General features: G+C 37.2%; 2 protein-coding genes across 3 annotated transcripts; both read right to left on the bottom strand.

Annotated features, from left to right (window-relative positions):
* Window positions 1-22,807: 22,807 nt before the first annotated feature.
* Window positions 22,808-62,883, bottom strand: SCFD1 (sec1 family domain containing 1). Of its 2 annotated transcripts, XM_087951779.1 has the most exons (26): window positions 62,827-62,883; window positions 60,453-60,674; window positions 58,319-58,389; window positions 57,752-57,840; window positions 56,894-56,984; window positions 54,836-54,958; window positions 52,052-52,139; window positions 51,166-51,255; window positions 50,096-50,151; window positions 47,869-47,954; window positions 47,425-47,524; window positions 45,014-45,153; window positions 44,744-44,834; window positions 42,551-42,624; window positions 41,784-41,865; window positions 36,562-36,658; window positions 35,457-35,527; window positions 33,743-33,822; window positions 32,079-32,141; window positions 31,164-31,239; window positions 29,722-29,775; window positions 28,662-28,714; window positions 27,423-27,456; window positions 26,240-26,305; window positions 24,710-24,778; window positions 22,808-23,016 (listed from the first exon to the last, which is right to left on the bottom strand). In XM_087951779.1, the coding sequence occupies exons 2-26, from the start codon at window positions 60,478-60,480 to the stop codon at window positions 22,993-22,995; spliced, it is 1,896 nt and encodes a 631-aa protein (XP_087807905.1). In that variant the 5' UTR covers window positions 60,481-60,674; window positions 62,827-62,883; the 3' UTR covers window positions 22,808-22,992. The 2 variants fall into 2 exon arrangements, with proteins under 2 accessions (XP_087807905.1, XP_026520314.1); XM_026664529.2 differs by lacking the exon at window positions 60,453-60,674.
* A 6,252-nt stretch (window positions 62,884-69,135) lies between these two features.
* G2E3 (G2/M-phase specific E3 ubiquitin protein ligase) lies at window positions 69,136-109,384 on the bottom strand. The gene is made up of 16 exons (XM_087951780.1): window positions 109,280-109,384; window positions 97,178-97,233; window positions 89,379-89,476; window positions 88,114-88,215; window positions 87,307-87,431; window positions 86,913-87,075; window positions 79,097-79,203; window positions 78,831-78,947; window positions 77,782-77,909; window positions 77,562-77,691; window positions 76,293-76,424; window positions 75,084-75,394; window positions 72,207-72,388; window positions 70,986-71,158; window positions 70,214-70,413; window positions 69,136-69,944 (listed from the first exon to the last, which is right to left on the bottom strand). Exons 2-16 carry the CDS (start codon window positions 97,227-97,229, stop codon window positions 69,709-69,711), a joined length of 2,256 nt encoding a protein of 751 aa, XP_087807906.1. The 5' UTR covers window positions 97,230-97,233; window positions 109,280-109,384; the 3' UTR covers window positions 69,136-69,708.
* Window positions 109,385-215,413: the final 106,029 nt, after the last annotated feature.

The raw sequence follows: 215,413 nt of genomic DNA, 5'->3' as shown, positions 1-215,413 counted from the left end.
TCATCTTAACTGTAGGCTTGCAGTCCCTCTAACACAATGTTTTTTTAACCACAGAAAGGGTGATTCGGGGAAAAAAAAACACCACCCTGCAAGACATATATACACTGCTCAAAAAACTAAAGGGAACACTTAAACAACACAATGTAACTCCAAGTCAATCACACTTCTATGAAATCAAACTGTTCACTTAGGTAGCAACACAGATTGACAATCAATTTCATATGCTGTTGTGCAAATGGAATAGACAACAGGTGGAAAGCATAGGCAGTTAGCAAGACATCCCCAATAAAGGAGTGGTTCTGCAGGTGGTGACCACAGACCACATCTCAGTTCCTATGCTTTCTGGCTAATAGTTTGGTCACTTTTGAATTCTGGCAGTGCTTTCACTCTAGTGGTAGCATGAGACGGAGTCTACAACCCACACAAGTGGCTCAGGTAATGCAGCTCATCCAGGATGGCACATCAATGCGAGCTGTGGCAAGAAGGTTTGCTGTGTATGTCAGCATAGTGTCCAGAGCATGGAGGCACTACCAGGAGACAGGCCAGTACATCAGGAGATGTGGAGGAGGTCATAAGAGGGCAACAGCCCAGCATCAGGACCGCTACCTCCGCCTTTGTGCAAGGAGGGACAGGAGGAGCACTGCCAGAGCCTTGCAAAATGACCTCAAGCGGGCCACAAATGTGCATGTGGCTGCTCAAACGGTCAGAAACAGACTCCATGAGGGTGGTATGAGGGCCTGATGTCCACAGGTGGGGGTTGTGCTTACAGCCCAACACCGTGCAGGACATTTGGAATTTGCCAGAGAACACCAAGATTGGCAAATTCGCCACTGACGCCCTGTGCTCTTCACAGATGAAAGCAGGTTCACACTGAGCACATGTGACAGACTTGATAGGGTCTGGAGACACCATGGAGAACGTTCTGCTGCCTGCAACATCCTCCAGCATGGCAGTGGGTCAGTAATGGTGTGGGGTGGCATTTCTTTAGGGGGCCGCACAGCCCTCTCACCAGAGGTAGCCTGACTGCCATTAGGTACCAAGATGAGATCCTCAGGCCCCTTGTGAGACCATATGCTGGTGCGGTTGGCCCTGGGTTCCTCCTAATGCACAACAATGCTAGACCTCATGTGGCTGGAGTATGTCAGCAGTTCCTGCAAGACAAAGGCATTGATGCTATGGACTGGCCCGCCTGTTCCCCAGACCTGAATCCAATTGAGCACATCTAGGACATCATGTCTTGCTCCATCCACCAACATCACGTTGCACCACAGACTGTCCAGGAGTTGGGGGATGCTTTAGTCCAGGTGTGGGAGGAGATCCCTCAGGAGACCATCCACCACCTCATCAGGAGCATGCCCAGGCATTGTAGGGAGGTCATATAGGCACATGGAGGCCACACACACTACTGAGCCTCATTTTGACTTGTTTTAAGGACATTACATCAAAGTTGGATCAGCCTGTAGTGTTTTTTTCCACTTTAATTTTGAATGTAACTCCAAATCCAGACCTCCATGGGTTGCTAAATTTGATTTCCATTGATAATTTTTGTGTGATTTTGTTGTCAGCACATTCAACTATGTAATGAACAAAGTATTTAATGAGAATATTTCATTCATTCAGATCTAGGATGTCTTATTTTTGTGTTCCCTTTATTTTTTTGAGCAGTGTATTTGCATTAGCATGATTAATATGCTACATTGTAACACAGACAAACCTTTCCTGGTTCATTTTCCAGCAGCTGAAACCTTCATACTAAATCTATAGTGAGCACCAGTTTGATTTTTCCATTATGTATTTTTGATTAGGCACCGGCTGAATTGTTGGTTTGCATCACAACCATCTACTCTAAATCATCAGATATTTAAGTGGCAATTATAAATATTTTACATTACATTGAGAATTACTAATTAGATTAAATCCTTATGTAGATAAATTCTGGCATAGATTTGTTTTAGGAAATAGTACATCTGGACTTATACTTGCAATTGCATGGATGATGTATTTTGCAGCTATAATTTCAACAAGCATATTGGAAACACTTATTTTACTGAATTGACAAAGCAACTATAACGTTGGGAAAATGGTCTGTAGTTTGTACAACTTTGCAAATACTTCCTTGTTAGAAAATGATTAAATTCAATGCATTTACACTATTCTCACAATTATTCATTAATTAATCTTTATGTTTAAGTATTTATGGGCAACTTTTTAAGAGCTAATTGTTTCTCTAACTTTGACTTCAGTGAACATTCGGATGCAGTGTTGTCTTTTATATTTTTAGAATTTATTTAATCTGGACATTTTTAATAGTGAGCAGAGTTATGTTTTAAGGTGATAATTTAGATGTAAAAAGCATTAGTGTATGTATTAGTTTGAAGGATATAATCTACATAATATGTGTGTGTGTGTGCATAATGATTAAAAACCATTCATTAAAACATTGGAACATTCTACACAACAAAAGAGAATGTCTTCCAATCAGGCATGAAAAGTTGTCTAGAACAGATCTGATTTTATAATATTAACTTGTAAATAATTTAGCAACTGAGGCAAGAGACTTTGCTCATTCCTGAATGAGCTGTAAATCAAATCAAATTTGCTAATAATTCCTTTTTTACATTTTTTTTCTTTTTTGTAACTGTGTTAAATGAAGATAACACATTAGGCTAGTTACATTTTTGTGGAAAAAATTATTTCACAATAAATCTATTAATCTTTAAAATGCCATACAAGTCTCTGAATTTCAATTGACTGAATTTTAAAAAAAACTTTTATCATTATATGTTCAAGCAAGATACTTTTTTTGGCTTTTTCAAAGCAGCACAAAATCTATCTCAATTTTGGTTTGAATATCTTTCTTAGTAGATTGTCAGAATGCTATGGATATAGTACACCTTGATTTCAGGAAAGCACATCACTATTTTGTTTAGTCACCTGTTTAAGTTTGGGCTGACAGCTAAAGTAGCATGACAAATTAGAAATGTAATAATAATGTGGATATGTAGCTGGTTTGGGCATTGTAAACTTCAACATCAGTTCTGCATGAACCCACAATAGGATATAGAGTACAGTCCTATAAGATTCATTCCTGGCTTCTATTGTTTATGTTTGGTGGTTGATTTAGATGAAGAAGCAGAAAGAGTATAAAATTATAGTTGATGCAAAATCTGGCTGGATAGCTAATATCTTTGAAGACAGAATTAACCTCAAAAACAATGTTGATAGCTTAGAGCAGGGGTCACCAACCTTTTGGACCTCAGGGACCACCAAACTGATAATTTTAAATCCCAGGGACCTCTAACCAGTTCTCTGGGCGTGGCCTAATTTGTGCGTGTGGCTTGGTGGTCATGTGACTGGCTGGGTATGGCTTATATGTAAATATTATAAATATTTATATAAATATTGAATTTTTTATAAAAAAGAACAACTTTTACCCAAAATCAGACAAAGCAGGCAGGAAGATTGAATTGCTCACAGAATCACAGATTTATTCAGTGATCTATCTATCTGCCATTGGCTAGCTCAGTCTGTCACATAAACTTTGCTTGTCGTGAGTCTTCACTGAATAATAGAACCTTCAGTTCTAAGGGAAGCTCGGCTGTGCATAAAAGCAGAGCTGAAGATCTAAAGACTAGCTAGAAAGCAAGAAATCCAACCATTTCCTGCTTCCTAGCTAATCTAAATCTCATAGCTGATGGTCGGAAACATAGCAATATAGCAGGCAAGTTTGCCGGGTAGGGAGTGAATGGGTGGGAGGGTTCCCGTGGGCCATGTGGGCAGCGCAGCCTTGTGTTTCTGTACAGCCTGGATTAATTACTTTGGAGGGTGCTCTGGGCGTGAGATTTCTCTATGGCCCACCAAAATTTTCTCACGGCCCACTGGTTGGCGACCACTGGCTTAGAGGAATGAACTCAAAAATAACAAATGTAAAAGAACATTTCTCTGCAGTCAGGATGCAAATGACAGTGCACTACTCACTCCCACCAGTAGGTGAAGTATGTTCTTGCTTTAATTTAACTATTACATTCAATTAATAGTTCTTGTTTATTCCAGCTAATGAAAAAAGAGGAAAGGTTAAGGTGAAAGTATGAATGGAAAAAGTTGTTACCCCAATACACAGATTTTATTTAAAATCAAAAGATCAGTTTTTGACTTGGCAGAAGAAAGAAGAGCGATATTATGGTTGAAATATGAAGGGTAAAAAACTGCCAAACTAAGAGATATTTTAAAACTTTGCATTTTTCTGTATTTTAAAATATTCTAAGGCTTTGCTGCAAGATAAATCTGCATGGAAATAAATGTAATCCTGGAGTGGCTCTTTATTTGGCATAAGTAATTCAATCATCACAGCCTCCACTCCTGAATAAATAAATGGATTAAGATGAAGTTTTCTTTTAAAATATTTTCTTTTTAAAAGAAACAGATTTCTGAATGTAAATATAGTATTGAAAAAGTCTAAGAGAAACTTCTCTTTGTCTTCCTGGAATGGCAGGAAGACAATAATTAGGTACGATTATGGGTGTTCCTGTTAGATTTAGAAGATGAACCATTACCTGCTTGAAGAAAGTCAACTTTCTCTCAATGCTTATTTCAGGATGTGCCAGGAAGTCTTTTCTCTGGAGTGACATGAAGAGAAGATGCAATATATTTTAATTTATGGGGAAATGTTTCATGTTTACAAGTTAATTAATCTTGTACATCTCACTCAATGCTAACACCTGTTTTGTCTTTACAAAATACCTTATAAATAATTGGGTTTTTAAATTTATGTTTTATTTTTAATTTGTTAGATTTAGGCATTGATTTTTGGATAAAGTAAAGTAGTGCTTAAGGCTACTACAACAATAATACTTTTAAAATGCAGAGTCACTTTATAAAATGCAAATCAAAAATCTGCAACAGTATATTTATCAAATGCATTATATTCAGAGCTGGAATGCATGCCTTTAAAAATGTTTAGCCCTGTAATGCAGGATGGGATCATGTCCACTGACTTCATCTTCACATATAATCAATATAATTATAAATTATATTATAAAATGAATATAAATTATAAAAGAGAGATCGTTGATGTAATCAAAGATCTCTCTTCCCTTGATTGGCAATTTCTAATCAATGGATGCAATACTGTTGAAGACCATTACAACATATTCTTACTAGAAATCAAAAGAGCCATCAAACTATATGTACCAATAACAACTCCCAAAACCAGGAAAAACAGATTACCCATAACAATAAGGAAGCTTTAATCCAAAAAGAGATCACTTCGGTGAAAAAACAAATCTGGTCAGTACAAGCTAAATAGTCAAGACCTTGTTGAGGATCCAAACTTTGTCAAGGACCTTGGAGTACTCATCTTAAATGATCTAAGTGCTTGAGCCCACTGTAACTACATAGCCAAAAAGGCATTAAGAGTTGTTAATCTAATCCTACGTAGCTTCTTCTCTGGTAATATAACATTACTAACTAGAGCATACAAAACATTTGCTAGACCTATATTTGAATACAGCTCATCAGTCTGGAACCCATATCATGTATCTGATATTAACACAATTGAAAAAGTCCAGAAATATTTCACAAGAAGAGTTCTCCGCTCTTCTACTCATTGCAGAATACCTTGTACCACCAGACTTGAAACTCTAGACCTAGAAAACCTAAAACTACGTCGCCTCCGGTCTGATCTAAATATAGTATACAAAATCATACATTGCAATGTCCTACCTGCAAATGAATACTTCAGCTTCAATCATAACAATACAAGAGCACACAATAGATACAAACTCAAGGTTAACAGCACCAAACTTGACTGCAGAAAATACAGCTTCAGCAACAGAGTGATCAATGTCTGGAATACTCTACCTGACTCTGGTTTCTTCCCCAAATCCCAAAAACTTTAACCTTAGACTGTCTACTATTGACCTCACCCCCTTCCTAAGAGGCCTGTAGGGGGCGTGCATAAGCGCACCAATCGTGCCTACCGTCCCTGTCCTATTATTTTTTATTTTTCTTACAAGTATCTATCTCATGTATTCAAAACTATATTTATTCTTATACTGTATCTTGTAAGCGATTGACAAATCAAGTAAATACTAAATATAAAAATAGCATTTAAAACTTCATATGAGGATGGGGAATCAGGTTTAAAGTAAAAGGATTAGTCTTCAAAGTTATAAAAAAATATACCCCAAAGTAACACAAAAGTATAACTGCAATCACACTTTTGGCTACTTCCTCACAGTTTTACTTAACAATGCCAGTTCATTCCTACAAAAATAAATAATTGATACATTTAAAATTCCAGAGAGATTATGTTATGGATGTGTTAGAGCTATAGCCTGTTAGCATTTTTAAAGGCTGAAGAAATTCTTGTGTCAAACTTATTTTAAGTCAAGGCTCACTTGTCAGATACACAAAATTTTATCCTTATTTGGCATCTCTGTTAGAAATGGCAATGCTATTACAAATTAAATCATAAAAATTTGCAGCACAAGGGAAATCCATTATTTTACTGTGTAGATCCCTAAAGGAAACAAAATTGAAATGTGGTGGTGATGAGTTAGTCCCAACTGATGATGAATTGTCAGAACAAAATGACTAATTAAAAAGGGACTTTCTGTGTGAGCCAGAAAAAGTATTTTTGGTGATCTGACAGTGCTAAAACTACATTTGAATTAAGTTCAGCACCATTGCCTTCTAATGACATAACATAATCTGAATATTATTAGACTGAAGTATTTTGCAGCTTGTTGGACATCACGCTGGATTTTGAACAACATTTAAAATAGCTTGAATAGCAAAAATGTATTTTAAAACAACACAGTTTAGACAAGAGGAAAAAACCACTACTGGGCTGATTTCCTGAATAATGAGAAGTAGTCAAACACTAGAGACAAACTTTATGGCTATATGACTTTTTGTGGGAAGCCCTGCAAATATTGGTCTTTGATCAAGCTAGCAAGACCATAAAAGAGAGAAATCTTGACACAGACAATATCAGTTTTGGTCCAGAATGGTTTATAAAGGGTTTCCTATAGCTTCACTCAATTATTGCCAATTTCTGATGAGTTCTAAACCTCACAGCATCTGTGTGGCTTGTTCTTCTTTCCTCAGTTGTGACTGAAGTTGTCACTGAAGATCCTGAAATTGGGATATTTTTCCCCTGTGGTTCTCAGGAAATTGAGGATGTAGACTGTGTTGGCCCATTTTGCTCTCCTAATAACAATGAAAGTTTACTCATTTTAAAACCACATATGTATCCCTACATATACTGCATTATATTGCATTAAATTGATCTTCATTTGCATACTTGGACTAGATGCAGGTTTTAAAGATATTTCATATTTTACATGGTTTTACAACAACTGATAACAATTTGATTTGATTGATTTGATTTAATTTAGTCAAGTGATAACTTTTAAAGAAGTCTATATATCTTCACAGTTCTAATTCAATTATATCTTGTGTGTTTTATTTGGTGTTTTTGTTTGTCTCATGTCTTTACATTCCTATTTCTGCCACTGGTTCATCATTGGTTGTAATAAAAAATGAACCCAAACAATAAAAATGTTTTATTTAGGAATATCATTCATTTAAAAAAATAAAACCTTTCTGAACAGTTCCTCCTATAAACAAGTTCAGTGCCACTGAATTATCCAAGATTTGTTTTCTTGTATTTCTTGGGTCACAGCAAGTAGACTTATATTTATAAAATTTTAGGGAGCCCACCAGAAGCAGTGGAGGAGATGCCACAGCAGGTTGCAAAGTGTGGGATAACAATAAAGCTTCTCTTCTCCTTTCTCAACCCAGGATGTTCTGATCAAACTGCAAAGATAATGTCACGGGTAGAAAAGAAGCTGGACCCAACCCAATGAATTTTTCCCCCAGGAATGTAATCAGAGCCTCTCAACAATTTACATACATTATTCATAGCCAATTGAATCTGTTTTAAATAATTCTTTTGAGGATTTAAAAAAAAATTCTTTGAAACAAGACATAATATTTTTATAGCATTAGAATTGGAAATTTTGCAATGTTTTTCTTTCATATCATAGAAGGCACTCATTTTGGCTGGGAATATGTAGCATTGAAAGGAACATAAATGGCATTGGATGCCATGATAGTGAAAGAAATGTGAAAAGAGGATAATAGTAATCTCATCTGAAATAGAAAGGTAGAAAAAATGCAAAAAGTGCACTTAATAATGATTGAATTATTCTCCTTAGTCTTCTTGAAAATCAAGATAATAAATGATAAGTTGAGAAGGGAAGAAATTTTATGTATTTATAAAAAATAAAAAAATATTTACATTTTATATAGTTCATATATATTAATTTTTATAATTGGAATTACCATTTCAAAAGGACAGTTGTAATCTGGTTGTAGAACAGAGAAATGGAGAATAAAATGCTTACCCATGTAAGATTGCCATTACTGTCCAAGAAGAAATAAAATAAAATTATAGATAATGGTTGAGTCATGCTCATTTTCTCCTATGAAATTGTATAGAATGAATGAATGAAATAGTTTTAGTAGAAGATGCAATATTCTAAACAATTAGCTGCTGACCTATGCTCTTTACTCAGATAGAAAATATGTACGTATTTTTACTATGTAAATCAGGTTAGACATTAGATGTCGGAGAAATTTGTGCTTCCCTAGGAATCTCAAATGGCAAACCATTTTTTTTTACATTTAATAAAACCATAGATATGGAAAGGCTTATTTAGGCTACTAACTGCAGCTCCATGTTCATTACAAGAATTCAAATTAAATCACCCCAAAAGATAGTTGTCTAGCTGTCACATGGATATAACCAGTGAAGGAGAATATACTTCAAATTATGACTATTCTGGGATTTCTTCACGGAAGGGCAGAAGATGAGAATGAACAAGGTATCTTATTCTGGCTCAAGTTTGGACCAAGGAATGGAAGTTAAACCTATCTCTGTAGCCTTTTCAGATTCTGCAGTTCTTGTCACTAACCTACAACCTGTAAGACTGTGTTGAATGGTGAGAGATAAAATGTAGAGGAACACCAGGTTGTAGGTGTGAGTTTGGAAGAGATGGTGTGAGAGGGGAACTAATGTTGGTCATGGTTCCTGATGTAGTTTTGGAGAAGCAGTGGATGCTGAAGGCCTCTTGGAGTGAGAAGGGTTGTAGGTTTTTGTTAGGTATAACATTGATACCAAATATGGTTTGGGTGAATAAATATATAAAACTTAGATATCATGGTTTAAGTGCTTATCACTTTAAGCACAATGCAGCAGGCAATTAGCCGATTAAGGGTGCGGTTAGAAGTTACAATATAAGGAAGCATTAGAAGCTGGAAAGCTTACTGACTGTAACTGTGTGTTACTACTGTCTGTCTGTAACTGTCTGTTACTGTAACTGTGTGCTGCTGCGAGTAACTGTGTCTTACTGTGACTAACTGTGATTACTGATTGTGAGTGCCTGTGACTGAACTGTTATTGTTTGCTACTGTTTACTGAATATCCAGCGTTTGTTTCTCTGGAGAGTGAAACCGGAGGAGGAGAAGATATCTTTATCGGCTGATAAAGATATTGCAAGGACTCTTAACTTGAACTATACTAGTGAGTCTTACTGGATGGAAATACTGTGAATGAATTAATGGACTGAATGACAATGCTTAAACTCTAACTGGATTAAAAACTATTTAAACTACAAACAGTGTTTGTGTTCAGTGTGTGTATACTCTGGGGCCCTTCCGCTCTCCTTTGGCTGCCTGGCTTGACTACTGCTGCAATACTCTTCTAGGGGTTAATCCTCAAACCCTAACATTGGTTATGGGCCCAGCAGCATAGTCTAACTAACCAGGATATAGCAGAGAGAGTTGGTGTGAGTTGCACATTACTGTAAAAACAAACTGTTTTAATTAGTTTAAAATAGTCAAAATATCTGAAGAGTAATGGCACAAGTAAATTTGTCACAACTGTCCATGATATCCAGGCTGGATGGAACAAACTATGTTTCATGGTCAATGAAATGTAGTTTACTTCTACGCAGAGAAGGTTTGTGGGACATTATAGCAAACCCACCAGATGTGAGTAGCTGGGATCCTGCTGATGATGATGATAACGAAAAGTTACAAGACTTTAAACTGAAGAATGAGCAGGCTTTATGCATCATAGGACTGACTCTCTGATCAGCAGCTTGTCCATATTCGTGGAGAAGAAAATGCTGCAAACTGCTGGGAGAACCTCAGGAAGATTTATGTTCGGGACAGTGTAGGAGCACATATAAATCTTACACGGAAGCTTTTTCAACGCATCTTCAGAGGAATGGAGATATGTTAGTTCATTTAAACTGTATGAAGAGCATTTTTCAAGATTTGCAAGAAAAAGAGCTTATATTTAATGAACTGCAACAAGTCTACATAATATTATCTTCATTAGATCAAAGCTATGATGACTATGTAACTTCGTTGGAGGTATTGCCAAAGGAAAGCCTCTCATTAACCGAGATTACAGGCAGGCTACTAGAAGAAGCCAGAAGAAGGCGTGAGCGTGACGAGCTGAGAGAGATAAGAAAGAAGAGAAATTATCTTCAAAGCTTGAAAGAAACCAGCAAAGCAAATTACAGCACCTGGAAGAAGAGAATTTATCTTCGACGGCATACACAATTAAAAATGTTTTAATTGTGGAGGCAGAGGACATTTGGCAAGATTCTGCAAAAAGAGAAAAAGCCAGAATGTAAAAAAGCCAAAGAAAGCATTTGAACTAGCCATGTTTAGCAACTCTGATGTGAAGAATAATCTATGGGTGGTTGACAGTGGCGCATCCCACTGCATCACAAGAGATAAGACAAAATTTATAAAAATGTCTACAAGCTCTCAACATATATCTCTTGCCAATGGCTGGAACCTGAAAGCGAAAGGTCAAGGTTTTGCACGTTGTCCGTACATAAACCAGGATATAAAAATGTTGTATGTACCGCAACTAAAGTTTAATTTGCTTTCAGTAAGGGTATTAGATAAATTAGGTTATGTAATTACTTTTTAAAGATAATAATTGCATAATTGAAAAAGATAACAAAAGGGTAACTGCAGCTTTAAATGGAACATTATATGTCTTAGATAATAGTAAGAAAGGAGAGGCTCAAACTGTATTTAATAATATAAAGCCTCATGAAGAATGTATCCATTTATTGCATAGGCGTTTGGGGCATGTAAATTTTAAAATGCTAAAACGTACAGTTGAGTTATCTGAAGGAATAAGGTTAAAACCTTGTGATAAATATTTGCGTTGTAATGTTTGCTGTGAAGATAAGAGCAAAGTATTGCCTGCAAATAGGCTAAATGGTTTCAAAACAAAAGAACCTTTAGAAGTAGTATTTGCAGACATAATAGGTCCAAAGAAACCCAGTATGGGGGTGCTAGATATATACTGAGCATTATGGATCATTATTCTAGATATGGGTTTTGCTATTTAATGAAAAGCAAAACTGAAACATATCAACATTTTTTCAATTGGCTTAGGTTTGCTGAAAGAAAGTCTAAACGACAACTGATAACCCTGGTGACAGATAATGGTACGGAATTTATTAATAACAAATTCCAGAACAGACTTAAGATATCTGGAATAGAGCATAAGAAGTCTGCTCCATACAGGCCAGAACATAACGCTTTTATTGAAAGAAGAGGCCAAACACTACAGGCAATGGTTAGAACAATGTTAAATGATTCTGGGTTACCTGATTCTTTGTGGGGGAGGCTACAATGTGTGCTAATAACATATTGAACAACGTTGTTAATACAACAACAGGTGAAATACCATTCACCAGGTGGCATGGCAGGAAACCTGATCTAAGTTACCTGCACACATTTGGTGCACCAGCATGGGTGCATATTCCTGCACAACTCAGAAAAAAAGGGCAACATAGAGCTAAAAGATTTTTCTTCGTTGGTTATCAGGCAAACCATAGGGCATATAGATTTTGGGAGAAAGGCACATCTAAAGTGTTATGTAGTGCTAGTGCCCAATTTCTAGAACATGAAGGATGGGAGAAATTAGAAAAGGATGCCAATAAAGATGTAATTATTGAATCCTATAGAAATCCCATTAGTTATCCCTGTAACTTTAAAAATAAAGTAAAGAGACAAATACAGGATGAAATAGTGCCCATAAAGGAAGAAACAGATTCAATAGCTGAACAGGATGAGGAAGATGAACAGGTAGTAGTTCAACAAAGTCCTCCTGTAAGCCCTGTAATTCCCAGAAGAACTACACGTATATCTAGACCGCCTGATAGGTACCAGGCTAACACAGTGTGCCAGATAAATCAAGTTCCAAATTCTGTAGAAGAAATTAAAAAGTATCCTACTAAGGAAAAAGAAAGATGGTATGCAGCAATGAATAAGGAACTGAATTCATTAAATGATATGAAGGTGTATGAGAATGCCAAATTACCTGTAGGAAAGAAATCCATTGGCTGCAAATGGATATTTAAGGTAAAAATAGATAAAGATGGTAATTTAATCCATAAGGCAAGGTTAGTAGCCCAAGGTTTTAGGCAGAATGCTAATGACTATGATGAGGTGTTTGCACCTAGTCTTAAGGCAGCAACCTTGAGGGCAGCTTTAGTGTGGGCAGCTAGTAAAAACTATATAGTTAACCATTTAGATGTGGAAACTGCTTACTTGCACGCCCCATTAAAACATATTATTTATATGAAAAACCTGTTGGTATTAAAAGTGAAAATAAGGATAATAATGATTGTTGGTTGTTAAAGAAAAGCCTCTATGGTCTTAAACAATCAGGCTATGAATGGAACCAGTATATTGTAAAGGAACTAGACAATATAGGATTTAAAGCTGGTTTAGCCGATCCATGTCTGTTTAAGAGGGAGAAAAATGGGAAAGTATCATTATTATTACTATTCACAGATGACATTGCATTGATAACTGAAACTAATGATGAAGCAAATAAAATAATAGCATCATTAGGAAAGAGAATAAAGATCAAGCAATTAGGGGAGATAAAGAAGTATCTCGGTTTGAATATAAAGAAAACACGGAAAGGTTTTAAGATATCTCAGGAAGATAAGATAAGCAAATTGCTAAAAGATTACAAGATGGAGCTTTGTAAGCCAGCTAAGACTCCAATGAGTCAGGAGTTTAGCAACACTGATGAACAAAGCCCTGAGTTTGATAAGGTGATTTATCAATCTTTAATTGGTAGTTTGAGTTATATTAGTAATTGGTCTAGACCAGATATATCGTACTGCGTGAATCAGTTGGCTAGATTCAATTCTGCACCATGTGAAAGACACTGGAAAGCAGCTAAGAGAATATTAAGATATCTTAAAAAGACAATGAATTATTCATTGTATTTAGAACCAAAGGGTGATTTAATTTTGAGTGCTTATGCAGATGCTAGCTTTGCATCAGAAAGAGACACTAGAAAGTCGACTTCAGGAACAGCCATAATGCTGGGTAATACATTAATAGGCTGGAAGTCAATAAGACAACAGCATATAAGTTTGTCTACTATGGAGGCAGAATTCTCCTGTTTATCATTGTTATGTACAGAATTAATAATGTATAAACAAATGTTAATTGATATAGGTATAACTGTAGATTATCCTATAATTATACATGAAGATAATCAGGCAGAAATTCAAATGGCCACAAATATTGGAGTAAAAACAAGGAGCAAGCATACAGATCTAAGATACCTAAACGTGAGACAATCTGTAAGAAGTAAGATGATTCAGCTAGAGTACTGTATGTCGGAGGACAATTTAGCTGATAATTTTACTAAAGCCCAAGGTGCCATTAAGCACCAGGAGTGTTGTGAAAAATATGGGATTAGATTGTAAAGGTATTATATATTTATTTCACCCAAAAGGGGAGTATGTTAGGTATAACATTGATACCAAATATGGTTTGGGTGAATAAATATATAAAACTTAGATATCATGGTTTAAGTGCTTATCACTTTAAGCACAATGCAGCAGGCAATTAGCCGATTAAGGGTGCGGTTAGAAGTTACAATATAAGGAAGCATTAGAAGCTGGAAAGCTTACTGACTGTAACTGTGTGTTACTACTGTCTGTCTGTAACTGTCTGTTACTGTAACTGTGTGCTGCTGCGAGTAACTGTGTCTTACTGTGACTAACTGTGATTACTGATTGTGAGTGCCTGTGACTGAACTGTTATTGTTTGCTACTGTTTACTGAATATCCAGCGTTTGTTTCTCTGGAGAGTGAAACCGGAGGAGGAGAAGATATCTTTATCGGCTGATAAAGATATTGCAAGGACTCTTAACTTGAACTATACTAGTGAGTCTTACTGGATGGAAATACTGTGAATGAATTAATGGACTGAATGACAATGCTTAAACTCTAACTGGATTAAAAACTATTTAAACTACAAACAGTGTTTGTGTTCAGTGTGTGTATACTCTGGGGCCCTTCCGCTCTCCTTTGGCTGCCTGGCTTGACTACTGCTGCAATACTCTTCTAGGGGTTAATCCTCAAACCCTAACAGTTTTCTAATCTAAATAGGAAACTGGAAGCAACATAAGTGAAGAGAATTGGAGAATCTCACTCCTGATAGTAAAACAGACCAGCAATAGACATAGGAAGAGTGCGGAATCAAAACTAGGACTACTACCCAAGGGTCTGCTGCTATCTGGGTAAACTGGGTAAACAAGACCAATGGGCTGGAGTGGGCCCTCTGGAGTTTGGGGAGCCCACTGAGTTGAGTATTTAAAAAAGAACCCTGTGACAGATAGCATCATAATGAATATGGCCTGAGTTGGGAGAGGTAGCTGCTGGGAACTTTACGAAGCAGTATCGACAACCATAATGGTTGCTGGACACCATGTCATTATCTAAGAACTGTTTCATTCAATATATTGACCTTAGGTGTTTCATTAACCTTATTAATCACCACAGCTTTTCTTTCTCAATATTTTATTTGTAGAGTATTTTTTTTTTAAGTTTTAGACTCATAGGCTTCAATAACAATTGATCTTGTCTATTTGACAATTTTCTTTCTGCTTTTCCTGCTGTTGAAATGTGGGAAGAACACAACTTTCTAGCTAATTAGTTCCATTGTTGAAATATTCTTATAAGAAAGATTTTTCTAGCATTTTAAAAAAATGTAATGTACTGAAATGTAAATTTATTATTCTGTGCTTTGCTATTTGAAATTATAGAGAACAGGTTTTGATGCTAACTTCTTTTAAGCTGTTTGAACACTGTTGCCATTTTCTGCCTTTTTCTTGTCATTTCAAACTCAACACACTCAATTCCTCCAATTTCTCTAAGATTTCGTTTCTAGTTCTCTAATCATTCCTCTTTTCTTTTTCCAGATTGTTTGAATATTTTTAAACTGTACTAAAGCCTTCAAAACATTCTAAGTAAACCAAAAGTCCCAGCATCCACTGAAGAAAAGTAGTGTAAGCACTAACAGCACTAACTGGGGCAAGCAGGCAGAAGACTAGCAGAGCGCATCCATGAACACCAACCAGAGTTAGAAAACATAATGGAAACGCCTTAATTTCACAAAACACACTATCAGCATCCTAGACCAAGCCAAGTCCAAATATGTTAAAGAATTCCTGGAAGACTGGCATGTAGATAAATTAGTCATCAACAGGCACATAGAAATAAACGAAACCTACATATCATTCAAAATAAAAAAGCCAAAGAGGAAACAAATGCACTAAAACAAGCCACAGTTCCCCAAGTACAGAGTTCCCCAAGCTTTCTGGCTTTGCGGACTGGCGGGGGGGAAGCAAGGGGATAGTTTTGCATGAGCGGTGGGCAAGCACGTACATACAGCTCCATTTGTGCAAGCGGTGGGCATGTAAGCCTGCCACCTGTGCAAAACATGCACATGCACTTGCTTGCTCCTCGCATGAGTGGGGAGGATGTGCACACACGAGTGCCACTCCCGCTTCCTGGTTCCAAAAGACTCAAGACCCAGTAGTGGGCTGCAGCCTGGGGATTGGAGACCCCTGTACTATTATATAAAATGAGAACAAACCTCATTCCCTACTAACAATGATTGTTACCTAGTTTGGTAATGAAATGTCTCCAAGAAAACAACCAAGTTCAAAGAGCACCATAGATGCTCTCCCTCAACCCCGAACTACAAATATTCTCTTCTATCGGGTAGATACTTCTAAGCAAGCTCCTTTATTGCTTCTCACCTATAGACAGAAATCTGAAGCAACTACTTGCATCATTAAAGACATATTCTTGGAATTTCAAGAGAGGCACTGTCTTGACCCTCTTTCTTCCAACCAAACTATCAAAATTTTGCTATTTAAAGTAACATATAAGAACAAAGTGTCCAGATAGCAAAATAGTGCTAAATGAAACATCCATTAAAATAAATTAAAAATAAGAAAGGAAAAAAAGAGTCGAATTCAATAAAATAACCGAAGTTAATAAATTACAAATGTTACAGTACAGTATACAAATTTCAATTAAATGCACAAGTCATGAAGATTAGAGACTGAGTTATGTAAAATCCTGCCTTTTCTGAACGTGACACTATGGAAATGTTAATGCTTTTAAACTAAGCAACCTGAACTAAAAACGCTCTTTTGTTAGCATTTTATTTTTGACCAGACACTTCATGAAATATAACGGACCATTGCAAATGGTTCCTTTTAAACTGCTGCATAAGATATGTTGTTTTGTAAAATGCACAGGGTTTCAGGCTCCAGAAAAAGAATAAGAAGTCTGTTCTGACTGAATACAGGAATGGCAGACTGGGGTGTAGAATTTCTGTTTGTACTACACAAACTATTTGGAATTTGATTTATGTTTTAGAACATTAGCGGCTTGCTTTAAATATTAATATGGGGGTTTGAAAAGAGTTTCAGTGTTTGCTCAGGCATCCATTAAAGAGTCAAAATAACTGGCAATTGTGATTTTTCTTTAAACTGTTGAGAAACGTCAGGAAGAGTAGAGTATCTGTTTTTGTTTATTTAGGCATCTCTTCCTTTCCTGTTGTTTATAGTGGATAATAAAATATCTGTTTCACTGCTAGCAAATCTGCTTCACACAAATATCACTGGATTTTGAAAAAATGTATTGAAAGGTATAGGGTAAATTCAGATGCTTTTTATGAGCACATTTGCCAGTAAATAATATGAGGTACTGGCATTTTTATTGTGATCTGAAACTAAAATGATAAATTCTTCTCTTTGTTACTTTTAAGCCATTAATCAAAACAATAAACAACTTACAGTATTTAGTTGTTTCCTTTTGGAAATTGGTAGACAATTGTGTTGTCATTAACTTTTGGCAGTGTGATTTCTGGAGACCATAAACATCTTGAAGATATTAAACACAATTTTGGAACTGATTCTTTTTTTTAATATCCCATTTTTTTAATCTTTAAAATTAGTTATTTTCTCTATAAAACAAAATGGTTTGCTGCACAGTTAGATTTTATCACTGGCTACTGTCTCTTTTTATAGTTTCCCAAGAAAATATTACTACTCATCAAAATGTTAAGTCAGCATAAAATCAATTCAGCTGGCTTGACACACTTATATTTCTAATATAATATTCCTTTCTTTTTAAATTAAAAAAAAAATCATCTTTCTTCAACAGATTTTCTCTCTCTCTCTCTCTCTCTCTCTCCCACCCCCACCCACACATAGACATGTACAAACAAATGTATTGATCAGGAGACCACAAGTGATCATTTCTGAAGTATTTTCAGAGCAAAGATAAACCTGCAGGTATGCTCTCTTCTTCTTCCGGGACCATTATTGAAGTAGGTGGTCTGGAATGAACAGAGAAAGTGAGAGACTGCTTCATTTTTAAAGGCATGGCAGTAGTATATAATAGGCTTTGTTGAGATGAATGCTAGAAATGTGTTCTTTAAGTTAACTACATATATTTGTTTAGATTGGATTCAAATATTTTTGTTTAACTGTTGGGCATATTTGAAATTATGAGGACATGCTTATTTATGTATTAGTTTTTTAAAATCCCACTGTAATATTTTAAAAGTATCTCAAGGCAGCAATATACCTAATACCTCTTCCTCATCCTAATTTTCTCCACAACAACAATCCTGTGATTGGGTTTTGCTGAGAGAGAGAGCGCAAAAATTAGGATGACCCAAAGTCACTCAGCTGGCCTATATGTGTGGTCACAAAAATCACTGATGTGAAGACTTGTCTGTTTGCCAAAAGGCTGCCAAATTGGACAGAGCTAATGATAAAACAGCAGTTTTTCAAAAGGGAGATGCATGTAGGTACATATTCATTGAAAACTCATATTCAACTGGACCATAATTTTCTAGAAATTGGAACAGTATTCCAATCATTTTTGGTTTTGGAAAGATATTATTAATCTCTGTATGCTCTGTATTTGTCTTGGAAATCATTATAGTATGGAAACATTGTAATATACTGTATAACATAATTTTTTGGCAAAGTTGGGAAAATAATAAGAAATATAAGCTGGATATGAGACTTTATGATGCTTGGTGGACATGTAAAAGAGCTAAAAAATGGATTCAAATATATACATTGATAAAGAGAATTTTAAAGATTAATATTCAATTGAAGCCAGAACTTTTCTTTTTGATATTGATATTTATTTCAATATAAGATTATTGCTATAGGTACAAAGAGGGAAAGATTTGGCATCACCCACCATAGTGGAATGGTTGATGAAATTGACTAGACATGCTGAGATAGACAAACTTAGATAATTATTTAATTAGAGGAAGGAAAATATCCTACATTTATGAGTGATTGGAAACCCATTATAGACCTGTTGAATAAAAATGAAAAAAATAAACTTGTGATTTATGGTTTTGATTAGACAGGATAGATTCATTTTAAATGACAAACTCTGCTATTGTTTCAGTTTTGGCCTTATTCAATTGGTCTCAGAATGCTGGAGGTCAGAGATAGTTCAGAGCATCCTAAGTGTTGAGTGCCAGGGCTATGGCAAGTCCATCCAGGCATCTGATCATTACAAAAACATTTCTGGAAATCAAAGAGATCTATTCTGTATCTTGTTGTTTTGGAGTTCAAAAGAACTAGATCAGATCTCAAAGCTGCAAAGTTGGAACTGTATAAGACATAATAATAATATAATATAATATAATATAATATAATATAATATAATATAATATAATATAATATAATATAATATAATATAATATAATATAATATAATATAATATAATATAATATAATAATATAATATAATATATAATATAATATAATATAATAAATATAATATAATATAATATAATATAATATAATATAATATAATATAATATAATATAATATAATATAATATAATATAATATAATATAATATAATAATATAATATAATAATATAATATAATATAATATAATATAAAGTGTTTTGTTTTTTTTTTGTATGAAGGATATTTTCCTTAATTAAAAACTGAATACGTGAAATGCATAAATTAAGTGCATAGGAAAGGGGTTTGCATGTGTATGCCTCTTTTAAACCACGTACAGGGAGTCGTTGAGTTACAACAACAATGGAATCTGAAAGTGAAAGATTAAGTGAGTTTGCCCCATTTTATGACTTTTCTTGCCACAGTTGTTAAGTGAATCATTACATTTATTAAATCAGTAACATGGTTGTTAAGTGAATCTGGATTCCCCATTGACTTCGCTTGTCCGAAAGTCACAAAAGCTGATCACGTGATCCCTGGGACACTGCAACCGTCATGAATATGAACCACTTGCCAAGCATCAGAATTTTGATCATGTGACCATAGGGATGCTGCAATGGTTGTGTGAAAAACTCATAAATTACTTTTTTCAGTGCTGTTGTAACTTTGAACGGTCACTAAATGAACTGTTGTAAGTTGAGGATTATCTGTATTCAACATCCAAAGCTAAAATGGCTCTTAGCAGGACTTAGAATATGGAACCCATTGCTGTTCAGAAGCTGTCACCTCAAAGCATCTGCTAAAAATAAAACTGTAATGTTTGTTTTATTCTTGGATTCTTAAATAGCTTATTATTTCATTACTGACCAATAGGTCTCTTCTTGCCGTTCTCTCCAGCTTCTCCCTCTTTCTTTCTCCAAAAACGATGTTTTAATTTAGAGCTAAATTATGCAATATTCACTGTGCAATTCAACTTCTAGGTTTTTATCTGAATCCAATGTAAATAATCTGATTGAGTAGGACTGCAGCACAGAGAGGGAGGGAAAATTCATTTAAACACTTGGTGACAATGTTTTTTTTTTAAAAAAAAGCCTTTCCACGGCACCTAAGTATGCAATTTTCTAAACTAGGAGAGGTCAGCAAGACTGGGCTATTCTCTTTATCCCCTACATGCTGCTGTCTTGCGGCACTCTGCACTTATTCCAAAGTAAATAAAGATGGAAGTGGAATGATACAAAATCCATAAAATCCAAGATCCGTTCAGGTATCGGATTTAGATGAAGAATATCTTGCACTTAGAGGGAAGATATCTGAATTAATGAGATTCACCTATTTGTTATTAGTGACAAATGTTACATTGAAAAATTAACATGAATTTAATATTCAATATGAAAAAACCCGCCTCCCAGCCTTAGAGATGCGGCTTCTACCAATTCTTTTGAGTGTAGATAAGGTTTAAGGTTCCAGTTAGAATGAGAACCTGCAACTATAATTGAGAAACTTATTTGTTTTCTATTGAGATTTAATTGAATAAAAAGCATTTCTATCTCCTCTAGTTAATCAGACTGTCACACTTTGGAACTGTTCTAACCATCAAGGCAATAAGGTTATTAGAAACAGAAGAACAGAATGTAGTTCCTGCTACAACTAAAGAATAGTCTCCAGTTACTAGAATAATTTTGACATCTGGCGTTTCTCAGAAACCTAGGACACAGAGTATTTTTGTCACTGGCTGCTGACTTACTTGTTTTGTGTAGCACCAGTGTTGGTATTTGTATGGATGAAATGCTTGTTTTTCCGCAAGGACAAAATGTATAATATTGTAATCGGATTTAAAACTCATGCCAGTAAGGATGAGTGGATTATAAAATCTGGCAATTTGGTGAAAAGAATGATATTATGGGGAGTGCAGCACCTAAAATTCACATGATCAACGCAGACATATGGAGGAACAGAAAATAATTTGATGGCACCAAATCTGTAAATAACATCCTTCATTTAAAATAATGTGGCCGTTATAGAATTAATACAACTTTTACAAGAAAATTTTAGTTTCATAATTATGGAAATATTTTCTTTTTTAGAAAACTGCTTTTCTAAAGTCTGTGTGCGTTAATTATCAAATGAAAGGGAGATTTGTACTCCCTTTCTCAGTTTAGCAACGTTACATAAAAATATGAAGCAAAGCACTTTTTCTTTGGTTCATTTATATACCCTACTGATTGTAACCTAACAATGTCAAGTATCCATGATGCGTATCTTATTTTTCCCCTCATAAAAAAAGCATTCCCATTTGCTGCATGTTTTAGCCATTTATAGATTATTAGGCTTTTTTTCAATGTTTCTATTCCACCACAGACTTTAGAATGGCATGTCTGAGGATAATTAGGAAGAATCCCCTCCAATATTTGCCAGACCTGTCAAATTTAATGTCATAAATAGAAGCAGTTCAAGAATTCTCATCTGTTCAAGACTCTGATGGGGAGAATCCGTTGTCTCTCTTTGCAACAGCATTCTGTAGTTGTTTCCTGTTTGCATCTTTCAAAGTGATTTTTGGAAATAGAACTTTTAATTTAATTTAATAATTCCATAAATTTCAAATACATAGCACATTGTTCCATCAAAGTGTTTGCTAAAATACAATACTTTTTCTGAGTTCCAAAGAATTAGAGTTATATAACCAAAGTGGTTTTATCTACTCTCCCACCTTCCTTCTCTTGCCCTCTTAGCCTGGAGACAAAGTTGGATGAAATGATCATGTAGTAAAGGATTTATTTTCCCATACAGCATAACTTTGCCATATTCCTATTTTACATACTGGAAGAAGGGCAACCTAATTCTGCTATATGGACAGCACAATCCTAACCATCATCTTGTAATTCAAGGAGAAACAATCAAGTCTATGACTAGATGAGAGAAATGGCTGTAAAGACTGGTAGATGGGAACTAACCACTTAGGCATGAGTTCATTACTTCAAGATTAATAGAATTAAAAGAATTAACAAAGAATTAATATATTATGTTACTATGGACAATTACTACTTGGAGACAGTTTTTGAGCCATATATAAAACACACCACAACATGATTAGTTATGCTGCTAATCATTAGGCACACAATTTATGCTTTGTAACATCAGAAAAAAGATAACATAAATCTGAACTACATAATAGTGGTAGCTAGTTAGATCAGTCACAATCTCATTCAGTTATGAAATCTATATGCCTGTTCTACAACCGTGAAATAAAATGACCTGCCAATATCAAAAGCTTGGGAGAATGCGGGTAGAATCTGAACCAAAATATGTAGAAATATGTTGAATATGTAGAAAGTAAATAAAGTTGTGTGGCCTCTAAATTGCATAAACAAACCAACCAACAAACAAACAAACCTTTGCCCAAATTACTTTAGCTAGAAAACCTTTAGCTAGTGGAAATTTGGCTAAAGTATAATAATTTTAGGTGTATAGGCTTTCTATTAATGTAAATAAGCTAAATTAAAAATGTATTTGAAATATATTTAGTGCATTTATGCCCAAGTCTAAAGTGGGGAAAGTTTCTATTAATAGTTCAGAATTTTTTTTTTCCAAAAAGAGTTACATTCCAAATATAACTGCCTACAAATGAACACAAGAAACAGGCATAAACAGATAAGCATAATTCAAGTTTGGTAATTTATTTGAAGTAAATGTTTTGCATGTGGAATGCATTATATATAAGTACAGAGTATTATTTCATAAAAATTACAAATAAATGAAATGTAAATATATGCACAGGTAAAGATGTTATCAGCTACCATGATCTCTTTTTCACATGTCGTCAAAATGTTCCTTTTCTGTCCTATTTCTGTCCAAGTTGGGAAAGCTAAATATAAAAAAAAAAGAATAAAATGAGTTTGCGGATTACTTCCCAATACAAAAAGGACATTTGACAAAACCCCAGTGCTTGATTAGGAACGAACAGAAATGATTAAAATTCAAGACAACTGATTTTTCTCATGGGTAAACATCCTTCCCCACGGGAGGAAAAAGCATGAGAAAAGTACTTACACAAAATGTAAGAGTTTCCTTTTTCATTACTTTACTCAATGGTGCATCCAGGCAGCAAAATCTGTTCTACATTTTCCTGCTCTAGTCCTTTATCCCAATCTAACACTGTCTATTTTTTCCATCCGGTCAAACTCCCTGGGACAAACCTTTATTTCCAGAACTTATCAGTTATATACTGCATCAATGCATGCATCCATGGCATGCACTCTATGATAAATAGGATTCTGTCAAATCCTATGGGATGCCTCTTGAATATAGGTTAAAAAACTACACAAGAAAGGGCTGCTCCACCAAACAATTAAATAGTATATGGAAAAATTATACCACATTTTATGTGTTCGCAAATGAATTCTGAATCTCCATATAAATGAATCACTGCACTATCATACTAGTCTATCTATAGTATACCTAAAAAATAACAGGTTCAGCAATATTAAGCAAATTGAACAGTTAAACATTTTCGGCATCAGAAGAAAAAATTATTGTACTCCTATTTACTGATTTATATGTACTACATGTGATGGTAAGGTCACTTTGAAAAATTCATCAGAATTAAGATTTAGATATACTAAGGTGCTTCACTTTGGCAAGGACTTTCCCTATTGCACTGAACGCACAGACTGCTGTACTGAAAGCAGATAGAAGCAGTATGAGACTTTTGTGCTGCACGTCTGGTTTCCTGAATAGGTATTATCACTATAATTATTATTATAGACTTTTATTCATTAAACATGAAACTCAGTCAACTGAACATTTAAAAACATATCACAAATATTATTGATTGGCACTAATGGTGTTGTTGTTGTTGTTGTGTAGCACTGTCACATTAACCAGGAGATCACAATACTGTTGCAGAGTAGTAGTTTGGCTGACAAGGCACCAGCTCTGCTGTAGAAAATGCTCGTGCACTTCTCATGATGTACCACAAAAGGACGAGCTGGCTTCGTACCAGATAGAAAAACAAGTGGTTCTTCCTGCAGCATCATCCAAGGCTCCCTCCCTCCCTGGACCCACCTCACCAACAAGTGCCGCGACTGGGAAGGTTCAGAGGACAGGTATCTGACTGCTTGCACAGAGCACCAGCTCGTCCCCCCCCCCCGAAGTTGTACCTATTTTATCTACTCACAATAGAACACGCTTTTGAACTGTTAGATGGAGAGAAGCTGAGGCGAGTGCCAGGAGCTCACCTTGACGCACAATGCTAAGACTTGAACCACTGGAGCAGAGACAATCTCTAGCACCATTAAGCCACTGAGCCTCTTCCTGAACAGATTCTCATAAGAGACTAATGACTGATTTGAATACAATGACACATGGGCCTATAATAAAATAGGAATATGCCTCTTGCTTCCTTTATATCAGTGCTGAGCACCTTGTTAAGTCAATCTGGAATCTTCTAGGAATGAGTCTAAGATAAAACTTACTAACTGGTAGAATACATTCACTAACATATTTTATATGACTGCATATTAATGTATTTTAAAATTCTGTTTTAATTTAAATCTTACCTGTTTTAAAAACTCTGCAGCATTGAAGAGTTCACTGCAGCCATATAAGACATGTTTACCTTGTTTGCCCTATGAAAAACAATTTCATTAAGATATTGTTAATTACTTGAAACTAAAAGAAAATGAGATACAGTATCAATTCAGCAACTTCAGCAAACAGGCTATTGAAAAACCACAGTGCAGATATAATCTGTAATTTCATTTGTTTTAGTCACAATAAGCAATAAGGCATTATTTATGGGGGAGGGAGGGTTAAGTTAATTTATCCATGTGAAAGAAATACGTCTACTTGTTATACAGCATATAGCTCATCACATCATCCACAGTACTATCACACAACACATGGATAACATAAAATGTAAAGCAGAAATAATTGAGATGTCCAGAAACTTATAATTCATTAAACACTTGGGTAAATGAAGAGGTAAGTTTTTGCAGAGAGTAATAGGTTTTCAGAGCGGAATGAATAGTGGAATGCTTTGGGGGAATTTTCGGAGCCTATTGCATTTAATTTTAATTACAATTCAGTTAAATGCAAAAAAATTTAAAGCAATTAAAGAGTGGCTGAATTTGAACTCTATGCTATGAGTTGGAATTTAAAAATGAACACTAATATAACAAAGTCTTTGGCATCTTTGAAAATACCTCCCTCTGAGAGCCTGTAGTTTACTATATTGGTTTATATTATCAAAACAATCATTACATTGCATTAATACAATACTTATTACATATATTATGAAAATATAACATGGTTGTTATCAAAGGTGCAATCATAAAAATTATCATGAACATTACATTATCTTTATAACAATAATGATGAAATCAAACTTGGAGATTAATGAAATACAGAAATTGGACAGAAAAACTAATTTGCTTAATATTTTAGCCTTGATAAACAATAAGAGTGGATAAAGCAAGAAATGATAATTATACGGGCAGTTTTGTCTATTTTAAGATTACTACTTAATAATAGGAACATATATTACTTATATTCCAGACCACAGTAAAACCACAATGGAATGTTTTGCTGGAAAGGGATGATATTAGAAATCTGTAACTCAAAGTTGCTTTTTCAAGAGATAACTGGACTTTCTGGTTTTTCTTTGAAGATGTTTCGCTTCTCATCCAAGAAGCTTCTTCTCTCGGAGAGCTGAAGAAAAGCTCCTTGGATGAGAAGCAAAACGTTTTCAAACAAAAATCAGAATATCCAGTTGCCCCTTGAAAAAGCACCTTTGGGACAACTTGGGCCTGGATGACTGAGAATCTCCATAGACATAGATGATATTTTAAAAAGTCTGTAAACTCTATAATTAGCCACCCCATTATTTTTATTTGTACATATTAATATGGACATTTTAAATTTTTGTTCAGTTCAATAAAGGGAAAAGCTCTGTGCATATTTTTCCCATCTTCTGTTGAAAAGAACAGGGCTTCAAACAACTCACCTATTATTGGAGATAATATGCCAAGGAAAAGAAAAAACAGAAATGTAGCCCTAAGCAACCATCTGAAGAAAAGGCATGTATGTACCTTTATGTAATCAGCAAGGTTTTGGTATTCGATATAATTGCCACCTCCAACTACAAATACAATTGCCTAAGATTCAAGTGAAAAAACAACAACATTTATCACAGGTATTAGTACACCCTAGAGTTTAGAATATATGCAAGATGCAAAATAGTTCATTCTAGCCTAACGGAAGAAAGGATTTTGATATCTGGATATAAAATTCAGGCAAGCAGAGAAGAGATGATTATTTATTTGGTAGCAACACTAAGGTAGTTTTTCATAATGGTAAGTGTGAATGACCTTGGGAGATAGTAGAAAAAGGCCAGAGGGGACAATTGGCATATAAAAGATGTCTCAGCCCAGAGAAAGCGGGTGGCATCTCAGAAAGGGACTCTCTCTAATTTTCTGAAGACAAAAAGGAAAGGAGGGGAGAAATACTTTTAGTTTTGCAAGATTTTGTTAATGTAACCTTACAATAAAGATAGAACTAGCACACCCTTGGATGTGCTTCTTCTCTGGATCACCCTGCAGGGCTAACACTTTTGTGAGACAACTTTCAACTATATTTCAAATTAGAAGTCTTATACTTCATTAAGATATAAAACCACTCGATGAGCAGCAGGCAATGAAAAAATGTTATTTTTAGCTTCTATCTTCAGCTTTTGGTAATATTTCTATTACTTTATTACTTTTGGTAATATTATTATATTATAGTAGAACTTGGTTGAAGTGAAGAGAAATGCATAAAGCTACAGTTCGAATGTTTTAAGAGGGGTCATCAACTTCTTTGGAAAGTAATGGTGTTATTTTTGGTAATTATTATTTGTACTACTCATTAGATATACCTGTTCATAACCACATTGCTGATGGTAAGTTAGTCTTAAGAAAATAAATTGAAGAACAGGGTATTATTGTTAAGATTTTGTCATGAAATCCTTACAAGTTAAGGAAAGAAAAAAGATTACTCAACTTTTTGAAGTTAGAAGGATTATACATTTTTAGGTAACTAATAAAACTGTAATCAAACTAATAATTTCAAAAAATGGGATTTGATTTTTCTCTTAAAAATAACTAACAGTTATTACATTTTATCCCTGTAAGCCACCTAGAGAGTAGTTGGGAGCGCCATATAAATTTTCTTAAATAAATACTTAAAGCCAATTTTTGTCACCAATTGTGTGAAAAAAACATGAAGAAATCTTACCTCCTGAAATGGATTTTTGTTTCGTGGAACTGAGCTGCGATTTAAACCAAACCAAACAAGGCATTTATAAACAAAAACGAAAAATAACCAAATGAGCACAAAATGTTCAGTTCCCCTAAGATTCCTTAGTAGGCCCAACTTTTTTAAAAATCACTAATAATAATTAATAGGAAGCTGAAATTCTTCAAAGGAAACTGCTAGAATTCAGCATTATGTAGACCTCACACTGGAAGGTCAGAGAACATCCTAGGGACTTTTTTTGGTTGATAAATGTGATTTTTTTTGACTGCGCATGTTTTAGCATGATACCACATTCCAAATGTGCTACCCTCTCCCCAGTAGATTATTTACCCCAGTTTTACCAGACAATTTTTTTATCTATCTGTACACATTCTTCTTCTGTTTCTTCCTTTATGCCACTTTCTAAATATATACTAAGTTTAAATTAACTGCTCTTGGTCAAGTTCTCTCACATTAAAAATGGGTAATTTCTTAGATTATTTTCTTAGAAGGTGCCTTTGAATCAAGTCTATTCCTAGTCATTGCCTGAACAAGTTTGTGCAGTTTTCTTGGTAGCATTTTTGGATGTGGTTTGCCATTGCTTGCTTCAGGCTGAGAGAGAATGACTGGCCCAGGTCACACAGCTGGCTTTCTGCCTATACAGGTAGTCCTCAATTTATAATCACATTTGAGCTCAACATTTCTGTTGCAAAGTGAGACATTTGTTAAATGAATTTTGCCCCTTTTACGACCTTTCTTACAGTTGTTAAGTGAATCACTGCAGTTGTTAACATGACTGTTAAGTGAATCTGACCTCCCCATTGATTGAATAAAAAGTGATTACACTACCCAATTGTCATAAATATGAGTTGCCAAGCGTCTGAATTTTGATCATGTGATCTTGGGGATGCTGTGTGAAAAATGGTCCCAAGTCACTTTTTTCAGTGCCGCTGTTAACTTCAAATGGTCACGAAGTGAACTGTTGTAAATTGAGGACTACCTGTATAGTATATATTTCATAGTCATTTTTTGGATATTTAGCAAACTGTTCAACAAGAGCAGTAACTAAAAGAACAAGTAAGTAAACCATGTAAAACATGCCCAAATAATAGATATTCAAATATTTAATATAAACTGTGAAATGGAATATCACATTTTATGTTATTGCATATTTTTACACTAATTACTGTCTGCATATTGCCATTTTTCAAACCTTAAGTAACTTAGTATCAAACTCACCTGTCACTTCCTCGCAACATTTTAGGATCGAAATATCTAAAGTCATCTGTCTCCTATTAAAAGAGAAAATTGGTTGGAACGCATTTTCATTATCTTATTTTTTGTTTCCAAATATTGGATTTATTTCCCAATATTCATTGAAATATTTTGAAAATATTATGCAGTCAAAGGACTAAAATATCTATTGTAGCTGCCACTCAAGGTGAGACATGACATTCATAGTTGCTAAATCTTTCAAAACATAGTATTCATATATTTATTTGAAGCCATATAAAATGATACATAGACCTAGTTTTCAAGCTTCATGTTACTGCACTTCCCCAAAGTACATTTTGTACTCATAATCTATTCTATTTTGAAATTATATTTCTAACTAATGCTCAAATAATACAGCAATCAAAATCTTCCTTCTTTCATTCTATATTTAAAACAAAACGAAGTTTGTTTATAAGGTGTGAGATATTAGGACACTTTTGGATTTGACATTGTTATATAAAAATATTTCCCTTTTTTTAAAAAAAATCATTGATGACTGCAATGCGTTTTTCTGCTTCTATGCTCAGTATTTTGCAAAGCAAGAAAAAAAGAAATAGATAATTTTGTTTATGGCCTTTTAAGAAGAAAATATTTATTCTACCACATTCTATATTTAAAAAAAAAAGTAAGGTGCCTAACAAGCCAAATGATCTTTGGGGGATTCACCTTTGATTTCAAAACTTTTATCTATAGCGCACTCCAATGCCTGTAGGCATTACTGAACATTACAAAATTCTATCTGATATCTAAATAATTCAACCACCTTGGATAGATTTTGGTATCTTTAAAGTCTGAACAAAACAACCAAGACGAGAATTGAAATTACTGTGGAAAACAATGGATTGCTGAAGATTACCTTTTCTTTAGCATTTTGCATCTGTTAACTCTGTGACAGTCTGAAGTGATTCATATAGGAACTTCCATGATTTTTTTTCCTTTTGTATTACATGGTTAGTATTTGAAAGGGCACCACAATTTTTGGGAATATATTAATTCAATCTAATTTTTCATTATCTATACTTACAGGATTTGACTTCATCTCCATAAGGTTATCTAAAATACGGGTCGCTGGAAGATTCTATAAAAAAAGTTGCAAGTAGTTCAAAACAGTAATACATACTCAGATCATTATTCAGTTCTATATTCATTAGATAATTCTTTTTGAATCATCATGCAGTTTGAATACAATTCCTTCATACTTGCTCCCCTAAAAAAAGCATTTGACCACTTCAGACTTTATGACAGAACAAATGTAGCAGATAATGGAGATGTCCTCTTATGTATTTTTTAAAAAGGGCATTGCTTTTTAAAATTAAGGTTGGTGGGTAATACTGATATAAATAAATGTATACAATTTTGCAATATCCTGCATTATTAATGAAGCAGAAATATAACGTTGGACAAATTAAAAAAATACTTTTTAAAATGAAATACATAATTCAAGTTTGCTATTTACCACTAAATACATGTAACAATAGCCACATATTTCTAATCTTTCTTTATGGATGCAGCCGGCTATGCTTCAACAAATGCAACTTCAGATAGTCTAAATTTTATGATTATTGATTTAGCCTTTTGTGCAGTCCCAGGTACTTATAAAACCAAAGCACATCTTGTAATCTGTAGGAAGTATTTGTTATTGCATAGATAAAATACGTATAATCACTAAGTGATATGCTGCTTCTAATTTAAAGATAGGATAATACTACTTTGCTTCTCTTCCCCCAATCTTTTTAAAATATGAAGTTGCATTAGCTTTAATGAAGACAATTTCTGGAATACTGAGAAATCTGCTGTTACTCTGCTTTGATATTCTGCATGCTGTCAAAGTAGCAGCAAAATGAAAAAGTAGACATCTTGAGTTACATAATTTGGATAACATTTCCTGATGGAAAAAATATTCCCTTTTTAATTTTCTTTATAAAGATTTTTTTAAAAAATTTCTAATAATTCTAATAATTACAACCTGGTTATTTTAATCAAATCTCCTAGGCATTTTGTGATAACATTAAAACATTATTTCAAGAAATTCTTTGTACGTGTTAGTAGCAATATAAACTAGAGAAGCAGAATTATGTAACAAGAAAAAATCAGGACAATCCAAAAGCTGAGCTGGATGAAATAATAGTGAATGAAACGTCTCTAGAATTTTTTTTGGGAGTTTATGAAAATGCAATTAAATTACCATACATTAATATCCATATTATTTCAGAGAGCCAGAGAATGTCACACAAAGCACAGAACTAAAATGGAACCTTTCCATACAGGGGTGATTCAATTCAGTTCTGATCAAGTCAGTTTAACTCTATTCACTTTTTTAAGCGTGCTAGATATTGCAGCCGAACTGGGACACATGCAATTTATGAAACGCTGATGTTTATCCCTGTTCATCCCAGTCTGAAAAGTCGGTAGTCTTGGGTATATGTTTATTCAAAAATAATGAATATACTTAATGTAAAAACATACCTGCTGCTTCAGTACTAAATTTTTGACTCCTTCCATCACAAACTGGGATCCAGTATTCATAACGCGTGAGAAAAGACTGAAACAAAATGCAGATAATAAAGATTTGGTTTGTGTCCACATACTTAAGTAGCAAACCTTTAGTACTGAGTCTGCATGTCAAAATGTATTGCTGTTATTATTTTTTGATTGATTTTGCAATATTTGTAAATTGCCCAAATCAACAAAACTTTGAGCAGTTAACAGATAAAAATAAAACAGCATGCCAGTAACAAAACAATGAAAAACAGTAGCATCAATGCATATCCAAGATGAACATCCACCATCAACTTGGGTCAAAGACTAATTGAAAAACCCTGTTTTCACCAACTTACAAAAGTCTAATAGGGAATTTGAGAATTTCCCTGTTTGACCGTTTCAAAATAGGGACTTGCTACAGAGAAGGCCTGCTACACAGCTCATTCCCAAGTGCCTACCATATGGGATTCTCAGCAGACCTTAAGAAATTTAGACTGGATGGGCTAATTTATCTAATGTATCCCAGTGCTCTACCAACTAGGATTTTATAGATGGCAACCAACTCTTTGAAATGGGCCTGGAAGCCTGCTGGCAGGCAGTGTGGTGACTTTAGATTTATTTTGCAGTGGAAGGACTGTCTTGCTGGGAGCTTGGCTGTACATTCTAGAAATTTGCTGCACCCAACTTGTTTCCAAATGTATGTAGAATGTCTTGATATAGTCCAGTTGTGTGGCAATCATATTAATATTTTCTATTACCCAAGCATGGATATAAGAATATCAGTCAGCTTCTTTCCATTGTTTTGTTACATTTTTTTCTTATTTAACCTGTGTGAGGAATGTTTTAGACTGAAACTACAACATAGGATGCTAAAAGCAACAAAACACATTTGGAACTCACCCCAATGACTTTGCTGCACTATTTCCATACATAGCTGGACCACAAGCCATCTTGGCAAAAGCTCTGCAAAATGTAAAAAAATAATAATTTATATATCTGATTGGTTTTCAACAAATGATTATGAATAAATTGTTTATTAACAAAGCACTTCCTAGTCATTTTGAGGATAAATTTGCTCCTTTAACATAAATAACAATACTATCATAACTAACCACACAAACACGTTATAAAACTGTAATACATATTATTGAAATAATAAAGGGAGAGTTCCTGTAATAATACACTTGGTAGATGAATTTATTTACATGGAACAGAGTTTCTCTATTTCAGATAAAGAAAACAGCAATCAAATCATTTTTGTTCACATATGACTCCACATTCTATCTGGAAATCATTTGTTAGATCACAGATATATTGTTACATATACGGCTGGGAAGATTTGAAAAAGCTTATTACTACAGTTGAGTAAAAATATGCTGTAATAATAATGCAACTCATCTATTCCATACATGCCCCAATAAATGAAGTAGACAATGAAGTCAAATTTTATTGATATACTATTGGATATGAAGACTAGCAAGACTCCTGAATCTTTAGCAAATACAATGGTAGACAAGAAATGCAAACTCTGTGAGAATATAGGTAGCTGTGGATGAGAACTTATGTTTGTGCAAGGAACAGTATTATTATTGATTATATCTTTTTCTATGTATATGTTGCTCCACAGAATTAGGGGACACTTTAGGCAAACATGCACCATGATATGGGGAGAAAAGGAAGCGTTCTAGCAAGGATAAGAAACAATATTTCCAAAGTGTTGCATATATGAACATCATTTTATAAATTTTATAAACAATGTGAATGAAGAATTAAAACCGTTCATTCATTACACTCTGTTAAGTCTTTTCCTAATAGCTAAAAGCAGTCACTGCCCTTATTTTGAGTACTATGAACATATGGCAATGAAACCATAGGTGGTTATTCTAACAACGATGCCTGAATTAAATGTATGTTGTGACTTCATGGTACAAGCTCTGTTCTCATACTTGTCCTGTGAAGTTCTGTGAAAGTACAACAGAGGCAGAGTTTGCATCTGAATATTGCAACCCATGTTTCATCACCTATCCTCCTTCCTCTCCTATTATTGGTAGTCCTCATACAAACGAACGGTCATTTGTTTAGTGGCCATTCAACATTACAATGACACTGAGAAAAGTGACATGACCATTTTTCAAACTTACAAGCATTGTATCCTCTCTATGGTCAAGTGATTAAAATCTGAATGCTTGGCAACTGGCAGGTACTTATGATAGTTACACTGTCCTGGGGTCATGTGATATCTTTTGTCACCTGACAAAATGGGTCAATGTTAAGATTCACTTAACCATGTTACTAACTTAACAATTGCAGTGATTTACTTAACAGGTGTGGCAAGAAAGTTAGTCAATGAGACAAAACTCACTTAGCAACTGTTTCACTTAGCAACAGAAATTTTCGGCTCAATTGCAGTTTTAAGTTGAGAACTATCTGTATACCCACCTTTGGGGTCAAAATACCTCTCCTTACAGTCCTGGATGAATTCTAGGTTCAATCTGAAGCAAAATTCTGATCTAAATTTTAACAGCGTACTTCTTTCTAATATTATGAAAGCAAAAGTTACTTACTTCCATTGTTTAATGTAGTTTAAAGGATTAAGGTTACATCCAGCATCAGTTAGTGCTTTTTTGTACTGTTCCAAATCTGCCTGGAATGAAATGGACATTTGAAATTTGTGACATTTTAAAACTTATTAATAATAAATACATTAATATGACAGGGAATAAGCTAATATTCATCTTCCAAACATATATAAATATAAAATGAATGAGCATTACACATAAAGGCAAACCTATCAGCCCTCTCCACCCAACCACTGCTGTGAAATTGCTAATCAAGAAAACAAGACTACTGCAACAAATGATTGAAAGCAGTTACTTTTGGTTTTTTTTGAAGAGTCTATTTGAAAAAATGAAAGGAAGCACTACTATAAAATGAAAATATTTTACTAAGCATTTTAGTATGTGTGATGGTCCATGATAATCTTATCATATCAGGCTAGTTGCCATATTGGCTGGATGTGAAGAAAGTTACAGTCCAAAATATTTGGAGAACATCAGATTGAATATAATATAGATCAACTTTCCCAAATTCAAATTTTGAGGATTAAGATATATTTACATTGCAGGTGCTCCAAAGGCAAGAGTTGAAATCATGTAAATACAACTTGATTTGTACAGTATAGAAGTTCAATAACAAAGATATACAAAGGATAGTATTTACAGACCTCAAAGTCAGAAAATATTATAGATGGCACTGATTTAACAATATAGATAACTGTAATAGATAATTATAACATATTATCTGCATACTTTTCCTTAAATAGTATATCTGCATAAATAGTATAAACAGTATACCCTTAGTCTATCTGTTTATAAAACTCCTATGTTTGTTTTATTTATTTAGTACAGAAAAGGGTGAAAAAGCTTTCCGCAAGGAAAAACTAGAGTATTTTATGACATCACTTAGTGATAGAAATTCCAGCCCTATTTACTATTCTTAAATGTGGTATCTGTAATATTTTATGAGTTTGAGGTATGTAAATACTATCCTTTGTATTTCTTTCTTTTTTTTTAACTGAAGTTCTAGGTGTACCAATCAAATTGTATTTATAGTGATTGAACCTCTTGCCTTTGGAGAGCCTGAAAAACCAGGTTAGATTGGGATAGATTGTCATGGAGAAAATTGATCTGTGTACCTTGATTGCCTATAATCAAACAATTAATCACTTGAGATTTTTATTAGTATTAATATTTCAAATGTGATTATAATGTAAATTATAAACTACAGTTAGACAACTCTAAGCTATATTAAGCTCAATGGGATTTTTGTTCTTTAAAGATGCTCAGAAAAGCTAGCTTTTGTAGCTAACCTCTACAGTTTTTTTGGTTGACATAAAAACCTTCAATCCACAGAATATTTTGATCTTTTAAACATGTTCACATAATAAATACTAAAATAGTTTACATGTTGTTAAATCACTGTGTGACCTATTTGGCTATGACATAGCGTATTATGTGAATTCTATCATAATGGATATATAAGCCTAAACCTGAATACATATTTTTATTCAACAAATTATTATTTTTCAATGAAACACATAATCCCTTATGTCTGCTTGGATCTATGTACTTTTCCATTGTTAATAGGTTTGAAACAAAGTAATTAGAGTGCAACAGGAAATGACTTGGCCAAAAAACTAAACTATAAATTCACCTATGTTACTGACAAAAATAACATTAGGATTATCTATATGTATGTAGATGTTTGCTTCAAACATACCTCAGAAGGTAACTGGACAGAACTTAGGAAATAGATAAGAAAGAGTCGCATTTTGTCTTCTGCAGTCCCAGCTGTTCAGAAAAAATGTTTGCTTTAAAAACTCTTCTTTAAATTATCATAAAATACATTTCACTAAAAATCATCATAATAAAAAGTTTACCAATTCACTCTTGGCATTTACACCTGTAGGAAAAGTACTGACAAATTAGCAGTCATGACATAGAACAGGGGTTTTCAAACTTGGCAACTTTAAGACTTGTAGACTCCCAGAATTCCTCCTACAGTCATGTTACCTCAGGAATTCTGGGAGTTGAAGTCCACAAGTCTTAAACTTGCTAAGTTTGAAGACCTTTGACATAGAACAAGAATCAATTTGGTAACTACTTATTCAGCATTTGCTCAGCGTGAATCTGATTCTCCTGAGATACTTGCTTCAGAGTGGAGATAATACTATCCCTCAATTTGCATAATGGATGGAGCAATTTTGTGTGTGTGTGTGTGTAAAACACTAACTGAAAAAAGCCTATTCATATAGCAAAATGGATAACAGGAAAAACAATAGGAAACAGGATCACCAGGAATAGGGGATATGCAGTGGCATGGCTATTAGGTATCACTTATTTCTACTAAAAATATAACTAGTTCTACTTTTGATCAATACGCAAACCTGGTTTGCTAGAAACAATAGACCACTACCCCCAAAAGTATTACATCTCTTAAAATAAACAATTTGCACAAGTTTATAGGTGCTGACTTTTAGCACTAAACTGAGTCCTGTAATGTCTTAAACAAAATTAATGAGATTCCTGTTCAGAGGGACAGCTAAAAGAACCAATTTTTTTTAAATGTAATAGTCAAGATTGGAAATACAGTAGGTTACAAACAACAGTCTAACGTTTACACTCTACAAGCTTTCAAACTGAATTTTGTCTCTATATAGTACAAGACCTTTGGTTCTTCTAGCTCTGCTATTTCACCAGTGACAGTAGTTTTTCAAGTTTTTAGGTAGAAGTTCTTGTTGCTATACAAGCAAGTTAATTAACTCATCTTCAGAACATTAATTAACAGAAAGGAACTTTGCAATAAATCCAAATTATACACTTACCATCAGGATCAGAAATCATATCCAAAAGTGATTTATCCAATGTGGACTTGCTCATAATTTTTTCTTCATATTCAAAATACACGTCTAGTTTCCGAGTCTGAATGAAAAGAAGTTGCCATTGGAAAGTGTTTTTGTATATGCACATAGCCACACACCCATTTCTATTAGAAAGTAAGAAATGTTTTCATATTTTTAATACATTTTCCCATAGTAAAAAACTAAAAACAATCACATAGTTTCTTTGAATAAGTAGTAAGGTTTATAGAATATATACAATATATGTATCTAATAATATATATAACATGTATTATTATACATATGAATATATATGTACAGTAAATACATACAATATACATATATGCATATTCATAGAATACTGAAAACATAGAATACATAAACTATTATATTTTTCTTCTATGATACCTCAAACTCAAAGGATCTACAGATCATTCATCTAGGGGTTAATCAGATTCAGTTGCTATATCCTTTGCTTCAAAACAACTGCAGCATAAAGTCTTTCCTTACTATTTTATTATATATGTTTAAAGTATTTAATAATATTGTTTACTAATTAAATTATTAGGTAAAAAAACCCCAAGATTTTAAGCAGAGGATAACTCTTTGCCTTTCCAGAAATGATCTACATCAAACAGGTTAGAGTCAAATCATCTGAAAATAAACTTAAAACTACTTCCAATAAGGTGTAGTGCAAGAGTATCAAACTGGATTTCTTCGAGGGCCGAATCAGCATTGTTCTCCTCTGTGGGCCAGCGGCAGGGTGGTGGTGGCTGGAGTGGCAAGACAGACGCCTCCTGCAGCACTCTGCCAGCTGAAAACGGGTGGCCTGTTTTTGGGTCCATTTTTGGCCTGTTTTCAGCCTGTTTTGGGCCTATTTTTTTGGCATGTTTTCAGCCTATTTTGGGCCCGTTTTTTGCTCTGATTTCGGCCAGTAGAGTGCTGCAGGAGGCCATGGAGGGTGAAACGAGGTGTGTGGGGCACGCACACGGACCATTTTAGCCACCAGGCATATTTCCAGGCTGGCCCCGCATGCTGGATTTAAGCACCCCTGGCCTTGAGCTTGACACCCCTGGTTTAGTGGTTAAGGCACCAGGGTTGTAGAAAGCCAGAGACTCTGAGTTCTAATCCCATCTTACCTATGAAAGACAGCTGGGTGACCTTGGGCCAAACATTTTCTCTCAGCTCAACACGGCTCACAAGCTTGTCATTGTGGGAAAAATAGCAGGAAGAAGAAGGCATTTTGATATATTTGCCATGTTAAGTTATTTGTAAAAATAATAAAGATGGGATACAAATAAACAAGTAGTGAGTAAGTAGAAGCTCAGTTTAGCTACCCAAAACAAAACAAAGTTAATGGGCAGAACATATGGTAAAGTACTAATTGTTTGCCACCATTTCAGACTAATTGCAAACAAACCTGTTCAATGGGTCTGGTAAAACTATATTACACATCTCAGAGCAATGGTTTAGTAAGAAGGGGAGGTTCATACTTAAGGCATTTTTAATTTTCTAATGCAATAAAGATTAGAGCTTTCTATAAAATAGTCTATAATAATTTAGTATCCTTTACATGATATTGGTAAATGCAGAAGTCTTAACAATATTTTCTATTTCTCAAATTTAACTTCATAAAATGTAACTCAAAAAACAAAAGCAATACTTTGCATTATATTTACTGGAAATTACTATTAAACCATGAAAATATTCAACAAAAACCAGAGACCCACGGAGGAAAAAAAAGAAGAAACTCTCTGAAACTACAACTGCTCTTTTTCTGATATTTAAGTCACACTAATGAAAAGAAAAATGAATATAAAGATGTCCAAAATAGCAGTACAAAAATGCTTCCAGTAAAAGCAGATATTTTCCTTGCATCTATTAAATTCTGATTATATTTCTGAGTTGCCAAAATATCACTATGTTAAATAATAACTTAAAACAAGGTTTCTCTTCTTCTAAGGTTTTCTGATAAATATTTGGTAATCCATCATAGGAAATACTGAAGTTCCTTTCCAGCTTCTTGCTTAATACTGAAATATGCCAAAAAACTGCCAGAATTTCTGAAAGGTGATTAATCTCAGAGTTCCTTTTGCTATGCCTTCAAAAATAATCTAAGGCAATTTGAAAATAAGCCGCAAAGTGAACATCTGCAAAAGTATAATTTAAGATTCATTCTAGAAAATATAAATTAGCATATCAACTATTTTGGTCTTGATAAATTACACTGTAATTACACTTTTATAAAGCTTTATTAAATTACTCTGAAGCCAAAGAAATACGATATGGATAGTACTCAATTCTTACCTCCATAAATGGCAAAGTCTAGATTCTATGATGTGAGGCTTCTATGGATGGAAATGGGAGAAGGGCAATGTTCACTTATTTCACATTTTCTGAATTGTGTTTCTCTTTTCCATTCATAGAAGACTTCACTGGATCAAGCAGTTTTCCAACAAGTCATAAAGGGGGACAGCACATCTATGTCCATATGCAGATGTGTATATATTCAATGACACATCGTTCCATATATATGTGCATATCTGTATATATGTGCAGGTACAAGAAATTTTTAAAATACAGATTTAGGGACAGACAATGTACTCCAAAATAAAAGATTTTTACAAAAATTAATGATAAAAATTAAAAATAAATTACTACCTCTTACTGTAGTGCAAATAATGGAGACACGAGATAATAATTAAAGATCCTAGAAAATAATATTTCTCCTCCATTTTGGCTTCAACTGATAAAAACTTACAGGAAAGTTAGCTAGCTTTTCTCTCTTCTTATTTTTCTCTAAGAAACTTCCTGAAGCAGAAAGGAAGCATGCTAATAATTTATTCCACCTCTGCAGTGTCAAAAGCATCTAATTCAGTAAGGCCATCTGATTTCTATGCCTTGGGAGGAAAAGACAGTCAACTATGGAAGTATTTCCAAACCACATCCTGCCTTGGATTTTGACAGAGGTCCAATGTAAAACACTGAAGAAAAAATAAACTAACTTTATTTTCAACATTACTTTCTATGGAAACAGATTGTCAGTGAATTAAGCTTCAGTTATCGAAGACAATTGTGAAAAACATTTTATGCAAAAAAGTAGAAAAAATGATTATACTTATTCAATACAAGAGGGGGGAATATTCTCAATAATCGGCAAATCTAAAATTCAATATCATCACAATAAACTAATTAAAATTTTAGTTATACCTTTTATCTCTGGTCTATGGCTTTAATAACGTTTCAAACTCATTAAAAAACAATCTTTAGTACTATTTTTTAAAATTATAATAATTGAATTGTTGGTTTGATTATCAATTTCCAAAATTCAATTCTTATTCAATAAGTTGTATTCTCAAAAGATTGTATCCAGAAAAGTCATGAAAGAAAAAAAGACTGGATTGTTTAGTTTTCTTTTATGGACTGCTTTTTTTTGCAGCAGTGTAAGATAGTAGTCTGTAATTCTACCTAAGTTTACTTAAAAAAAAAACCCAGACAAAAATGAGAATTCAGTCTGGCAGAACAGCTTGAGTATAAAGCCTCTGGAATAGATGAAAGTTTTCATACATTTTAAACAATGATAAAAATATAGGACTACTAAAAAAGAAATTTGCTTTTCTGAGTATGAAATGAAAAATCCAGGCCAGCTAAACTGTTATGAAGGGACTGAATTATGCCAAGTCATTTTTTACATAATAAGGAATCTGCACTATGCTTGTTTAAAACCAGCTATTTTGTTTGGCTTAATAACAAATACAATTATAAAACACTGCCACCCAATCTCACATGACAAGGATACTTTGATTGAAAAGAACACTTTGTTTTGAAACTGTATTTGCACAAAATCTAAAATGCTACTCATCTAACCCATTGTGGCATTCTTGTGAATGAGAAAGGGAATTTATTTCTTCTTGGCATGGATGACACAAGACATATTTTGTAATTTATTGGAGCTCTGAAGAAAGAGGTCAAAATCAGAATTTTCAAAGCATAGAGGCTAGAAATTCATATATATATTAGCTGTACTTTAAACCAGTGGCCCCCAACTTTTTGGGTGCCAGGGAATGGATGGTGGTTTTTCCATGGACTGAGGCATGTGGTTTCACACACTAAACAGTTCGATCCCGTGGATGTGTGGATGGGATCTCACTCACTTGCATGGATTATTCCTGGTGGGCCGTGGACCAGTGCCAATCTGTGACCTGGGGTTTGGAAAGCCCCGCTTTAAACCATGTCAACATGATACTATTGTATTCATCCCAGACTCTTTCCTTTTTAAATGATTACTTTATCCAGAGAAGGGAAAAAGTGTCCCACAGAAACTCTTGGGGCTCAAATAATTGTTAAAAATTCATAAACCACAATGAGCAGATTAAAGTTGGAATAACTAGGAACTGGGGCTATATTACTAAGCACATAACAGAACGTAATTTTATTTCTATTGAAGTTTTTTTTTCAATTTTCCTTTTCTGCTCTACAAATGCCCCAAAATGATAATAAAGTATAAATCAATACTGATCTAAATGGTAGCCTAATTTTATAAAATAGGTCTGGGAGAGAAGACTCAAGAAAACTAAACAGTGAAAATTAGTGATGGCTGAAAATCAAAGCCTTTTATTATCTGATGAATGTAAGCTATCTTGCAGAGTGCCAATTATGTTCAAACCATTACATATAAGAGAAACATAATGCAACCAATTGTTCATTATAACTACTGCTGCATACTCTGTCCTCACCATTTCCTCTGTGTTGATTCAGTCACACTTAAAACTTGGAATCAAATTTCAGTATCTGTGTTTTTTCTTACATATTATTTTTGAAAGGAAAAAACATATGGCTGAATCAAATTTCAGTATCTCTGTGTTTTTTCTTGCATATTATTTTTGAAAGGAAAAAAACATATGGCTGAATCAAATTTCAGTATCTCTGTGTTTTTTCTTGCATATTATTTTTGAAAGGAAAAAAACATGTGGCTTTCTGGATGGTGGTTGTCCTTTGTTTATAGGATGGGCTTGGGCCTGGGTCTGATGAGGGGGATTGCCGGTGGTGTCCCACGTTGTTTTGGGTCTGGTGTTGGTTTTTGTGGCTGGGATTCATCTGTTGGTGAGGGCTAGCTTCCAGATGTCTGGTAGATGTCTTTCATATACTCAATTAAAAGACTGATTAATTATAAATTGATAGAAGTTTAAAATGGCAATATTTTATACCTTTATATGTTCCAGAACAGCTGTTGCTACATTTGTATGAAGATCTATGAGTCTTTTCTTTTCTAGAAGCTCTGGAAGAGAACTGAAAAAGATTCCATTCAATTTAACTTGTCTGTTTATTCTATTTTAATAACAGAAGTAGTGATATATATACAAACATGCAATTTGGGAATCAATCTCAAATAGTACAAACATACAAATAAAAGAAGGGAAAGGGAGAATCCATGAAGGAGTACTTCAGAACTGGGCCTCAGGAAAATATTAAAACTATTTTGAACTATTTAGATCCTGTTTTGTCCTTTGCCACCCATGGAATGTACTGCACAAGAAGAAAATATGAACTTGGATAATGTACTGTCCAAATCTTTCTCTATATGCTCTGAAATCGTATGACGTTGATATCCTCTTTTTTACTAACATGAGTTTGAAGATAACACTTGTAAACTAGTTGTTCTACCTCATCATGTTTCTGATTAGTGGCCATAAAACAGTTCATGAGTCAAATCCTTCCTAATAACTTAGTATATCCATTAAATCAAATGAGGTTACAGTAGAGGAACTAGAATTAATTTTGCAACACATAATAATCCATAAAATGGTTTTCAATACTTTTCCCAAAATGTAGATTTGAAACATATGGTTTTACATCATTATACTACTTTAAAATTTCATGAGATATTGCACTTAGATATAGTCTAATATCAGAATAAGGAAGGAAACTGATTAAATGGTGAACTTCTTGCCCATTAAAAGTGTTTCATACTTACCTAACAGCTGAAGTTAGTTTAGCTGTATTATCAGACAGCATACTGATTGCTCCTTCATCTTCACCTTCCAGCCCCTTAGAAGAAAAGCTATTTTTATTTATTGTTTATTTATATGTGCATGCTTAAAAAGTAAATGGGGCATTTAATTTACACAGAATGGAATTCTTGTTTTAACATAACTTTGAAGAAGAGGCAGTTAAAGCAATTCAGAAAGATCACAATGAAGTCTTATTGATTATATGCACACAAGTTATTGTAGACCTGACTAGCTGCTTATCAGAAAAATGATTCTCTGAATAAACATTTTGGACATACAATAAGAAATCCATGTTGCATGACATTAGCATATTATGAGAGGGAGGGCAATGATGGGTTAGATACAGATGAAAAATCCTATTTCCACTTAAAGTTATCTGGAAGCAAAAAGAATAGCTATCATGACACACTGACACCCTAACTGTTGGTTATGTTTTCTGCCCTGAATTGGTTATATTCACTTCCTTGAGTTATTTGTAGACTAATAAAGGCAGGATACAAATGAAACAACAATAAAACGAACTGTTCACAACACAACAGATAATGAACTTTGTGGAACAAGGAAGGAAACTGGAGGTAAGGCAGAGGGGAAACCATGTATAGGGTAGACTGGTCCCAACCCTGCTGGCCTTCAGGAAAGGCCTCAAAACCTGGATGTGCCATTGGGCTTGGGGATCCCATGGAAGTGTGGAGCCTATTAAATGGCTGCAATGTGTGTAAGTTTAGACAGCATCCCCCCAATCTTTTTTGTCACTGTAACGTTTGTTTTTAATGGTTGAATTTTTCGGTTGTTAATCTGTCTTTTAATTGCGTACACTGCCCAGGGTCATATGTAAGTGAGTTTGGGTGGTCACATTAATTCAATAAGTAAATAAATAGTTGCAACATTAAACTGAAATTAAACTGGAACTAAAATTAGCAAAAAGCTAACTTTATTTAATGTAAATAGATTTAATTTGCCGAGCACAAGGATACTATTCAACAGTTTGGTAAAATGAGGACCCAGATTGTTGGAGTCAATATGCCGACATTTTAAACTGCCCGGAGAGTGATGTAAAGCACTATGGGGTGACACATACACACACACGTCTAAGTGCTATAGCTACTGCTATAAAGAGGGTACAGCATAATTATGCTCCATGCAGCAGTGGAGTAATTAAATATTTTGTCTGCCTTCCTGGATATAAAATTAATGAAAACTAAGAAAATAACAAGGAATTTAACCTTTAATGAAGAGGGTTTTGTTAGAAACAGATATAGCAAGAAATTCAGTGAAATACATGACGTAATAAAAATATATTTCAAAAATATATGGAAATAAAGAAACAAGATATTAAAAGCTAGAAAATTTTCCTAGTTAGGACTTAGGATATATTACCCAAGATCAATTTTTTATTTCAAATGACATTGATTCCAATTTCAAATAAAAACCTGCAGGTTTAGCAAAGAACAATCAACATATTTATATGGAATGGGGAAAAAAACCCAAAAGTTATTATTCAAAATTTGCCAAGATTCCAAAGAAAGAAGCAAATAAGCATTTTTCAGTCTTAGACTCTATTATCTTAAATTCTGAAATCAGGTTTTTCTTTTCATTTATGTGGAAGACTGCCTTCAAAAAGGCTTTAGGTGTAAAATGTGATTGTTTATTTTAGCAGACAGTGTAGCTGAAATCTTCATGTTACCTATTTTAAATTACTATAGATGTAAATAAACTTGGTCATAATATAGAATAATATTCTATATTATTTTATATATACAGAAGTAGGCAAAGCTGGTGGATTGAGGAATAAATAAATATAAATTTATACATTTATTCATCTATTTTTCTGCAGTATTTTATCATCTCTAGTTTTATCTCTTAGAAGATGCAAAAATTCAATTTTGCTCCCTTAGAAGAGTAAAGAAAATTCCTAGCTCTTATATATACTTGTAATCCATTTGTAATCAGTTACAACAGTTGTTTGACTTCAATGTATGCAATATAGATTATGAAACTGTTTACAAGGCTGTGGAATTTATTTAAAATCTTGTTTTTAGTTTTAGAATTCTAAATTAACCAGCATTGCATTTCCAGCGTATTTTGAAAATGCCAATATATTTAAAGAACCCTATTAAGTCCCAAAAGAGTATTTTTATTATATCAATAAATCTTACCATTATACTTTTAAGCCGCTTCACTTCATCCTCTTGAGTTCTGTATGATTCTAACTCTTGCTGGACAGACTCTGCTACCTCTGGAAAAGGACTAATAAATATTGTGTAAACTATTTTTAATTCATAATCTGTATTTTAAACATACATTTTTAAAATGTTACTTGTAGCTTTCTTCATACTAGATTTTAAACTTTGTTTAAGGTACTGAGAAAACAGTAGTATAAATTGAAGCATAAATGGTGAACTGGTGATATAAAATACTCCACTTACCTTCCTTTATGTTTCTGCCAAAATTTATCAGCTGCAGTTAAATCATATGTTTTTTTATTTTTTTTCTTTGGTCTAGCACCTGCTACAGAATTTTCCATTCCTGAAGATTCTTCCAAAACAACTCTGTTCAAATGAAAATCCTAGAAAAGATTACTTTAATTAGAGATTATTGCCTATTACCTAGTATTTCAATACACCATTTTAAATTCAAAACAAGTTAATAAAAACACTAAACTGGTATTTGATGTTTTGCTCTTGTAAATAAAGAGTTTTTCAATTAAAAGTAACATTTGAATTTTTCTTTTAAATTTCTCTGTATATATTATATACAAATAAGAACATGTATTTTTTCTGATTAATATATGCTACAACACATGGTCTCAAAATCGGTAGTTTTGAGTTATTAATTATTTAGTATTTCTGAGTAAATTTTGAACTACTGAGCTATTTTGAAAGTTACTCAATATTTCTGTTAGTCTATTTTATAGCCTGGAACAAAGATCCCCCCCCCCCCCCAAACTGGTATAGCATTACACCAATGTTGATTACTAAAACTGGTAATTCATATCATATAAGTGCTCTAAATGACAATTAGTTTGATCATTTTTTTCATACTTAGTAGCCATGTCATAAGGCTCAATCACCCTGGAAGATGATTCACCACAGAATGATACAAATTTAAAATATTAATTCTAATTCTTACCAGTTGTTTTTCCATTAAGCATTACTCAATTATATATGAATGCTGCAAAGTATATGGAATTGGCTTGTAAATGATAACAGCTGGTAGAATACCATATAGTTCTTCATGAAAATTGCACATAATCCCTTCTTTAGATATCTGTGGACTACGCCATGGGAATATGGGTCAATGTCAAAAATAACTTTGTATTTAGAATACAAACCTTATACTGAATTAATTTAACTTAAAGTTTATGCATCACCATGAAGCCAATTATATAGACTACAAAATCTGTATTTATTGTGACAAATCAAGTAATTAATACAATGAAATACTTTGTAATCTTTCTTAATTATAAATTTAATTTAGTTGCTTGAAACAATTATTTTTATAAAATTGCACATTTTAGATTTTTTTTATTGGATCACATTCATAACTACTAAAAACTACTTTTCCATTGAAATTATTAATATGTAACATCTCCACCACCTTGTGGTGATTAATGATATTTTAATATGTGTAGCTTTGAAAAATAAATACTGAAGAGATCAAAACATATTTTATGAACAGACTTCAGAAAAATTTAAATAGCAGACAAAATACATATTTTACCAAGTAAAACATGTTTTACATTTTGATAGGACACAATCAATCTATGAGGTAGGATTTTAGTCAGAACAGCATCATTTTAAAGAAATTTTCATTGACATTATTTGGAACTTAAAATTTATTTTATTTAAAGTAATTAAACCAATTTTAAGCAATGAAAGGCAAGTACCTTGCAGTTAGTTCACCTTTTCTTTAGACCTATACAATCCATCTTCTAAACTTCTATTTTCTTTTATTAATCGAAGATACAACCATTTTTTCAATCCTTTCCAACTGTTTTAACATATGAATCCTTTATATCTGGCACCAGGCCATAGCATACCAGAAACCAGACTGCGCAAACAAGTGAAGCCCCATCTGAGTGATGCAGGCAGCACATGAACCCCCCCCCGGTCTATGGAAAAACGTATCTCCATGGAACCGGTCCCCGATGCCCCAAAGGTTGAGGGCCACTGCTTTATAAGCTTGCCCTATTTTCAGTACATTTTCTACAATCCTTTCCAAGTTCAGAAAATAAACTTTTACTGTACTAACAATATATATGAAACAGTGTGATTCTCCTTACGTAATACCATTATTCTACCATATTCTGATGATTAGTATAGTAAACCTCTATCATAGGCCACTGGAAGAATAAAATTTAAAGAGGTTTTGAAAGCAAATTAGGGAAACAAAGATTATTCCCCTCTGTATGTTCCTCCATAGGACAGTTTTTCTTATATAAAATCCTCTTGCCAGGCAATTGATATAGACACTTCATCACTGTGCAGGAACAAATAAGAAAAATGGAATTCCACTAACTAAAAATAATGGCTGGTGACCAAGCTCAGCCAAAATCTGGGCAATCCATTATGTCAAAATAAATCATACCATTGTAGCAAAACTATACCACAAACCTTGGATTACTTACATTCCTAAGTCTATATAGCAAAAGTAAAGCTGGTATCAACTGATAGATTTGCATATCTCTTGGGATATCAGCTATTTGGAAAAAAACTGATTTTTAAGTTATTGGTGTCAAGCAAGAGTAGTGAGTGAGGTGCATGCATTGCATTATACTTTTGTATTATGGAGGTGGGAGTAAAAAGCAGAAAAAAAAGTTAATACACATAGAACTTACCAGTACATCATGTACTAAGGCTTGGTAGGTCCATGTATGATGTAGAGGAGTTGCCAAATCTATATTTCTGTCAACAAGCACTAAAAGAGGTCTCTGAAAACTATGAAAAAATAACTGATTAGAATCTCTATTGCTATCTGTATACTTAGAAAATTCTAATAATTACAACTGTATTGGAATACTGTAGGAGTTATAATGAATATGAAGCACTGTTCCATTGAATATAAAGGTTTGTAATAAAATGAAATGTTTGTGTATAAAATTACATTAAAAGCTGCCTAAAACAATCTTCTTAAACCATCTATTTTCTTCAAGAAACATTTTTACATACTGCTTTTATTTACTACCACTATAAGTAAGCTATGGAGAAGCAGTGACATACTTTAATTCTACAAAGCACTAATACAATAATTAAAAAATATTGCCAAAAAGTGAAAATGCTACCTAAATTGCCCAGTCCCAAGTGTGTCGCCGGTGAAAAGGCTATTTCTGGCATCTCTAAGGTTCTCTCGGAGTTTTTTATCCAATTTCTGTGGAAACAAAGTACAATTTTCAAAAACCTATAAAGTCGGTGCTATATGGGAGGAGAGAGAAGAGGAATGCACCTATAGATTTCTTGCAAAAAGACAGAAAATAATTAGGAAGATGGGTCATGAATTTCTCAGTAATTAATAAGATATATCCAAACTATTCACATCATTTCTATTTTTCTAGATATCATTAACAACAGATCTCTCTACTGAAAATATTGTTTTCTCAGAGCAATCCTGTATCATTTCAGAATTTTTTCTTTGTGATTGAGTTGTGGTGAAAAAATGATGAACAGAAGACAGCTCTGCAAAAAGTGGAGCCGACAACTGTGGTGGAATGAAGAGCTGGCAAGTAGGCCGACTCATCATAATTCTTCTCTGGATAAGAAAATGGCTCACAAGTGCTTCAGACAGCAATCCTCAGTGGGAGATGAGCAAACCACGGTCTGTGTCTTTGAGTTTGCAGACTTCCTTTTCTAACAACTTTTGGAAACTGCTTGTTAACTGCTTTTCAGCTATTAGGAACCTTTGGATAGACTAGTTTGACAGCACTGGGTGAGTTTCCTTCAATCCTTAACAAAATTAATTTTAAATACAAGTTTACAGACTGTTTTTTGAATAAACAACAAAAGAGTGATTAAAACTTTGATTTACAATGGAGTAAGAATCCAGATAAATTTGAAGTAAGATTATTAAGAATCCTTCCCATGGAAAAATGCTGTTTTGAATTCTTAAAAAACACGAGAACTTTAGATTTTGGGCAGTAGAGAGAATCAGAAAGAACTAAGATTACAGTTAAAGGAGACATGCACTTAAATTTGATTTATTAATATAGAACGGCACAAAATACTTCAATATTGGATATACTAAAGGATATTTGTGAGCAATCAACCAAGAAGTTAATTCCAAGAAGTTAATTCCAAGAAGTTAATTCCCTGTCTTTATACTTAGACTATATTTAAAAGTTGTTTGTAATGAGAGGAACCAATTTTACTGACATGATTGAAATTGATTTGAAAGTGGATTTCAAAATGAAAGGCTACCAGAATAACATGTAAAAAGAAGTTACGCTTGACAAACAAAAATTAATGTCTTAATAATTAAAAGGTATATACAAATAAGAAATCAAGAGAGTGACCTGGATAATTTCCCTATAATGGATTTACAAAAGAGGCTTTGAAAAATTCTGTGAGAAGGAACAAAATAAAAATGAAAAGAAATCAAGTTCTAGGACATTAACTAAAGGGACTAAAGATTAAGTAATTAGAAGTAAAAGGAAGGAATATAAAGTTGGTTTGTTTGATGAAAGTTAAAACAGATATTAGAGTCGGTTTGGCATAGTGGTTAAAGCATTAGGTTAGAAACTGGGAGACCTTGAGATCTAGTCCCACTTTAGGCACAAAGCCAGCAAGGTGACTTTTTCTTAGTTGTTCTCTTACAGCCCAAGAAAGGAGGCAATAGCAAACACTTTTGAAAAACCTTGCCAAGAAAACTGTAGAGATTTGTCCAGGTCAGTCTCCAAGAATCAGAAGGAAATAAAATAGATATCCTGTTATCTCTAGTATTTGAAGAAGCCAGAATTTTAAATTATGTCTAAGTTTGATAGATTGCAATAGTACCAGATGAAATTGGAGAGAAAAGTATAAATCTAAAACTTATTTATTTTGCATCAAAGCATTAGAAAGTTTAAGATTTGATCGAGTAAGATGAATTGGGAAATTCTTCAAATGTGCTTGAGTTGATACATCCATCCTTGTGAATTTACCATCAAGCAAATGCCAAATCTCTTCTGCAATTCAAGTCAAATATACAAATAAAAATGCCATTGACCTACTATAAGGTAGGTGAAAAAGTATAAAATGAATAGTCTGTTAATACTTATGTGTTGTTAGCATTTGTCCACACTGTAATAGAATAATATGTGCAGTCAGTAAATAAGACCTAGTAATGTTAGTCCAAAAGTTGGTACAAGCAAAACCAAAAAGTTTGATTGGGCATTTGAAAGAGGATAAAATTTGTTTTTGCAAGCTACAGAAACTACACTAATTACTGTATAAAATCCATTCTACATTGTATATTAAAGTACCTACAATGTTTATTTTAATTTTATTTTTTTGAAGTTGTGATATTTTATAACTTACCACAGCCACCATTTCTGCTGCTGTTCCTCTTGAGCATCTAATTATTGGAATTGCTCCTGTAAAAATAATGTTCAATAAATATCCTTTGATCCAGTCTAGCATATATTTAAGGTAGATTACATTTTGTTTGCAATGCTGCACAGTGCATTTTTTATTTAAGAAATAGATGGTTCACAACACACATACATACAGTTCACACATACATACATATTAAAAAAGCAGACAAAGTTTATAGCACTTTTCAGAAAATAAAACAGATTGATAAATCAACAAGATTATATATTGGATGCTCTGCTAAAAAGAAGGCCCTTACTAACTTCCAGAATGACATTAGTATTCTCCTGGAATAGACTTTCCAAGCACTGGCCAAAGCCACCAAAACCTGTCTTTCTAGTTCCAATAAGATAGTCCCCAAAATTTATTAGAATGCAAAACAGGGTTTCAAAAGTTAATTTTAATCAGTGGTCCAGTATATACTGAAAAAGTTCTTCAAATATTCTGTTTTCAATCATTCTGGCATTTAACATTAGTAATTGCCGTAATTAATAAATTAACATTAGTATAGAGTCCAAAAATAAACTGGAGACTAGTGCAAATTTTTTAATGCCTGATCATAAACTTACTATATATAGTCCCTTCTTAACATGAATTCAGGACTTCTGATGCAATATGTATTTTAAAAATCCTGATATGATCTAAAACTTTATATTAATTGTAAAAAACCATTAAAAAGAAATACTTTTGAATTTCATACAAATGAACAATATCAATTCTGCCTAATTCAAGCTTACAATGTCATTTCTCCCTCCATGAAATTAGAAAACATGATGAACCTTAAAAAAGAGTTTAAATCCAAGGTTCAAACTGATGAGAAATCTTTGAGAAAATGTTACTTTGGATAGGAAAATGTTATAACACAACTAATGGAAAAATGAGAAAAGAATATAGAAATGCACATAATAGATGACAAATCCTGTTTTTTTATTATTAACTCCAGATAGTATATTGAAGTAGAAATAATCATCTTTACTAATAACCATACAACAATGAAAAAAGAAGTTTACACTTACCCAGTGTAACAAAGAAACAGAAAAGGCTGTCAACAATTGTATCCATAATGGTCTCCATTTCTGTATCTGTTATGTCTGGTTTGTTAATGGCTATGTTATCAAGAAGGAAGAAAAATCATCACAGAGTGACTTTATTTCTAGCAAAGAATTCGACATAACAACTCCTAGAAGATAAAACACATATATACACGCAACACATATAACTTGAAAAACACTACTTACTCTTTCCATAATGAAAAAGATATATTTAGGATCTTGACGCTATTAATGTAGAGAGCATCAGATCAGTGAAGGCTGGATAAACCAGTCTACTGATAGGCAGATACAGGGAAGGAGGAAGATTTAATAAACATGACATTTTTCTTTCTCATTTTCTTGATTTGGATCAGGCAACCCATCCCCTCTTGCCCTAAACCAGGTTTTACTATCATTATTTTTCTTCCATCTATCCCACTGGAAGGAAAGTATATAAGCCATCTGAAGGGATTATTTTCCCCCAAATTCTGAGGATGATCCCACCAACAAATGCTAGCATCCTTCTTTTGCTCTTTGTAAGAAAGACTCAAAACTTCTAAGATCCTGGAACATTCTTTCAGGAGCTAAAAGACTGCAGGTTTTTTTTAAAAATAATAATTTGTCTTCATTAAAATCCATTTTTATCTTAATAACAAATGCATGTTTAATGATGTGGTCTTAAGTGCTTAATAGCAAAACTCTGTATCAGTGGTAGAAAACTTGTATGCATGCAAGAATTACAGCATTAAGTTCTTATATGGTTTAATTGTACTACACCCTCAATAACATGGTTTAACGGGTAGGCTAAAAAAAGGCTAACAAATATTGATTTAAAATGCCGCACATTACATTAAATAAAAGAATCACCTACCATGATATGAAACAAGCTCCTTATTTTGATTGCATAACACAAACATGTCATCTTCCAAGGTAATGAAATTGAGGTATTGGTCAAAAACCTATACATCAAGATAAAATTATCATCCCTACAGAAACATCTTTGTAGCTATTATACATTTAATTAACATATTTGAGAAATATCATAGTGATAAGAATAAGAATAGTGAAGTAATACATTCAGTAGCGAGGCAGTCTCAGGAAAAGTATTTGTGTGGATTAAAGAGGTACTGAAGATGATACAATCACAGGGCAGTAAGATGGTACAAGCACAGTATCTTTAAGGAGCCACTGACAGACAGTATGAGTGCTGGATTCATTTTCTACTTTAACATTATTTTATTATCTCATTTTTACTGTTCTTTAGCAATCCTACAAAAAGATATGATGCAGAGGATTACAGTAGTTAAGGATTCATAAAAATATAGATGTTCCCACTTGTGCAAATAACTTCCAATAAAACAAAACCATCACAGGATACAATGAATGCCTACATGCATTATGCGCCTCTCTCCCAAGAAGGTGACTCTCTCCCAATGGAATATCATCTCCCCAGAATTATGATTAGTCCCCAAACTGATACTTTTCCAAAAGACCCGGAAAAGTGTTTCTGTTAAGAGAGCCTGGGAATCCCATGTTGATATGAAACTGATCAAGCATTGGTCTGATTCGGTTTCTTGGCACTGCAGGGGTGTGTGTATTGTATGGGTTTCTGTACTGTGATTTTTAATTTTGTAAGCTGTCCAGTCACCATGTGTGAGTTGGTCAGCCATATAAATTTGTTTAATAAATAAATGAGAAAATGATAAAATGTGAGAGTTATCTCAACTAAGTTTGAACTGGCTATATATCTTTATGAATAACCCATTCTCCTCCTTTTCTTCTTCTTTTAAAGACCCCATCATCCCTTGTGGGGTGGAGTCTGGGCAACGGAATGGAGCCAGCAGAATGTTTACTGGCCAGATACCCTACCTGTCACCAATGCAGAGTTTTGTTCAGCAGATATGTTCTCAGAGAGAGCAGATATGTGCCCAGAGAGAGAAATATCTGCCTCTACCTAGGATCAAACTCACAGCCTCCTGATTGTGAGGTGAGAGCTCCACCTCTAGGCTACCACCCCACCCCATGCATAACTCATTCTCTCTGAAAAAATCCCCTTCTTACTCTATGGACAGGACGAGTCTCAATCTCGGGTCCTCTATCAGAGGCCTAGGAGTTTGAGAGTTCTGTGCTGCATCTTAGCTGTTCCTAGCACCATCTTCTTCTGGACTCTGATATTATTCCTGGGATGACATTGGAGCCACACTCCAAACTTAGAAGTCACAGCCCGTAGTGCTTCTACCATGACTGGAACAATTTTGGCCTCTATTTTCCACATTCTCTCCAGTTATTCCTTCAGGCCCTGGTACTTTCTCCAGCTTCTCACACTCCTTCCTGATGTTGTTAGTATTTGGCACTGCTACATCTAACACCACTGCCGTTTTCTGGTCTTTATTTACACCATGATGTCTGGTTGATTGGCCAGTACTTGCCTATCTGTATCTGGAAGTCCCACAGGATTTTAGTCCCATTATTCTCTATGACCTTCTGTTGAGCCCATACCCTGTGCACATTCTGGTACACAATGCCAGCTACCTAGTTGTGCCGTTTAATATATGCTGTTCCTGCCTGCTTCTTACATCCTGTCACTATGTGTGTTAAACTGTCTCAGGGGCTTCTCTGAATAGTATGCACCTCAGCTCCTATCTAGTATGACAGATGCCTGCTTCTATGAACTGGTGCTTAGTGCCTCTTGTGCTAATACGATCAATGCCTTAGTGCTGATTCTTAATCCAGCCCTTTCCAGTCAATGGTAAGATTCTCCAATGTTTGCCACATCAGCTATCTTTTTGCTAGTATATCCCATGCAGGGTTTGTCTTGCCATGGCACTTTCTCTGCTTGTTCTTCCTCTCATGTCTGCTGCTGCTTCAGCAACGTATCTTAGGGTGCCATCTTCTGATATATTCCTGGATGTTCCGGGTTTTGTCCAGGACAGTGGGGTTAACATGCACCAGATCCTGCCTGCCTGTTTCCAGCTGGTGTACAGTTCCTGGGTTTCTGATTTGGCAGGGAAATCTTTGTACATTGTGAAGAGCTTCTGAGTCTTCACATCAACAGTTTGCATACCCATATTATGGTGGCCAGCTGACTATACTGGCAGGGTATGATGACTAGCAGGCGATATGTAGTAATGGTTATCTTATACTTCCCATTGAGCTGGCTCTTCAGGACCTCTTTATCGTTTGGTGATACTTGGACATCGCTGTCTTTCTTGCCTCATCATGGTGCTGATGTAACTGTGAGATATCAAGGTATTTGTAACTGGTCTCTATGTCTGCATATCCATATAAGTGATTATCTGGCCTATGCAGAACAGCAATGTGTACATGCATCAGTTGGTGTGTGCCATACTTGATGGCCACTTGTGTGAGAGAGTTGACTTCCAGTGTTGTCTTCCACAGTCCCATTGAGTTCTTGAGGAAGTCTTGAGTGTCTTGTTGCCTTATACCGCATCAGGCAATCACAAATCCATGTATGTGTTAGAGATTCCAATACTGAAACTACCTTTTGGAATTAAAGATATACAGTACCAGTCACTCTACAAGCAAATATGTATTTTTAAATTAATTATAGATTTGTGCCAAATAAATGCTTTGGAAATACGTAAGCATGTGTGTTATGTTCACCTGTATCAATATAACAAATTACACTTTGTACCTTAGCAACTTGTGTAACTGCATTGGCACCAAGAGCAGCATTTGCTATATCTTCCAGTTTACTTCTTGAAATGGCAGAAATAAAATTTAAATAATATGATTCATAAAGTTGATTTCTAAGATCCTGAAAGAAAAAAAAGACCAAACCAAATAATGTTAAATAAGTGGGCTTTTAGTGAACAAGAATGCTTTAGGATTAAAATATTTAGCCAACCTGACAGTAAATATGTAATTATTTTATGCAATTCTCCATTGGACAAATTAACTGTCAAAACTTGCCTTATTTAGGAATACAATTTTAATTTCTTATTAATTTAAACATATAGAAATTACTTTTAACGTATGCCATGAGAAGTTGAAAGTGGATGCATAAAACTGAACAGCTGAGCAGATGCAGTTATATGAAATGTTGTAAAACAAACCAAGGAGGTATTGTTTAATTAAATTTGGGGAATCCTGAATCATGATTAAATGCATTTTTCTAGTCCCTTGCTGAATCATCTATTACTATTGAAATTTCAATTGAAATGCAATATTCTTAGTTCCTTATTGGTAAGATTGGCCTTTGTTAATATAAGTTTAAAAAATGCTTCTAAGTGAAAAAGTGCTTATCATATTTTTCACACTGTAAGATGCACCTGACCATAAGACACACCTAGGTTTAGAGGAGGAAAACAAGGAAAAAAACAAACAAACAGGCAGAGTCTGAGGGCCACAGATAGGTGTCCTCTCATGAGCCAGCTCTGCCTATTGACTCCTGCACTGTGGAAGAGACAGAAGAGGCAGGGTTCAGCACTGTAAAAGGACCATGCTGCCGCAGCCCAACTACTATTCACCAAAGAACCAGCACCAACACACAGACATTTCCACCCACTTTTTTGGGGAAAAGTGTGTCTTATGGAGTGAAGAATACAGTATGTATTTTAAAATGAATGTCATCTGAGTTACAGAAAATATGGGAAAGTCTATCTGTGATGTGGATAGGTCTTAAAATATGGATATACTAGGTCATCTCATCTGCTGATTAAATAATTTGTATCATGGCCAGGAAGCATTTTCTATTGAAGAGACATTATACAGTGGCTATTTCCCTCTCATTTGTTACAAAGACGGATATAAGATTCAGTCAGTACTTCAATTCTATGTACAACTCCGTCCGCAGTTTCTGAATAAAAAGCTATTTGGAGAGTTCAAAGAAGCATATTTGAGAAATAGGTATATTAAATACAACTGATTGCTGAAACTGAGGGTTTGAATGCCTTTTGTCTGCTATAGAAAATATACTCGCAAAAGAAGTCTCAAGTACCATTTTCCTAAATAAGAGTAATGACATTCTACAATGAAATAAGATGTGGCTGTTTGAGGGATACAAGACAACATTCAAGGTTCTGAATCCTCTTTGCTAATAAATCTTGATGCTCTCCTGACATTCAATATATGTCAATTTCTTTCTTTCTTTCTTTCTTTCTTTCTTTCTTTTTTTCTTTCTTTCTTTCTTTCTTTCTTTCTTTCTTTCTTTCTTTCTTTCTTTCTTTCTTTCTTTCTTTCTTTCTTTCTTTCTTTCTTTCTTTCTTTCTTTCTTTCTTTCTTTCTTTCTTTCTTTCTTAACAGTATTAAAACTCTACCATTAGTTTTTCAAAGCATTTTTAAATCACATTCCTCCTAGTTCTTATGGGTCCATCTCTTGCAAGGAGTCCATCATACTTGGAAACGTGTCCATTATCAAAGAATCCAAACTGTTTTTATTAGTAACATACTGTAGCCAGCTATTTAGTTCAGCTTTTATCTCTCCATCTGAAGAAGATAACTCATCATCCAAAAATTCAAGCCATGTTTGATTACACTCAAGTTTATCTCATTTGAAAACCATGAAATCCGGCATTGGATGATCACTTTCTCAGAATGTATCCCTGACATGTAATACTGAGATTAAATGTCTACCTCTTAACAAGTCCTCAGAACACACAGCTGTCACTCTCTCATCTTATTTGTATCCCCTTGAATTCTATATTACAATTTTGTTACTATTTATAGAAAACATTAAATAGGCTAAATCTACCTGGCACAGTCTATCAATATTTTCTTCTGTTGGCATTACAAAATATATTGCTGGAACATCAGGAATAGGATCTCGATCAGAATGAAGAAGACTGAAAAGAAAAGAAACTTAAGTTATTTAATAGCAAATAAACAAACTAAAAAGCCATTTAAAGAACAAAGACATCACTTTAATCCTATGAATTATTACTTGGGATTAAGCATCACAAAAAGCTGAGTACTATTCATTATTTTTATCATCTTTCCATAAATGTTGGTCTATAATTAATTATACAAATAATGCAAACAGAACAATCTATTCTATAACAAAACTTTTTTAAAGTAAACCAATGTTGAATGTATAAAATCAAACTGACATTTTTAAGTTTTAAGTTCTACTCAAAAACTCAAGAGTAGGGACTAATTAATAAGAAAGCATTTTATTTATTCCATGACAATCTCTGTAAGTGACTGTATCATGGCCAGGAAGGAAATAAGATTTACTATTTAATGAAATATATTTTCTCTATCAGCAACCTTCGTGAACATTTTTGAACTCCACTAAAAGACTGTTTTGAAACATGATTAAAACATATATTTTTAGATTTTTCTCTTGGTGTGTTTCAGTATTTTCCAAACTAATAATCAATCTCATCAAACTTGTTTAACTTTATACTGACTGGCATGCTAGTGCTTCAAGTCTGCTTTTGACAAGACAGGCAATGGCCCTGACTAGTATTGGGCCCTTATAACTTTCTTGTCTACTGCCTCATTGGCAGGATATCCAATCTGCAACTTAATCTGATAGACTTTCAATCATGTAAAATCTTTCAAATACTATTACAATATATGCACAGACACAAACATACACAATACATACAGATGCAAAGTAATGCCCATATCTCTTAATTCTTTCACAGAGAGTAATGGAGATATTATGTCCTGGCCAAATCTGTCATAAATAAGAACCTAAAATGGAAACACAAATAATATTAAGACATACATTATGTATATAATCATAATACATTCTGTGTTATGTTCTTTTCCCACTAACACTTATTATATAGTTAATTTTGTAGGTAGTCCTCAAGTATCTCAAAATATAGTATTATAAAGCTCTCTCAATCAAAAAGGAGTCCTTTTATTTAAATAAAGGGGGATAAAATTACAGAAAGGATAAAACAGTAAGTTAAACAGTTTTAGTTGCAATATTAAGAATACTTTTGAAAATAAATGTTCTTTGATGTTTACAATTCTTTTTTATACAGCCTTGAAATTTTCAGGCCAGTCATTTTCAATTGTCATTTTTTACTTCTTTGTTACTTCACAAATATTTCATTGCTCCACCATGTCACCTTATTGGCTAGAATTATAAAATATATCTTTCAAAAATATGACAAGGTGACAATATAAATTATATTGGATAAAAGATCAATTTATGACTTACTTTCCATACTGGTTCGCCTGTAGTGTTTTTAACAGGTGGCACATTAAAATTCAACATGCGCTTCAAAGCCCCTGAAAAAAGAAAGAGTTTCATTTTATTTATAATGATCACAATCTTAAAATATTTATATTTGGGAGTGGGCACTACAGAGAACAGGCCTGTAGTCTTTTGAATATGCTATTACCAAAATGCTTCTTTTAAACTAAAGGACTAGAGGAATTCTTGTTTATGGACATTAACATCTAAAATAGAGAACTATAAAGGAAATGAAAACATATGCAAATCTCTAGGTACCCAATACATTTGTACAAATGTCTTGGTAAGCCCTTGACACGATCTTTATCAGATGCAGAAGGCAGAATAAATTGCAATTAGAAGAAGATCTATTCTATGCACAAATAGACCTTGCTTAGGTTAGTCACAAGTTGTGACTGGGAACTCTAGTCTCTTGTTAACCATTGCAATTGCTAAGCAAAACATCATGTGGCTGCAACAGGTTTACAACCTCACTTCCATCAGTTGTTAAACAAATCCCAGTGGATTGTTAAGTGAGACATCATATGACTGTGATTTTACAGCCAACTTCTAATGCGTGTTGGAAGTGGGTTGGGAAGCATGCAAATATAGATCATTTGACTGCAGGGCACTTTAACAGTCATAAATACTCACAAAATGCCTGAATGTCGATTGCAGGACTACAAGGATGCTGTGATAATTAAAAAATGTGAGGACTAGTTGTAGTTAATTTTACAGCATTGTTGTAACTTTGACTGGACACTTAAATAGGCCCATCATTAAATGAGTTCTAACTGTACAAACCTTGACTGTGATACTGTTAAATTCCAGAAAAAGATTCTCTACTATATTCTATAGTATTCATAATTATTTGATAAATATAAGACAATTATTCAACCAGACATTACATTTATCAAGTCCTTTAGACATTTCAGTTGAGAAAAAGGCAAAAAACAACTATTCAAAAGATTATCAACAAGAAGGGAAAAAGGGTTCACATTTAATTTATATTCACGGTTCTTTATACTGGTAGCAATGTAAAGAGCTAAAGTAAAAGGGGGATTTGTTTACAAGCCAGGGTTTTTTATTATAATTATATGGAAAGAAATTGTTGTCTTCTTCTGTTGCTCTCCTCATATTGGAGGAGACATTTATAAAAACCATGTTTATCTGTAGACCTTCCCTTTCATGGTAAGCACTAATCATGCAGAAAGTGCCATTGGTATCTTTTTTCAATCAACAATTAAGGGAGAGCAATAAAAAGTATGCCTCATTCACATTATTACGTAATAATTCGGATAGAATATACCAAAAGTCAAACTAGTCAGGATAAATTTTTAACAGGCCTGTCTTGGATTCTTCCATTAAAGTCCACTCAGGCTCCTCAGGAAACAAATTGACAATATACAGTAGACCTGCCATATTTTATCAGGCTTTTGAGGGTCCTAGGAAGATGGTTCACTGAGTACTTCTAGGATAGGAAAATGGTTTATTCAACAAGTTATAAATCTTGGAAGAGTGATCCCACTACATCTAACCATATGGTTAGGTGCTCAACCTCAATTCTTGGCAGTGAGTTTTCAATAGACAGGAAGGCAAACTCATCTGGCACTTTTACAGAGAAAGGTGTGAGTAACTGAGGTCTACTCTTTCATGCCATCAGAGCAAGTTGGTATTATATCTTCTACCTTCTTCCCTATATTGACACCTCCATTTTTTATGTTTGTTTAGTTATGATATCTATCTTTATGGTGTTTCTCTCTTCCATCTACCCAATTACTAAGTCAAAAGGACTGCCCAAATTTTTCTGTTTGTCTTCAGCAAAATCCCTATTTCTGGCAGACTGTGGCGCTCATGCTTTCCAAAGTTTAAGCGTTCTTTCAACCTGTCACCTATGACATTTCTACTATAGCTAATTGCCATGATCTTTGGATGCAGTGGCAAGGAGTAATGGGGTCTGTGATCAGGCACAACTATAAGGCATCAGATTAGACAAAGCATTGTTAGCTGTGGTGCATAAAAGGAGGACCCTGACTTCATTTCTAATATATATGAATATGAATCAAGAAGTCTATGCCTATTATTTCTTGGAATAATCTAGCCTGTTTTGGGATATTACCTCTTTTTTGATGTAAGAAGCTCAGCATTCTTATTTTCTTTATTATAAAATAAAGCTTATTTACTAGTCTTGTATTCCTCCAAAATTTCTTGGCATGTATAAATCCACATAAGTTTAATATTTCTAGTTATGCTTGCATTTTAGAGCAACTTCTGGAATGAAGGTTTCTAACCAAAATGGATCTGTGGGAATACTGATGAATATTCACAGAAATGACCAGTCCTACAAGGAATAAACACACAGATTGCCAGTTTGTTTCTAGGCATGATTCAAGATTTAGGTTACATTTTTAAAGCTTAATTTCTTGATACCTTAGGATTTGTCTCCTTCTATACTGTCATCTTACTAAGACATGACAAAAAGCCCTTGTCTATGTCCCAGTTGAGGCAAGAAAATTAATCTTTTCTGGTCACATCTAAACACTGAAATATTGTATCTGGGAAGGCTAGGTTAGCACCTTCTCTGGAATTTTGCCAATTGGTCAACATCTTACCTTTTAGCAATATATGATCTCTTCATTTTCTTCGAATGTTTGAAAATACATTTTTTGTATCTACTTTGTAAATTTATTTAATAACTATTAGTCTTTTTTGTCCCAAACAGTTAAATATTTCAATTTTGTAAATGTCTTTGAAAAGTCCCAATACAAAGATATAGCAATTATGGATTCTCCTATAGGTTACTAAATTGATGAGAGCAAGAAATGTGTATCCTAAAAATCAAAATACACCTTGGAAACCTAGCAAAGGATCCCTCCAAATAAAGCATATTGAAACATATTGACAAAATGAATTTGATATGGATTGGTGCAAAATGAGATTAGTTTAAAGTTATACGTTAACTCCACATATAATTTAATTGTTCTGAACTGGACAGATTCTGTCTTATTCTGTAGCATAATAGCAAGTAACGTTTACTTCTAAGCTCAACCTCTGAGAGCATATCTGACATGGAGTTTATCTGAAAAAAAATATTTTACCTACCATGTTGGGCTATAAACCAAGCTATAAAATCAAAGTCTCCTGATTTAACAGTAGAAGTAGAGATGGCATTGTCTATCTTGAAGAAAAAAACTGACTCTAATGCAACTTTCCTCGACCAAATGATTTCCAGATGGCTTAGTTGACAAACTCCATAATCCCCATGAACATAACCACTGTCAGATGGGAATGATAGATGCAGCCATCCATCAAATCTGGGGACACCTGGTTGGGGAGTGCCCCTTAAAGGACATTCTGTTTTAAAAACTCCAAGTACATGTTTCTTATAAACGATTCACTCTTATAGTTTCAAATTGTCTTGTTGATTTTAAACACCATCCTAAAAACTAATTCAGGTATTCCTTTCTCTCTGAAACAATTTTTTTTGCAGGGCATTTTAGATAGTCCTCGAGTTACAATCACAATTGTGCCATAGCGCAGTGGTTAGAATGCAGTACTGCAGGCTACTTCTGCTGATTGCTGGGTGCCTGCAATTTGGCAGTTCGAAGCTCACCAGGCTCAAGGTTGACTCAGCCTTCCATCCTTCTGAGGTCGGTAAAATGAGGACCCAGATTGGTGTGGGTAAGAGGTTGACTGTAAACCGCTTAGAGAGGGCTGTAAAGCACTGTAAAGTGTTATGTAAGTCTAAGTGCTATTGCTATTGCACCCAAAATTTATGTTGCTAAGTGAAACATTTGTTAAGTGAGTCTGTCCCATTTTATGACTTTTCTTACCGCATCTGTTAAATGAATCACTGCAGTTGTTAAATTAGTAACACTGTTAAATGAATCGTAACAATCTTCCCCCTTGAATATGAACCAGTTGTCAAAACATCCGAATACAAATCACGTGACCATGGTGTTTTGTTTTTTTGCTGCAATGGTCATAAGTGTGAAAAATGGTCATAAGTCACTTTTTTAAGTGCTGTTGTAACTTTGAACAGCCACTATGTGAACTGTCATAAATCGAGGACAACCTGTTCTGATGGAAGGCCGGCTTCCCGTTTTACACCATGCCCTTAAACTTTTCCCCATGAAGTCCTCCCTAGCCGATGAACCTCCAAGGCTAAGGGAAAACGAAAATAAAGGAAGGCCTCCAGAAGCATCCTAAGCAGGAGACACAAGGGTCACCCCAATAGTAGGAGCTCCATCAGCCCAGCCGAGGCTGGGCATGCCCGCCCGTTCGCTCTGACGACGGGCAGAAAACAGTTCCCTCACATAAAAAGCACCGAATCAAGCTACAGCTACGAAAGGAGGGCCGCAATTCCACACCGGACGGACACCGAACGGACACGTAGCCTTCTCCTTGGAGCCAATCCCTGCTTCAGGAGTGCCGAAGTAAGTAAGACGATCAGAACACACAATCCTCCGGGCGATTTAACGCCGGTCACTCACCGGTCTGCTTCTCCCGGATGCTGGCCGCCATCTTCCCCTGGTGTTCGGGCCGGCTCCGCCCCCCTCACCGCCGCGCCATCACCAGCCCAGCAGACGTGGCGCGCCAGAGGACTACGCGGGTTCTTGCGGGAGCGCGGCGGGCGGAGTCTGCCCAGCTCTAGCTCGACCTGTCGGCGCTGATGCTCTTTGCCCTGGGAGTTGCTTCCTTTGAGAAAGGGAGAGACTTAGTAGACCGGCGTCCCCGTTCTGCTTCTTGGGGAACGGGGGTTGGGATTTAGCATTTTCCTGTCGTGTTCTGCGGCTCGTTCCGGACCTTCACCTTGTTGGCCACAGTTGGTCGGATGGTTGGTGCCGGACGGCTGGATTGATATGTTTTATGGGACTTTCCAGTATGAAAGCGGGTTGGCGCACTTCTGCTTTCATTTCTGGCCAAACCTATCGCTTCGATGCTTTTAGGGAGCTGTTGTCGTTTGTTCTTCTCCAATACATTTACAGCTAACGGACCTTGCGCCCGCAGGAAAAAAACGCTAGGATGACAACATTCTTACAACTGAAAAGTACGCGTAGGATCTTGTTCTTTAAACTTTAGCGTCACTTATTATTGCACCTTAAAACAGAAGCAAACCTGCAACTTTTCCGAATGCTAACTAAATCCCCATACCTCTTGATTTTTCAGGGTGTCTGTGGGCTGACTGGAACTGGATTTAAAATCTGAAGAGCTAGTTTAGCATACCTATCTCGAGGCAGGCATTGAACGGAATTACTTCAGGAATAAAAAAAAAAGACTGTACAAGATTGTATTTGCCTCCCCAAAATATCAAGAATGATATAAGTTCCACTCTTATTTCTAGCAGTGGTTAATTATCCCTGCATTTCACAGGCAGTTTCTACCACAAGCCTAATTTCTGGGCATTAAATTTACGAAGATAGGTAGATTAAGTATTTTTGTAACAAACCTCATTTCTATATCAGAATAGTTGGGATCCAGAAGGTTTTGTCATCTGTAGCAAAAATTGAACACCCAAGAGCTGATTTCCTTCAAAGCAATTTACTTTTTAAATACATGTCTGACATTGATAATAAATCAAAGGAAATTGAAATTGAAGAAAAATGAAAAAAGCAAAAGAGGAATAGAAGTTCCACCTGTGTTAGATGAGATTTGGATTTAGTTTTGATATAGTGTCAGATCCAATCTTGAATCTAAGCAGCATTTTGGAATGAATCTTTTGGCAAAATGACTTTTGTCATATTCCACTTTGATAAAAACATATATAGTGATGACACAGAAGCTGTGTTCAGACAATTGCAATAAAAAAGCTTTTATTGATAACTCCCTTGTTAGAAAACGCTTCCTTAGCTTCCATTCCAGGCAAAATCCAAAACATTGGTTACGATTTTTCTAAAGCCCTATTAACTCCTAAAATTTTAGATTATAGTTTTTCTACATAGGAACTATAAAATTTTCAGTAAAAGGTCTTTGTTAGAATTAAAGAGCTTTTGGTAAAAATTTGAGGGTCTTCTCTTTATCCGTTCCCATTCTTGGAATTGTTTCTGTAATTATTTTTTGTCTAATTACTGTCTGGTCATAGCTGTTCTAAAAGCTTAGATTTCTGAGCAAATTACTGAATGTGGAAACAAGTAACTTTTACATACATTTTAATAGAATTCCAGTTTGAAAAATGAACCAGGAAGTTTATTTTTTCTTGCTGTGGCTTCACACCTTCACTAAAAGGCAGAAACAGGCCAATTTCTTATAAATTGATTTATACAACATTGGCTGCACATATGCCTTCCTTTCACTTTTAAAAGGGCTAAAAACTTAAATCTTAAATAAACTTAAAGGTCAGTTTGTCACATTTATGGAATGCTGGAACAGACCTTTGATCACTCAAAAGGAATTGGATTGGCACACTATTCTAATCAACTATTCATTTTCTTGTAGCATATGATTCTTTAGAAATCAATCATTTATAAACTTTGCTATTTTTAAAAACAATTTTAAGTGAAACACCCCCCTCCCCCGAATTGGATCTTGACTGACTTTAAGGTATCTGAAATTAGGACATAGGTTTCATCTAAACTTTTCAGAATATGCTTGCATCTGGATGTAACTTATTGTAATACTGGTAGTACAATTCACTTTGAAAGTGTTAGGTATGGTTAAGTTTTCACTTTCAGATTAAATTCTTTTTGGTGAGACAGTGGCAACTTTAAACAACCTTTGAACAATCCTTGGAACAATTATATATTATTTTCATGCATTCAAGAGAAACTATAAATTCTGAAGTTTTTATTTGGACATGGAAAGTACATCAGTAACATTTGATCAAATTGTGATATATGTTTACCCATCCACCCATCTATTCATCCTTTATAGGTTTTATCCCACATTTAATTTTGTCATCAGATTCACAATGTTTAATTTTTCTCTAAAGAATTTGGATCAACAGTATATAAGGAATAAACATGTAACACTTTTAACTAAGAAATCCTTGATTTATTGCACTTTACATGGATATATAGATATATGTATATATACATACAAAAGACAGTTCTTCCATGTTGCTACAAGTAACTTAAAATCAAAATATGACACATTGGAAGTTACAAAAGGCTTCTTGAAATAATAGTTTTACACAAACCAAAATTTACAAATTTGTAACTACACACAAGTTTTTTATTCCACTTTGTTTTCTTAATGCTAAGTTTCATCTTTTAATAGTACGCATTTCCTTTTTCACATGTATTTTTTTCAATAGATACTTGTGTTAGAAGGAATAATAGTAAATTCATGAATCTTATTTCAAGTACCTGAGCTCAAAAGGAATACTGCTGCCCTGGATTAACACACATTTATAAACCCTATTAATTTACAGTGTTTCTTACTTCTTTGTTGTAATCAGTAGATACAGTATTATACAGTCTAGCAAAGTTCAAATTCAAATACTATCATAATTGGAAAAATGTGATCCTCTGTGCAGATAAATTGAGAGATGATTAAGGCATATCTTATTTCCTTACAATCCATCCTCATAAACTGCTATAAAATTTGGCTAGATGATAGAATCACATGTTAAGAGCAAATAATGGATTATAAGAAAAACATCCAATATCAACCATAACACGTAAGCACCATTGACTCTGGGCAACAAAGGGAATCTCAATATTTATAAAGTATGACACAAAGAAATGGGATGATATTGTACCAATTTCACTGTAAAATAATTTGTGACTGGAGCAATAATAAACTTTGATGAGATGGAACATCCAGTAGCTAATTCTAGTTGTCATTACCCAATATGAAATTTTGGAAGAAAAATGGCTTTTTCATCATCATACCCATCCATATTTTAACATTGTTGATAGTACTGATTTATATTACTACCTGGTTTCCACTAGAACCAATCAGACATTAGGCAAAAAAATATGGTCCTTATGTAGAAAAAACATGACCAGGAGCAAAGCTACCAATTCTGTACATTTGTAAAATATTTCTCAAATATATCTTCTTTAAAAGCAAATGAATACTGAAAAACACATTAAAAACATTCTAGTAAAGGCATGGTGATGTTACTTAAAAAGCTATAATTTCTCATTAGATACATTGAAAGGTCTTTAAAAAACTACAGATATAACCATGTTATTCACTCACCAAAAGGCTATTTGTATGTGACAAAACAATGAAAGTATAAAGTTCACTAAAAAAAAATTGTCTATATCCTGTAAAACTTCTATAAAGATATGAAATGTGAGAATTACTAACATTTAATTCTGAAAATGTTTTTGAATTGTTGATAAGCAATTTTTCTAAGCAACATACAGAAATATTTAGTCACCCTCCAGAAAGTTTCCCTTGTTCAATTGTCACACATACTCCTTAAATATCAAATGGAATTTTTAACTTACATTAATTCCACTGGAAAATTAAATTAAAATATTCTAATTAATTCCAACATACAATCAAAGTCTCAGTGGAAATCAATAAACCTCAAAGTAGTTTTTAAACTAAATCTGTCAATTTCTCAAAAATGCCAAGATAAAAACCTCACTTTTCAAATGAAAATGTAAAATAACCATGTTTACATGAAACACCTTCTAGACAACGTCATATATATGACTAGGAGTTCTAGTCCTGCCTTGGGCTGAGTAACCATAGGTCAGTCACTTTTTCTCAGTCCTAGGAACTAGGCGATGGGGGAAACCTGCAAGGATTTGTCCAGATAGCCTCTGAGAATCAAACATGATTGAATGGAAGGGAAAAAAAGTATATTAATAAAATTACCTCCAAGGTACAAGCATAGTACTTGTGGAGTATTCAAAAGTGTGCATAATAACCCATTTTTAAAAAATAAATAAATTACAAAATACCACATACAGGCAATCTTCAACTAGCAGACATTTGTTCAGCAACTCTTCAAAGTTACATTGGTCTTGCACAAATTATGACTGGCCCTTGGAGCTTTGGCCCTCCCAACAATCCTGCACTAACATCATTGCAATCTGAGCACTTGGCAACCTGGTTTACACTTAGTGGGTTGCCAAGCATCCTGCAATCATGTGATCAAAAGTCAACGGGGAAGCTGCAGGGAGGGTTGCAAGTTATTGGAGTGTCATTGCATCACCCCACACCCCTCCCAGACCCCGCGCAACACCTCATGGACCCTTTCCCATTGGACAGCAGCTACTTACTTTCCTGCCACCTTGGGACTTACACTTTCCCTTTGGCTGTGAGAAGCTGCCAGGGAGTTATCTAACAATTGTGGGATTAATTTAATAACCACCAGGACTTCAGGGATTGCCTTTGCTAAGCAATGCAATTGTGCTTTACAGCCACATTGCTTAGCAATGGAAATTCCAGCCCCAATTATTGTCATAAGCTGAGGACTACTTGTAAATCAGTAATATAGTTTCTGTCATTGATCCACAAGCTTTATCTGGTTGGGTAGCCAGAATTTAATTAATTCACACTGAGGAAAGAATCTGAATCAAATGTTATCTCAATCACGCTGAAAAACAAGGCCCACCAAACTGCTTGTTTACAGAGGGGACTGAATTTGTGTAATACTGAAATAGAATCTTCAGAACTAAGTAGATTTCTGAAAGCCAGGAAATAAACGTTCCCTTTCAAACACATTTTTTATTCTTTTAATATAAGAAATTGAAATTTGTGGTTAGAAGCTGTGGGAGTAGAAATATTCCATCCATTCTACTGAAATATTAACTCCATCATGCCTTGAGCGCTTCTTCTACAGATGAATTCAAGTAGTTGTAGTATTCTGTACCTACTGTAAGCTTTATTTCAAATCACTAATATACATGCTTGCCAAGGATGAAACTCTACTAATAAAGTAGTTATCACTATATTCTGATATTTTGCTGAACATTTCAGAATAATGTACACTGTATACTTTTCACCCACACAATTAATTTTCAATAATTGAAATTCAAACAATTTAGAATAGCATGGATAAGCTCTGGAAGTTACTATTGTGCAATTTAATAAGTGATGACAGAAATTACTTTTAAATAATAAACTACTGTGATTAATCTTTCAGCTCAGCACAATCCAACAAAACCAACAGGAAATGTGGCCCAGAAGAAAACAGAAATTTGCTTTTTTCTCCCCCTAGTAAAAGCTCATATCAATTTGAATTAAAACCATTTAAAGGAGTTGGCGTATCCATACATGTGTGTGAAAATGTTATGTGTGTGCATAAATTATTCCATCACCTATTTCATAAGATTTAATACTCTACAACATGGTGTATCTATAATGCATCCAACATAATAGATTTTAGAAAAATGAAATCAAACGCATAATCTTTCTAGTTAAGCACTGAGTAGAGAATGGCAATTCTAACTTTGGTATTTATGAGACATATATAAGGCTAACTCATCTCAGCCATCTTCTAAAGATCTCATTTAAATCAAAGGATATTTGCTTCAATTTGCATAAATGTGAGGATAATTCTTAATAACATCTACATACATTTTCTATAATATGCATAACATGTAGAAGGTAATTTCAGAATGAAACATCCTATTCCAGGTTTGAAATAGCTGCTTTAGTCTAAAACAGATTGAAATTTAGACTTCTCCCAATATAGTCAAGAATGGCAAGGGTAGAACTGTTGTTTCAGGGAAAAAGCACTTCCATGTCCAAACATCTCTAACTGAAATAATGAAACTGAGTTAACAAACACATCTGATGCCAATTATAGCTTTTCTGAATATAGAATTTCTATAATGCAGTTTTTAAAAATCCTTTTATATTCAAAACTATGTATTTTTAAAAAAATTAGAATGATGACAGAACAGAAACAGAGTTATTTGGGCATAATCCCACAAATGTTCAAAGCATTACAAATATTTAAGAGAAGATAACATGAGGTAATATTTAGTTTTCCCCCCATGTTTATAATTAATAGCTAGAATACTTTAAAGGGGTTTGTGTGTGAAATTAACATCTCCTGAATCAGAAATCCACATAAATAAAAATAAATCCACACCTCAAATCTTTACACAAATTCACAATATATAAAAGCTGATATATTAAAATTTGGAAAGGGTTCCTGAATGCATTTGCAGAAGTTTTGATGTGCAACATTTATGTAAAATGGAAAGTATACTACACTATCAAACAACCAAGTTACTTGCTGGTTTGGCCAAAAAACAAAACCCAGAACAAATATAATGTAAAATTGTTTTAAAAGCTTTGTTTGCTCATCACTTTGAAACACTGTTCAAAGCGTAAAGACTGAAACTATGCATTTCCATGATCAAGTTTTAAACCTGCGAGGATGAATATGTCTGTTTTCCAGTAGGCAAGTAGCAACCTTCTTGTGTGCTTCATCATTCAATTTTCAGTATCCACTGTAGTGACTAACATACTCTTGTCTGTAATAGGGCACGTCGGATGGCAATATCCAGAACTTTTTTAAAATTCTCATAAGATTTTGTTATTGGAAGCTGTAAACAGTTAAGGTCTCTTTTTCCAATTGGATATTTTATATGCTGAAACATAACTGAAGGGTCAGGATCAAAGCCAATGGGTGGAATACTGCGGATGCCAGTTGCAAATACTAAGATATCCTCTAGAGTTACAGATGACTCACCACCTACATCAAGAAATATGAAGATTGTTTTGAAAAGGCCATTGTAGTTAATCAAAATATAACATTAGTTAAGAAGTTACAGATGAACTGGAATAACAACATTTTAGGAAATAACAACATTCAGGAAATTGTAACTGCAATATAATGTAAAATAAAAGTGCAAAACCATCCTTTCTCCACCAATAGTGCAATCTGATGTTTCTTATTTTACAGGTACAAATATATTTCAAAAGTTCAAACTTCTAGAAGTAGGCAATATCCCATTTTCTTACCTTCTGTCTCCTGTAAGTAACCCATCCAGAAATCAAGGCATCTGGCCTTATCTGTTCCTGATAAATAGTGAATTGTAAAGAGATCACCAAGAAGTTTTGCTGAAAGTTTCTCAGGTTTGTGACATAATATGCTACAGAATGCATCGGGATTCATTTGTATTTTTTCCAAAACACCAAGTGTTTTCAAACCTTGTCTAAAACTTTTGGGGAAATAGAGGGAGAGATACAAAGAAAAAAACCTCTATGAGTCTTTTGTGCTGTTTCTTAAATAAAAAGAACCTTGTGGACATTCCTCTTAAAGCAAAAACTTACTGGCTGATCTCTATTAGCAACAGGATTTAAAATTATGCTTACAAAAATGATTCCTGTGATTGCTTCAGCTAGAAAGGCAAGCTCGCATATTCTTACTCATAGCTTGTATTTATTCATATTCCAAATCTACTAAAATCTCCTGAAATATATTAGAAAGCTTCATAACCTTTTGCTTGAATAACTTATGATTGTTGAAACAATCTGCAAAGGATTTCCAAGTGTTAAGTTATATCTTTTTTTTAACCTACTCCACATTTTACCAAAACTATTAGTTTTTTTAATACTACTTGATTAAAGAGGAAAAAAAACAATTTGGTGAAAATAACTAAGACATAATGAGCAAACATTTTAATGTACACCCACAGGACATCACATAATATTTTCTTGCAAAACAGTTGAAATGATTCTTAATTAGTTAAAAATTTAAAAATGATAGGAATGATTTCCACAGCAAGCAAACCTTTCAAGTGGTAAAAGAGTTCTTCTGATGACATGGTGATTCAGAATCTCATTCACCAATATATTCTTATCATGTAGTGCTGTTACAGGTTTCAAACATCCAATAGAAGCAAGATAGTCAGAGCAATCACTTATTGCTGATTCTAAGCTGCTCAGTGTTGTGGCAGATTTTATCTATAGAAGAAAACCAAGCGTATTTGCTCCATTAATAAACCATTCAAGCTAATACATCCCCTGGGAACAACTTGTTCCCTTCCTCCCGCCATACCTCCCCAGGTCTGTCACCACCATTATACTCTACTCCATCCCATCTCCCCAGTGGCAATCCCATCCCCAAATGTAGGTCCCCAAATTCTCAAGGCCAAAGATCTCCTCCCACTGTCTTCTACAACCATCCCTTGGAGGGGAAGCAAGGTACCCTGAGGCACTTTAACTTCACTAGTTCTGTGACACAATGATACCCACTAACCATCTCCCACTAGCACTCACAGGGGATCCTGGTCCTGTTGCTCTCACCAATTGGTAGAGAGCTTCATTCATCCCTCAAGTCCTCTTGGTTCTCACCCAGAGAGAAAATAAGTCCTCAGTCTACAGTGGAAAACCAATATGCCAGCAGTCAAGGCACTTAGGCATCAGATGGAAGCGACAATGACATGATCTACAGTTGCTTTCTTCCTACTTGGGGCTACCAGGAGAATAAGCAAAATGATCTCCATAGTACTGTAACATCTCTCTGCCACCCTTATACCTCCAAAGCCTCAGTATCCATCAGTGATAAACAGTGGTACAGGAAGGAGCCATGCCCACAACCACTGTTCACAAGCACAGTTGGTATAACAAGTATGACCAGCAGAACAGAACAAATACAAACCATCCTCCAGTGTGACCTGAATAGGTCCCTGACAAGCAGACTGAGCTGGTGTGAAAAAAAACAAACCCACTGTCATGTTGAAAAAACTGCTGCCAAATTCACAGATGCATCTTGGTAGGCAAGACTAGTACTGCAGAGTGGTTCATCCTGCAATCTGCTCCTTCAGCCTGAACAAGTCCAAAAATAGCCCAAGCAGGTCTATAAGTCTAACTTCCACCTAGGGTAAGTGCCACCTCACTCAAAAACATCCTTCAATACACCACAACACACAATCATGAGGACAGCCCATCTGTGACTCTCTTTCCTCCTTCTTACTGGAAGTTCCTACTGTCTTACAGAGCAATTGCTTACCTTCTTTATTGCCTGCAAAACGTCTTTATCAGCAACATCTTCTACTGTTGGCTTCACATTTTCCGTGCCATAGACAAGGCAGTGAAACAAGGTTTTAGAAAAGAAGCTAGGAGAGGAGCCTCCATGAACCAGAGAAACTGCAATCATTTTTCCTGCTTCATAGTATAAATTATCTTTAAGAGCTGCAAGTACAAATGGTACACTTACTGACTACAACTGATAGAAACTTGTTTTAATATGAGAAAAAAGTTAGACCAAAATCCATTCCATTCCCCATGATTCAGTCAGAACTGAAATTTCTTGGATGAGAATCAAAATGTTTTTAAAGAAAAACCAAAAAAGCCTGGTTGCCTTTTGAAACGCACGTTTGGGACAACCTGGTCCTGGATGATTGAGAATCTACATGGACATTTAGACCAAAAACTAGTATTATTTTTTCTACATCATTAGTTACAATTAGAGTCCTGTAAGGCCAAAAAAAAAAAAAAGGCTCTTTCATTTCTTCTGAGAATTAGATACAAAATACGATTTGTTTTTGAACTTGGACATTCAAGTTTAGAATATGAGAATAGAATCAGCAAGAACAGTATCATTTCTGAAATTTCATTTGTTATATTTATGATTCCTTTTAATGTGTGCCCTTTGCTTATTATATTACACAGTTGACTACTATTCCCTGTTGAGTTAGAAATTCTGTTCTGAATCCTTAAATACCCCATCATTATATTTCATTGAATAAAACCTATATTAGTATTTAGGCATATAGGGCCTAAATTGTAAATGCCGTGTTTCCCTGAAAATAAGACCTAACTTGATTTTTAGACTTGCACCCAATATAAGCCCTACCCCCAAAATAACCCCTAGCCCTAGTTAAGACTCCCACCCACTCCATTGCACCTGGTTGCACGAGGTGGGCTACGGTGCACAGGTAAAAATCAAGCTAGAGCGGGGATGGGGGGGTGGAGCTGCCCCATGGGCCCCATACCCGCTTACCTTAGGACAGTTGCAGCCAGGCCTCCCACACCCTGACACCTGCCTCGCCTTACCGGCCCACTACTTCTGCATCCGCTTGCCATTACTTGCATGCATCACCCCCACTCTCTGTTTTGCGGTCAGAGGCCTTCAGAAAAGGACTTTGCAGCTGAGAAACAAGTTCTGGATTGACCTGTGCTGCACCCCCCACCAGTCTCTGTTTTGCCATCAGAGGCTTTCAGGAATGGCCTCTGCAGCTGAGAAATGAGCTCCGGATTGATGGTGAAAGGACTCTGACAGTGAAATGGAGCCCAGGGGGGCACCACACGTGTCAATCTGCAGCTCGTTTCTCGGCTCAAAGGCCTTTCCTGAAGGCCTCTGACGGTGAAATGAAGGCTGGGGGGGTTGTCATGTGCAAGTGGGACAGCAGCAGCCACACCAGCTCCTGATGGGTGGGGCTCTTGGTGCTATCACCGCGAGGTGAGACAGTGGAAAAGACATCCCCTGAAAATAAGGTCTAATGCTTCTTTCAGAGGCAAAAAATAAAATAAAAATAAGACTGGGTCTTATTTGGGGGGAAACATAATTATTTATAATAGTTATAGTTATTATAAATAATAATGGCAAAACAAGTTCTGTTTGAGCTCTAACTTCTAATTTAATTCCTTCTATTATTGCATACCACCAAATCATTATAAGAAATGTATTTTTAAAGCCTGGAAACTACCCAGGGAAAAATGCTGACTTAGCATGAGCTGAGCTGAGGTCAATAGAGGAAATTGAACTATAAATAAGTAGGCTTGGTTGCTTAATGACTGTTTGAAGTTACAAGACACTCAGAAAAAGATATTTACAACCTCTCCTTGAAGTTATAACTGCCACCCCCCTCCCCATTGATGTAGTAGCTTTTTTGGTGCTTGGCAACCTATTTGCAATTCTGACTGGTTGTTAAGCATCCTGTGTTCATGCACAATTTATTACTATTTGCAATTTTCTCTGTTGGCTTCCCCAGAAAGTCAATAGGGAAGCCAGCAGGGAAGATTACAAGCTGCTGCCACCAGTAGAAGGATTTCCCCTCCCCTCCATGAAGAAGGGAAACTCCTGTCGAGGCTGGGTAAACAATGTTCTTCGGGATGCAAAATTTCCTCCAGCCCAGCACTGGATCTCTCCACTCTTCCCACTTTCCAGAGAAGATCTGAGCTTCTTTCCAATCTTCCTACTATTCAGAAATATTGTGTCCACTGGCTTTCTAGACAGAAATCTAGCAAGCATTACATTTTTGAACAATAAAAAGGCTCAATCCAGCCTTTTTTGCCTTCAAAAACATCCTGAATGCTGGTGCTTTTCTTGCAATTGTTCTGAATGGTATGAAAAGCCTCTTTCTATCATTCAGAAATATCATGTTTGCTAACTTTCTGGGTAGAAAACTAATGAATGCAATGTTTCTGAGGGGTAGAAAGGCCGGAAAAAGCCTTTTTGTTTGATTACTATATTATCTCACAATGTACCAGTAAGCCTCATTTTTGTTTTTATTTGCTGGAATAATTCTTCACCATTCATTAGGTCAGCTTATTCCAGCTAATGAAAAGAAGAAGTGATGCATCGTGAGATAATATTCTAATCAAATCTTCAGAGTTTGAAATAATTTTTAATATGAGCCACACCAATTTCAGAGTATTGGGAATAATTAAAACAATGTGAAACAAGACAGTATTTACCCTGAACTTGACACAAAATAAATTCTACTTGTTTTGTACTTAGCCCAAACTTCTGAAGTAGCCATTTTAAGATATTCTAACGATATTAGAATAAAGGCCTCTACCTCTGCCACCATTATTTATGTCTAAATATAGGTAGCAATCAAAGCTGCGTCCCCTCCTGGTGTAAATTACATGTCAAGCTTACCTTGAGAATCAAAGGACAAATTCTTTGAGTGCTCCCCTTCAAACAATGATGAATTCTGAAGATGAAGCATCAGCAATTGAAAAAAATCTTCCTTTGATGAGCAACAGAGATCCACCTCTATTTTATTCCTGACGTTTATATAGTTTACTTCAATAGCATTAGCAGGATTGAAGTTCCGCTTCTGAAATCCTTTTAGAGCACTACCCCAGATATTTTGTCTGATGATATTCAATCTTGTTGGTTTGGTATTAATCTGTAATCTTAATTCCTTGAGAATTTTGGAGACTTCTCTTTTCTGCATCCCAAGTTGCCTATTTGAATAGCAAAGCATCTATTTAGTACTTCAGCAATAATTCTGATAGTAAGCAAGTATCAGGAGTATTTTGTATAAAATTTATATATGAAATTATTTAATAGCTATAGTAATGGGCTAATTTTAGATAGGGAAACAAAAGGATTATTCTGCACCCCAATCTGAGAGCAGTTTAGACTCATTAAAGAAGCATCTAAAATCACATTTCTATTGAGATAGCAAATGTGGGTTGTGGTATTGGTTGTAACAGAAAGTCTTGAATGGAATTCTGATTAATACTTCTATCAATAGAAGTATAGATCTTTATACCTCTTGAAAATGTGAACTGGAGAGTAATCTTCTTGGAAGAGTATAATCACTTCCAAATATTTGTGGGAGTGAAGTACTTCACTTCTACAACTGAGATCATTGGATTGTAATCCTATCTCGTAATGGAAAATCCTGTCTATCTGCATGCCCATTTAGATTCAAAGCCTATATTACTAATTTTGAAACAGCGTTGCAAAAGCTAAAATTGTATTTATTATTATTTTACAGTACTCAGTATTAGAAGGCAAACTATTTTTTAAAAACCAAACTAGTAGAGCCAGATGAGTCCAACCAAAAGTATTGGGAAAGTGTTGCAAGAGAGAGTGGCATTCAACGAGTGCTTCCATATACCCACTCAGTTTTCCTGGGCCCAATTCTGAGGTATGGTTGGTGGATGCTCTCTCTTAAAATATTGAATAAATTTTTATTTGTCAACTTGGTTGATCTCTCTATGAATGGAAGTAATCTTGGGGGATAAAAAAATTCAACAGCTATTTGAAATATGATCTAAAGAAAAGTTACGCAAAGTACCCAATTACCTATGTTTTTAAAACTCAGTCATTAAATGCAACTCTTTGTTAACTTACATTTTTTTAGAAGACAAATTCCTTACTGAAGGACTGATGAAGGGAGATGGGGATAAAAATCTGTTATTAGAAGAGGGAAGATCTAGTTGTGAACATGGAGTAAAACCATTGGAGCACACCATCTTTGGGGACCTGAAGGGAAAAAGAGCATCCCCAAGAATAATTTAATTTTTACCAAAGTTAGAGATTTGTTTTCACAAATCAAAAGCTGAAAACACACAAGTCCAAGCATATATATATATCATCCCAAACCTACTTTGAAGGCAGTTCTTCATAATCCAAATAGTTCTATTTACAATATATAATGCATCAAAAGCTAGATTGTTTTTTTTAAAGTTAAATGAATTATGCTGGTTTCATAGAAAAGTTTGTTAATATTGCATAAATGTTTACAGATTTTTTTATGCACAAGAGCACATCAGTTGCCAAGAGAGCAGCTTTTCTGATGGTTAAAAAAATCTGCTTTAAAGAATTTCTAAGAGATACATGGAATTCACCATAAAATGCTTGTTTTAACATACATTCTGGTTAGTTATAATTTAGCAAAATACAGATATGCAAGAAAGTAGCTTGAGCACAAATATTTGGAAGCTTTTGATGCAGTACAACTCAAACTGCAGCTGATCTTCTATTATGCTCGACAATTTCCTGAGATACGGTTTTTAGCATTAGTTTCAAATATTTACTATAGATTGTCAGTATGAGTGACATAACAGTATAAAGTAAGAAAATAAAGCATCAATTTGTTATGATTATGTAGGAAATTGAAAAGAAATGAGTATATGAGCCTGAACTCACTGTAGCACATTTCAGCTTATTTATATCATATTCAACTTTGATTAGCATAAGTGCAACCTATGGGCAATATTATTGTTGTTCTTATATTCTTACTTTTATTTTATAGACTTTAAGGCAGGGGTGTCAAACTGGTGGCCCATGGGCCGAATGCGTCATTGCATAGGCCACACCCACCCCAACTCTGTGAATGGGAAAAATGTTGCAAAAGTCACGTGACGGCAACATGACATGGCAAGTTTGACACCCATGCTTTAAGATGACGCATGTTTCTATCTATTTTATTCACAACCACCAACTTGTGAAACACAATTGTTGGGCTGACAGCCAGTCATACAGCTGGTTGCTATAACTAGGACAGGACTAGAGAACCTCATGATCTCCTAGTTTTTAGTCCAGCACCTTAACTACTATACCAAACTGGCTCTCTATAAAACTTTTTCACATGCTTGTGAGAAGACTGAAATCACATGCCTGATATGGATGCCAAGGTGGGATCCTGGAGACTGTCTAGGGCATTTGGGTGATGGATCTTCCATCAAATTGTCTCCGTCTGCTTTTTCTGGCAAACTCAAAGAACGCTTTCGCCATTTCTGAGCACTTCCTATATAACAAAGTAATCAAATGTGATTTTTTTTTCATAAGTATTAAAAGCTTTCAGTTAATTCAAGCTTTATGAGCAGTGGGTTCTTACCATTTGATTTGGCAAGGATGGTCCTACATTCAATGCATTCCCAGTTTAGCTCCAAGCTTGTTAGTGAGGAACATGCCAAATGAGTTCCACTAGAACCACAATATTGACAGCGTTTTATTTCCCATTTGCTAAAAGGAAGGGAAAATGTATTATTAATTATAACAATAACTTTAATTCAGCAAAGCTACATAGACAGTATCATTCTTTCTGAAAAGGAATTAATTTCACATTTATTGGGATGTAACAAAATACAAGAGTGAAAGACTAATAGCACTTTAAATTATTCTATAGGTTGCCTTTCTATCAGGAAATGAATTTATTGATACTTAATGCAACGGTTCGACTACATTTTGTTCTACAATGCACTATTATTGAATAACTGCTAATAAATAGGCTGACATACATTACAAATAAGAATTGTCACAGAAAAAGCTACCGCAACAAACAATCACAAACCATTTAGAGTCTAATCTATGGGCAACTCAGTCCTACAGATAATCTATGCTGTCATTCTTAAAAGCTTTCTGAGAAAACCAAATTTTCACCATTTGACAGAAAGCTATTAACAATACAGCTTCAGTGGGAAGTGACAGGAAAGCCTTACACAAACTTCCCATTAACTTCAAAGGGTAGATATAGATGAGGATCCTTAATCTTTATCTGATTGCAAATAAGCATATACTTATACTTTTTAAAAAAGATACCTATTTCATAACTATTGTTTATTATAATAAAAGGAATTATTCAATATTTCAAAGAAACAATGAGTTTGCCAAATACAATAAATTTGGTGCAGTGATTAAGCAGCTAGTCTAGAAAACAGGAAACTGTGAATTCTAGACCCATTTTTAGGAATGAAAGCCAGCTGGATGATCTTTTTCTCAGTCCAACTCATTTAACACCAGGTTGTTATTATGGAGAAAATAGGAGGAATAAGCATTGTATAGGTTCCCTGCCTTGATTTTTTTAATTCTAATTTTGTTTGCTACATTTCAAAAACTATTACGAAATTAGATATGCAGAATGACAAAGACAGCATATATTACTACCTATCAGGCTCATTGTAGTCTCTTCCATTTTTGCAAAGGCATCTTTTAATATCACAATGTTGGTAACGTTGAAGTAGTTCTTGATAGGCATTCTGTTCTAATTCCCAGGAGGCATCTCTGGAATCATTTAAACATTTATTAGAATACTTTAATTCTGCAGTTTAGCTTTTCTTGTTAATTAAGAAATAACAGCAAAATACAGCATAAAAATGCACTCACACAATATAATAAGATAATACACATTAAATGTAATTTAAATCACTTACTTTTCTGGAATATGGATGCCCATTCTTAACATTTCGTTCTGAAATTTTTCTTTATTATTACATACAGGACATCTAAAGAAATATACCCCTGCACTGAGAGCTTGATGCTAAATCCAAGAGAAAAATAAAGAATGATCAATAAAACTTATTTACTTCACACAGAAACAAGTAAATTGAAAATTAAGGTGTATCTGTAAGAAGAAATAAATGATGCAGGTATAAACATTTTTTATTTACTAACTACAAGGAATGAATGAAAAGTAATGCCTTCAATGTCACTAACAGATTGTAATACTAGTGCACTAAAACCTCTAAGATGCTCTTTAACATATGTCCTTTCACTTCAGCTGGTAGAAGATTGCTGTGATAAAAGGTTGCCTTGATGTTGTTCATTCTTTGAAAATGGAAGCCTGTGACTACTCATCAGTGAGTAGCAACAACCATGTTTAATTTTTGACTTTCATTGTAGAAGGGGCGTTGGCCCTACCTGAATGCTTCTTCTCAGGGAGCCAAAGGTAGACTCCAGGATGGGTAGTCTCTAGCTCTGCAGACCGAGTTGAAAAACTGAGGACACACCCCCTAGTAATGGTCCCCAGTTCTGAACGACGTTGAAGCGAATTCAGCTGCTCCTCGTCCTCAAACAGATAGCTCAGTTGATACTGCGAAACAAAGGGACATTTCCTCCCTATTCCGACCTGACAGAATACAGGGTGGGACTGGATTCTCCTTTCGGCTCCCCGAGAAGCATTCAGGTAGGACCAATGCCCCTTCTCCACTGAGCTGAAGGGGAAATCCAGGATGGGACATACCAAAGCTGGCTGATGGCTGTCCTACAGGTGGGATCTGGATTGGTCGGAGGTCCCCACCTCTACATGCACACCCTGCAGGACTCGTCTTCCAAAGGACGCCTCCACTGAGGCAAAGGAGTCAATGGTGTAATGTTTTATGAATGGGGTCACCGATGACCAGGTCACAGCTCTACAAATGTCCAGAATCGATGCCTGCATTGCCCAGGCTGCGGTGATCAATGCACTTCTGGTTGAGTGTTCTGTGATTCTCCTGGGTACAGGAAGGCTCTGTAACTCATAGGCCTTTGCAATGCAGGCTCTGAGCCAGCGACCTACTGTGGAAGGTGTCACCCTGCAACCCAAAGTTGATGGCTGAAAGGAAACAAACAGGGCTTCCGTCCTCCTAAGAGAAGAAGTTCTTTTAATGTAAATATGGAGGGGCATTCCTAATCTCCAAGGTGTGCCATTTTCTCTCCAGTGCATGGGTAGGCTCAGAACAGAAGTTTGGCAAAATCAACTCCTGTGAATGATGGAATAAGGAGTTCACCTTGGGCAGAAAGGTAGGGTCCAACCGCAGAACCACCCTGTCTGCATGGAATACGCACAGATTCTTCCTGATGGATAAGGCCAACTCCGAAATATGCCTGGCCGAGGTAATGGCCACCAAGAACGACATCTTGCAAGTGAGAAGGCAGAGACAGACTTTACGCAAGGGTTCAAATGGGGGAGAAGTCAGTGCCTGCAGGACCTTAGGCAAATCCCAAGTGGGGTAGTGGTGGACCACCGGTGGCCTCAAATTCGTGGCTCCCCTAAGGAAGGCTTTCACCCTAGGGTGTTGGGCCAGAGTAGTAGAGCCCTTGACTGAAATCACCGAGGCCAAGGCAGCCACCTGTCTCTTCAAGGTATTGGGGGCACAGACCTCTATCTAACCCGTCCTGCAGGAACTCTAATACCTTTGCAACAGAAACAACAGTGGGTTCCAATTGGTGACTAGCGCACCAATTGCAGAAAATCTTCCACGTTGCATTATATATCCTGGTCGTGGAAGGTCTTCTGGCCGCCTGGATGGTCTGAATGACCTTTGTGGAAAATTTCTCCCGTTTCAGGATCCCCCGCTCAAGCGCCAGACGGTCAACCAAAACCAGTCTGGATCTGGGTGCTCTATCAGGCCCTGGCTGTGGGAGATCTTGTGCAGGGGAATTCTCCAGGGTCTGACGATTGACAGGCCCAACAGGTCGGCGAACCAAGGACGCCTAGGCCAGTAAGGGGCTACCAACAGAACTTCCGCCCTTTCTATCAGTACTTTCCTGATTGCCCCTGGAATCAGGGGAAGGGGGGGGAAAGGCATACAATAGTCCCTGGGACCACCTGCACCGGAGAGTGTTGACCCTTTCTGCTCCCCAGGCAGGGAATCGAGCAAAGAACCTTGGGACCTGCATGTTCTCTGGCGATGCAAAGAGATCCAGAATCGAGCAGCCGAAGCGTTCTGTCGTCTCCTGGAACAGACTGGGATGCAGTCGCCATTCTGACTGCTTGACTGTGGCCCTGCTCAACCAGTCTGCCTACACGTTGGGACACTCTCGAGATATGTTCTGCTCATAGGGACATGTTTCTCTCTGCCCACCTGCACAAATGAGTTCCTCCTGCATTAGAAATCTGGAGCCTGTGCCCCCCTGCTGGTTTATGTGGGCCTTGGTAGCTACATTGTCCGTGAGGAGAAGAACATGTCTCCCCACCACCTCCTGCCTTAGATCCTTGAGCGCTAAGCGGGCAGCCCTGAGCTCTAGCCAATTTATGTTGTGGGCGAGCTCCTCTCGTGACCACCTCCCATGGGTGACCTGGACTCCCAAGTGGGCCCCCCAACCATAGAGATTGGCGTCGGTGGTGATGGTAATCCTCTGGGGTTCCCTGTACAAGCATCCCTGATCCATGGCTCGGGACTGCCACCAATGGAGAGAACGAAGAACTGGCAAGGGGACGCGAACCCTCCTTGGAGAGTTGCCCCTGCTCGCCCTCTGGTAAGGGAGCAGGAACCACTGAAGGGTTCAGGCGTGGAAGCGGGCCCAAGGGACAATTCCGATGCACGATATAATTTTGCCAAGAAGTTGAGACAGCAAGATGATAGACAGGATCAGTGACGTGACTTCCCTGATACTGTCTCGACGCTACTGTGAGAGAAAAACCTGTCCAGCCAAGGTGTCTATGATCGCCCCAAATGCAAGAGCAGAGTCGATGGGACTAGGTGGTATTTGTCCAGGTTTATCGAGAACCCATGCAGTCAAAGAATCCTGATTGTCGACATCAGATCCTCCTCCACCTGGGGTCTGGAAGAGGATGCTATCAGGATGTCATCCAAAAAGCATTGGATCGTTATGGATAAGGCTCTGAGGTGTGCCACTACCGCTGCCAAGAGCTTGGTAAAAGTCAAAGGGGCTGATGACAGGCTGAACGGGAGAGCCCTGTATTGAAAATGGTGGCTGCCATAGCAAAACCTCAGGAACTGACGGTGGTTGGGGTGTATGGTCACATGGAGGTAGGCTTCCATCAAGTCTACCAAGGCCAAAAAATCTCCCTCCCACAGTCCCCCTAGAATGGAGTGGAGGGAGTACATCTTGAACCTTAGGTAGATTAGATGTCTGTTGAGCCCTTTCAGGTTGAGGATTGCTCCCCCCCGAGGCCTTTGGAATCACAAACATTGAATAGAAACCCTGTCTCTCTTGGTCTACCAGAACCGGCTGGATGGCCTGAATGTCCAGCAGATGGTGGATCGCCGATTTCATGAGAAGGCTCGGGGGAACTCTAGAGAGAAACCCAACCGTAAGGTTGACAGGATCAAGCGTCCATTGTGGTCTGTTCCCACCTCTGCCAGAACAGTCCCAGACGGCCCCCTATGGGGGATGAGGCTCAGGCGTCACTTGTTACACCTGAAGGGTCTGTTGGAACCCCTAAAGGACCTTCTGCCCTCTTGCCTCTGATGGCAAAGGCCTGTCTATTGGCCCGAGACGAGGACCTTTGGAAGAAGGGCCTACTTTGACGGGGAAAGCCTGCCCCAGCTTTCCCGTTTAAAGGAGGGCTTCCTGTAGTAGGGATGAGACCAGTAATCAAAGCGCCTCCGCTGGGATGGCAGGATCTTTTGCTTGTCCCTGGTTTCCGTCAGAAAAGGATCCAGGACCTCCCAAAAAAGCCTTTCTCCCTTAAAGGGAGCCGACGCCAGCTTCCATTTGGTTCTGACGTCCATCTGCCAATTTCTTAGCCAGAGAAACCTGCATGCTGTTATGGAAGAGGCCATGGCTCTGGAAGAAAATTTGGCTGACGTGAGGTTGGCATCAACAGTCAATTGAGCCTCAGCTATAATCTTATTCAGGTCCTGATGCACCCTGAGATCCTCAGGTGGGATTCTGCCCTGTAGCTGCCTCAGCCACCGCAAAGAGGCCTGAGTAAAAAAAGATGCAGTCGTCGGTGCTCTGATGGCCCAGGAGTCGGCTTGATGAGCTCTCCGGAGCGCCATCTCCTCCTTCCGATCCTCTTTCTTTAAAACGTCCTCCGCATCAGGTGGGATGACAGATGAGGAAGCTAGGGCTACCACTGGGCCATCTACCTTTGGCACTTCCATAATGTCCAAAAGATCCTTGTCCACATTAAATAAGGTAGACTCAGACCCACTGGGGCGAGTGTACATCCCAGGGGACTCCCACTGCTTTTTGATCAGGTTCAGAAACATCTGGGGCACAGGTACAGCGTCCACCACAGATGCTTTCTCAGTGAACAGGAAATCCTCCTGATCCTCTCCCTCTGTGGGAAGGTCCTGAGTGACCGTGTCCTTTTTGAGATGAGCCGTGCTCTTGGCCTTAACCAGCAGAGTCTTGAAAAGAGCCGGCTGGAAAAGGCCCTTAAAGGAGGGAGGACTTGCTACCTCCAACTCCTCATCCGAAAAATCCTTTCTGAAAGGAGGTCCCTCTCGGAGCCATAAAATTGGCTGCTTTCTGAAGGGGAGGCCGAGCGCTCTCTGAAATGGATCAGCTGTTCTACAGAAGCCTGCCCCTGCAGGACTCATCTGCTAGTGTCCAAATAAGACAGCTGGCGCAGCTGGTTGACCTCTGCCTGCAATTCCTGTCTTATTGTTTGGGAGATCCAGGCTCTCATGAAGAATGGCATTTCTTGCATCTGGGTCTCCTTAGGCCGTAAGCCAGCTGCTGTAGGTGTAAAGGTGGCTGCAGGCACAGGTCTGGCTCCTCTGGAGACTTGGTCTGCAGGTGCCGCCATCAAGATCCCCCGAGGCAGCTCAGAAAAATTGTGAGAGGTCTCAGCCCTGATTTGGAGGTTTCCCTGCAAATCCTGAGTACTTGCGCCCCCAGGAGACCAGGCAGTCATATACTGCCTATCTGCCAGTTGGTCTGGCTGCCTGTCATCTTGAGGAGGCAAAGTTTGAGAGGTGGCTGTTTTCTGCCATCCCGGAATCTCTCACTGCCCTGTCAAACTGTTTGTCTATGGCTTTTTGTCGACGCCTGGCCTGTCTATCCTCAGCCCTAGAGGGTCTCTTTGGGGCTAAAGCCCTGGCTCTAATCCTAGCTGCTGCCTCCAGACCAGCAGACCTGGGCTTAGAAGATCCCTTTACAGCCTTCTCTCTACCCTGCTGAGGAACTGACAATTCTTGATCAGCTCCCTTGGTGGCCATCTTCGAGCCCGCCAAAAATAACTGTCACTTGACAGGAGTAGAGAAAGGGGGGAAAAAGTAAAAAAACCAAAAAACAAAAAATATTCAGCTTAAGCTGTCAGCTACAGCCACAGTAGCTATCCACCACTTCAGGAGGCTAGTGCGACCCAAAGTGGTGAGCTCAGCACAGCTCCGCAATTCAAAAGCCAAGTCAGGGAAAAAATGTTGAAAAACGGCTGACTCTTTGAATTGCAGCAAGCCCTGACAGGTCAGAGGCTTGCAAGCCTGGCCCTGGCTGCACCGCAATTATCAGGCAGACTCAAGCGTCTCGCAGCTGCCACGGTGCTCTGAGGACTGGATGGGGGGGGGCAGGATTTAATCCCAATGGCCAGAACCACCCCAAGGTACAATCCTGGAGACAAACTACAAGATTGCCCCCAAACAAAATAAATGGCCGCTGCCGCCAAAAAGGGACAGAAGCGCTTAGTGGCAGCTGTGGCTCGTCCCAGGCAAGGGAAAGTGGATCAGGAGAAGGCGAGTTGAATAAGACGCTGACTCCCACCCCAGCCCAGGCCACACAGGCTCTCAGGGTCACCTCCACCCAAGTTTTGGCACAAAACAGAAAAAAACCAGTCCACCAACAAGGAAAGTCAAAAAATTAAAATAACAAGCAAAAAAACGCGAACCGGAAAAAAGGCGCAAAAAAATTGAAAGTGCTAAACTGGCAAGCTGGCTAGCTGTCAAACCTGATCTAAGCCTCTCTGTGGAAAAAAAAGCTTAACCCAGGGGGTGAATATTCTTCTACAATCCTAACTATTCAGAGCCCTTAAAGCAGGGATCCCCAACCACCGGTCCGCGGACCGGTACCTGTCCGTGGAACAAGTCCTACCGGGCCGCTGGTTTGCTGGCGCGCGCCATCTTTTTGATGAAAAAGTGCTTCCGGTGAGCTTTTCTGGGTGAAAGCTCACGGAAGCACTTTTTCATCAAAAAAGATGGTGGCGCCCAGCTGATGCTGGTACCGGGCCGCGGCGCCCAGCTGATGCCGGTACCGGGCCGCGGCATAAAAAAGGTTGGGGATCACTGCCTTAAAGGGTGGTCTGAACATGCTGACACCGAGTGAAGAACTGGGGACCGTTACCAGGGGGTGTGTCCTCAGTTTTTCAACTCGGTCTGCAGAGCTAGGAGACTAGAGACTACCCATCCTGGATTCTCCCTTTGGCTCAGTGGAGAATATAGTTGTTTTTTTAATGGTGATGACTGCATTGACATTACTGTTTACTGCTGGATCAAAAAAATGGTGAACAAGAAAGATCTGTCTGTGATCGGAATGAAGTAGACAATTAAGACAACACATGAAAAATGCTACTGAATTGGCTAAAGACAACTGACAGATTATTCAAAGGGACACTGCTGTTAAGCTTATTATTTAGCTTAGCAGGAACATGTGGGCCATATTACCAATATATTTCAATATAGTATCAGAAGGTTGGGCAAGATGAGTTGCAGATTATGGGCAGCTTTGAAATTTGCCAGCAATTGTTGTCATGCTAAGAGAATGAAGGTGATGACTTTTTTTCGTAACATTATGACAGTCAATGAAACATTGACTTATCCTAATAATCCAGAAATGAAGTATAGTCCATGACAAAGCTGCACCTGTAGAAAAAAAATGTTAAAATCCCACTTTGGCGGGAAAACATATGGCTGGGACACAGATTACTTTTAATTTGGCACCACTATGAACTCAAAGTACTTCACTGCAATACATGAAATTCTGAATTAATGTTTTAACACAATTAAAGCACAAGAAAATTTTGCTGCATTATGTCAACGGTAGGCTTCATAGCTCATGAGCCACCCAAGAGGCTGGATGTTACCACCTTACCCCATTTGCCATACAGTCCAGACTTGGCATCATGCACCTTCAATTTTTCCCCAAATTGAAGGAATACCTTTATGGGTATCTGTTTAAGTCAAATGCAGAAATGGAAAGGACTGTCAGGACGTGGTTGAAGAGACAAAGTATGGAGTTCTTTTGTGACAGCTTTCAGAAGCTTGTCCATCGTTGGCATAAGGATATAAAGAATAGTGGTGATTACGTGCATAAGTAAACATAGGTAACAAAAGAGTTCATTTCAAAGATTATTTTCCTATATCATTTATTAAAATGGACTAAAGTTATGGAGGTGGAGGCATTATTTTTCATTGCAACCTTGTAGATCACTTTATTAAGAGTTCCCTTGATCAAGTCATACACTGATTTCTGTCTCACTTCCAACCTACTCTGAATACAGAGGTATTTTTTAACAATAACGATTTCAGATTTTATTTTTAGCAATAAAAAGGAACTTCTGCTATGTCAATCCAGACATACCTGCAAGCATTCCCTATGAAACCAAGCATTTTTACAGCATGGGCTTGTCAAAATGTTGTATGTAGGTGCTTGTTCAACCAACTCCAAACATATTGTACATTGTGTTGATCCTTTACAATTAGAAAGACGTTTTTGAGTGGGTCGGTGTTTCCAACAATATGACCTTAGAGAGGTAGAATTACATAGAATCATATCACTTAAAAAATGAGAATTGTTACTCAGATAAATCATGTACTTTAGAAAAAGATATTCTCAGATAAAGCTGTAAGGACCAATTTGCTTTCATATTAACTGAAGTTAATCTATTATTAAGTGGAACTTTGCAATTTTAGGGAAAAAATAGTTTCAGTACTTTTGAAACAGTTTTTGACATAATGAAACAAAATAAACTTACGGAAAAGTTTCTCTGAATTGGAAAAGGCATCCTTTCTCTATTCCACAAGGAAAGTGGTAGCTTCGTTTGCATCTGGATGTTATACAACCAATTGAAGCACCTTTTTTCTTACAGACAGCACATTTCTAAAAAAACACCATTTTAAATAATTGTAACTAAGGAGACTTTACCATAATACTTATGGATCTAATCCGTAATGAATTGAAATATTTTAAGCATTATATTTTTGAACGTTTTTATTACCATTTATAGAAAAGTAATTTTGTATCGAAGCTTATAAAGGAAAAACACTGGTATGGTGAAAATAATTCATCACTGATAAGTCAAATTTCAACCAGATTTTTAAATTATTTGCCGAAAACAATTTTTAATAAATTATTAAATGCATAAATGTAATATCTGCATACATTCTAGTCTTAATATTAATTGTTTAATACATTATTATCAACTCCTATAACTTGCAAACATTCACTTTTTCAAATAAACCATACATTATCACTCTCTCTCATGAAATCCCCTGGGTTTCATGGAAACCCAGTTAAGAAAGGCTGTTCTAAACCTTTGTATGAAAATTATAAACCTGCTTTGGACATACTGTATCTAAGGCAAAGACCTGATTAATTCAGCTGGTTCAAAAATAATACAGTTCCAGTTGTATAGTTGAGAACAAAATTTTATGGAACTTTTTTCTTTTTCAACCAAAATAGCTTAATTACATCTGTTACTGCTAATGTGAGTTTAGGATATATTTAAATTTATGAATATTTATAACTCATTGGAACAGATTCATTATTCAAAATCTCTTACCAGTTTTGCAGCTCGATTAATTTCTTTTTGGATATCTTCAGGTAAAAAACCATAAAAGCCTTCTTCATCTTCACCTCTCTGCCAAATCCCACTTGACATTAGCTATAATAAATTTAATGAAGAATTAAATCAAGTGACATTCCAGACATATCTGCATTAACTTTTCACCATAAGAAAGCATGTAATTTAATCATTACTGAGGTTTACCTGCAGTATAATTATATGTGATTTTCAGCAAATTATTGAATCATGTTTGCAATATATTTGTCTTTGCAAATATGGCAATAAAAGTTGCCAATTATTCAGCACAGGTAAGTCTCCACTTAGTAACTGCAATTGGGAGCCTCAACGATGCATCAGTTGTAAACTGAAAAGTCATGTGACTTAATATAGCAGTTTTCACTGTGGTTGTTAACAAATCACAAGTAGCTAAGTGCAATGTCACATGATTGCAAACTCCTGCTTGGCTTCCCCATTTACTTTACTTGTCAGAAATCAAATGTGAAGGTCATAAATAGCAATTATGTGACCATGGGATGCTGTGACTGTTACATATGCTTGAATCATGATCATGTGACCATCGGTTCATGTGAAAGCTGTAGCTCTGAGGATTGTTTGTATGCAAATCTTCTTGTCCAGTACCATTGTAGGTTTGAATGGTCACTGAATGAATGGCGAGTAAGCGAGGACTACCAGTACACCTTTTTGTATTTGGTCCACATTTCCCAGCCAACCAAAAAACTATAAAGGATTAATACAAGTTCAGATAGTTATGGTAACACTCGCTTCCAAAGAAATACAGACATGATATGATAACAATTCGTATTGTTTTCAAAGAGGTTCACTATCAATTGTAAAACTAGCATTGCAACTTTATTGTATAAAATGATATTCAGATCTTTTGCCACTTTCTAGTGGCATAGTTTTGAATTTTTAATGTGCATAGCTTTAATTTTGTAATTGCTTTCTATTTATCTTTTTTATGTTCTGTAAGCTACCCACTCACTCCATCGGGAAGATGGCCTGCATATAAATAAACAAATAAAAGATCTTTGGCAATTGTTCATCCTAAAAATAAGTTTAAGTTTTCTCTGCTTCAGCACAGTATTTGTTGCCAAGAATCTTTGCATGGTTCTGTTCTCTCTCTTATTTGATTTTGTTAAAAAGGCATATATTATAACACAGATACCAAAAAAGCAGCCTGTAAATTATTTAACTTTCCAATAGACTCCCAAACTTCTTTAGGGGCAGCAAGAAGTACTTACCACACAGTAATAATGAACAGTGAGATTACAGTCCTCATAAGTCCTTTTTTCCCCATATTTTTCAGGACAGTCATCAGCCCGTTGACAGAATTCACAGGCTAAAAGACAAAAATATTATGTGGACACTATGAAAACCTATTGGTTATTGGTCATATAACAAGGTAACCAGAACATCATACAATAGCTTAGTATATTTTACAGATTTCTCTGAACTATTAAGACAAGTAAATTGTAATAATCACAACCCCGGAAATTACTTCTGACTGCATTCATAAATTAACAAGAAATTTATTTTTTTTTAGAAAATTTATCAGGCATGATATTCCCCTCTGAAAAAAAAATCAGGGCTGGCCAAGAGACCCCCCACCGCTCGCCAAGAAATCGCCCACCCGCCCGCCCGCCTGCCGCTCGCCAAAAAATCACCCGCCCGCCCAAGAAATCGCCCGCCCACCCCGCCCGCCCGGGCGATTCCCCAAAAAATCGGAATTCCGATTTTAATCGGAAAAATATCATGTCTGATTTATATGGTTGCATATCTTAATCAATTAACACTAGGCAACCAACAAAACATAATGAAATAAAAAATTAAAAATAAGCATCAATCTATTTAAAATAGTTGAGACTCCTCACAGATTCTCTGTAAAGAATCTCAAGTATTTTCTGACAGTAAAACAATATGTTAGGTATAACATTGATACCAAATATGGTTTGGGTGAATAAATATATAAAACTTAGATATCATGGTTTAAGTGCTTATCACTTTAAGCACAATGCAGCAGGCAATTAGACGATTAAGGGTGCGGTTAGAAGTTACAATATAAGGAAGCATTAGAAGCTGGAAAGTTTACTGACTGTTACTGTGTGTTACTGCGACTGTAACTGTGTGCTGCTGCGACTAACTGTGTCTTGCTGCGACTAACTGTGATTACTGACTGTGAGTGCCTGTGACTGAACTGTTTTTGTTTGCTACTGTTTGCTGAATATCCAGCGTTTGTTTCTCTGGAGAGTGAAACCGGAGGAGGAGAAGATATCTTTATCGGCTGATAAAGATATTGCAGAGACTCTTAACTTGGACTATACTAGTGAGTCTTACTGGATGGAAATACTGTGAATGACTTAATGGACTGAATGACAATGCTTAAACTCTAACTGGATTAAAAACTATTTAAACTACAAACAGTGTTTGTGTTCAGTGTGTGTATACTCTGGGGCCCTTCCTGGTTTGACTACTGCTGCAATACTCTTCTAGGGGTTAATCGCCAAACCCTAACATTGGTTATGGGCCCAGCAGCATAGTCTAACTAACCAGGATATAGCAGAGAGAGTTGGTGTGAGTTGCACATTACTGTAAAAACAAACTGTTTTAATTAGTTTAAAATAGTCAAAATATCTGAAGAGTAATGGCACAAGTAAATTTGTCACAACTGTCCATGATATCCAGGCTGGATGGAACAAACTATGTTTCATGGTCAATGAAATGTAGTTTACTTCTACGCAGAGAAGGTTTGTGGGACATTATAGCAAACCCACCAGATGTGAGTAGCTGGGATCCTGCTAATGATGATGATAAAGAAAAGTTACAAGACTTTAAACTGAAGAATGAGCAGGCTTTATGCATCATAGGACTGACTCTCTGTGATCAGCAGCTTGTCCATATTCGTGGAGAAGAAAATGCTGCAAACTGCTGGGAGAACCTCAGGAAGATTTATGTTCGGGACAGTGTAGGAGCACATATAAATCTTACACGGAAGCTTTTCGAACGCATCTTCAGAGGAATGGAGATATGTTAGTTCATTTAAACTGTATGAAGAGCATTTTTCAAGAATTGCAAGAAAAAGAGCTTATATTTAATGAACTGCAACAAGTCTACATAATATTATCTTCATTAGATCAAAGCTATGATGACTATGTGACTTCGTTGGAAGTATTGCCAAAAGAAAGCCTCTCATTAACCGAGATTACAGGCAGGCTATTAGAAGAAGCCAGAAGAAGGCGTGGCGTGACGAGCTGAGAGAAGATAAGAAAGAAGAGAAATTATCTTCAAAGTTTGAAAGAAACCAGCAAAGCAAAGTAAAGCACCTGGAAGAAGAGAATTTATCTTCAACAGCATACACAATTAAAAAGTGTTTTAATTGTGGAGGCAGAGGACATTTGGCAAGATTCTGCAAAAAGAGAAAAAGCCAGAATGTAAAAAAGCCAAAGAAAGCATTTGAACTAGCCACGTTTAGCAACTCTGATGTGAAGAATAATCTATGGGTGGTTGACAGTGGCGCATCCCACTGCATCACAAGAGATAAGACAAAATTTATAAAATGTCTACAAGTTCTCAACATATATCTCTTGCTAATGGCTGGAACCTGAAAGCGAAAGGTCAAGGTTTTGCACGTTGTCCGTACATAAACCAGGATATAAAAATGTTGTATGTACCGCAACTAAAGTTTAATTTGCTTTCAGTAAGGGTATTAGATAAATTAGGTTATGTAATTACTTTTAAAGATAATAATTGCATAATTGAAAAAGATAACAAAAGGGTAACTGCAGCTTTAAATGGAACATTATATGTATTAGATAATAGTAAGAAAGGGGAGGCTCAAACTGTATTTAATAATATAAAGCCTCATGAAGAATGCATCCATTTATTGCATAGGCGTTTGGGGCATGTAAATTTTAAAATGCTAAAACGTACAGTTGAGTTATCTGAAGGAATAAGGTTAAAATCTTGTGATAAATATTTGCGTTGTAATGTTTGCTGTGAAGATAAGAGCAAAGTATTGCCTGCAAATAGGCTAAATGGTTTCAAAACAAAAGAACCTTTAGAAGTAGTATTTGCAGACATAATAGGTCCAAAGAAACCCAGTATGGGGGTGCTAGATATATACTGAGCATTATGGACCATTATTCTAGATATGGGTTTTGCTATTTAATGAAAAGCAAAACTGAAACATATCAACATTTTTCAATTGGCTTAGGTTTGCTGAAAGAAAGTCTAAACGTCAACTGATAACCCTGGTGACAGATAATGGTACGGAATTTATTAATAACAAATTCCAGAACAGACTTAAGATAGCTGGAATAGAGCATAAGAAGTCTGCTCCATACAGGCCAGAACATAACGCTTTTATTGAAAGAAGAGGCCAAACACTACAGGCAATGGTTAGAACAATGTTAAATGATTCTGGGTTACCTGATTCTTTGTGGGGGGAGGCTACAATGTGTGCTAATAACATATTGAACAACGTTGTTAATACAACAACAGGTGAAATTCCATTCACCAGATGGCATGGCAGGAAACCTGATCTAAGTTACCTGCACACATTTGGTGCACCAGCATGGGTGCATATTCCTGCACAACTCAGAAAAAAAGGGCAACATAGAGCTAAAGATTTTTCTTCGTTGGTTATCAGGCAAACCATAGGGCATATAGATTTTGGGAGAAAGGCACATCTAAAGTGTTATGTAGTGCTAGTGCCCAATTTCTAGAACATGAAGGATGGGAGAAATTAGAACAGGATACCAATAAAGATGTAATTATTGAATCCTATAGAAATCCCATTAGTTATCCCTGTAACTTTAAAAATAAGGTAAAGAGACAAATACAGGATGAAATAGTGCCCATAAAGGAAGAAACAGATTCAATAGCTGAACAGGATGAGGAAGATGAACAGGTAGTAGTTCAACAAAGTCCTCCTGTAAGCCCTGTAATTCCCAGAAGAACTACAGTATCTAGACCGCCTGATAGGTACCAGGCTAACACAGTGTGCCAGATTAATCAAGTTCCTAATTCTGTAGAAGAAATTAAAAAGTATCCTAATAAGGAAAAAGAAAGATGGTATGCAGCAATGAATAAGGAACTGAATTCATTAAGAGATATGAAGGTGTATGAAAATGCCAAATTACCTGTAGGAAAGAAATCCATTGGCTGTAAATGGATATTTAAGGTAAAAACAGATAAGGATGGTAATTTAATCCATAAGGCAAGGTTAGTAGCCCAAGGTTTTAGGCAGAATGCTAATGACTACGATGAGGTGTTTGCACCTAGTCTTAAGGCAGCAACCTTGAGGGCAGCTTTAGTGTGGGCAGCTAGTAAAAACTATATAGTTAACCATCTAGATGTGGAAACTGCTTACTTGCACGCCCCATTAAAACATATTATTTATATGAAAAAACCTGTTGGTATTAAAAGTGAAAATAAGAATAATAATGATTGTTGGTTGTTAAAGAAAAGCCTCTATGGTTTAAAACAATCAGGCTATGAATGGAACCAGTATATTGTAAAGGAACTAGACAATATAGGATTTAAAGCTGGTTTAGCCGATCCATGTCTGTTTAAGAGGGAGACAAATGGGAAAGTATCATTATTATTACTATTCACAGATGACATTGCATTGATAACTGAAACTAATGATGAAGCAAATAAAATAATAGCGTCATTAGGAAAGAGAGTAAAGATCAAGCAATTAGGGGAGATAAAGAAGTATCTCGGTTTGAATATAAAGAAAACACGAAAAGGTTTTAAGATATCTCAGGAAGATAAGATAAGCAAATTGCTAAAAGATTACAAGATGGAGCTTTGTAAGCCAGCTAAGACTCCAATGAGTCAGGAGTTTAGCAACACTGATGAACAAAGCCCTGAGTTTGATAAGGTGATTTATCAATCTTTAATTGGTAGTTTGAGTTATATTAGTAATTGGTCTAGACCAGATATATCGTACTGCGTGAATCAGTTGGCTAGATTCAATTCTGCACCATGTGAAAGACACTGGAATGCAGCTAAGAGGATATTAAGATATCTTAAAAAGACAATGAATTATTCATTGTATTTAGAACCAAAGGGTGATTTAATTTTGAGTGCTTATGCAGATGCTAGCTTTGCATCAGAAAGAGACACTAGAAAGTCGACTTCAGGAACAGCCATAATGCTAGGTAAGACATTAATAGGCTGGAGTCAATTAGACAACAGCATATAAGTTTGTCTACTATGGAGGCAGAATTCTCCTGTTTATCATTGTTATGTACAGAATTAATAATGTATAAACAAATGTTAATTGATATAGGTATAACAGTAGATTATCCTATAATTATACATGAAGATAATCAGGCAGCAATTCAAATGGCCACAAATATTGGAGTAAAAACAAGGAGCAAGCATACAGATCTAAGATACCTAAGCGTGAGACAATCTGTAAGAAGTAAGATGATTCAGCTAGAGTACTGTATGTGGAGGACAATTTAGCTGATAATTTTACTAAAGCCCAAGGTGCCAGTAAGCACCAGGAGAGTTGTGAAAATATGGGATTAGATTGTAAGGTATTATATATTTATTTCACCCAAAGGGGAGTATGTTAGGTATAACATTGATACCAAATATGGTTTGGGTGAATAAATATATAAAACTTAGATATCATGGTTTAAGTGCTTATCACTTTAAGCACAATGCAGCAGGCAATTAGACGATTAAGGGTGCGGTTAGAAGTTACAATATAAGGAAGCATTAGAAGCTGGAAAGTTTACTGACTGTTACTGTGTGTTACTGCGACTGTAACTGTGTGCTGCTGCGACTAACTGTGTCTTGCTGCGACTAACTGTGATTACTGACTGTGAGTGCCTGTGACTGAACTGTTTTTGTTTGCTACTGTTTGCTGAATATCCAGCGTTTGTTTCTCTGGAGAGTGAAACCGGAGGAGGAGAAGATATCTTTATCGGCTGATAAAGATATTGCAAGGACTCTTAACTTGGACTATACTAGTGAGTCTTACTGGATGGAAATACTGTGAATGACTTAATGGACTGAATGACAATGCTTAAACTCTAACTGGATTAAAAACTATTTAAACTACAAACAGTGTTTGTGTTCAGTGTGTGTATACTCTGGGGCCCTTCCTGGTTTGACTACTGCTGCAATACTCTTCTAGGGGTTAATCGCCAAACCCTAACACAAAATACACATATTAGGCTCTAGAAGCAGCTTTATTCATTGGATGATGGAAAAGCCTTCTGGAAGGCATGTTTCCCATGACACTGTTTCACAGAAGGTAAGTAGAATGTGCCCACCATATAGATCTGCTATGATGGGCTGAAACCAGTGGAGATAGGCAGGCCCTCAAGCACTTGGTTTTATAACCTGTATGGCTTTGAAGGTGACAACCAGGATCTTGACTTACACTTTGAAACTTACCAAAAGGCAGTGCGGCTCATGTACCAGTGGGGTCATGTGGATGTTCTCCACTGCTAACAAATGAATTCAAAGATCAGCCCTATACAGAGTGGATTGCAATAATCCATCAGGAAATGGCTAAGGCATCAATGGCTGTGAACAGTGCCTCCAGATCTAGAAATGGAGATAGCTAATGTACAAAATGGTTTTATGCAAGAGGTCTCCTGGGCACAGCTGCTATCTGCTCCAGAGATCTGTGGCTCCAGCAGGACTCTTAGGCCGCACATCTACTCTTCTGTCTGTGGGCATGCTATTTCATACAAACAATAGAAGATGCCCAGCTAAAGGGAGTTCTTGAACCCCCTGCCATTTAGTCTTACTAGAATTGTGAAAAAAAAAAACCTTCTTTCCCATTCAGATCTTTCAAACATCACTTGGGCAAGAATCCATAACTGAGTATCATCAGCATTCTAATACTTTATCCTAGGCCAATGGCTTCATGTAGATCAGTGGTTCCCAACGTGGGTGGTACCGCCCCCTGGGGGACTGTGGGATGCCTTAGGGAGACACTAAGAGGCAAGGGGGCTGGCAGGGGGGCGCTAAGAGGCGGCAGGGGGGCATTCGAGGCGCCGTCCCTACAGGTTCACTCATTGACTGTAGCACCACGCTAGAGCCAGCGCCTCCAATGCAAAAGCGGTGGCACGTTACGTGGCCACACCCACCCAGTCACATGACCAGGAAGCCATACCCACCCAGTCATGTGACCAGCAAACCACACCCTCAAATTAGGCCACACCCACAGAAATTTGAATCCCACCCCTGGGTGGGGGGCACCGAGGATGAGTTTGTAGCACCAAGGGGGCAGTGGACCGAAAAAGTTTGGGAACCATTGATGTAGATGTAAATAGGAGTAGGTAGAGGGCTTAGGGTAGTTGTCAATCTGCCCCCACCTCCAGAACACAGACTGAAAGGAAAGCCACCACAAAAACTGTATCTGCCTATCGCCTCTCAATTCTCCTAGCTGATTCACAAGAATGTCATATCTACAGTAGTGAAAGCCACTAAAGGAACCAGGGAGGGCTAGGACAGATAAAACACACTGTCATGACTTTGCCATAAAAATGTTATTCTACTACTGTAACCTAACCTGAAGTCGAACTGAAACAGATCTAAATAATTTATTTCCTCCAGAAACCTTGGGAGCCCCAAGTCTACAACTGTCTTAACAGCCTTCTCAAGAAAGAGCATCTTGGATAACTACCATGATTGTATTTTTGATCAAGAACAAGACATAGTTACTGATCTGGAGAGCTTAGCATTAAACTTTATTAATCCAATTAGAATTCAAAACATTAACATTGTAGTGTTTATATAATCATTAAAAATGCAATGATGAATAGTAATAATTGCTACTGTGCTTGATTGTAAAAACACCCCAAAGCACATGTTTAAATTAGTATCAGTTCTTTTGTCACCAAGGTTACTAAGTACAGGAAAGGACAGAAAGAGTTGAGTGTTCTCCAATCTGGGAACCATATAATTTCCATAAATCCAACCAGCATGGCTATTGCAGAGCCACTAATTGAAGGCACCAGGCTAGAAGCTACATTAATTAAATCAAACATAAATAGTTAGAAACACTTACATAGATTCTGGAAGCATCCAATAATGTTCTTATTCATTCTTGTGTTCTCCATTCAACTAAGTCATATGAGAGAGAAAAAAGATCAGTTGCTATGTGATAAATTTTTAATCTGTGAATTATCTAATCCTCTACAGTTTGTTTAAAACAAAACTATATGGTAAGAAAAATAAAGAAGGAGTGTTGGTCTTACCCGATACGCTGCTTCTCAGGGTGTGACAAGAAAATCTGGAGTCAGGGGAAGAGGAGGAAAGGCATATAGAAGGCCTTGAGGCCACAGACAGTAGAGGAGGTCCTCTCTGCCCAGGGCACAGCTGTTCTGCCTCTTGCATAAGGGGCCTGCAGTGATTGGCCGCTTGCTGATTGATGTGGCCACCTTGTCTGTTAGAGGAGAATATGCTGCCCCGAGATCTCGTTCTGGAGCCTTTTGAGGGCCAAGCGAGCTGCCCTGAGTTCCAATCAGTTTATGTTCTGTATTAAGTCCTCTTGCATACACTGTTGCTGGGCAACCTGGGACTGAAGGTGGGGCCCCCAGCCAAACAGACTGGGATCTGCAGTGATGCTCAGGCAGTTGTTTCTGCCAGACCCCTGGTAGGGAAGTAGAAATCACCGTAAAGCCCTGGCATGGAGACGTGCCTGGGGACGAGCAAGACACAAGAGATCATCTTGCCCAGGAGATGTGACAGCAAGGCGAGGGGAATGATTCTGTCCGACCAGATTTGGACTGTCAAGGTCTTGATGCTGATCTGGGGTTCCTGGGATAGGAAGACCTGGCCCACTACTGTGTCTATGATCACCCCCAAGTGTAACAGTCATGTAGTAAGAGTCAGATGACACCTGTTCAGATTGACGGAAAAACCATGCTCTCGAAGTATCCGGATTGTTGTGTGCAAATCCTCCTCCGTCCAAAGGCAGGAAGAGGACTAGATCAAAATATCATCCAGGTAACACTGGATCCAAATAGTCAGTACTCTGAGGTGTGCTGCCAGAAGCTTGTTGAATGTTCTGGGCACACATGATAGACCAAATGGAAGGGCCCTGTACTGGAAGTGGTGCCCGGCATAACAGAACCTCAGGAAGCATTGGTAGGTTGGACAGATGGGCACGTGGAGACCGTCAGGTCTACAGAAATTAATAAGTTGCCCCCTCTGATACCCTCCAGAATGGACTGGAGGGAGTGCATCTTGAATCCTCTGTAGATCAGATGCTTGTTTAGGCCTTTCAGGTCCAGAATTGCTCTCCACCCCTCACCCCCTCAAGGTCTTTGAGATCACAAACAAGGTTGAGTAGAAACCATGCCCCTTTTGGTTCTCTGCAACCGACTGGATGATTTGAATGTTCAACAAATGTTGGATTGTGGATTCCATGAGGTCTCTCTTTGCAGAGACTCTGGAGATGGGGCAATGGATGAAAAACCTCAGGGATGTGGGAAGGAACTTGAGGGAAAGCCCTGACCTTACTGTCTCCCAGACCCAGGCATCCATTGTTGTCTCCTTCCACTGATCTGCAAAGGAGCCGAGACAACCCAATATTTGAGACCTGAAGTCACTTGGGTTGTCAAAAGGCCCTATTTCCAATGCCCCGAGAGTGCTGCCTGAGTTGCAATTGCTGCCTGCCCATTTCCCTATCCAGATCTATCTGACTGGTAATTTGGCCCTGGAAAAAGGACCTCTGAGGCTGTGGATAGCTAGACCCCACTTCACCCTGTTGAAGCGAGAGCCTCCGAAAATAAGGCAAGGGGCGGTAGTTAGCCCACCTGCCTTGGGACAGAAGTACCTTCCTTTTGTCCTTTGTCTCCACTAGGATGGGTTCCAGGGACTCCTGAAACAGCTTTTCCCCCTTAAGGGGGGCAGAGGCTAGTTTCCACTTATTCTTTGTATCCATCTGCCAATGTCGAAGCCACAACATATGATGGCCCATGACACAAACTTTGGTGTGATCAGCATGGCATCTGCAGAGAATTCTGCTACCGTAATAAGCTTGTTAATGTCTTGGTGGGTGCAGAAGTCACCCATCGGGATTCTTTCCTGCAGCTGCTGGAGCCAGCGTAATGAGGCCCAACTGAAAAGGGAAGCTGTGGTGGTCGCTCAAACCACCCAGGCAGCTGCCTGAGGGGCCTTTCGGAAAGACATCTCCGCTCTTCTATCCTCCGCTTCCCAAACATCCTCTGCACCAGTTGGTTAGACAGAGGAAGATGCCAAGGTTGACACTGGAACATCCAGTCGGAACTTAAAAGTGCCTCTGAGAGATCAGGGGCTACATTATAAAAGGTCTGCTCAGTGCCACTGGGTAGGAGATATATCATGGTGAGACCCATTGTCTCTTTACCATATCAAAAAAATCTGAGGCACTTGGATCACCTCAGCCTCCATGGTTTGCTCTTCAAACAGGAAGTTGCTTGGACCAGTCAATCCCAGGTCTGAATCCTGGGTAGCTGATTCCCCTCCCAAGTGAGCATTACTTTTGGCCTTGAAAAAGAGTGATCAAAATAAATTGGGGCGAAATAGTCCTGTGAAGGCCAGGATGCTGGGTGACATGCCTTTGTCTTCTGAAAGTTCCAGATTCCTCTGATCATTCCCCTCAGAGAAGGACGACTGGGTCGGAATGGAGGGCTCAAGGGATTAAGGCTTCTGTAAGGGCACCCCATCACCTGGAGCTTGCAGCTGCCCTGGATACAAGGAACGCTCAGCCACTGTGATGGTTGATTGCTGGCGCTGATGCAGGTCCTCAGCAATCCCTGGCCTCTGAGATACAAAATCTCATATTGGAGGGAATATCCTGATTCTGAGTCTCCCCTGGGCGGAGTCCCGCTACTGTTGGAGTAAACGTGGCCTCTGGGGCGGCTCTCACCCCTGAGAGTCTGTTCCCACTGCCTTGCTGTTGACAGGCTTGCCAGGGAATTTGCAGAAACTTCAGTGTTTACAGGCAATGAAAAGCCTTGCTATCTATTTGCTCGCCAGAGTCATCTGGTGACAAGTCTTGTAACTGCAGTCTATTTAGCCCTCTAGGCTCCTCTAGTGGCTGTAACGGCTCGTTAGAAAAAGCACTTGAAAAAGCGCTGTAATCTGTTGGGGAATCTCTCTGCCCTGCCGTTCTGCATCTCTGAAGGCCTTCACTATCTTCTTATCTAAGGTCCTTTGTCTTCTTCCTGGCCTCCTTCTCCTCAGTCTCTATGGGCATCTTAGGTGCTAAGGCTCTGGGCCCTAATTTTGGCTGTGGCTTCCATCCCAGCTTATTTGGGCTTTATGGAGCCCTTGGGAGGTCTGGCTTGAGGCTGAGGTGACAGGCCGCCCTCCTGCTGAGATCGTCACCTCATGATTCCCCTCGCAGCCTCCATTTTGTGCACGTGAATTCAAAGAGGCAGGGGCGCTCGGAAGCCCTGCTGCCTATATAACTGTATAACAAACAGAATTGTCAAGGGCTAAGCTGGTCAGACTGGGGAACCACTAAGCAGGATGCTTGTCTCAAATATAGGAAAGGCAGCTGTGTCCGGAGATTCTGCTACGATTCCCAAGCTGCCATAAGTATGACCAGATGAATCGGGCAGACTCCAGCCCCCCCCCCCTGGGATGACTCGGGGCCTCGGTCACTATCCTGGGCTGGATGAGTAAGGCTAAGCTGTTCTGGGCCAGCAAGCCTATCTGACAGCTCTCAGTTGTCTGGGCAAAGAAAAACGACAACTGGTCAGAATCGGGAAGCTTGCCTGTCAGACTCTTTCTCTAGCCGATTCCTTGAGAAGAATCCAGTGATGAGAAGAGTAAAAGATGTCCAAATGAGCTCAAGACTGAGTTAAAATTGAGTACTGTGAACTATCTAATCCTCTATAGCACAGGTGTCAAATGTGGCCTGCCACATCATTTTATGTGGCCCGTGAGAGCTACAAAGTTCCGATTGTGTTTAAATAAATAAAGCAAAAGAGAGCATTGACCACAAACTACATTTCCCAGAATGCATACCAATTATGTTACCAGCGAATTGTCGACATCCCGCCACTAGGTTGCAGTGTATCCGCATCAATGTTATTTTCTGCAAGCTGAATTATGTGGAATTACAAATGATCCCAAAATGTCCAGGAAGAGGAAAGCTGATGCAGATGGAAGGATGTTTCAAAAAAGATGGGAAGGTGAATACATATTTGTGCTTCAAGGAGAGAAACCGGTATGTCTTTTATGTTACGAAGCATTATTGGTTGGTCAAAGAATACAATCTACGTCGGTATTTTGACACCAAACACGGAGCTAAGTATGCCAAAGTTAGCCTTTCAGGAAAACAACAGATTGTCATAGAATTAACAAGCAAACTACAATTGCAGCAGAATGTGTTCACGAAAGCCACAACCAAAAACACTGCGGCAGTGAAAGCTAGCTTCATTGTTGCAGAAGAAATCGCCCGAACTTCAAAGTGTTTTTCAGAGGGCGTGTTTTTGAAGCAGTGCATGCTGAAGGTCTGTGAGCAGGTATGCCCCGACCAGATACAGACTTTTAAAAATGTCAGTTATTGTGGACCTAGTTACAGAACTAGCAGGAAACCTGTCGACGCAGCTGGCCCAAGAGACACGTAGCTACATAGCTTTTTCATTAGCTCTTGATGAAAGCACAGACAACACGGATACAGCGCATCTATCCATTTTTATTTGAGGCGTGAAGTTGGACCTCTCTGTCACTGAGGAGCTGTTGGATGTAGCTGCCATGCATGGGACCACAACGGGACAGGACATTTTTGATATGGTGGAGAAGTCCATGAGTAAAAATGCATTGCCTTGCGAAAAGTTGGTGGGATTAACTACAAATGGTGCACCCGCAATGTGTGGAGGAAAAGCAGGCTTGGTTGGACTAATAAAAGACAAAATGCTGAAAAGTAACTGTCAGACGCCTCTGGTAATGTATCACTGCATCATTCATCAAGAAACGTTGTGTGGGAAGGTGCTGGGGATGGATCATGTTGTGACCACGGTCATGAAAACTATGAACTTCATTCGAGCGCGTGGCTTGAATCACCGTCAGTTCCAGCTGTTCTTGCAGGAGATCGGCTCAGAGCATGGAGACGTGCCGTACCATACAGAAGTACGGTGGCTGAGTAGGAGTAAAGTCCTCAAACGATTTTTTGAACTTAGGGAAGATATTGCTCTTTTCATGCTAAGTAAAGGAAAATTCGTGTCTGAACTGTCAGATCCCAACTGGCTGTGTGACTTTGCTATGTTATGTGACATAACCGAGCATCTCGCCCAACTGAATCAGAAGCTGCAGGGACATAGACAAGTCATTATGCAGATGTCCGACATGATCATGGCTTTCCAGCGTAAACATAATCTGTGGATGTGCCAAGTCAAACAGGACAATCTTGCTCACGTTCCTGTTTGTCAAAGCATTTCAGCCTCATTTCCCAGTGTTTTTTCATGTGCTCAGTTGGCTACCAAAGTGAGCCGATTAATAAATGAGTTTGATCGGCGCTTCTCTGACTTTTAAGCGCAGCACTCAGACTTTGCCATCTTTGCCGATCCTTTCACCACTGACATCTGCACTGCACCCCAGCACCTTCAGATGGAGTTAATCGGGCTTCAAAGCAATCGTAGCCTGAAAGCAAAGTTCAAGGATGTTGCGATCCAGGACTTTTACCGTAAAATACCCCCTGGTTCAATGCCACAGCTTTGACGTCATGCAGCCCGTGTTCTATCTATGTTTGGGAGCACCTATCTGTGCGAACAGATGTTTTCAATAATGAATCTAAACAAAAACAAGCATAGATCACGTATCACTGATGAGAACCTCCATGCTGTTCTATGGATTGCTTCAGCACAAGACCTAAAACCAGACATTGACACACTGGCTACGGAAAAACGGTGTCAAAGATCCAGCCAGAAAATGCATAAGTAAGCATTTTTAAAAACCTAATATATAATAAAATGTATTTCAACCAAAAAGAAGAATAGTTAAACTGTGCAATTTAATGATTGTGCTGACATTTTGTTATTTTTAGAACATGATCAATGGATTATGATGGAGGAGAGGGGATCCACTCTGTGTGTTCCAGGACAGTCAGCATCTTCTCATGAACTTCACCTAAAAACTTGAGACAATATAGTTGTGAATTGAGACAACCCTGATTTTGTTATTTTGAGTTATTTACAAATATAACTTTATATGTGTAGTAATGCATTTAGTGTTTATAGGTTTATATGTTTATGCAGACAAATCTGCAAGGCTATATGCAGCCATTTGTTTTTGTGAAATGCTACATCTGTCACATATGTTCTTAACAGCTCACAATTGTTGGTTGTACTTATTCTGTTATTTTGCCCCTCCTAGCTCTGACAAAAAGGATTTGAACAAAGTTATTATCATAACTGATGTTAGATGTTGTTTTTCTATTATTATTCACTTGGATAGATTGATCATTGATTGATGGAGTAATGTGGGTTTCTTAACTTGACAAAGTAAATTTTTTATGTTATATTAACAGAGCCACTAGCAACTTTTTTTTTACATTTATGCAAATGCATATGTAATATTTGTGATTTGAATAAATAATAAATTCAGAGTTAATTAACATTTAGGAGTAGTTACATTTGATTACATTTATACTGTCATACAGTTACATGTGGCCCTTTGAGGGCAACCATTACGCTGACGTGGCCCTCGGTGAAAATGAGTTTGACACCCCTGCTCTATAGTTTCAATTAAAAACAAACTATATGGTAAGAAAAATAAAGGACTTTGTTTTTGACCAGTCACTTAACTTTTTCATTACAACTAATGATTTATAGCAACAGTAAAATTTAGCATAAACCTGAAAGTTTGAAATGCAAATAGTCTCTTTTTGACTACACAAAATTACCTGGAAAAAAAAAAAGGTATTCTTCGGTGTTCTTTTGTCTCTGCAAATTTGTGGACAGTCCTGCATTCAGTCTTCATCCAGATAAGAAAGATGATGAGGAGCAAAAGAAGAAAAAGACAAAGCAAACAAGAAAGGGAAGGAGGGGTAGGGGAGGGGAGTAGAGGGGAGTAAAATGTTTTATATCAAATGAACAAGCAAGGAGGCAGATGAGACAATAGATCATAAAGGCTACTGCTCTGGCACAATTAGGTCACAAAGGTGCTTCTCTGAGGCATTACAGTTGTCATCCAACAACTCAAGTCAGGGATCTCATAAGTCAATATGTTTATATAAAGCAGAGTAGCAAGCCTTATTGGAATATAATGCTAAGTGTCAAATCCAAATTAGAGCTTTAAAAGGACCCAAAGAACTGGAAAATAAGTGAACAAAGGAAAATTTACAAAATTATAAAGTTAAATCATATTATTCTGCTTAGTATTTTTCTCCTAGGGATGTTCACTTGTGCTACATTTATGCTATGTGTTTGAAGATAGAGTTTTAAAGGCAAATCTAACAACTGGAGACAAAACAATTTATTCTTATCAACTGAAAATGAAATAAATTAATTTGGACTAATATCTTTTACCACCTCAAATACTTTAACATGAGAAAATAAGACAACTTCTATTGGTTGAGGAATATATTATACATACAAAAACTTCAATATTTGTACTTGGAACACATGTAAGGTTCTTATCTTGATTAAAACTGTAAATCAGATGGAATCTGTATTCTTCCTGAAAACAGAGGTGCCTACACAAGCAGGCAAAAGCCCCACCTCAGCATTTCAAATCATTTCTGGTCCCACATTTGAGGTATATCCCCCAATTCCCAGAGCACCTTTTCTAGAAATACAAAGACCAAATAAGAAAAAAAATTACACCCCCCCCCATACTTTCAAAATAAATGTCCTGTTACCAGTCAATATTCATACTGTGAGAGAAGGCAATGGCAAACTATTCTTATATTTTTTACTAAATATCACATGGATAAAAATTATTGACAATTCACAGAGAAAATCTATATGGTTGCTAACAGTCAACAACTTGATGGAATATATTCAATCAATTATCCAGAGTCGCATATTTGAGATGGGCAGTCACATAAGTTGAAATATAAACAAATAAATTTGATGGGTTCATTTCATAAAACCGCAGCTGCTCTTATATGTATAAGACCAAATTGACATATTTATTAATATTTCATTATTTCATTGTTGAGAAAAGGGTTTAGCTAACTCTTTCTGAAGAACTAAGGAATTCTCCAGTGAAATATGCTTGGCCACATACTATACCAGCTTCAGATTAGAATTCCAATAGCATATAAACAGAATATTAAATAATACATGTCTGGGCAATTCAGGTATTTATTTCTTCTTTGCTGGATGATTTCAAATTAGAAAGTTAAGTAACCTTACTTCTCCTGGCGCCTCTCTTTTCCCAGTAAGGTTCTCTGGTATTCAGGGTTGAAAAGTTCCAAGTATTTGAACAGTGATATCATATGTACAGATAGAATTCCCTGGACAGATAATGAAGGAATTTTAACTCATTTGGGAATATCATGGGAGTGTAGAAAATACACTCTTAATTATCTTTAATCACCACTCTCAAAGAAGAAATTTGTAGGATACTGTTACACTATGGTCTTCCACATTTCTATGCACAGAGATATGGAAAACTGAACTACCCACTGGTAAATGTGATTTCTGTATTAGGGCTGTAATGATAGAGACAGGCACAAAAGTGCTTTAACACAGGGGTCCCCAACCACCAGTCCGTGGACCGGTACCGGTCCGTGGAACAAGTCCTACCGGGCCGCTGGTTTGCTGGGCGCCGCCATAGCTTTTTGATGAAAAAAGTGCTTCCGGTGAGCTTTTCCAGGTAGAAAGCTTACTATAATTGCTTCCAGTGCAGTACACACAGACCACCAGACAGATTAACCAGGAAGCCTTACAAAGCAAGTTCATGCCAATGTGTTTTACAGAGCATCTCTCTGGGACCTTTTGCACATATAATGCAAGTTCAATTTACCTGATCTCAATAAATGGATTTTACATCTGAAGAAATGCTCCACAAAGATTAACTACATTTGTGTTCACAATGTGACTAAACAAATATTATTTACAAAACAAAAATCTAAAATTTTGGAAATGAAACAAACCATTGCAGCTAACATACTTTTCAATTAAATAATCATCTGGAAAGAATGGCATCAAATTAATTTGCTAAAATGAAGTTAAGATAGTATATTATTTCCACTAAATTCCTGGAATCCAGGTGAATGGCAGCTTGAATTTGACTAAGAAAAATGAATATTTCCAGATTTGATAAAGACAGCAATTTTTGAAAGGTGAATTTCCTTTTTTAATTTTGTATATTAAATAGCGTTTAATATTTGACACCTATCTTCTTAATTAATGCTTTAATTGCAACATTCTAAATGAAATATTGTTATTGCATCAAATTAAGCAATTCAGCACCTGTTCATTGCAGCTGTATCAGTATTAAGAAAGCTGTACAATACATTACAATCATAAAAATAAAAAAGACAATCTAAGGTAGTGAACATAAATGGCGTTAAAAATCAAGTTTACATTGCTGCAAACAAAACATTTCCAAGTTAGTCAATTTTAAATAAACTATTTGTAACATACAAAACAAGAGGTAGCAGAATTTTAGATGCATGTTTTTAATTTATTTTAATTTTAGATGCATGTTTTTAATTTAGATGCATGTTTTTAAAAGGAGCAACAAAGACCGCGTGTGTTTCAGCAGCTTTCACAAATGCCATCTCAGTTCACAGTATGTATTTTGCATTTAAATAAGAAAGGATCTCAAGTTCACATTGTAGCTTCTGATAGGCTAATGTTACCTTTTTATCTTTCAGCAAAAAGCTTTGGGGAGATGAACAGCAGCGTCCAAGAAAAATTATCTTGAGTATACAGTATTATGTTCTGCAAATTGGAAAATATCTAATTTTTGAACTTAGAAAGTATCAAAATATTTCATCCTAATGCTCAATCAACTTCATTCAGAATTAAATCCTACTTACATTGATATTTCCTAACAATTAGTAATTTGGATTCAGAGTTCTAGCTTCCAGGCAGTGTTTTTCTGTTCAATTGTGTCCAATTCTTAAGGACTGCCTGAGCAAGTTCCTGATGTTTTCTTGGCAAGGTTTTTTAGAAGTGGCTTGCCATTGTCATTTCCTACAGCTGACAGAAAGTGACTGGCCCAAGGTCACACTTCATGCCTAAAGCAGAATTAGAACACACAGTTCTCCTGTTTTCTAACCTAGCTAGTGTTTTAGCTGTGACAAAAAGACAGTAACAGAACTTCTGCTATCATGAAAAATGGATGTTACCTAGTCAGATAATAAAATGTTGGCAAGCAAATAACCAAGCTCAGAGAGTACCAAAGACTGCACAGTTCAATCCTGAGCTCCGTATACTGTATATTCTCTTCTATTCATAAAATTGTTTAGGTTTTGGTGAATAAACTGGAAGGATAAACCACAAACCATGATTTACAGGCCACAATAGTTATGTTCAAATAAAATATTGACTTAAAACCAAAGTTCAGTCTTGATTATCACATGTAAATATAGTCACAGGCTCATGGGAGTCTGCAGTGTCAAGCACATGGTTTTGATGGTATAACATATTATACACCATATTTTCAAAACCCCTGTATGATTGGCATAAAAATACACAAACTCCATCCTAAAGATTTTTAGGAAAAGTAAAAACTAGTTTAATATTCTATGTAGTTTTACGGGGCAAAACCTATACCTGGTAAATTATGCAGATAACTGCATATCTAAAAGGGCTGTTGTAGAGTTTTTTTAAAAAGCTGTTGCCCTTTTTTCTGACAAAAGCAATCAAAATGAAAGAACCTGGAGCAATTTTCAGAGAATAGTTATAATTTTAATTGACCAAAAAGAATAATTACAATCTTAGTATAGTGCAGAAAAGAGAAAGGATTAGGGGAAAGAAAAGACCCTGGTTGCTATAGGGAAAGGACACCACTGCTATTGGGAGATAGAGAAAGTCATGGGAAGATTTTGGGGGAGGTGGATAAGATATGCTTCATTTGAGTATTAGCAAAAGCTGTCTGGAGAGAAGAAAGATACTGGGAAAATAATGAGCAGGTGAATAGGATATGCAGTGCGGGGAGTAAGTGAACCTCCGCCCTCCCTAAAGATACCAGAGTATCAATTTTCCTGAGACTACATGGCTACTATAGGAGTCCACGATTTGCTTAAGGAGCAGCCAACAGATACAAAGGTGTTCATGATGGATGCCAGCCTCTTTGCTTTGTTCAGATCCCAATACTGTGCATCATTACTTCCAGTCCAGCTTTTGTATTGACCAAAAGCACTGCTACCTGGCTTTAATTTCAGCTTCTTCATTCTCATGTTTTATTTAACATATAATTTATTTATTTAATTTATATTGCCGCCTATTCACCCATGGCGACTTGAGGCACTTACACAATATAAAATCATATTTGAAACAAATAAAAATAAAAAACAAAAAGAATCAAATACGTTAGTAAAGTACAATAGAACAAAAAAAATTTGGGTGGGGTGGGGGAAATCACTCCCCAACACCCACCCCATAACAGCAGATCACACTAGCCATCTGATGGGCTCCATCCCTCTCCGGGATAATATTCAAATCTGTCAATTGTTTTGGGATTTTAGTGACTTAAGATATTTGCATAGCTGTCCACCTCACTTGCATGTGAATGTGGCCCAATAAACAATTTAAATACAAGCTAAATAATCATATAATCCAACCACTGAATTTAAAAACTAAATACCTCACTCCAAAGTTGGAACAATACCTAACCCTAAAAGATATCCTAGAACCTAGATCATTATGGCAGATTGTAACAAAATTTCCCAGTAGTGCAGATAATCTATTAACAGAGTTTTAAATAGGTAAAGCAGGGACAGACTGTCACAAATGAGAAATTAAGTGGAAATTAGGAACAATGACCTGCAAAATTATTACCCTGGATATTACTTTGAAAAGCCTTGCCCCGTGCACCTCTTTTCGCAACGAAATCCAATTTATCTCATCCTTGCAAGCAAGAATGGAAAGAAATACACCCTATTTCTGCAATTGTCACTCAATTTACTTGGGAAGCAGGACCGATTTGAACACACCAAAACGAACTCGCGAGTAAACAACTGTCCAAAGATGGTGGGACGGGGAATTTCGCTTACCATCAAAATTCTGTCTTTGGTTTCGCTGCAACAAAACAAATCCGGGATTTCTTTTAAGCCGATCGAGCCTCAACAAACCGCAGCCCTTTTTTTCTCCATTTCTCCTTTTGTACTGCTGTTTTAATCCTAGTATTCACCTTTTGGGGAGTATATTCCGCCGAGTTTGACGGGCTTACACCACAGAGAGCAGCTCCCTAATTTTGCATAACCAGGGAAAGTAGCCAAGGAGTCGCGCACAGCAGCTCCACCGAAGCCACGACGGATAATTCGGAGTGCAAAGAAGCGCCGTACAATAATATATACTATATATATATATTCCTACGCAGAAAAACCTTTCACCCTCTCTGTGCCCTACTAGTCCTTTTGCCCGAGCCGCCACCTCCCAGCTCCTTCTCACAGCCCGACCAAGACTCGTAACACGCCCACGTCCGCTCGAAAATAACCGCCGCTCTATTCAAACTCCGACATCCGCTTACGTCACAAATCGAGGCATGAATGGAAGAAAAGAGCCCCGCCCCCTTTCTCCGTTGTAAGCTACATCCATTGAGCCGATTTTCTACTGCGCTGGTCTGAATAGATTTCTTGGAGCGGAGGGAGGGGCTGGGGGTGGCGAGGAATTATTTGATTGGATGATTGGCTGCTATTGTCGGGAGGGGGAAAGAGGCTAGGCTAATTTTCCGTCTCTCTCCGTTAAGCTTTTCGGGAAGGGGTGGAATTTTTCAGCCATGTGAATTTGTCAGCCGGGAAAACCGTGGGTCTTTGCCGGAGTTTGAGCCTTGCCTCCACAAAGGAACGGTATTCAGTATGTGAAGTTGGCAGAATCGTCCATGATTCAAATCCTCATCGCTCCGGGATCTTTAAATAAGCAACCTTCAACACAATAGAATGATCTGGAAGGGACCTTGGAGGTATTCTACTCCAGCCCCTTGCTCAAGCAGGAGAACCTATATACCGTATAGAACACGTTTATTTGGGAGTAGCCTCCTTGTGTGAACTCAGCCCATGTTTGTTGGAAGAGGTAGATACAGTGTAAGGGCTTATTCAGCGAGATCCTGTCTCCCCAGCCACTCGTAAAAACCCATTGATTATAGTGAGGCTTATTTTAAATAGCAAAGAATTGCAGCCTTCCATTATAATCCTGAATCTTTATGCCAGTTTTGCTAAAATTAATTTGTGTCCTGCCTTTTACTGGGTATTATTTTTTTACAAATAAAGTGGCAAACATATCCAACACAGCTTTGTCCTATTCCCCCCACATCAACGACTCAGGTGGTCTGACAAAGTCAAGTTAATTAAATTTAATGGATATTATTGTAATAAACCATTGCGGTAATGAGTTCTCAATGTAACTGTAGTATATACTAACATACTCCACTTGAAAGATAGTGAGGAGGCAGTTATCAGAGAAACTAGGCTTAAGTCCATTCCAAGAAACTAATTTGAGAAAAGATTCAAAGGGAGGGAGGAGAGAAACACATTCAGACTTGCAAGCATCTGTAACTATAGATAATGTAATACAAGTGGTTTTAAACCTATGTGATAGTGTTTCTTAAGTCTGATTTACCCTATAGAGCTGACACCAATAGAAGACATTGTTTTATGGAAGCATGCCCAGTCTGTTGGCTCTCATGAGATGGGTACTTTCAATTGGAATTGGGTGGTTATGCAAGTAAACTCACTATGCCAAGAAGATATTTAATGGTGATAATATAGTGATGCTCAGCACATTGAATTATACCTGGTAGTCAGTGCAGGTTGACTGATTAACAGGTTATGCACAACTGAGATGGTGGAAAATGGCAGTATGTCTGCTCCCATTACTTTTTTTTAAGCATAGTGTCTCAGGCAAACTTAATTGTAGTAACAAATTATAATATAAATTGAGCAGCACAAAATATAGGCATAGAAAGTGCTGGTCCACCTGAAAACATAATGGATCTGGTGCTAGACCTCTTGCAATTTGCCTACTGTGCAAATAGATGAGCCGATGATGCTGTCAATATGGCACTGAATTACATCTTCAATCCCCAAAGACTTATGCAAGGGTCCTTTTTGTAGACTTCAGCTCAGTATTCAACACCATCATTCCAGAAATCCTTATCTATAAACTGACTCAGCTAGCTGTGCCTGACCACACTTACAGATGGATTATAAGCTTTCTAACAGATAGGAAGCAGCAGGTGAATCTTGGTAAGATCTTATGATTAATGATTGTAACTATGATTTATGTTCTATGACCTATCACTTTGTTGCACTGGAGACAAATTGTGTTTCCAATCACACTTAGCCAATAAAGAATTCTATCCTATCAAGAAAAAAAACAACTATAATGATATTTGAAGAATGAAAAGAAATATACAGCTGAAGGAAATGTCTCTTTTCTCTTAGGTAGACAATTTCCACATAAAAGGATATTTGGTAGGAAAAAAAACAAATATTTTTCTGCCTAGACATTTGGATAAGGATTCTGTCACAATACAATATTTATGTTCTCTTGGGCCTTCTAATTCGTTTAAAAAAGAGCCAACTGCAAGAAATATTTCAGTTAATATTTCTGCTAAGGTGTTTTTCGGAGCTAAAGGTTATTTGTTGGCTCTGCATCAGGGGTGAGGTTTCGGTGACCATTTTGCCCCACCCACTCACCCCTGCTCTTTCCTGTGCTTTATTTCGTTTGTTCAGAGCACAGCTGATTCGCATGGCAGAGCAGTTTGCCATGCCTCACCTGTTTTATTCACAGGGGCTGCAGTAGAAGGTAAGTATTAGAGCTGAAAATGGGCTTTTTTTTTAATGCTGTGTGCGCACGCAAAGCGCATGCTCCCCGAACCGGTAGTTACATTGGTTGAATCGCAGCACTTCTCTCATTACTCAGTGATTTTCACCTTAGACTCATACATTGTGCTAAAAAATGATTTGTTTCATTTTGGTTTACTCAATAGGAAATCCTTTCATATTCCTGAACCATCTGAAGGATGTTCATCCCAAAACACATAGCTAAATGTGTAACCAGGACCTCAGTGATTGAGAATCTCCATAGATATTTGCTTGAATGAATGAAGTCTTTAGAAATATAATGTCTTGTTGGAAGAAATATCCTTCTGGGTTCAGTTCCAAGTGGGGAAGAAAGACACTGGAAACATGGTGAAGGCTTGGAAAGATGGTTTAATGGTGGACAAGACCACATGGCCTGGAGATCCTGGGTGAAAAGGGAAAGGATGCTGAGAGTGCCTGGGTTTGATGCCCTCTGTTGGGCTTTGAATTTGAGCTTGTGTTCTGATTGGTTGTCAGACTCCCATGGGGCCACGCAGGGGTAACTCTATAGGTTATCTTTTGAGTCCCAAGCTTGACTGACTCTTGCTGGGTGATGATGTAATAAAAGGGCTTTTAGTAATTCCTATTATGGCTCTCACTGAAGGAGGTAGATCTTTCTTATGTAGAATAGACTGCCCCAGGCCGTAATGGCCCATTAACAAAGGTGGGAGGGCTGAGTTTCTGCCTCTCTGAGTTTCTACTTCTCTTTTAGGGGAAATATTCTGCCTTTTTTGTATATCCTAAAATATTTCATTTTCCTAGGAGAGGGGTGGGTTTTAATTTCCAACATACTATATATTAAGATAGTGCCACATTTATTGGACTTCCGGTTTGTCGGCTTCGGCGAGCGGCAGGGATTTGCGAAGCTGCGCGATCCCTGCCGCGCTAGCCGTTTTGGGGCTCCGACCCAGCGGTACGGGCTAGGCTGCCTGCAGGGGCAGCTGAAGGTAGGGGATCCGGAGAAGGGTTTGGGGTGCTGCAGACTCCCTCCTGGCCGGCAGAACTCCCTTTTCCCAGGACGTGCAGCGGCGGTCTGTAATGGCCGCCACAAAGAAGCTGGCAGCCGGGTAAGAATGCGCAGGAGGAAGTGGAGAAAGTGATTGAGAGGAGAAAGTTTTTCTTGGCTCCTAGGACTCTAAGACATATCTAATAAAATTCCTGAAAAGTATGACTTTCTGAATAATACCTGCCAGAAGAGGAAAAAAGCGGCTGTGAAGGTGCTGAAAGGATAGCTTTCCCTCTTTCCTACGGAATAAATAACTGGATATTAAGAAACCTATTTCTTTTAGGTGAAAATTGGTTTTAAGCGATGAGTGGGAAGAGAGAGGATTAAAAGAAAACATTTGTATGCTAAGATTTGTTGGAGCAGATGCCTTAAGGATTTGAAGACTAGAATATATTGCAATAAGATTTTAAACAGATTTGGACTTTCTTTCTCTTGGATTGATATTGCCCCAGAAGGAGAAAGTGAGAATTCTGCCTTGGTTTGGACTGACTGATAACTTTGGGACTGTTTTTTTTTTTTTTCTTTTGAATATTCTGGTTGTTGTAAGAAGAAAGAAGGGGAAAAGAAAAGAAAAGATTTATAATGGCTCTTTCTGTTGAGGAACTAAGAAAAGAATATGAACAAGCAAAAAAAAATGGTAAAGATGGTGTGGAAGAAGCTTTCCTTTTCTTAGAAATGGCGCTTATTAATTATCAACAAACATTACAACAGATGAAGACAGCAGAGGAACAAGAAAGAAAGAAAGGAGCCATCTTTAATGAATCTCAGAACTTGATCCAGAAAGAAAGAAGAGAGAAAGAAAAGAAAAGAAGAGAAAAGAAGAAAATTAAAGGACTTAAGGACTTAAGATCTAAAAAAACATTTAAGAAAGGGAAAAATAAGGTGCAAAACCAATATGATGATAGTAAACAAAAGGGAAAAGGAATACGACAGAGAAGGGAAGCTGGCAAGGCAGAGGCTAGAAGAAGGGGGTAGAAAGGTTTGTTGGGAGAAGAAAGAAAGGGAAAAGGTGGAGAAAAGCTACAATGTCTTGAAATTAAATGAAAAAAAGAAACTTTTTTTGGATAATGGATAAAGTATAATTTAAAAAAAAAAAGATTTTGCAAGGTACATAAGATGAGATGGTAGTATTGTAATGATTTAAGAGTTGATAAGAGATTAAAATGTTAAAATGTTTAAAAATGATTGGCTTTAAAACTTAATAATAGGGGAGGTTTAGAATATTGTTTTAATTAAAGAGTTTAATAAGACTATGGTATTGATGTTATTATAAAATTTTTATTATAGTATCTTTTTTTAATATTTGGATTTATTGTCTAATTATGTACTTAATTATGTTGGATGTATTAGTTAGACAGAATGTACCAAGCAAAATCGGATTGGGTATTAGATATTATTTTAAAGATTAATTTGATTAACTTAGGGGAGATAGAAAGGCATCATACTCTGATTAATGATTTCAGGAGAAACTTATTTTCTTTTTTTTTTATAAGGAATGAGACAAAGGGATGATAAAAATGGACAAAAGATATAAATATAATGATTCAAATTAAGATGATTAATTAAGATAGAAGTAAGAAGTGTGAAACATGTGGGGAAGTTAATATAGAAGGCTTAGAATGGTAAATAAAATAAGTAATGATATGTAAGATGAGCATGAATATAATTGAAGTCCATGAAGAGAGAGACACCTGGGTCCAAGTTACTTTCCAAAAAGATTTTTTTTATGTTTTGTGTGTTGTGTGTATATGTCTTTTTGGGGGGAGAATTAGTTAAAAATTGTAGAAATATAGATTGAGAATAATGGTAACTAAGTCAGAAAGAAACAGATGAAATAATAATAATGATATTGAATAAGAGTAAAGAGAAGTAAAGAGAAATTGAATAAGAGGTTTTGGTATGTTGTATGGAAATGGTTTAAAACAGAATTATAATTTATCTGACTTGTTAAATTGACAATGAAAAAAGGTTTAAACATGTAATGAACAATGACAATTTGTGTGTTTTAAAAATTAATAAAACTTGTTTTAAATAAGATAGTGCCACATTTACTAGAGCCTCTTGACTGTTTTGCCTAATTTAAAGCGTGTTGGAAACAATCTTTAAGTTGAAAACTGTCTAAAATAATTTGTTTTCCTATACTTAAACTTGTACTACTAGACTTATTCCCAAGTGTGTCTAGGACACAACCTAGATGTTTATTTAATCTGTTCACTACATTTCTTACTGCCACACCTGACTATAAATACACGATCTATTTATGGTGCAAGAATGGATAAGCTACTTAGTGATTTTACCTCTTGAGGGTGAACTTGCAAAGGAAATTGATTGGGGATTATTTTGCAGTGAAAACGATTATTTTGCCAGGAAAAATAAAGCTTTAGAGTAAATGGGTCTATTTATAAAATGCTGGCTGATGAACTATTTTTTAAAAATAAACACATAAAAATATTTACAAGATAATGGGTTTATTAGGACTAAGTAGAAAGTTAATCAGTCCTCAGTTCTTTTGGAATGGATATATTAGTAAACAAAAAATCACAAATGGGCCATGATGTAATTTCAAAAAATGTAAATTAAAATAGATCCATTATTTCATGGACCATCGAATGACTACGGGGTGTTTAACATCAGAGTTGGAAGGGACCTTGGAGGTCTTCTAGTCTAACCCCTTGCTCAAGCAGGAGACCCTCTACTGTTTCAGGCTCATGGCTGTCCAGTCTCTTCTTAAAAGCCTCCAGTGATGGTGCACCCATAATTTTTGAATGTAAGCCGTTCCATTAGTTTATTGTTCCCATGTCAGGAAGTTTCTCCTGAGCTCTGAGATACTTCCCTTCTTGGTTAGTTTCCATCTATTGCTTCTTGTCTTGCCTTCTGGTGCTTTGGAAAATAGGTTGACCCATTCTTCTTTGTGGCAGCTCCTTAGATATTGGAACACTGCTATTATGTCATCCCTAGTCTTTTTTATTAGATATACTCAATTCCTGCAACTGTTCTTCATATGCTAAAGCCTCCAGCCCTCTAATCATCTTTGCTACTCTTTTCTGCACTCTTTCCAGAGTTCTGTTTCTCTCCCAGCTAGTGATTGTTCAGCACATTAGAAAGAAAATCAGTAAAAACAAACTAGTGAGCTAGTAATTTGTATATGTTTATTTCAAAGAACAGTAGAGGATGCCTCCATGAATAATATGATATGAAGATCTCTTTTAAAGTATTATGTTCACAAGTTTACTTTCAGAGAGCGATGTGCTTGCCGTGGTTTATTTTATCCATTCATTTCCATAATGGTGTCATATGGCAATGACATGTTCGCCTTTATGTAATGGCTCCCCTTTTGTGAAGCCCAAAGTATGTGGGGAGTTCTCATGTCAGCCTAGATGATTCATAAGGCAGAGTAGGCTGTGTGCCCTATATCAATGCAAGTATATAATCAGTACCTGTAACTTAAATCATTCTTGACTCCCACTGGTGAAAAAATATGACAATAAATCTATTCTTACTATGATTTTGCTCCATTGAAAATAATTACATATGGCTAAAAAGCCCCATAGCTTAAAGTATTACCTTCACCCCATATCAAAAACTTTTTGTTCTCCTTAGGCAGTTTGCTAGAAAAAGAATAAGCCCATTTCTGAATAGCAAAGTATGTAATTTTTTTCACAGCAATATAATATGGCCAAAAAAGGAGGCAAGACTTGATTTGATTAGTTAATTGAAGGTCCTATAAATGTCAGCAGTGAATTTCTGCAAACCTGCTCTTTGATTCAGAGACCATTTTCATAATGAAGTATAGTTAAGTAATATATTACATGAACACGTATGCACACACACTCAATTTTCAAACAAAAGTTCGTATTCTACTAAAGACACTCCACAGAAATATATTTATTTCTAGATTCAGTCTATGCTATAGGTAATTACAGGATTAGGAGGTCACAGGCATAATGACATCATCATGCAAATAACAAATATGTAATCTATACAAGCCCATGGTCTAGACCAGGGTTGTCAAATTCACATCGTCATAGCGTTGTCACATCATGTATCACAACTTTTCCCCCCTTCGCTAAACCGTACGTGGGCATGGCCAGCACATGATGCATCTGGCCTGCGGGCTAAGAGTTTGACAGCCCTGATCTAGACCTTACACTTAATTGTGTTGTTCTTTTGGAATGGAATGATTAGCCTGACTGTTTGGTAATTAGATGGGACTAGTTACACAGATTTGTATTTTCTCCTTAGGAATATTTTTCTGTCATTATGAATTTGATGATTTGCTAAAACTGACCTTAAAGTTTATGTCTTTAAACAGTTCTATTATTGATTCCAACCACTCTTTAGCATTAGTCAGTAAGAAAAGGATAATAAGAGTTTTAATTCAAAAACAAGGGGAAAAACACGGTTTCCCCTCTTCTGTTCTACTGAAAAAAGTGAAATGTTCACATCCTAAAATTGTTCATTAGAATTAGAATTAGAATTCTTTTATTGGCCAAGTGTGATTGGACACACAAGGAATTTGTCTTGGTGCAAATGCTCTCTGTATACATAAAATAAAAGATACATTTATCTAAAATTGTTCATTTATTTTAAAATGATTTTTCGTGTCATTTTAAAAAAATGATGCAGGGCTTATCTTTAAGCTTTTGTTTAGCTGCAGAGCCAGGTAGATGGCAGCATTTAGCTAACCGTGGCTGATTTTAAAAAGCTGACTAGTATGTGAATGGGAAACCACTGAGAAATCCTCAAACTATAGGGTAGATTGGAAAACAGAACAAAACAAAGCAAAACAAAATCAGTGGCAAACAAATTTCATGGAAACTCAATGCATGTGTCTGTACTGTCACTGAAAGTCAGGCTCAGCTTGAGACTATGAGGTTTGGTTGCAGTGGAGAGTAGTTAAAACGTTGTGCTGAAAATTCCGTGCAGTATGTTAAAGTATTTTGATATCCATGCACAAATGCCTTTTCATGCTTAAGAACCAAGAAAGATATGCTCTGATCAAGAGAGGGAGATTTCATATGAAGCAGGCTTTATTACTCCCCAGATTATGAATGAAGGCCATTAATGGAATATATTTTGCCTGCATTTGGATGGGTAATCTCTGTGTTTTCAAGTTGTTTTCCCACAAATCACAGCATTCCCCCAGCTGTTGTCTTCTGACTGCATATGATGAGTCTACTCCTCAATCTTATTCAGCTTTCCTAAGACACTCAGTCCATCATCTATCTACTCCAAGGTTGTCAAACTCAATCGCGTCACGTGATGTAATGCGATATTTTTTGCCTTTGCGGAGATGGGGGTGGGCGTAGCCTGTGTGTGACACATCCGGCCCACAGGCTGCCAGTTTGACAGGCCTGAGTTTCTACTCCATCATCTCTGCTGAGAAGAAAAGGCCTTCTTCCTGATTCCCACCAGACAGAATTCTTTAACTGGCCAGGCCAGCAACATACCCCTCCCTACATGCCTAAGTAGGATGGGCTGATGTAATGAGCACAGACGGTTCCAACAGGTAACCTGTCCCCATGCTATTAGATGGCAAAAATGAAAATGTTTTGCAATTCTTTGCTACCATCCAAAAGTCAACCCAGTCAACACACACGAGGCTTGTGGTCATATGTGCCTGCCACTACTTTTGCCTGCCCCTCTGCTGCCCAGTATATGGGCAGGTGCTGCTTTGTGACAGACCATGACAAGCTTTGGTTTTTGAAAGACTGAAGCCCTGTCTGAGCCACACTATGCTATTGCACCCCTGCCTTGATTATATTTACACTACTGACAAGTAATATTTATGAATAGATGGTAAGTATGCATAAAGAATATGTTTATGTACAGTGGCATTTATTGAAGAATGGGATGTAGGTTGTCATGGAGATTAAAAGCTTTGAAGTGCTTTTCTTTGGTGCTGGTTCTAGCTGCTGGGCATGAGGATATTAGTTCTGGCACCCTGAATCTTGCATTGTAAAAATAATTGCACTTTTATCTGCACTACAAGAGTTATTGAAGTAGGATAAATACATGTCGACACATGTACACATCTAAGTTTAAAGATAAACATGCTGGCTTTTTGACACATCTCTGGTCAAAATGAGGTGTCTGCAGTTTTCAGAAACCTCTAAAATGCTTGTTTTCTGTTGAATGGTCATTCAAGCTGTTTACAAGATGTCATTACAGGCTATACAGAATCTGTGCTTGCTTCAGAAAGGAAAAAAAAAATCATTGAGGAATATCGATAGCCTGTGAGTCGCCGGTAAATAGATGGGATTTCTTTAGAAAAAAGGTCTTGTGTTTTGTAAGTAGAGCCCAGTGTACAGGGTTTGTGTAACAACTCTGAACTCATTTATAGTTTGATATGAAAAGCAGGACAACTTCTTGAACAATTAGGGGAAAGTGGTTATTGACAAGTTTACTTCTGTGAGAGGCTCAGCCTCTTCTCTATCAGAACCCTGTTGTGTGCCAGACCTGCTTTGGGTAACATCTTAACCAATAAATCAATGTCAAATGCTGCAGTCTAAACAGCATGTGGCCACAAGCACAAAACAGACATCAAGTGAGTTTTCAAAACTGACTAAAAGTGATGGCGATTAACTAGAATTATAGATATTTATATTTAAACTGACACCACAGAATACTTTTGAATCTTGACAGATACGTGGAATATTTAAATGTGGTAATTGCAGTTACAGGACCTCCTGGGATCAACCTGCTAGAAAGGAAGTGACACATTACAGGTTGTGGAAGAAAAGATTTTTTTAAAAAAAAATGGAACGGAATAAACATATTAGTTCATGCATGTACAAGTATTTCGTGTTATTAATATTTTTACTATGTTTCATTTAAAATGACATAATGGTTTAGAAGAAGTTTCATTCTGTTATACTATAGTTCTATGTTGATTTAATCAGAATAGAGCAGGAAGGGACCTTCAAGGTCTTCTTGTCCAATCTCTTGTTCAAGCAAGAGACCCTATACCATTTCAGGTTGCTTCTCTCCTTGATTAGTTTCCATCCATTGTTTCTTGTCCTGCTCTCTGGTGCATTGAAAAATAAGTTGACCTCCTCTTCTTTGTGTCTACCTCTCAAACACTGGAATTCTGCTATCATGTCCTCCCTAATTATTCTTTTCTCTTCCAGACTAGCAAAACCCAAATACTGCTAATTTTCTTGTCTCCAGGCCTTTAATTGTCTTTTGCACTTGGCACTTTTTCCCAGTCTCAACTTCTTTTTCATAATGTGGTGACCAAAACTAGATGAAGTATTCCAGGTAGGGCCGTACTAAGACTTGATAAAGCGGTGGTAATACTTCACATGATTTTGATTCTATGCCTCTGTTTATACAACCAAGGATTATATTAGCTTTTTTGGCTGCTGCCTCATACTGCTGGCTCATATTTAAGTGATCGTCCACTAGACTAAAAAAATAATAATACTCAGATATAAGCACACTGAATATATACAATGAAACTTATGCCTAAATAAGTATGTATAGAGTAAAGTATTCTGATTATAAATTCTAATGCTTTGATAGTAAGACAAAAAAAAACCCACTTCATTTATAAAAGTTGTATTTTTATTCTTTCATTCATGTAACTACACAGCATATAATAAATAACACTGTTTATATCAGAGAACAATATTTATTCTTTCAATATTTTTGATGCAGACTGTGTGATATACACTATGTGATATCCAGAAGTGGAAATTGGGAGCAGGAATGCTATTTGCAGATTCTGTGCTTTCAATAATTGTGTGAATGAGGTTAGTGGTCCTCTTCATAATTTGATGAGAACTACTCCTGGTATGAATAAATTAAGTTAAGGATAACATCTTCTTTGAGTCAGGTTTGATTTCTGGTGACTTTGTGTCAAATTCAGAATTTAATTATATGAGATTGAGAAGCATAGAAAAATAATGTGGATATCAACTTAGACTGGCTGTAACTACTTCTCAATATTTTAAGTAAAATGCTATGCAGAAAATATTTCAAGGAGAGGTCAACAATGAAATATCTTGCAAATGATGCAATCCAAGTACTTGCACCAGATATCATAATTTTGTCAATTGTGTGATGATCTTATAACTTTTGGCATTGGATGTTACTATGGTTTATAATGAATGCCTATCTCTATAACGTAACAATATGTGTCCTGTTTTGTTATACAGAGGCTCAGCACTTAAAGTTGAAAGAAATGAAGTGAAAAATATGCAGATCAATATTCAACTATAGATAGCCAAAAAAGTAATCACAGCATTGGCAAGGACCATATATGTCACTGAGTCCAAATATTAACTCAGTGTAGGAATCTGAACTAAAGAAGTCCAGCTACTTAGTCTCTCATTGAACACAACCACAACCTCTATCATTTCTGGGTAATTGGTTGTGCACTTGGGAGCTTTTTAAAAACATCAATCAGAATCTGTCTTCTGGTAGCTTAAATCCACTATTACCACACCTTATTTTGGAACTAGTGGGAACATGTCTTTTATTTCTTCTATGTGATATCCTTTCAGATATTTGAATAAGTCTCTCCTGGTCCCCCAGCCATCTTTTGTAAAAGCTCAGCATAACCAAATATTTCAAACTTTCTTTTTAGGTTACAGTTTCTAATCCCGATCATCTTCATCGTCCTTATTTATCTTTGTTCTAATATCTTTGTTCTAATTTCAGTGCCTAGAACTGAACATAATATGCAAATAGAGTCTGACCAAAGCAAAACAGGATGCAACAGTTATTTCCCATGATCTGGAAACTCTTAAAAGAGAATACCATTGGCAGTTCTCAGTTAAAACTATTCAATCATATTTGTCAACAATCAACAGTCCTCTCTAGATAATAAGACCTCCCTTTTACAGGCTTTGATGATAGACAGTGTACCTTATTTATTTGTTGAATAATGAATTTATACACTGCCAAACCTTCAGTACTAATGGTACCTTACAGTAACATGTTAAATACAATAGTAATTTAAGCTCCACAGAAAGCAAAAAGCAGTTCAGAAGCTCTTTGCCATTAAAACCCTGCTTAAATATTAGCTTAATACTTCCATTCTGTCCACTATAGTAATGAACTGTATATTCAGCTTCAACATAAATGTGTCATGAATAATTCTATGACACAAAGGTATTATCATTTGTTGGTTTCTCTTCATTTTCATTGTCTTGTGCACAAATCTCTTTGAGCACCCATCTATCTATCCCTTATTATAACAGCCTCCATGGTAAAATGGCTCAATTATTTATACTTCAGAATACTCAGCTAATTTACTGCAAATCACTGGTGATCTAGGGGTATAATTCAACCTTCCTGGCACTGAATAAGAAAGATAAGGCTGAAAATATTCCATTGTAACAGAGGGAATAAACTATTTTGTTTGGATCTTTAAAAAGGGCCAAGGAAAAAACTACAAAGGGGAATTACACGTATTGGCTAGTCGAGACTCCACCACATGGACTGGGATTTAAACAGGGGTCTGTAAACCTGAAGGTTTGTGCCTTCCATAAAGCCAAAGTTCCTACTTATGGTAACTATTAAGATGACATGAATGATACAACATTATAAAAGGGCAGAAGTTATTTTCAAGCAGTAAATCCAAACTTTTTTTAAAATAAGAACAATAATTTTCTCCCCTATCATCTCTCTGGGTAAAGAAGATATGGGAGGAAAGGAAACAACAGGAAACCGAGAAGGGATGATAGGGGAAAAAATAATGCCCTCACTTTTGGTTGAAGCCTTTTCCCTCTGGCTTTAATCCTATCTACTAATAGCCTATAGTCTTTACAAATTATTTTTGGTGGACTGATATCATTAAAAGTTGAACATTCTCTCCTTTCTATTCTAAAAGCACCAGTGAATTGAAAAAGTGGTGATTGTGTGGGACATATTGAAAAGAAAGGCAGTAAAATGGAGTTTTAATGCCTCACAAAAGATGGTACCCTAATATCTTTAAATCAAATAACTAACTTACAAGGCAATATGGCTCCGCATCTCCTCCATTTATACATATACTTAAATACATAAATCTTGTCCAAAAGCAGATTTATATATACTGTATTTCAATGAAGCAGAGCTATAAGCACTTTAAACTGCAGGAAATGATTTTAAAAGACATTCATCTCATAGAATGTTTTAGAATCCTAACTTAGAGTAAAAGGAATGGAAACAATAGAGTTGAAGAATTTATAATTACAATCTTTCTGCATTTATAATGCAAAAAACTTTCATTTCATGATGGATCATAGACATATAGGAAAGCATTCAACAAAATGTTGGTCTTTGAAGCGTATGTAACAAAGAATCATATAGCACCTTAATGTCTAACCTATTTATTGTCACATAAACTTTCATACAGCTTATAGCCTAATTGATTTATATTCGCATATATGGAATGTAACCTGAATATTGTATGTGCAATTTTTAGGATAACAGCAGTTAGGAAGAACAACACACCTGTAGTTTAATGCCTTCTGTCTTTAATAAAATTAGTATTTCCTCTTGAAGTTAAAAATGAAGGCGGAATTTATGGAAAGTTTTTCTTCTTTGAATTTCTGTGGGGATGGGGGTTGGGGGGAGGAGGTGGAAGGACAAAAATAAATCTAAGCCCACTACACTCTGTGGGCTAAAATCTTTCAGAAACATTTCAATACAGTATGGTGGAGCAGAGGACAGGCTGCTAAATGGTACCCAGAACCAATTGCTTCAGGTTTTATCTCCATCTTCCTCTCTTGCAAAGCATCATGAGTACTTAAATTATATAGTATAGTCACTTAATGTCTTATAAAGGTAATTCAGAAGTTTGCTTTGGTGGGAGAAAGGACTATAGCCTCCACTACTTCTTAAAGCCACTTCAATTATCCAGTTTCCTCCCACTTTTATTTTTTGTATAGGAGGTTGGCCAAAAGTTCTTTCTGTCTGGCAAACAGTGCCAAGATTTTGTGATTTAGTAAATAACATTGCCAAGACATTGAATTTGTCTTCTGTACTTTTTAGAACTGAGAATGTTTGCTGGGCTTTCACTGTTGACATAGGAAGGGTATAATGTCTATTAGCAAACTCATTATTTGCTCCTAAGTGGCCTAATGGAGAACTTCTGTCTGCTATATTGTAAAAGCTAGAAAGCTTTGTTCTTAATCTAGCCTTCTGCTGAAATGAGTAGACTTCTACTGCTTAAGTACTGCAGGGAGCCACAGAGATAATCTTGTGGCAAACATTCAGAAGTACTGTTTGATCAGGGCAAAGCAATAGACGCAATCTACATAGACTTCTGTAAAACCTTTGATTCAGTGGTACACGACAAACTACTCCTAAAACTAAAATCTTACGGTATCTCTGGACACCTGCATAACTGGATAGAAGCATTCCTGTCAAAGAGACAACAAATGGTCAAAATTGGGAGCGTCCTGTGAAATTCTGTACCTGTCAACAGTGGTGTCCCCCAAGGCAGTGTTCTAGGACCAACTCTTTTCATACTCTACATAAATGACCTCTGTGATCATATGAAGAGCAACTGCGTTCTCTTCGCTGATGATGTAAAGCTATTCAACACCACAGACAATACTGCTACCCTTCCAAAAGACCTCGGCTATGTATCAGAATGGTCAAACAAATGGCAACTTCAAATCTCAACAAATAAATGCTCTGTCCTACATATTGGCAAAAATAAATAAATCAGGAAATAAAATACAGGCTGAATAGTCAAGACCTTGTTGATGATCAAAACTCTGTCAAGGATCTTGGAGTACTCATCTCAAATGACCTAAGTGCTAGAGCCCACTGTAACTACATAGCCAAAAAGGCGTTAAGAGTTGTTAACCTAATCTCAACATAGTTTTTCTCTGGTAATATTACACTACTAACTAGAGCATACAAAACATTTGCTAGACCAATACTCAAATACAGCTCATCAGTCTGGAACCCACATGACGTATCTGATATTAACACAGTTGGGAAAGTCCAGAAATATTTCACAAGAAGAGTTCTCCACTCCTCTACTCATTGCAGAATACCTTATGCCACTCGAGTTGAAATTCTAGACCTAGAAAACCTAGAACTACGCTGCCTTCGGTCTGATCTAAGTATAGTGTATAAAATCATACATTGCAATGTCCTACCTGTCAATGAATACTTCAGTTACAACCATAACAACACAAGAGCAAACAATAGATACAAACTCAACGTTAATTGCACCAAACTTGATTGCAGGAAATACGACTTCAGCAACAGAGTGGTCAATGTCTGGAATACTCTACCTGACTCTGTGGTTTCTTCCCCAAACCCCAAAAACTTTAACCTTAGACTGTCTACTATTGACCTCACCCCTTTCCTAAGAGATCTGTAGGGGCGTGCATAAGCGCACCAACGTGCCTACCGTCCTATCTTATTGTTTCTTTTATATATTTTTTATTTTTCTTATATGTATCCATGTATTCATAACTATGTTTTTACTTATACCTATTATCTTGTAAGCAATTGACAAATAAATAAAACATAAAACTTCTACGAAAGCTCTGGGAAAGGAAAAAAGTATTAAAAGAGAATTAGACTTGCTCTTTGACTTTCTGAGGTGTAAGAATGAGAAAGAGAAAAACACATCAAATTTGCAAGATTTTGTTAATGTAGCCTATCTCAATAAAGCATAGTTCTAACCTTGTGTAATTAGTTTTTGATCTGGAAAAGCTCAAAGGGCTGATAAGCACATATTGTGGGAATTTCTGATTTCATAAGTACACAAATTCCCCAGAAGAAAGTTGCATTTGCTAAATAACTAAATGGAAAATCTTCTGTTGCACAATCAGTAATGATGTCTTGAATTTTTATTGCAATATAATGAAACTTTCTCTGGATATGCTGTTCATATATGTGTGTGTGTGTGTGTGTGTGTGTGTGTGTGTGTTATTGTATGTGTGTGTGTGTGTGTATTCAGCTTTGTTCGGGTATTTTCCCACGTCATTATAGTTGTGCTTTAAAGTTGTAGAACGTTGCGCAGAATCTCATCTGCCATCATCAGGCTTCTATAGAGTTCGTTTGGAGTCAGACTTTCACAGCCATTTCTATTTTAAATTTGGTGCTAGCCTACGCTGTGGCAGAATGGTTTTTTTCTTCATCCTGATTGGTTGGGAGTCTTGGTCTGTGTTTATTGGTGAGAAATGTGGGAAAATACCCGAGCAAAGCTGAATACCATACATATAAATACCTGCGAAAACTTAAGAAAACACCTATATATAAATTTAAAACAGAAAAGGCTGTGAAAGTCTGACTCACAGACTAACACTATACAGAAGCCTGATGATGGCAGATGAGATTCTGCCGAAACATTGCTACAACTTTAAAAGCACAACTATAATGACGTGGGAAAATACCCGAACAAAAATTCTATAGCAATCACTTGCTCTGAAATTTCTTAATGGGCAGGTTTATACCTTATTTCTGGTCTGGAACTGATTGGATTGAAGGACTTCTAAATCACCCTTCTTTTAATCCATGCTTTGGGTTCATTCAGATATCTGTTTTCTTCCCATCCTTGAGACTTGTTCCATATTTCAGACTAGTTTAGGTAAGGGCTATTTCAGATTAAGGAGCAGTTAAAACATTACAATGAATTGAGGTTTCTCTTTGTCTAAACCAGGGGTGTCCAACCTTGGCAACTTTAAGACTTGTGGACTTCAACTCCCAGAATTCCTCAGCCAGCTTTGCTGGCTGAGGAATTCTGGGAGTTGAAGTCCACAAGTCTTAAAGTTGTCAAGGTTGGACACCCTGGTCTAAACAGATGAATCCTTCACTGTATGCTTACCAGCTTTATGTTGTGACCTGTTTTTACCGAAGGTTTTTTTGCTTTTCCTCTGGAAGAATGGTTATTGTAGTTAAGCCTCTCTCCCGTGATACCATTTAGGTGAATGTTTTTATCGATCCAGCTGATAATGTGTAATTGGAACAGAGAAAACAGGGTATAGTGATGAAAAAGCATGTAATAATTCGTAATATACATTATGAATCTGACAGGAGAAATCATGTTATTTTGGGCATCTGCTCTGTGACTTTTAGAATATGTAACATCAGATCACATTTAAGCCTAATTGGATAGTTGAGAAACAGTCTGGAAGAATGCAGTGCAAGAAAAAAAAAACCTTTCTCTTACCTTGCAGAATAATTCTCCTCCCACCTGCCCACTAGCATTTGAGGCCAACTCGTTAAAAGGTTAAGAATCTCAAAAAAAAAAAAAAAAGAGAGATGGGTTGAGGATTTGCTGGAACTAAACCTCCATCTCCCAATCTCCCTTCTTTATTCCCAGAGAAAATGTAACAGTTTGAGAGCTGTTCCAAATTTATTATGTCCCGTTACGTTTAATATAAAAGGATATTTTTTAAACAAAAAGTCTAGAAAACTCTGTTCCTTCTTACTTCTGATGATGCTGTCCTGCCCTACCTCTCTACCTCCATAGGAATTTCTGTAGGATTTTTTTTTCTGAACTGAAACACTTTATTTCTAAGTTTTTATATGTAAGATTAGGAAAGACCAAAAAAAAAAAAAAAAAAGGGAAAATGTTTATTTAACATAAAACAAATCAAAAGAAAAAAAGAGCATTCAACATGAAAAGTATATCAGGGAACAAAAGTACCTTACATAACACCGTGAAAAATTGGTAAAAAGTACAAGTGTTCACACCATATTGTAAAGTAAATTCTTTAGAAATTGTTATGTTATTTCAGAGGTAGCAGACATACCATATGCTGCATCTTGCAGTTGCCATAGTAACAGCTCTTAAAATTTAAACATAGGAAAAACTGTTGCCTAAAGTCTCAAATGACTTTCATCATATTCTGTATGTTTGGTTAATATCTCGAGTTTCGTTAATACCTTTAAGGCAGATTGCACGCTTTGTTTAAAATATTTGTATTTTAAACTAAAGCATCTTAATGGGAAACAGCAGTGTTATATTGCCCTGTTTTTCTCTGACCAGGTTAGTTTATACATTACAACTGCCACCCTGAAACTGTCTGAAACATTTGAATTCTGACCATGCTGAACAATTCTTACTATGTTAGTATTGTGTATATTGCCTTTGTGTAGGTCAGGGGTCCCCAAACTTGGCAACTTTAAGACTTGTGGACTTCAACTCCCAGAATTCTCCAGCCAGCATAGCATAGCTGGCTAGAGAATTCTGAGAGTTGAAGTCTACAAGTCGTAAAGTTGCCAAGTTTGGAGACCTCTGGTGTAGGTTATCCTACTACCTTCCAGCATTTCTAACCATGGCATATAATGGAAATGTTTGTGTCAGTGTTCCAAGTAATGTACCCATAGAAAACAGAACCCTGAGGCAGGTGGATTCCCTCAAGGAACAATTTATTGGATACATCATATTGGCACAACTGGTGAAAATCAACTCTGAAAGTTCCCATGGTTTTCACCAGATTAAAAAGTGAAAGTTTCCCCTTTCCTCCAGGTTATCAGTCACATTGTCCAACAGAGATACTGATTGCTTAGTTACTCCACTCCTCCTCTCTCCAGCCACCTGTTGGAATGTCCTTGGTTCCCATGGGAAGGTGTTTTATTTTGACTACAAACCCCCAGCTATCTATTTCCCCACTTCCTGTCCCTTCTTCTCCCTTGTGGCAACCCTAAAGCCTCCAAGATGGTCTCAGCCAGGTTCGCTTCAGGGTTGATAGTTTGCGCACAACACTGATGCTGTGTTTTTACATTCATCTGAATCAGGCAGAAAAAGATCTAATGGTATCATGTGCAGAAGATGCTTAGCCTGGTTAGTTTTAAATCCTTGTTACATATTTGGTTTGGGGCATCTACATAGATTAATGTATTTTCTTTCTCTCTTCCTCTCTCCCTCCCTCCTCCCCCCCTCCCCCTCTGTATGAAAGCAAAATACTGGTGTAGGAATAGCGCTGCTTTGTGACTGCTCTTAACACTTGGTTCTATGGTCCTGCCCCTACTTGCATTTCAATATGACATAGTTCTCTGGCAACACCAATCTTTTCTCTAAACCACATAATTTTAGCTTGGGCTCATCCCTAAGCTTTGACTGAAAAATTCTTAAATTGTCTTTAAGCGTAGTGTTTTATGTAGTCTTCTTTTGAAGCTAATACCAGGCCACCTCAGTGTAAAATCCGTAATTTATTTTCTTGGTGATGCCAGCTGAACAGGGGTAGATATGTTCAGAGGTATGTTTTGAAGGGTTGGATAGCACAGAGAGCTTCCCCTCTATGATTGATTGATTTCACTGGTTTGCTGCCCAGCTTTCTTAGAGGTGATTCTAAGTGGCTTACAAACTTTTCAGCCATTTCTCTCCCAGCATTTTCACTTTTCAACTTTCTCCTCCCTAAATTTGACACCAACTCCTCTTTGGACTTCCAATAAGGGAGAAGAGAACTCTGCTGTTGTATTAGGAAAAGAAGAAGTGTTCCATTAGTGCTGTTCTGTTTGGCCAAAATCACAGATGACTGGACTATCACAATTCCAACTGGTAAAAAGAGGAGGGTATTTTATTATAATTGCATTCTGAACTGTATTAGCATTGTTTTAAAAAGCACTTTTACACATAGCAGTGCCATTCTCCTCACTATAGTGACTAGGAAACTACGTTGAGCTAGGCTTTGGCTGCTTACTTATCAGATTCTCTTCCCTTTTTTTTAGTCAGCTTCAATCATATCCCCTTTTCTTAAATAAGAGCTAAGCTTTCTAGCAGCTAATCCCTTTCAATTCTATAGGACTTAGCTAGTTGTACAATCATCACAGCCTCTCTTTTTTTCTATTCTGAGGTGATTTCTACTTTGAGGTTATTTCTGCGCTTGTCTCTTTCCATATGGTTCTTTAGTTTTCATCATTTTAACTTGGGAGACACCCATGTGGGATGTGGGGAAAGGGCAGACAACCTACCAGCTTAGAGGAGCCCAGGCAGAGTTCCAAAGTCAGATTCTCCTCATTCTCTTTGTAGTGCCTTTTTGATGGATTTCCTTATTGGCTGGTGATGTGTGGAAAGGAAATGCCAGCAGAGAAGACCAATCACCTTGCTTATTATAGGGACATTTACAAAAAAAATGTTCATGCAGATACAGAATAGGAAGAAAGGCAAATATATCTTTTCTTCAGATTATTGCCTAGAAATGTCATTAAAGTTGTATCCTCTTGTGTAGACATGAGATATTGCTATATAGCTGGGATCTACGCTCCAGGTAGTATGTTAATAGTACAATAACATATTTAATGATGTAACAAGATCACAGCTTCCTGCTTCCTCAAAGTCTGCATATTTTACCCAAGAAAGGAGGTTCAGCTTTCTATGAGGCAAAGAGAAGAGCAGAACAGTCCAAAATTTGCAAATTGTACCATTTATGATATTGAGGATGGAAAGAAATACTCTTTGCTTCTAATGAATATCAATGTTATATGTCTGAAGAAGCCTATTCAGAAAACTATTGGGTTTTGCAAAGAAGCAGTCAGATAGAGGCCCAAAACTTGTTTGTGTTAATTTATTATTGTTTGCAGAGGGTCATATGTTGCAGGATGTTACCTGATTGGAAGGGCCTGCAATCAATCATCTCACTTTCATATGCTTTTCCAGTTGGCAATATATGAGCAAGCCAAATTATTTCACAATAGCTTCATCAATGAAATTAGCAGTTGCCACCAAGTTCAAAAGACTCCCATAGAGCTGAGTGTTTATTTCTTAGCCTGTGGGGGTTACAAAGACTTGCAGGAATAACAAAATACAACTACATACTATCAGATGTTAGATCTCTCCTTAATCATCTGAGGGGCTCTTTGCAAAGTTTTTGAGAGGAAGCCTGAAAGTTTCCTGGAGTAAAAGTTTTGGGGCAATTCTAGGACATACTTGCAAAATTTCCATAGATATGACATTTTGAGCTACCTTTGAGCAAATTAGATGCTGGAAAACACAACAATAAAATATGTCTTCAATGTTTCTCCAATACAGACAACTATTTTGTCATTGCTTCTGTTTGCAAAGGCAGCTGGGTTTGTGTATATATACAGGTGAAACTCGAAAAATTAGAATATCATGCAAAAGTTCATTTATTTCAGTAATGCAACTTAAAAGGTGAACCTAATATATGAGATAGACTCATTACATGCAAAGCAAGATAGTTGAAGCCGTGATTTGTCATAATTGTGATGATTATGGCTTATAGCTCATGAAAACTCCAAATCCACCATCTCAGAAAATTAGAATATTACATGCAATCAATAAAACAAGGATTGTACATAGAACAGTAATCATATCATGTATATGTACTCAATACTTGGTTTGGGCCCCTTTTGCAGCAATTACTGCCTGAATGCGGTGTGGAAGCTATCAGTCTGTGGCACTGCTGAGGTGTTATGGGAGACCAGGATGCTTTGTCTCTCATCTTTCTCTTACAATGGCCCATAGATTCTCTATGGGGTTCAGGTCAGGTGAGTTTGCTGGCCAATTAAGCATAGTGATCCCATGGTCATTGAACCAGGTTTTGGTGCTTTTGGCAATGTGGGCAAATAAGCATCCCCATAAAGCTTGTCTGCAGAAGCTGAAGTGCTCCAAAATCTCCTGGTAGATGGCTGCGTTGACCCTGGACTAAGCACAATGCCATTAATCCCTTTCAATTCTACAGGACTTAGCTAGTTGTACAATCATCACAGCCTCTCTTTTTTTCTATTCTGAGGTGATTTCTACTTTGAGGTTATTTCTGCGCTTGTCTCTTTCCATATGGTTCTTTAGTTTTCATCATTTTAACTTGGGAGACACCCATGTGGGATGTGGGGAAAGGGCAGACAACCTACCAGCTTAGAGGAGCCCAGGCAGAGTTCCAAAGTCAGATTCTCCTCATTCTCTTTGTAGTGCCTTTTTGATGGATTTCCTTATTGGCTGGTGATGTGTGGAAAGGAAATGCCAGCAGAGAAGACCAATCACCTTGCTTATAGGGACATTTACAAAAAAAATGTTCATGCAGATACAGAATAGGAAGAAAGGCAAATATATCTTTTCTTCAGATTATTGCCTAGAAATGTCATTAAAGTTGTATCCTCTTGTGTAGACATGAGATATTGCTATATAGCTGGGATCTACGCTCCAGGTAGTATGTTAATAGTACAATAACATATTTAATGATGTAACAAGATCACAGCTTCCTGCTTCCTCAAAGTCTGCATATTTTACCCAAGAAAGGAGGTTCAGCTTTCTATGAGGCAAAGAGAAGAGCGGAACAGTCCAAAATTTGCAAATTGTACCATTTATGATATTGAGGATGGAAAGAAATACTCTTTGCTTCTAATGAATATCAATGTTATATGTCTGAAGAAGCCTATTCAGAAAACTATTGGGTTTTGCAAAGAAGCAGTCAGATAGAGGCCCAAAACTTGTTTGTGTTAATTTATTATTGTTTGCAGAGGGTCATATGTTGCAGGATGTTACCTGATTGGAAGGGCCTGCAATCAATCATCTCACTTTCATATGCTTTTCCAGTTGGCAATATATGAGCAAGCCAAATTATTTCACAATAGCTTCATCAATGAAATTAGCAGTTGCCACCAAGTTCAAAAGACTCCCATAGAGCTGAGTGTTTATTTCTTAGCCTGTGGGGGTTACAAAGACTTGCAGGAATAACAAAATACAACTACATACTATCAGATGTTAGATCTCTCCTTAATCATCTGAGGGGCTCTTTGCAAAGTTTTTGAGAGGAAGCCTGAAAGTTTCCTGGAGTAAAAGTTTTGGGGCAATTCTAGGACATACTTGCAAAATTTCCATAGATATGACATTTTGAGCTACCTTTGAGCAAATTAGATGCTGGAAAACACAACAATAAAATATGTCTTCAATGTTTCTCCAATACAGACAACTATTTTGTCATTGCTTCTGTTTGCAAAGGCAGCTGGGTTTGTGTATATATACAGGTGAAACTCGAAAAATTAGAATATCATGCAAAAGTTCATTTATTTCAGTAATGCAACTTAAAAGGTGAACCTAATATATGAGATAGACTCATTACATGCAAAGCAAGATAGTTGAAGCCGTGATTTGTCATAATTGTGATGATTATGGCTTATAGCTCATGAAAACTCCAAATCCACCATCTCAGAAAATTAGAATATTACATGCAATCAATAAAACAAGGATTGTACATAGAACAGTATCGGATCTCTGAAAAGTATAAGCATGTATATGTACTCAATACTTGGTTTGGGCCCCTTTTGCAGCAATTACTGCCTGAATGCGGTGTGGAAGCTATCAGTCTGTGGCACTGCTGAGGTGTTATGGGAGACCAGGATGCTTCAATAGCGGCCTTCAGCTCTTCTGCATTGTTCGGTCTCATGTCTCTCATCTTTCTCTTGGCAATGGCCCATAGATTCTCTATGGGGTTCAGGTCAGGTGAGTTTGCTGGCCAATTAAGCATAGTGATCCCATGGTCATTGAACCAGGTTTTGGTGCTTTTGGCAATGTGGGCAGGTGCCAAGTCCTGCTGGAAAATGAAGTCAGCATCCCCATAAAGCTTGTCTGCAGAAGGAAGCATGAAGTGCTCCAAAATCTCCTGGTAGATGGCTGCGTTGACCCTGGACTTAAAATGAAGCACAATGGACCAACACCAGCAGATGACATGGCTCCCCAAATCAACACAAGACTGTGGAAACTTCATACTGGACTTCAAGCATCTTGCAGTGTGTGCCTCTCCATTCTTCCTCCAGACTCTGGGTCCTTGGTTTCCAAATGAGATGCAAAAGTTGCTCTTATCAGAAAAGAGGGCTTTGGACCACTGAGCAACAGGCCAGTTCTGGTTTTCTTTCGCCCAGGTTAGATGCTTCTGACGTTTGTTGTTCAGGAGCGGCTTGACAAGAAGAATATGACATTTGAAGCCAATGTCCAGGATCTGTCTGTGTGTGGTGGCTCTTGATGCACTGACTCCAGCCTCAGTCTACTCCTTGTGTAAGTCCCCAACACTTTTGAATGGCCTTTTCCTGACAATCCTCTCCAGGCTGTGGTCATCCCTGCTGCTTGTGCACCTTTTTCTTCCACACTTTTCCCTTCCACATAACTTTCTATTTATGCGTTCTGATGCAGCACTTTGGGAACATCCAACTTCTTTTGCAATGACCTTTTGAGGCTTTCCCTCCTTATGGAGGATGTAATGATGGTTTTCTGCACAGCTGTCAGGTCAGCGGTCTTTCCCATGATTGTGATTCCTACTGAACCAGACTGAAAGACCATTTAAAGGCTCAGGAACCCTTTGCAGGTGTTATGGCTTCATTAGCTGATTAGAGTGGGACACTTTGAGCCTAGAATATTGAACCTGTTCACAATATTCTAATTTTGTGAGATTGTGGATTTGGGGTTTTCATGAACTGTGAGCCATAATCATTTCAATTATGACACATCACGGCTTGAACTATCTTGCTTTGCATACAATGAGTCTATCTCATATATTAGTTTCACCTTTCAAGTTACATTACCGAAATACATGAACTTTTGCACGATATTCTAATTTTTCGAGTTTCACCTGTATGTGTGTGTGAAATGGTTGAAGAAATGCTATGAAACTGTTTTGCTTGATTATTTATTCCTTGCCTCAACTTTTCTGATTTATCACTGATCACCATATGGTATTGAAACAGCACTTCCAAGGACTATGGTTTGTCCTCTCTAATTCATATTTTGCTTCATTGAAAAGGTCTTCCTGAAGCTGATTGATTAGGGCAGAATCCTTTCAGCCTCTTCCCTGGTATATAACTTAAAATCTGCTGTATATTGATGTCTTCCTTACTGCAATTTACAAATCTCCCAATAAGCAATAACAGATTCATCAAAAGAAGCTCTGCATAAAGTATCAATAGCTGTCCAGGATAGCGTTGCTACTTTGAATGAATGGAACTGTCCATCAGGCCATACCTTCTTTCAAAAAGCTAAGAATGAATGTTATCTTTGTCCAATTTGCAAGGAATTTTGGTTTTTTGGTGCTGAGCCCTCCTAAACTCTAGAAGAATGGAGTACAGGTAGTCTTCATTAGCAACTGCCTTGCTTAATGACTATTAAAAGTTTGTGTAGTGCTAAAAAGACAATTTAGCAACCGTCCTCATACTTAAGATTTTTGTGGTATCTCCCTGCTCTTATTTTCACTTGCTTATTTATCCCATACCAAGTTATCCATAAAGAGAAAGAGAGAGGGGAAAAACAGTTCAGCTGAAATAAATAGCAAAAAGCAAAGGAAAACCAAGGTAAAATTATAAGCACAGTGGTGGTCATGTGATTTTTCACTTAGTAACCATTTTGCTTAACAACCAAGTTGCTGGTTCCAATTGCAATTGTTAAATGAGAACTCCCTTGATCACTGGCAGTGGAGTAGCCTGTGGGCCAGTTGTGATTGAAGTAAATCCTGGCCCAACTATTTGTGTATCTATTTGATGACTGTACCCCAATAAAGTCTTTGCGAGTTGCAGTGGCTCAGTGGTTTAATAATGCTGGAGTTGGTCTCTCTCGGGTTGTTTGAGTGCTAGCACTTTGTGTAAGGGTGAGCTCCATCACTCAGCTTCTGCCCACTTAGTGGTTCAAAAGCATGTTCTATGTGAGTAGACATATAGATAGCTCTTTGATGGGGAGACAAGCTGGCACTTTGTGCAGTTAGACTCATACCAGCACCAAACTTTTCTGGTTGTGATGCCCATTTGTGATGTAGCTTTGATAGAGGGAGGGGGCCTTGAATGATGCTGCAGGAACAAATCACCATTCTTTCAGTATGAAGCTAGCTCACCCTCCTGGGGCACACCTTGGGAAGCATGTACCTAACAGAACTATTAAACATCCCAACTACTACTTTGCATTAGCATTGTAGTCTCCTGGCTAATGTAACAATGGCATATGATAAATAAAGTATTTCTCATTTATTTTGCTGACAACAAGGTAGCACAAGGATCAGCACAAGTGACATAGCAGTCGGGGCGGTGTTACTACAAGCAAATGAGACGGGGACTCTGCAACCGTGTGCATATACTTCCCGTAAATTAACTGAAACCGAAAGAAGATGGGCCATATGGGAAAAAGAAGCTTTTGCAGTTCGCTGGGCTCTGTTAACCTGGAGGCATTTCCTAGAAGGGGCAAAACACCTATTTGAGGTGTGGACGGATCATAAAAATTTGGAGGCTTTGAAAATTCCTCGGAAGCTGTCTCCCAAGCAAGTTCGCTGGGCACAGTACTTTAAATGCTTTAATTTTTCATTGAAGTACATTCCGGGGGAGAACTTCATGGCCGATGCTTTATCTAGATTACCTCACTATAATAATGCTTGCCAAAAAGTGGTATGGTCTATTGTCCCAACCAAACAGTTGGCGGCTCCAGTGGTTACCAGAGCCCAGAAAAAGAAGGAAGTTGATTTATCAAATGATTTAACTGCACAATTAAAAGAAGCTCTAAAACTTGATGATTGGTTCCTTGCTCACTCAAATAACTGTACGGTTAGAGATGGATTGGCATGGGTGGAGGCCAAATTATATGTGCCAGCAAAGCTGAGAAACCAAATATTACAGCAAGCTCATGACTCTTAAGCTGTTGGACATTTTGGATTCGTGAAGACCTTACACTTGATTAAAAGGCAATTTTGGTGGCCTACTTTGAAAAAGGACATTGAGATCTATGTGGCTTGCTGTCCTATCTGTGCCTCAGCCAAACGGCCTCCTGGTAAACCAGCAGGCTTACTACAAAATGTGGCTAGACCAACTGCTCCATGGAAGGAAATCTCTATGGATTTTATAGTGGAATTACCTGAAAGTGGGGGAAATACAGTTATTTGGGTAGTAACAGATTTGTTTTCCAAACAGATACATTTCATACCTTGTGCGAAAATCCCATCTGCAAAAACGTTGGCTAAACTGTTTATTTTACATATGTACAGGTTACATGGGGTTCCTGAATGCATAATCTCAGACAGGAGTGTCCAGTTTACCTCAAACTTTTGGAAGGAGTTCCTGGGGTTATTGGGCTCCACCCAAGGCTTAAGCTCCGCCCACCACCCACCAACCAATGGGGCTTGTGAGAGGACTAACTCGATATCGGAACAGTATCTTAGATGTTATATAAATTATCAGCAAGATGATTAGGCTGACCTATTGCCATTCGCTGAGGTGGCATATAACAATTCGGTACATAGTAGTACTGGGTTTACTCCATTTAAAGTGGCTTTGGGACAAGACTTTGTACCCATACCTGAGCTTCCACAGGAGAAACCTAACATTCAGTCATTAGATGAATGGATAACACAGCTCCAGTTTACCTGGCTGGTTACCCGTAAAGCATTAGAAGATGCTCATCAAGCCCATAAAAAATTGGCAGATAAAAAGAGAACTCCACAAAAACCATATCAAGTTGGTGACAAGGTCTTTTTATCCATCAGATATATTTGCGGACCACACAAAAGTAAAAAAAGCTTGGACCTAAGTATGTTGGACCTTTCCCAATTAAACGAATTGTGAACCCTGTGGCAGTCCAACTGAAATTACCTAAAACCCTCCGACGGATCCATCCTGTCTTCCATGTTAGTTTATTAAAACCTGAACATACCTCCGACTTGAAGCCAACTCAGGTTGATCCCCCTGTGCCATTGCTAATTGAAGGTGAACAACATTTTGAAGTTAAAGAAATTTTGGATTCTCGAAAACAAAGGGGTCGACTCCAATATTTGGTTATTTGGAAACATTTTCCTCCTTCCCAGTCTGAATGGGTGAATGAGAAGGATGTTAGAGCTCCTAAGCTTGTCAAGGCATTTCGTACTAAATATCCTGATAAACCCTAAAATATAGTATTATGGTGTTACATGTATATTTTCTGTTATGTTCTATTTTTATCTTTTATAGGACTAACGCCTCTTTTGCGGGGCGAATGTCAGACTTCAAGATTTTCTTCCTTTGCTTTGCATCTTTTGGCTGTCATAAGTAACGGGGGAGGAGGGGGACATGGTTATGGGAAGCGAGCTGGAGGTGTTATAAAACAAAACTGTATAAGTTGGGGGGGAAGGTTCTTGCTTAGGCTTCTATCCTATGCTATGCGCAGCTGTAATTCTTTATCCAAATATGTCAAGGTCAATGGACAGAGGCCTCATCACTACCTGGAGTTGCCCACATGATGCTATACACAACTTTTAATTGGATGAGACAATTGAAATATTGGGGGTGGAACGTTGCCATCACTTCGTATATGTGATTTACACGCTCATTTTCTCAGGTTCAGAATTCTTTTGTTGTTACCACTTGATTTCCAGTAAAATATACCTTTCTCTAATTAATGGAGTCTAAGTATTTCTTTCTTGGATTTTGAATGGAGCACCATCTGACAGGGAGCTACGAAAACTGAAGAGTTACTCAAGATCTTACTCTAGAGCAGACTTATTCTCTAAAAATCCAAGGAACAAGAAAGCATTTCTACACTCACTCTCTGTCATTACACCTTCGTTCATTGTTATTTCCAGGTCTCAGTAGTGATTAAATTTATTAGTTGGAGTAAGTTGCCAACTCTTCTCACTTGTCAATGGTGTTTTGATCAGACTGTAGAGATATTTTGATCTCTTGCTCATTCTTCAAAGAGGAAGGAAGATCAGAACACTACTTGGAACCAGCAATTGTTTCAGGAATGCAGAATATATATATTTTTATTTTACCTCGATCTCAGCAGTTCTGCCTGACACATGTTGAATATTTGCTTGCAGGAGGTAACTTGCGATTGTATAGATACATCAAGACACTGATATTCACAGTATAGCTGGTGGCTGGTGGAAACGAAATAATCTGTATTGACACATTTGGAAGTTTCACATCTTTTTCTACTTAACATGCTAACGTGATAATTGCCAGACTGATGATTTTTCCAGTGACACCTCTCCCTTTGTCAATATTTAGACCTGTGTATAGAAAGCTTAGCTAGCACACCTGGCTAATTTTCATTTCATTTAAAAATAAATGGAACATGTTTTGCTTGCAGGGGTAGTAAAACCAAAAAAGAAGGTTTACAACTTTTTCCCTCGAAACCTCTTTACTTTGTATAATTATTACTTCATAGAAATAAAATTAGCAGCAATGTTTGGTTCAATTCTATTTTTTTTATATCTTACTTTTTTTTACCAAGTGTTATAGTGGTTTAAATATGTTGACAAATCTAGCCTGGGTTTTAATAACTATTGTGGTTAAGTATATGAACTAATTTATTCATCTGTACAGTCCAGTTCATTGGTGGCCATTTCTTAATGACATTTTTTTTAAAAAAATGATTTTTTTTAAACTTACTTTCAATATTTCCAAGCAGCAGGGAGAAATATCTGGAACATAAAATATCCTGGCTTTGGGTTTCTTTGGGAGAAACATTGTATGTATTTGCAATACAGTATTTAATTAATTTATAAATCTACAGGTAGAATGTGCTAGAGAAAATCATTTCAGTTCCATTGCCCTTCTATCAGCTCATATTTCATTGTTCTTTGAAACTAGGATATTGTCCTACTGACTCTGAAAGGAGATGATGTCTATAATTACATAACATTTTTATCTATGTGGTGTTTGAATCTTCTCCAAATAGGATTCTAAAATTTTTCTTTTTATTGAAATTGTGGTTCTTCCGTGGCTCTAGGTTTTATGGCTTCTTTTTTATGTTGTTTTATTTTGACACATTTCTTTCATTTTTAATTATGTTATTCTAATCTGAATGCATTTGTTAGAGATTTTGATTGTCTCTGGGGAAGAAAGCTAATAATTTGAATAGAATTCTATAGAAACTGACCTCGGATATACTTCTGTTTCCCCTTACTTTTCAGAAACTCTAGATTTTTGCCTTTTGTTTTGAAGAGATTTCCATTCAGAATATTAAAAGAAAGCTCTGAAAATGAGCAATTTTATTTTATAGTATTAGCTGTCTCAATTTTGGCCAAAGATTAGTCACAACAGTGATTATGTTCATGGTTTCAAGCTATTTTTTTTTTTTAAAAAAAAAAAAAGAAATGAGAAAGGCAAGAAAGAGAGAGAAATAATTGATATACATAATATTACAAATGAGTCTCAAGCTTTGTAGTCAATTTTAGTATTAAAAGGCTAAAACCTTGTGTCTTATAATACACCTTATTAGTTTGCAAACTCGCCGGTTAATTCATATGCTATAATATCTCATTCTTTCATGGTATGATCAACCTCCAAAAGGGAATTTAAGGTTCCTGCTGTTTGAGTTTTTCATCATTGGTAAATGCTTTGCATATGTTGATTGCAATCAAAATACAAACATACATTAAACATAGCATTTGCATTTTTTGAATTAATGGTGAAATATTTTTTACAACTCTGAGAAAGATACAAAATTAACTTCAAGGAACCCAAAATTAATTTTACCAATTATATTCTTGTAATTTCTCCCGACGGGGACTGCATTCGCAAATGCTTTTGGTGGAGCCTATTGGTAACAGCAGGAGCATAATGCCATAAATGGCAAGATTCACTGACATTGCACAGAATGTACAAGATCATGAAACAGATTTTCTAAGAATGGGAAGAATGAATATGTATGGAACGGTGTCCCTTCTGCTTGTATTGCCAGACAAGTTATAAACCCATTGGGTTACCTGTGTTTGCTAACTTCTATTTAACCTAAACATGCATGAAATTTCTTTTTTGCTGAATTGCATAAGCAGCTTCCTTATGCAGTCATACCAGCATAGCTTTGTAACATGGGCTTATTTTGTGAAAGAAGTCTAATTTGCAGTACTAACAGCAGGCAATCACTAATCTCTTTGTCTCTGCCACTGCTGTGATTATGTTGTATTCAGCCCTGGGATCTGTTTTGAAATTCAATTTTTGCTCGTTTGGTTCCATGTCACAAAGCAGTCTGTTGTAAAATCCTGCTTTGTACATTTGTGGGAAGACTCAGGCAAGACGTTTGCTTCTGTCTCTTCGCCATTACTAGGCCTTTATCTTACAGCTGCATGTTCATTAGTATATTTTGCCTTTGTCTCCTTGCTCAATTTGTGCTGAGGAAAACACATTTCTCTCAAATCGTTTGTTTTATTGCATGTCTGATACTTTGGCCCTTGTAGGGGAAGTCTTTGCATTGTGTTGTGATTGCCTCTACATTTATTAGAAACAAATCTGGTCTCTGCCATTTGTTTACCCTCATTGTGTCTTTATGTATGGGTATCTGTTTTTAATTAGGCACACTCTAAATCATTCACTGCTTGCTAACACTTTCATTTGAGAAACACAGTTTTCAGTAACCTCGCAAATATCCATTTTTTTTCAAAATCGAATCCACACCCTAAAATAACTTTGTCATAGTCTCTTGTTAGCAGTGATATACACATACACACATATATACTGATATACAATCAGTCTGTAATTAATCCATCTGTTAGCTGTTCAGATTTAAACTGTATTAATTATTGCTTATTATCTACAATGGGAATGGTCAATGGCTTATCTAATCAGTTTGGTAAGAAAAAACATTTTTTTCATGGTGCACATTCATTCATTTGGTTCCCAATTTTGATTGGCTTATTGCTTCTGACACATTTATTCTGCCAAGTTTAACATCTCCATACATAAGATGGGTAAATTCTGCAGGGAAGAGTCTGAGATTGAGTCAAATATTTTTATAATTCTCAGCCCTTAGTTCAGGGCAAGGAGAACCACAGCCTCAGTTATCTAATAATATTTTTGATATCATGAGATTTTGATAGTCACACCTGAAATTTAATAAGCTTTGACAATCTTCCAACATATTGGATGTTTGAAAAATGTTTTAAGTCTTATCTATCTCTCTATCATCTGATTTGGGAGTCCTATGAATGTTATTAGAACGGAAATACACATATGTGTTGACACTTACAACACCCAATTTGATAACCCATGGCTTCTGTAGTATTCCCTAACAGCTTTTGGTGGTGATGCTGTGGTCCAGATATAGAAGATTTTTAAAAAAGTGATTTGGCCATTTTGAACAAAACGAATACCGAAAACAATATTGAGACCTCCTTGATCATGTATGCAGGGGAGTCAAACTGGAGGCCTACAGGCCGGATGCATCATGCGCAGGCCCCGCTCACCCCAGCTCCACGAATGGGAAAAACGTTGAGAAAGATGTGAGGGAAATGTGACGTCACGAGTTTGACATCCGTGATGAATAGTCATAACAAATGCTTAGTGATGTATGATTGAAGCCACAGAGTAGGGACACCTTATTGCTTTTCTGCTAATCTGAAGCTCAGAACAGAAGTTATCTATTAATATTCTGCAGGCAATTGTTTCAAGATTCCCAGTAATGAATAAAATATAGTTACAGGCTTGCTGCCATATTACCCTATTTTTATTTCCAAATTGATTAAAACTATATGCTCTTGATTGCCACATTATTAGCCAGATATTTAGAGTGGATTTATTAGGATTATGTTGTCTAATAATTAATTTTCTTTACTTTATTGTGAGTGATTTATTTCTGCATATAAAATGAATGAACAATAAACAAATAAATGCAAAGGTTTTGAGTCTCTCTCTCTCTCTCTCTCTCTCTCTCTCTCTGTGTGTGTGTGTGTGTAAAGAAAACCATCTGCTTTTATAATCTTGCTTCCCTCACTTCATTTCACATGTTAAGTGTAATCTGTTGGCTTTAAATCTGAAACAAGAAATATATTCTGGCATAATAAACAATCCTTCTGTATAAAGGCAAGCGGTTTCTGCTTGTTGCGTATATTTTCATCTCCCGCTCTCTTTTTCGTTTGCAGTTCTCTTGTGCTGGTATTAATTAATTTTGGGTTACAGTTTAGACATTTTCTCTCTCCACAAGGACATACTGGGAAAATTTTTACTGCAACTCAGCAGCCACTAGTATGCAGAAATAAAGTAAAAATAAAAAAGCATCATGGGAATTCAGTGCTGTATAAGGATTTAATATGAAAATATGCAAAGAGAAATATACTCCAAATACTATTTGAAGGGGTGCTGTCTGTAGTATTTCCTGTCTACATCTGAATATTGTTCTGCTTCCTATGAAATGATAAACAAGAAAGAGCAGAAAGCTTTTTGTTTTGTTTTGTTTTTACTGTTTGGATTACAGCATCATTTCATACAGAAATGTGTCAAGACAGATAAATATGATTAGAGTGGGGAGAGGGGCATTTCTCCCTGCATAATGTACCCTTTTCTTATCAATGCCCACTTTCTTACCTCAAAAAGTATAATTGAGACTGTCCATTTAGTGAAAGGGTCTATTGTGACTAAATATAAAAAGATGGATGCAGTTTTGAAGAGCATTACACAAACCAGATGCTGCATTCGAAAGAATGAAATGTGCTGGATTAGATCAAAGGCCTTGGCTGCAAGGCAGGCTGTTAAATTGATGATCAAAAGCAGCTTCCTATTTGTTTTCCAGAGCAATTGATATACGATGAAAATGGTATACTGTACATGCAAATAGAAGTACAGTAAGTGCTGAAAATATCATAACAACAATTTACGACACACAGCAGGCTAATATCTTAATAAATGGGGAACACACAGGTCCAATAAAAATAGAAAAAGGTGTTAGACAGGGCTGCCCTCTCTCACCTCTGCTCTTTATATTCGCTCTAGAAACACTCTTAACATGTATCAGGCAAAATCCCGAAATTAAAGGATTGAAGATTAAAACAGAAGAATACAAATTGCAAGCGTTTGCCGATGATATGGTTTTCTTTTTGGAGGAACCAATAGAAAAAGGATACAAATTGATAAAAGAACAATTCGGCGCAGTAGCAGGACTTAAAATCAATAGAAAAAAAAAAATTAATGACCAAAAACTTAACAGAAGACCAGAAAAAAGAATTAGAGGTAAGTATGGGAATACAGGTAACAAAGAAAGTCAAATATTTAGGAATATGGCTAACAGCACAATGTAAGACACTCAAAGAGAATAACTATGACAAATTGTTGCAACAAGTAAAGAAAGATTTAGAATCTTGGAGCAGGTTGCAACTTTCACTATTGGGCAGGATTGCTTCTATCAAAATGAATATTTTACCAAAATTCTTATACCTATTTCAGACGATTCCAATTAAATTGCATAATTTTTTTTTTGAAGAACTAAATGAGATAACACTCAAATTCATCTGGCAAGGAAAGAAAGCTAGAATTAACGTAAAGGCATTACAGGATCTGAAGAGTAGAGGGGGATTAGCACTTCCAAACGGAACTATATTATACGGCAGCTACTTTATTATGGCTAAAAGATTGGGTGAACTTACTTAACAAAAGAACACTATTATTAGAAGGCCATGATTTGCAGAGAGGTTGGCACACCTTCTTATGGGAAGTGGGGAAACCCAATCAGTCATATTTTCATAGATACCTAATTAGAGATTCACTATTAACCAATTGGAAAAAAGTACGGAAAAAACACTATTTAAAAGTACCGATTTGGCTATTGACAATGGAGGCAATGGTTCATCCCAACAATTTGGACATCACAAAAATGATCAAATACAAAGACTTATTAGATTCACAAGGAAAACTGAAAACACGACAAGAATTATAAGAGCGAGGATTTAAAATTGATCAGTGGGTATATCTCCAAATCCATAGTAGATATAAACAAGATAATAAAGATTTTGGAATTTATAACAAACTCCAGCACTTAGATAAAATTTTATTAGGATCAAACAAAAAAAATATAACTAAATTTTACAAATACTTACTGGAAGTAGAACTAGAACAAGAGATAGTCAAAGGAAATATGATAGATTGGAGCAAGAATGTCGGACGGAGTATTACATTAACAGAATGGGAAAGGACTTGGAACAGAAACAACAAGATCACAAAATCGGCAGCTTATAAAGAAAACGCATACAAAATGTTTTACAGATGGCACCTTCCCCCTTCGAGGTTGGCGAAGATGCACCCCAACACGAGTCCAAAATGTTGGAAATGTAAAAGTATAGACGGAACCTTTTTCCACATGTGGTGGTCATGTAAGGAAACCCAGAAATACTGGCAAAGAGTTAGAAAATGGCTAGAGGAGATAACCAAAGAACAAACTGAATATAAACCAGAGTCCTTCCTATTAGGGATTTTTGACAAACAATTACCAAAAAAGATGAAGTATATAATAATACATATCTTAACAGCGGCCAGGCTAGTGTTTGCTCAGTGCTGGAAACTACCTCACATACCTACAGATCAGATGATCATCCAGAAAATTTCAGATTGTTCAGAAATGGACAAACTAACCCTAGCCCTAAAGAACAAAGAGTCTTCAATATATTACAACAACTGGAATTCCTGGTGCAAATGGTTAGACCAAAGATAGATCGTGTATTATAAGGTATATAAAAAAAAGAATGGGATAAACTTATTTGAATGTAATCCAAATATAGATACGGATAAGATGTGCGTATATGATACAATTTAAGAAGAAAAGATCTTACAAACTGTCGAAAAGGAAAATGTTTTTAAATGTTCACCCTCCCTTTCTTTTTCTTCCCTTTTCCTTTCTTTTCGCGTTTCTCTCTCTCTTTCTTGCTTTTTTCTGGTTTTGTTATTTGTGTATATGTTGTAGATTTGTTTTTTTTTAATTGTAAAATTAATAAAATTTGTTTAAAAAAAGAAGTACAGTAAGTGGCATTCTGTCATTTCCTCTTCTGATCCTGTCTTAAAATAGATTACTCCTGAATCTCTGATAGGGAAGCAGTTCTTTGGAATATGATGTCAATTAACCAGCTAGCAGGTAGAATAATTCCCCTGTCCCACAAGTGTCAAGGAAACTGGGAGTGCATTGCAGGAGGTATACATTTGTAGTGTTGGGTACGAGCTGGTCTGAGTTTAAGAGAGGAATGCAAGGGCCAATGCAATTGGATCTGATTTCATTTGCAGTGAATTAAAACAAATATAGTTAATAGAATTATTCTGCTATCATGGATTTTGGCTTGTGCCAAATTTGAAATTGGAATTTGGAGATATCTGGTGGGATTTATCCTGACTTTTTGGAAGCCTGGAAAAGGCGGCATTCAGATGTTAGGCTGACTCTGGCTGATTGCCTAGCATTTGATTATCCACATGCTCATGAGTGAAGGGTTTTATTATATTTGAATAAACCCAAGTAGATGGGGGTTTCCTTCAGGATTTTGAAAACTAACAGATTGGTGATGGAAAGCCAGACACAAGATTTCCCCCCCTCACTGTCATGCATTTTATTTCTTCAGAATTACAGTGATAGATTTTTCAAATCTATTGCCTTTTAAGCTTATCAAGGTCATCAAAATGTAAGCAATTTGCTCGCACTTTGCTCTATGGAGCCCAACTTAAAGTATCCCAAGATGGCTGTGTAACCTCTGCTTGAACACACCCAGTTGAGAAAAGCCTATCATCTCTCTAAGAAATTGGTTCCACGGGTGTGCATAATCCAAACAGTAAGGATGTCAACTGAAAAAGTTCTTCCAACAAAGCAGTGCCCCTAAATTATTCTAATTATTCCATGTTTCTATAACTTTTCCTGCTCTGATTTATGTTATTTCAGAAATCCACTGATCCCCAGGAATAGTTCTTGAATGGGTGTTGACTGTTCTGCTATATATTAGGAGGAAGAAAAGGGAGTATGTGAAGTGGGTGTTGATCTTCACTTCATTTTTATTTATCCATTTATCTACATTTTGCCTTTAACAGTTGACCTGCAACCAGCCTATAAATCCCTCAGAATCCAAGTCAACTGCAAAGACAGCCAGAAGCACCAACCTCAACCAACCCATGCAATACCCCTCTCAGTTCACCTCCCAATGATCTGACCTGATGTAATCTCCTTATCATAAGACACATCATAAGACTCACTGATGACTCACACCTGACCCATCACAAGACCCTCACTTAACACACCTATACCTGAAGCCCTAATAAACAGAAAAACACGGACATGACTCTGCTGAAGATGTTACCTAGCCTGGTAATGAGACATTCAGAAACCAACAAGCTCAGAGAATGAACCTTTACCCACATCTTTATAATTTATCTTCATTTTATCTTCATTATCTTTATTTTATTATTTTATTTTATTTTATTTTATTTTATTTTATTATTTATTTTATTTTATTTTATTTTATTTTATTTTATTTTATTTTATATTTTATTTTATATTTTATTTTATTTTATATTTTATTTTATATTTTATTTTATTATTTTATTTTATTTTATTTTATTTTATTTTATTTTATTTTATTTTATTTTATTATTTTATTTTATTTTATTTTATTTTATTTTATTTTATTTTATTTTATTTTATTTTATTTTATTTTATTTTATTTTTTTTTTTTTTATTTTATTTTATTTTATTTTATTTTATTTTATTTTATTTTATTTTATTTTTTTTATTTTATTTTATTTTATTTTTTATTTTATTTTATGTATCTTCATTCTGATTATGCCCTCATTCTCCATTCTACAATTCTTGGCATTTAACAACATATTGATTGCTTTGATTAAGTCCCATATTTTGTCCAATCAGTCATACTCTTTATCATATTGTTTTGCATTTAGAAACTGCTTCAGCTATGAGATTAATTGTCTCACTTTGTTTTAGTCAACATGCCTAACTCTTGTGAAGGTAAAATGATAGCTCAGCTTCTAGCTGTTTTCATTGCAATTTTCAGCTCATTGTCTCAGTTATTTTTCAGGCATTGCTGCCAAACCGTGTGTTCTCACCAACAGCAGAGAAACATTTTTAATGTTATCATGCTGCTGTTATTCTGAATTACCGTAAATCATGGGAGCTGTTGACATCACAAGGCATATTGCAAGGGAGAAGGATTTGTTTCCATAGCTGTATACAGTTCATTTATATAGCATCTTAAAATGTTTGGCTAATGGATGTTTTGATGAGCACTGGAGTTGTTATGTGAACTTCCTTCTACAAATATAGGAAACCATCTATCACTTGTGTTGCCATAATGAAAATGAGGCAACAGCTTCTGCAACACTGATCTTTTCCCCTTTTAATTACATTTTTATGTAATCTGTTGATCATTGTTTGAAACAAAAGTGAATCTATATAATTTAAAAATAATTTTGCAGAAGCCCAGACGAAATTCCAACTGTTGTATGGTTTGATTCTCCAGCTTCAGTTTTTAGTTGAAAATAGTTATTTTGGTAATGTAAACATTTTTTTTTTGCAATAATGCAAATGTTCAGTTCATTGATTCTATTTATTACTCTGTTTTTATTGCTTTTCTTCTACCTGGACATATCAGCGACTACATAGCAAACAGAATGTGATAAGGCTGCTTAGGAGAAAATATTTATTTAGGCTTTTGAAAGCCAACATTTTTACAGTTAGTACAAGTTCACTTAACAGGATGCAAAGTGGAGGATTAATAGAGAGAAATTAATTTTTAAAGGGTTGATAATAGGGACAATGCTTTTTAAATTGCTCATAAATGCTCTACACTCACAGGTAAGCAGCATGGGGCCTATGTTGATGACATCAAACTATTTAATTATATTATTAATAAAAATAGCAGGCAAAGAATTTTAAAGGGATCTGTGTAAAATTTCAAGAAGAGTCATTTATTGATGTTAAAAAAGACAAATGTGGTAATCAAGAGCAAAAACATGCTGCCTATTTCAGAAGTACACATATACAATAACACATACACATTCTAAGTTTATGTAGTATATATGGATATATTTAACCATCAAACTGAAAGTAGACAGAGGGATGCTGAAGTCCATGATTCTGGGTACTTTGATCTTGGTGAATTTGGTGGTACTGGCGTGTTGTGCAGTATTGGTGCCATGGATTTTTTTTTTTTGCTAGTTCTGGATTTATGGACATAAAGTGCTGTAACATTGAATGAAATCATAATTTCATCATCTTTTGTTTTTAGGTCTTTGATTTTCTGGAGGTACTGCAGTGTGGAGTTAATAGAATATTCATTCCTCTCATGAGATATCCAAGATATCCAAGGAGCCACAGTGGTGCAGTGGTTAGAATGCTGTACTGCAGGCTACTTCTGCTGTCTGCCTGCAATTTGGCAGTTCTAGTCTCACCAGCTCAAGGTTGTCTCAGCCTTCCATCTTTCTGAGGTCAGTAAAATGAGGACCCAGATTGTTGGGGGCAATCTGCTGATTCTGTAAACCACGTAGAGAGGGCTGTAAAGCACTGTGAAACAGTATATAAGTCGAAATGCTATTGCTATTTTTTGTCAGTTCTTTAACATGCGGTATGTTGGGGTCCCTGATAAGGATATAACGGAATGAAAATATATGTTGGTTATGTGTATTTTGTGGCATCCATAGAAGCCTAAGAGTCCATTGCTCTTCATCCACCACCGTTTTTCTTATGTGATTTGACCTTTTTTATTTGGGTCATTGAGGATTCTCTATCAATTGGGGGCCCACTGTCCACTGCAGAACACAATATCTTCCTGAAAGGCCTCATGCATTGTCTCCTATTGGAAGCTGTAATGTATATGAGAAAGATCTTGGGAAATTGGGCATAGAGGCAGGCTGCCAAGAGAACAGGCAGATAAGAAACAGCATAACCTATAACTAAGGTGGTGCCTGAAACTGACAAGTTAAACTTTTGCCTCTTAACCTGCAAGCTAGGCAAACAACTGGCTTTAGCACATTCCTCTCAACTTGTATTCCCTACTGTGTGCTCATTTATTCATTTGTAATGCTTTGTTAGATTATGGGGTTCAACCTGCTGCCCAGCGCTAAAAAGTACACCTAGAACAACTCCCCGGGATTATTTTCCAGATTTGGCTAAAGAACGTCTGGTAGCCAAATGGAGCAAACGGGCCAATTTAGCACCCACATTTAAGGGTGTAATAATAACTCACTTTCAGTAACTCACTTATATTATTTTACCATTTTTCCTTGATACTTCTTACTGTTACGCCATGCCTTATTTTAGCTTTTCACATTATCTTCTACATTGAATAAACAAATGCATTTCTCTGTCTCATTGTACACAGTTTTGAGTTTTGAATTTATTTAGCAAGTGGTAACTTACAAATGACCTCATCTGGGTTTAGAAGCTAAACAGGATTATACCTGTTCAGTTTTTGAATAGGATATCACAAAGGCACTCTGGGCTACAAGGTAGTCTGAGAAGATGAATAAAACATTCCAGAGGAAAGCAGTAGAAAACCACTTCTGTACGATCCCTGGAAACATTACACAGATGCATCCATGAAACCACCAAGAGTCAAGCTTGAAGGACCCTTCATATTAATGATTCATGGCACACTTACCACTAAAGACTAAAAAAGACTTTACTTCTCCTCCTCTGGATTTGCTTGAGAATAAGTCTCTGTTTCAAATGTTACAACTCAGGGTAATCCTAAATACAGATAAATTTGGGACCATCACCTGTCACTTTCAGGGTGATTATTGGAACATCCCAGGGCTGTGCAGTTCTGGACATTGGCTCTGAGGTTCAAATCTACTCCTTTCCTGCACTGACAGTTTGGGCTAAATGGTCATGGAACATGTGCTGGATATTCCCCAATCTTGCTGTACCCTAAGGAAGTAAATAACTTGGAATAAAGTATGTACAGTAAGACTCATTGCCTTGAAATAAGAAAGCAAGCAATTAAATCCTCCACAGGTGTTGCACATAATTGTTCTGGGCAAATCAGAAGATTAAGCATTGCTGCAACACAGAGCACAAGATGGCCTAAACTCTGTTTTTCCTGCAGAACTGCAAATTGTAGCAAATCAAAAGGCTGTTCTCCTTAATTACCACTGTATGAGGCATCAGGCTAAAAGCAGGTTCATTCTGCAATGTTTTCTATATAGCTACAGTATGAACAATCAATGCAGGCCTTTATGTGCCATGTAATAGACAATATTACACACCAAATTATTGCCTGCTTTCATTTTACAGGGAGAAATCACTGGTGAGTCTGGGCCATTGGCTTCTCAGTTTCCCCAGCAAGCAATGTGTTGACTGAACTAAGAGAACAGTTTTACTTCGTCAAACCAGTGGTGACTATTTATACTTAAACACGTTGTTTCACAATTTCCAGCATCTCCTATTATGTGACAGCCTGGGAACAGGATGGTTGTTTATGGGTTTTGCAAGCTGGTGTTTGTGGCATATTTTGCAAAGTTTGCACATTTCTTTTTGTTCCTTGCCCTACCATTTTTTATTCTGCTGCCAAAGTATCCTTGTGAGACCTAGATTCAAAGTTCTAAGGGCCAGGGTTTTAGATGTAACTCCCACTGTTCTCCGAGGAATATAAGAGGCACAAGTAGTGCAAAAGTTTTGCGCATAAGAGTTGGTATCGCCCACACTTATGAATATCTCACTTGATGCATAAACAAGACAAGCAAAAATAATCCTGTGAACCTACCTGATTCATTCAAAGAGTCAATTATTCATGTTATATAGCACAATAGCTGTATTTTTAAAGTCCTATGAAAGTGAAGAAATGGAGACAACTCTGCTCTGAAACTATTCTCAAGAAATTTGAAAGGGAAAGCTTGTTTCAGTTTGGCACTGAGGAATCTCTTCCATTACAGAATCCAGGCAAAATCATATCAAATAAGAATATGTATGTGAAGTTTTGCAAACACATTTAGTACATTTTACTGCACAGACATCTCTGTGAAGTCACCAGAAACGGTGCATGATTTGAAGAAGGCTTTATGATTTTTGTTATTATCTTCCTCTTCTTCCATCCTTCTCTATTAAACTTATAAAATTGTAACTCTTCCAAAAGATACAGAAGTATTGTAACTACTATACCAGTGGTGGCTAATCTTTTTGGGCTCCTGTGCCAAAAATTGTGTGCGTGCTTGCATGCTCACGCTTGTGTGCCAGCACCCAGAAGGCAATGCCCCCTATGCATGTGCGCGCAATCCCCACCCACCCACTCCCGCCGCCCCCTTACCTGCACTGTGCCTCACAGCTGATTTTTGGCTGATTTGAGGCTTTTTTTTGGCCTCCCTGAGGCTTGAGGAAGGCTTCTGCAGACTTAGCAGGCCGAAAACTAGCCCTGTTTCGTCACTTCCAATATTTTCAGAAAAACAGGAAGTGATGAAACGGGGCTAGTTTTCGGCCTGCATAGCCTGCAGAAAGCCTGAAGAAGCCTTCCTCAAGCCTTTGGGAGGCTGAAAAGGCCTCAAACCCACCGAAAATCAGCTGTGAGTTGCATGCATGTGCAGTGAGGTAAGTTTGCCTGCAGCATGCTTGCTGGCACAAATGGCTCTGCGTGCCACCTGTGGCACGCGTGCCATAGGTTCGCCATCACGGTACTATACTAAGTAATATCCTATACTGATTTTAATCTTCCTGTTTAAAAACAGAAAGGAAAGATATCTTAAGAAGGCAATTATATTCTCTCTCATATTTCCTCTATCCTACACCAAAATATGCCCTTCATGTTGCATCAACTATTTTTTTGGTCATATTGGCCTTTGCACAATTCTCTTGGGAATTTATTCCCAAAATAAATTACCCTCATTGCTTCTTTTAGGCCAGGAGTATCAAACTGGTGGCCCGTAGGCTGGATGTGTCATGTGCAGGCCATGCCCACCCCAGCTCCGCAAATGGGGAACATGTTGCAAAAAGTCACGTAATGGCAACATGATGCCGTGAGTTTGACACCCGTGCTATATTTAGTCTTTTGTATAATCTTCTCTTTCCAAATTCTCTCAAGGGCAATTGGCTTTGGTATTCCCCTCATTCTTTTCCAGTAATCATATCATGTTGGTCTCTGGGTGGGGGAGATAGGGAAGTAAGAGAGGACAAAAAAACTATGACATTTGCAACATCATCACAATGATGTCACTTATATACTTGAGGCAGGCATCATGATGCAAGGAAGTGTGTATAATTATTAGGACTTCCTTTGGATACCAAAGACACTTCTTTTAGAAAAACTATTCTGTTTTCCCCACTTCAACTGCCTCTTTGCAATCCAGATCAAGGATAACTGTTTATGTATCTAGCCCCTATAAATGTCATATCCTCAGGTCTTGCTCTTCAAATTGAATAACTTGTTTTTTGCACCAAGGGTTCTTGTTAACTTTGACCAATCTGTTTTTATAGCTTTCCCCATCTTCTGTTTTGCTTAACAACAGAGTCTGCGGTCTCTGTGTGTGTGTGTGTGTGTGTGTGAGAGAGAGAGAGAGAGATGACTTACACTGTCTAAGCATTCTGACACAACCCCTCCTCTTTTTTTACTTGTATGATGACTCAATACAGCACAGAGTTTGTGCTGTAGTGCTGCAGCACTGCTCAAATAATATAATTTATATAATCTTATCTACTTGCCCACTTATGTTTTAAGAAAAATGACAATCAAGCAACAAGCATGAGCAAATCCCAGCAAAATATACTTCTCCCTGTCCCTCCAGGCCTTATTTGTTGCTCTTGACTTTTGCCTGATAGTTCCCTCATTACTGCTTGGATCCCAATTTTTGCAGATTTGCCAAGATGTCCTGCTTCTGGATAGGATCTTCTAGCCCCATTTGGAACTCATTGGATCTGCCCTGGTTTGGCTACATTTTGCAGAGAGCTCAGCTTACCTGAGTAATTATTATTTACTAGTTTTTTTTCTTTAAAAAATATAATAAGTTCAAATAATGTTTCTAAATATGTAGCAAAGTAAAAAGGAGCCAAATCTGTTAAACTTAAGACATGAACAGCAGAGAGAAGTCAAAGTTGTGTGCTGAATAGCTATGTGGGACTCTACTGCAGTAATTACTCTCCTATCATTAGTGACAAGTAATTGCCATAGCAACCTCATTGCCACCTCTCTTTCTCTCTCGCACACTCTCTCTGTTCTTTTTCTCTCATTCTCTCTCACACATTATACATTCTGAATGAAAAGTATGCAGACTTAATTTTACTGAATTGCACATTTTTTTTAAACAAACCAGATATTATCTCTATTGCCCAACAAATATCCATGTTCATTCTTTGTTTAAGAATAAACATATTCGGGGAGATTAAGGTTGCTGGAGCAAAAGACTTGTTTTCAGTTATACAAGGAGCGCACAAGCAGTCTCTGAATTTAGGGGGGAAAAAACCCCAAACGCCTGAAAACCATATTGAGAAATTGAAAACAGTCACCCGACGGGAATTGGAAGAAAAGTCATTTAACTTGCTGTTTACCTCAATATGGGTATACTGAATTAAAAGTAAATGAGGAAACCAAATATTTTACAACAGACCTGTATTTATAGTGTTTGATCCTTCTAAATGATTTGATGGGGAAAAAAATATTTCCACAGGAAATCAAGAGTACTGTCTAGCATTAATTGTGTGAAATGTGCTTCATAGAATGTCAGTCTCTTTGGTGAATCACATGCTTACTATATTAAATCTATGACAGTAAAAATTATGGATATGTCTACTTTGTCAGAGGTGACTAATGTGCAGACTTATTTAACTTGCTAGAAAAGTTGGCTAATTAAAGCTGAATATATAGCAAAAATGTGGTACAATAATTTCTGAAGAACAATTTCATCCTCTATTTCATGCTGTTCTATATATTACTTAAGGTGCTCTGTTTATACAATGCCAATTGGTGCCAATAATGCTGTATTTTATGAACAGACATGATTTTTAGAGATTCATAATTTGCAGTCTATGCCAACTAGTATAATAAATTAAATCAATTTGCTGCTGCCACCTTTTTTTACATAAGGATAGGGCTTATTGGAGTTGCTAACTGCCCTGTGAGAAAATATAATAATAATTGTATATGTTGCTAATAAGTCAAACTTGAGAAATACTTTAAATAGTAAAACCACATTTGGGGGAGGCGAGGAAGAATGTAAATTTCTTTTGGATCATGTTCTAATGCATACTGTTCCCATATTCTATGCTACTCATAAGCATTTGTAATTGAGACATCATAGATCCTGTCTAATTTGGACCCAATATTTTTATCTTCTGGTACTTGTTTTTGGAAAATTATATTCTCTGGGTTTCTGCTCTATGGGAGATAATTTTTAACTGATTTGTATTGTTAGCTCAGTGTTTAGTTTTTAACTGTCATTAAAATGGACAGAAGTAGTCAAAATGAATAATCCATTAAATGACCAGCATTAAAAAAAGAATAATCCACAGAATTAACACCATAAAATGCATAATACTACAGTAATTATAAACAGCGTTAGAATAAAGAAGAAACTAAAAAAGCAGGTTGAAACAGTGATAGAGTTACATTTTCCTGAAAGAGAATAAATTTTGATGAACATAATTTTATCAGATTTCTTAAATTTAGTGTCATCTAGATACTTGGATGACCAATTCTTAACACCTTTAGCCAGCATGGATAGTGGGGGGTTTGTACAGGATGCCAGATTGAAATAGACTAATCTAAATTAATCTGGGATTGCCATCTGTTAGATTCTTTCTTCTAGTCCTAAGAAAACTCTCAGGTTTAAGTTTATTGAAACAGATGCTGCTTGTTACTGTCTCAAATGCATATTGATGCATTTAAATGTAAGAAAGACACTAATTTAGAATTTGAACTTGACATTTCACAAATTATGCTTGCTGAAATTCATTTTGATCCAGATTGGCTGTGGTTTTAGAACATATATTTTTCACTTAAGGGCTCCTTTCAGGTCTCAGGCAGAACCTACAGTGGGTGGAATGGAAAGCACACAGAAAACAGTAGAATACACAAGGTTCTGCTGGTACATATCTTTTGCCTCAATGCAGAGATGCTATTTTTCAAGTCCTAAATCAAATCTGTACAAATTAGGAATTGTGAAAGCTCTTCTTCCAGATAGCCTTATAGGACTTAGCTTCAGGCTAACCTTCCAAAAAGAGAAGGGAGAAGTCTATGTAGAAAGTTTAATAAAACAAGTGTAGATCTTTAGAAATGGGATCTTTTGAGAAAAGAGAAGAAGAGGGTGTTGAGGTTGTTGGAAAGAAAATAGGTTTCCAAATTGTTCATGCTGCCTTGGTGCCTAAAGTTGGCCAGATTCAATACAGTAATTAAACAAGAAATTTCCAGGAATCATCTACCACAAAACTTGCCATATATACCCTTTCCACTAGATGTCAGCAAACTACCAATAAAATTATTTAGATCTATAAATTTAAAAATAGACTCTAGGTTTCTTTAACCCTATCATTCAGCACATTTGAATCTGAAAGCGAAATTATAGCCTTTAAAACAAAAGGGAACTGAAGAAAAATGCAGAGACACGATGGATTGGTATAAATCATTTGCATCTTTCCAGTTATTTCCATTGATTATCTTGCAGTACATTTTTACACCAAATAATAAACTATTTTTTGCCTGAGATCCAAAACAGTGATTTTTTCTCTGTTCAAAGACTTATTATTATTATTATTATTTTTTTAGGCAACAAAGACGAAAAGATGAAGGGGAAGAAGATTATCCACTGATAAACAAGGTGATGCGTGTTTTTGTAGAATTAAAATAATATTACTATGAGCAAGCATACTTTTGGCAAAAAAACTGAATCCTTGTAGCATTTATTTGAAATTACGTGAGTTGTTCTTTTGAACAGAACAATTAATCAATAAAATGTATTTTAGAAATTACTTAAAATTAATAATCAATTAGTTGATTAATTAAATTAAATTAGCACCTTTAATTTGTTTTAAGAAAGAAAAACCTGGATTTTTATAACCCAACCAAGGGAGGGAAAGCATTTTCTTTTAAAAAAAGTCTGAGAACAGTTAATTGTCTCTGTTAGCATACAGCTTATAAATTGTAATGTTTGTATGTTGGCTTAAATAATAAACAATATAAAGTAGGATGGAGGGATGGAAAAGTTTGCAGCCATGGAAAAAAGCTACTGACCAACCATATGAGCTGTAGACAGATTTAAATGCTTTGCCCAAAATTCCTTCTCTTGTGATTTAAAAAAGAAACCCTCTATTTCTGGTTAAATTGGTTGCTGCACTATTATGTTTACATGTTCCATCTTGGGACAGCCCAGCCCCCTGTTGAATTGCAATGCAGCCTGTCAATAGAAACAAATTTCTATTTTCATTTCTACCTGAAGCAGAATTTATTCCTTTGTAATAACTCTATAACAATGGTAAGCATGTTATGTTGAGTGACCCACTCTTTTATAATAGCACTAGACTTGTTAGTGATTAATGAAAAGTTTGAAAGCTGTACATTTTTTTTAATAGAAAAGGTGGGCAGGTGAGAAATCTGGAAAAATGATTTAATTTGCCCATGACAGAATTAAGCTAAGTTTAATGAAAATGCTTAGGAAATGCTCAGAGGAAGTTAAAAAGGAATTTTCTTTGACAATTTATTTTGTTTCTGTTCCAGGACCACTTTTTCAGAAGTACAATGAAGCAATGTTTAGCTTGCGAACAAACTCCCTTTCAGGATCCCCTATCATAACAATTAGCAATGCCTTATCATATGCTTGGTAGCTCTGTCCTCCAGCTGTTTATGTGCTGGTGAATGTTGGAAATGAGGAAACCTGCCAAACGTGTTTAGGCTCTTTCTATGGGCTAAAACTCTCAAATGTTTTTGAAACAAATAAATATTATAATTTTATAGCCAAAGTGGGACTTTTGAATATTTTTGAACCTACACCCTAGGTTAAAGGGTAGCCATTTCACTGTAGTTCATAGACTTAAAATTAACAGGTGAGAAATTGTTTTTTTTTAAAATAAAGTTTTATTTGGGTTTTCACACACAAAATACAAGTAAAACATCTTTTTTGAAAATAGCATGGTGCGGTTTTGCTCCGCATATGGAAGGCTTCTCACTGGGTGGTCGAATGCATCAAGAAAGACACTAACGCAAGTTCTATCTTGGGTGAGCTGCCCCATCAGGGTTTGGGGAACTCCTTTTATTGGGAACACACAAAGGGGGTGAGTTTATCCAATCATTATGTTACATGCGTAGGAATGTTAGTGGATGCATCGCATCTTCCAATAACCATGCCATGGTAAATTTAAACTAGCAAACCAAACTGCATTCCAGTTAACTGCCCTTGTGACGTGTTTTATGGTCTTGTTCCTGGTGTCTGTTTTCAGTCTACGTGAGACCTAGCATGCACGGAACCATTGAAGTTGCTCACGTGAGGCTTGGCACACAGTGGATTTGGCCCATTACAGCATCTCCTCTGTTTTAGTTTTATATGGAGGAATTTCTTCTGGATCTTCATCACTACCCATGCAAAAACTTGTGCGGCGCAGCGCACGCATCAGGGTCTTCTGAGGGTATGACTTTGTACAGAGGTTCTTTTTCCCAGAGGGCATTAACCTGTGCAATGGCACGCTTTTCAGCTAATAAAGACAGACTATTGGAGATGGTACGAACAAATATTGGTAATACACATGGAAGAATAACGCATCCTGCAGCAATCATACCTATGAGAGCTACTATGGCTTGTAATCCTGGTAGTTTAGGGAACCAAGAACTAAAAATATTCTTAAAATCAATACCTTGCCATACTTGATTGGGATTGTAGGTTAATTGTCTCAGTTGTTAATTGTGCTACTACTTTGCCAACTTTGTCAATTTGAAGACAACAGTTCGTAAGATTGAACCTACCACATACCCCTCCTTCTTTGGCTAGTATGTAGTCTAAAGCTAAATGATTTTGGTAGACAGCTGTGCGTAATTTGTCCGTAGCAGTTGCTAGAGTGTTTAGAGCCTTGTCTATACGTTGTCCTGCTAAATCTAAAACAGCTTGTAAACGCATAATTCTATTAATCATGTATATGGGGTTCTGTACCCCAGGAGCCATCTTGGGCCCAACTAGCAATGCTGAAGGTGCAGACGATTCTTTCTGAGGTCCAGGTGTCCCCTTCATATTCTGATTGACAGGGGAAACCTGCAAAGGTATTATCGGTGTCTCTTTTCTTGTGGGATAATGTATCATACACAGGGATGCCCAGTTCTTGCTTGATGGAGATCGGTAGGAGGAAAAAGGAAGGTCTTATCCACCCCAATACACATGACCCTTGCCAATCTGCTGGAAGGGATGGATAGGCTAGGTTACCACAAATCCAATACATGTTATTTGGAGCTGTCCAAATTTGAGAGGATGTTGTGTCATAGAGATAAGGTAGGAGGGAAGTGTTGAATTTGGCAGGTGTGGTGGTAGCATTGTCAGGTGCTGTCCAAGTCTGGTAGGAGTTATCCCATGTACCTAAGACTGGAGTGGATCCATTTCGGGAAAAACAGTTTCTACCGATTAAGTTAGTGGTAATTGTCCAGATAAGTGGATCGGAAGCTGTTCTAGCTGTTATGTTTCCTACAGAAGACATGTTATTAAACAGAGATGGCGAGGCTTCTAAGGCTTGCCATGGCCATTGTTCTCCTGTGGTAGTTCCCCACAGACAAAACAATTGGTTACTGCAAGTTGTTTTGCAATTTTTTCTGCCATATCCATGAACAAGTTTTTGCAATAATGCTGGTATCAGGGGCTTTTTCTAATTTCCTTAAATTATTATATACTGACCAGCCTAATGATGTTTCCTCGCCTTCATAAATTATTTCAGTTTTTATGGTAATGTAAGTATTTGGGTCTATTCCTGTGCCATCAATCCCTATACCATAAGTTTCCAAGGCAGGGTGTTGCCTGGAGATAGTGATTTCTACCTTATTGTCTGTGGTAGACCCTGATATTCGTTTGAAATGTGACAGATGATTGCAACCTGAGTACCTCCCCGGTATAATCACAGACACAAGACCAACCCGAGCACTCAACGGAACCTCCACAAGGGGTCCAGTGGTTGGGGTTCCCATGGCCCAGTTAATGGGTGTATGACACAAGTATTTATGATTGTGAGCGTACGTTGATTTCCAGTCATCCGACCCACATGAATGTCCCCCTGGTTTAGAACAAGCAACACAAACATCAAAGATTAAAACAATTGGGTTAGTACCGTCCTTGAGCACGGTGGTGTGGTTTAGGTAATAAAGTTTTCCTTCCCCTTCAGGATCGGATCTGCCAGAGGTTTTTGGAAGTCCTGCCCATAAGGTGACGTTGAGACGTACAGCTGCCTTGGGATCGTAGCAAATGGTTTTTGAGTTCATCTTGCATAGATGGTACATGGTCCCATTGTTTTGGCAAGTTTTTCCCGTGGAAGGCACTTCTGCGGTTGTTGGGTATGGTAGATGAGAGTTATTTGAGTGGATCCTGCCTGCGTGGTTTTGGTCAGGCAGGGTGCAACCATCTGATGCGCTGGCAGAGTTCTGCGATCTCTTAATTCGATGTAGAAAGGGGTGGCCTGAGCATAAATGTCAGGCTGACTTGCGAATTGTCTGTGATAATGACGAGATGAACGGGGTCTAAGGACTGTCCAGGATTCATAAATGTTGCTTATGGAATCATAGAGGCGTCGACCGGAGCAATAATAGGTGGTGGCAGTGGGGCGAAGTATGAGGAGTGTAGTTCGGGGGGATGTTCAAAAGTGTTGATCTGGAAGGAAGCATTGCTGGAGATGTGGGGCCACGGCTTAGGGAGCGTTGACCATCTGAGGTAAGGGGGAAAGATGTCCCCAGATGCAGTGCAGGTCAGCAGGAGGGGAGTACCTGGCGTGAAGTATGTCACTCGAGATGGAATGGAGACCTTGGAGGCATGTGCAGCAAGAAAGAGGAAGAGGGTTGGCAAGGCAATGAGACGAATCATGTTGATATGTCTGCAGGTGGTGACTTTTCTACTTTGGGGTGGTATGGTCTGATGTGCCGTCCAGGAACCCACAGGACACGATCTGGAAGCTGGATAGCTGCGTAGCCACGACCCCAGGTGAGGAGAGCAGCAGCAGGACCCTTCCAAGTAGGGTCTGGCAATTGGCGGTAGTATACCTGTGGTTTGGGAGAATCAGGGGAGGGGGGGGAAAAATGCCGCTCCGCTGCTGTCATAGCAGGGGTGCCAGAGAGATTGAGGAAGTTGAGGGTATAAAGACAGAGATTAAGAGTGTCTTGCATCGCCGGAGGCCAAGGGTTCTTTTCCTTTGATCAAATTTCGTTCTAACGCTGTTTTTAGCGTTAAGTTAGCCCTCTCTAGTGTATGCAGTATCTGTTTTTATTTCATTTGGGCGTCCCAACGATGCAAAAGTGCGAATGCAATGATTGATGACATGTTTGGAGGCTTCTCCTCTTTGCGGAGTTGCCATTATGAACCCTGAATAAGTATCAATTGTAACATGCAGATACTTCCAGGGGCAAATGAAGGAAATTGAGTAACATCCATTTGCCATATTTCGCAGGCTTTCAACCTGCGGGGATTTACCCTAAGGGAATGGAATGGGCTTGTTGACTACAGGTGGGGCATTGTTGCCTAATGGCTGAGGCTTCTGCCATCGTGAGGTTGAAATGTTTCATGAGAGCTTTGGTGTTTTGATGGAAATAAGAATGACTCTCCCAAGGAGTCAATGTGTGTGATGTCATGATGCCTGCAGCTGCTTGATCCGCCACATCATTGCCTTCCTGGAGGATTCCTGGGAAGGGTTGGTGGCTACGAATGTGTGCTACAAAGAAAGGATGTTGACGCTGTGCAACAAGGTGTTGTAATGTAACAAAAAGAGAGATGAGGTTTTATCAATTGCAGGAGAGAGGTAAGAGTCATGAATAGTGGAGACTATTTGAGTAACATATAGGCTGTCTAAAATCAAGTTGATGGGTTCATTAAAATTCTGGAAGACTAATATGGTTGCAGCAAGTTCAGCTCTTTGTGGTGATGTATTGCTTGAAGCTTAGGTTGCTGCAAGGATATTGTGTCAGCAGGCTTTTCCCCCAAGTAAGGGCTTCAAACAATGGAGAAAGAATATCAGTGGTTAAAGACAGGAAAGATTTATGGTACCAGTTTATGGTACCCAGATAGTTGAACCAAGGTGGGTTGAGAAGGTAGAGACAAAGAGGGAAGTGAAGGATAGGCAGTAGCAGAAAGCATTTTATAGCCCAGATATGCGTATGGAGTTAGTACTCCGGTGAAATCAATCTGTGTTCTCTGGAAAGGCCAGCCCACTAGGGGTTGCCCTCCCATTTCTTTTTCCTTGCTGCTTTCTTGTTTACTTTCAAACATATAGTCCGAGAGGGAAGCGCCCCTCGGGCAGATAGAGGCTGCAGGATCCTCTTGCAATCCTCATTAGCATTTTCAACAGCCAGTTTTAACAGAAGCTTCTTCATTAGAGATTTGCCTATGAATGGCTTTCTGAAGCTTCTCTGAACTCGGCATCAAAGGGACAGAGAGAGACCTCCTCTAGAGTAAGAGAGCCTTCTCTGCGTCCCTGCACCATGGCTTGTGCGAATGCTCCCATGGGTGTTTGATCCTCCGCTGAATTTAAGTTAGGAGAACTCATGGGTTCAGGAGCAGTGGGGGGAGTTTTTAATGGGAAGCGTCCTTTGTCTTGGTTTCAGCTGCATAGGGAGGAGGAGGATCCCCAGGGGGCTTTAGTCAGCGCTGAGCCATGGATTGTTAAGCATTCCATGACTGTCCTCCACGTGGTCAGAATTTTTGGTGGAGCCCTGGGGTTATCATGAAAATAATCACCCAAACGTTGCCATGTGGAGACTTTCAAGGACCCTTTATCCGGATAAGCCGGATATTGTATGTAAATGTAAGTCAAAAGGGTGATAAGGTCCTTTTTAGTTGGAATCAGGAGCATTTTGCCCTGACTCCCAAAAATACGAATTGAACTCTTCGTTAATTCTTCCAATTCCTGCAAATGTGCCATCTGCTCTTTGGAGAATTTTCCGCCCATACTCACCTGAAAGGAGGATGTCTTCTTTGATGAAGATTCCTGGGGAGGGATCCGTGACACGAGACGGCTTCCCTGAGTTGCAACTGGCTCGCCCGGCCGGGTGAGATAGGCAGTCGAAGAGAGACGCACCCGTTCCTTTTAGTGGATCACGTCGGGGTCACCAAATGCGGTTTTGCTCCGCATTTGGAAGGCTGCCCACTGGGTGGCGAATGCATCAAGAAAGACACTAACGCAAGTTCTATCTTGGGTGAGCTGCCCCGATCAGGGTTTGGGGAACTCCTTTTATTGGGAACACACAAAGGGGGTGAGTTTATCCAATCATTATGTTACATGCGTAGGAATGTTAGTGGATGCATCGCATCTTCCAATAACCATGCCATGGTAAATTTAAACTAGCAAACCAAACTGCATTCCAGTTAACTGCCCTTGTGACGTGTTTTATGGTCTTGTTCCTGGTGTCTGTTTTCAGTCTACGTGAGACCTAGCATGCACCGGAACCATTGAAGTTGCTCACGTGAGGCTTGGCACACAGTGGATTTGGCCCATTACAGCAGCATGGTCCCGGGTTGAACTTCTTTATACAGACACAAAACTCAATTTCATGCTCCTTTTTGTATTCTATTCCATATCTTATACTATTTTACATTTTCTATATAGTTTTTCCCCTCTTTTAATTTTCTCAATTTTATTTTGATTATCTCATCTCAATTCAAATCATTATATTTATACTTTTGTCTGTTCTGTTTCAATTTCATATTATCTTTTCTCATTAAACAAATTTTCTCCTGTAGTTACTAATTGGAGTATGACACCTTTATATCTTTTAATTACATCCATTCAACTCTTATTTAAACTTCAATATATACCTTAAGTTTATGACCGTCAATAAAATACATAATACATAACTTCCAATTGAATTCTGCTTGGCACATTCTTATAATACACACTATATTCTTTAAAAAAAAAAAGAAAGATTGTAAATATATGTAATTATAAACCCTCATTCCATTCCAGTTCAGTTCTATCATTAATAATCATTAAAACCATAACATCTTTAACACTTCTTTTCAATTAAATATCATACTTCCTTAAAGACACATATAATCTCCATAATTAATTTTTCCCTTATTTCTCTTCACATATGTTTTATAAATCATTAAATATACCTTTTGTTACATTTATTTATTGACAAGCATTCCACTGAATTACGATAGCTATTTTATCAGACATTTTAATCATACATTGTTTCATATTTTCTAAAATTATTTCTGCTTCTAATATAACCATACTATCTTATGTACCTTTGCCGAATCCCTTTTTCCATTAAGTTTTCACCCATTATCTCTAAATAGACCCTGTTTCTGCTTCTGTCCTTTATAACTTCTTTTCCTTTCTTTCTTCCCTCTCATCTTCTTTTGCTTCTGTCCTTTATAACTTCTGTCCTTTATAACTTCTTTTCCTTTCTTTCTTCCCTCTCATCTTCTCCCTCCCCTTTTTACCCCCTTGTCTCTTTAGTTCTAATTCTCTCTTCTGCATTTCCCTCTTCTGTTGCTTTCTGATTTTATACTTATTTTTCACTCTATTTTTTTTGGAGTTGTTTTTCCCAATCTTAAACTTTCCATTCTCTTTCTCCCCTTTCCTCCCCCCATCTAAGATTACTTGTTCATTAAAGATGGCTTCTTCTTTGTAGCAGTCTTCTTGTTCTGAAGGCATTTCTTGTTGTTTCTCATAATTCCAAATCTCCATTTCTAAAAACTGAAATCCGAAGCCAAAAGAACCTCTCCCTTCTTGGGCATCTTCTTTGTACTTTTTAAGTTCCATTTTCAGTTCTTCTAAAAGTGGAGCCATTTTACAAAGTTTTAAACAACCACCCAATTGATTTTAGTCATTCAAAACAATAACCAAGAATCCAGAAATCATCAAGTAAAATCCAGATAGTCCCAAGTTATATCTTCTTATTTCTTTTTCGACTTTCTCTTCCTGGGGTTTTTGTTGCGATATTTCAGTTAGAATGTATCTTTTGGAAGTCTTGTTGAGATTTTGCTGTAAGTTCTTTTTTAATTCCAGGCAGTCTCCTCCCTTCCAGATCCTGCCCTTTTATTCTTCCCCTCTCCTTTCCTGTTTTCAAAAGCTTTTAATTATCCAGAAATCTTTATTATCCCTTTGACTTTTTATTTTCAGCATTAAATGCCTATTGATGTCAAAGTGGATTTTTTCCCCAATTTCTTGCTTAAGTCTCTTAGCTGTCAGTATAGGAAAAGGAGAAAACCAAATCTTTTCCCTTTTCTCTCTTCTTCGCAGCTTAAAAATCTTCTTAGGGAACAATGTTATTGTTTTTGAACAGTTTCAATTCCAGGGTACCTTATTTGTTGCTTTTGCTGTTTGACCCGGTCAACCAAAACTTTCTCTTCTTATCTTCCTCCTGCACATTCTTTTCCGGTCGAGTTCTTCTTTGTGGTGGCCATTTCTGACCACCGCTGCAACCGCCTTCAGGAAAGGGAGTAATGGCCAGCTGGGGAGGAGAGATGCAGCTCTCCTCAACCCTGCTGGCAGTCTCCCCCCTCTTCACCACCTCTACGGGGTGGCTTAGCCCCGAAACCAGCTGGCTCAGGGCGCTCCAGCGGCGAGCACGGATCAAAGCCTCGCAGGTCTGTCGCTGAAGAAGCTCAAACCGGAAGTCCTACAGGTGAGAAATTGTTAACTAAATACATTCACTATTTGTTGAAGATATTACTTATTATGTGATTGTTCAATGTTTGTAAAAACATACTTAGCAGTCTTTAAAAGCATATACACACGTGTGTACTTGATAGGAAGAAACAGAATAAAAACAGACCCTCTAAGATCAAAAGAAGATAGAAAAAAAACAAAACAAGTTGAAAAAGAACAAATCTAACAATCTTGGGGAAATTAAGTGGTTTCTTCATGGCTGGATTAAGGTGTGAGAAGGCCTTGAAACAGTTGTCATAATAGTTCCTCCTTCTGCTCAAATGAACTTGCCTGTGGAAGTGTTGGCTTCTTGTAGCTGAGAGGGAAGAATTCTGTTGAATGTTGCTAATATGAAATAGATGGATTATTTCTCCTTTTGCATGTTTTCCCTGTACATGCAGTCTGGATTAAACAATTTCAGAGTAATGAACAATTCAACTCTGGATAAAGCAATTAATAGTAATTGAAGATGAGATTATAAAATAATGCATTGGCAGGATTCTTGTATTTTATCTATTAATTTTCCTGAAATCAAAAGAATTGTACTTATACCGGACTATAATATCAATCAACAAACATGCTTTAAATATGAAGTTTCGGTAAGAATTTTCACTGGTAAAGTTAGCATCACAAAAAAAATCACCCTACATTAAACATTTGAAAAAGAAGGAACTAACAATGTAAACATACACACACACACACACACACACACACACACTCAGAAGGAAACTTCATCGTGTTTAATAAAACTTAATCCCAGATGAATGTGCATAGGATTGCAATTTAATTGGATTATTTTTATTTTTTCTGACCACACAGTTAGAATGTTACTTTTTGTAGATTAGGACAGTTATTGAAAATTATTCTGTGCTACTACTGTCTTCAAAATCTAATTATTTATGTATCTTTTCACTGGATCTTTTGCCTATGAGCAATGGATACTTGAGCACAGATTTAAAATGAAATTTTGGGGATGTCACAAAATTCTTGAAAACAAATTTACGGAATTTACTTTACTTTACTTTAATTTAAATTTAAATTAATTTAATTTACGGAATACAAACTAAAGAACCCTTTTCCAGCAGTGACCACAATATGATTGACTTTTGTCTCAACATACGTCCACACAAAAATCACCACAATGATGTAATCCCCAATTGTAACTTCAAAAAAGGCAACTATGATCTTATAGACAACGATCTCTCATCCCTTGATTGGCAATCTCTATTCACTGGATGCAATACTGTTGAAGACCATTACAACATATTTTTACTTGAAGTCAAAAGAGTCATCAAACTATATGTACCAACAACAACTCCCAAAACAAAACAAAAAAGCAGATTACCCATATCAATAAGGAAACTTCATCCAAAAAGAGATCACTCTGGCGGAAAAACAAATCTGGTCACGTTGCCAATTTCAAAAGCCGATACAAAAATTTATGCCACCAGATAAAGACCGAATGCACCAATTATCACATTAAACAAGAGGAAAACCTTCTAAGCACCAATTCCACCCGCGCTTTTTACAATTTTGTAAACAACAAACTAAAAGACTCAAGGTCCATCCCTCCCTTAATAGGACCTGATGGTAAAGACTGCAACGATGACACCATTAAAGCCAACATCTTTAACACATTCTTCGGCTCAGCATTTGTAAACAGCAATGGATCATGCCCAATATTTCCTAGCCGTACCACAGATAACAACAATGATCTAATACATATCGATTTTACAGAAGACAATGTTGAAAAAGCACTACGCAATCTAAAACCATCTCTATCTATTGGACCGGATGGAATATGTGCCTACTTCTTAAAAAAAAGCTATCCACTGCCATAGCCAAACCTCTAAGCATAATCTTTGAAAAATCTTTCAGGACCAGCTCCTTGCCTAACCTATGGTCACAAGCCACAGTCATCCCCATCTTCAAAAAGGGAGACCCAAGCCTAGTTGAAAATTACAGGCCAATCTCCTTATGCTGCGTCACCTGTAAAGTCATGGAATCAATTATTAACCAATCCATCATCCTCCACTTAGAGACAAATAACCTACTCTCCAATAAACAATTTGGTTTCAGAAAAAACTATCCTGTAATCTGCAACTCTTACACTGCAAAAACATATGGACGACACAATTCGACCAGGGCAAAGCAATAGACGCAATCTACATAGACTTCTGTAAAGCCTTTGATTCAGTGGTACACGACAAACTACTCCTAAAAATAAAATCCTATGGTATCTCTGGACAACTGAATAACTGGATAGAAGCATTCCTGTCAAACAGACAACAAATGGTCAAAATTGGGAGTGTCCTATCAAATTCAGTACCTGTCAATAGTGGTGTCCCCCAAGGCAGTGTTCTAGGACCAACTCTCTTCATACTCTACATAAATGACCTCTGTGATCATATTAAGAGCAATTGCGTTCTCTTCGCTGATGATGTAAAGCTGTTCAATACCACAGACAATACTGCTACCCTACAAAAAGATCTTGACTATGTATCCGAATGGTCAAACAAATGGCAACTTCAAATCTCAACAAATAAATGCTCTGTCTTACATATTGGCAAAAAAAATCAGAAAATAAAATACAAGCTGAATAGTCAAGATCTTGTTGATGACCCAAGCTCTGTAAAGGACCTTGGAATACTCACCTCTAATGATCTAAGTGCTAGAGCCCACTGCAACTACATAGCCAAAAAGGCATTAAGAGTTGTTAACCTAATCCTACGTAGCTTTTTCTCTGGTAATATCACACTACTAACCAGAGCATACAAAACATTTGCTAGACCAATACTCGAATACAGTTCATCAGTCTGGAACCCACATTACGTATCTGATATTAGCACAATTGAGAAAGTCCAGAAATATTTCACAAGAAGAGTTCTCCACTCCTCTATTCGTTGTAGAATACCTTATGCCACCAGACTTGAAATTCTAGAACTAGAAAACCTTGAATTACGCCGTCTTTGGTCTGATTTAAGCATGGTATATAAATTCATACATTGCAATGTCCTTCCTGTCAATGAATACTTCAGCTTCAACCATAACAACACAAGAGCACACAATAGATACAAACTCAAAGTTAACCGCACCAAACTTGATTGCAGGAAATACGACTTCAGCAATAGAGTGGTCAATGTCTGGAATACTCTACCCCAGTGATCCCCAACCTTTTTTACGCCGCGGCCCGGTATCCCCAACCTTTTTGGCGCGGCCCGGTACCGACATCAGCTGGGCGCCGCCATCTTGTTTTGATGAAAAGTGCTTCCGGTGAGCTTTCTACCCGGAAAAGCTCACTGGAAGCACTTTTTCATCAAAACAAGATGGCGGCGCCATAAGCCAACGGCCCGGTAGGGACTTGTTCCACGGACGGTACCGGTCCACGGACCGGTGGTTGGGGACCCCTGCTCTACCCGACTCTGTAGTTTCTTCCCCAAACCCCAAAAACTTTAACCTTAGACTGTCTACTATTGACCTCACCCCTTTCCTAAGAGGTCTGTAGGGGGCGTGCATAAGCGCACCGGCGTGCCTACCGTCCCTGTCCTATTGTTTCTCTTATTCTTCTTTTATTTTTCTTGTATGTACCATTTCATGTGTTCACAACTATGTATACACTTGTACTTGTTATCTTGTAAACAATTGGCAAATCAAATTAATTAATTAATTAATTAATTAATTAATTACTGTATGTATAATGTACACATGTCTATCACAGGCACAATGGGTAATGTTGACTGCATAATAGACATGGCCTACTTTTCTATCAGCATGACTTAATAGACATAGATCTGTAGGCCTGATTTAACACAGGCACAGATCCAGTGCCCTGTTCCCATTTCCATTTGCTTTGGAATTATATTGTAAAAGAAGATAAAACTGCCCTTGGGAAATGAAGGAGGGAACCATTGAAAGGGGACTTTGAGAAGAGATTATACAATCTTGAGAAAGAGGGAAATGTGAGAAACAAGTTCAGAGTAATCTCACCTTGATTCTGTTAAGTATAAAATGGAACAGGATTTCAAGATTCTATTATTCCTAGAGATCATACCTATTTTTTAAAAATGTGGCTTGATTTAAAGGGCTGGTAGATTCCATATTTGATACCATTCAAAACCCACGAGAGATTTGGGAGAACAGGAATATAATCCCAAAATTCTTTATTTGTGCTGCAGTTTCTCTTTAGAAAAGTCAAGGCTGTTTTAATGCCAAGTCCTCGTTTCATAATTAGACTAAAATGAACTCAGACAATCTATTATTTCAAACTTGGCACCTCTAGCTGAGTTGTAGCCAAACTCCCAGAATTCCAAGCTACCGCTGATTTTGTGGTGGCCAACTATTTGGAGGGCATCCTTTTTGGGAAGACTAATTGATAAAAAGATAGCAAACATCTGGCATCCAACATTGTAGTTATTTTGGGTGGGATTTTTTTCTTTGCTTTTATTTTTGAATAATGTCTTGAAGTTTTTGTATTATTATAATTTATATTCGGCATTTCTTTTTAACACCGAATATAATCACACTGAAAAGAAAAGACATTGCCACAATGTCATCAATATGTGAACTCAATTTTTTGAGAAAAGTTCTGGATCTTCAGGTAATTTTATCAAGCTTCCTTGATTTGTGGGGGGAATAAACATCAATACATCCTTGAAAAAATGCATTTATATTTCATTTATTGTTTTCTAAATTTGGATCATGTGATTTAGCAGTATTTGAGAAATGTTGAAATGGATTTTGGGGGGATTATTTTTCTTTTATAAAGTTCATTAAAGGGGAAAAACTACACATTCCTATATTTGATTGAATAGTTTATATGCTAGTCAACAAAACAATAACAACAAATCAACAGCATACCTTATTTTATCAATCTGAAATGATAAAATGACAATGTATATAACATAAAAGAGTGAGGGTGATAGTGCAGAAATCAAAAGGATGGGGAGAAAACACAATTACTAATAATTACAAAACCCTGGCCTAGAAATTCCTCACCTTGGTACAACAGTGATAATGTGACAGACATCTCTGTAAAGTCAGACTTTCCTCAGTGTAAGTAATAATGGAACCACAACTCATAAATGTTGGGCTTACTTCAGACAGCAACTCATGAAAGCACACTATACAATATGTGCTAATATGAATCCTGGTGTTATGATAAATCACTTGTTTAAAAGATCTCTGAAAACCTATTGGAGGTATAGAATACAGGAGAATCTTTAGCTTTGGGAGATATATTTGCTATCTTTCATGTATGCTTTACATCAGGGATGTCAAAAACTCAATTTCATTGAGGGCTGCATCAGGGTTGTGTTTGACCTCGGGGTGTGGGTGTGGCCAGGGTGGGTGTGGCAAGCTCAATACCCGTTTTTGTCTGCAACGGCCTCCTGCAGCACGTGTCCCCTGAGCTCCATTTTCACTGGCAGAGCCATTGTAGGTAAGTCCGCTGTTTCCAGGATGGCCCTGCAGGCCAGATCTAAGCACCCCATGGGCCAGATCAGAGGTGGTATTCAGCAGGTTCTGACCAGTTCTGGAGAACTGGTAGCAGAAATTTTGAGTAGTTTGGAGAACCGGTAGCGGAAATTTTGAGTAGTTCAGAGAACCGGCAAATATCATCTCTGACTGGTCCTGACCCCCATCTATTCTCTGCCTCCCGAGTCCCAACTGATTGGCTGGGTCTTCTTTTGTTGCCCTGCACAGGAGAATGGAGCTGGAAAGTAGGTTAGTGGGGTTGGGAGGGAATGGGATTTTGCAGTAACCTTTCCCTGCCATGCCCACCAAGCCACGCCCACCAGGCAATGTCACGCCCAAAAAGCCATGCCTACAGAGAACCGGTAGTAAAAACTTTTGAATCCCACCACTGGGCCAGATCCGACCCACAGGCCTTGAGTTTGATACCCCTGCTTTACATCATAATCCTTTAAACAGACGAGGCATAGTTTAGTAGTGCCCAAATTAACCTGAAAAAATTCCAAGTCCCAACTTCTAATATATTTAGATCAAAGTACAAAGCTTAACTTTTAGCACTGTATAGAAAGGGCATATGTGTGGTACATGAATTATAGTCAGCACAACCATGATGCCAAATATAAAGCAATGTTTTCTCAGAAAGTAAATGTAAGAACTAACAAGTCAGCTGTGATGAGCAAACCATCTTGTACCCTATGTGAGTTAGAGAAAACCCATTGTAATCTGTTTTGGGGGGAGGAAAAGTGTACCATGCCATAACTTAGTACAAGCTTACATTTCTATCTTATTGCTTCGTTTGCTTTTTCAGATATGTATGTGTGAATGTCCTTGTGATAAAGGGATATGACCCAGTCTTCAGTTTAAACTGAACTAATGACAGAGAAAGTCCTCTATGATGTACTGCCAACCAGTGGATTATTGCATAAAAAGGCAGAGGAAAAGTGTTACAGTAAAGGGCACACATATAGATTTCTGAGCTGCAGGTAGGCAAAGATTCATTGTAGTCTTTACTGAAAGGGTGCCCTCCAGATATCATGAAAGCCCAATCTGGAGCTTCAAGTCAATATGGCTAATGGTTGGCTGGGAATTTTGTACTGACTTGTCAAACTGAAATTGACAGTCAGTAACAGGGGCCAATATTATTATAATACGAAGGCATCCAGGATTTCAGTAGTCACTAAATTTACATTGAGCTATATATAGTTATTTCCAACATCTTCCCTATTGGCTGGGTTCACATATTGCACTAAATAATGTTTTTTTTAAAATAATTGTGCGTTATGTGAATTTGATTATTGCAATTGTAATTATCGCAATTATTACAATATCTTTGTATCATGTGTGAACCAGAATAGTATGGCCTGTTCAATAACCCACAATTTTTAAAAAAATGCTTCAAGGTGGTATGTGAACTGTACACTTAATAATTTAAAATCAGTCTAATGAAAGGTATGCCCAGTTATGCACTCCCCCCCCCCAAACTGGTGATATTTTAATGCTGAAGTCAGGGCAGAATATGGTATTTGTTATAATGAAGACTGTTTGAAATGCAGCTGGCTGCAGTACAATTGAGGAAGTGGAAATTGGGCACAGCTTGAAGATTTAAAATGCATAATAATTCACTTTTGTTGCATAAGTTTCTCCAAAGCAGATTCTGGCTTTGATCCAGAGATCCACCTGCACAGCAATGCACTATGTACACATGCTTCTTCATGTGAAAAATAGTTCTAAGGGAATGGATGGCTAGTTGTGAAATTCAACTAGATAGGAAGCAGATGGAGAATGGTATGGAATGGGTGGCAAAGAGAAAACTGAGATGAATAAGCATTTCATGTGGTTCACTTTCTTAAAATTTGAACTGAGGAAAATGTGAAAATATTTCATTAAAAAATATAATTTTGAACCCTTAAGTATGGAATCATATTTAGCAATAAATTAGAGTTTTCTTTCCTTTTTTCCTCATTTGTATAATCCTATGATAATGAGATGGAGCACGATCAACTTAATGCTAGACATACTGGTAAATACGTGACATACTTCAATCTGTAATGAAGGAGGAGGAGGAAGATAGTGGCAAATAAAGTTATCAATCAACCAATGAATCAATCAATCAAATATAAGGTCTCACAATACCATGTTGTACCACTGTTAAACTCTAGCACCTCCCACCTTTTACTCCTAGACAATTACACTTTTTAAGGTCAACTTACATGGAGAACTCTAGGTAAATAAACACTGCCATTTATAATCTCTGAAATGAACTGTCTGTGATGAATTGTGTCCGGTTTGCAGCGCTTCGGTGACAGGCAGGAATCCGCGATCGTGCGTGGTTTCTGCCTGGGCTCACCGCTGGAGTGCCCCGAGCCAGTCGGCTTCGGGGCTAAGCCACCCCGTAGAGGTGGTGAAGACAGGGGAGACCCAACAGGGTTTGAGTGGAGCCGCACCTCTCCTCCTCAGCTGGTTAAACTCTCTTTTCCAAAGGCGGTAGAGCGGCGGTCAGAAATGGCCGCCTCAAAGAAGCACTCAGACAGAAAAGAAAGTGCAGGAGGAAGTCAAGAAGTGAAAGTTTTTGGCTGACCAGGACAAAAAGTAACAACTAAGATACCCTGGAATAAAATTTTTGCAAAAGATACATCACTCCCAAAGAAGAGCTGGAGGCAGCGAACGAAAGTGAAAAGGGAAAGTTTTTTTTTTCTTCACTCTCCTTCCTCATGCTGACAACGAGAAGATTTGAATAAAGAAATCAGAAAAATCCGCTTTGGCACCAACAGGTAATTAAACTGGAAATATAATTAAATGCCAAAGGGACAATAAAGATTTCTGAATGCTTAAAAATCATTTTTTTTTTGCTATAAGTGGGAAGGGAGAGGAAAAGAATAAGGGCAGGACTTCAAAGGAGGAGACTGCTTGGAATTCAAAAGAACTTAAAAGTTAAACCTTAACAAGACTTCGAAAGGATACATTTTGACTGGAACTTTGCAACTAAATAGTAATCCCAAGAAGGGAAAGTGAAAAAAGAAGAAAGTGTTAAAAGAAACAGTTTTGTGTATTTGGATTGTTTGGTGACTTTGGAACGTTTGGAAACCACATTTGAATGACTGAAAACAATTGGGTGGTTGTTTAAAAAAGAAAAAAAACTCTATAATGGCATCACTTTTGGATGAACGGAATGAACTGGATGAACTGAAGATTGAATTTAAAAAACTTAAAGAGCAGGAACAAGAAGGGAAGGGCTCCTCTGGTTCCATTTTTAAATTCCTAGAAATGATGAATTGTCTGCTCAATAAACCCTGCAAACTGTGGAAGATTTATGTTGCTATAATTCATTTTTTCCTAAAATATTGCAAGCATCATCTTACATATTTGCATACACTGTGAAAACAATTTCATAAGTTTATGTTCTATTTAAATGTGTTTCATTTACCCTTGCATTACAATCTTACCTAAAATAATATACTCTGATCTTTGGTTCACTGTTAATACACAGTAAAAACAAAACAGGTGACTGAATGTTATGTGAGAAGTTATATAGGAGTATACATATAATTAACTGTAAAATAGCATTAAACTTTCTAGTACCTGCAACTAAACATGCTTTTCTTTAGATGCATTTTCAGTCACCCAGTGTTGACTGTTTTAAAATGCTTTAGTAATGTGTACCTGTTCCAACAAACAGCATCAAAAATTCTTCCGCTTATCTGAAATAATGTATGATGTTCATACATTCAGCTGAATGCAGGGAGAGGCTTCAAGCTGCATAGACAAAAGGGGCCAACATGCAATTCTGCCTCCTATTTTTTGTGAACTTCATCCTGCATTCTGAAGGACAACTTATTTTGAATCTCTCTTGGTACTGTATAAAGCAGGATCCAGACCACTTAGCTATCTGCATCATATTCATGTGACTGTGAGTTGAGTTTTCTTTCTCCTAAGTCTGGTTGAATATGTGGAGGATTGGGAAAAAAAATTGGGCACAATTTGCTGTTCTCTACACTAACTCTGCATTTTGCTGAACTAAAAAAAGCCATACACTGTTGGATTATTTAAAACACCCTTGATAACAAAGCTTGAAATATAAGTATTCTGGGAATAATGAGATGAACCATTTCACCCAAAATGTATGAAGGAGATGTAAATAGTCATGGTGGGATAGTGGTTAGAATGCAGTATTGCAGGCTAATTCTGCCCACTGCCAGGAGTTTGATCCTGACCGGCTCAAGGTTGACTCAGCCTTCCATCCTTCCAGGATCAATAAAATGAGAACCCAGATTGTTGGGGACAACATGCTGACTCTGTAAACCACTTAGCGAAGGCTGTAAAAGCACTGTGAAGAGGTATATAAGTCTAAGTACTATGGCTATATTCTTTTTTCTTGTTTTGAATGACATCCTTCTGATCATAACTAATGGAAAATATTTTTGTATATCTTCACCAGGGCTAGGATGCATGCTTTCCTTTCATGTTGGAGACTAGGAGACTTACCTCTTGGCTGTCCTGTGCTCTGCCACCCCAGCTATCCCCAGGTGACATTTGCCCTTTTCTCACCTAATGTCTTAGTGGGATTACATTTATGACAGCAACAGAGACTACCAGAACTGACATTGCTAAGCGGGGTGATCACGTGATATCTCATTTAATGACACATTGCTTAGGGACAGAGATACTGGTTCCAGTTATGGTGGTTCAGCCAGGACTACCTAAACTGTGATGACCCTGAATACATGTATTGCGCGCGTGCGCACACACACACACACACACATATATATTGCTTTATATCCTTATAAAAAAGGCTATATGTGTGTCCACATGCGCTTGTCTGTTTTTACAAGCACTAAGCACTTTCTTGCATTTAAAACAATGACAGTATAACATTAAAAATAATAACAGGCAATTTCCCGAAGGAAAACAAGTTACCTGTTCAGATGTTTATTTTGGTAAATTGGATTAATTTCTCCCCTCATGCTTTACAACCTTCCCTCTTACAGAGCTAATAATTTTATAGTATGTTGTCAAAAAAATAAAATAAAGTTCAGATAATTAAAGGCCAATCTTTTTATTGCAATTCCTTGTGTTATGAAATCCAAGCAGTTATGGAAAACGCTATAATTGCTGTTTGACACTTTAGATGTTACATTTCTCTAAACCCATAACCTTCAAGAGCTAAACTAATTTTATCAACCTTCCTCTGAAATTAAAAAAAAAGATCATTAGCCTCAAAGGAGCTGTGAATAAGTTTTACAGATTGAAGCCTTTGTGGAACTCCCATTCGAAGAGTCAAATTAAGTGATTGGTTTCTATTTAGAGGCTTTTCCCAATATATTATATCCCCCAGGAGATCTAGATCCAACCTAAAGGAAGGGGTTATAGTTACTTCTGTTAATGTTTGCAACAGCTTGAGATATGTCATCTCACGTGGCTTAGGGAAATTGCTGCCAGCATAAACCAAATAATTCCCTTCCTCTGACCCTTAAGGATAGCTGGAGATTGTCTCATTATTAAGATATCTGCTGTCCTGCTGTACCTCTGTGCCACTATCTGATTTGAAGTCGTCTTTTCAGCTGAGCAACAAAGATTTCCTTCCTTCCTTCCTTCCTTCCTTCCTTCCTTCCTTCCTTCCTTCCTTCCTTCCTTCCTTCCTTCCTTCCTTCCTTCCTTCCTTCCTTCCCTCCCTCCCTCCCTCCCTCCCTCCCTCCCTCCCTCCCTCCTTTCTTCTTCCCCTTGTTCCTTTCTCTGATAAAAATGACATTTAGTAATCATCTGCACTATGATTATCTTGGGGTTGAGGTAAGATTAGAAGAGGTTGCTACAAAACCCTGGACATTTTCTTCAATTTAAGCTGTGACTCTGAGTCTCTTCCTCATCCATTAGGTTAAAGTTAATTAAAAGGAAAATAATTAGGATTTAAGTCATTTATATGCTGTCCTCTTAAAGAACAAATTCAAAGGGTTTAATTTCAAATAAACCAGCAATTTCAGTAATCTATCAGTCTTTTTAGTATAATAATTTCTCTGTGAGTTAATGAATCTCAACCCAATGAGAAGTCTTTCTTGCTTTTGACATTCTTTAACTACAAAACCTTCTAGTTTGAAGGAAAATTTGCCAATCACATTTGCCTACATCAATGGGTCTTACAAGCCCTGGTGGCACAGTAGTTAAAATGCAGTTTTGCAAGCAAAACTTTGCCCACAGCCTGAAGTTCAGTCCTGACAAGGCTCAAGACTGACTCAGCTTTCCGTCCTTCCGAGGTTGGTAAAATGAGGACCCAGATTGTTGGATCATTTGCATTAGCAAATAATACTTGTACATTCTACATTGTAAACCACCTAGAGAGTACTGTAAAGCACTATGGGGCAGTATATAAGCCCAAATGCTATTATTATACATACTCCAGTGATAATGCTATTTCTTAACAGATATAGTTTTGTTTTTTTACCATTAAAATAATGTAGAGAAGAAACTATTTAAAACAAAACAAAACATCCTCTTCACTCTAAATAAAATTGTAAGCATGAGTTATATTAATTAGTATTATTTTGATATTTATTTCTGTGTTTCTATATTTTTACATTTACCTACCTTTCCATCCTATCCTTCCCTTATGGCCATATATATTAATTGCCTTTTAAAAAGGCACAATATTTCTCTAATAACTTTGATTTCTGTACAGAATGTGCAACTCTTTCACCTTTTAAAAAGGCATAGTATTTCACAGCAGAATATATCTATCTAAATAACACTTATACATTTATTAATTATTCACCTCTAGCTGCAATGAAATGTTATTTTAAAAGCAGAAAATAATCCCCTGTAGGGCAGCTTTTTAATATAGAACTTTAGCTTTTTTTGAAGGGGGCAAGGAGGAAAGTACTTTTCAACATTTAACAGAAGATTTTTTTTGAAATTTTTTTGGAACCAAGAGTAGTGTAAAGCAAAGTGCCCTTAAGATCAGAGTACAAATCTTTAGAGGTTTCCTTCAAACTCAGTTAGATTTCTAAGCACAATCATTAAGGCATTGGAAAATAATTTGTTTACCACCAAACATAGTTAAAAAAAAATATGTTGCTTGAAAATAATGATCAAACATTAGATGGTACAACCTCTCCCCGTATCCCACTTAACATTCCACAAATAGAATAAGCAATTCCTTTAGAGCTTGTGGACATATCTAGAATGTGTAAGCTCCCATAAATGAAGATGTCCATAAAAGCTACTACGCAGCCATGTGCATCATGACTTCATCACACCCTTAGTGCAGTCTGTGTCATTTGCAATGCAATTGACACACCTTATCTAATGTGCATCACTTGTGCATTAATATCAGGGTTTACATAGGGATGTAATTTGCGTTTTGGCTTGTTCTGTGGACAAGTGTGCTCACAAAATGGATGCCTTGGTACATATGCCTTGGCATAAAATATCCATTTACCAGAAGGTTATCCCCTGCTGGCCCCTCAAATTCTTACATATAAGAATACAAATAGTTCTCAAGTTACAACCACTCATTCAGCAATCATTCAAAATTGCAACATTACTGAATGAGGGGGACTTACAACCAGTCTGCAAAGTTGCAGCCATTGTTTTGTCTCCGCGGTCAGGTGATCACGATCTGGGCACTCAGTGCCCAGCTCATGATTATGATGTTGCAGCAAACCACACTCCTGCAGTTACCATTTATGACATTCTGTGAGGGATGGCGCCTATGGAGGGGGAGGTGATGTGATGGACTACAGTGAACTGACTGTTTCCCAGAAAGTGGGGGAGCACATTCTAAGGATGGGGTAAAACAAGAGGAAACAAAGTCCAGAGCTAGATAGGAACAGAGGAAGAGAGTTAGAAGAGTCACTCCCTAGAATCTCCCAGGATGTGTTCGTTGGGTTGAGAATGATAATGGTTTAATCTGGGAAGTTTCTGTCTATAGGATGTAAGCAAACAAAGAACTGAATGGTGGCTGGATTGTTCTATGTCATTCTTGGAATGGGCCTGATACCTTCCCTGCTGGCTTCCCACAAGCAAAGTCAATGGGGAAGCCAATAAGGGTGATTGCGAGTTGCTCCTATGGTTTGCTTCTGTTTTTTTTCCCAAGGAGTCCTGCTATCCCAGACATCTCATTCTTCATAGCACCCCCTGCTTGTCTATGCTCCATAGTGCCCACCTATGATTCCTGCCAGCCCACCTGTGTTCAGAAGCACCTGCCCATACATAGAAGTATCTGCCAATCCACCTGCAGTCTCTGCTGGCCCACATGTGTTCCGTAATGCCTTACCGTAGCACTTCCCTCTCCACCCCTGTTTCATCCTTGGACCCCCAACCCTTCTTGCCTGGGACTCCTGTCACTTTCTGTTTAATGCCCTGTGCACCTGCAGTTATGATGGCAACTGGAACTGCTGGGATTGCCATCACTAAGTGATGCAGTCATGTGGAGCTGTGCTTTATGACTGCATCACTACCAGTAGCAATAGCACTTCCATTACTAATTGTGGTCTTAAGTCAAGGACTACCTGTAGGGCAGAGGTGTTATTCAGCAGGTTCTGATCAGTTCTGGAGAACTGGTAGTGGAAATTTTGAGTAGTTTGGAGAACCGGCAAACACCACCTCTGACTGGAGATTTTACAGTATCCTTCCCCTGCCACGCCCATCCAGCCACGCCCATCAAGCCACGCCCACAGAACCGGTAGTAAAAAAATGTGAATCCCACCACTGCTGTAGGGTATATATTTCTTGCAGCTCAGTCAGGCCAAAATCTGGAGTAGGTCCAGCCCATGGTTATGTACAATAGAATTGATATCACATTCTTACATAGAATGCATTTAAAAAACAAAATAAAAATAACTTATGGTGATGTAGATAGTCCTCACCTGAGAACCATTCATTCAGTGACTGTTCAAAGTTATGATGATACTGAAAAAGGTGACTTACAATCAGTCCTCCTAGTTGTAGTCTTCACAGCATCCCCATGGTTATGATTTGAGTGCTTAGCAACTGGCATCTATTTATAATGGTCACACCATTCTGTGGTCATGTGACCACTATTTGCGACCTTCAGAGCTGGCTTCTGACAAGCAAAGAATGGATAAGACAGCACAGAGTCACACATTGTGATCATGTGACACTGAAGAAGCTTCTTGGATGAGAAGCAAAAAGTCTTCAAAAGAGAAAGCAAGAAAATCCAGTTGCCTCTTGAAAAAGCACCCTTGGGGCAACCATGACCTGGATGACTGAGAATCTCTACAGACCTGTGACATTGTGTTTAATGATTCATGTGCTTTGCTTAACAACTGCAATCTGAACTAATGTTAGTTGGTGTGGCCACATAATGTTTCACTTAATGACTGTACCTCTTAGTGGCAAGGTTACCAATCCCAGTTGTGCCCAGAAAGTGAGGACACCCTGTAATGGCTGGGAAGACAGTATGAGAAAGTGGAAAGAGCCCTTTTCTTCTCCTTCAACTGTCTGTAACACAACAATGGTTCTTTTATTTTTTTTCTTTCATTGTGAAGAAAATATCTTTTTGCTACCAATGGTAGACTTATCACAATGCCAGTTACAAGAGTGAATTTTGTTCTGGGAAACTGCAGGGAAAGGAGCTATATCTTCATTGTTATGATCCTGATAATTATTACACACATATCCAGCTGCTATTTTGTAAAAATCTGCTTGTTAAGTGCAGAGTAGTTCATTTCTAATTTCACCCAATGATATTAGAAATTATCTTTTGTAAAACTAAAATGTATCCAAACAATCATGAAGATTCTGGTTCATCTTACATACTGAGAAGGTAAAAGAACTTGGATTTAAGAATAGTTTCCTTATTGTTGCTTTACTGAATCTTCTGGAGTCATCAAAAACCACAGTTTTACCTCAGGCTGACCAAAGGATACTGTTGTGAACTAAAGAAATGTATTTAATAAAGATTCATTTGCATAGCAGGATCGTAATCCTGCACTTCCTATTGGCCATATAATGGCAAGTTATGATTGGTTCATTCCGAGCAATCTGATTGGCTGTTGGCGGGCCGCGCCAAGATTCAAACGCTATAACGCTATCCATTGGTTATCCGGATAGCAGCTTACTCTATAAAAGAGTGACTGCTAGCTGGGTTTTTTTTGTCTCTGTTATGCTTGTGAATAAAGAGCTGAAGTTCACGGGTTACAGTCTGGTCTCCGTTCATTAAACCCATGCCTCAAACCTAACAGATACCATCAAAGTTTTTGGGGAATCTGGATACTGTGCAGGTCAGGATGGAGGGGGTCAGGCTTTGGAACAGAGTCTGGATGGAGAGGAACTGAGAAGACTGATCTGGAGAACTTTTCACCCTTAATTCTGGATGAAGTAGCATTCACCCAGGCAGAACAATCTGGAAATCCTCTGGGACTCTTGATTTTTGCTTAAAGAACACATGGCTAGAAGGGCTTCTGCACAAATTTATTTGCCACCCATCTCATATCCAATAACTATGGGCAGTTTTCAACATAAAAAACATTATCAAATATTAAAAACATCAATTATATATAAAAAACAGATAAAACCATTAACAGATAAAGCCATGAATGCAAGATGGCCAAGGAGGGAGCTGGATACATGGGGTGGGGGAGAGGAGGTGGGGTTAGGTTTTAATTAATCAACCACTTCCATTGGGTCTCCAGGCCATCTGGCAGAGCCAGGTCTTAAGGCTCTTATGGAAAGTCAGGACGGTGGAAGTTAATCTCATCTCAGGAGGTAGGATGTTTCAAAAGGCAGGAGCCACAAATCCCAGGAAGTCTGTCTTTTCTGTGAAACACCAGCCTCCTGGAAGAGCATATCTCCTGAGATTTGGATGGCCCCAACCTGCTGGTCTTCTGTAAGGCCTTGAGGACCTGGCTTTTCCCTTAGGCATTGGACCAGGTGGTTGGATGGGCTCATCTGTAATGGTTGGGTATGAAGTGATCGTGGGTTGGCCTCTCTTACGTTACACTTTCTTTTGTATTGTTTTTTATTTGCTGGTTTTATTTCTAGTTTGAAACCTTTGTTAGCCTGCCAAAATTACAACCAGAGAGTTAGGTAGCCATATAAACTGAATAAATAAACAAATAATAACTAATTGCAACATATACCTGCAGGCCCATCGATTAACAATACAACAGCACTGTAAAAAAATAGTACAATAAAACAATCCAAAACTCTATTGGCCTCACTGAAATTAGAGTACTTTAACTACATTGTTATTATCCTGAATGGTTCTGTGCATTTGTCTGAACGTTTTTGCATAGTTTAATGCAAAAATGGTGTCTTCATTTATTTTATCTTTTCACTAAAAGTGCTGAGAGTTTTTCTTAATTGGGAATGTTATCAAAATGGTATTTTTCTATTTAGTATATTAATAAAACTAGATAGTGTTATTTATCTACTGTTTATTATTTATTCCTGTTGATTTTCCCACTTTGTTTTTGGAATTATAATTCATGTTTTAAAAACTAAGCAAGAATAAGAGACCTTCAGATATTCACCGGAAAAGGCAGTTACTTGCATCAAAGCTGTTCTTGCAATGCAATGTGACATTGATTGCTTTGGGCACTACTTGGATTTCCTACTACTAAACACTGTAATTGTGTATGCTGTGTTGCATTGCAGTCTACAGACTAGTCTATACAATTGAATATTTTTTCTCATACATATGTTGTAATTATGTTTGTCAGACCATGATAATTATAGGACATTTCCACATGGCAGCCTAAGCTGCTCATTTTCCAGGCTGCTTCAGTTTTTTTTTTAAAGCCAACTTCAGAAATATTATTCTGGATTTTGTGGGTTGGTAATGGGATTGACTTGGTGCTTAATCTGGAGCAAGCAACATAAGTTCTGACTGGTTGTTCCCCTGCTTCTTCTCCTTCCTAACTGCACAAGGAAGTCAAGTGTTATTAGATTACAACTAAAATAAAACAGAGAGGAACAGTGTGAAAGGATGACTGCTCTGAAACTATCAAGGTCATGCTGCTTTTTTTTCTTTGCAGGGGTCTGACTATTATGAATGAATGAATGAATGAGCAAGCGAGCAAGCAAGCAGACTGTGGAGAAGTGAGGATCCATAGGATTCATGGATGGGGATAAGAACAGAGAAGGACCCTGAGACAAAGAGTCCAAAAATGAATCTTCAGAAAGCAAACCCAGCCTTAGACTATAGAACAAACTTTTCAGATGCCAGAGCATTGAGCAAGAGAATATTGAGGTGAGAAAGGTGCTAGTCAGTCGTGGGATTCAATTTTTTTATTACCGATTCTGTGGGTGTGGCTTGGTGGGCGTGACAGGGGAAGGATACTGTAAAATCTCCAGCCAGAGGTAGCATTTGCTGGTTCTCTGAACTACTCAGAATTTCTGCTACTGGTTCTCCAGAACTGGTCAGAACCTGCTGAATACCACCTCTGATGTTAGTGTTCCTAAATCTGCAAATAAGTAAATGTGGGAGGAGGAAACATCTAGCAAAGAATCAGTTAGCCCTGTGTATGCTCCTGGATTCCTTTCTATCCAATTCTATCATCAACAAACAGGTCTTCCTTTTCTTCCCATGCAGAAGCATTTCAAAATGTGATAGCCAAAATTGGATGGACTTCCTGCAGTATTCATTTTATGAAATCTGTTGTTAATATTCTTGCAAACTTATATGAATCTTCCATTAAAATTTTCCTGTAAACAGGATAAAAACAATACTGTCTATATACTTCTATACCCTCTATATATTTCAAACAGCTTTGCCAAATCAGAGGTTTATGCATGACTTATAATTAGTTTCAAGGTCATCTTTCTAAAGGAAAATTTATATCTTCAGGCTTGAATGGATTCCTATTTTAGAAAGACGAGTTCAGCCAACTTTTTTTTCTGCCAATTTTTTTAAAGTCCAAATTTTACCATGTCAGTTGAATCAGTGCTTGCTCTGTGGAATAGAGAAAACTGTAATAGTTTCCTTAACCATAGGAGTGTACATTTCCCCAACACAATATTGTTTAAAACAGAAATAATAAATATCTTGCCACATGTCTTTCTTGTGTTTTCTTGCATAAAATATTTTGTACACTCCTTCTTGGCAATCCACTTTTGCTGAGATTGCCCTTTCTATGGAAAGTAGCCCTTAAAATGCTAATTTCTTCCAAAGTTCTGTAATAATGAAGATTTCTGTCCGTACAGTGGAATCATGTCTTTTCTTTCAACCTGTACTCATGTATTGCAGAGAACTCTTAAATCTTGAATTGATGGAAAATGGCAACAATGGGGGCATGAATAACACATTAACTCTGAGTCATATGATTGATTTTTTTTTACTTAAATAAAATGAACATTGCCCCAAATTGGTTAGATTGGGGCAGTTTATAAATATTGTTAACAAATAAATAATGTTATCCTTAATGTTTTACTCTATATCAGGCCTGTCAAACTGGAGGTCCAAGGGCTGAATGTGTCACGCGCAGGTCACGCCCACCCTGGCTTCGCAAAGGCAAAAAATGTCATGATATATCACAATACGTCATGTGACATGATTGAGTTTGACACCCATGCTCTATATGGACCAGGTCATTAGGAATTACCTGTATAAAATCCTATCTTTTGTATAATCCACATGAATGACTTTTAAAAAAACAGGCAGGTAATTATTTTACAGGAACACATTCTGTTTTATTATTATTATTATTTTTAAATGGCCAAGAAGTATAAGAGTGTTGGGATGGTATGCAATGTCAGAGAAATAGCAGGTTTTAAGATATTAATTTTGGAGCTTATTCGATTAATAAATAAAAAGAAACATAATACCCCAAGTTGCTATTTGTTGCCTTATTTCATGGACAAGATTACTCTGGGGACTGTGAAAATTATGCTAGAACTTTTACGCAGTTCACAAGTTACTCACCCTTGCATTAAGAAGACAGACAACAGTGAACAATGATACTTTAGGACTATTCCATCATTCATTTATTTCACACAATTTCTATTTCAGTCTATAGATTAAAACCTTGTATTTGGATATGCAATAAATACATTTTTTGTTCATGTTCTTTCCTAACATACACTCTCCTGAAACATGCTTCTTTAGCATCTCTACTTTTTAAATAAATTTTTATTCTAGAAAAAACATTTATTTGACATACATTTAAAACAGACATATATATATATATATATATATATATATATATATATATATATATATATATATATATATATATATATATATATATATATGTGTGTGTGTGTGTGTGTGTGTGTGTGTGTGTGTGTGTGTGTGTGTGTAGTCAGATAAAAGGCAACTTAGTCTGCAGAAGGAATGTAAGCAGCTCAAAAGGGACACTCTAGTTTCTTGGACTGTAAAGAGGACCAGGGGAAGAGGAATATATTTTCAGACTTACAAGCTTGATGTCAGCCTTGCAAGACAGACCAGATACAAAACACAACCAGATGAGCTAATTTTACTTTCTAACAGAATATTTCAGGTTGCTTCTGGTCTAGCTGCTCTCTTGTATTATTTCAAAGTTAAGTTGAATCAGAACTTGAAGTCACAAAGACATTTTGTTGTAGCCAACAGATTGGAAAAGCGCAGAAGCAAGAAGCCAAGTTTCCCAGCATACTTCGTAGACAACCAAAACAATTTGTTTTGGATTCAGAATATTTATGTATACAAATACAGTCTGAATTCAAAGGAAAACAAATTGTGTAGGTTTGTAGGACTGAAAGCTGCCAGACGTAGCTTTTTTTTTTTTTTTTTAAGAAATTGGATCGGTTAGAAGCAGTAAAAAATATTTTGGATACTTGGAAATTAGAAAAAAGAATAGACAATGTGCAGAAGTAAGAGGGCTAATTGATTAGCGCATACCAGGAAGTATCTACAGGGGGTGTCTGGCATACCGGCAAGCTTGAATAGCTGTGAAGTAGATACAGTCTTCATAAACAAAACAAAATCTAGGCTTACTTGGCAGTCTAAAAGCTGAACTTTTATAGTTTTTTGTGGGTGTATATACAGTAGCTTTGAATACGACCAGAATGGCAACATATGAACAAAGAAAAATATCATTATTAATATATAAAACAGGACATACATATCTTTTTAACAATTGTAGTTTGGCAAGCAATGCCCAGGGATGGTGAAAACATATCTGAGGCTCTGAGATTATGTGAGCTTCCAGTGACAAAAGTGAATGAAAGTAGGGCTACGTAGTCTCTACATGAACTGATTGCATAAACAATTTCCATTCATGAGAACTGCCTATGCATGTGGTCTCTGGATTGTTGGAATTCATTTTCAGTTTACCTGCAACTCATCTATTGAGATACTGATTTACCATCTGCAAAGCTTCATGTCTCAGATGGCAATAATAAATGGAAGCATATTTTATTTGAAACCTTCTAATAACCTCATGCAATAGCTATTTATAGAATATGAAAAATATGGAGGATAAAATGAGCTTTTATGAGATCCCACAACTCAAATGCCATATGTGCAAGATGAATAGTTCCCAGGCACCATTTCAACGTGTCTTCAATATACAATTTCAGAGCCAGTTTAGTGAAGTATTATAGGCTACAGTATTAAAGGCAAGACTGAAATCAAAGTTCAAGGATCTCAAGACATTTGTGCTCCTCTTGAACCTCTTCTGATACAGATTATTTATAAATGTGACTATTCTCAGGCAAGAAATGGGTGCAAGTAAAATGATTTCTTCCCAAACATCTGAAACGGCTGCTCTTTTCTATAGAGTCTAAGAAGAGCTATTAGTAATGGGGCAGAAAATGTAATAATCTTCTTTATGTTAATCCAGGCAACAGGTTTTAAGACAGTTCCAAAATCCTCGTAAAAAGCAAAAAGGAAGCAATCATGTCAAGAAACATGTACTAAGTATGTTCAACTAGGATTAATCAAACTGAAATTAGAGATCTTTCTTTTTGCTCCTGGCTTATTGAATGAATTAGAGTTGGCCGAGTAATTTTACTAATGCTACACTTTGGGAACCAACACAAGAAAACACAATGGGCACTTGCTTTAATCTGCCCATCCATTCAGAAGTGAGAACTGAGCACTATTTCGTGTCTAATTTAAGCTACTTACTGCCACAGAGTCTCAAGTAGAGCAGTAACCTGGAACTTGGGATTTCTTGCATTTCTTTGGCATGCCTGTCATTTTCCTACTTTCAGAGACCAAATCCCTTCAATTAACAGCTGTGTAAATCAGTTCACACCTGAGAAGTAGAATGTAATCCCTAAAAGTATATTCCACACAAGAAGTTTGACCCTTTTGCCTTATTAGCTAACTTATATTTGAGGTCATAACAGACAATGAGTTTACATAATGGTCCTATAATACAGCTCCTGCAGAACAAAAGACATGTTAAATTATGACTTAAATGCCAACAAAATATATATAAACCAAACATCCCAGTAACAAATACACACATTTCCTTTGTAGCATTTTGTTTTCTGTTTAAGTTCCTCAGAAATTACAAGAAAACCAGCCTACTCATTCCTGATTTTTGTACTGCTTGTCAGGTTCATATTAATGAAAATTTACTCTAGATAGAAGCAGATTCTGCATATCTCGCCATTTTGAAAAATAAAGTTTGGTTTCTGCTTAAAAGTAGAGCAACTTTTATACTTTCCCAATTTTATACATAGAACTAGCATATGGTATAGCTTATTAAGATATGAAATCTGGGCTGAATGTTCAGATTTACACATCAGTTACACTGGCACCTATTATCAAAGTGAAAATAGACGATTGTGAGAACATTAAAACATATTGAAGCTTCTCTCACAGCCTCTAGGTACAAAGCACATTACTGTATGCCTGAGCCTTTTCTTAACTTCTTATCCTTCTGCTTGCTGTTTTTCACTCAAATTATGACACCTTTTTTCTAAAATAAATTAGCAGGATTTCCCCCCCTCCTTTCAGTTTTCAAGTTTAGCTCCTTAGAAAAGATTATTATAAAGTAGAGTCATTAGGCTTTGGTATGAATCCAAATTTTTGTAAAGCAAATGGGGAGGGGAATCCCTTCAAGAATTAAAAAAAATCAAATATTCATAACATGCATGGAATTAGTACAAATCCTTCTGATTATAGTACTTATCATTATATGAAAGATTGACTTTAATCCTACACAACATCCATGAATGAGAGCTTTCAAAGAGGGGCCTTTTTCCTACTGACACTAAGCTGTAGGCCTTTAAAACAAAGCATCTATTCCAATATAGGAAGCATAATAGTAGAGTTATGTTGAGAGGCTGGTATAAACAGCCTGCAGAGGTTGCTGTTTCTGTCTCGCATCATGTTGTTTGGAATCCAGCAGCTATACCCAAACCAAAATTAAGAGAGAATGCATTGTAGCTGGGAGTGTTCCAATTTCCCATGCATTGCCAAAAACATTACGCATATAGTATCGCTATTTTTTTTTATTTTTTACACCAATGCTCCTAGGAGCTAATAGCTTTTTGGAGAGAGGGGGGGAAGGTGACCTTTCAGGCTATTTAGTTTTCAAAAGTTACACATTTGGAGCACAACATATGTGTCCCAGGGGTGGGATTCAATTTTTTTTTACTACTGGTTCTGTGGGCGTGGCTTGGTGGGCCTGGCAGGGGAAGGATACTGTAAAATCTCCAGTCAGAGGTGGTATTTCCTGGTTCTCTGAACTACTTAAAATTTCTGCTGCTGGTTCTCCAGAACTGGTCAGAACCAGCCGAATACCACCTCTGATGTTTCCTATCTGCAGGCTTATGTGCAGCCATTCAAAAGTATACACAATTGAATTCATTCAGGAGTACTTCCAGAAAAGTACGTATCTAATTGCCGTTTCAATGGAATTGTACAGTAATAAAATATGGCTATGGCGGTAATGGGGAATTGGGATAGCAAAGGATTTTATGGCTGCCACTACTACTCTTATGTAGTAGTTAAAGCATCAGACTAGTAACTGGGAAACTGTAAGTTCTAGTCCTGCCTTAGGCACAAAGTCAAATGAATGATCTTGGCCAGTCATTTTCTCTCAGCCCTTGGCAAACCATCTTGCCAAGAAAACTTCAGGGACTTATCCAGGCAGTTTCTGAGACTCAGACATGGTTAAATGAAAGGAAGGAAAAAAAACCCACCAGCTAGTTTATTGCTGCTCTTTCAATCTGAAGCAAAAGGAATGAAGGTCACTTTGACTGGTTGAACAATATTTGTGTTTCCAGAGATGTGATGTGAACCAGCATATAAGGAATTTTTGGACAATCTTATTGCCAATAGGATTATTTGAATGATGATGGTGGTGATGATGATGATGTTGACAATAACAGCATCTATGTTTGACCTTGGTTTGTGGAAAAGGGACACGCAAGTAAATTGATGACTATGTTGACATATGAAACTGCTTATATTGAATACAACTATATTTTGCCTAGTACTATCTAGCATAATTGACCCTGGAACTGCAAAACTTCAAGAAAAAGCATTTGCTGATTTAAATTTAGCATACATATGCCATACATAATCTGCAGCTTTTTCTCAACATAAAGAGAAAATATTAGCAAATATTTATACTGAATTAAGAAGTAAGTTAAAAATAATAGGGAGGGGGGATTGCATCCCAGCCACAAGTCCTTTTGTGCTGCCTTATTGTGGCAGAGGTGGTATTGTTGCTGGGAGGGATGAGTGAAGAATGCCAAGAGTATATAATTCTAATATGGTCACCCAAAATTTGAAAGCCATCCCAGCTGCCCATCTAAAGCAAGCAGACATATACATTGGATAGCAGTGAACAGGGAGATAATGGAGGCAGGTGATCACTTTAGTGACAATGGCAAAGACATCATCTCATTTCATGGGTGATATTCTGTATTTTAATAAGAAAACCAAGATACTCTCAATCTTACATGGAAAAAGACCTGAACACACCAAAACCTACACACACACACACACACACACACACACACACACACACACACATATATATATATGTTTTCTTAAGTTTTCGCGGGTACTTACATGTATGGCCTTCAGCTTTGTTCGGGTATTTTCCCACGTCATAGTAGTGGTGCTTTTAAAGTTGTAGCAATGTTTCAGCAGAATCTCATCTGCCATCATCAGGCTTCTGTATTGTGTCCGTCTGTGAGTCAGACTTTTACAGTGGTTTCAGATTTAAATTTGGGGCAGCCTATTGCTGTGCCAGAATGGTTTTTTCTTCATCCTGATTGGTTGGGAGTCTTGGTCTGTGTTTATTGGTCTCGGAGTTTGCTGTGTTCTGCTTGATTGGTGTCTCTAATATCTTCTGTCTGTTTTTTGGCTCTTTTTTGTATCTTGATTGGCTGGCAGCATTGTGTTACTTTATTGGAGGCCTTTAGTGCAGCTTGGCTTCGGGTAAATGGACGGCTATCATTAGTTAGGCAGCTGGGTTTCATCTGGGTGCCTGGTTGGGATGTGTTTGAGCTGGAGGTATCAGGGGGGATCTGTTTGTGCCCAGGTGTTTGCCTGGCTTGTGGTGTGGAGATTTTTTTGTTTGTGAGTGCAGGCTTCCAAATGATTGACAGCCTGGTGGAATCATCTCTTCTGTTCATGCTTTCTGGTCTTTTTTCAATCTCTATGGCTTCTCTGATGATTCTGTGGCTGGAATTTTTTATAGTGGCTAGGGTTTTGGTGCCATTGAAGTTGATGCTATGACCTGTGGCTTCCATGTGTTGGACTAATGAGGAAGTGTGTTCCAGCTTTTTGACTGCATTTTTGTGTTCATCCAGGCGGGTGCTTATTCTTCTATTGGTCTGTCCAATGTATGTGGCCGGGCATGATGCACAGGGGACTTCGTATATGCCTTGGTTTTCCAGGTCAATTTTGTCTTTGGGGTTTCTGAGGATGGCTGCTATTTTTCTGTCTGTTTTGAAGTTTTGAAGCACTAAAGTGTGGTAATATAATCTATTGATCATTTTATCATTTTCTGTAAGGCCTTTGAATACTAGCAGTAAGTCTACGGATATGTAGGCATTCTTGGTGGGGGTAGGAGTACCTTTGCTCATGAGTGTCTCATCCTGTTTGATTCTGCAAGTTTAGAAGGAATAGGAAAATGGGTGAAAGTTCAAGGTACACAGTTGTGCTTTCTCATGGGACTTTCAGACTTTCCCATGAGATTTTCCGTGGCTGTATGATCTCATCCTAGCAAGGTAACATCTGGGACTTTCAAGATTGTGTGTTCTCATGCTGGTGAAGTAATCTCCTGTTGAGGTCATTGTTTTCTGAATATGCATACTGTATTTTTGCTTGTGTTTTTCTCAATAAATACTGCTACCTGAGTTCACTCAGGGCTGGCATTTTCTCAAGACATTTCCCTGTGTCTCATTTTCGAATGTCAGTCCACCATACTAAAGGCCTCCAATAAAGTAACACAATGCTGCCAGCCAATCAAGATACAAAAAGAGCCAAAAAACAGACAGAAGATATTAGAGACACCAATCAAGCAGAACACAACAAACTCCGAGACCAATAAACACAGACCAAGATTCCCAACCAATCAGGATGAAGAAAAAACCATTCTGGCACAGCAATAGGCTGCCCCAAATTTAAATCTGAAACCACTGTAAAAGTCTGACTCACAGACGGACACAATACAGAAGCCTGATGATGGCAGATGAGATTCTGCTGAAACGTTGCTACAACTTTAAAAGAACAACTACAATGACGTGGGAAAATACCCGAACAAAGCCGAAAGCCATATATATATATATATATATATATATATATATATATATATATATATATATATATATATATATATATATATATATATGGATCTTTGGTTATTCGGGTTTTCTCCCGCGTAAGATTGGAAGTATCTAGGCAACGTTTACTGGCTGCAGTACACGAGGGAGCGGAAAATGGTGTTCCTCAATCTCCGGAAGGTTATGTGAGGATACGAGAATTATTCAGCAACGTATGAGAAAATGGGTCTCCCATCTCTGTTAAGTTGTAAGCAGGTCTAGAAGAACCTGAAGATTTTGAATTGTTTGAAATGAGCAGGAAACCAACAGCGGCTGTTTCCTCAATTCCTACTTCTTCCTCTTCACCATCTGGAGGACAACGCTCCATACAGACAATATTACAACAAGAAAAAGAACAGGAAAAGGTGACACTACAGATGATAATGCAAGGAATTCAAAACATACAAGCAAGAACAGAGAATATTGAAAAGAGAACAGAGAACATTGAACAAAGAACAGGAAAAACTGATGAAAAGGTGGAGAATATTCAACAAATGATGATGAAGTATGATGAGAGATTCCAAAAAATTGAAGAAGATTAAACAAAGAGATAAGAAGACTGGAGATATTGATGGCAAATTAACTGTCATCAAACAAGATAAAAGTGGGATGCTGGGATGGGAGATGGACAGATCAGAATGTTATCTTAGATTCCAAAGCATAGAGGAAGAAAAGGGACAAAACTTGGCAGAAATCTTGGCTGAAGCTTTGGAAATAACTAAAGAGAAGATGATGGATGGAATAGATGAGGTTTTTTGAGTTTTCACAAGATATGCAATGAGAAATAGTTTGCCGAGAGAAGTTCACACTAGCAGTTAAAAGGAAGAAGCAGCTGCAAACTCACATCACTCTGAGAAGCACAGAGTGGAAGACAGAAGCCTGAAGATGATGAATGAGACTTCATCGAAACGTTGCCTAGATACTTCCAATCTTACGCGGGAGAAAACCCGAATAACCAAAGATCCACATACAAATACCCGCGAGAACCTCAGAAAACACACACACACACACACACACACACACACACACACACACATATATATATATATATATATGTATGTATGTATGTATGTATGTATGTATGTATATATATATGTAGGTCTAGGTGTGTTCAGGTCTTTTCCCGTGTAAGATTAAGAGTATCTTGGCGACGTTTCGGCGAGATCCCACTCACCATCCTTAGGCTGGTGCTTTCAGCTTCGTGCCAGTGCAAGCTTGCACTGGCACTGCCAGTGGCACTGCAAGCTTACACTGGCACTGCTTGCACTGGCACAAAGCTGAAAGCACCAGCCTGAGGATGGCGAGTGAGACCTCACTGAAACGTCGCCAAGATACTTTTATCTACACGGGAAAAGACCGAACACACCTAGACCTACATACCTGTACCCGTGAAAATCTACGAATATATGTGTGTGTGTGTGTGTGTGTGTGTGTGTGTGTGTGTGTGTGTGTATTCGTAGATTTTCACAGGTACAGGTATGTAGGTCTAGGTTTGTTCAGGTCTTTTCCCGTGTAAGATTAAGAGTATCTTGGCAACGTTTTGGCGAGGTCCGACTCACCATCCTCAGGCTGGTGCTTTCGGCTTCGTGCCAATGCAAGCAGTGTGTGATTGGAGCTGCCGTCTCTCTATAAATACTGGTGGTGGGGGCTGGTGTGCTGGGCTGGTTGGCTGCGCTGCTGCCTCTTGATTGGTTGATGGAGTTGATGTTGGTATAATGGGCTGTGTGATGGCCTTGTGAGTTTTATTTGTCCACAACAAAACTCACAAGGCCATCACACAGCCCATTATACCAACATACCATCACACAGCCCATTATACCAACTAAAGTACTGACAGCTAACGGCTTCCACAAAAGCAAAATCACCGGCTTGATCCACAAAAACACACTGAGACATAATGGAGACCTAGAAGATGAACAGACCTATGGAACAGCTGTCCTGCCCTACATAAGAGGTACTACAGACAAAATCCGTGAGATACTACACAGGCATCACATCAAGACTGCTTTCAAAACAGACAGAAAAATAGCAGCCATCCTAAGAAACCCCAAAGATAAAACTCGCCATCTTCAGGCTGGTGCTTTCGGCTTCATGCTTGTGCGAGCAAAGCATGATCGGAGCTGCCGTCTCTCTATAAATACTTGTGGGGAGGTGTGGTGTGCTGGCTCTGTTGTCAGCAGGCTGGTTGGCTGTGTTGTTATTTCTTGATTGGTTGATGGAGTCAATGTTTGCAAATTTGTTGGCTTTTTCGTAAGAACCTGTGTGGCTGAGGTACTGGCTGTGTGTCTATCAGCCTCCTGTGTTGTAACGACCTGGGTAATGGGTTGTGTGATGACCTTCTGAGTTCTATTGTTGTGACATCCTGGGTCTTGTGCTGTAATCTCTTGGGCTGTTGGCTGTTTTGCAACATCCTGAGGTTTTGTGGTGTAACCTCCTGAGTTCTGTGATGTGATATCCTGAGCGGGTGGCTGTGATGTAGCATTCTGGGTTTTAGTCTAGCTTCGAGTTTGGGGTCTGGGTCTGTGGTTCTTGGCGTGTGTCAGTTTGCTTAGTTTGGGGGTCGGGGTGTGGCAGCTGGTGATGCAGCCGTGGTTTGGTTTCTGGACAGTGGTTGCCTTTTGTCTGTGGGATGGGTTTGGGTTTGAGTCTGGTGAGGGAGATTGGTGGTGGCGTCATGTGTTGTTTTGGGTCCGGTGTTGGTTTTCATGACTGGGACTCGTTTGTTGATAAGGGCTAGCTTCCAGATGTCTGGTAGGTGGGAGGTATTATCCCATTTATTCATGTTATGGGGGTGTTTCTCTATTTCGATGGCTTCCCTGATTATTCTTTTGTAGAAGTGTTCAGTATTGGAGATTAACTTGGTTCCCTCAAAATTAATTTCATGTCCTGTGGCTTTAAGGTGTTGGAAAAGGGAAGAAGTATTTCCTTCCTTTCTGACTGCGTTCTTGTGTTCTGCGATGCGTGCACTTATTCTCCTGTTGGTCTGTCCAATGTATGTGGCTGGGCAATTGTTGCATGGTATTTCATAAACTCCTTGGTTTTCTAGCTGGATCTTGTCCTTGGGGTTTCTTAGGATGTTGGCTATTTTTTGGTCAGTGCCAAAGGCTGTCCTGATATTGTGTTTGTGGAGAATTTTGCTGATTTTATCTGTGGTGCCTTTGATGTAGGGCAGGAGGGCGATACTGTTGTCCTGTTCTGTGTCTCAGTTTTTGGGAGGTGTCTCCCTTAGGATTAGGTTGGTAATTGTGTTTCTTTGGAATCCGTTGGAAATTAAAACGTTAGTGAGGGTGCGTAATTCTGTTCTCAGGTGGTCTTTGTTAGCTAGGCGTTTGGTTCTGGAGGTGAGGGTTGTTAGGAATGTAAGTCACCGAACAGTTGGGTTGGAAAATATATAAACCAGGATAGACATTTTAATACTGTCTCTTTAAGGGAAGGCTAAAATTGTAATTGGGTGTGGTTCCTCAAACGGCCATAAAATGGAGCCAGAAACCTGGCTTGTTCTGTTCCTGTCCTGTTGCTGAGAGTGTTGCCATTCCTGCATTTCCCTATTGATTGTTGTTGATCAGGATTTGATGTAAGTCTGTTACTGAATTGTTTATGATACTGGACTTTGTTATTGGATTATCCCTGGACTGAAAACTGACTGCTTTAACCGTGAATGACTTGGACTGTGTTTGGAGTTTGTTTAACCGTTTACTGGAAGTAAAACCTACATTTTACTATACAGTGTAACTGTGTGCTGTTTGTGTGTTATTCTTCACCACTCTCACTGCATCTCCCTGTGTGTGCTCATTCTCCTAACGGGAATTACCTCAACAAGGGTCTTGGCTACGGAGTTGATCTGTGCAGGGTGGTGATGGGAATGTGCGTTTAAGTAGCGGTTGGTGTGTGCTTTCTTCTGGTGGATGGGTTTTTTGTAAATTAGGACATCCAGGAAGGGAAGTTGGTTGTTGGCTTCTGTTTCCACTTATTTTGGGGTGTAGGCTGTTGAGATGTGTGAGGAAGTTGTTCAGTTTTTCTTTCCCATGTGACCAAATTACGAAAGTGTCATCCACATATCTAAGCCAGAGTTTGGGTTTGTGTTCGGATTTGTCTAGAGCATTGGTTTCAAAGTGTTCCATGTATAGGTTAGCGATGACGGGTGAGAGGGGTGATCCCATAGGTGTTCCTTCTATCTGCTTGTAACTTTGTCCATTGTGGATGAAGTATGTGTTGGTTAGGCAGTGGTTGGTCAGATCTAGGATGTGCTTAGGGGGGTTGTATTTGTTTTGGATAGCTGTCAAGGCTTCTTGGGTGAAGAGGACATCAAAGCTCACGAGTAGGTTGCTGGGTTGTAGGTTTTGTTTCTTTATTGTTTCTATGAACCTTCAGGATTTTTTAGTTGCTGGAGTTGCCATGCAGGTGCCAAGAAAATCTGAAGTTGCAGTGACAGCATTAGAGTGAGAACATGCAACATCAGAAGTGTGAACATGGGAAAGCTCAAAACAGTGAAAGTTGAAATGAATTGACTACACATCGACATCTTAGGCATCAGTGAGTTGAGGTGGTCTGGAATTGGACAATTTCCAGGCAGAAGATGAAAAGTAGATACTATTTGATGTTCAGGATACAAAAAGATGTTTTCATAATTAGGAGAGGATAACAAGGACAGTACTTAGCTATAATCCAAATGAATAACATACTGGATGAGGGTAGTTTTTAAACTGGAGGAAGAAACTTCTCTTCCCAGAATCCATGGTAAGTACTAAACTTGGGGAGTAAAAGAATATTGTGCTAACAAGGAGAAAGTCAAAACCCATAATCTTTTGTTCCAAAGGGTAGAGTAGTGAATTGGAATGATAAGAGGGCAGATTCCAAATGAATGTTAAAAATTACAACTAATACTATGAGCACTTCAGCAAAGGAACAAATTAGCACACAAGGTGATCAGCTCCCTTTTACTTTTAAATGTTTTAAGCAGTGGCTGGTCTATGGATTTCTGCACAAAAGAGTGGATTTGACTTGATAGTCTAAATATCCCCTTCAAACTCAATTCAATGATGCTATATTTACTTTAATACATATTTATATATTCTTAAATTTAGTACATATTGAATTATATTCAGGAGAATAGCCTTAATTTATTTACAGGAAACAAATTGGCAAAGACTGTCAGGGAAAGTTTAATCGGATCATTAGAAGATAGTTTTGAAAGGGGCTTTATATGTGATATAAAGGAGATAAATATTTTCTCTGTTCATATTTTAACAGAATTCCTGTTAAAACAGGTCATAAGTGGCCTGTTACACTTAAATACCTCAGCTATGTTCTTTGAATTACTGTGATTATCTATGGTCAAAAGTGATTTTTCTAAAATTTGTAACAGTTACACTAATCCGATTTCAATCTGGCTAGACATCTTTAATGCAGCAAGACAAATACAATCATTAAAACTGCACTGTTTTTATTTTGAAGAGAAAGAAGGTACATATAATGTGATTAGATGGAATTAGATTTTTTTTCATTAAAAATGTATTCATGACTGAAATGTAGACTCTCCTTAATGAGCATCACAGAGAATGCTAGTTGGCGGAGGGGAGGGGAGAAATATTTTCACTGTGGTTCTTCTCTTAACACAAAATAAATATATAAGTCTTTAAGACTGGACCTAATGTTCATTATATGTAAAGCAGTTTAAGGTACTGATTCCTACTACTTCTTTATCCAACTGGATTCTGGAAGAGAATTACAGCTGAAAAAATGTATGAAGGACAGTTATAGGGAAATATTGAGTACCATGGCATATCCCTAATATTCTATCATTTGCTTTATATCTGACAGGAATAGACCTACATTTAGTAACAAGAATCTGACTTTATCTATTGCTGTTTGACTCACAAAAAATAGACTCTTCATATCAGAAGTGTTTGGAATATCAGATGATTTGTAAAATGCTCATTTATACCACTCCATTTATGAAACAACAGAGTAAACTTGCATTAAACATGATTGCTCGGTTGCCATACTATCTGCAAATGCAGCCACTCAAATGTTTAACTGTTGTCCAAGATATAGCCATATGATTCACACATAACCTTAATCAGAAGCTTCCCAAATGACTTATAAAATAAATAGTGCTTCTCAGAGGAAGAACTGCATCCTAATTCCCCCAGAGTTTTGCCTCTGCATTGAATTCATCACTCTTTTCCACATCAATTGAATTGATAAAGAGTCTGGAAACAGAACTTCCTTTCTGACTAAGAGCTATATTGCTTTGGAGCAAAAGGAGCTATTTCACCAGGATATAAACCTAATAAGTAAATAAATATATTAAAGAATGAGCTACCATTTCATTGGGTGATTATTCTATTGCCAGTGTGAATGAATTGAAAATAGCCACAAATTTAAAAACAAATAGATAAATTCCTTTGCATAAAATGTATTCAGTGAAAACATGCTGCAATTATCTTAACGTGATGCTGTACTTTCTGAAATGCAAACATATAACAGATACACATGAGATGCAGAAGGTTTCAGGGTTGGTTTTATTTAGTTATATATTTGGAAACTTATTCTCTGTGAAGCAACTTTGCAATAAAGACAATGGTAGCTTATTATGTAAAAACCTGAAACTTTGGCTTCATGTTTCAGTCAAACATGAAATCCTCGTGATCCATGCTTTGAAATGTACTTAGCTTGTTTAATAGTGGTTCAGAAAGTGCAGCAAAGCACTTTAATTCAAACTATTGCAAATACAAGTGAAGTTCTTTTTTCTGCTGCATGGTGAAAAAATTCTTTTCTCAGCTGCGTATTATAAGCCCTTTATCTCTCTCATTGAGTGAGAGAGATAAAGGACTTATAGTAAGCAAACAAACAAGCATGCAAGATAAAAGATATATCATAGGCTCATTCTAGATAGATCATGTACTTTATTTATTTGCAACAACAAAAAAGCCAACAATGTATTTTTCATAATGCACATAATATTTATGACAGTAAACAAGAGATTCACTAAACAGGATAGGTGTGAAAAAAAGAATACAAGAGGCACCACAAAGACATGAATGTTTAAAGAAAAGTTATCCACGTAACAATAAATTTCAAACAAAGATTATTGGAGGCGGCAGGTTGAAGGAAGGGAGGGGAGGAAGTACTGGGAAGATTACATGATTGCACAGTAGGAGGATCAAGGGCTGGGCTGTCTGATTGGAACAGTTCATTAGGATGACATATACCTTATGTATATTTTTATACATGTACAAAATGGGAAACAGATTTAACAGATGTCTGGATGGAAAGGTGAGAGAGTTAATGAATACTGAAAAAAATGTGGTGTGATCCTGAAAAGTTTGAGAATCCATATACTGAACCATGACTTTCTAGGATATACACACCAGTCACGTTTATTTTTGCTAAGCAGATGAATGTAGAAGAATGGGAGTTTTAACTTATGTAATTTTCTTATCCTTTTCTTTTATTATAAAAAAACATCAGTCTTTTTTCTTCCTACTTGAGTGCAACTTACTTTAAACTAGGGGGCAACTACATAAAAATAATTATAATAGTCCATTAATCTTTTTTTAAAATATAGCAACATAACCTAGGTTTTAAAAAAACAACTATTCATAAATTATTTTTGCTTTGCTCCAGAGATGTAAATAGTTCAAAGTCGCAGCTGAAGCAGAGGCAGAAGCTCTAGCCAACTGCCACGCTTGGAGAAATCACATATTACCAGAAGGAAAACCCAGACTTGGCCAAGAGCACAGCTGTTTAGTGGAGCCATAAAAAGCTTGTACATTAAATAATCATACATGAAGATGGCATCCAACTGGAAATCCATTGGGATCCATTGTTCAATGCTCTAGAATTCTCCAGAGAGCATGCTAAGGCTGCCTATGGAAAAGCTGTCATATATGAAAACCTCTTCTGTTTTCATATATCATTGGAAAGAATTAAACTGTAGTAAATTTTTAACAGTCCACTGCCTTTTCTAGTCCAATAGGGTTCTTTTTTGTATTTATCAAATTATTCCTGTCAATATGTTCAGATACTTACTATTCCAATAGTTCAGACATTATGATTAATTGTTAATATACAATAACAAGAGTAAATAGGAGGTTCATTGTTGAAAACTTCAAAAGAGAGAGAATGGGGAGAGAAGAAAGTAGCCTTTTTGGCTAAGTTTATCTTAACAGAAGAGTCAGAACTGTACCAATGCTACAATTTGTACCCTTGCCTTCAACTTAAATTGTCTTTAGTTGTTCTGGTATTAAAGTAAGGTTTTCCTCCCGAATTCTAATGCTATCCAGGGGCAGATTTTTTGTAAAATCTGTCATTGTATGCTTTGCCACCCCTGATTTTGAAGTTGCGGTCAGGAAATCAGCAGTGAGAATGATCAGAAGAGTATCAGTCGATGTTCTCCCCTTTCCTTTCATCCCTGATCATCACTTTCTCTGCTCTGTAAAAACCGAGCATACTTGTTTTAAACATCAACAAAACCACATGAATATGAGCTTTGTCAACCTCCATAGCCAAACTTGATCCAAAAGAGACTTGCAAGTTATTTCTGAATGAGGTATAATGAGGTCAGGCAAAGGGTCTGTTGCAGTGTGAGGGGTTGAGTGGATTTGTGCAGTAGTGCTTGATAATCCCGTGATCCTGCTGGGATTATTATGAATTCTTTCTTTATTGCTCTTTATTGTGCAAAGCTAGAATAGTGGTCAGTGAAACAATGGGGTCAAGGCAACACTTCCAAATATTTCATTCTCTTCATGGATCCTACTTGCTTAAAAAAAAAAAACTATTCAACTTGTGTTGTTATAGAATGGGGGTGTGGGAGCAGAAGCACAAGGGGCCTAGAGACACTTGGTTGTGTTGTGCTATTACAGCCACCCTATTCTTATTGTGTGCTATGAATGGGGGGATGTTTTTTTCCACTTGCTGGTGATGTAGTGAAGGCAGAGAGGAGGGTAGGGATGAGCACTGAGAGGACCAAATGTCATGCCAGGATACTCTTCTGCTGACTCAGGGATGAGTGGATAACATTTTACTTTCTTAGCTGGCCTAGTTTAGGATATGAGGCTTTATTGTTTAGCCTCCACATTTCTTTAAACCAAACAACAGCTTCTTTTGTGAATGGTTAGATACTAGCCAAGTTTCTGAATGTTAGCTCAATATGATATTTCCTTGGAAAGTACAACATTCAAGGCTGACAAACCGAGAGACCAAAATGTCACATTTCCTGCATGGCTCTCACTTCCTTGCTGGCAATCAGCATAGAGGCTGTATTTAGACTGTGGATGTGCACATGGCTATTTCTGTCACGTGTGCAATCGTAGAGAAGCCTTGGCCAATTGGCCCTGTCTTGTGCTACAGGTGAAGGAATGCAGGCAGTTTCCATGTGGTTTTCCTGCACAAAAGTCACAACCAGGGAAAAGATGGCCATATGGTAGGGCTATATTACAAATCATGGTTAAAGTGGCATGAAAGGAGCAGACAGGAAGAGGACCAAGAAGAAACAGCGGGTTGGAGAGTCTCCGCAAATGCGCCTTTCCCCCCACTACTAACTGCCACTAGGGTTTAATGCAATCTATAAACTCATCTGTCTGTTTACATACCAGCAAACGATACATCTTTCTGATCCACTTACTTTTTCAAGCCAAATTTATACACAGGGCACTGACATTGTGTATACAAGACACAGAGCTAGCTTGGAGGCTGTCCCTGCTTTCACAGCACATGTCATCCTTATAAATAAAGCATTGGCTTGGCTAAAGAATCTGAGAACCAAAGAGCCACATTGCGTGCAAATCCAGCTCAGTGCCTGAGCTTCTTTGAGCTTGAAGCTAATCCTGACTGACATGTTAGAGTAAAAGTACTTATAAAATCAATAATAAATTCACTGCTGTTGATATCTTGGGACATCAAAGATAAAGGAGAAATAAGCCACGGAATAAACAGTCCTGCAGCTATGCCAGTTTTCCAAGGAGAGGAGCAAAAGAAGACACAGGGGACCATGGAGCAAATTAGTACCGTGCTAGTGTTGTTTTTAATCCAAGGTCTTGACACCAATGAAAACATAAAAATGGGATACAAATTTTTATGCAGAAGAAAAATTCCCAAGAGGTCATGTATGAAGATACAAAATCCTGAAATTGTGAAGTTAACATAATTTTATTAACATTGGAACAATGCTGTCACCCTGGTATTTTTTTTTAAAAAAACTTAAGGACAATTAAATCAATCCTCTTGCTCAACGAAAGAGCCAACAATGGATTGCAGTTTTTTAAAAGAGCAAATGTAATATTGGGAAATGCAGAATGCAGACCACAAGGAACAATTGTTCTATTTTATTCTAGCCTAATCAGACCCTAGCAGGAGTGCTGTGCCCAATTCTGAGTACCACCATTCAAAAGGACAGTGACAAATTGGACTGGTAAAAGGTTGGAAACTAAGCTGTAGGAATAATGGTTGAAAGATCTGGATATGCTTAGTCTATAAAAAAGATGACCGAGTGGAGTTTTCAATCACCTAAAGGTGTCAAACTGGCGGCCCATGGGCTGGATGCATCATGCGCAGGCCACGCCCATCCCAGCTCCGTGAAGGAAAAAAACATCATGAAAGGTCATGTGAAAGCAATGTGACACTGCAAGTTTAACACTCGTGATCTAAAGTGTCACACTTATTCTCTATTGCTCCAGAGGACAGGACCAAAATGAGAAGAAATGAGATTCATGTTAGACATGAAGAACTTCCTAACTGTGTGAGCTGTTAGCCAGTAGAACAGGCTGCCACATGAAATGGTGGCTTTTCCATTAGAGGTCTTCAAACAAAGACTGGAATGTAATTTATCAGAGACTTTCATGATTGGAACAGTGGATTGGACTAGTTGACCTCTAGATTCTCTCCAGCATTGCAATTCTATTACTCATGACTTCAGTTTCTCAATTACTTCTTTGGACAAATTTTCCACCTCCAAACTCTAAGTAAATCCTGGCTATGGAATACATATATTACTATAAGTGATATGCAATTGGTTTGTAAAGTTCTAAGTTAATTATGTTGGGTTTTTTCTTCTTTTTCTTAAACATGCTACATCAATTGACTCAAGTTACAGTAACTGGAGCTATAAAAAGTGAGATGCTCTCATCCAGTACATTGCTACATGCAAGCAAGTGTCATTTAATTAAATTAGAATCACTGACATAAAACCTGTAGGATTGTAGAAATGCTTCAGAAGAAGAAAGTTACTTATTTCATCCTTAATGCATGCATGTGTTTGTGTGCTTGAAAAATGAAGGATGTAGAACAAAAACACAGAAATGTTACAAGTGGGTCATTATGCTACCTGGGTCTTCTATAACATTCTATCAATAAGGTCAGTTATCTGGTCTGTGAGTTACAAAGTTCTCTTCAACTCTCAAGATAAGAATTGAAGTGAACCTTGTAACTCACAGACCAGAGGTGGCTGTGATATAACCATGAACAACCATTCACAAATTATAGCTCTCTTAACAATCTTGCTCACTCTAGATGGTGATGTGTTATGGTGATGTGCTATGTAATAGAAATGGTAGACAGACTAGATATATTTGTACATGAGACCTTTTTAGCAGTTTGGAATCGGCTTTAGGTTCGTCTGATTTTTCAATGTTGGCAGAATCCCAAAGCTAAATGAATTTATTACCAGCTTTGCTACAATGTATGTAAAAACTTCACTTAATCTACCCTGTTTAGTGACCATTCAAAGTTATGACAGTGCTGAAAAAGTAACTTGATGACTGCTCCTTGAATTTACAAGCCAGAAAAATTGTATAAAGACAAAAACCCAGCAAAACAGCCTTCGCAGGCTTGTAGAACAGGGGTGTCAAACTCATGGCCCGTGGGCTGGATGAGTCATGTGCTGGCCACATCCACTGGTTTTAGTGAAGAGAAAAAAGTTATGATACATCGTGTGACGACAAAGTGTCACCACGACTTTGACACCCCTGTTGTAGAGCGACCGTTCACAGCTATGATAGTGATGAAAAAAATAACTTTGCAACCGATGATCACATTTATGACCCTTGCAAGTCTGTAAAGCAAAGCAAAGCTGAAGGAAGACCATAAGAGCCTAGGTGGCGCAGGGGTTAGAATGCAGTACTGCAGGCTACTTCTGCTGACTGGTGGCTGCCTGCAATTTGGCAGATTGAATCTCAGCAGGCTCAAGGTTGACTCAGGCTTCCATCCTTCCGAGGTGGGTAAAATGAGGACCCAGATTGTTGGGGTCAATATGCTGACTTTGTAAACCGCTTAGAGAGGGTGAAAAGCACTGTGAAGTGGTATATAAGTCTAAGTGCTATTGCTATTGCTCTAAGTGCAGGTGTGGTTTTGCTTAACTGCTGCTTTATTTAATGGTTGAGTTGCCATTCCTAGTAGTGGTCACTTAATGTGGATGACCTGTATTCTGGAAGGTTGCTTAAAACTATTTCATGTATGTTCATTATTCAGAACTGCCATTTCAATTGTTGAGTCATCAGTATAATTAGTAAACACAAATTAAATGCAGGAGATCTTTCATTATTGCAAGATATCCTAAATGTGTGATTCATTATTTTGATTCTTCCATGTTTTGAAATAAAGTGTAAATGGATTATAGCCCTAGGTATCTTTGAAGTATCTTGGAAAAAGATCTTCATACACACTTTCTTCCTTGCGAGGAGAACCAAAGAACTCCTTTCAGATATGGAAGGATGACTGTTGGGTATGGTGCCAGTTGCTTGGGCTACCTTCACAAACTCTGTAGTATATATGGGAGTCATCAAGTTCTCTTATGTAAAATAAGGGAATAGGATGTATTTTCAATTTGCCTTGGGCCCAATTGGCTCTAGTTTGGTACAAAAATACCCTGATTTAGTATAGCTAATCACCAGTCAACAAACACATGCCAATTTTAATTTTCTTAAGCATGTGCAGAATGTTAATTCTTGATTATCATTAGTTTTCTTGATCATCTTTGCAATTATTTTCCTGAAGTAGCACTTCATTTTTTCAAAGTCCTTTGGTCTTAATTCAAATGCCCATAGCAACCCATCTGATTTTATCTGCATGTGTAAGGAAGTATATCATGTTTTTTGTAACTGGCATTTAATTACAGACAGTACTTAAGGATGAAAAGAACTCCATCTCAAGGTGGTACCTGATAATCAATATGAACATAAATTATGGAGCAAAATTGTGCAAAAGTAAACAGTTTGCAGTTAAAATAAGTTCGAACCAATAATCCCCGAAACATCTTTTAAAGCTTTTTCCTTTTGCACATCATCTGCATTTCCACATCACCACACAACAGTTTGAAACAAACCTGCTTCATTTCCATCAACCTTGAAACAGTGAACATCACGATCCAATCCATACTCCTTTTTCCTCTCACTGCCCAATAGATTAGAGCAGGGGTGTCAAACTCAAGGATGATTAGATCTGGCCTGCTGGGCTGCCCTGGAAACAGTGAAGACCAGCTTGTGGTGCCTCTGCCAGCAAAAATAGAGCTCTGTGTTCGCTGGCAGAGGGCTGCAGGAGGGCGTCACAATTGAAAACAAAGCTCTCCCTGGTTCTGCCTTCCTCCACTGGAGGCAATGGATCCCCTCAACTTTGTCTGGGCCACCACAGGTACCCCCAAGTGACCTCGAGCTGGCAATGGCCATTCTGGCCATGCCTCCTGCCACTCCTGAGGTCAAACACAACCCTGATGCAGCCCTCATGAAATCGAGCTTGACACCCCTGGATTAGAGCAAAGAACAAACTGTGTCCCATCCCTTGAACACTTCCCTCTCCTCTTTTTTTTCAGTGCTGGAAAAACACTTGATTTCTTCTCAGTCAGATTTTGTGGCATCATTCAAAATCTTCAAAAATGCTTTTCTTTTTCTGAAGAACAGTTCCTCTGTGAAAGTTGGACCATTCACTTCTTTAATTAGGGTTCATTTACTTTTGCCACAACTCAGTACTTATTTCTACTATTTCTCACTACTTATTTCTGCTATTATTTTTATCTTCCATGGTCTTCTGTGATCACTCAAGTGGCTTATTCCTGTTCCCTAGGAAATATTATATAGTACAATTTATAAGTGTGTTTCTCAGCAACTTTAATCATGTTGGCTGGGGAATTCTGGGAGCTGAAATACACACTTCTTAAAGTTGCTACAGTTGAGAAGCACTGGCTTATACAGTAGCATATCTCTCATCCCATCTAGCCAAGGAAAGATTTGTGATTAAAAGCTAAGAAACAGATGAATCAAGTGTGTTTGTGTTTCTCTGTGTGTGCGCAAATGTGTATGAAGTGGAAGGGCTGGTGTGGAAATGAGGAGAAAAAACTGTTAAGTTCGTTTATTTTCTTCAACACAAAGGGGGTGAATATTCATCCGTGTTTTTCTTCCAGCAAAATAACATTTCTGCTATTTTACAGCCTGCCTGATCGGAAGAGGATAATAGCTGTACACTTCTTCAAATTGCAGGACAGGGTTCAAGGCAGAGGGGAGGAAGTTCCATATGTTGCTCAGTATTGTATGAACCAAGCTCTGAACTTCTCTGGGACCAACTTACTGCTCTGCACAAAATGTTATGAGAGCCAGATCATGATAATAATAATCATAAGGTCTCTCTGTAAAACTGATCCCAGTTAAATTTGGAGACATTTGTGTGGATGCAATCAGGTCAGGACACTTCCAAGTGGACCTTTGTTTCACCTTGAAATGGTTCTGAAGCTGTGAGTTTTCATGCTACCATTTGTGTTGGGCTGCTGAGTTGATTAAATTCTAACTTAGCTGCAGCACATCCTGAATTAGGTGGGGGTGGGGGGGTGGGGAGCAGCCAGTCAGTTCATTTACAACAGTACAACACTACAAATGAAGGGCATATGGGCAATGTCATTTCTCATTGGCAGGAATGTATGCCTCAATCAGCCTCACAGCTCTTCAGTTTCAGCTGAGATTGCATCTATTTACAAGCCCTTAAAGGGGAAGATAGTTTGATGGTGACATAGGTTTCCCCCTTCAGAACAAAAACCTGTATTTTTAAAAATGGCCTTTTATCAGGGTTCATTCCTTACTGGGATGAAGGAAGCATCTCTTGCACATCCCCAGGCAGCCTTCCTACACCTACACTGCCTACCTGTGCACCTCCCTGAACTGTGTGACATTTCTGATGCATAACCACACACTTCCCAACCCACATGGCATCTCTCTCATACCCCTAGTGAGGGAGGAAAGGAGGAAGGGAGAGAGAGAAGAAAGCAAGGAAAGGTGGAAGGAAGGGATGGATTGAGGAATCAATGAATAAAGGAGGGAAGGAGGGAGGGAGAAAGGAAGGAAGGATTTTTAAAAAATGATCCTTGCCAGCTTTCCACAAAGAAAAACTGGCAGGACGTTAAAAACCACACTGCTGATCCCACTGCTCTTTTGCCCAAATGTGATGATTCTGTTTCCTTGTTTAGGTAAAGTTATCTTTGAAATGATGACCCAGTGGGGCATGCATTTCTGGAAGTTTTTAAAAGCTTGTGCTTGTCTTTTGCAGATGCTTATGTCATTTTATTTATTTTTTGTATGGAATGTGTATGGTGGTGGCAGGATGTGATATGTGTTGGTCCAGGGCCTGCCTTAGTTTGGATAGGACATTGTTTTAGTGATGGTTTTGCACTGTCTTATTGGTCAACTTGGAGAGGAATGCTATTGGTTCATAATAGCTTGTACTTGCTTTCTGAGGACTAATGTGATGCACTCCCAGCTTCAAGTCTGTTTGGAGGAACTGGGAAGAAAGAACAGTATCCTATGAAAATGTATCCTCACAAAAGTCAACATGCAGGGCTTGTATCTTAGCAATAATATAACACCATGCAGCTCATCAAGCATCTTAATTTTTATGACATTGGACAATTGCACTTTCCTTTGTCACAATCTAAATATTAACAACAGCAACTACAGAAGCATTGGCACTGACATTGTATAGATTGGAGCTGTTAGGAAAATGACTACTGATAACAGCACCATCTGTGCTCATAATAATACTAGATAGGAGTGAAAAGTACATTTGCATACTATCATATGCTAGAAAAAATAGATCAGAATAAGTTACATCCATTTCATAAGGTATCCCGGAAAATAAGTCAAAATGCAGAGCATAGAATCAATAGAAAAAAATACACCCAGGGCCTTAGAAATCCTTGTAAATATATACAGTCACGGTTTTAATCAGTGAAAGAATGTATATTTATCTTAACCTTAAATAGGAATTATTCCAACATGGTGCTTAATAAGCACTTGAAATTATTTATAAGTTCTTCTATTATTCCTTTAAATTGGGTCACATCTAGGGTATCTGCAATTATAAATGTCCAGAGCAAATCTTTAGGGATTAATGGTTATTTCAATTAACATTGAATTTTCTTCCCTTTTGATGCTATCTTTATTGCATGTGGTTAAAATTAAGATTTGTTTTATCCTCTCAGGACCAACACTAAAATTACATAGCAGGCAAATGGATAATCTCACATTTTTTAATTTGAAAAGAAGGCATGGAAAGTTGTTAATTTGAATGAAGGAATAGCAGGAGAAAGGTGGCTTAACTCACCTCTCTGAGCATCAAAATCTTTCCCGTATTTAGATTTTCTCTCAGCAAGAGAAGATAATGAGATTTGATATATATATTTTTCCTACAATATGTAAAAGGAAAGGGTTGATTTTTGAGCAGGGGGTAAGAAAATAAAAAGATAAGCAGAATCTACTCATGCTTTTCTTCTGCACTTTACTGTGGTTCCAGTGGCTGCTTTTAATAATAATAAAAAAAAATCAAAATCAAAATATTAATCATGACTTCTATGTAATATCTTGCTTAGTGCCTAATAAAACAGCATGTTGTATGTGGGGGAAGGAAGGGAAATACAGATGAGTGGATACCACTATAGGATTTAGTTTTATGTTTGTAGACATTCCTACATTCCATTTTTCCTGCCTGAATGGAGATATATCTGAGCTTAATTTGCCCAATGAATTGTTCTTGAAGACTCATAAGCATGATATTTAAATGGTCTAATAAAGATATTAGCTAAAAATGGTGAGACAGGTTAGGCAAGAAACTACTTAATAATAAATGGAAACTGATTAAGGAGAAATTCAATCTAGAAATAAAGAGAAATTTTGTGACAGTGAGAACAATCAACCAATGGAACAGCTTGCCTTCGGAAGTTATGGGAGTTTCATCACTGGAGGCTTTCAAGAAGAGACTGAACTGCCATCTGTCAGAAATGATGTAGGGTCTCCTGCTGGGGGGTTGGACTAGATGACCTACAAGGTCCCTTCCAACTCTGTTAATCTGTATCTAAAAATATAAACTCTAATATTGGGAAAGATATAGAGCAAGTTTTTAAACTCTGGGCACTATTCAGGTGCTTGCTCAAAAGCATAGGTACTCTATTCCCTTCCAATGGCTGAATCTTTCATTTCATTAAATGAAATGAAAGATTCAGTTGGTATCAAGACCTATTATATGCATCTTTTTGTGAGAAAAACTGTTTGCAGATGTTGCTTTATACATCTTGGAAGATCTGTGATTTTAGAATGGTAAAGTTGGAAAGGCCTATCTCATTTCTAGATAATTGGGAGGTTTCACTATTGAGTTTTACTTATTTATTTATCTAATTTATATAGCTGCCCATCTCACAAGACTCTGGGTATTGTACAACAAAACTAAAGCAATAAATATCTAAAATCATTATCACTAACAAGTATGAAAACATTAAAAACTGAAAAAGAAGCTAAAACAAAATTAATCGGTGAAGAAATGTTAATAGTCATGGAACCACCTCATCAATTCAACTGTCCTGTGGATTATTTTGTTTCCTGAATTGTGGAATGATAAAGAACTTGAACTCCCTGTATGTTAATTCCTTCGGGCATTTGATGAGTGCTATCATACCTCTAATCAATCTCTTGTTAAATTTATAACTTTCCTAAATGCTTTAGTCTCTCCTCACAGAAAGTAGTTCTAGTAATCATCTACATCGTTCTTATGCTTAAAAGTTTTTCATCTAGACATTTGGCATCATAACTGATAAAGATCTAATTCTGGAGATATCACTGTGCAACACACTGCAGAATACAAGAGATGTAAATATAAGTTTTTGCAGTCCTGGAAAATCTGTCCCACAGAATTTTTCCTACAAGGAATGGCCTCACCTATTGAACTTCAATGCTCCTCAGTCCTACCCAATATGATTAATGGTGAGGAACAATGAAATTGGAATCCAATCACTTCTGGATGCCATTGCTTTCTTAATTTAAACATAATTACACTTACAGTTAAAAATTTAATATTATTATAGTCAACAATAACAACAAAATAAATGAAATATATCTCTAAGTATATTTTCATTTTTCCATTTGAGAAAATATAAGGATAAATGAACATGAAAAGTGTGAATTCATACTGTAAGTTACCCAGGAACATTATGTGATCTGGATATAATGTATTTTCTGCTTATTAATCAGGTTTATTCTGAAACCAGAACTAAATACAAAAAAAGTACAGAACTCTTCAAGGCCTGTTTATCAAAGGTGGCACAAGTGCTTATGAGTTTATAATCTAAACTTACTCTTCCAATTAATGCTGGTATTACACAGTTGAACTTCAAGATCTTATGCAGTAATGAAATGCTCAAGGGAATGCACAGCATATGGAGGAGCTCTGTTAACCTACAATAGATTAATTACCGTACAATTGCTTAAGCATTATATAAACCCCGACCCCTCTTCTTACTTGCCCTGCTGGACCCTGGCCAGGTGACACATGGGGATTGGGAAAGGTAAAAGCACTTTGTAGATGATAGTTGCATGCATGAACAGAGAGTCTTCTAACCACTAACCTGTGCAGTCTTTCTTTTTATCCTTTGCTCACGTTTTTCCATGTATCACCTCTGCTGTCCTTTCATTGACCTGTTATATTGCTGAGTCAAACCTTGCTGCACGACAGTTAACTTTCATATCTTCTTTTTGCTGTTTCTGAGTTGACTTTCTTATCTCTTTAACTTGCTTGTTCCTCTGTGTGTGTGTGTGTGTGTATGTGTGTGTGTGTGTGTGTGTGTGTGTGTGTATGTATGTATGTATGTATGTATGTATGTATGTATGTATGTATGTATGTATGGTATTCAGTTCTGTTAGGGTATTTTCCCACGTCATTATAGTTGTGCTTTTAAAGTTGTAGCGACGTTTCAGCAGAATCTCATCTGCCATCATCAGGCTTCTGTATTGTGTTCGTCTGTGAGTCAGGCTTTCACAGCCGTTTCTGTTTTAAATTTGGTGCTAGCCTACTGCTGTGTTAGAATGTTTTTTTCTTCATCGTGATTGGTTGGGAGTCTTGGTCTGTGTTTATTGGTCTTGGAGTTTGCTGTGTTCTGCTTGATTGGTGTTTCTAATATCTTCTGTCTGTTTTGTAGCATTTTTTTGTCTTGATTGGCTGGCAACATTGTATTTCCTGTATTGGAGGCTTTTAGTGTGGCTTGGCTTTGAGTAAACAGACGGCTATCATTTATTAGGAAGCTAGGTTTCATCTGGGTGCCTGGTTGGGGTGTGTTTGAGCTGGAGGTATCAGGGGGGTCCTGTTTGTGCCCAGGTGTTTGCTTGGCTTGTGGTGTGGAGATTTTTTTGTTTGTGAGTGCAAGCTTCCAGATAATTGACAATCTGGTGGAGTCATCTCTTCTATTCATGCTTTCAGGTTTTTTTCAATCTCTATGGCTTCTCTGATAATTCTGTAGCTGGGGTTTTCTATAGTGGCTAGGGTTTTGGTGCCATTGAAGTCGATGCTATGGCCTGTGGCTTTCATGTGTTGGACTAGTGAGGAAGTGTGTTCCAGCTTTTTTACTGCATTTTTGTGTTCATCCAGGCGGGTACTTATATGGCAGGGCATGATGCGCAGGAGACTTCATATATGCTTTGGTTTTCCAGGTCAATTTTATCTTTGGGGTTTCTTAGGATGGCTGCTATTTCTCTGTCTGTTTTGAAGGCAGTCTTGATGTGATGCCTGTGTAGTATCTTACTGATTTTGTCTGTAGTACCTCTTATGTAGGGCAGCACAGCTGTTCCATAGGTCTGTTCATCTTCTAGGTCTCCATTATGTCTCAGTATGCTTTTGTGGATCAGGCCTGTGATTTTGCTTTTGTGGAAGCCATTGGCTGTCAGTACTTTAGTCAGGGTGCATAGTTCAGTCTTTATGTGTGTCTTGTCTGCCAGGCATTTGGTTCTGGCAATTAGTATTTTGGCCACGGAGTTTATCTGTGCTGGGTGGTGGTGGGATTGGGTGTTGAGGTAGCGGTTGGTGTGTGTTTTCTTCTGGTGTATGGTGTGTCCTAGTGTGCCATCTGTTTTTTTTTTTGTAGATTAGTACATCTAGGAATGGTAGTTGTTTGTTTGTTTCCGTTTCCATGGTGAATTTGATTTTGGGGTGTGTGCTGTTTAGGTGTGTTAGGAAATTGTTTAGGTTTTCTTTTCCATGGGGCCAAATCATAAATGTGTCATCGATGTATCTTAGCCATAGTTTGGGTTTATGGGTGGCATTGGCTCGGGCTCTGCATTTGAATTCGTCCATGAACAGGTTTGCAATGACGGGTGACAGTGGTGATCCCATAGGGGCTCCTTCAATTTGCTTGTATCTTTGTCCTTTGTATATGAAATATATGTTGGTTAAGCAGTGTTCTGCTAGTTCCATGAGGTGTTTGGGTGGTTGGTATTTATTTTTGATGATTTCTAGGGTTTCTTTTATCGGGACTTGAGTGAATAGTGAAACCACGTCAAAACTTACAAACAGATCTTTTTGTTCCACGTGTAGATCTTTGATCATTTCCAAGAGGTGGTATGAGTTTTGTACATGTGAAGCTGCTGCTTCAACATGGGGCTGTAGCTGCTTTGCTAGGTATTTGGCTAGGTTTTGTAGTGGTGCTCCTCTGAAGCTGGCTATGGATCTGAGAAGTATGCTTTCTTTGTGTATTTTGGGGAGACTGTATAGTTTGGGGCATCTGGAAGATTTTTCTTTTGGGATGATCTTCTGTTGGATCTCTTTGCTCATGTTGCTGGTTATGATTTTCTTTCTGGTTATTTTTTCCAGATATGTGGTTGGGTCTGTATTTATGGGTTTATATGTGGAGTCTTGGAGTAGGTCTGTCAATTTTGTTTCGTAGTCTTTTCTATCCATTACTACTGTGGCATTACCTTTATCTCTGGAAGTATGATTATGCTGCTGTTGTTCCTTAGGGCTTGCAGGGCTTTTAGTTCCTCTTTGTGTAAGTTGCTTTTGGGTGGTTTGTTTGTGCATAGGATGTTAGTGACTTGGTGTCTTATTCTATCAGCTTCATCTGTATTTAATTTAGTTAGGCTGGATTCCACTCCACATATGATGGATTCTGTGGGGATTTTTTTGGGTGCTATAGCATAATTGAATCCTTTGGTTAGGACATCTGTTTCTGTTTTGGTGAGTTCTCTGTTGGAAACGTTGTATACTAATTGTTTCAGGCGTTGTTGTGAATTGTTGGGGGCTTTCTTGTCATGTTCTAATTTCTTTAGTTTCTTCAGGAGTTTGTCATTTTTGTAAGTGGTTTCGGTTTCAGCTCTCCAAGTTGTAAGTTGTTTTATCTTGTCCCAAAGTAGAGGGTGAGTTTTGATGCTCAATTCCAGGTGTAGGGTTAGGAGGTCTTTGTTTAACTGGTCGAGTTGGAATCTCTTTCTGTGGAGCTCGTTCCTGAGTAGAGCCATTTCAGTTCTTTTCAGGATACGTTTGGTAGCTGCTGTGCTGTGATGAAATGTTAATTTGAAGCTGGTTGGTGTTGCATTGTTGTCTCTGCAGCTGCGTAGGAATTTGAGGTCACATAGTATTCCTGCTCTTTTAACTTCCAGCTTCTCGTAGGTTGTGGTCTGGCTGTTTATTTCCTCCCCATAGAGGTCTGATATTTGTTTTCTTAAGTTTTCATGGGTATCTATATGTATGGTACTCAGCTTTGTTCAGGTACCCTAGCCACTATAGAAAACCCCAGCTACAGAATTATCAGGGAAGCCATAGAGATTGAGAAAAGACCTGAAAGCATGAATAGAAGAGATGACTCCACCAGACTGTCAATTATCTGGAAGCCTGCACTCACAAACAAAAAAATCTCCACACCACAAGTCAAGCAAACACCTGGGCATAAAACAAACCCTCCCTGATACCTCCAGCTCAAACACACCCCAACCAGGCACCCAGATGAAACCTAGCTTCCTAATAAATGATAGCCATCTGTTTACTTGAAGCCAAACCACACTAAAAGCCTCCAATACAGGAAACACAATGTTGCCAGTCAATCAAGACAAAAAAAGCTACAAAACAGACAGAAGATATTAGAAACACCAATCAAGCAGAACACAGCAAACTCCAAGACCAATAAACACAGACCAAGACTCCCAACCAATCAGGATGAAGAAAAAACCATTCTGGCACAGCGTAGGCTAGCACCAAATTTAAAACTGAAACGGCTGTGAAAGCCTGATTCACAGACGAACACAATACAGAAGCCTGATGATGGCAGATGAGATTCTGCCAAAACGTCACTACAACTTTAAAAGCACAACTATAATGACGTGAGAAAATACCCGAACAAAGCTGAATACCATACACACACACACACACACACACACACACACACACACACATGCATTCTTCTCTAGGGTCAAATTTTGGTCATTCTGTTGTCTACTTTCCCCAACATTTTATTTCTTGTAATGCTATTTCCAATTGGTTATGAAGCAATGATTATAATGCTTTGCCCAGTCTGTTATGAAGCTGTGATCTAATTTTCTGAACCAGCAACCTAAATCTAAACAACACCTTCTTCTTGAACTGCATACATGCATTTTATTGTAATTGTTATTTAAAAGTAGGGCTGTACAAATCATTCAAAGAGAACTTCTGGATCAATTCCTCAATGCTTTGAAGGAGCTGTAAATAAGTGAAAACTCAGGACCGCTGCTTTTAGGCTCTATTAAGGTCTTCTGGGCATGTACAGGAGACATTTCTACTGGGAAAGCCACTTTAAGGACAGGATTTATTTATTTATTTATTTGTTTAATTCATATAGACACCCATCTCACATACATGATCTCACATACAGGGGAATTCCACTTTGCTTATAAGCAAAGTGCCTCATTGAATGATTTCCACAGATCTAATACATAACCCAAAATGTCTAAACAATCACAGAAAATTAACTCTTTTGTTAAAAAGTTATCTGTTCAGATTTGGTGTCCATGGAAAGCACACCCGACAATTTCAGAAATAGGATATGTTTTAGGAACACAGCTGGGGGGAAAGAATGAAATTCTCTTTACCCATCCACTCTTTAACACAATGAAACTTGTCAAGTTTCCCTACAGCTATCAAAAACTGCATGCAGACCCCGTGTTATTTCTAGTTTAGCCCTTAGTTCATTCAGCCTAAAATATCACCAGATGAGTATATTTGAATACCGAGTTAAAATCAGCTCTTCAGTAATATGCAATATCTTTCTCATGCCTTGCCTTTGCAGAGGTAATTATGAGTAAAATTAGCTATAGGAACACATTATCATGTCATTATATTTCAGCAATTAGTGTCATCTCAACTTCTTTCTCCAATCAGATGACTATTTCTTTTAGATCAATAATTTTACAGTCTGAGCTTCCATTTTTACTTCCCTTTATTTTGGAGTTGTAACGGTTTACTCATATTTATTGTTCTTTATTGTTATTTAACTATTTTATAAATACAT

Source organism: Notechis scutatus, chromosome 1 (assembly GCF_049901735.1).
Source record: "Notechis scutatus isolate UNSWTSFEM ecotype Mainland chromosome 1, rNotScu1.2, whole genome shotgun sequence".
NCBI lineage: Eukaryota > Metazoa > Chordata > Lepidosauria > Squamata > Elapidae > Notechis > Notechis scutatus.
This window is presented reverse-complemented; position numbering and strand designations above follow the sequence as displayed.

Excerpts from the sequence above, each read along its gene's own strand:
- SCFD1 (XM_026664529.2), bottom strand. The coding sequence starts at position 62,857 with ATGGCGGCCAGCATCCGGGAGAAGCAGACCG. Across the intron at positions 32,142-33,742 it reads AACTACATTAAACAATGGAA|AGCTTTTGCCAAGATGGCTT; the intron begins GTAAGTAACTTT and ends TACATTTTGCAG. Across the intron at positions 24,779-26,239 it reads ACCTTGCTGATTACATAAAG|GGCAAACAAGGTAAACATGT; the intron begins GTACATACATGC and ends TGTTTTTCATAG.
- G2E3 (XM_087951780.1), bottom strand. The coding sequence starts at position 97,229 with ATGGAGAACACAAGAATGAATAAGAACATTATTGGATGCTTCCAGAAT. Across the intron at positions 72,389-75,083 it reads TTTGTCCTTTGATTCTCAAG|CTCTTAAAGATAATTTATAC; the intron begins GTAAGCTTGACA and ends TTGTACTTGCAG. Across the intron at positions 71,159-72,206 it reads TTTTGCAGGCAATAAAGAAG|ATAAAATCTGCCACAACACT; the intron begins GTAAGCAATTGC and ends TTTCTTCTATAG.